The sequence below is a fragment of the Apteryx mantelli genome, chromosome 2 (genome assembly GCF_036417845.1).
Source record: "Apteryx mantelli isolate bAptMan1 chromosome 2, bAptMan1.hap1, whole genome shotgun sequence".
NCBI classification, from domain to species: domain Eukaryota; kingdom Metazoa; phylum Chordata; class Aves; order Apterygiformes; family Apterygidae; genus Apteryx; species Apteryx mantelli.
This window is the reverse complement of record NC_089979.1, coordinates 134,205,291-134,493,648: the sequence shown is the minus strand read 5'-3', so window position 1 is coordinate 134,493,648 and position 288,358 is coordinate 134,205,291. Positions and strand designations below refer to the sequence as shown.

Here is a 288,358-nt window from a genome sequence, read left to right as displayed (position 1 = left end):
TGGGCTTGCATTAGGGTTAGGGTTAGGGTTAGGGTTTGGGTTAGGAGATGCTCTTGCTGTCATATATTGCCTTGGTGTCTCTGTAAGAACACAGTTCCTTGTGCTCCTCTGGTGCCTTTACCAATTCTGCACTTTGAAATATTTAAAAACTTTTGCAGCAAACATATGCTGCTTGTATAAGTCAGTTCTCACCTATCAAAGGCAGGTTATCTCATTTGTGCATAAACTGTGCTATGGAAAAAGAGATTATTCAGAATGAAGGTGTCAGGGCTTCATAAATCAGGTTTTCTAGCTCTACACACAGTGGCCCGCACACAGCTCCTGTGCAGCACTCCAACACAGCACTCTGCAGCCACCACAGGACTGAGCCACTCCTGCCTGTGCACCCTGGCCAGCCACATGCAAACCCAGTCCAAATTCCTCAGCACTGGATGGCTGAAAGCATATTCATTGGACACGATATTGTGAGCACGCGCATAAAGCCACTGCTAACTCTTAATTAAGCTACTACCAGAGTGCAGAGACATTGAGTGGCTCTGCAGTAGTTGTGCTTAGACTAGGTAAACTTATTAGTTTCAGCTGAGCATTACTCAACCTGAGCTGCCCTGAGCAGTCTAATTCAGGGGTTGCACCATTACCCAGAGTATCCTAACTTCAAAGTATCTCTTTGTGATTGCAAATCTGGTTGTATACCAGATTTCTACACCTTTCTCATCTTGCCTACCATGTACACCACATATTAATCATTAAGATACAGAAGAACAAGTCCCTGGGGTTATGCAACTCTGAGACCCCATTATTGTCCATGAAATGAATGACCTGTAGAGATAAACAGGGCTGTCACATACACAGCTACACTTTCCCATCAGTAAAGTTTCTCCTTTAGCACACATGAACACCGTCTCTAAGGCACTTCAGCAAGATTCCCTGGAACTGACTCATGGCCAGGTCTTTCAGTGAACCTGAAAGGGATCCCAAAGTTCAGTTTTAGGCTGGGGATATACTAAATGGAAAGGATTCCAGGTGATCCAACTGACATTTTCTCATTTTAATACCTCCCACAGTTGTATTTCTAGAGCCAAACATTTCACTTGTGATCTATGCGACACACAAAATGCTTAATATATGTTCTGTTTTTTTTAAGGCAGTTCATAAATTTATTGCAGTCTTATGGCATATCATTCTGATTGATTTATGGGGCACATCTCAGATTTCTTACAGCTGAATTACCAAGCGCAAACCAGGTACACCATCCCATTAAAAATGAATTTACTATAAGAACTGCATGTTGAAAGTTAAATAATGGCTTGATTTTCAAGCTGAAACTGAAATATTTGTTCTTCTGCCAGCTAATCCAAAACAGTCTGTGAATAATTGCATTGCCTTTGCTTTCAAAATGTTATTTATTTTCACTGAAGGTCATAGTCTTTGGGGAAAAAAATACAGAATAATGAGTAATACTTTCCATACTCTGACCTGCAGTGTCACTACTGTCACACTTTTGAACTGAAGGGTATGTCTAGCTTAGTAAAAGAATTCTGTTATGCTGTTGTTTTTTAAAGATATATTTATTTTGTTTTAAAGGAGATTTTATATATGTATATACACATACACACATTAATAGCTGCAATTCTTATGAAATGCAAAGTCACAAAGAAGTTCCAGATCAACAGTCTAGAACAAAAAAGATCTTAATCCCAGAGCACATCACCACAAGTTATGCTTAGCGCACATTTCATAGGAAATAATATTTTAGTAAATGTCCTGAAGAATAAGGAAAAAAATGTGTCAGGTTCTCTTTTTCATATTCTTTCTCCCTCCAGTCTGACTTACTATTATAAATTCAACTGTACAGACCTTTAAGGAAGAGATAAATGATCATAACAAAATGTAAAACAACCCAGTATAGTGATTTCTCAATGTTACTGTTTCTCAGTCTACAAGGAGAAAAGCAAATGCCCTAGAACAGTGAAAAGACAGGATCCCAGTCTTACCTGCAGATACATACCTCATTTTTATTTCTAGAATTTTCTTAATTTTAAGTTTATTATGGGTTTAGGATTGGGGAGAACAGAATTATTTTGAAAGAAGTCCTATATAGAATTTTTCATCAGATGGTATGGAAACCTTGCCTAACATATCAGATGTGAGAAAATAAGAAACCATCAGATATGGACATTCAATGAGCCCTAAAACTTAAAAGAAGAGCATAGGTAAATAATTTTCCTTCCTCCCTATTCCCAGTTGTTAGCAATTATTTATTCCATCTGAGATTGGGAATGAGTTTGGAAGACATTTGAGAATTTGGACTGTTTTGTCCATGCTGCTAGGTGAGGAGACCAGCTGACCAAGACTATATTATTATGAAACTTGCCCAACATGCATATTCATCAAGGAATCCTTGGTGAACTGAGAAGGAGTCCCCAGGCTTCATCTAGAACCTCATTTTTTTCATGGCGAGGAAGCCTTGGAAGACCACAGAGGTTCATTATCTGCCTATACTATAACACACAGGCAGAACGTTCTGTTCCGTTTTTGCCCTGTACACTGTCTCCTCTATTCCAATTTTCAAGCACAGGAGTTCATTTATCCATATGTGGTCCCCAAACTCCACTACCACATACTCCTCCTACATCATTTTGAAGCATACAGAGCCTGTTGACAGCTTATAAAGTAGAGTTGAAGCTGACTGAATGCAAAAGAACAAAATGCCTTTTCAGTTTGGTGCAATAGGGCACAGAGCCAATAACCAGAGGAGTGACATCAATATGTACTATTGCTGTGCACGGCTGACCTTGGATTGAGTGCTTACATTTCACAGAAGTATTTGTTTGATTCCACTTTTTCCTTATCTTGCATACATTCATACAGGGTCTAAGTCAGCTATCTGGTGTAAAGATATGCTTCATGCTTGCAGGAGAATAGTCAGCATGTTATATGAGGAAAGGAAAAATTTAATTTCAGCGGTTTTTATCTCATTTGAAGGAATCACAGTACAAACAAGTGGAATCAGCATATGCCTGATCAAGCCATGACTATTATTCACCCAGATTTTCCTAATTTTTGATCTGAAGTAGTCCCATTAAGCCATGGCTTTGTCAAGCATTCTGGATTACTTCATATCTATGGTAGACATTCTGCATTCCTACTGACAGATAATGTGTTGCTGGAAATGAATTTGATCTGGTCTTCTACATATTGCAGGGCATAGAATGTAATTTGTGCTAGGCAACCTGCACATTGAGTATGTTGGAAGGAGCCCATGAAAACAAGGGCCAAAAGCTGAAAGACATTAGCAATAAAAAGACGAGGGCGGAGGGAGCTGCTAGACAATGGACTCCCTAAAAAGGCACATCCATCTTTGTCTACAAGTGGTACAGTGTATGAAAGGACATTTATAAAAAGTCTAAGCGCTATGTCTATGCAGACTACTGAGTGTTTCTACTTCTTTATTATTTATTATAGTATTTGACAATAGTTTTCCAGGAATGGATCATAGCTGCTAACAATAATTTTAAAGTGCAGTTGCAATGAAAACAGGACTTCTTCTCTTTAATCTGGTATGTGTGGCACACTATGGTAGATGTGATTTACTATTTGTTTTGTGAAATATCATGATGGGCCAGTGCTGCTGTATGTGCTGTAAAAAGATGGCATAGAAGTAAGTTATTTAATACCTTCTTTTCTAGCTTTCCAGCTGTGTTGGCAAGTCTTACTTTTATATGTACATATTATTTTTAGAAATACTAATTGATTTTTATTTCCTGAGCAACTAATGGCATTAAATAGATGTAAAAGAAATTTACACTACACAGGTGTGTTGGCACTTATAATTTATTACAATTTAGGCTTTAAAAATGTTGCCTCACATTTTCCTCTAGTTATAAAACAATGCTCATGACAGAAATTCTAAATGACACTTTTCATAATGCTTAACAATGGGCATTTGACTCTTCTACTTGGTGAACCTGATGCTGCTTTGGTGAGTCTGGGGTCTGCAAAATCAAGTGCACTGGAAGAGACTATCAATCAGTGGGCTCAAGCAAGTAATATGGGATAATCAAGGTAAGGGACCACTCCAGTGCCATGTCTTGCTGTACCTTCTCACCTTCCCTCTCCAAGGCATTTGCACAAATACTGAGGAGAAAGTCTTGAAGAATAGCAGTTGGGAGAAAAAGAGGAGAATGTCTTTGAGAAGACTGGATTCTACATTCTAATTTCATGGGAATAGTACGGTTTTGTATGTTCAAAGCTAGAAAGGGCTTTCAGGTGTTTCATCTTACCTTTCTACCACTACTCTCACAAATGCTAGCCTGGAAGAAGTTGGAGAATGGACTGGTTTTAATCTGAGGGGATGGAGGAATTTTCTGGAGTTCTTTCAAAAAGATATTTTATTAATCTTTTAACATGGTTATTATGAACTGTTTAGTGCTCTTAGGATATAAGTATACTCTCTTTGTACACTCAAAAAAAGGTAGTAAGCTCATTTTAGGAATTACGTATATAAACATTTATTCTAAATCTCAGTCTTACTTTGCATCTTCCATCATAAGCCTACACATTCTTATTTTTTAAGTTTTCTATTTCCCTAGTATGAGAAAAAAAAGTCATGTGCTAAGCAAAGTTGATGGCAGCAGAGATCACCGAAGGAGGAGATATAGAGAACATGAGACTAAGTAAGGCAAAGCATGTAGCTAACCTGGATAAAGTTCAAAAATGTAAACAGTAACAGAATTCAAATGGCAAAACTGTACCTGGAACAAAGATATACAAGACCCTCATTATTATATACCCGGTTGAGCAATGGGTACACGGGAGCTTACAGACATCTGGACACAAAATTTATATTCAGAAAAGAAAGAGAAATAAAATTCCTTTGGAGAACTGATGTGACACATAACCAAGCCGTGTAAGAGAGTATTTCATCCATTCACCTTCATTCGTGGTATCACTTGGCTAAATGGGTTCATCTACTTTGCAGGTTTCGGCTCATTTTCAGAGCAGCAGGCAACGATTTCTCCATATGGTCAGCACTGGAACAACTCAGTTTTACATCCACAGTTGCCCGTCCTGTGAGAAAGAGCTCACCTACCTATCAAATATCAGTTCTGCTAGGCATCTTATTTGTTGTTTAAAGAATACCGTGACAGTTTCCAGTCTGGGAGAGGAAGGGAGGGTGGAAGCAAATGTGACAGAGCACTGGAACAGGTTGCCCAGAGAGGTTGTGGAGTCTCCTTCTCTGGAGATATTCAAAACCTGCCTGGACACGATCCTGTACAATGTGCTCTAGGTGATCCTGCTTGAGCAGGGGAGTTGGATTAGATGATCTCCTGAGGTCCCTTCCAACCTCAGCCATTCTGTGATTCTGTGACTACATTACTGCCCAAATCTCTGCTTTCCTCCTAAACCCAAGGGAGAGGATGACCTTGCTTTCTCTGCTAAATTTTCCAGTTGTAGTTTGAACTTTCACACACTTGAAGAGCAGATCCACTTCTTCCTCTATTTTCTTCTGTTGCAGTTTCTTTGGCTAGTTCTTCTTATCTGCAATTCATATCTAATGAAGCTTTTTGGTGGAGGAGAGAAGGGCTTTAGAGCAAAACCTATATACTATTGATAGGAAATGAATCATATCATCCCTTAAATTACTAATTCTGCTTACTAACTAAAAAAAAAAAAAGAGTGAAGTGTTTTTTATTTCTTCACATGAGTGTATCTTACTCTTAATTCTGCTTTAGTTAACTTGAGGGCAGGGAAATAGTCTTTTCCCATAATCCTGACGCAGTTATTAGTGTGGCAGGTGATTTCTTTCCAGAACCATGGACAGTGCTTGTATTACTCTTAAGGGGCCTGCCTCTATTCCCTGTAGTTAGTTTAATGCAGTCAGTGGAATGTATTTCAAGTAAATAAGGAGTTGCAGGAAAAAAAATATATATATGCATACATACACACACATGCATACACACACACACATGCACACACATATCCATACCATGTTTTGGTAGCATAAAGAAGGTCTTACAGTCCTCCTTTCCTCCCACTGAGAACTGCCTAGAGACACTTTTCCTGCCATTCACCTTTGCTTGGATTGTTTCCACCCCTCAGTCGTGGTCATATAACATTCCTGTGGCAACAATAGCAATTGCACTCATGGAGCGTGCTTTAAAGACAGTATAATGTGTTTTTACCTGGTGGCTACACCGGGCAAAGTGTCGTTAGCCTCCTCTTTGCGGACCATTAGCAACAGTCTGTAGATCCCAGCATGAAAATCTTTGTTTTAAATATTAATGAGCATAGCTGTCTCTGAAGAAGGACTCTGGAATCTACTCCATTTTTTGGGATGCCTTCCCAAACAATTTTTCTGATAGTGGTTTTAGTAAATAGATGCAAAAATCTCTATATTCAAATGCCTTGATAGAGTCCTAAAGACAGCAAGATGTGTGTGTGTTAGTATAGGTGTGCAGCAATGTACAATCAGCTTGAAATTGTTAAGTATAATTCAGATCACTTTTCATCTCACATTTCCACTGTGATGACCTGCTATGAGAGCTGAAGTGTCTCCTGCTTTTCAATGGGTTATAAGAATAAACTATACAGAGCCAAGTCTGCACAATGGGATTCCTTTCAATACTTAATCAGAAGATAAATCAGCAGTATGCCTTATCAGAAATGTTAGTTCTCACCAACACGTTACACTGAATCATTTTTGGCATTCTCATAAAAACGATTGGAGTTATAAAGAGAAACACGAGGTAAGGGGAAAATGTTCAAGATCTGATATCACCTCTTCTTTAACTTCCAGGTTTCTTGAATACTCTTGACTTTTTATCACACACCTGCCAGACAACTAAATCACCAGAGACAAGACGCTTGAAGAATAAGAACTCTGTAAAGAACATAATCAATTCCCTACTAAGGTGTCAAATGGATGATTATTTATGCATAAGAAAAATATTAATCCTGAAAAATAGCACTCTAAAAAGTGAACAGAAAAATAGCAAATCTAAAAAAAAATACATTTTATTGTATGTGGATAACATACAAAAATATAGTACATATGAAAACACACACATCATATATCAGTTAGTAAGTGAATGTAGGATGGAGCAGATGGTCACTTTACCTCCCTTGCAACATTCCTGCTCTATGATTCTCTGTGTGTGTGAGGGCACACATCCATGCATAAAACATTCTCGTCAAATCAGCATAGGAAATGATAAGCATTTAGTTACATATTAGTGATATGTAAGAAAAGGTTTAAAACTGGACTCTAAGAGCAGCTGCAGAAAAGATTTTTTATTTTTTTAAGAGAAAAAAGAGAACTTTTTATAGTACTAATAAACAACAGTTTTGAAAAAGTTCCAAAAGAATACCTGAAATTCCAAATCCTTTTCTAAGGTCTTGAGCAAAAAGCCCTTTTGTAGTTGCTGGCATTAAAGAAATGTTATAGAGCTTCAGCAAATCTAATGCTTCTATTCAGGACTGTCTCAAAGGAATGAAACTAACTAAAAGATTAGAATGAATCTGAGTTTTAGACCAGAAGTTCAATCATAATAGGATTCTCTTTAATAGCAAATGCTATTTAATATTATTGATGTGGGCATTTCAGTACCCCAAAGCATGTCACCTCTTCAAAGAACTCTATAATTCCTTTAGTAAGATGACTGTAAAGAAGTCATCTCCCTCTTTAATAACTGACCCAGAAGGCATTTAATGAGTTCAAAGAGATGGCAAAGATATATTTTTTCCCCTGTATAGGTAGTCTACATAGAAGAGAGAATGCAAAGAAACTCATTTTATTCCCTTATACATAAGCTTGGCTTAATATGTATATTCATGAATAATTTTTCTTTTTCCAGGCTGTTGACTCAGCTTCTCTTAGGTGCATATTGTCATACACAATTCTGAGCAAGCAAGGGCATAACCCTGTGTGTTATATAGAGTCATCCTCCCCAAAAACATTATTTTTGAATCATATACACCAGAAAACAAAAGTAAGGTGTATTAAAAGCTACAGAAGATGTTGATACTGACTTCAGGGAGCAAACATAACTGTTCAAGTCAATTTGACAATGCATTGGACTCAGTAGCCATGTAGCTCACAGGGAAACAAAAGACAAAGACCCTCACAAAAAAGAAAATTAATCTGTGAATCTTTTTTTCTCTTTCTCTTGATTACTAAATATTGGTTAAGTCTGGAACATGTTCAGGCTGTCAGTGAAATGTCTGTTCTGGGACAGCTGAAACATAACAGGAAAATGTGCAGCTGGTTTGCTTGGTATTCTTGCTGTATTTTGTATATGGTGCACAGGTGCATACTTCTATTTATCTTTGCAGTTACTCCCCTTTTGTGACATTTTTTCAAGAACTCTCTGCTTCTGGAACTTGTGGCTTGCTAATAGGTACAAAATTTAACTCCTTTTTTTTTCTTTTTTTTTAATATGAATTTTCCTGTTAACTCCTTCTGTTTTTTCCCACAAAAAATATCTACAAAATCAGTCTGACTCTTCTTTATACTAAGACCTGTGTTTAGAATATAACCATTTTTCATCTTATCTGTTGTAAGTTTGTCCTCTCTAGGCACTTCTTTGTATTTCCATTTCATCCTGAACAAATAATATTTTCAAGTTATCAGTGTTGCCTATAGTATCTCTCACTTTTTTTTATATATACATTTTGGTATAATGGTCATACATCTTATAAAAATATACTTGTTGCCAAATTATACTACAGGATGGGTTTCAGTCTTTCAGCACATGCCTGCACACACACAAATCTGTGCAGGCATAATTCATATCTGAGCTTTGGAAATAAAAGCACAGTAAGAACCCTCAATTCTGAGCATCTGGTTATCTACAAATACTGTCTCTCTTGCCTGTAAAATGCAGACAGAGCAACAGACTTTTGAAATTCCTCTTGATTGTTTTGAAATGCCACTTTCCCCTGGAACTGTAAGAGTTAAAAAGTTTGACAGAGAAAATTACATCTGTAACTTAGAACAAGGTACAAAAGAAGCATGAAGACTAGTCTTTGCTAGGAAACTTCTGAAAATGTTTTGCTTTTCTTCTGAATTTTAGTGTCATCTTCTCCAGCACTCTTCCTGTAAATATATTTTACTCTGAAGCCATGCAGTATACTAATTTTCTTCCTATATGTTCTCTCACAGCGGTAATTGAGGTAACCCTCTTGTCGTTGATTAAAAGTTCCTCCTTGGTGGAGAAACATATTTAGCCAGGAAAAGACATTTTGTCAACAGTCCATTACATTTCCACATAGATAGCACCTTGTTGACATGGCATCTTCAGCTTCATCCTTCTGCTTTATGTGCAGTTATTATGTGCCATCTACTAGGCTGAATCAGGAGTTTCATCTTTTCATATATCAGAAAAAAACTATTGACTCCAGTGGAAATGGTTTTGTGAAAAAAGTTTTACCAAATGTCACAACAAGAAGGAAAGCTTGGTCTGTACACTGCAGTGGCTCCCAAAGATAATTAAAACCTGATTCCTGCACTTTCCTCTTTCTGTGTATAAACATTCCATTAACCAGTTGCTTCACATGCTGATTTGCAGTTGCATTAGTGGAGTTAGTTGTATTAGTGGAGAAACTATCAACCCAAATTTTTAATGCTACGGACTTCTAGTGTAGATCAGAAAATAAGCATTACCCTCATTTATCATCAGTATTTCAACAATATTGCCAATACTATCATACGTGGGAATTAGATCTCTTCTTTCCAAGCTTAAAACAATGACACTTAAATGAGTACATGATGTTATATCTGTCTCTCAGACTTGAAACTTTTGATAACAAGCTCCTTCACCTGTAGTAATGTGGAGGTTATATCAGTTTGAAAATGCAGTGTGACATACCCACAAAAAAAGGGATACTTTTGACCCTTTCTCCATTGCCAGTATGTGGCAATTCACCATTCTCATCCGTTCTCCACCCAGCTCACTCCTGCTGTTTTGATACTCATTCCACCATTCCTATCTCATGATCTCCCAGATCTCTGCTGCTTCCTGTCCCCAGGTGCCATCCCAGACTGACACACTCTGCAGTATCTTTTGTCCTCACTTTCTCTTCAGATTCACTTGCTCACCCAGGCTCAATTCTCCGAGATCCCCTATGTCCACTTACTTGACAACTGTTCTTTGAGAAGCTCCTCCTCCAAAATCAGCAACAAGAAACACTCATCACATTTATAGATAAAACACTTTCTCTGGTCAACTCCCTCTCTGACCAAGCAGTGGCCTTAAAACACCTCATGCCAACATCTGTGTGTTTGGTTTCTTAGGAGCAGGTGCTGAGACAAGTGAGATTACTTTTTGAAGTCCCTTATAATCCTATTTTATTGTGTTTCCACATTTTATAATTATTGTATATTGACCAACAATATTTGTCAAGTAGTGGTTCTTCATGAGACCATATGTTAATAGTTGTATGCACTCCTCTCCATCCTAACATTTGTCAGGAAGGTGCAGATACAAATCTGGAAAGTAAGACTGCTGGTACCTCTCACTAATTTGTGGAGAGTTTGTGGTTTTCATTCATCACTTTTCCATGTATGAAGCTTGAATTATATGAAATGCCAATAAAAATTACTCCTATATTAAACATCAGAAAATAGAACTTAGTCAGATCTTCTGAGTACTGACCTATCCACGTTGTAAAAGAACATTTTGTCTACAGCAAAAAAAAAGGAGACAGATATTCAGCCAGTCCAGTTTCAAAGTTAATACTATTAAAAATGGCTAAATATAAACTAAATAGAAAAAGACAAAGTCTATAAAAATGCACCCAGTGGAAATTCAAATCAAGGGGTCATGCACTTTTAGAGAAGAAAAAGCACTTACATCCAATTCTAAGTCAATTTTTGAGGTGAGCCTTAACTAAAAAGTTTGACTAGGTTTTGTGAATCAGAGAAGGCTGATTTAGGTTTTGTAAGGTGGATTTCTTTATGAGGATGGCTAACCAAAAGCTGCACACTGTGAACAGTCCAAATTCATCTCCTTTCTGGGACTTGATTTCATGAGGTTGTAAATTAGCAAAGATGCAGGAGCTACTCTTTTTCTCACGCATTGTTTTTCCTAAAAATGCTTTCTTCAGCCTCTTCTGCCTACCATTTCATTCTCATTTAACTCTTTGACACTTCCATTTGAGTGAGGTTATGAGTAACCTGCCATACAGTCTGAAGGTTTCACTTAACTCTTTCCAATCAGACCAATATCTGACAAGAAAATAAATTGCAGAGAAATATTGAGAGTCTAATGGAACAATTTGAGGAAACCTGAGGACCGTGTTATTTAGGAATTTAGAATAGATCATCACAGTGGTCACTTCTGACCAAAACAATAGGCAGGATGGTAGAATGTCTGTTTAGAAACAGAAGCAAACTGGAGCAAATATACTGAGCGCACAAAACCAAGGTGCTTTTAAATAGCCATTTATCACAACAACATTATAATAAAAGCTAGAAGCATCTTTTCCCTATTTACACTGTGAAAGAAGGTTGGATGAAGCAAACTGACATCTTAACTTGGATGCCAAAATATAGTTCTATAGTTCTGCTTCTGGCTCTGTATCTGTTAATCAATATTGCATTTTGTTGTCTGTGTCTGTTCCTATAAGTGTATTTTAACTGTGGTAACAGTATATAGAACAAAAATCACCTGTTCCTTCAGCACGGACAATTCAAACAATAACATTTAAAAAAAACTAATATAGGCAGTGATTTGGCTCCTGGTTACTCAGGATTTTTAGATCATAAAAGTAAGGACAACTGGCAAGTGGAACACTTCCTCTTCTTGCTTTATCACGGTAGTGCTTCCTTTATCCAGAAAGTGAATAATAATAGACAGCCAAGGATAGAATTTAATTAAAGAATCTTTGAAGTAGAGGTACCTCTTTTTTGCCAGTATTAAAGAAAAAGCAAACTCAGAAGTTATAGAGTGTGATGATTTCCTCTTAAAAAGAAATACAAACTTTAGTCCTTAGTTGGATTCCCTCTATAGCTAAGAAGGTTGAAGCAAGACTAATATTTTTTTGCCCGGATTTGCATTACTTGTTAATCTATTTATTTTGATTTAGTACTGCCTTGCAGCACATTCATCATGTATGTATGCAGAATTTGAATGAAATTAATTACATTTAAGGATACAGGATTTCTACCTGCAATACAATAGTGCTATGCAATTTCAGTTTCTTAATCTTATATTTCAGGCTTTTGTGTTGAAATTTCTGCACATCTCATTACAGATTTATGCCAGAGCTTAACTGCAAAAAGACAGCATAAATATTTTTTCAAAAAGACAGCATAAATAATTTTCATTTATGTATTATTACATCTTGTATAACCTCATCATAAATACTATATTCAACATATGTGACATAAAAATACACAGCTAGTAAATTTTCCCATGGTAAAGTGCATTAAAACTCTTTCTGTATACCTTTCTTTTATAGGCATATTAATAAGACTTTTTACTATAAGTCTGTCAAATAACACCTCTAGAACTACAGCCATTTCAGGAAAGAAAACATTAACATTTTTTTGTAAGGCCATGTTTACAGTTTTATTAGGTGTTAAAGATTATATGAACACTATCTTACAGCTTACTGTTTATCTACTTTATGGGACATAATCCTGAGCTGAGTGTTCTCAACTGCCATTACAGTTGTATTGACTTTAATGGGAACTGGTGGTGTTCATCACAATGCTAGACTGAGACTGAATGAACAAAAGAGTGCATTTAACTGTAAGCTGTTACATGACTTGTCTTTGTATCTGATCCTATATACTGTAAGGTAGAAAACCCCTCAATTGCCTTTAAAAGAACAGTTCCTAAATGAACAAGCAAAAGAGCTATTGTTATATAACCTGCCATTTCACAGTAGTAAATCTCAGTTGCGGAAAGGTGTCTGGTGCCCAGTTCCTGATCTTTGCTTAAGTACTTCCTGAAATGTATCAAGATGCTCTTATTTGTGTAGAATTTCCTGTAGAGCTGTCAAATTAGTCTGTACAAGTCTATAGTTGTACTCTTCTCCCAAGTGTATACAGAGACACCAAGTACCAGAGTGTTAAAAACCAGAGAGCTATATAGTTAACATAGATACATATCGCATATCTATCCATAGGTGGAGACACAGATCTGCCAGGGACCTGTAAGACTTTCATGCTCCAACTTGGTTTTTTGAAAAGCAGAGGTAACTGGTGCTTTCTTCAGTTATTGAAGCTCCTTTTCTCCCCTGATGCTCCTTGCCCTGCAGGAAGGACAAATCAGGTAAAAGGGGTAGCATTGACTAACCCTTCATTTCTTCACAGATTCCAGGCTGCTGTGCAGAGTGCCAGTGCCCTGACACGTCTATCCATGTCATAGTCCTGTTTCCCAACGACTCTGTGAATTTTTTGACAAAAATAAACAACAGCTTTGTATCATATCCATTTCACAGCCTCTTTTTCATCCTGCTAAAGCCTTTTTACAATTTCCCCAATTCACTCTCCTACCCCTTTTCTGCTGCCTTGCAAAGAGGAGTCAGGAATTTGCAGGTAACCTTGGCATCAGCTGACTGGACTTTTCAGTGAGTTGATGATATTTATATTGATATTGGAGGAAAATGCTTTAATAACATTAAATTAGGAGATTTCAGCAAAGTTACTGCCTAAATTGCACACTAAAGACCCAGAATAATTCAGCAGACTAAACTGAAGCTAATACATATGGGCTGTTAATCAGTAATGTGACCTCTAAGACCACAAGGGTTGGGTATTAAATGGAACGAGCTGTCATTCTCTCCTATTAAACCCTGGTTGGCCCCTTCATTTGCCTTCGGAGCCTGATAATGACTGATAGGCTGCAAAAAAAAGGAAAGAGTATGAGAATCAGTGAAGCAATGAATAATCTTTATTTGCTTCATACAATCTGGAGGACTACATTCAATACCTCTGTACTAACATTCCACTATTATCTGCCCTTCTGCATGCATAGTTGAACTGCTTCATGATCTCACAACACTAATTCTGTCCCAGAACTCGTTAATTTGTTTAATGCATTTCATAGGGCCAATCACTAAATTTTGAGAAAATAAATATGTACACATCCTCACCACAGATACATCACAATAACTATACTCTTACAGTGTACAAATTTGTAGCTTTCTCACTAGAGTACTAATTAAAAAATAGAGAACCAAAATCAGTGAACAAATGTAAATATTTCTAGTGGACAATTGGGGAATTTTGCCCAAGATGAATACGGCATACCCTTGCTGGTGTTTGTCCTGGAATGGTTGTCTGCTGTGCCTGTCCACAGTAGCTGGGACAGTTGTTGGTTGCTTGTTAGAACAAGTGTGCTCTAACCTATTTCTAGAGCCAAGATTAGGAGGAAAGTCCAGAATCCATAGGTGATGGTTACTGCTCATTCTCTCCTACTGAGTCAGTCGCAGATGTGTTAGAAAATGATTTCTAGAAACAATGGTGCTTTTCCAATACTGCCTTCCTTTCTTCCTGTCTAAACTTCCCACTCCAGACTGACTCACTCTCCGTGCTTATTGTTTGTACACAGAAGAAGAAATTTTCACCTTAACTTTAAGGAGGTCTCCATTTCTGCAGTTTATGCCAAAAGCTATTTTTGCCGGAAGTCACATGTATTTGGGATCCTGCCACAAACCCAACCTATTTAAAACCACTAGTACAAATAATAAAACTATAAAATTAAAATGGGGAGGGGACCTGGTTCTAAAAATGTGGTCTATTTTAAGTAATGGATCAATGTTTCTATTTTGAAGTAAATTATCTTTCAAATGTAATTCTGTTTGTCAGCAAGAGCATAATAATAAATTGAGAAGATTATTCTTCAGCAAGGGAAAGGATATACATGAGAGTTTTGGTGATTGCATGTCCCAGTTTTACAGTCAGTACTTACAGATGCGGAATCCTTGGTCTAAACTACTGGAAGACAGGAACTCTTTGAAGAAAACATTAGAAGTTTATAAAATATCTCATGGATTTGATCTCAAACAGTTAAAATTTATGCAGCAACTTCAAGACAAAAAAAATCATTCACTTGCTTACAAACTTCCTACAGAAATAAATCTAAATGCTACTAAAATCTAAAAAAGTATGTTTTAAAAGCTTTTGTGAGTTAAGTCAATCAAAGCCATATAGTCAACCTCTTTGTATATCAACTTGTTTATATGCTATTTAGGATTTTATTCCAACTGTTTATCACATATTAAATGATAGTAGTAAGAGGCCCAAGTATCTGGATCTACTGGCTTAATATACAGGTGTCCTATGTAAAGAGTAAGCAGAAGACCCAAAGTTGGTAGAAAACATCATCTTTACATCTTTAATTAATCAAGTTATAGCTCTATTTGGACTGAAACAGTGGTGCCAACCATTCCAGTCCTTAAAAAAAGAAAAAGCAATCTTTTTCTTACCTGAATAAATGGAATATTTATTTTGCATAGATGGGTAAAAATAGGAAAAATTGCAATAAGACCTACTGAAGCTTATGCAGAGGAAATGTATCAGTTGCCTGTAGTGGACTGTCAAATGTAAGATAGCATGCAAGCAGAGTGGCTTAATAACAATAATTCTATTATAGTTTTAGAAACAAAACCCTTGCAGTGTTTATGCTGCTGTCATACTTGAAAAATACAGAAAATGACAAGATGGGTTCTGCAGAGCTAACAAATGTTTGCAGCAATATTATCCATAATCTTTCATTTATACATCATCTGTTTATGACAGCATAGTTTTCCAGGATCCACCCATGCTAAAATGATATATTTATGTAGACCAAATGATTCATGTTTTGCCATCAGCTTATTATCTCCTTTGTCACTTGAGACAATTTGGTTACAAAATTTCGTTGGAAAGGAGGTATATTCTTCTGTAGCTACCTGATGCTTGTGACCATGGAAATTTCAAATTATTTCTGACAGCAAACAGTTAAAGGAGATTAATCCATTGCTTACCTAATTGACTCTCTTTTCCTCATCTGCCTGAAAATTCCCAAACTGCAGGAGATACATTTTTTCATACTGGAACAGATAGAAAGGCCAGGGCACATCTTCCCAAGGTGATGTCTCTCCTGGTTCTTGGTACTGCAAACTGCAGGATGAGGTTTCCCTTCCTTGAAAAGGTAATGAATACAGAGACTTGACTAACAAAAGGGTTAATAGACCACTCTGCTGAGGGAAAGCTGAGGAACACAAGGGCAGAGTGTGGTTACAGAACAGTCCTCTGATAAGTTTCCAACAATGGGAGTTTCCCAGGGCCAGGTCACCACAACCCTTCTATACCTCATTCTCTCCTGTTTGCTTCCCCTTCCCTCATTTTTTTCCTCTTCCCTCCATCTTCCCATTCAAACCTACCACAATTCCAAATGATCTATGACTTTCGTCTGCTGCTTCGCTTTTTGCCTACCCGGTATAGGCAGGCTACAAGAGGAAACCACAAGAAAGCTGTACTTTGCTACCGACTCAGAGCAGATTTTTACTTACAAGGCAAACCAGAGCCTATCCCAATATCTGGGCTGTGGCAGGGCTTGGGACTCTAATGTGTGGTCACTTACATTATTCCTACCTCACTGTTATTCTAAACCTAGGTTACTTTGGGGAGCAAGTCTGAGCTTGAGTAAAGCAAAGAAGTATTAGCAAAAATAAAATATTAAGAATTACTTTAAAATAATATAAAAGTCTTAATATTTGCCTTAGGCAAATAGTGCAATCTGAAACTGAAGAAGCAGCTCAAGGAATTGGGGCCAGCATTTCATACTGTGGTTTCATCAATCTGCCTATGAATTCGATAACAATTTTCCAGCAACTAAAGAAAAAACTGAACACATTTACAATATTCTCTGGAAGCATCTGCCTCATAAAATAAATATGTAATGTTTCCAGATAACATTAATAAGTTGTTTTTGCTATCTACAATTAGAAAATCATCTTTTGTGTTGTTTGCAATCTCATATACTTGCAACTTATCTCTTCTTTGGAATAATTGTTCTTTTTTTTCCACCTCACTAAGCTAACAAAAGCATCTGGGTTCTGAACTCTTCATTCATTTTCTCTTCCTTTTCAAGTAGGCATATAGAAAAATAACTCTTGTTTGATACTGAAGTATTGAACCATAGCTTTTCAGTTCTGAAAAGAAAAACCACTGTCTTTTTTTGATTTAAAAAGCAACGCTGTTGTTATTCTCCCTCTTCAAGCCTAATTGTACATATTTAAGCCATCTGACAGCCACAGGTGACATTGCTTATAGTCCCTTGAACCGTACACTTCCTGATACCTATTATATCCTCTTAAATATCTGTTACCTGTTATATTGCTTTTGAAGAGAAAATTGCCCATTTTTTGTACCAGTACTTCATTTTATTGCAAAATTAATCTTTTTGGATCTGTAGTTGTCTATTTATAAACCTAGTATTCTAATGCCTAAGGGAGGAGACTGGCCCCTTCTTGCACCATTTCTGAAATCTGGGGGCAGGAGGAAGCAAGGGGAGCTAGCTGGGAGGGACCAATGGGCTGACCTGAACAGGTTTGGTTTACACAGCCTGTTTTGCAAGAGTGTCCTCACTAGACCCAACATGTTTAAGATGACCAGCCAGCCTAAACTAATGCTGTCAGCTCTGCTTTAACTGGTTCTCAGGCCTTCACTGATCTGTGTCCAACCTTTATCACTGTCTACAGCCATACAGACCATGTAGGGGCTGCAGTTTATAGTGCACTTGGTGGAAGGAACAAGCCATTTCAGTCTATGTGGAGTAAATGCTAGAGAAACTAAAAAATAACTCTGCTTTATCCCTTTCCTGTAATTTCACTTTCCCAGCTGCTTTGAACACCAGCTATGCAGAAACTCAGTAAGGATCTAGAGACCAGAGAAACAGTCTGGTAGGTGCTACAATTATTCCAAGCTTACTGTGCTATGAATCATATCCTTAGCAGTTAGTGAGACTGCTAGAAGATTTCCTTAGTCCTCAAGGCTCTGCTAGCCTGATGTGAAGAATTAACAATGATACTGTGTGCACTGACAGAATCTTGGAGAACTAAAAAGCATCTGAGCCAGGAAATATTAGAGCCTCATTAAAATATATATATAATAAAAAGTACTTTGCTTGTTGTAAGTCTTCATTATAATAACTCCAGCTGAATCATTTTAGGACAAAACTTAGCAAACAATTTCTGAAACTTCTTATTGGTTAATTCACTACTATATTAAATGGCATATCAACATTATGTATTCATGATTATCTAATCATGGTTAGTATTCTGCTATGAGCCACCCAGGGTACAAGGGCTCTCCTCTGCTGCACAAGCATCTCTCTTCTATCTTCATCATAACTGATTTAGCAAAAAGGCTTTTCTTTTTTTCAGTAGACTTAGTCAGAGGGTGAAGTTACATGAAATAGAGTAAACTGATCAAACCACTCACCACCACTGAAAAGGGAAAATTTCTCCTGTCTTTCCCTTCGTCCATGTTCCCCAGCACCTGCTCCCACCACTTAGGTAGCACCACGAGACCTCTCTGTGACCTTGTTCAGCTCACTAACATAAAGACAAGTCCCCCCCAAAAGGGAATATATTCTGCTCAAATACTGAGTGAAATTGGCTCATGGAGAGGACTTAGAGTATTGGAGGAAGAAGAGGAGAAAGGGCAGTACAGCAGCAAACAGTGATTATAGAAGAGAGACTGGTAAGGAAGCCACCTGAACATGGGAGGCCTCCTTACAAGGCCTCTCTCTTTTAGGTGGCAGTGAGCTGTTAGAAAAGCCCAACTGCCCGCCCTGAAGAAATCCATCCTCTGTCTTTCTAAATGTGCCAGTGTTTATTTGTGTTAGTATTGCCAGGAATAATAAGGGAAAGGAAGAAAAAAGATATACAGTGAAAATAGATTATACTTGCAGTATTGCTGGAACAGTTTTAAACTGGATAAATATAAGAACAAGAAAACCACTGCATATGTTCAACAGATCTTTCTCTGTTTTTTAATAGATTGCAGATCTCTGACTAGATTAATGTATTTAATTTTTTTATTGTTTAAAGACTAATTAGTATTTCTCTTAAATTCTGGCATTTAAAACTTTTTCTTTTTACTTATTAAATAAAATACTCTGAAAGTGCTCGAGGGTCTGTTATTGTAGCACTAAATAAAAACAAAATATTTTGAACAGAAAATACATTATCCATTGGATTACTAAAATAAGAACACTTAAGTTCTGATTTTTGATACACTCTGCATTTAATAAAATTAGTTTTATTAATAATTTGCTCATGAAAATAAAAAGCTAGTTATTACATTATGAAAATACAAACAGTTTTGTTGAGATAAAAATATATTCTGTAAAGAAATACTAGTGTGTGTTGGGTGTTTTGTCTGACTTTAATAACCTTAACAGTTAGATAAAAACAGCAACAAATAATTACATGATTTTGAAGATCCATAAGGCAACCTATATACCACTCTGAAAGAGTGGCTTCCAACAGGCCATACGCATGGCATTCTTCACCTTCTGCAACCTTTCTGTGCATGAAGCTGGTTCGTGCAAAGCCTGAAGACTTCTGTGGGCTCCCAAAGGACAGCATTTCTGAGCAGCCTGAGAGTGGGCCTAGAGATCCACCTTAGGACCTTTCTCAAGAGGCAATACAGATGTATCCATGTACGTACCTGTTGCACACCACCATACAGGCCTAGGGGAAGAACATCTATTGCTCCAAAGCCCTATACTGTTATAAATGATGTTTAAAGCTCCTGGAACAAGGCATGTCAGAATAATGTACGTTCTATATGCTACATTTTTTGTATGATTGTGGCAGATGAATGGCATGGACTCAGGAGGGTTTGCGTCCTGAGACATTTATTGTTTGTTTCTGAGCATATTTAAAAAGTTAGCTGCTTCAGTGGTTTCACAGACACACTTTGCTAGGCCAATCACCATGCAGATTATGTCACAGGGAGCCAATCACGGCACCGATCACGCACGCAGCGGTCATGCCTTGTACCTTGCTACTTGTTTAGAAAAGCTGTCTTGCCCTTAACCTTGGTTCCCACTGGCTTCTGCTAGTTTATCTGTACTTTCTCAGTATATATCATTCCCAGCTGCACCGGTGTCCTTGGGTATGTTTGTCTGAGGCTCCTGTTGCTTGCTACTTGCAACTTTCCACCAGTTTAACCCTGTCATGACCCTCCACATATGATGTCATCTGTTAAGAATTCATCTTTTTTTTTTTTCCCTTTAGGCTGACTTCCTACAGTCAGCATAGGAATTTAGAAGTTCCATCAAGAATTCCTTTCATGTCAGGGAAAGCTTTATCCTTTGCAAGACATTTGGTTCATCTTTTATGTACTTATATTTTAAATTTCCTTCCTTAGCCATAAAAAATTTCACACAAAACACCTCTAAATATCTCTACTAAATTGATTTCATATAAAATAAAGCTACAAAATTCAAAGCCATAATTATATTCATAACTGATCTGAAAGACTGAGAAGTATTATAACAAAGCCAGGCTGTAATACAAAGAAAACAGCATCCTGTATCTCCAAAATTTAGACTTAACCTCCTGTATTTTAGCCTCAGAACTGATTTAGCTTTTATACATTCCAAATAGCTGCACAGGATGCTATCAGACCTGCTTTCTCAGTAAGATGAACATCAACAAGTTCTAAAGCAAAGCTAAGTTAATATACAGAGTAGCCTCATCTTTCATCCAGAGGAATGCCTCCACTCCCCTGACTTCAAGCCCTCAGGGCCTCAGCATAATCCAGTATTCCTCCATTTAACCTTGTTTTTCATGTCATGGGTATGATTTTTTCAAAACTTCAGGGCTTTCATTTTCCTCAGTTATAAAAGGCATCATATGCATCAGCAGCTATTATATCTTTTCTGCCCCTGTGACCTACATGCAAAACTTTCATTACATGAAAATTTTGCTGCACACTGAACAGAGTAATTTAAATCCAGCTTTAAGTGAAATATTTGTTACAATATTAACGAGACAACAAAGATAAGTCCAGTGATTAGGAAGATATTCTTGGATTTGACAGATTTAAGCTCAGTACTTGTTCCACAAAGGCCTTTCTTAATGCCTTAGGCAAGTCAGCTAGTGGGTGCCATGCACTTAAATACCTTTTGTGAATGTTGACTTATCTGTGCTTTGATATCCCAACTGTAATGAGGTAATAAAACTTCCTGATTTTACCAGAGTGTTTTGAGCATAAGAATGTTAAAAATTAAAGGTTTTCTCACATATCTTGGCATAGGGATTCAGAGATAAGATTGCTTTGATGAGTCTTGTGGTGTTCAGATACAAGTGTATAGCCTCAGGCAAATGTTCAGAATGTAGGTATGTATTTTTTTATGAACTACAGAAAGATCCTGATTAAATTCTGAAGCAAAATGGGAATTATGCTGTAAAAGCTGCTATACAAAAATTAGGTCTTGTATTATTAATTAAGAATAGAAGTAATAACTACATTAAATAGGAAAACAAACACTACAATCAGTGCTTTTTTACTATTAAATCCATTATTAAATACTCTAAATAGCTTAAGCTGTCCTCAATATTCCAATTATGTTTTGACTGTGTATTACTCTATTATCAGCAGCATATTTGCAGTGAATGAAGACTTTGGATAACATCACCTTCAAGTCTTTGCCTACATTACTAATTGTAGCAACACTTTTAGCCACAGTTTATGGGACCTTATTGGTAGGCGTTTTCACTGCTTTTGCTTGCCAGACAGACTGTTCAACCTCAGGTGACTATTTCACAAATCTGGTAAACTGAATTAACAGACCACCACTGCTGACACACACATGCACACTGCTCCCTACCCTTGCCACTCTTCCCTCAGAGCCAACCACTTGCTCCTGCTGCTTACAATGTGCCAGCTCCAGAGTTAATAAGGTATATCTGTGAGCCAATTTCACTCACTAAACTACAGAAATCAAGCCCAGCAAAAATGGATCATTTTCTGTTGGGGGTGAGTTGCATTAACCCACAGAAAAGTCTGACTACTGTCAATGCTGGAACAAGGAAGAAAGGGGGATTGACAGAATACGAACATATGGTTGAGGAAAAATGGGAGCAAAGAGTGGGAAGCAAGACTTTCTTGGCAACTGAGATCACTTTCACTCATTGCTGACTTCTTTTGTCCTTAGTGTGTTGCTTTGCTAATATAAATATAAGCTGAAAAGATCAGAGGGGAATGTACGTTTGTTCATGTTACAGTGGTACTTTCAGTGGGGTTTTTCTTGAGTGTGTTCAGTATTTGTTTGTAAGCCATATCCCACATACATTATTTGGAAGACTTTGGAGTCTTCTTTCAGTGAAGCAGATGACTAGATACTCATGCTAACAGCAACCTTGACAGATTCTTCTCAAGCTGCAGGTACAGCTAATGACACAAGTATCCTCTCCACAGAAGCCAGATACTAGGATGTAGCTATGATAGTCCTTAACCTGTGAATGAAGTTGAGATGTACTGGGCTGATCGATAATTTTTTTTTTTCATTCAAAAGAAACAAGAAAATGTCTGTAATAAAAACAGCCAACCGACTTTGGAAAAGTTCTTAATATGAAATTTCTAGCCAAGGAGCATCTCTAATTTAAAGAATTCTTTGGGACTTGTAAAAATGGCAGAATAGCAGTATCTGTTCACTCAGTTCACCTGCTGGCATAAGAGAAATGGCTAGGAACAAGGCCAAAGAGAGTCTTGGGCGAGCTATTTTTACATACCATAGTAGCTCTCAGGGGAATGTTACTGTGTTGTATTAGTTAAAGCAGCATTGACCTCTCTCTCTGTAAATATCTATATCTGTAGCATGGTAGACAGGGGATCAACTTTCAAAAATGTCTTTGTTTTCAGAAGTAATTGCTTTATCTCTATTACTGTTTTTTAGGCTCATCCACATACTGTACGAAATTCGAATGATATCTTTTAAAAAACCTATGAGGCCATCTTATGTCTTGATACTGCTGGTAGACTGTGTCTCTTGCAGAGTGTTTGTGAGTTGTACCTCAGGGTGGGCTTAATTTTCTGCTATGTATTGCATAAGCTAACTCTGCCCCATGTGGCCTACGAAGAGTAGGTCAGGCCAGTTTCCCCCATCTGCACCTTCTGCTTGAGTTTCCTCTCATAGCACATCACTCTGCTTGTGCTTATACACAAGCTAACGTGGAAACCAGTGTGGATAAATGGGAAGTTTGGGCTTGACAACTGAGCTTAAGTAAATCAGAAGGTAGTCATGAGGATGATACTGACAGCAAAGGCAGCCCAATGGTCCAAACAGAACATGCATCTCTTTTTAGCTATATTGTAAGTACAGTTTCACAGCATGGCTGAGCCTGTTATGAAGAAGGGAGAGAAGAAAAGACCTCACAATAGCAAGAAATATTGGTGCAAATGTATTTTGCTAGCCCCACAGTGAAGGAGTGATTTTACCATGCTTGTCAACTGATCTCCGCTGCTACTGAAAGGTGCCATTCCACTCTCTGCCTGGCCACATCTTCTCACCTTTCCCTTGTACTGGGGCTGTGCTGCTTTGTCAGCACAGTCAGCTGTAACAGCTTGCTGACCTAGCTGAAAAAATACCTTTTTTGTCATTGTTTTTTTCAGCTGGATTAAGCGAGCTGCTCTGTCACTGCATAGCTACACAAGAGCCAGTACTATCACAAGGGAATCAATGGTAATATACACCTGGGGCGAGAAGGAGGAAGGAATTGCTCTTTTTGGAACAGCATAGTCTTAAACTGGCTAAAGACAGTTGTGAAACCACACAGCTGAATCTGAATCCAGCATAGGTAAGCATCTGTCTGTAAGTGAATCAGCACATAAAATTGAGTGGTGAACTCAGAAGACTTTAATTAGATTATTGTTAACATAGCATCGCAGTTGCTGAAGACTAGCATTGCAATGACCAGTGAGGTTGCTATAGATCAGTTATTTGCAGGATCATGGCTCTTCCGACAAGGAACAAAGTATTGTCAAGTACTTAAAGCAAACTGAGAGAAAGCACAAACTTTCATTGTTTCTGAAGTCTTTATTTTGCTTGTAACTATGAGAGATTTTAAAACTTGGCAAAACAAGAATAATTTTTAAGTAGGAATTGAAACTAAGGAGTCCCAGATATGTCTTCTGATACAGAGGAACAGGAGGAAACAAACTGGTATAGTCTCCACTGTGCCAGTTTTCTGCCTCTAGAGATTCTTCCTGCTTTGTAGTGTTCATAGGTGGCCTTGGCTTTAGAGAGAGAATCCATAAGAACTTTGCACAAAGCTTGTTCTGATCACATGAAATAAAGGTGTCAGGTTTGATTATGGCCATCCCTGACATTCCCCTTCTCACTCTCTGTTTGAAACACCCTCTGTGGAAAAATAGATAGTGTCATCCACATAACCTTGCTTTAAAAACAAACAAACAAACTTTTTTTTAAAAGAATTTCTTACTTGCCGGCAAATCAACCAGATATGGGGACCAAGGAATTGTAACTGTAGTAATATTTGTTGTCAAACTGACAAAATAGTTTAGTCACTTAGAGCCAAATCTGCATCACTGTGTGATTACAGCAGCCGCTGCCCAGCTTTCTGCCCTCACCTCTCCCTAGTAATTAAATACACGCATTCCCACAAAGTGAAATTTTTTGGTACCCAAAGAGTTTGTCTCTCCACAAATGCTTTTTCAGTTATTGCAGCAGAACAGTGCTTACTCCAGAGTTGTGAGGTACCCTTGTGAAGGCTGGGGGCAGACTATACTCCTGTAAGAATGTCTTGCATTTTTTCATATATAAGTATATACATTAAAATGAGAGGTTTATATCTCTTTCTTTTAATCACCTTTTAATCATTATTTTATAGTAAGTAAAGAGAAAAACAATTTTCACATTATATGTTGAGCTTCTCACTTGTTTGGCAGGTTTAATGTTTCACTGTAGAAAAAAATGACAAAATATAAAAGATCTCTTTCACTATCTGGTAACTGAACTTCACACTGCTCATACATTTGTCATTGCAATTATGTATTTCAGCAGGAAACCACATGAGATGAATTAGATTTCCTGTTCAGCTTACAGAGTAGCAGAAGGCTGTTGATGTGTCTAGCTAGTGTAGAGTTATCTGCCATTACAGGAGCTGCAACTCTGACATAAAAACACTTCAGTAGTTCTTCATCTGAAGGCTAATGTGAATGGGTTACATGGTGTCAAATTAGTTCCCTTCACTTCTGTGGACTGCTTGTAGCAACGTGCAACTACTGGGACTAGTAAAGTACAATAAATTGCAGCGTAAGGATGCTGCCTTTGATGTCAGACAACTGTGCCTGTGATCTAAAGTAAAAATTTAAACATACAGTTAAAAATTAAGGTGCTCTTCTAAGTTGGATGGCCACATTCCTTCCCCAAGCAGAAAAGCCTGAACTCTCTTATTTCTTAGCGACAGCATCATATAGCATCACATAATTCCAAGGAGTATCAGAAAGCAATTCCCTTTTCTCTCTCATATAATAACTAAAACTTGATGAAAAGAGAAGACTTTTGTTATGATTTAGAATGTGATTTTTAATACATTGGAGGTGAATCATATGAATTTGCATAAAGTTCTTTATAAAGTAGAAAGCACTTTTAACATTTCTATCATAATTCAATTCAAAAATAAGATAAAAAACACCAGGTCAAAATTCCACCAGTTTGAAATAGCAGTCATTTTCTTCACTGGTTTGCTACAGTTTTTCCTTAAAACAGAACACAGAACAGATCCAAGTAATTATTGGACCTTCCACAACACATAACATCAAATGGAGATAGCTTTTCATAAAGCAAGAGCAATTGTAAATGGGTGCTTTCCAGAGATCCAGAGAAGTTTAAATTTCACTATCAAAAACCACTTACACTTAAAAGGTTCCAAGATTTTTTTTTTTTTTTTTTTTTTTTTTTTTTTTAGTGTCTGGAGTCCCATCTATGACAGAAGAGCTGTTCTGTAACTTACCTTTCTTGGCCACCTTCCAGTGGCCATCAGTCCTTACCTTCTACTTAACCTGAGGGACCTCCCTCAGGTCCACTCTGAGTCCAATAGCAAAACATCTCAAAATGGGATATATTACTGCCACTTTTAAATTTTTGAAACAGAGCATCCACCTTTTGGCTAAATTTTCTCCGTATTTTAAATCTGACTGGTCTCTACTTCTGTTTTGTATTTCCTGAGCAAGGATAACCAGATGAACACATATCTGAGGTGAGAGATTCTGATTCATTTATGTAATGACATAATATTTTCAGTATTTCTATATCTCACTATTTGTATCCTAGTATATTGTTTGTTTTTCTGACTTCTTTTGCCCACTAACCTGTTCCCAGTCAACTTTCAAGTATGCAGCTTGGCAATCAGCACTTTATTGTAACATAGTTTTGGTAAAGAATTAATAAGTATTCAAAAAAATTGTCCACACATTGAAAATTCATATATACTTCTATTCTTTACTTAACTTCTGTTCCATGACGGACCAGTTTCTAATCATACTTTCTTATAACAATTTTAGCAGCATTTAGAAGGAAAAGTTTATTAAAATTTCAAAGAATAATAATAAACCGGTCATATTATTTTCCTTCTGACAAGACATTCTACTTTATTCCTGCTCTATCTTGTTAATTTAGATGCACAAATCTGTCTTTAACAATATTTACCTGTTTTACCTCTTCTTGAACTGAAACTCAAATATTCATTTTAAGCACAACATCTTTATTTCTACATTCCCTCGTTATCTAAGTATTTACCTCAGAAATTTCCTGTGGAGTGATTCTACAACTAAAACATTCATAACACCTCATTGCCATCAGTCATTGTCTTCAAGAATTGCTAGAAGACAGGTGAGCCTGAATGGAGAAGAATATAATACTATCTTCAGGAGAAAAGGTGAATTAAGCAGTCAACATAATTTTGGTATCAAGAATGATACTCTAAGAAATTGTTATACAGTCACATCAAAAATGCCTGGACCGTAAGGTGAAAAGAAACAGACAGCAAGGATTTGTTGCAAACAAAACTTTATTAAACTGATGTAAATTCCTTCTTTAACAGAGTATCTGGCCTACAGTGAAAGAGGCAGTAGAACTGATGTATATTGACTTCAGGCAGTCTTTGAGTCTTACAGGACATTCTCAAAGGCAATGCAGAGAAATATTTTGTTCTGGGTGAATTTACTACATACTGCGTGCACAGTTGCTTGAAAAACACATATTCCAAGGCTTATCAACATTGTGTTTTCAAACAAAAAGGATATATGATATAGAATTCTGCAGTGACCTAGCCTAGATCAGATACAAAGCAACATTTTCATTCCTGACTTGGATGATGGAATGAAGAGTATACTTATAACATTTGCACATGATGCCAAAGTAGAAAGGGCTGCAAGGGAGTCAAAAGATCAGAATTCAAAACAATTTTTATAAATGGGAGAAGTAGTCTGTAATCAATAAGAGGAAATTCAATAAAGACAAGTACATAGTACTATACTGAGGCAGGAAAAAATCAAAGGCATAAATACAAAATGGAGAATTGTAACAGCACTGTAGAAAGAGACCTGGGTGTTACAGTAAACCACATATTGAATATGAGTCAATGATATTATGCTGATCCAAAAACAGAAAAACTCATTCTGGGACAATTTAATAGATGTGTCATATACAAGATATGAGCTTTTCTTATCTCACCTCTCTGAAGTCTTAGTTTGATTTAATAGGATAGTACAAAAAGATGCAAAAAAAATAGATGTTTAGAAGACAGTGAATGGTTGAAAAGGGGAAAGAACACATTTGCTCTGAAAAATAAAGGCTGGTGGCAGGTATGGAGGTGATATGATAGCAACCTTCCAATGTGCAGAAGGTTCTTATTAGTAGGGATATAACTGATTGTTCTTCATGCCACTGAGAACAGGACAAAAACTAATTGGCTTAAATTGCAGCAGGAAAGATTTAGGATAACATAGGGAAACTTTTAACTCTAAGGAGAGCTAAAGACAGAAACAGATCACCTAAAGATGCAGTATAACCTCCATCATTCAGGTTTTTAAGAACAGGGCAGAAAAATACTCATCAGAAGTTTTCCCTTCGTAGGTGCAAGACACAAACAGTATGAGCTCTTGCAGTTTTTTTTTCATTCTAGGTATTGTTACAGTATCATAGAAACAAAAACTTGTAACTTAAATGATCTTTTTCATTTTAATAATAAATGTTTTAATTTCATTTTTTGACAGTGATTTACCTTTCTTTTCTGCAAAAAAGTAATTCATACCCTGGTGGCCTGGTCCTTGTAAGTGGTAAAGTCTGCAGAGAAGTTAGATCTTCTGGTGTCTTTGATCCAGTCTCTCAAGATAGCCTAACACATCTCTTGATGCCTGCAGGTCTTTGACTTCAAATATATTTAGATTTATCTTCATTTAGATTTATCTTTGGCTCCTTGCTTTTTAGGTTTCCCCACAGAGTCCCTCTGATACACACTTCAGCTTAGAATTTAGCTTGCCACTATTTACAGCAGTTCCTGTTGGCATCACTGGAGCTGTTTTTTGCTTCTTGGTAGATTCATTTATTACTTGAATAAAATACTTAATGCAACATGTTTGTTCTTTTTTACCATTCTACTGTGGCATGATTAAATTGATCTCAAGTTCATTTTAAGGATTTTATTTTCTTAAAAACTTTGCTTTCAGTTTCATGTTTTTATGTCTTTGGACACTCTTTCTAAAGTTAGGATCACTACACTAATCTTCACTATCTTGCAGTTACTGTGGCAAAGGAAGTCAGCTTTAATTACTTCTTAAATCAGATCTCATTTGTTACTTAGGACTAAATCTCTTGTGCACCAGTAAAGCTACCTACTGCTTAAACCAGCCATTTATGGTGACAAGAATTCGCTACTCTGAGCTACATCCTTCAATGACATTTGAACCACTAATCCTGGGTAGTTGAAATGATCTATTATTACTAGGTTACTTCTACTTGTATCCTTCTTTGTCCATTTCTCCTTTTACAGGGGTCATTCTTATACCTCCAAATTTACTGTGATTTGGATCCAGATAAAAATGGAGTCTGTGACTCACGTTTTGAGTTTTCTCACCTCAGAAATTTATTTAGAGTAAAATCATATCAGAATTAGACTATAGAATTTCCTTATTTAATCTGTTTACTTTTCTGTTAGAGCTCAGGGGTGAAAATTCCACCTCACATTCTCCCATGCCCCTACTGTAAATGTAGACTTGAATTTCCAGGAATATTCATTGATTTCCTGAACCAAGAACTGGTGTACTTATTGGCAGTTCTGTCATGCAGCATTTTCTACACTTATCAATAGAAGATCTGTGCAGAACTGGGTCACTAGTAACATGTATAAAATTTGGATCACATGTGAGCATTAATTGCAAATTATGTAAAGCACAGGATACCATGATTATGCTTATATGTATCCTAGATTTGTATCCCAGATTGAACTGTAGACCATTTTCTCATCCTCTGGTTCTTTGTAAACTGCAGCCCTATTTCACCGGTAGGAATAGGAAAGGTGGAGCATTCCTCTGTCTTTGAAGTACCCAACAAACTTAAAAAGCTCACAGCAAATGCCGCAGACCTGTCACAACACCCACCTTCACATCCTCTCCATTTTTGTAAACTTTTTGCAAGACCAACTGAGCGGTAGCACATATCTGAGCATGGCAGCAGATCTTTAAGTGGCAGTGCAGATTCATGCAGACTTCCTGAACCAGGTGTTGTTTCCTGCACACGGTGAGCCACTTAAAATGAGATAGCAAAGTTGCAGTTACACCAGGTGCTATTTCTGTGTAGTCAGATATTGTCACTGATGACAAAGACAGGATCCCTTTCAGTCTTGGCTCTCTGAGAAAAGTTCTGCAAAAACAGGTGGTTCACCAGTGAAATGAGATCTTTAGGGAGTACAGTAGTCATGGTAGGTTTGTGGTAAGTTCAACCCTTATATGATGAGGTAATGACTAGTATAAGAGTGTTGTTGAGCACATAGGGGAGGATAACAGTCGTCACGTGCAGACTCAACACTACACAAGTGCTCTGGCAGCATGCTGGGATTGGAAAATCAACAGCAAGCAAGGTTATGAAAAGAAAAACTACCATTTGAATAATGTGGTGGCAGACTTTTCTTGAATACACTTTCTCAGCTGCATCAGGGTCACTGAAGGGAAAAACACTCTCTGCACATCCAAATCCATGTTCTAGATCAAAAGGAAGGAGTAATTCTCCACTGTGCTGCAAGCTGTTGTGGATAACCATGGAAGGCAAAGCCCGTGTCAGGTGATTTAGTGTATTACGTCTGAGTTTCGCACAACTCTCTTTTGGCCTCAGTGAGTGAAGCAGCCTGGCATACCCCAAGTTCCCAGCACACTGAGATCAACAGAACTGACACATCAAGAGTCACTGCTGACAGTGTCTACACTCTGACATGCTAGCTCATGAGCTCATTCACTGGCAATCTCCACTGACACCTTTTCAATTACTGCCTAAACTACCGTCAAATGGTAGTTAGATGTGTGCTTGTCCAGCTCAAAGAAAAATCATTAATCTTCTGTCAGACTTGATTCTAACCACTGCCTCCTTACCAGAATCCTGTTTACCTGCTGTGCCCTCCATACAAATATTTGCAAGAGCTAGCAGAAGTTGGCAGAAGGCTGGCAATGGAAAGCTTAGAATACCACAGCCAAAGAACAAACATGGTAACATTCATCCCTTTAAAGACAGTACATATATAGCGGGGTTTACATATTTAATAGAAAAAATCTCCCCAGCTGGACAAGTATCTGTCTCCTAATCGTGAGGATTTGCATCACAGGGTTTGCCCTTCCTTACATACTTTAGCTCTGGTAAGGGTAGTTTATGTCACGTACTCGGCCACAGGGACTCTCTGGCTTGGGAGGGAGATTCACTTTATTGCATTAAATTCTGCTCAGAATAAATAAATGATTGATTCGGTGTGTGAGTCACACTTATGTTCTCAGAATTATCGCCACATAGTTATGACATGAGAAAACCCTGAGAGACAGTTTGGTGAGTGGTAGATAGACAGAAGTAGTAGAAGGGAAGGGGAGCTTAGTGTTTCAGATCTGGATAAGTTAAGGACGTGGCAGGCAGAACTGGGGCATTCATTTTTGCCACCGGTCTTTCTGGAGACAAGATTCTTAACCCCAGTCCTGCATTGTTTGAGTTTCCCCAGACTGATGCAGAGATGGCACTACAGAATTCATTCCTTTTGTTCCCATGGTGTTTTCCATGGATGTTTTCCACAGAATGTTCTCCACAGATGTTTTCCACAGAATCCAAGCAGGTCAAATACCTCTGACTTGGTCCACTTGGGATCATGTGGAACAATGCCTAGGGAGCGTGCTTGCCAAGTACACGATTTCCACTGTGGCTCTGGTCCAGGCTCTGTCTGATCAGTAACATTATGCCATCAACAAATTCTTCGAAGCTGCTTTTGCTGGGGCCAAGATAGTTTACAACAAAATACTGGAGGCCAACAAGGGCCCAAATAAAAGGAGAAAAATATGCACCAAACCATGAAAGTGATTTCCTATAAACATTTGGGTTCCAAGACAAAGGAGCACTAAGAACAGAAAGGGAGCACGAAAGAATTAGCAAAAGAGCCTTTGGGCTGGCCAAAGAAGGTTCATTCAGAAATGTGGATTTCTGATACCTGATCTTGCATAATCCTGCCAAACTAAAACTAGTCCCTCATTTATTTATATATTCTCACCACCACCACCTTTGGTCCGAGTGACTTTATACCATTTCAGTATTCTTTGTCAAAGGGCTGAAGTAATTTTATTCTAATACTAGCTACCCTACAACCAGATTTACAGTTTCGCGAAGCCACAGTCTCTACTGTTTACAGCTGCTGCCTTTCAGCTCTCTCTGTCCAAATGCAACCGATGTAAGCACCGAGAGATAGTAGAGAGGTTAACCAATGAAACTGGAGCATGAAGCCAGCTGTCTCTCCCTCCCCCTTCACACACCCCCTTTTTTTTTTCCTTTGTAAAGATATTTAGGAATTACTCTAGTCAGCATTACAAGCTTTGCAGTGCTCAGTAGATCAATGCCTAAATACATTTAAAAATCTAAGTCAGTGTGTTATGATGAATAAGGCATATGTTAAGGCATAGCTTAGAGGGCAAGTTAAAAGTGACATAAAAGAAGATGCAAGATAATTCAGGAGCAAAAAAGAGAAATACAAAAGAGAAGTGGGGAATTTGGGTAGAAAAATATTTCTGAGGTGGAGAAAAGGGTGGGGATAAGAATCACAAAAGAGAGCATTATGTAAAAAAATAATGGGAAAAGCAGGATCCGGGGAAGTAACTCCACAGAGGAAAAAGTTGGAAATGGAGAAAATGAAATCAGGTTACTAAGGAATGGCATCAAAAGATTAGAACTCCAGAAACAAAACATAGAAGAATAGCTAAACAAGAGAGACAGAAAATTCCACATTTGCATACAGAGAAGGGATAATTAAAAAAAATATAGCAAGGAATAAACCCTTAATGATGACACTAAAAAAAATACATATACAATAAGAGAAATGAAAAGTAATCAAGACTCAGCACTATGTGGATTTTATTAGTTTGGGCCCTAGCGCAAACTAGGGATACTATGCCTGAGCTAAGTCTTGCCAGGAACCTGGCATTTCAGCGGGTCTCTGCTCAACCAGGCATTTTTGTACTGTGTTCTGTCTCACAATGTTAACATATTTTTAAAGTTCTAAGCATAAAATAAAGTTGTGATGAAAACTTTTTCATTTAATTTTTCCCTATTTCTGATACGTTTCTTTCATCTGTCCCAATAGGAGGTGGAACTCCTGTGTCAACAAATACATGTTATCAGGCCTAATCCTAGTTCTGTTTAAATCCACAGTTGACTTTCATGAGAGCTCACAAAGAGCAACGAGCATCGGGGTGCACAAGGTAAGCACTGATTCATGTGGAAACTATGCTGAAAGAAGCATGCTCAGAAAGCTTGAGTGAAAGTTGGTGGAAGGAATTTGAACAAGACTGACATTTGGAATTTGGGAAAGAGTAGGTGGTATAGGAGAGTAAATGTGGATGGTAAAAATATATAAAAATCATGATGCCCCTACTGAAACCACCTACACCACCACCATCTTTTATCTGTCTCTTCAATCACATACTGAGTTGAGAGAAAGCTTTTACTGTTTGCACCCTAGGGCCAGATTTTCAAAAGTTCTGTACCTACAGATGTAGATGGGAATCCAGTGAAAGTTTAAAAGCTTTTGTATGACTTAAATCCCTGTCATTGAAAGAGAGCAGCCCTGTTAATATATTTGCCCATTCTTTATGCAACCTCTCGTTCAGGAAGTGCTTTGTACACTGCCTGTCAGGGCCCTGAGTGCACCTGCAGGCTGGGGTTGCCCTGACCCACCTCACCTAAGACCCCCACCTGCTGTCCCTGGGCCCAGGAGCTCCCCTGGAGCTCAGCCCCGAGCCACAGCCCTGCGCCAGAGTGACCTCGCAGCTGAGCCTGTCCCTGACCCTGTGGCACAGGTAGCCTGGCCTCCTGCCCTCCTGGCTTGCTGGCTGGACTTTCCGGGTTGATGCCAGACCTGACTCATCACCTCATCCGGGCTGATGACCACTGGACAGTGGACAGATCCTGTTACTGTCACCACCCTGGCCCTGCGCGGATACAGTGGGACTGCGTCCTGTCCGTGAGGGCACTGCCCTGCCGGTGCTGGGGTTGCCTTGGCTCCTGCTCCCTCCTGGAGCAGCCCCACTCTGCCTGCTCTGACACCGCCCATGAAAAGGTGTGAAGGTTTGGATGAGCTATAAACCATGGGATATTACTATATGCTTATCTAAATGTAATTTAATCAGCATTTGTAAGGTCATTTTCTGATGCAGCTGCTTGTGACCTGTGTATCCAGAGTGCATACAATGCCTAACAACAGGCTGCACCATTCGTCTTTCTAATCATTTTCTTACTCTGTACAGGACAAGCTTGGTATTTCTACATTTCCTTTATCCCAGAGGATGTGCTGAAGGCCTGAGATGGCGATTAAGAGCTTTCTCATCCTTTTGAAGGATGAGACTATTGGACATCTCATGAAGAGATTATTTGTCCCACACTTTTGTTATTGATTTGTGGTGAATGGGTGCTTTATATTGTTTGACAAAATTTGATATGTATTATAAAAATATTAAATCTGCAGAGCAGCACATCTGTACTGCCACTATCAAATTTCTTCCAAATTCAAATAGGGTTAACAGGCTTAATCGTGTTTCCAGTTCTTGCAGATCTACCATCTTCCCACCACACCTCCATCCACGATCACTTTTAACTTATCCAGTTATCTTTCTGAATAAGTCAGGGAAAGTGGGCAAACACCACCGACTCAGACGCATGCACACTGACACACACAAGAAACAGACAATAAGGAAATTGGAGAAAACCTTAGAAAAGAAACCACAAGCACAACCATAATTTATCTGTTTTTCATGTAACGATGGTGGGACTGGCCCACCACAGGCTTCTGGGGACTGACTACAGCTTTATGAATCCACAGTAGCATTTGGGTGAAGCTTTCAGTTGAGCTTATTGACCCAGGGCCCCTTTCCGCTTCTAGCCCCGGCTACACCCCATCCCCGCTCGGGCCAACGGCCGACAGAGGCACCGTAACGGCACCTGCCTAGGAAAACGCCCCCCGCCCACGCCCGCCATCCTCTCTGCGCATGCGCAATCGCCACTCTACGCGCCCCAAGCCCGCGCCGCAGCGTGAGCCCAGAACTACATATCCCGGCGTGCCGCGCGCCTCCGCCGCCACAGCCAGGCCAATGGGCAGGGAGAACGCAAGTTCCCGCCTCCTCGCCCCCGGCTGCGGGAAATATCCCCAGCAGGTGTGAAAGAAGTCCCTGGCTGCCTTTCCCCCTCCTTCCCAGGGGTCCGTCTAAGCCGGGCTCACGGGCCAGAGCGAACTGGCTAGGAAGGCTGTTACAAATGAATAGCAGAAAGGAGGGGGGGGGGAGTGGGGCTTGGCTTCCATGGAAACCACTGGGGTCTTTCCTCCCCCTCCCTAACCGCGCGGGACGGGGAAGGAGGGGAGAGCGCGAGCCGGGTAACGGGCGCAGGAAGGAAGGGAGGGAGGGACGGGGCCGCGCCTGGGGGGGGGGGGAACTGCGGCGCGGCTTCCCGCGCGCTGTCAGTTACGAGTGCGCGAGGCGGGCAGGTGTCACCGGGTTGGCCAGAGCCGCGCGGGGCCCCGCCCGCCCCTCGCCGGATTTGCTGCTCGCGCGCGCGCCCTGTCAATCAGCGCCCGAGCTGCCGCCGCGGGGAGCCTAACGGCCAGGGCTCGGCCGGGCCCCGCCCCGCGGCGGCCGGGCCCCGCCCTCCCCCTCCTCTCCTCGCGCTGTCAAGAGCGGTACGAGCGCTCAGGCAGCCGCTCCCTCCGCCGCCGAAGCGCGCGCGCCCCTGTGGCCACGCCCCCTCTCGCCCGGCGCGAGGCACGGGCTCCGGCGACAAGGAGAAGAGGAGGAGGAAGACGACGGCGGCGACCACTCTTCTTCGGCCCTGCTGCCTGCTGGGGCCGGGCTCGCGGGGCGCTGCGTCCCGCCCCCGACCCGCCTCCTCTGCCTCCGGCGTGGGGAGCCGGGCTGAGGCGGAGAGGGGCGGCCGAGAGGCTGGCGGCTGGGCTCGGTTTCCTGCTCAGTGGGCGTCAGTTGGGCCCCGCCGGGCCCCGCCCCCTCCGCCGCGCTCCCTCCCCCCTCGCCGCCCGGCCGGCTCGGAGCTGTCACTCAAGGCGGCGGGCTGAGGCCGGCGGCGGCGGCGGGCGGAGAGAGAGGCAGCTACGCCACAGCCCAGCGGCGGCCATTCGTGGAAAAATAGGCCGTCCCGCTCCTCCCAGCTCCGGCTGCGACCGGCCTTCTCCCCGCTACCCCCACCCCACCCTCCGCCTCCTCCTCCTCCTTCTCCTCCCCCCTAGAGCGGCGCCTCAGCGGGGCATTAATGCGGGATGAGCGGTATGTAACCCCCTCCCTCTCTCCCTCCTGTGCACACCCCTCCCTCCGCTCCTCCCTCCACCCTTCATCCCCCCTCTATCCCGCCCTCCCGGGTTCCCCCTTTTCTTCCCTCGTTCTCCCCCTTCCTACCGCGCCCTTCCTTACTCTTTTTTTATTGCCCTCCTCTCATCTGTTCTTCTTCCTCTAATGCCCCCTTTCTTCTCTTCCTCCACTGCGTGCCCCTCTGACTTGCCTCCTCCGTTCCTCCCTTCTCCATTCCCCCTTTCTTCGCTATCCCTCCCCTCCTGTGCACATCCCTCCCTCCTTCATTCCTCTTTTCCTCCCTCTTTCCCTCCCCTGCTCAACCCTCCTCCTGCCCCCTAAAGCATCGACGGCCACTCAGTGGCCGTCGATGCTTTAGGGGGCAGGAGGAGGAGGAGGGTTGTGGGTGGTTTTTTCCTGCTGTCTCTGGGAGAGGAAACCAAACCTCCCCTTTCTGGGTGTTAACTCTCCAGCCCCCATGGGTTGGGTTTCAAACCACGTTTCTTAGGACTCGTTCTTTTGTAATAATGATTTGCACTGTTGTTTTCATGAAGAAGTAAAGGCAAGAAGCAGGGAACCAAAAAAGAAATGCTCATAGGTTTTGTTATTGTATAAATGAAGGTGAATAATTAACCTGTTACACTTGATATTTTTACAGATCAAAAGAAGGAGGAAACTATGCCCACAGAGGGAGAGAAATCTCCCGAGGCAGAGAATAACAACAATAATAATAAAAAAGGGAAAACTGGAGGCTCACAGGTAAAGCACACACACCAAAATAGGGAAGTACCCAAACTATTAGCATTTAAAATGAAATGTTCAGCTAACTGCATTTCCTGCTCAGGGCATCTTTCTTTAGGTTGGATGAAATATAGTTGGTTGGGTGAAATATCTTTACTGCCTGGATGTGTTTTTTGGTTGCATTTTACAGTGATCAGCTGCTTTCCATGTATTAGAGGCACTTTTTTTAAAATTTATTTATTTTGGGGGGGGGGATTAGAGTGAGGACGAAACAGTCCTGGCTGTCACATATTCATTGATAACTGCTGGTCTTATGTTTAAAGATTATTTACGGGAATATGTACTTCCTCATTCAGTGCTGTGTGATTGGTTTCTGTATGCAGAAGCACTCTTTTTTTTTTTTTTTCCCCCCCTGCTTCCTGTGTAAATCAGAACAGCATGAACACGAACCATCAGAAATAACTATTCAGAATCTGCTCTGTTTTCTCTTTATGGATAGGATTCTCAGCCTTCACCTCTGGCTTTGCTAGCAGCCACTTGCAGCAAAATAGGAACTCCTGGTGAGACTCAAGCAACTGGACAACAGCAGATTATTATAGATCCAAATCAAGGTTTGGTGCAGCTTCAAAATCAGCCACAACAGTTAGAATTAGTAACAACTCAGCTTGCTGGAAACACTTGGCAGCTTGTTGCTGCTGCTCCTTCTGCTTCAAAAGAAAATAATGTTGCTCAACAAGGATCTTCGGTTGCCTCAAGTGCAGCTAGTCCCTCCAGCAGTAACAATGGAAGTTCGTCTCCTTCAAAAACCAAACCAGGGAATTCTTCTGCAACAAACCCTGGACAATTTCAAGTCATTCAAGTACAAAATCCAAGTGGCAGTGTCCAATACCAAGTGATCCCACAGATTCAGACAACGGAAGGTCAACAAATTCAAATCAATCCTGCTAATGCTACTGCCCTACAAGATATACAGGGTCAAATTCAGCTTATTCCTGCAGGGAACAATCAAGCTATCCTCACAACTGCAAATAGGACAGCTTCGGGGAATATTATTGCTCAAAACCTAGCAAATCAGACAGTTCCAGTCCAGATTAGACCTGGTGTTTCCATACCACTGCAACTGCAAACTATTCCTGGTACTCAGGCACAAGTCGTAACAACTTTACCTATAAACATTGGTGGAGTAACCTTGGCATTGCCTGTGATAAACAATGTGGCAGCAGGAGGAGGTTCTGGACAAGTTGGCCAGTCTACTGAGAGCGGAGTTTCCAATGGAAATCAGCTAGCGTCTACACCTGTCACTACTGCCTCTGTTAGTACAATGCCAGAATCTCCTTCCTCATCTTCCACTTCTACAACTACTGCCTCAACATCTCTAACTAGCGGTGATACTTTAGTAAGCTCTGCAGAAACAGGCCAGTACACAAGCACAGCAGGTAGCGGTTCAGAGCAGACAGCTGAAGAACCTCAAACAACTGCTACAGACTCTGAAGCCCAGAGCTCCAGTCAGCTCCAGTCGAATGGACTACAGAATGTTCAGGATCAGTCAGGTTCCCTTCAGCAGGTCCAGATTGTAGGCCAGCCTATTCTACAGCAAATACAGATCCAGCAGCCTCAACAGCAGATTATTCAGGCTATTCCTCCACAGTCATTTCAGCTCCAGTCAGGGCAAACTATACAGACCATCCAGCAGCAGCCTTTGCAGAATGTTCAGCTGCAGGCAGTGAGTCCAACTCAGGTGCTCATCAGGGCTCCAACTTTAACACCATCAGGGCAAATTAGCTGGCAAACTGTACAGGTTCAGAATCTACAAAGCCTTTCCAATCTTCAAGTTCAAAATGCTGGGTTACCCCAACAACTAACTATTACCCCTGTATCTTCAAGTGGTGGCACAACTATTGCTCAGATTGCACCAGTAGCTGTTGCTGGTACCCCAATCACACTGAACGCTGCCCAACTTGCTTCAGTACCTAATCTCCAAACAGTAAGTGTTGCCAACCTGAGTGCTGCAGGTGTTCAAGTTCAAGGAGTTCCAGTTACCATTACCAGTGTTGCAGGTGAGTAGTCTGACAAAGTGTTTTACTATTGCAAGAATACCAGACAGTTTCTTAACACTTTTTTCAGGCTTTCTGTAGTAAATTTGAAACTCTTAACTTAAAAAAAATCTTATCCTTATCACTAAAATTCAGTATTTTAACATAGCTGATGCCTCTCCTAGACATTGAGCTAATATTAGCAGTTGGATCAGTATGAGTTGCTGCCTCTGTTGAAATGGAACTATTTTATTTAATAAGACAAAGAGAGAAAGCATCATTTACGAATAGTTTTGAAGACACGTAAGCTTTGGGAGGGAATATAAGGCTGTACTGTTACAGCTTTGATTTAAAAAAAAAAAAAAAAAAAAAAAAAAAAAAAACACCAAAAAAACAAAGCCACTCTTCCAACCAGGTAGTACTGCTAATCTATGCTGGGTGGTGGGGTGTGGGATGAGGAAAGAGACAGTAAGTAAACTCGTGTCATGGCATATGTCTTGTATGGAACTGTTTATTATATTCTGCATTAGCTCCTAAAGTTGTTCCCTCTGCAAAGAGATCAAATGGAATAAGGTACACTTATGCACAGTACAGTTCCTGTGATTTATGTGTTGTTGTGTGGTGTTTTTTTTTAACTCATAACTGTAGCTCAGTGTTTAATATTGAACTTCTGAATTGTATTATGAAATGTCTGTTTGATTATGCTCATCTAATAGTTGGAGCAGGAGTGATTAAAAGGTTTTAGGCTGGATAGTAGAACTTAGTTCTAAAGCAGGTTCTATGCAATGTTCTCTGCGGTGTCTCACAAGATTATCTCTATAAAACTTGTAAACTTTTAAAGATTTTATATAAAACTTGATTTAGGGGTTCTCTTTGCCAGCTTGATAACCATTTATAAGAACTTGGTTTTACTTCATACAAGTCTTCTAGTCTGGTAGTTAAACTCTTGTTATAAAAACTGTGTCTGCAGTTGGGCTGTTGTGAATATAAAACCATAAGAAAAACCTCATATCTAACTTCTGTCCAGTCAACACTAAAAGTATTAGTATCATACTGGCACACTGGCTTAATAATAAGAAATTTTACACTTGGAGAATTTTATCTGCTATGGTACTCTTTGGCACCTAATGGCATGTTGAAATCTTAAGAACTGGATTGGATGCATTAAACCCAGCTTACTGAAGGAACATTGCAGGAATGTTAATCTAGGTAATCAAAATTAAAATCTTGATCTTCTGGTGTTTGGTTTTAATGGTTCCAAACAGAAGTTTGCATGCTGGAAGTGACCAACTGCTACAATAGGCTATGGTCTAATTTGCCTTGGAAAACTTTCCTTGATGGGAGAGTGCTGATTGGCTACAGTTGTTAGACAGAAGTTGATACTTTGGTAGGGGACTATATGGGAAATCTGTTTTGGGAGCAGCCTGGTCTTGGCAATGGGGTAGAAATCTTTCTGCATGCTTTTATTTATTTTCCCTCTCTCTTCCTTCTTACTAACGGCTTACAACTGTTTACTAGACACTAGTAGGAATTCGAAATAAAAATTCTGAATATCATCTTGCTCAGCTACCTTGATTGCACCTCTGCCTGTGATGCCCTCTGGAAAACAGAGGGATTGACATTTATAACTGAGGATGAAAGAAGGGAAGTGAGTTGCAGATGTGGTCCTTAAAGAAGCCTTAGTCATACAAGTTCTGTAGTGTTTTTGTTTTTCCCTTATACTAGCAGCAGTGAATTTTGTGTGGTGTGGTTCTCCCCCCCCACCCCGTTTCTTCCATACATAAGGTACTATATCTATTTCTGAAGCTTGGGGTTAGGGGAAAAAGGAGATCTCCAAGAAAGTGAGTTAGAGGTCATCATCTCCTTTTCTTTTTCATCTGTTTCTCTCCTGCAAAGCTTCCTAATGCTGCACTCTGGGAATGGGAGACATGATAGCATGGAAAGGAGAGTGAAGGGCATGAAGTGCTGTCCTCTTGTTAATGCTATATTAAATATTCAAGAAAAGAATGGTGTATGAAACAGAAACGCAAACATGCTAAAAACTAAAGTTTGCTTACCAATTATAAGGAGTAAGCTGTCTTGATCATGGCTATTAACTTCCTCAAGTTCGGCATTTTCAATTTGAAATGGCTTTTACTATTATCATTACAAGGAATTTAAGAAAATTAACTGTCCACTTATCTCAGTATCTGCAGATTGGTATGTCCATTCTTCCTCTGCAGTACCTGAGTCTGTCAGCCTGAATTCTTTTGTGCATGAATTGAACTCTCCAAAAGTGGATCATTTGCTACAAGTGAGCAGTAAGAGTAGGTGTTAGAAATAAGCCATATGTAGGATGTCCAGAAAGTGCCAGGAAACAGACTGACTGAAAGACTCAATCCACGTGTGAGCTCAGGTACTCTGGCCTTGTTAGAAGAAAAATGCTTTTTTTCTTCTTGAAGCAAACCCAAACAATCAAGCCAGCAGACGTTTTTTGGGAGGGAGAGGGGGAATATTTGTCTGAAATAACTATTCTTTTGTTTGTGTTGTATTTCTGTTGCATTAGTTTTTCTAGTTATTATTACAAAGGAGTAATTTGGGTACTGAGAAACTAAGAAAAATGCAATAAATGAAACAGTAAAGCAATAGGACTCTAATTTAACAGTAAATAACAAAACTTCTTAGCTTAAAATTCTTATGGAAATGTTAAGCAATAGTTCTATGTTCTTTAGTCATTAATATTCTTGTCAAGAAGATTCTAAATTCTGGAAGAGACATATCTCACATTGTAAGAAAAATATTAAAACATTCAAGTAAATATTTTTGTTGGCTTTATAACCTGTGTTCTGAGTCTCTGGTCTCAAGGTATGTAGGCTCTAGTGTAAACCAAGCAAGGTGAATAAGGTATGTGGGTTGTGTGGATTTTGTTTGTTAATGGAAAGCTTGGATGTGTTGCTTTTGGTGAGTATCACATTTGTAATTGCATGTTATATGTGGGCAAAAGCAAGGCAAAAGCAGAAGTTCTCATATTGTTTCACTTTCTGGCCTGAGTGAAGATTCATTCAACATCAATGAGGTAGAGAAATTTTCTAGAAGTAAAAGACCTACAAAGCATCAGTCGAAGGAATAATTGAAGGCACAGAAGAAAGCTGGATGAGGAGGAGACAGAAATTAAGTATATGAGCCTTAAAAAAATCTTTAAATAATGATGTAATTCAGAGCTAATCAAGCTATGTACTAAATAAAAGCAACAGTGTTTACCTGAACATGAAGAAGTCTGCAAATATCTGGCTTGCTATGAGATGAGTTCTGTCATAGCCATCTTCCTTTGAGCAAGTCTTGTGCAATGTAAGTAGCATTTCTTTAGCGCTACAGGAATTGTAGTGTTTTTATACCTCATTCTCTGGGGAACAGGATAGTCTTTAATGTTAATCTGAAACAAAATACAAAACAAAATACATGTTGGCTTCCTGAGTTTACCCTATATGAGTTTGGTGCAAGCAAACGATACACAGCTACAGCTCTCTTGCCTTTTTAAGATTTCTGCTGTAATAGCTGTGTAGTCAAGGTCAAAGGATTCTCCCCCACCCCCCTTCTTAAAATAAGGTAACCTTTACTTTATTTTCAGGCCTTTTTATTTATCTGGATGTGTTTACTTGACAACATAAATGACTGTGAAGGAGCTTGTTTTAAAACTGCTGTGGTCCTGAAAAAACATGGTTCATAAAGCCATTTCTCTTTTTTGGGCTAGGTTCCTTTGTCTCTCAACACATTGAGCTTGGAATGTATTTGTTTTAGGAATAGCATGGAATATGAACACTGGATGCTGATAAATGTGGGGTGGAATAAAAGGGACTAGTTAAACTGTTAATGAAATGCTTAAGTATATCAGTTTGTCTGTAAAAGTTATTCTGCCTGTGTAATTTTTTAAGTTGGGGCCTTCAGAAGAAGTCACAAGCTTTTCTGAACTTGTTCAACATTCTTCTAACAGTTGGAATACATTCTACCTCTCTTGATGGTGTCTTTTCAGTGTTTTTTTTTTTTTTTTTTTTTCCCCTCAGAAGAAACAGGGAACTAAAGTAATGGTTCAGACTTGTCTCAACTCTGATTATACCTCTTGAAATAATCGTCACATGAGGATGAAGGTGTCTGGCTGTCCTTATATGGGACACTTTAAGTTACTTGTAACTTACCTGAACCTAGTCAGGGTTTTGTTAGTTTCTTGTCATGGGTTCCACCACCTCGCAACTCAAGTTCAAGCCACTTTAAGATGGGCGGTGACATGGCCCGAATTATAGGGAAATTTGAGTTCATCCACCAAAATAACATGGAAGAAGAACTTCTATTCAGTGGAAAACTTTCTTGCCTGACGATACTGGAACTAGTGAGTTTGCAGGGATGTGCTGTGGACTTTAAACCAGTTGTTAATGACAATGAAGTCCAATATCAAGTCTTTTCACTGGGGCACTTAAAAAAGGGGGGGAGGGGAGGGGCAATGCAATTTACCCTACTTCTGTTTCCCACTCTGTAGTAATGTGGGTAACTAAGACTTTTTTTCCCTTTTTCTTCCACCAACTGCTTCTGCTGCACTACTGCTATTAATTATGTAGTTTGCTAGTCAGGTCTCCTGCTTCCTTATGCATTTTTTTTCTCACTTGCCTGCATCTACCTTCTGCCTGTCCTCCAGGCTTTCTCTTCCCTTTCTACTGTTATTGAGTCCTCTTCTGTGAGAGTTGCTAATTCTGTGACTTGCTGTTCAAAGGCTGAAGACATTCAACCAGCATGACTGGAATATCCAAACAGACTTCTCGGGGGGGTTTTAAAGATTTTGGTAAAATGGTTTCAAACAGGAATAAAATGATAAATAAGAGATTAAATGTGTGTAATTCAGGAATGTAAGAGTCAAAGGTGTTTCTAACTAAATAGTTAGTCTTTGATGGTGTTTGATGCTGACTGGAAGCAATGCATGCAAGAATAATCTGCTTTCACAGTTACTGTTCCACCCTTCAGTGATCCTGCAGCTCAAGCCTTCATGAGCCAGAAGTGGTCATTTTTATATTTAATGGATTTTTTCTTATATGAATTTGTCTTTTTTGAGCCCATGTAAATTTTTGACATCTTCAGCACTTGTTGGTAATAAATTCAATGCCTTAATTGTTGTATAAGTTCCCCCCCCTTTTTTTTTAATTTGATGTTCTTTTAATTTCTCATAACACAAGAATTCAAGATCTCTTTCGTCTTTGTACTACCCATGAACTTCTATATCTCTATCATATATACTAGATATTGAGGGAAGGGAGGGTTGTTTAATCTGAAGTCCTAGACTATTAGACTTGCATCACTGCATGAGAAAAATAGGTTTTCATGTTAGTCTCCTACTTGCTCATGTTAATGTAGCAAGGAGTATGGGTAGACTATGGGTTTTGTAGCTAAGCAAGCAGGGAAGCCTTTTGGTGGTGATGAGGTGAAAAGGGTTTAAAGTAGCCACAGCGTGTACAAGCAAATGGGCAAATATAGATGCTAATTGTGAAAGTCAAAGGAGCTAAAGGGTGGTGGTTGCATGATATTTTGAACATCATCCAGTGTTCCCCTGGATGTTCATTGGCCAGCAAGCTGTGGCAAATATCTTGAAAGAAATAGAAGCTGCAAGCTATGGAATCTGCAGTGAAAAGATAAGTACAAAGAATTGAGCTCTTTTCTACAAAAACAGAAAAAACAAATGCAGAAGGCTGGCTTAATTTTTGCATCCTAGTGCATTACTTGGCATTCTAGACAGTCTTCTACTGTGAGTGTTTGAAAAGCAGTTGGGAAGAATATGAAAATTTAGCATACTTTTTCCCAAAGTAATGAAAGGTCATTTACAACTGTTCTCAGGTTGCCCTGAGCTGAGGACTGTTGCAGAACCACAATGTTCTAAATATTATAGCGCTTGGCATTCTTTTCAAATGCTTCAGAGTAATTATAGGAGAAACATTTAATCTTCTAATAGCAAGATTCCTTTGGTTGTAGGGTTTTCTTAAACTGAAATTCAGAATAGTCACAGAAACAGTATATCAACAAACCATGATGATATTTGACTAGGTGATGGTAGCTTAAAATAAATTATCAGTATGCTGTTTCAGAACCTGATGCATATGGAAACCACAGTCTATTTGTTCAACTAAATTGTCTGTGGAGAATAACATTGTGATATGCCTCCATAAAACAAGCCTTTGCTACCTGACCTGTGAGTAGCAAGACATGACTTCATTACTTCTGGATAAAGTGGGGAGGGGGAAGTATTTTAAATAATACCTTTGCTCATAATTACACAGTGAAAAAGGCTTCTAATGAACAATTTCTCTATTAGTAACAAGAAATAGGTGCAAGTTCTTAAAGTCTTCAAAGAAGAGCATTAGTAAAACTATTTCACAATTAGAGTATGTGGTCTTGTAAAAATATTTCATCGATACAGGTGCTCACTCTGAGAATATTAATTCCTGCCCTTCCTTTTCATTCTCTACCCTCAGAAATAGGAGCATGTAGAATGGAAAATGAATTGACTAAATTTTCTTGTTCGGAAAATGTGTCAAGGAAGAGAATGCTTATTTGAATGATACTGCACATCTTCATCAGCCTGTTACTACTACTACTTTTTTTTGGACATGAGGTTCTAAGGGGAACATTAATTTTAAGTATAAAGAGTATTATTGTTGAAGAGCAACTAAACTTTCCAGTGCTCAGTGATTTTAATTAAATATATTTAGTTAATAAAAGTTGTTTTATTCACACGTTGTATCACAGCTCTTGAAATAGTCAAGACTGCACATGCACTGTATTTTTCTAATGAATATTTTGCTCTGGCTATATGGAACTTTCACCAAAACCATAGTTCTGGACATCCTCAGCCTCTTGAGAAATTTAGCATCTCTGTGTATGCTTACATTAGTTTGGAGCATAGCTAAATGGATTTCTGTACACATTATTTCTTAAGAATAATGTTTGGAGTGATCCTTAATACTTACTGACAGTGATCCTTAATACTTACTGACACTGGTGAACAGTCATATACCTTGATAAGCTGGTGATAGGTAACCGTGTTATCCCAGTATGCATAGTTAGTCTTAATAGACTTGTAAATCAGTATCATATTGTGGTAAATAGAACAGTTAACATCTTTGTACCAAAATACCTGGAATACATGATAGGTACTTATACAACACTTGAAGTACAAGTCTGCCTTTCCTTAGATATAGGATGGTTTCAAGTAATGACGTGATCACTTTTCCCTTGAGCAAAGTACTGAAGTCTAAGCAATATGGGCCTTGGTTGTCTTCTTTCTTTGGTCACCGGGAAGTAACTGAGTAAAACATCAGGCTTTTTAGGTTATGTTCTGTACCAGAAAGGAAGAGCAGGTGAGATCAAGCATGCCATTTTAAAGGCTAACCATGTTACAGAAGAGTTGGCAGAACTTCTAAGGGGTTGGATCTTAGATGCTTACATGGCTCTTCTTCTGTCATGCTGTAATATGTAGCTTGGTTGGTCCTTGCCTGATAAAGGCTGCAACAAGGTATAACAGTTGTTACAACTTAAATAAACAAATTAGTCATTGATATTGGTTAGCCTATCTACCCATAGGCTGTGATAAATCCAAGACTTCTATCTCATATTTAGTCTTACTGTAAAATACCTTTAAGACTGTTTCATGAATCTTGTCTTTCCTGAGAACAATCTTAATTACCCTCTTGCTAAAAGTTTTTTAGATTCTGAACAAATTTATCAAATACTATACAACTTAACCTGGTTTTAAGGTTATCTCTCTTCCATTCTGTTAAGTGTTTTGTTCTCCATATCTACATACCTGTTTACTAATCCCTTATGTGCATAGAGGCATACTTATTTTTATCTTGATCAATATAAAGGTAACATTTCATATAGCTGAAATGTTTACTTAAAGAATATTTCTGAGCACTCTAGTCAAGCATCAGCTTGGAAGTATAAAATATTACATAAAGAAGATAAACTGTAGGAAAAAAAAAAAAAACAGGTTACTAAAAACTTAGTGTGTATTTCCTGTCAACTGCCTTCTGTCCTTTCAAGATTAGGCTATTACTATTTCCATGGTAACTTACACATGACTTACATACATGGACTTATGCAGACATTGAACTAAAATGCTGAAAAACAGACTTAAATCTCTGACATCAGTATTTTAGTTTACCTATGGCAGAAGCATTTAAGATGGGTGCATTTTTTGATTATTATAGGTTGTCAGGTATTGCGCTCCTCTATTTAGGCTGTAGAAACTAACAGTCAACAAGTTTACGTCTCTGAAGTACAGGGGAAGAGTAGGAAGAAAGAACTTGGCAAAGTTCTGTTGTGCCTGTAAGCTATTGAATAAGCCAAGAGTTGGGAGGGAAAGGGCTGTTTTCAGTGAAAACAAACATAAAAATGCACTCTCTTTACATTCACTACTAGTTTCTATGCAACATATGTGACATTCTACAGCATAGAAGTGCATGCTTTTGTCTGCGGAGAAGTTTTCTTGAAGACTTAACCAAAATATTCTTTACTTTTTGACTTCTTCAACAATGATAAAAATCACTTTTTTTGAAAAGTTCTCTTGCCTTAGCAGTAGTATAACAAGTTAATTTCTCTGACTCATTGGATCAGTGGATAGTGCATTCTTTAGAATACCTAATAAATAGAACGTATTTTTTTCCCCCCCAGTTGAACCCTATTAAAATAACAGCAAACCATCTGGAACAACCAGGAGTGTTGTCTGGTTTTGATTGAAACCTCTACTTGATTGTGCAAGACTAAATTTTGTGAAAATGCAGTTCCATAGTTGATTTTTCATTGTTTACTTATAGCATTTCCTGTGTTGTATTTGTGCTAGCTCTTTGCTATGTTTAATAAAGTAACACAGAAAACTGGCTTTCAGTTAAATGAAAAAATACTGCAATCTGGAAAAATTACTTTTCTATCTGAAAATACCGAAGTGACTTCATGTTGTCTTAAAGCACCTGGGTAAAGCTTCCTGTTTTTGAAAAGCTATTAAAATACCTTCATAAAATTTCATGGGCATGTTTTATATTTGTCTTGTTGGTAAGAGTCTTACACAAAAGAAAAAACATTTTTAAAGAGTTGTTAAACCCTCAAAAACCTTATTTATTACTGCTTTAGACATCCAGCTTTTAAGCGGCATTTTTCACAGAAATTAAGCTTAGTTAATCATGATCAGTAATTTTTGAATGCACTGGCCCATTTGACATAGAAAGCAAGCTCCTGGGGAAGAAGATCCAAGTTTCTACAAATTTTGTCAAAATCTGCAATGGCAGAAGACAGAAATTTGCTGCATTGTCCTTTTAGTTAGTAGGAAAGACAGAGCTTGTCTAGTTAATGCTGCAGTTGTTTATACTGGAAATTGTTTTTGCTTGCAGTAGCACCTGGACATTATGTGCTGAGACAACCCAAACTTTGTATTGTAGTTGGACTCATCCAGTTCTCTTTCTCTACTCCAAACTGTTCTTTCCTGAAGAATATGTGGTTCCTTTGAATCAACCATTGAGCAGTTTCTGTTCTGGGGAATTCCTTTTCTGTAACTTATTTCTCTATATCTTTATAAACTACTACTTTAGGGCAGAAGAGAGGGCAGAATTATCTGCGTAACATTTAAGTAACACCAAATTACATTATGGCTTCTGCATAAATTCTGCAGCTCACTTTTGTCTTCATATATTTAATTTTAAAATATGGTTTTCATTTTTCTTCAGCATGTAATCTTATTTCTAGCAGCTGATGTTGAAAGCAATTATTTCTGATTGTATGAACTATTACAACAGCCTTTTTTTTTTTTTAACTTTGAAATCTTAACTAATCTTAATCAAAGTAGACTATTTGTATTTTATTACAGAAAAAGAGTGTCCAGAAAGGATGTTTGCAAGCTGACTGCATTTGGGGTATGGAGGGGAAAGGGAGATGTGAGACCACCTTCTCCCCCTGGACCCCTGCTTTGCATCAGTAAGCTGTTGAATCTGTGAGTTGTTGCATCAGTTCCAAAGCTTGCAAAGCTTTGGAGCTCTGCAGGCTGTCATAAGCTTTACTTCAGCTGTCCTGCGGTAGTATATACATTGAATTATGGATGTCAGTCATGACCTTCTCTTTCATTTTTGGAATATACAGCTACACAAATGTTTTTGTAATATTAACTACTCTAGCTCTAGCTACATTTTTTTAAAACTGTTCCTCAGCTTTTGTAATAAGGCACACAGTAGTGGGATACCTCTCTGTTGATAATGCTGCCATCTTTTTTGCTTATTTACATTGCTTATTTACAAAATTTTCTTTGGGAACTGAGTACCAGAAACTAGAAGTGCCTTCTTACATTTCTCTTCCTTCCAAGATCCATTTTCTAAAGCTTGAACTCCTGTGATCCCTCTGAATGGATCAGATGTTATGGCCCTTTCTGCTCTGTTGGTTCAAAGAGCAGTTTTTCATGCTTACTATTTAAGGCGAACAAGAACAGTGTGATAGGAATGCTTGTCCACTGTGTAGTAAAAGGAAACTTGATTTGGCTTATGGTGGATGGCCAAGCCTAATAACCATAATCTTTAGTTTTCAGTCACTCTATAGGAAAATTTTACTTAGGTAACACACATCAGCTTTTTTAATCATCTTATGTAGTTATGGGAGCTCTTATTTTGCAAGTTTGCTTTGAAGCCTAAAATTTATTTTTAAATTTTGGCTCCATAGGAAGAGCTTGGAAAAGTTAATTTCTATTGCATGAATGAGTTACAGATTCTTATATACAGGAACACCAACTGTTAAGATGAAGTTTTGACGCAAAATTGGAAAGCAAAATAAGCAGTCCTGAAGAACAAAGGTTATACAATCCTGCATCTTGATAAATTGGGTTTCTGGTAATGAGTTATGCATTTACTTGACTGTTTCAGTGGGAAAGATTACTGGCTAAAATCATGTAGGTCTTCTATTTGAGAAGCTTTAAAAATGTCTATAATCTTACTTGTAATTATTCAGTTGTAAACATATAGTAAAAGTCTGGGGGGGGTTAATATTGCAGACAGTGAAAGTCTTACTGCACTTAATTTATAAAATAAGTACCATGTCAAGTTGCCTTGTTGTTTTACTTGACTACAGGAAAACATGCAATGATTACTCCCCAAAAGAAAGTTTTAGACAGCAGTGAAAATAAAATGGAATTAATTGCCATCAGTGTTATTTTGTGCACTAACATTTTGTTGTAACTTAAAATTGTAACCTGACAGTATGTGTAATAAACTTCAATTTTTTTTTACAAGTTCAGTGATGATTTTGTTAAGGAGAGAATGTTTCACAATTTCAGGAAACCGCTATTGAAAAGAAATCATGGGGATTTAAGAAAAACTGTCTTCTAAAAGCAGGTGTAAATGCGCAGTGACTGCTCTGACAACCGCTGTGTAATAACATAAATGAAATGTGACCTTGACTGTTTGTTCCCTCAGGTAGTGATCTGTTTAGACCTATTTCTGAAGTCTGCTGTGTTGAAACACGAGAGCTCTTGTTACTGAAAAGCTTGATTATGAATGGTGAAGTATAGTGATATCAAGTCTTGTGGTTTGGAGTTTATCAGGAAGAAGTAATGTTAAGTGATCTCATGCTTGAAGCAGAATTTCTGGAAGGCGTTAAATGGTATTTTATGACCTTAGCAACAAGTCATATGGCTTATTTTTAAAAGGTCTTTTTCCCCTGTCTAGAAACTGACAGATTATTCTGTACCTTTATGAACAGCATTATCTCACCTACCTGTTTTAAGAATTAGCAGGGTTTGTTTTGCTTGTTTTTTAAAGGAGGAGCTAATTTGCATGTGCATTATCTCTATGGAAAAATCCTCCTTTAAATAAATTTTAGAAATTACCTCAAATTTTGTAAGCTGCCTAAAAACTCATGTCAACAGTTAAGTAACACCTCAGTATCTTTTCTTTATTAAACTTGATTTAAGAAATAATGAAATGCTTCATCTACATCTGCCATTAGTTGCCAATTTATGAAGAATTTCTTTTTCATTAGGATAATAGGAAAAACAGCAGCAGCACATTCAGCAAGCTTTAGCCCATCTGATCTGGCCACCAAGGCTCATAAGTTCTGGCACTGTTCTGTAGTTTGTACTGTACTGTAATAGTTTTGGTCTAGCTTGAGGGAAAGTAGAGTCTCAACTTATCAAACAGATGTAGTGTTGAGTCGTCATATGCCTAATAAAACTCCTCCATGTCTTTAGATAGCTGCAGCCTTTGGTGCAGCTCTTACTACAAAGGTTTTAATTCAGTACTCCTCTCTTTAGCTAAATAGTGCTAGTACTTGCCCTCTCTTTTTTTTTCCGATTAAGGCTCTTGAAACTCAGTTTCTCCTATTAGCAAGATGAAGATTCATTCCTGTGCTTGGCTCAATTTAACAGTCTCAAAGTGACCTTAATTTTCAGTAATTTTTTAATTACTAGTAAATCCTAGTACATTATTTTAAAAAAAAAAGGCAAATCAAGAACATAGTGGCCTCACTTTAAGATTTAGATCAGAACCTGTTGTCAGTTGTTTCATGAAAACTTACCAATCTTTCTTCCTGAGAAAGACTTTCAACAAGCCTCAAATATTTTACTCTCAAAGGGATAAAGAATTTCATATTTAATAACTTTAAAGGAGAATAGATATATTTCTTCTTATCTTGTGTGCTCTTAGTGTGCTAGCTTGTTGGGATGCTGTTTCAGGCATCCATAACAAAAGAATTAAGTCCAGAAATTTTAACATAGAACATTTGAGTGTTTTCTTATAAATATTCTTTGCCAAAGGCTTACATAGTTATCAGATATCTGTGCTTCCTCCAGTTATTCCTTTACCTCAAAAAGTACAGATTTGCTTAGTGAATATTGTGACCTGGATCTTTAAAAAATGCTATTTGTGTGATATTTTGAGAGTTTCAGAGCCTTCTGCCCTGATTTTAGTAAGTGGAATTGAAGGGAAGGGGAGTTTAAAATAATCAACAGCTCTTCAAGCTTAATTTAAAGAAGGAAGTCAACATTCACATTAAGAAATGTAATAACTTTGTTAATGCCATCCAAAGAGCATGTATTTAGAGACTATAATTGCCTGAGCAACCTTACCCTTGGCATTTTCTGTCTTTTGTATTTTACTGTCACCTTTACATTTATTGTGAAGTGTTCCTACTCAAATATATGACTATATCATGTTTATTAAGTAGATTAAAGTTGTAGCTCAATAGTGTGTATGTTACACTCCAAGATGGTCCTCATGTGGACCTTGCAAGTATTCATTAGAGAACAATGACAAAGATTGAGGAAACCACAGGCTAGATAAAGTATGTGTCAGCAGTGGTACTGGATATTCTGAAGAAGTATCAGAAGACTTTTGTGGCTGGTTATCTCATGAATCAAGTTTTGGTCTCTAAGTCATATCTAATCAACACAATGTATGCAACTCAAATACTGAACAGGCTTCCCCATAAAGGATCCCCCCCCAGATCCATCAAGAGTTACATGACAGATGCTTGCCACTGTAACATTAGTGATGGAGCATGAAAAGGATTCTAAGTGCATCAATTTGTATCTTATTTGAAAAATTTGTCTGGGAAAAGTTACATTGAAACTTTAATTAAAGAAAATTCAAGAAAAAAGAAAATTGAAAGAAAATGATGCTACTCAGCTGTGTTCTAACCATAGAATGATTAGGTGGCAGGACTTTTTTGGCCAAACAAAACTTTTTGACATGGATGGAGTCATCTGTCTAACATCCTTTTGGATGACAAAGGATAACTCTTAATGTACCTGAAAACCTGACTATTGGTGAAACAGTGTCAGAGACTGCAGTAGATGTGGCCATAATAGCTGACAGACCTTTAGCTTTTGTAGTGAGCATTCATGGACTGTCTTCATTTATAGTGCTGGCCCTGTGATTTAAAGCAGTTTGCATTTTGAGTCTGCTTAATAAGAGGGCTGATAGCACTTTGTGAAGTACTCCAAGCTCAGCCAGTTCTTCCTGTTAATGTATTTACCTTTGGCTAACCAAAAACTAAAGCTGGTTTTAGCATAAGTAATAACAATATTATGTTAATATGAGTATAAGATATAAAGTAAAAAAAAATCAGCCTTCTTTGACTCTGGCTATTCATTATACTCAGTCATTAATTCAGCAGCTTTAACAGCCTGACAGGGAATTGCCATGGACTAGCATTTTCTTTGGAAGCTCTTGTGTCCTGTTCTGCCACTATTAACCCAAGTGCTAGATATTACTATCTGCATTTATGACCCAATGTTGACCATACTCTATCATCATTTCCCTCATAGACTATTTGCATGAGTGCCTTTTGCTAACACTGGGTTCATTGCTCTATTGAGGAGGTATGAAGAAGTCTCTTGAGAACATGGGGAAGAAGTTTATTTCCAGTATTCTTTCTGAAAAAGAAAGACTTTGTTCTATCCTAGACATATGGAGGCTCTACACTCAAGAGTAAGATTGTAATTCTTCTCTTGTTCCTCTGCTGCAAATTCTAAGCTTCTTTTAGACTTTTTTTTGTCTAGTATTACTGTCTAGCTGTCCAATAGCAAGTGGGATTCAATCATTATCACTTCTGGGTTTGCCTTGTTCTTTTCAGAGAATCAAAAGTACTCAGTAAGTATCTGTCAATAGTTTTTGTGCACTTAAGAAAACAAGGAATGCATGTTTATTAATATCTAGGAAGATCAGGTGCAAGTTCCAGGCTGAAGCAAAGAGAAAGAATTGGGAAAATTCAGTCAGTGCTTTTGGTGATGATAACATGGTACTGACCTAGGTACAACATGGATTAATTACTTCTTATCTCATAGCCAACGCTGGCCTGTTGGGAGACAGCCTAGTCCCTTTGGGAGGTTCTCTATATATCATGCTTTTTAGTCTTAACCTATTTGCTTGTATGTGGAGGTGTTTGTTAGGTTAATCTATAGCTGTTATCATGGCACTATATCCAAGTTAGTCTGTCCAAGCACCTATAGTTCCTCAGCAATCGTGTGAATAAAGTAATCATTATTCTGCACTGTGTCATATATAAACTCACTTGGTAGCTAGGCAAATTAGACTTCAGAAAGGGTGTTCTCAGTCTTATCCCCACTGATGACTTCTTTTACAGATGCCTGAGAAGTAAGTTGGTGTACCTGTTTGAATCGCTCTGAATCATGTTACCTCCAAGTAATTTTTTGCTTTTAAATTAATGCTTCAATACTGAGGACCGTCAGACAGGGCATACAGAATATTTTGATCTATTCTGAGCCACTCCCTGTTGGTAACTGCACTCTATCAATAAATAGAATAGTATTTCCCCTTCTTTCCCATTTGTGTGTAACCACTGAATTTTTGAAAATGGCAGCTTCTTCATTTATTGTGCCTGTGGCTGACAGGACTATCATTCAGTGTTATCAGATTTCAAGTGCCAGTCATGTCCCTGTGTCAGATTGTTTTCTCAAAACCTATAGTACTAACTAATTTTGGAAAGCAAATGTACTGTTACCCTGCTGCTCAAGAAACTATACTTACCTGTATTGGAATACTCTATTTTGCTTTAACATCAAGATAGTCTTTCTAATTTGCTTTGATCAAAAAAGCCAATGAGATCATGAAATTACACAATGCAATTGAATCCTTAATGCATCAAGTCAATCTTAGGATTCCATTTGATTCAGTAAAGCCTTCCAGTCTTCTTGAAACTGTACTCCTTTCTGCAAAACACAACAGAAAAGTTATTCTCACTTTTCAAAGCTCTGGTATGCTAGCTTGTTCAAATTTAGTCCTTTTCTTTGTGGATGTTACAGGAATATCAGCGACCTCAAGAAATTCATCCTAGAAGCTCTGGTTATTCATTGTGTTTACATTTGTTGTCAGCTGATTAGCTGAGGTGTTCCTTTCAGAATTTTTACCAGCATTTTACCAGAACACTGATGACCCATCATCCCGTTTCAAAAACATATTGATTTTTGCCCTTTGCTAGACACTAAGACTGTAACAAGGCAAGAAGGACAAATTCTGGGTTCAAAAAGTCAGTAGTACTATCTGTTTGAATCCTTGTTCTCACTCTCTAGAGTATTTTTATCAACAGTCGCTTACTGAGAGATCTTTACTGACGTTTAGTCAAAGAAACAAGAATTATTTGCCTTACCACAAACATAATCCTTTTTGGAGGCTGTTAGAGTGAATTGTGTATTCTCTCTGTTCAAACTTTTCAGAGTCCCAGGCTATGAGTACTGATACATTAATGTGTAGTTTTTTGCTTTGCCCCTTTCCTATTTTTATGACTTCATGTTGGAACATCAGCTACACAATTCTGAAAGACCTCATTAACTAAGAGAATCTTGTCTAATGAAAATAAAGCGCATCCATGTTAGGCTCTGTGTTGATTCAGTACTTACAGGTATCACGGATACTGCAGAAGTGACAATTCTGTATGCACCATATAACTACTTTTAAAATGAATTAATGCTAGTTTTCTGAATGTACATATGTTTTCCAAGGTTATTATAGAGATATTAACTGGCAATAGATTTAATAATATTTCTACGTAATATTTTGTTTAATGTTTTCTAATTTATCTCAGCTTTTGAGAAAAAGAAAGTGCCTGTTAAATTAGTTCACATTTCCTAATATCGCCCACTATTTTGCTGTCTTGTACTGTTTTAATAACACATGACATTAAGCAGGACTACCTAAGCTAGCAGGTAAGTCTTCTGGCAGTGCTTCAGGAAAACTGGTGAAATGGCTGGCTAGATGCAATATTTGTTTTGCAGTTTACCTTAATTTCAGTGGATTTTTGTTCTATAAAATATATAAAGTTTATTTGTGCAATTCAATTATTTAAATGACCAATAAAAGGTACAAAGATTTTCTTATTTTACAGGTCAACAGCAAGGACAAGATGGAGGAGTAAAAGTACAGCAAGCCACAATAGCCCCTGTAACTGTAGCAGTAGGTGGCATTGCTAATGCAGCAATTGGTGCTGTTAGTCCTGATCAGATAACACAAGTGCAGCTGCAACAAGCTCAACAAACTTCTGACCAGGAAGTGCAACCTGGCAAGAGATTGAGAAGAGTTGCCTGCTCATGTCCTAACTGTAGAGAGGGAGAAGGAAGGTAAATCAATAAATATTTAGGCAATTTATTACAGCTTGCCTAATTTGAGCATGAAATTTTTTTGTATCGCCTACATGTTTTTAATCCTGCCTGTTAGAAAATATGCTTGTATGTTTCTTTTTTGACAGGAGATTATAATTTTCTCAATTACCAGAAATATTTTTCCAAAGTTAGTTAATAATATTTTATAATATTATTACTTACCTGTTTAAATTTGATCTTTTTAGAGGCAGCAATGAGCCAGGAAAAAAGAAGCAACATATCTGCCATATTGAAGGATGTGGAAAAGTTTATGGCAAGACATCTCATCTTCGGGCACATCTGCGTTGGCATACTGGTGAAAGGCCATTTGTGTGTAACTGGATTTTTTGTGGCAAGCGATTTACAAGGAGTGATGAGTTGCAAAGACATAGAAGAACCCACACAGGTTGGTCAGCCCTCTCTGTATACATAATACAGCAGGTCTGAATCATAGCGGCCATGGTTTAACAGTTATATAAAAGAAAAGATCCCATTAAGATCTCTGAAAACTGCATTTATATGTAAATAAAGTAACTTAAAAAGAGTAAGTGGTAAATCTTAGTCTTTTATCAGTGTGAGGTGAGTGTGAAATAATTTAAATGATCTGTTCAAACAGTTCTTTTGAATCTGTGCTAGAAGGAGATGACCTCAAGACAGATAGCTGATGTACTGTAGTGCCCTGTAGTGTCCAATCTTAATTCGACATATTTTCTTGCACATGTAGGGTGGCTGTGAGCCAGGCAGCTGATTCCTCACTTGGACTAGTTCAGTCCACAAGAAATTTAACCTAGTCTCTTTGTCTGATTTGGTCTACTTGGGAAGTTTCATGAAGTTTCAAGAGACACTTGGTAAAGCAAGTTCTCTTAACAGTTCAGATTAGAAAGGTGGACCTTCCAGAAACTGAAAATTGTATCAGCCTTCATACTTCTAGCCCCAAAAAGGCTTTTTTTTTTTTTTTCAACTCATAGCTTCAGAAGATAGCGCTTGAAGGAAACCTACACACCAATGACATTCGAACACTGACAGTGCTTTTTTAGTATGGTGAATGTCCCCCTCTCCCCCACTGTCCCATACATCCTCATGAGACAGATTAATGGAGCTTTGAGATTCATGTTTCCAAATTGCCGCCTTATCATTGTAATCTAAATAAAGTTTTTTTTTTTTTAAAGCTATCAGATAGTTCTTTTAGGCTCTTTATGTCTTCTACACTGTCAGGTATGAAGTTTATGAAAATGGTGATCTAAAATTAGTGACCTAAAGTGACCTAATGACCTAAAATTCAAACTACACAGCAGCTAATCACATAGAAAATATTTGTTGAAAGCAATTTAAGAATGAAGAGTGTTGACAAGAGCCAAAAGCCTGTGACTGAACAGAACAGATCTGGAAATCAAACAGAGAAGAAAACATTGTCTTCAAAAGGACACTTCAAACATTGAATAGAGAAGGGTCAGATTCAAATGATCAAACAAGAATAGTGTTTAATGCTCTCTTTCAGTAACATTTTGGTTTTCTTCTTCTTTTAAAAAAGGTGAAAAGAGATTTGAGTGCCCAGAATGTTCTAAGAGGTTTATGAGAAGCGACCATCTCTCAAAACATGTCAAAACTCACCAGAACAAGAAGGGTGGTGGAACAGCTCTTGCTATTGTTACCTCGGGAGAACTGGACTCTTCGGTTACTGAGGTTCTTGGTTCTCCAAGAATTGTCACTGTTGCTGCCATTTCTCAAGATTCAAACCCAGCAACCCCTAATGTTTCAACAAACATGGAGGAATTCTGAAAGGATCATTTATACAGACGCCTAGTGCTGCACTTAAGTTTACATGCCTTTCAGGATATGGAAGTGGGCTGGTAAAGTGGATGACAGAGCAGGAAATCATGTTTTCAGTCTTGACTTCTACAAGTGTTCCAGGTTGGAAGGTCAGCATGGGAAGTGTACACTGGTGCAACAAGAAAAAAAATTCAAAAATACAAACAGCGCAGATTGATGAACTGGATAAACAGATGGGGGAATATTATTTCCATACTGTACTTTTTTAGTTATATATCTGTATATCATGTAATGATTTTAAATGAACTTTTCCTTCTATTTTAGCATTGTATGTTAATGTTTGTAAAATCAGATAATGTCAATGTAAAACAGGGTGAACCTTGATGAGGATTGGTATCATTTGATGAAGGTACTTTGTTTTTAATATAAATTTGTAATATTTTCGTGGGAACATCCCTTTCCCTTAAGGCACAACAAAACTGAATACAGATTGAGTGATAATGGAAGGATTTTAGTTTTTTGCTCAGTCCATAGAACACGTCAATTGATTTTGGCCGTCTTTTCTCAAGTTTTGGAATTATTTGAATAGCAGCTGGACTATACATGCTGCAAAATGGATCTGAGGTGTGGACCTCAGATAATTTTGACCACTACATTATAGTAGTGCGTATAAGTGACAATCAGTGAGTTCTAATCCCTCTCTTTCTTTGGAGAGTTAAGGTTATGTAGAATTAGTGTATACAGTAGGAAAGGTTAAACCCGTAGAAGGATATTAACATAAGATTTTACAGAAATAATGGTATCTTTATGTAGGATGAAAATGAATATGACAACTTGTGTGTCAATTTTTGGTATTTCATTTCATTATATTTTAAAACACCAGTGGTCCATTTCTAACTTGTAGGTAACATGAATCATAAAAATTCAATTTTAAATAGTTAATTGTTTTATTTTTGTTAGAATTCATGGACATTAATCAGAGAATTGTCTCCATGAGTGTTGTAGCTCATTCTGCAATTTCTTCTTCCTGTAAATACTAGTTATTATATTGTGGTTAATGTGCTGAGTTCTTTATGCTTTGACTTAATAGCCAAAGAAAAGAATTAATTATCACATTTTAACCAAAAAAGGCATTGTAAGTAAAATGTTTTCTCTCCTTTTCCCTAAATATTACTATCTTTAGTCTCTCTCCAAGGATAATATGTGGGCTGGTAATAAATATGTGTCACCTATGAAATCTTACACTGAGCCTCCAACCACAAAACAAACTGGGTAAAGAGGAATATAGCTATCTCTGTTACACAGCTTTTGATTTGAAAGGTTTGGTTACATTTTCAGATGTGTTGGTTTAATAGGAATATAGAGGAAATGAAAAAAAACAAAACAAAACACAAAAAAAAGTGCATTTGTATGTAAAAACCCCAGTGCATACAAGGAGGAAAGATGGCCAAATATTTCATACTCAGGATTTTGAATTATTCCCATAGGCATAAACGCAATCTTTTACAAATGTAGCTATTTGGTAATAACTCTCATGACCGTTTTTTTTAAATTATACACCAAAATATTTTTGATATAACTAAAGGAAGTACAGTGCAAGAAGGATAAGATTTTTTTCCTGCAAATTACAAAAGGAAGGATGTGTTTGGTAACTGTTGGTTTGAGACACGTAACAGATACCTTGTGCATTCCCTCACAAAACATATACTTCTCATCTGAATACTTTATCAGTCTTGTGGTGTTTTGTGTATTTTTGAAGCAAGAGAAATACCAATCATTGTTTACACTGTGTACACTTTAGGCCAGCCCTTTGTAGCAAAATACTAAGCTGAAGGTATTTTATACTTTCAGTTTACATAAAAAGCTTTGAGATTAAAGAAAAACAATTTTACACTGTGGTTATAAATTTCAAGTTTCTTAAAGCTTTTGTAGACTTGTAACAGAGTCTTTAAATTTTAGTTGGGTTTTGTACATTATTTTATATATTTTATTTAAAGTACTCTTAACTGATGTATCTGGATTTAAAACATCAGAATCAATTAGATGTTACATTTAATACAGATGAACATTAGGTAGTATTAACTGTTAATTTTATTATATAGGAAATGAAACATCAAATATATATTTTATCATTATGCTTCACAATCAGTGCTATAAATTTCTTTATGCAAAGAAAAACTTTCCTAATATTATTACCATGTTTCCTAGAAGTTAACAGTTTTTGTAAACCGAAGTTATGAGCATTCTGCACAACCATTTCATATATAATTTTTTCATGCATACTTATGTATGCAGATTGGAAACTGAAGTAATTTTTAATCTGCAATGAATCCCTATTATAGATGTATCAAAATCTAAATCTGGTTGGCTTCATAGCATCTAAAGCACATTAACTTGGGTTAGCAGGTGCACATTTTACCACTGGAATTAGAAACATTTTGACAGTCTGTTCTGCATACCCTTCTGAATCCACTTTTCTGTCTTAAAAGGATTGTAAATTTCAGTGTCCTTTATTTGACTCAGTGGGATATAGCTGTTGTAAGTAATAGGGCACGGATGTGCAGTAGTATCTTGTTTAATGGCATTTCACTGTTCATTCCCTTTGCCACCGTTAAAAATTTTGCTTTATTGTAATTATCAGTGCAAAGTGTATTTACCATGGTAGAACTCCAGTGTTAGAATAGTTTTTTTCTTAAAATATGCTTTCTTTGGTTAGGTTTGTATATGTGTTGCCGATTACATTAGAAATTGGTGTTAAGTCATTATTTATCACATTCTTTCATGAGAGCAGTAATAAAAGTGTGTAATTTAGGAGAAAAAGTTAATTTGTCAAAGTTAGGTAAGCATGATGTTTAGGTCCTATTTTTCAATTTTATAACTGTTTTATTGCAACAATATTTGTATTTAAGTCTTCATTTTAATGCCTTGTGGTGTTTTTTTTATGCATGTCACTGAATTGTCATCCTGCAAGAATTGATGTGCAGCATAGGGTATTAAATCTACATAATGATTTTGAAACAGAAAAATAGTTGATGGTAAAAATGTAAATGTTTTGCAAAAATTCCTTATAAAAAGTTTTGTAGTAATATTTCACTTGTAAATTTTTCTAAAAAAAAATGGAAAAGAAAAAAAATGAACGAGTAACATTTCCCCACGTGTAGAATTTAGAAATTAACTCTGCCAGCAAAGCCTGTAAGGCATTAATTTGACACTTTTACAATGCTGATTTGTATAATTTTTGGTGAGTTTGGAACTAAAATCATGTACAAGTTGTTGCCTGCAATAACATTTTGCAAGTAACCTATTAAAATTCCCTTGAGTTTAAAAGGTTTCTTCATTTAATTACTTATATTATAAAGCAGCAATAAATCATGTTTGAATGATAATCTGTTCATCAAGAAGAACACTAGAAGCAAATGCTTTTCAATGGGGAAAGGTTGGCAGCAGCTTCTGGATTTGTGTAATTAAGACCAGTACTTGCTGGTCAGCGTTTCCCAACTGGCAGACTCCCAACAGGGAATTAAAACAGCAGATTCTAGCTCAGCATGAATTCTGTTGGGTTTGTTCAGCTCTTGGGAATGGAAGTTACAGTTATTTGTAAACATGCACATTTTTTCAAAGAAAATTTCAGGTGAGTAACTGAAGAAAAAACTTTGCTAAGGTAAGGAATAGGGAAAAAAAGAGGAAAAAAACCCAAAAATTTAGAATTCCATTTAAGAGAAGTGTCATAATTTTGCAGACAGGAAGTGATTAGAAAAAAATGAACTGTTTTCAGAAGAAAGCTGAAAGTACTGACTTCAACACATACTGAGTTTTTCTTGGTGAAATAGGTACCAAGAAGACCAGTTGCTTCTTCCATCAAGCTCATAAGAAGAGGGAATTAAAAATTTGTGACTTCTAGTCTTGTACTGCAAGACGGAATCATCTTTCCTGTTTTCTAATTGAGACCTAAAATCAATTATCTTTATTGTATGTATGATTAAATGCCTGTTTAATTTTAAGTCTCATTAACCTCTATTTGAATGTAATGATTCTAATGTCAGACAGACTTACTAACTGAAGTTAAAATATGTAATAATTCAAAGTAAGTGCCTCTGACCAACTAGTATGTCTTTATTGCCTGCTTCTTTAGTGTTGTGGCATTGGCATTTTTGTTGTGAATCGTTTTCAAGCTACTTGAGTTTTTTAAGCAGCTTCTAAATTATTAAGAGAGTAATCCTCCACCTATGTAGCCACCATTGTGGTACAGTATCAGAAAATGTAACATAAAATGTAACATAAGGACATTAAGGATGAATATGCCTATTTCATTTTACCCTTTTAGTCCTTTAAATGTGATTAGACATTCTACTCTCTGTCAAACATAATATATAATTCCAAATGGAGTAATTTTTTTCTCCAACTTTAAAGTGCATTCAGTACCATTGCTGTAATTTTATGAAATCATATTTTATATTTATACCATTAGCTTAATTTTATGTCCTGCTAGGTAGTAAATACCAGTTCTTTTCGATATAGAAAATTCATATTTATTTTCAATTCCTATTCAGCTTCTTGCCATCACCTTCACTTTCCTTCTGCTTTCCCTGTCCCTGTTTCACCTCCTTTTCCCTTCACCAAAGCTATTTGCATCATTTCCCAATATCCTGAGATTTGTCAATGTAGATGGAACTACCATGGAGACCTACAGCTAGCATATGCTGGCTTTGCTTGCTAGAATAACTTTCTAGGGGAGACGACAGCAGGATACATTTTATAGCAGAACTGCTTCACTATAATAATTGCTGGAAGTTATTACCTACAGCTAGATTGGTGACGTAATCACTTGATATGAATGTGACTAAAGGCACTTTCTTCAGCTAAGCTAGATACTTAACCACTGTGACTGAGGGATGTGGCTCCATGTGCCCATTCCATAATGGAAATGATTTACCATTAACAGAAATGTTGAAAAGCTCTTAATTTTGAACACAGAATTATGTATGTTTGTTCTCCAGAAGTACTTGGAATGTGAGGTTTATAGCTTCCTTCTAAAGGATTTTAATAGGCTTTAATATTTGGGAATTGTTCAAGTGAAAATTTTTTTTTTTTTCAAATCATTCCACTAGCTGAGGTATTTTTCTCTCTGGTTTTGCTTTTATTTAGTTATTTATTTTTAAACCAGGATCAAAAAATATCTACTCCTAAATTGGCCTGGTCAAGGAACACAGGCATTTCTTTGACAGCAATGTTCAATATAAGGTTCATAATTTGTAGGTTCCAAGCTTTGCCTATCCGTTATACTTTCATGTCTTGAAAATGTCTAGCCTTGAACCATCATTAATAATTTCTTCCAATAATGGTTTTTAACACGAATTACATATATTAAAAAAAAAAAAAAAGAGTACAAAGATCATGTCACTCTTTAGAGTTTCCCCTAGGAAGAAATCCTTTCTGTTTTGGAGACCATCATATTCAGAGGTTTCTTTGTGTCTGCCAGCAATAGGTTGTACAGCATTTCCAGATTTTTTCACTTTCTCTCTTGGATCTTTCCCCTATGTGGAATCCCAGCCTAGGGTTCCATAATACTTTTAGGTATGTTTTATAGTTAAAAAAAAAAAAAAATCACAGACTACTTGCCATATGGGATTTTAGAAGGCTATTAAAATCTACCAAAATGTTCCGGTTGGAGGTGTTCTCTTTCAAAAACAGGGCAATTACACAAAGATCTTGCTTACCAAGCTTACCTTGCTTATTCTCAAATTTGTCATGCTTTACCTTTAAATCTTGATAATCTGCTGCTTTTTGCTAAAGCCATTGCAGGCATATGTAACACCTGGCCAAAAGAAGTAGTCCTTCTCAGATATATTTATATTAGAGAACTCTTTCTGGAAAGTAATTCTGGAAAGTAAACAGAATGAGGTTTCTGTTCCATCCCCGTGTATTATGGAAGCATAGTCAAGGGTACAGCTTAAAATGGAGTGTAAATTAGGGGGGGAGGGGGAGGTCTCCAAAATGTTTCTGTTCTACTGATGTGAAATTCTGCTCAGTGTTAATTTTTAAGCTGTTTTAAGTTCAATGCATAGCTTTGGGTCACTTTTGCACATTTTAAAGGGAAGTCTTAGGACAAATTCCACAAAGAACTAGTTTCGAAGTTGATTGACCCTTTGGTGTTGACACACTTGTGAAAATTTTGGAAGTTTTTTAAAACATCTAAAACCAAGATTTAGGAGAGAAGCAAGCTCTCAGTAGACATAGACATGTTCAGATTTTTAGTAAATATAGTTGAATTTATGATGTGGATAACTGCAGCCTTGATAACTTTCACAGCTGAATTTACTAACTTAAAGCATTGCTAACAGATACATTGTGTGTCACAAAATGCAGTGGACTGAAAAATTGTGCATTGGTGGATTCTATATAAATAGGATTGATAAGTGATGCATATGCCTCTTTCAAGAACTATTTGAGAGAATTTTCTGTTTGTCCATCAATGAGTGCAAAACATCCTATCCTCTTTCTAAGTCCTTTAGTCAGTCATCATTTCTACTCCTATCTTACAAATACACTTGCTCTATTTACAGTTTTAAAAACCTAGGAAAGTAATACATAAAATTACACAGATAATTGGAAGGGAAAAAAAAAAGCAATCCAAGTGAAATAGTTTTTTCCAGTCACATATTTTACTTTTATCGGGTTATAATTTTCACTCCGACCTCTTAGGAGTGCCAGATTTTCATCACCTTCTTTTGTTCTTTCCCAACATGAAACTTGCATAACCACGGGTAGAAGTTGATGATTAAAGAAAAGTTGATTAAAGAAAAAAAAAAGGTAGATAGAACAAAAAAACAATTCTGGTTGGTATGCTTTTTTCACCCAAAGCCTTAGCTTTTTATTGGCAGTTCCCATTAAAGTTCACTACCACTTCCAGTTAACTCTAAAGGACTTCAAATGCAAGCTGGCAAAGGGAAAAAAAGAAAAAAAAAAGGAATTGAGGAGGCAAGAACTGACAGTGGGCTGAGAGGGATGTTAAGATAGCAGAAAAAGGGTAATAAAAGAGTACATTATAAAGCAGAAGACTAAAGAAAATAACAGGGACAAACCTGAATCGGATCTAAAATGATGATAGGGGAGCAGGAAAAACAGTAGTACCCATTTTGAGCTATAAGGAGATGGAGAATAGATAGGATTGTTCCTTTGTGGATAGACTTTTTTTTTGCCTTTGAATTTTGAAACAAACCTGGTCACACCCATGTTACAGGCAGATTCTATCTTGACTAGCAGCAGAAGTCTTAGACTCAGTACTAAAAGTACTTTAAAAAGTAGAAAACCTTGATTCAATTAGCATTTCTTTTTCTAAATGCATCCCTGAATTACTTGATTGGAGTTACAGTGGAGTAAGTTAAAAGTAGTCCCCTGGGAGCATGCATGGACATAGCAAATGTCAGTCATCCTGGATCTGTTACTATCTGTTTACATTCAGACAGGCAATCAATTTTTACAAGCTGTCATCAAACAGAAGGATTCTTCTACTTACATAGAAAAAAAAATTCAATTTCCCTCAGCTTATTTCTCCTCTTTTATAGCAGCAAGAAACTACTCAGAAAGCAAGGCGGTAACTCTGCAGGAATAAAAGTACTCAGGTTTAAATGGTAACAGCTTAAGACACAAAATAACAATACATTTAAGCTCTTCCTCTTAAATATGGACAGAACTGATTTCACTGTCTTCCAGCATCAACCTACCAAAAAAGTTCAAATGATGTAATTCAGATGTATTATGGTCAATATGGCTTTCACATTAAACACAATTCACATGTCTACATTAATATTTATACATTTCCCTTGTATTGAATTAAATATGTGAAAAGACCTTTTCTGAAACTAATATCAAAACCTTTGGGTAGCCTTGTCTTTTATTCGTGGATCAGCTAGAAACCACTCTGATTACTAATATATTATTGCTATTTAGCCAGTAACAATGAGTGATTGCACCTTTGTTCTTCCTTTAGTTATGACTGTTTAATAGCCTCTATCTTCTCTTTGTTTTAGCATCAGTCTATTTCTATGCTGTTAGAATAGAAGTACTTAGTCTTTTAAGACCTCTAGTACATATTAGATTGTTATTTAATTAGTCAGTGGTAGCCGATTACCCAGGAGCATACATGAGATGACTACTCCGGTGAGCAGTAGAGTACGTAACAAACAAGTATATGAACAGGTGTTACCTACAAAAATGCTAAATGTAATCCTGTTTCTACTTAATCTTTTGCATTCTTTCAAGTTCTGCATGTGGCCTGCAGAAGAAAATTAATTATCCTTGGCTGAGACAAATATTTATTTCAATCAACCTTGCCTGTTAAACAGCAATGATATGTTGAGGAAAATCAAAAGTGAAATTTATGGGAAAAATGATAACAGATTTAGAATGTGTCACAGAACAGAGAAGGAATTACTTGGGATTATCTTTTGGAGATTCTGAAGAAATGTAAATTCAGATATTACTTTAAGATCTATAAAAAGCTTTCAAAATGATCTGTATGAATACCTTGTTTTAAATGACTTCACAGAATGTCCTGTGTAATCTTTCAGCTGAAACCTAACTATCCAAAGCTCTCTACAGAGATTCTACAAATAGGAATTTATAATAAAAGATCAGAAAAAGACTTTTTTTTTTGGAAGGTGCCAGTTTTTCATTTTAAAGAACAAAAGCTTCTATTCAAATACTTCACTGAAATCATAGAGATTGATATCTGATCATGTACATCTAGTCAACTCTCACCTTGTGTCCCTCAAGATTTAAGATTAGCATTTGAGATTACTCAGTTAATTGACTGGCCAAATGATAGATTCAAATATCCACACTACATATCTTGTTGAATGTATCTAATTCATCATGCTACAGCGGCAATAGCTAACTCAGGTTGAGGCTTTCAACCAAACTCTTGCTGAATTGTACTGCTAGAAGACTTTCTGCTTTACTGAACATTTTAGACAAGAAGATTTAAAGAAACAAAAGGATTGTCAGTAAAGCATAAGGCAAATAAAACTTGAAGACAATATCTGTCAGTCACCAAGGTTATAGAAGAAGTCAGGAAGTTACTTAGGGTCAGTCTTTAGGGTTTTTATCCCTTGGTTAACAGTAGAATTATTTCATTTTCTTTAAAAAATATTGCACTTGCTCAAAATTATTACATTTTCCCCCAAAGACATGGGGAAATTACTTGCCCTAAAAGGTAAATAGATAACACTTTTTCACCAGTGTTCATTAAAATATTGCAGACTGCATGTGACCTGAGAGACAGGTTGGTTTGTCCTCAGGGAAGCCTTGCTCCTCAGGGAGCAAAATGTTTCTGGAGAGCCTGGACACCAGGACAGCTATTTTCTCTGTTGCTCTGTGATACCAGAAAGGAAAAGTAGATCAAGCCTGGCAAGGAGGAGCTATATTGTACAGATTGAAAGAAAAGAGTTATCTTGCTGTTCCCTTAAGAAAGGTGGAAAATGCAGATTTATATGCTAGAAGCTGGCTAGGTGCTAAATGTCGACCAAATGAAGCATGAAAAGCAGATGGGTGGCACTGGAGACCAACTCCAAGCCCTAGCAACAGCGCTGAACGACGTCTGGCCCATGCAGAGGGGGAAGTAATCCCTTTTTCTAAGACTATAAGGACAAAGGTGCTCACAGAAAATGAACTGTGGGAAGAACTGTAATGTCCCCTGCGCTGCAGAAGAACGAGAGAAAAATTCATCAAGGAGCATTCTATTTTTTTCTACCAAGCGAGAAGGCTGGCCAGCTCTAGAGGTCTGTGGTGCAGCGCCCTGGCGGGCAGTGGGTTGCTGTCACTAGGCATTGCCTCACTGTCCACGCTCAACTTTCAGGAGAGCTTGAAACGTGGCTCTGTGCAATCATAGCTTTGCCCACTTATGGGTCCTGATTTCTAGGGTCAGTAGTGCTCATAGCTGACGTTTATTTTCCATAGATGAAATCTGCTTTTTTGCAAAGACCTCCATGATCATAGAGGTCTTCTAGCTGCCAATGCAATGAAGATGCACATATTTGATAAAGATTGCTGCATTAGTTGTAAGGGGAAAATCAACCTTTTCTGTGATGTGCAGCCTGTGGAGATGCTCCAGAGCTGGCTGACCACCATAAAGGGATAGTGAGGAACAAGCAGCCCCTTAGTGCCAAAGTGAAGAAACCTCCAAGAGGAATCAGTGATAGACCAAATAAAACTCACTTTATTTGCAGCTGACATAATGGGTGTCTTTCTCAAACAGGTACAGGTTTTTGCTTTCAGTAGATCAAAAGCATGTATCGTGCAAGGATCTGTACTTTGTTTGTGCTCTGTCAGAGACACTTGGGCAGGTCTAGCCGCCGAGCGGCAAAGGCAAGCACGAGCGACCCGTTTCTTCCCCTTCCTGCACAAAAGCAAGCCGAGGGGCAGTTCACACTGCGGGGGGAAAGCTTGATTTATGATGCAGTTTGCCTTCAGAGAGCGGCTGCCTTCACGCGGCGGTGCCACGGCAGTCACTTCCCGCACGACCCAAAGTTTATCGAAGAGGCGCTCCCGCCGCCGCCGCCGGCCCGGCCCGGCCCGCTGAGGCGGCGGAAGGAGCTGCCGCGCCCCGCCGCGGCGCGCAGGTGGCGCCGGGGGCCGCCGGGCGGCGGGGCGGGGCGGGGCGGGGCCCGGAGCCGGAGCCGGAGCAGGGGCGCGGCGCTCGGGAAGGGCCGGGCCGGGCCGGGGCATTGGCTGGGGCCGCGGGGGCGCCGCCGGCGCGGCGCTGGGGGCGCCTGAAGGGGGAGAAAGCGTCGCGGGCAGCGAGCGCCGAGAGCCGCCGCCGGCAGAGGAGGGACCGGACCGGACCGGACCGGACCGGCGCGCGGCTCCGGCGTCGCTGAGGGTCTCCGCGCCGCGGGTGCGTGTGCCGTCCCGTCCCCTCCCCCCCCCACCACCACAAAATTTACCGAGGTTTTTTGTTTTCTCCAGCATGAATAGAGAGGGGATTTTTTTTTCCAGTTTTTCACTTCAGTTTTTCATTTTTCAGTTCCGAGGGTTGCGTTATTTTTCAAGCCGCGGAAAGCGTAGCGGCCAGCGGGGAACGCGGTGAGTGTCGTGGGTCGATGAAACTCAGCTTGGGGCCGAAACAAACAAAAAACAACAACAAAAAGTTTTTGGTTGGGGCGGGAGGAGAGAGGGCGGGCAAAACCTCGGGCTGATTAAGAGAAACAATATTTTGGTTTGACCAGCAGGTGGAAAAAAACCTAACTTCATAAAACTATTCCTCACATCACTTTCTGGTATCATCTGTATTTCTTGTTAAATAAGCTGAATACGTTTAAAAAATCGTATAGCTTGGTGATGCCAACTCGGAGGTAGAAATACTTTATAGTGGCCAAATCCTCTTCTCTCTTCCTTCCTGTGCTTGGTGCTTTTCCTCCCTTGAATGTATGATTTTGAAGACAATGCCTGCGTTTACTTTTGACAAAAATTGATTTCATCTTCACTGTTCTGGCTCTGTGGCGTCTGTGTTGAGAACTAGCAATATGACAAGTGTATTTAACTTGGCCATTGTTAAAACACTTTGCGGCAAACGAGCTGCTTTTGTCAGCGTGGTTTCAGTCTGGAAAACCTGTGGGAGCTTTATAGCTGTGCACAGTGTAGCTCCTGCTTCCCTCGCTGCTGCTGCTGCTGCTGCAGTTACGCTGGGTGCTCTGGCCAGGGCACTTGCTGCTTTCTCCCCACCCAGTCACCCGTCTCTGCTGGCCTTCCTTGGAGGGGGGACTCCTTTGCAAAGGAGCTGTCTAGTCCCTCATAGCTCGCCACCTGTTAGCATCATGGGCTGCAATGTACTATCTGCACACATTGGTGTTACAGAGCGAACTAATCTCTTGTCAGCATAATCCCAGGCTGCGTGCGGTTTAACCTGTAGTCAGTTATGTTTTTAACTTCTTTTTTTTTCCCCTGGACAGATTAAAAATGCTTTGCTTCGGTGAAAATTCTGATTCTGCATTTCTGAGCAAGCTGTGGAATTAATAGTGATATGCACAGCTGCCAAGTCATGAAATACAGAGTCCTGGCAAACAAGATTTTGAAGAGTTTATTTTTGGATGTGAATGAGTAGCTTTAGGGTGAGATTATTTTGTCAGAAACATTCATTTAGCTCCCACTAAAGAAGGAGTTGTATGTATAGTGTTGAATAGAGCTTGGTCCTATATCACAGCTGAAAATTTACAGAGAATATGTGGCTGTTTTATTGTGTCCTAAAATATAGCCTCACTGTTATCTGGAAATGTGGCCCTAATTTTTGTACCTATTAGGTACAAAATAGGCTTTATCTGCTTCCAGAGGGAAGGACGAGATTTATGTCTTTTGGGCAGAGCAGAGAGAGTCTAAATGACTTAATACAATTATGTGCAATAAAATGACACTTGTGAAAGGTAGTATGGAGGATTCACAGATAGTTTTCAAAATATGTTTTGCATGGTCATATCCCGAAGCCCAGAGGCTTGGAAATAGTCACTGCGCATCCATAAGCAAGCTGAAAAGCAGATTTAAGAGGATGACCAAGGTTTGGGCATATATATGTGTTCATGTGGTGTATATGTATATGCATGTGGTATAAGTGTGTCTTGGGAAAATGTTCTTCAGGTTTGTGACTTGCATGTTTACATATCTGTATCTTGCTTTCTCCACTCAGTCCCAGCAAAACTTACTGGGATCTTGATTTTCATGATAATCGGTTGTTGGAAAGCTCTAGTAGTTTTCTGAGGCTCTTCTCACCTTGTTTATTGTCTGCTTTGTAGTGTAAGTGATATTGTTGAACTGAATCTGTATCTTACTTGCTTTAGATGCCACATGAACTGACACACAAAGCTGTCTGCATTATGAAGAAGACCACAGAATGCCTGGGAACAGAGAACTCCCAAAAAAAGACCTCCAGTTTGAGATGGCTCCGCAAACACAACTTGAGCATACAGTTGCTTTCATGAAGGTATTTATGGCTAAATATTTGTAATAAAACAATAAAGGCAAGGATCAGATTTTAATGGCATGATAGAGGAAAACCAATGAAAAGCAACTTTTATGAAATTAACCTGAGTGCATCTGAAATCTGTTTTTAGGCATTTTGGAAAGGTCAAGATTTTTTTTAAAGACTAGCAATGAAGAGAAAAAGAATGAGAGTGAAATTAATAGCGTAAAGAAAAGAGGAAGTTGGCAACTGAGTTCATAGTTTGTTCCTAAATCTGTTTATTTAGGAAGCTGATTTTTTTTTGAAAGCTAATGTAGGCATTCACTTGGCTTAGTACTTCTGTTAAAATGAGAATAAGATTATTTCTCCTTTTGGTTTGATGTTATGGAAACAAACATCTAGGATGTGGTTGTCACAAACAGTGTCTATAGTACCACTGTGGCTGTTTACTTAAAACATTTTTGCAGAGAGAAACCAAAATTTTCCAGCAGTAGCACCTGTTAAAATTGCTGGTGTACATGTCTCATAATTGCCAGTCTTCATGTGTTGGTTATCTATGCTATAAATAAATGTAAAGGCTTCAACAAAAATAACCTAAAAGGGGAAAAAAATGTAAAAATTTTTCAAAAGGAGAGTAAATGAGAAACTACAAGTTAGAGATTTTTTACATCAATTTAGCACCTGCTCAGTATATACCTAAGAAGTTTGATTTATAACCCCAGTATTTAAGTCTGGTCTCTGAACTCCTGTAACATTTCACAGCATAACTTCAGTGTTCAACAGGAGAAAAACAAAGCAAAAACTTGGATATTTTGCTTCTCTTTCCCTTACCACAGTAAAACAAAACCATAGCATAAGTTTATGGGGTTGTGGAAGTTTAAGGGGTTTATTAAGTTAGGGAAGCATAACTTCCTTTATAAAGCCAAGTGAACTCCTTGTTTGTATAATGTCTCCTTTAAGAGTCTCTAAGGAGTAGCCAGCTGTTCTAAAGCATGCCCTTGGGATGAACAAGACACTTGGAGAAAACTCAGCAGATGAAGTTGAGAAGGGCTGAAAGCACTGATGCTGCAGAATCTTCTGTGTCATGTTGAGCCTCTCCCTTCCAAGTTTTCATGGCAAGACAGTTTTTTCAGGAAGGCTCTTCAGTGACTTACCTGTAGGATGCTGAGCTGAAAGCACCTTCCAGAGCTGAAGCACTGGCTGAGGGAAGCTGTGGACTTCTGCCCTGTGGGGAAGGATGGAGGCTGTGTGTAGGAGCAGGCCCAAATTAAAGATCTCGGCAAGCCTTGTAAGAGAGGAACAAAGGCTGTAGTGAAAGCATGATGAAACAACTAGCAGTGCTCAGAGATGTAGGCTTGGAAGGAGGAGCTCGAGCCTGGAAGTGCCAAAGGGCCAAAGGAACTCTGTTTTGTAAGGGCCTCTTAAGAGAAGGATGCCATTTAAAATGGAAACAGAAGCGCTGTGCTGCTCTTTCTAGCTACTCTTTTAGCCCTTATTTTGCCAGCTTGCTTACACATTACAGTCAAGTGATAATTGCAAGGCAACAGGTACATTGAGGCTGCTCTGGAGCTATTTGTGGCTTCACTGTCAAAGCAAGCAAAACTGAATTCTTGCATAAGTAATTACATGCTCCAGGTTTACTTTTAGAACAGACTTGCATCACTATTTTCCTTATTGGTTTCCTCCATTTATTTTGGTTATTTTTCTGTTTCTTGTTTGTAAATTACTCCCACACAGAGAAGAATAAATAAGACTTGGCATGGATATAGCAGAATATCTTTAGCTGTCCTAGGCTCTAAAACTATGAACTCCTAGGATGGGATTAATCTCCCTGAATTTTATAATTTAAAGCTTATTTGTGGTCAGTTTCGACATTTGGCAGTAACATATTTTGAGCCTAATGAGGGCCTAGTGTGACTGGAGTTCATACACTGAAGATCTTCCTCAAAGAAGCTCACTTGGGACACTGATGTGAAGATTTAATTGATCTGTCTGTAGCTTGGACCTGCTTCAGCAAAGTATTTTTAAGCATGTGCTTAATTTGAAGTATGTTACTATTTTTCATGATGAAGTTCCTACATGCTTTTCTGAACAGAACTCTGTACTGATGTTTTAAGAAACAATGTGAAATCAAGTTACAAAATGTTTATTCAGTGAAAGGAAATGAAGGCTTTAAAATATGTTTGACTAGTACGAAATTCCTGTTCAGTGGAACACACTTGCACCACTGAAAAAGTATTTTACAAAAACTGTGTCAGAGATACCTGCTTCTAGGAAATCATTTTAAAGATGAGGTTGTAGCCCCAAAATAAACTAGCTTTAGAGACTATATATTAGTGGCTATTAAACCACCGAAAGGAGGATTTGGGGTACTAACAGGGCTTGCTTCTTCTGTTAGAAAAGTACTGGGTGTAGTGGATATAGAATTGTTGCTGCTTCCCTTCTGCCACCCGCAATCTCTTTCTGGTTTTATGAGGGGAGGGAAGCAGGAGAGAGATAAAAGTGGTGTAAACTTCTCTTCAGTTTCTGAAGCTGCTCAGTATTCATTTTCAGCTGACTAATGTAATATTGTCCTGAAATATGCTATTTCCATCTATAGTACAATTTGAGATTCAAGTACATATTGATGTTGACAGAACACACAGAACTGATCTTGATTTAAATAGTGATGAGTTTTAGAGGTGTGGCTTGGTTAGCTTGTTCCTTTCAGATTTAAAGAAGCAGTTTGTAGTATGTCACCAATAGCCAAATTACAATTAATAGTGATTTTTAATATTCCTTTGCCTGCTTTGCCTCCAGGTTTTAGTGCCTATTCTAAGCAATAAGAAAAACCTTAGATCCTGGCCAGGTTTTATTTCCCAAGATATGGAGCAGCATGTGGAAATCGTGAAAAATAAAACAAGCTATGAAAGGACTGATGTCAGGAAGAACTCTTCTTCCCATTCCTACAGTTGTAGCAAAGACTGACTTGCATCAAATATATGCTGAAAATACGACTATTGTGTGATCTATGCAACACGGCAAAGAATGGCTGCTTTGGCAGATTTAAGTCATGGATGTAAGCTGGTAGTAAATTCATGAGAAAGTAATTAAATACTTAAAAATTATGCTCGTAACACTTTGGTAATCATTTCATTCCTTTAAGCACTTACAGAAAATTCTTTAAAACATCTTTTATGATTAATAAACTTTAAATGCTGTAATTGCTGCCATATAAAAACATGATTTCTAAGAACTTACATTTTGGGTCCCTATTTCAAAAGTGAGATTCAAGCTGTTTGTAGAGTCACCAAAAATTTGAACTACATGAAATATGCTTTCAGAGTTTAAAAAAAAAAAAGGATTAAAAGATTATTTTGTTGGATTCCCTTTTGCATGTATTCTTAATAGATCACACTTCTCTAGCCTAGAGCATTTGATGTGAACTTAACTTTCATATAGTGTCTCACTGTTTTCAGTGAGACTAGTACTACCTCAAAAGGTGTCATCAAAAGAATGTGGCAGCAATCATTGCAATGAACATTTATTTACAGAAAAAATAATTATATGAGCAATGTCCCAGAGAACTAACTATTTAAGTGGTGTGGGTTTTTTTTTTGTTTTGGGTTTTTTTTTAAGACAATTAGGAGTGACTTTATACAGAGGTGATTGAAAATGAATTGCTGGAAGAGCAAAGATTAATAATCTTGCCCATAATAAATAATAGTGGCTCTGCTCAGGGTCAGCTCATTATGGTACGACATGGCAATGTAGGTGTGCCAGGCAAAATAGTGTAAGTGTGGAGCTAAAACCAAGGAAGAAGAGATGAGCTAGCTTAAATGAAAGCCTTGAGCAAAAAATGGAGTATGAAAGAGAATCTAAAATTTATGTTCCATTGATATTTGTTAAAATGTTTTGCCATTTAAGCCATATTGCCAGTGTTTACGGAAAGATGAACTAATGAAGTGTAATAAAATATATAAGCTAAAGTGTATTTAACTTTTATGCTAACTATCAGAGTTCACTCAAATAACAAATTGCCATCTTACCTATTTATTACCAAATTAAACAGTAAAACTTGAATTTTCACGTGTGGAATAATAACAGTGAACCATTCAAAGGATTTGCTGGCCAACCTCAGAGGATGTTGGGCAATGGCTTTGACTAGCAAATAAATCTGAAACTATGACCTATGTCTTGAACTTTTTTTTTTTTAGTCCTTTCTTTAATATATATTTGTCTTAATATGCCTTTCCTTTGATCAGAACTAAATTCCATGCTTAAACTTTGTTCATGATCATGTGTAAAGGAGGGAAAGAAAGAGCGAGCTCTCTATCACAGTACTGTACTTGCTTTGAAATTCAAGGGCTGCTTCCTGTTTTGCAGAAAAGATCCTAATTTTAGGTCAGTGCTACATGCCATTGAATCAATGATTAAGTGATCGCATCAGATTCATGACACTGAATAAGAATTCTACACAATCTCCTCTACATGATCTTTAGCCAGACCCCCAAACTGAACTTCTGGAAGGCAAGAAAAGATGATCTTTTATATGTAAATAAGCAAGTAAGTGATTTCAGATACTGTTGTAAACATCAAGGAAAACCATCTTTTTGTCCCCTTTTCCCTACCCACCATGGAAAAATGAGCTACCAAAATGAGTCTTCAGTATTTTATTTTTACAAATAGCTTATAATGAATTTCCAAATTAATCATCTTTGTCTATGTTACCAAAGAAAATGAAGTTAATGATGAACTATGCAACCATCTGGAATTCTGGGACATTCAGTTGTTCATGTCCATCTCTTCTAAATTTCTGCAAGTTTGTGTTGTTTGTTTCTTTCAAAGTTAAGGACAAATACCATTAGTACTAAAGGTAAAGATCAGTGCTTTCAGACTTCTTTTGACAGATGACTATGGTCTTTGAAGTTTTCTTTTTCCCTTTGTTAAATTCTAGCTTTGGAGTCCTGTTGTTCATAATATGGTTATGATCTTAAAAGCCAAAGAAAGCAGTTATCCTGCTTCTCAGGACATTTTCAAGAAGGTAGAAGATGGTAAGGGTGGATGAATGAGACTTATTATGTCCATGTCTGTGTTTGTGTGTTACAGAATAAGCTATAATTTGACTTGACATACCACTACAATAATACATGATGTTGAGGTGTATCAGGGCTGCAAGTGCATGCAAAATTTGATTAAAGCTTCTTTGTGTGCTGAGTTGGATCATTATTTGTTTTTATAAAGTTTACGTGGATGCTTTTCCTGCCATATAAAGTGGAGGAGAGATATAGCAGTAGCAAAATCTATTAGTATGTGCATTGTTTCAGCATTCCTTTTGACTTTTCAGCTGTAGTAAATCTGCTGATAGCTAAATTTCTTTTGCTAAAAGACATTAAACAAGTCAGTTAGCACTAAAGAAATATTTGGCTAATATACTATTTTGTATATAAAACTAAGTTTCAAAGGAACGTAAAAAAATGCCAGCTTCCTCCATAATGTCATTCAGTTCAGGATATGCTAGCTCTGCAAATAACTTAAACTTGCAAGTGTTGTCTTGCCCATTTTACTGATGGGTAAATATCACTGTTGGAATTTGAAATAAAACCTTAAAGTATTAATATATTTGTAGCCTCTTAAAAAAGACACACACACACCCCAAAAAAGAAAAAACAACCCACTGTTACAATTTTGATTTCTTGATGTGTGTAAGATAATTTTGTAAATATGTATTTGTGCACTGGAAAATACTTACACAGTTTTTTATTGATGTATGAATAGAAGAAAGGGTTAAAACTTCTGTAGCTCATCAGAAGCCTTTACTTAGCAAACAGTCTGCAATGGTAAAGTGCAGAAATGCTCATGTCTCTTCTGAATATTTGAGGCCAGAGTTGCAGGGAGTACCTGCCAGGCAGTGGAATGACATTGTTCATGAGGATGTAGAAGATGGCATTGTTCTAAAACTTCCTCTTATTAAACTTATTAAAATTTGGAGCAGTAAAAGAGCAGACTTTACCTATACTGGACAGAGATCAACCCTAACTGCTTGTATGAATCTGAATCCTTCACAGGTCATCAAATGACACTAGCAACACAGACCATGCCTGTTGTGCCTTCTGCTGAAATGCAAAATAGCGCTGGCTTCTTTAGTCTGGGAAAAGAAATAACTTAAGCTGAGTGTTTAACAACACAGCAACAACTTAACATCAATACAAGGCTAGTCAGGAGTGTAACTGGCTAACAGTTGACCTCTTGTGATCAGACTTGGTGTATGCAGCATATTCGATCTTTAAAAAGATTGCAGACTTCTTTTTCTTTCATTCCAAGTTAGAATTTCAGATTTATAAGACCTAGGTCTCTGCAATGATTCCTGCTTCTCTTTGGTGTGGTTGGCAGAAGTAGGATGAACAACAGAGTGATGACAGAAAATTGTTGAGCATCATGAGTTACCGGATGTAAAATGGGAAGCTATCCTATCTGCTGGCTGAGCTTTTGTGCAGCTTCATGAACAATATTCTGCTGTAACATCCCCCCCAAACCCACATTTTTTAAATGAAGAATAACCCAGAAATCCCCTCTCCCCCCCTCTCCCCCCCCTATTAAGAGTATTGAATAGGATGCAAATACTGCATGCTGAGCAGGAATTAGGGTAGTGTTAGCTGTAAAGAAAAAGAAATGTTTCCTAAATCCTACCCTTCCCAGTGTTTTAGGAACTTGTTTGAATCAAACACTACTCTTTACATGCAGTCTGTGGCTGGGATTTTCTCCTGAGCCTTGGTATTTGTGTCTGTTTCTCCCAACTAAGGAGGAGTGTAGTGGGGTTTTTTGTTTGTTTGTTTTGTTTGGAGGTTTTGTTTTGTTTTATGCTTTCCTGATTTGGGAAGCAGGTATAGTAGGAGGCTGGACATACTTCTGTTGAGTTTAGCCTGCACCTGCTTGTTAGGGTGCCCTTCAGGGAAGTGGGCCATTCATTTCTGGGATTTGAACTGGGAAATGACATACTTTAGTTCTGCAGTTATTTAGCTACTGTGGCTCTCCATCCTACTTCATTTAAAAAAACTACGAGCATCTGAAAGTGTTACCAGAATAACCACTGCAAGGAACTTGGAATAAATGTGTTGGCTTTGTTTTGTCCATCAGCAGACAGAAACATTGAGTGCTCAAACTCTGCAATTGTTGCAGGTGCTTCGGAGAAATATTCTTTGACATTAATTTTGCAAGTGTGGCTGCCATGGTTCCTTGAGGCCGTTGGAGTCATTGCATGCAGCCACTGCATGTAAACTAATTCTTATTGACAATCTGGATTCTTGACAACCAGATGGTAGCTACAGTGAGTTTACTGTGGTCACCCTTTAAAAAATATTTGAGGCACCCGAAGAATGTAAGAGTCACAGAGCCCTACCTTGTAAGAGTAGGTCCCTTCAGGGTGAGGTGGCAGCTGAGTAAGTGTTTGTGGATCACAATATTGAGTTTAGGTGTCTGGATTTCATCAGAATTCTGCTTGAAGAACCCATGACTATTTTGCTCCTGAATAGAATAGGTATTGTACATTCCTAAACACACTAGGAACCAGTTATTTGCACCCCTCTGGGGCACAAAACAATTATATCACTCAAATGAAATCAGAGACCATAGAAATTAATTTGGCACAAGTTACAGTGGGTTCAGTTTTACTCGTCTGAATAAGATTTATGTTTAATTTTCATAGCAATTTTGTGTGTAGGGCTATGATAATAAACCATGTGTTTATGCATAAAAGTCTGTGTTTAGTAGTCCTTGCTCTTTTTTTGCTAGGTCTTTTTTTAACTTAATCTGATAAAATTAAAGTGGAATCAAATTTGTATGGTCTATGGGATAGTTCATTTCCATTTGAGTTTTAATCCTGTGAGTGACTCAACAAGGTTAAACCCTTGCTGGAATTACTTGTTGCTCTTCCACTGTTTTTCATACTAAATATTTAAGATGGTATAAATTTTAATTTCTCATTCTGCCAAACCAGAAGAGAGAAAGTCAAATGAGGCAAAAGCATCTCAAACAAAGGATTGTTACTGTTTTTTTGTAAAGGTGTGCTATTAATTTTTATTCATTCGATCTAGGAAAGCTTCATTAACATTTTGGAATTTCAAAAGCTGGAAAAGCTGGAGTTTGGTGAAATCAGGGGAAACTTTTGAGTGAGCAGGCCTGCAGAATGAATGAAGAGTTTATGGAAGGCTGTGAAGTTCTTAGAAAGAGAACATATGATCATTCCAGTTACAGTAACATGGTAATATTGCACTGTCCACATGGGCATTTGTGCCTTTATTTATTTAAAAGTATCTGTGAACTTAGAGGTTGTAAAATTGGGAAATTTGTAGTGCTGAATGGAACTAAGCATGACAGGCTTCCAAAACAACTGCACAGTTGTTTCAATATCTAGCATTTCTTGTTAAATCAAATGCTTATTTGTTTTCTCAAGAAAAGGCTTCTGGATGTTTTATTCTGATCACTTGGTTGAATTATTTAGAAGTGCAACATGCGAAGAAACATTCTGTACAGAATCTCACAGTCTGTACAGAAATTTGAGGGAATAAAATAAATTTGAATAAAAGAAAACAAAAGCCCCCACCAACATTGCCCAAAATTAAAAAGACTTTTTTTTTTTTTTTTTGCTGACAGTTCTGTAAGCTTTTTTTCTGAGTGTCAAGGCATAACTTAGATGCTGTTTTGGCGTAAATAATAAATCAGTAGTTGATTTTACTTGAAAAATAGCATAGCTCTTTAAAGTATGTTTGGTACATCATTTTGTCTTGCAATAATAGTTAATAATTCCTATAACTATTTTCACTAATATCCATCATATGTGTATTTGATATAACACAGAATGTTTATTAGTTTTCTTTTCATAGAAGCTTTTGTTGTTGTTCTCAAGATGTAGGTGATAATTCATAGTTATAAATAACTGTAAATTTGGAAAATAGTCTGTTCTGAAGGATTTCATCTGCTTTTAATACAAATTTGAATAAAAGAAGTACCCTATCACGTTACTTAGTTTGGCCTTGCTGCCTACTGCCTAAAGCAGTCAGCTGACTTCAGGGTGGGCTCTGGTCCCAGCGCTCAGGACACTTTATGCATTTACATTAAACAATCACTGCACAGAAATGAGAAGTAACACTGAGAACAGAGCTGTGAAACTTGAGGTGAGCGTCCTAGCTGCTAGACTACGTTGTCTGGCTCACTTGCACTCCCAACTGGCATTTTTGGCAGAATAACAGTCAAATCTCTTCCTTTTTACCCTGTAGCTTTGTGGAGCAGGACACTGTCTTTGGCAGTGGGAGATATTGATTAAATTCCTTTCAAGTGCAGAGGCTGCAGAACCCAGGTCTGCCTTCTCGCAGGTGTGTGCTCTAGCCATGAGACTTAATAGAGTAGTAGAGGGGGGTGAGGCAACCCCAACACCAGCTGCTGTTTTAATGGGTGCCCTGTGATGATCATGTTCTTTGCCATTCTAATCCAAAAGGCCTCCATCACAAGCAGGATTTAATCACCCCAAATAATCTAAGTAAAAAAACATACTTTTTGTAATCTGCAGACTGAACTCTTAAATGAAACTCTTATTTTCTGTTGGATGACCAATAACTTTTTTACTCTCGCACTCACCCTTCAGGCCGAATGATTCCCTGAGCTACATCTTTGCCATTTCCCTGTGTTCTTGACACCTGTGTTCCCATAAGCCTTACTGGGTTTGCACAGGTGCAAACAATTAGGAGATGGGCTCTGCCTCTCTAGGTGTAAGCTCTGCTGGCTCTCAGGAGTTCAAACCTACTGTGTGGTATTTTTGGCAGTGCAGTAAGGAGAGAGAGCTCAGTGTGTGTAGAGCATGTATTTTGGGTAAGGTGCCATTTTTAAAGGCAGATTTTCTGAAATAGATGCAAATATTAAAGTTATTAAAATTTAGATAATATGTATGATAATAAATATGTATAATAATTATATTATTATAGAGGAACATAGGAACTTACTGTTTTATTAGATATGGTAGGACACAAAGTCTCCATGTGTATGTGCACTGTTTTTTCTTACAGATATATAATCTAGGTAATTAAAAATCTGAAAAAATGTTAGTAAACTAATTCTGAACTAAATGAATGTTACAAGTTTAATTTATGCAAAACTCTTGCAAAGTTGTTTATGTCTTTGGGGTAAAATTAAGGTACTGCTTTAAAATCCATAGCAAAACTTCCCACATCATCTTAAGGTCAGGATTTCCCAGTAGCAGACTTCTGTATTTCATCACTCTTGATAAAATCCCTTATAACTTGCCCTGAAGTACTGTTAATCGCTGCACAAAGCTGTAGTGCTGCCTCAGAAAGGAGAAGTGCGTGGCTGCATGGGCCTGCTGCTACTTATGTACTTCTGAGGGCAGCAGGATGCTCTGAGGAGTCATTGCTGGTGGGAGACGTGGTTTAAAGACCCCTTGCTTAGGACTGTATGTAGTTTGTCTAGTTTCTTGCTTAGCTTCTGCCCTTACCTTTATGAAAGGTTCCAGGCATACTAGGTATAAGAAATGTAGATGTTGATGAGAATGCTTTAATAACAATTTTAAGCCACTAATTAAAGTGCAGCAATTATCATTTCTGGCAAGGCATAGATTTCAAGATGGTGTAAGCTAATCTGTTTTTGAGGCAGTGATTCCTTCATTAGTGACTTGACTGATTTAGGACAAAAGCGACCTTTATAGTACATTTCTGAACATTCATTCTGCATTGAAAGCTTGTTGACTTCCCAGCTTATTGCCAAGTAAAGCATATTCAGAAAGTATTAGTTTTCAGGTTTGAGCCTCTGTTATATTTACAAGCTTAGTGTTGACAGAAGAAGTAAAAGTGGAATACCAAGCACCAATTATTATGCTGTTTTTACTTTCATCATTATTCAGGTTCTTCAGAAACTATTTGCCTTTGGGCTTTACAGTACTAATCAGGAGCTTTACCAAGCAGCTATCAATGTAAAGCAAATTTGTTTGTCAGAAGCTTCAAGGTTCATGCTATTCAGTGTATGATATATAAACTGTATCAAGTTATTTCCAAGAAAATGTTTTACATGCTTCTCCATATGCAGTGTGCACTATATGTTTGGTTGATATGTGAACAGAGTTATTTGAAATTCAGAACACAACAGTGACTGGTTTGTGGTATAACTGGGACTTCTGACCTCAAAGAGGACCAAAAGAAGGGTAGCTTTCAGAGCACAAATATGGGCTTCTCAGACTATCTTAAGTGGATTTTTTGATCTGTTAAACATACTTTTTTATCTCAGTGATAGAACCAAATCTGAATTTCTTTAATTTACTATGGAGAAGTTGATGTAATTCTTAATGTCATGTTTAGGCTTATGTGCTTTGAATTTAATATGTGTGGTTTTGTGCAGGGTGCTTTAAAAAAAAAATTCATTGAGGGGGAGAGGTGAGAAAGAAGACTCTTAAGTAAGAGACATTTAAGTAAAATCTGGCATGTCTGGAAAGGTATATAATATGAACTCTATCTTGGTCATTGGTCCTTCTATTTATTTATTTATTTATTTACCTGGTGGCTAGTAACAGCAAAGAGATGCAGCCAAGGTGTAAAGCAAAGAAAATACAACTTTTTCTAAGAGACGGTCAATGTTTAACATAGTTAACAAAGGAACAAGTGTAGCATTACTTGTATGTGTTACTGTTTGCATTTTGATGTCTGTTAACAGGATAAAACAGAAGGTGCTGGAACTCTCCCTTCAAAGCTAGCATGAGCTTGCATTAATATACTCCTGGTTTCTCTGCTTTGGTGTTGTTTTTAAGAAAGTGCTCAGCTGTGGACATGGTTAATTACCTTGAGTATTAAGGAAGTACAGCTGTCCTATAGAAAATGACTGTTGTTCTGTTGCCCAATACATGTGGTAGCTGCTGATTTTTAAGATAATCTAATTAAACATAATAATATCTTTTGACTCTTGACTTGTTTACTTAGTGAGTTGACTTAAAGTATTTGAGTATCTGAAGTTTGCTCATAATATTCTACTTAATGATAACATGCAGAGATAATTTGGGCTTGTTAAAACTTGTTAAAGTTCTGTGTCTAACGGAAGGGTTAATACTATCAAGAGAAGAGAAGTAATATTTTAGCATAGATGCATATCCCTTTTATCAAGTTTCCTAAATGAAATATTGTAATTTTTTCCCTCAAATACATATATATCACTGGTACACACATGTACTGGTCTTACCCTGTTTTTTTAAAACAATTGAGTTGATAAGGAAATATTTCAGTTATTAATTCAGTTTCTTTGAAAACAAAAGCATCACTATCTGTTCAGTAACACTGATCATTAGATCAGTTAAAATAGTACTGAATAAATGAAATACAAAAATATCAGAAAGACTTCATCACTGAACGAACATCTGGCAACCGTACTGTCCATTAGCTTTTCTTCCCATTGGAAAAAATGTATTTTATGTGTACTCCAAAGTTAATCAATTAACATTATTTCAGAAAAAGGCAAGAAAGGGAAGAGTAAAGGGAAAACAAACTAAACATCTTAACATGTACCGTGTAAAACACTCTGCTGTTAGCCCACTCTTAGGAGGAAGCCTTAGCTTCAATATTTCTACAGTTAGGACCAGCCAAAAATATCCGGTCTTTCACAAGGGTGGTCCAACACTATCAGGTGGCCTTTCTGCAGTGCTCCATTATGATTACAGAATAGCTCCTGCAGATAGAGGGAAGAGAGAAGATGAGAGACATGGTCCTGTGTTCTTCTGTACCGGACTGACTACTTTATGTCCCGCGGAAAGGGAAATGCTACAATGTTCTTCAGCCTCACCATCTTCCCTGTGTGCACTTGTATCACATCTGCTGCCTATCCTCACTCGTTGATGCCTTCCTCCCAGGCGCTTCTTGGGAAGAGGAAATGTTCTCAAAGCTGTGATCTCTGTGTTATGAATAAGATATAAAATACAGTGTCTTTTTCTTTTTTTTTTTTTTTTTCAAATAAAGCCAAGAAAAGCGGGTTTGTAAAGCCTTTCACAGATAATTTCATTGATTTAGTATGTCCTGTTTGTCAGGAGTTAGCAAGCATCTTGAGGAACACTGATGTATAATTGTCATATTTAAGGGTAGGACGCCTTTTGTGTGACCTTCCCCGCGCCCCACCCTGCCAGGATTCCTTGAAGATTTTTCAGCACTTACAGGATTCTGTGCGGTAGATGCTTCAAAAAGACCCATTGTGCATTAATAAGTTGGGTTTAAGCTGTTTTCAGTTATATTTATCTACCCTATCTGAGTAGCAGGAAATAAGTCTACAAACCATTAACAGGACTTGATTAAAAATACATAATTCAAAGATTCACAACTGAAGTTTCAGTTTTTAAAAGGAGATAAGAGTTCTGGTTTTGTACTTCAGAAGAAGAGGTTTCACATATCTTAAAAATGTATTTTGCGCTATACTGAGTCAAAAAAGGCATTTTATTCAAGTATTTGCCCCTTTTGGAGTTACCTTTGAAGTACCTAGACTGGTTTGGTACTAGATGAGCTCACCAAATAGAGTTAAGCGCTCACTTTCTCCCAGAAATTAAGCATGATGCCTTCACAGCACTCAGTTTTCCATAGTTTCAGGGTGAGCTAGAACTTAAGTGTATGTCTCAACTTGGCCTCTGCCTCTTCCTTCCTTTCAAGTCATAATATAAGATTGATGAGAAGAAGGACTTGTCCCTCATGTTATCCCAGGGAGGGGAGGGGGGAAGTAAATCTGTAGTTGCAGTTTTGGGGTTATGCTTTAGAGGGATAGTAGGTCTGTACACACATACACATGCACTTCCAATTTCTTTTTCTTTTTTTTTTTTTTTAAGTTCCAATAAGGGGATGATGTCCTTTTAGGAGGACATTATCATGGCTCTTTCCAACAACTTGGAAAAAACAAATAATTGTTATAAATCTTGTTTTAGAAACTCTCGTTAGTGTGTTTCCTGAAAAAAATATGGTAACTAGTTTTAGGTATTCTACTGTACCCCAGTAGTCATCTTAGATGAATTTAAAAAGAGATTTTTGTAACATTACAGGAGTTTGAAGATGATTATGTTGAATTTAAAGCCAAAATCCTGGATTTTGACAGACATCTTGCATCAGTTCTTTGTGTAGGATTTCATGACTGTTCAGGTTTAGAATCTGTATTTAGAGTCAGTATCCATATTCATGAAACTTTGTCATTCAATATTAAAAAATCCAGGTTTATGCATTGTCTAAATTAAATTATACTTTATATACAGGTAAACTATTTGTGGATTGCATATTTCAGAATACAGACTAACAGAAAATATTTTGGTAGTATATGAAATGTGTATAAATTTTTAAGAATTATTACAGGATATACATGCCAATATGTCATCAATTGAAGTTGGAAACTACAAGGATGTTCTGGTTCTTTTGAAATAAATATAATTTTGTGATGTACTTCATTTGTAGGATCAATTTAAGATCTTAACTTAATTAAAATAGGAATAGAATTTATGAATACTGGTCCTTTCCATATGTTGACCTATAGCTAAGGCCAGATCTAAGAAATAAGTCAAGTGAAAAGAAAGATTCCCAGTCCACTAATGTTTTGTATTGAGACTTGACACCACAGAGTACAAAGAATCTCATGTATGGCAGGTGCATCTAGGCTGCTCCATCTAGTGCTGCTTATAGCTATCCTGTGTAGTTGGAGCATGTTTCTGCAGTAGTATGTATTATTTTTAAGCAGGAATAATTAAAATGTAGGATGGGTAACAACTGATTAGAAACGTTCTTGAGAAGATTGATTTAGGAGTTGTCATATGCTGAACATGAGTCAACAATGTCCTGTTATTAAGAAAGAGGCAAATATGCAAACAGATATTTAAACAGACAAGTGGCCTGAAAGACCCGAGAAGAAATCTGTCATTTTAATCACCATTGATAGGGCCTCCAGTGGAGTGTTATGCCCACGTATGAGCATTACACTTCAAGAAAGATGATCTGTTGGTCGCTACTGAGGATAAGAAGACTGCAAGCAGACATAAATTTTCAAATATGTTAAAGATTGCTATATGGAGGAAGGAAATAGTCTGTTCTCTATGACCAGAACGTAATGAGCTTAAATTACAGTGCAGAAGGTTCAAGTTTGATAACTGGCAAAACTCTCTCATGGCAAGTGTAACGAAGCACTAGAATAGATTCCTAAGGGAGGTGACAGACTCTTCGCTATAGAAAATCTTTCAGAGAGGGCTAGAAAAACTTCCTTTGGAAATGGCATAGGTATAGCAGATCTTGTCTTGGGACAGGAACACAGACTAGTTACTCTTGAAGTCCCTTCTAGCCATACCTTTCTATGACACTGTATACAACACACTCAAATTGTGTCATAGTATTACACTTAACCTATGGTATGCATAGAATAGTAATAATTAATACTTAATTAAATAATCTTGAATAAATGAATTTTCCTTAGGTTCTCACTTTGGGCATTGTTAGCAGTTAAATAAGCATCTTGCTTATTAACTCTGGCATTTATTGTCTGTTTCTTTCCAAACTTATTTCTCACTGAATTTGGATAATACAAATAGTATTAAATCTACTCTTTGAGAAGGCATATAATTTCTCATGACATTTAAGTACCTTAAGCATAGCAGGAACAACAGAAAACTGAATTTCGTATTCTCAGAAAAGTCACTTCTGCTTGCTTGTTTGGCAATTTTTTACAGCAGCAGGTTTTGTTTTCCAAAACTATTAACTTAAAATTGACACTGACTGAATTTGTGTGGGATACTGGATGAACAGATGAGGGGCTCTTGAGGAAGAGTATAAGAGGGAGAAAACACTCAGGTGAGAACCATGGAATGTCAGATCTTAGAAAACATCTAGAAGGCAGATTGTATACCTATACTTGATCTGAAAAACACAGTTCCATACTTTCTAGGATCTAAATTAAACTGTCATTCTTCAGCATTCTAGAGTTTGTATACATAGCATAATTTAAGAGCATGTTTGGAAATATATGTGGTCTGTTTCTCAGCACATGGCATATACTGACAGTATTGCTTGGTACAGTTCCAATCCTTGTAGTTCAAAAGCATTTGGGATGAGATTTCAAATTGAAAGAAGAGCATTATGGAAAAAGAAATCGAATGCTTTTGTTTTTCTTTTTTTCCCTGTGAGCTTTTAACTGTTTTGGGATCTTAAAAAAAAACTATAATCATGGAGATATTTAGCCCAAATTATACTATATTATTGCAAATGTTTTATGAAGAACTGGATAATTGCAAATATTTATATGCTGAACATATTAACCCGGTATGTTATAGTGCAAAAATAAAAGCTTTCTTTTTTCTTTAATTCAAAGTGGCTTCATTTCTTTTCTATTAATAAACAGGTGAAATTAAAGGCAATAAAATAATTAACAAAATATGCCAATTACTTCAGGAAACCTTAAATGGTCTGAAGAGTTGAAGGGATGAATACAGACGTTTTGGTCTTCTCAGATCTGTCTCACCCGTAAGTGTTCATAGCTACTGATTTAGTGGAAAGTTAACAGACTTTAAATAAGGCATCGCTAATCATTGATGAACAAGTATGACCTGCATAATATAGTCTGTCTTTCGTCCATGTGAATTTATACATGTGTTGTGCATGTATACAGTTTTTCAAATATTCTGATACATTCTAGAAACTTCCTGTTTCTGCATTGACGTGTACTCTGTAGTACTCTTAGAATTGTTTTTTATATCTGTAAGAGATGTCCTTGATAATTGTGTGGATGAGTCCATCACTAGAAAAGCAAAACCAACAATTTTTCCATTTCAGGACAACTTTAACATAACCTGTGTAAACAGTACTGTTTGTTCTATAGTAATAACATTCTGAAAGATACTTTCATGGGACCTAAATATTCAAGCTATTTGAAAATTGTGCGCTGTATCTAGCTCCTTTCCCCATCCTTCACTAAACGTATGCTTTTAGGTGGCAGCACAAAGGATGGCATGTTCCTGTAGGAGAATTAGACCCACCTGAGTTAAAAATTATTGAGTAATAACCGTTTCAACCATTGACCAGTGATGTAACCACTAAGATATAATGGGATCATGTCCTCTTCTTTTCCCAGAATCCTAATTGTTCTGTGTTCTCACTTTTTGTTTTATGCATTTTCTTCTCTCTCTCTCGTTTGATTTGATGAGGCTTTGGGTAGCTTAAAATGGTCAGCATCTATAGAGCTTTCTCTAAAAATAATATGGGAGCTAAAACTTTTCATGTTAAATTGTGGGTTGCTGTTAATAAATGAAGAAGAGTGATTAGGTGTGTTTTTTTCCTTGCAGAGTCTTAGAAATTCCTGAATCTGCTTTTATTTATCAGAAATATGTAGAGATGTTGAAATTCCTTGACCTGTATGAAGATCAGGCCTATTGTGAATGAAAAGTTCAGGTGGATGAAATCTGTCAGTTTAATTTAAACCAACCTCTAATTAAACGTAATCCCAAAAATGGCCTGCTGAGTGTGAATTTTGATCCTAAGACATATGTATAATTATAATGAAATCTGTGTCTGATGTTTCCCCTTGACTTCATATTCTTAAAATGACAGTAAAATTCTGGGATATGAGTAAATGTCATCTGTGATTCCAGGAAAATTATGAAAATCATCTTTTTCTTGTTGTAATATTTGTGATTACTTATTTAGTTATCTTCATTTTTCAGTTGGGAAATCTAGTTGCCCTGTGCCTGCAAGGGAGAGAGTTCTTACTTTAAGCAGTAATAAAGAAATCCCTTATAATATTAATTGTTTTTACCAGAGACACATGGAGGCTAATAATAATGACAGTTAGTACTTGTCTGCAACATACAGTACTTTTTAGTTGCGAAATTTTAAAGACCCTACTTCCCTGACCTTAAATTACTGTATGTTAATTAAAAGATGTCTACTTGATATTTTCTTATACTCCACTCATCACGATGCTATTCTAATGCCTCAGTATCTGAGATTACATGCAAAATTAAAAAGCTCTTGTGTTGAGCCTTCTGAAACTGTTTCTTTTTTTCTTCTAGCTAGTGACTCTATTGAGAGAGGTGAAATATTTCCTGATGTTGAACCAAGCCAGTATTCTAGATTCTGCTTTAGCAATGTATGAGAAAAGGAACAGTTTTGCAAAGGTTTGTGCTTACAGGATGTATAAGCTGTGTGCTTTTATTGTTTTTCCCCTCCCTCTTGCAAATTGCATGCATGTGTGTGAACACATGCACAGCCCTGTCCTGCTGTTCAGCTTGTTCAAAGGAAATATCACATCCTTGTCTAACAGAATCCCAACCTGCAGCTTACACTTCAGCTTGCAATACTGGCCAAAGCTGAGTGTTAGATACTTGGAGGCACTCCCAGTCTGGATCTTTCAGACTCTGGCTTCAGTCAGTTGTCTTCCTGTTGCCTTCCTACCTTCTTCCCAACAGCCTGTTCTATTTTGACACAATTAGGGCCCACATGTTTCCCTTTCATAGGATGTGTGGAAGGAACCCCCTCAAATAGCTTTTCTGTCCATCAGAGTGCATAATATCACATGTGTGACTTCAGAGGGGTTTCATCCTGTGAATGTCTTTCCTGTGAACAGAATATTGGAAACCTTGAACTTGTTCAGATGTACCTCAAACTAATGCAGGCTCTTCTGCAGGTAGAATATCCTCTGACAGAAAAAGAGCTGAAAGCTACTGATGACCAGCTGAAAAAAGCAGAAGAAATGCATGTGGCAGATGGCAACCTGCTGGGACTGTATCAAACAAGTGAAAACGTCAGCGTGCGATTTAGAGCAAAGAGTTCAGCAATCAAACGATAATGTTAGAACAGTCCATCAGATTATGAATGGTTGGATAGAACATGCCCTCTTTTTCAGGAAAGATGAAAAAAGAAGCTTTATTAAACCTGTATGACAAAGAAGAAAGAATTGCTAAAAGATAAAAAATACTACAGAAAGATAGTTACCAGATCCAACATCTTGTAGAGGTAATAGATGTGTTATTTAAATGACCATCTGATTTTATTTTGTAAAGTGTATTTCTGGCAATGACTGTTATTCATAACCACACTTTGTCGATCGCTATCATGTGAGAAAAGTCTTTTAGTTATGGCTGAATGAGCTGTATTTTGATGTGGTGATATGGGTGTTAAATATTTGACTATTAATACTCAGATTCACTTGTGTGTTTTTGCTAATTACTTGTGTCATTATACAAACCACATAAAAGTTCTTTAAGACTGACATATGTGAAGACAAATAGGGAGAAGACAGAACAGTCTTTGCAACGTTTGAAAAGCACTTTAGTGCTTTTTTAAGTTGGTAGATTGGGAATGACTGACTAGTGCAGTCATGATAGTTCTGCTGTCTCATTTTTCTTACCCTGATCTATGTTGTTTCTGTGACCTCTATAGGTAAAATCATTTCTGCAGCTGGAGAAATCACCCATAAATTCCTTCTTGCACTGGATATGTTGTGAAATACTTTTGATTTGAAATCTGAATATTGCTTGTTTATTTGCTTAATTAAAAATACACTTCAGATACCCTTTGATTTAGTATTTGTAAGTAAACAGAAAAATTAAGTTAATATCCTTAAATATAAGCTGCTGTGTTATGTGACTACCGGTGATAGTGATACAGTGCTTCTGAATCAAAGGCCTTAATATGAACAAGACAGAAACATAGAAGCAGGGATTTTTTTGTCTCTTTGACCCATTTTTGCTAATTTTTCTTGAAGAGACCTGCTTGTCTATTTCTAGTGCAAGATGCACGTAAATTTTTCTGTCCGTTATCAACATTAAACTTAGTGTTTGTATCTGAAGAGTATCTTACAGTTCATATTCGGGTCTAACTTTATTTGTATTATTGCCTTTATTTATACTGTTGATACTTATTTAAGAACAAGATTAAAATAAGGTCCCATACTGGAATGCAGAACAAACATACAGAGGTATTCTTTCAAAATGTGGCTATTCCATCGATGTTGCTGCATTCTATTACATTTTCCACTAACCTGTAGTCTTATCAGTGCAGGAGATATCTCCACCCTTGCAAGGAGCTTTGTTAGTGTAAATATGATTCCAAGGAGGTTCAGGAGTCTCCTACGCTGATCAAAGTGCCTTCCAGCAGCACATTTGATACAAGAAGTATTAGTGTTATTTTGTGCTATATATCAACTGTATAAGGAGGCATACGGAATGAAGACATACAATAACACAACCATAAATTAACGTCCTTTTTAGTATGTTTGTTTGTTTATTCATGGAAATTTAAAGCTCTTCAAGGCAGATTCCTCATCAGCCTCTTGGAAGATTTATATAGAGTACATTGATGACATTGTAGTTGATGGTTTATATAACACCATAATGCATTCTTTAGACTTCTTTTGGGAGAACACACAGGAAAGCTTGAAGCCATCTCCACTTTTCCAAGCACAAAAAATCCTTAGTGCCATAGGAATTGAATTTAAACCTTGCTAGATAAAGAGGCTAGTGATGGCTTTTATGATCCTAGTGATGGCTTTTATGATCTAGTAGCTTAACTTCTGGGTGATATTTTCAAAATGTCTGCCCAGGTGAAAAGGGTAGCAACACACCTGGAAGCAGAACATTAACAGGTATAGTATTCACTGAACTGGTGGTTAGAGTTAGTCCATGAAATGTTCAGCTTTGAATAACTTGCAAAGGATATGTATTCAGTTTTCTTTTGTATGTTTTTGTAACAAATGTAAACCTGAAATAGGAATAGCTGAGTGAATTGTGCTTTTGTATTAATAGATTTATTAGAATAAGGGTGGAATTCCAGTCTTTCATTTGCATGTCAGTATGTTTAATCAATTGGTATTGTTGTCTTTCAATTACTGAAATAAGTATTTCTTTTAATGCCTAGAATGATATGGACAACATGTTAGATCTGTCTGAAATCAGGCAGGAGATCATGGAGAGAGTGGCAGATGTTACCATCAAAGCCCTGGAGTGCAGAAATTCTCTTTATACCTACGTTTATCTCTGGCTAGATGACCAGTCGGAGTTTATGAAGCAGTTTCTTCTTTGTGGTCATGGTTTTCACATGTGAAGAGATGTCTCATGTTGATAAAGTTTATGAACAGCCTGCCACTACTGAACTGTTTAAAGAGCAAGCAAGAAAGCAACTAGTCTTAATTACTCTTCCCATTTTTTCTCACTAAACAACCAGAGTTTATACATATATTTCTCTTTTCTGCCATAGATTGACATCTATGAAAATATCTGTGTTCAGATGAGCAAGTCTGAAGGCTTTAGAATTTTTGAGAGCTGATTTAAGGTGGATATGAAGCCTTTCAAAATGAGTTTGCTAAGCATTATTAAGAAATGGAGCTGGATGTTTAAGGAATATCTTTTGAGATTTGTCGTTGTTAAGTAAAAGGAGTGTGTGGGGTGTGGGGGGGTTGTATCTATGTGCACTGTAGACATAATTATAAGTTTAGGATCTTTTTCTATGTAATACTAGAATGAACTAAGTTTGCATATCCATTCATGTCAAGCTCATTTAACTAGAAGTAAAGCAGAGCAGAGTTTGGGCCAGCAGTGGTAGTTTTTCAGCATAGCATTTCAAATCTATCATATTGAAACATTGCTAGACATAGTTGTATTTAAGGATAGTCTTCTTATAATGTTTTTTAAAACAGTGTAAATTACTGGGTGTTTTGTTTTGTTTTTACTTTCCCAGCTGTTGCTCTTGCGTATTCTACTGGGTTAATTCTCAGTAGTAGGTACCTGTCATCTCTGAACTGCTGTCTTAGAATAATCTACTTCTACAACATAAGCACTACTGGTAGAACCAGTAGGGCTTACTACACATTTATTCACTATAATAGGAGCGTTTGCTGTGTTTCTAATCCTATCTTTCTCTCTTTGATAGTCTGACTGACTTAGAAGAATTTATAAAATTGACAGATGCTGGACTTCAAAGAGAGGTGAACTAGGGAGATTCTTGTGGGCTGATGGAAATAACAGGTCATCTCTTGGCTGTGAGAGACAGACAACTATTGCTGAATTTTTGAACCTTTAAAAGAGATACTTATGCTGTTGGAAGGCTATGGACAGAAGATTCCAGACCAAGTTTATGTCCATTTAGAGGTAATCCAACAAAAGTAATATTTCATGTCTACATGTGTGCATATGGTCCTAAAATAGCAGTACTTGACCTCAGTGATGTAAAACAATTCAATTTTCTCTCCTTCTTAACTGCCAGACATAAAGCAGGTAGCTTTTATTGTTTTTTTAAAACACTTGTTTTATGTGAATGATGGAAAGTCAGTTCAAAGAGAGATCTGCTACATTTTGTTCTGATGAGGTCCATAGTATTTTTTGCCTTTTTCTACTGATCAAATTATGCTTACATTCATAAGCCTTTTCCTAGACACTGACCCATATAGAAACTCCAGTGAATATATTTTTTATGTTACTTCCAGTTCCTTAACAGAGTTAGCAATAGTTTGGGACTCTGTTCAAATATGGATACAAAAGTTGGGATTTAATGCCTGTTAAATGATACCGTCTTTCAGACATCCTCAGCCACTTGTTTCTGTATATGTATTGCCCTATAGCTGTTCCAGTATAATTATTTTGAGTCATAGGTGAACTTGGGGGAATTATCTGTATTAAAAGTAACTTTGTTGTGTTAAGAATAGGTAGAAAGGCACTACAGCTGAAGTGGTTCCCTCTAACACTAAAATAAATGCTTATTAAACTATGGCATTACAATCAGCACCTGCATATGAGAGACCTTTATTTGGATTGTTTTGGGAGATGCACTACATTGTAAATAATACTACCCTGTTATTTAGAATGGGACAGAAATTCAGCTAATGTTTTTCATCAGATAATCTAATTAGTCAAAATGGAAACTTCTCACCAGATTCAGTGAAATCGTGACAAGATTCTCTGGTTCAGAGTGAAATTTCTGTTTCTACCTCTGTCTGATCCAAACCAGATCAAGGAGTTGGCTAGAAAAATAAATGTAACATTTTATCTTAAACTAGTATTCTAGTTTCTCTGAAGTGACTTGGATTCAGGTTTTCCTTTTCTCATGCAGCTTTTCAACCAGACAAAGAAAAAACCTTTCAAAGTATTTTTTTCATTCTGATGAAATGGGTTTTTGAATGGTTTCCTGAATGTTTTTTTCTTGAGGCCTTAAAGAGATTTGTAGAATGAGAAAGCTATTTCCAGCTCAGCTTTGTGTATTTGAAACTGTGTTAAGTGTTGAGGCAGTGGGAGGGGAGCTCTCTAGTTTACTGTGTGGAAGATTCCCAACACATTTTAAAATCAATTTTTATGTGATTAGACATCAAATAACTAAGTTCATTAAGTTATTTCAACTAGTTTGTTTACCAGCTAGCAATAAAATTACTTATTTTGCACTTGACAAAAATTCTAGCAAAAGCTACCTGGTACAGTATTGTTTGTAATTAAATAAACCCTCCAATATAATTTCTTATTGATGGACAAGTTTGGCGTTATCCCCATTGTTTGTATATAAAGTTCACCTGTATATTTCTGCCATGTGTGATATTTTTCCTCCAAGATAATTTTACTCTGTTCAATAGAAATTGTCTGAAAAATGAAATGCCATTAAAAAGATAGCTGTGTCTGTAAAGCACAAAATAACTCCTTTCAGACTTCTGAGGCTGCAGTTATCAGAAGAAAATGTGCTTCATTTGATGTACATTGAACTCTGAAATCATTCTTTTCTATTTCTCTCTTTTTTTTTTTAATGAGAACATGATCAGTGACAGATCTTATTACCTGTGTTTTATCAGGGGAAGCAAATAGAATTCAGAGAAAGATTTAATATGAAAGCTCTTTTTCAGTTTGATGTAGAAAATCCATATGCTCGTCTTGAAAAGGTAATAGGAAATCTCAGTAAAACATATTTGCTTGTAATCTTTCAGTACCAAATCTAATGATATTGTGATATACACATTGAAATATTTACTTTTTTGTCAAAAAGATAGAATTTTAGCAGTTAAATATCAAAAGTTTTGTCTTCCATATCTTAAAGTCACCACCAAATCCCAGTTTCTCTTGTTTCTCTTCCAGTGTTGCATACTATCATTGATAAAATAAAGCACTGCAGAATATTTGCATATCCTCTATATTCATGTTCTTTGAAAAAGTCGGCATAATATACTGTGAATACATCAGAGTGGAAGATTTAGTGGATCTTTCTGAAACATCATGGAGGGGTTTTGCTAGCGTTTATACGACTTTATAATAATGAGAAAAGTGATTTAAGAAGCCAAAAGAGTTATTTATTACAAGAGTAAATTAACTGTTTTCTGTGCAGTTATTTGTCTTTATGGTTCAAACATAGAGAGCATGGCAGGCCTTTTGGGTGTTTCAGAGATGTTGCAAATGCAGCATGTTAACCTGTTTGCAATAATTCCTCTAAATTTTTGGTACATTGAATCAGATGTGTAGATTTCACTGCCAGGTTTTGTTAAGTTCAGAATACTTTATATCTGTACTTTATTTAGTGCTCTTTTCCTCTTCAAAGCAAATCAAGAGACTGAGATGCTGGAAAAAGAAATGTTACCAATGCAGGAATCTGCAAAGCTATTTGAAGTAGTAATTCCAGACTACAAGCAAATGAAACCATGTCAAAAAGAAAGTTGCTCAAGGAAGTGTGGGATATTAGTGTTTACACTAATGTAAGATCTTTTTTAAGAAATTATAAATTTAGAATGTTTTGAATGTTATATGCTTAATTTGGTCCATGAAGTGTTTATAGTTTTGATAAAAACAAAAAAAAGTTTAAAATACTGAAGAATTTCATATTCCTTTTGTTTTTGAAGTTATAAATGCCATATTTTAGAACACTCAGATGAAGAGTATCTCTAATCTCAAAATAATGCCAAAGCAAAATAACCCTTGCAGTTTCATTTTAAGCTTATTTATTACCAGTAGTTTGCTGGAATAATTAAAATCAATGAGTAAAAACTCAGAAAGCCTGAAAATCCCACTTCAGGACATCAGAAAGCTGCGCATTAGCTGTGCATTGTACATTAGAAAGCTGTGGAAGGCTAGATGCAAGGCAGTTTCACCAACAGTTATATCCTCGGTTAGATCCTGAGTCTGGGAAAGTCAGTGTACAGAGCTGTATGGTAAATCAGCATTATAAAGTTCTGTTTATCCCAAGAAGTTGTTTTTCATAGGCAACTTAAAAATCTGTATATTTGATTTTTTTCCTGTAGTTTTTTGCATAGCATGGCTAGTGCCAGGGAGGGTGGGGGCAGTTTCCCCCACTTTTCCAGCTGCATCTTTATAATATCAGTAGATATAGGTGTGTATTTAATAGATATATACACACCTTTCTCACACTATCAGAGATTTAGGTATGAAATAGTTAAAAGCTTGGATTTTGGTTTAGGTTTTGAGAAGATGGATTATTCGGTACGCTTTCTAGGTAGTGGTGGTGTAGGCTTGGAAAAACTTAATGTTTCAAGGGCCAAGAGCTATTACCACATGATAGGCCCACCCACTGCATCCATTTATCTGTTATATAGCAAAAACTTGTTTTTACCAAATGTTGTTGACACTTTTATCTGTACTTTCTGTTTCAGAGCAGCATTGATGATTGCACTAAAACCCAGTGGAGACAGATTAATGTGGAACAGATGGATACAGAGCTCAGAAGGTTTGCCAAGGCAGGTTCCATAGCTGACTATTTCTACAATTTATCTGTCTTGATGCCACCCCTTTCTCACTCTTCCCACCCACTTTGATGTTTCAGTGGATTTGTTGCTCATGTTCAAACTGAATATTCAGGAACATGTTTTGGTTTGGGAACTCTCCTTTAAAATTTTATTCTTCTGGCTGAGTTTCCAGTCCCTGTGGAGGTACATGGTAAAATCATGCTGTCACCTCTCTGAATTGAGGCAGTATATAAAAGAATAAAGAGGGTGGGATTTTATGTCAAGCCCTACAAGATGAAAGTCATTAGTTTTAGAGACAAGTGGAATTTGCAGAGGTTTGTCTGCTCTGCTCTTGGACATAGCTCCATAGTGTTGGAAGGTTAAGCAAAGATGTTCATTTTTAAAGGGAGGACACTTTCTTTGCTTGAAGTATTTACAGTGGTTTTTTGGACAGTAGTCCTCCAGAAGACAGTTGCAAGAAGACGAGGGAAATTTGAAGCAAAAATAGGAACTAAGGCCCCCAGACTGTTTGCAGGACCCTAAAGGAATAGCTGTGATTCACAGACAGTGTAGTAGTTGTATATGCTGGGAAGAAAGTCTTGAACCTAATGGGTATAACTTTTCTTCTTCATTACACATTTGTTTCATGTGGAAGTAAATAGGTTTCCTTGTATGCCCAACTAATATTGCTGCAAGAATCAGGCTTAGAGCAGGTGTCTTCACTTAAATTGCTTCAAAATGATGTGACCTCACTCAGTTGCTGCGTATGATACCAGCGACATGCGGTATGATAGGGATGTGAAGAGCAAGGGGAAGGTTGGAGTAACTTCTGCGTTTGCATTGTTCACTGTGGCATGCCAGGTCATGGAAGAGAGAAGATGCTGATCACTGCCATTGCGACCTGTAGGTTGAACACCTGTGTCATGCTCATCAGACGCTGGTGTACATACAAGAGTTTCCATTGCATCTCCTTATATTACTGTGATAAAATAAAGGGCTCTGGTCCAGCTGGAATCATAAAATCGCTGTGTAAATATACAATGTTAACCCAGTTCCATTATTTAAATTGGCACATTGGAAAGAACATTTCCAGAGCCTTGAGCTAATCGGCAACATAAATCAATGACCCAAATAAAATCTTCCCTAAAAAAGCCCTAAGATTTCCAGAGTATAGTACTGTGTCTGTGGATTCCGTCAACTTCAATGACAGCTGTACAAATAAACTTGCTGTTTGGTCCTGTGTCTGTGATATACATTACAGTACAGGAACACACAGGCTACCACTCAACAAAGTGTTTCAAACAAAAAAATACACTAACAGCATCAGCACAATATTTCATCTGGGCAGATTAGCTTCAAAGGTACCACACAGTTTTGGTGAAAAGCTGAAAGCACATCGGTATCTAGAGGGCATATGACTTATTTCATTTAGATGCCATTTGGATACTTTATTATATGCTTGTGTATGGTTTCTTACTTATTTACTTAGTTTGTTCTGTGTTGTCCTTGTTTTACAGGTCAGGCTTTTAGTAGTGGATGATACTACCTTAACAGACCTTCTGGGACTCCAGCTTCATGAAGTGGAAGATGAAGTCCAAAGTACAGTTGACAAAGCTGTGAAAGAGTTTGGTACTGAAAAGGTGAGAGAGAGCCATTCTTCCTTCTGCTTCTGCAGAATAGTATGTAATAAACTGTTGTCTTGATTGTAATTAAGAGCACTGATTAAGTTTTGTTTCAGGAAATTCATGATAGAAATGAATAATTTCATGCGACTTATCTGTTGAGAAAAATTCACAGCCTAAGTGAAGCATAGTGAAGCTGCCTTCTTATCTGTGGTATAATTTAACAAGACTGCATTAAACATAATTAAGTTACAGTTCTCAACTAAAAATATGAAATGTGATAGGTATAGACAGATCTTATTACTACTGTTCTTATTCCCAGATTTTTGCAGAAATCAGCCAATGTTCTGCCATGGAATTTTCTTATAAAGAGTATCACAGGAATAGAGCTCCTTTAATAAAGTCGGATGAACAACTGCTTGAAACTTTATATAACAATTAAGTAAGGATTTAATTAATAGTAATATTAGCATATCAGTATCATTCACTATCTTGATACACTTGGTTAGTTTAAGGGTTTTTTTCCCCCTGAATCTTTACTGCAGTGAGTTATGTTTTCTCCAGATGTTAGTCCTGTAAAATTATGTGTATGCTACTTAACTATATATATTCTAAGGAAAATTCCTGTCTCTGTGTAGGAGTTAACAAAATTACACTTTTCCAAGCTTATATTTTCTTAGATTTTTTGAAATCTTTTAATAATATGCTGTCCTTTTGCCATGTTTAAAAATGTCTTCTGTTATGATTTACAGCAATAATAAGGTACAAGACAATTTGTTAAACTTTTCTTAGCCATAGTTCCTATGTTTGAGAAATTATTTTCATTAGTACAGTTTTTTTGCCCTTCTTTTTGTTTTTGTAGGTTTGTCTGCAAGCAATTCTGAAAAGTACATATGTGGAATATTTCATTGGACAAGTGAAAAGTTGGCAAAAGAAATGAAACGTGGTAGATTCTGTCATTTCCATTTGGATGGGAATTCCACGTACATGGTATCATCTAGAAAGTATTTTGATTGGATCTGAAGATATCAGAAGCCAGCTGCCCGAAGATGCAAACAGATTTGATGGAATCAATACCAACTTCAAAGTTAGTAGGGCTATTTATTTAGGAACTCCTAGAGTTAGGCTTTTACGTCAATTTATATCTTGTATTACAGTCTACAATATAGTCTTATATTTAGACTACATATCTTGTATCTAGGCTATATAGATAGTCTATATCTTGTATTTAGACTATATGGAGTGGATAATTAAATAGATTTTTTAAAATAAATATCAAATTGACAAATTAGTTTGAGGAGATCTTTGATAAGTTTGTTTCTAACCCACTGAATTAAAGTTATTACAGAGGATCTCAGGCTTACTAAGGAGAATTTCAGAAGTAGAATTTGTATTCTTTTATTATTAAAATCGGAGTAATCATTTACCTTGTTTTCCTTTAAGGTGGACTGACAGATGCAAGACACTGCTGCAAACTATTATTGTAGAAGAAATTCTGCAGATTACCTCTTCACATGACTTTAATATCTTCTTTTATTATAATCTACCATTTATTAATTTTTGTTTAGCATCCTGGAGTCACATAAAGATCTGATACTTGTGTGTTGCAGAAACCCCTTCTGTCAAATGCATGTCACTGATGATGATGGTAAACAAAATACAAGGTTAAGGTATATTATTTATTGTTAACCAAAAGTGATTGTAGCAATCACTTGTAGCAAACTTAAACATTTTAACTTCCCCAAACTATCGTGTCTTAATTGTTCACCCTGACAAAAAAAAGTCACTGAAGCCTTTCTAAGTAAAGAAGATAACTTGCATTTTATCGACACACCGATAGTTCAGTTCATTTATTCCAGGGAAAGCTCTGAGGTCTCAGTTTTCACTACATGAATTTCTGAAAAGCTAAAGCTTTTCAGTGGAATCACCACTATCTACCTCTCCTGCCTCAGTGCTCTGATTTATAGTGTGGTTCTGCATTTAGAATTTGAAGTAAATTTCTAATTGTTTAAATTGCAGATTTAAATAATGTGGGCAGCAGCATGTCTAACTTCATACAAAAAAAAATTTTATATTCATACTTTTGTGCAAGCTGAGAACCCTGTTAAGAACAATGAATTTGTTGTAGTTTAATATGTACAAGTTTCCTCATTGTGCGTGTTGAAAAAGGCATTGGGCTTGCGCACACACAAGCAGAATTAAACACAAATTAATGCTTTCTGTTACTATTGGTCGTTTTTATTTTGTTGGAATAGATCTAACAGTATAATTAAAGTGGTATTTGTTTTCCTTCAATGTGATTGTCTGAGTTCATTTTGCATTTCCTTCATGTTCAGTCTAATCATTGTCAAAATAAGTGTGGATTTTTTTCTTTGTTTTCTTGTTCTCTTTTGCTATTTAAGAAGTAGAAACCAAAACAATCCAATGACGTGTCTTCTTCAAACTCTCTTTCCCAGTGATTTTCTTGTCGCAGTTTAGTAAATGGTATGAAATGGAAAAAAAAATCTGAGGAGAATTCCACATGTTGCAACTAATTTCCTTGCACTTCTGTACAGGAGTTAATGATTCACACAGCAAATACAAAAAATATGATAGAAGCTACAACCAAACCAAAGCTGTATGAAAAATGTGAAGCTTTGCAGCACAGGTAAAATTTCCAATACAATTATGAATTGTTCTAAAGTGCAGTTCTGGAACAGTCAAGAAATGACAGCTAAGTCATGTTTGCTTCTTGCACAGGTATGAGGTGATCTGATGGTAACATTTTTGTCATTTGTTCCTGATATTAAACATACAGGACTAATATATCTTATCAAGTGACACTTTCCCCTTTTTCCCCCCTTTCCCCTTTTTCCCCCCTTTCCCCTTTTTCCCCCCTTTCCCCTTTTTCCCCCCTTTCCCCTTTTTCCCCCCTTTCCCCTTTTTCCCCCCTTTCACCTTTTTCCATCCTTTCCCTTTTTTTCCCCCCCTTTCCCTTTCCCCCTTTCCCTTTTTTCCCCCCTTTCCCTTTTTTTCCCTCCTTTCCCTTTTTTTTCCCCCCTTCCCTCTTTTTTTTTCCTCCCCCTTTCCCTCTTTGTGAAGAAGCTCTGGCTGAATATTTAGAAACCAAGTGCATAGCTTCTCCTCACTTCTGTTTTGTTTCTTCAGCTGATTTCCTAGACATTCTTTCAAAAGGAATACAGCCTAAACAGGTAAACTTCCTTGCATATTTTTTTACTTCAGTTTGTCTACAGAAGGGCAAATTTCCAGATAACCATGTGAGGTGGAAAGTGTCATAAAACTTCACCTTTGTTTTAAAGTGTTAATTCACTTTACAAATATGAATATTTTGTGTACATAAGGTAATAAACATTTCCCCCAGCTGGAAAAGGTACAAAGTCTTCAACAAGGAGAGATGAAAGCATCATTATGAAAAAAGTGTTCGAAATTCTGTGCTGCTTCTTGCTGGAAATGTAGCCACGTGAGATTTGTATTTGTTTGGATTGTAGGTTTGCAGGAGTTACAAATGGAAAAGGCCAATGAGATCACCAAATCTGTTCTGCTTCTGGTCCAGACTGATCAAATCTTGGGTCTGCTACACGTAGCAATGATAGCTAGCACTGAAAGATCTATGGTCTCTTTAGGTTCTACTGACTGAGCTGCTGGCCATTGTACTAAAAATGTTTTTGTAGCCATCCTTCTGTTTTCCTCCCTTACACAATCATCTGCCAGGTTTTGTAACAGTTTGAGACCCATTTGTATTAGAGCACAGGCACTTTGATGTATTTCAGAAGCTCTATACTATGTTATCTACACACCAGATGATACTCCTGGCCTCAGTAACTATCCAGCTATGGCCATTAATTCTCTGAGTACTAAAATTATTGGTGTGTCTCAGACAAAGCTTATTTAAGAAGGGATGTGACAGAAGAAGTGATACTTTCCCAGAGGATGAAGGACTTGTGTGAAGCTTGAACACTAAGCCTTATAAAACATAATCATAGATTCTCACAGCTTCTTCAAATCACTAAATCTTGGTGACTCGTTTTATCCATTCGTTGTTCAATGCTATATACATGAAGAGCAGCCAGGTAACTCTCCTGCTGTACTTGTCAGGAGGAGAACATGCTCCTGTGTCACAGTGATCTTCAAACTCCATGCTCTTTGGAGAGGTGTGTTGTTACAAAAGGCATTTAGACCTGAATCAACAAACCTTTGTGAAATAAGCACTCTCCATAAAATAATAACAGTCTCGGGACTTCTCTGTTTTATATTGATCTATCTTTATCCTTCAGACTCTTCTGACCACTGACAATAGTGTAATTAACTCTACTCACTACTTGCTTTGTGAGCATCTTCTGACAGCTTTTTCCATAAAAGCCTCCTGTGTAGTAACCTTGCAATGGAGAGTCAGATAGCATTGCTGTGTCATTCTGTGCCACATGGGAGATCAAAAATAGCCTTCTCATTTTGTTTGAATGGCATAAGTGTTCTAATACTATGGTAAAACTGTTTTTTAACTTTTCGTTGTCTTTAAAAGTTAAGAACGAAGTATTAGTTGGTCACTTTTCATTCAGTGCATTTTGCTCACTAAGATCAATCAAAGTACTATGTGCTGAAAGCATTAGAATCAGAAACACAGTTGTAATGTCAGTGCAAAATATTCATATTATCCAGTTAGTTCCTGAAAACTGTGCATAAAAGTACTTGGACAGAGACAAGACTAAGATAAAAGGTTTCTTTAAAGTCTGGTATTTTGGGGTGCTGGTGAGCCATCATCTAACCAAGCTTTTTGACAATGTGCTGATCTTAAATTTCAAGAGAATAAAGAAGACTCTACAAATGCTGCCCTTGGAATGTACAGCAGAGAAAAGGAGTATGTTCCATTCCATGAAGAATGTGGATGCAATGTTCAGGTATGTTGAGTTATGTGAAGTTTTCTTCATGGATTTTTCACCTCTTTGATATGTAAATTAAATAGGAAATTAATATTGGCGTGAAATGCCACTTTTTAAAATGGAAATTTAAAAATTAACTTTTAAAAAGTTAAAATTATTTTTACAAATTAAAAAATATAATATGGGCCCAAACTGCATAATAACCTAATAATTTAATAAATTGTCTAGCTGTCCCTTGTACATAAATTTTTAAAGATGTGCAGAGTGTTAAGCAAGTGTTCAGGAGTTATCAAAAAGAAAAAATTTCCCCTGAAAGTAATGGAACTGATGAATGGAACTGGTTAAATATTACATTTCTTATACTTCCTCTCTTCTTCTATCCTTTTGTTTCATCTTCCCTGTCATTTTCAGATCCCTTCCTCCCATATCCTTTAACACACCTCTCCAGACCGCCAGCTCTCTTCCATATTCCCTATCAGTTGAACAGGATTTTAGCTGTTTCTGAGCCTCATGTTTGCTAATTGGCCAGCCAGTATGCGTGCTAACTGGGTAGTGGTAGGTCAGAAAGAACAGATCAGCATCTTTTGGGACAATAACTTATTGTTCTCAGAACAGTGCTCAATGGATAGGCGTTCACATTGCATAAAATCAGTGTTGCATGTGGTTCTAATGATTGATTGTCTCAGCAGGGAGGCCTCAGACTGAATTGGCTAATATATGCAGCTTGCCTCTTAGAGATGTTTTCTCCAAGATACAGCTACATTTGAGTACATAGAGACATAAGAGGGACTGTATTGTTTGTGTTTACTTTGTGTTTGCAGAACAGAAAAAACTTAAAACTTCAATATTTGGGGATCTAAGACAATATGTCTGTTTAAATCAATTGGATATGTAAAGCAAAACAGTGTCTGGTATCTCAGTAACTGGGAAGGGTGTCTCAGAATTAAATCCTGATGAAGAGGAAGTGTAGGGAGAGAAAATAGGGGAAAAAAAATCAGTTAATGTAAAGAATGTTGATTAAAAAAATCATTTATAAAGATTAATGAGAGATGAGCTTCCTATTTTATTAGTATAAAATGCAGTGTTTATGTTTGTTTGGGGTTTTTCCTTCAAAAGGTAGAGGCTTGCTTGCAACACCTTGAGGAAACTGTGCACAAAACCGTGTGTCTCTACATTATGGAGGCAATATTGGCTTATGAAGAAAAGCAGAGAGAACAGTGGGTTGACTACTCAGTCCAAATTGCACTTACTAGTTCACAAATCTGGTGGATTTCAGATGTAGAAATAGCACTCAGTAGGCTGGAAGAGGGCTTGGAATCAGCCCTGAAGGATTACAACAAGAAACAGGTATGGGTGTCTTCTTTTTGTTTAATTCAGTGAAAACTAATATAGTGTGCAAATGGTCTCATAAAAAGATATGAGTGCCGTATTAAATAATTTTAGTCCTGTAGTAAGTTAACTGTTGTTGGCATCTTCTGAAAAAAGAAAAATGCCTTTTGCTTCCATTTCTGTCATGTCATGGGCCTTTGTATCACATCTTAGTAACTGGGTTTTCTGTGGGATTATTCTGAACAGAGATGAAAGTTAAAAGCAAGATAATATATAATAAGACAACCTTAATGTAGCAAGGCCAGAGTATGCAAGGCTGTGCATATGCAAAAATTAAAAAAATTGTGTAAGGAAGCCAAAACCGTTGGGTCAGTTTGTGTCAAATGAGACAGTTTACTTTTAATGTGATTTGTTTTAGTTCCACTTCAAAAGGGGGTGGCTTCTATTGCTTGAATTTTGCTTCATCCTTCTTATTAAATGTTGTTGTTCTGGTAGGAGTATTCTTTTCTTTCTTCTTTGTGAAAACTTTAAGTAGTTTTGGTTCTCATTTCTAACCTATAAAATCTACCAAAAGAAAATAGGAAAGAGATGATTAGGGAGGGAGGAATATGATAGAGGTATCTAGAATCATTCCTGCTATTGAGAAGGGTGATAAAGATTAATTTCTTTCTGCTGTTTCTTATAATACAAGAGATAGTGCGCACTGCTTGAAACTGTCAGGTAGCAGACTTTAAACAAAAGAAATATTCTGTCACAAAGTACAAAGTTCAAACTATGGAACTTTTTGCTACAGAATGACAGAAGTATGAAGAGGATCAAGAAAAATGTTTTGCCAAATTCCTGGAGAATAGTTCGGTCAATGGCTATTAAATATGATGGTCTAGATACATTTTTCATTGTTTGTTTTTCAGTTTAGGAAATCCTGGCTGGTGCGTCTGTGACATAGCCTTCCAGGATATCCATGTTCTTGACTTGATTTTTATCTTCCTTTTTAAAATTATGTTCTGCTGACTTCTGTGAAAGAGAGATACTGGACCATAATTAAGCTTTATCTGATCCGATAAGGTTTTATGGTCTCTTTGCAAGTACAGCTCACTACTGTTTCATGTTGCGACTGCCTGCTGAGTGGACAACCTGTACCGGGGACTTTTGGACTGGCTCTGCTGGTTCTGCTAGAGTGGACTAGGCAAGAAAATCTGGACCTCAGTGCATATGACAGCTCACTGTTATCATAAAGAAGTGGAGCTTTGGTTTGTTTAAAGGAAGATGCCAGAAATATTCTGGGATGCTAGACAACTTTATTCCAAATTTTGCTATTGAAATATCCTTTACATCCATGCTGATATGATACAGAGGTATAAGAAGCCCAGTGAAATTGCTCGCTGGTTTTGTTTTTTAGGCATTTTCAAAATCAATTAGGATTTGGACTGTGATTCTCAGATAACTTGTTTGTGTGCAATATTACCCTCTGGGCCTTTAACTCCCATCTCAGTAAAAACAGCACCAGTAAGCTTATATGTATATTACATAGTACAAATAATACAGAAAATGTAGTATTTGAGATGTCTTTAATTCACCCATGCATTTTTGAGCCAGAGTTTTAAAATGTAAAGGCATAGTTCTGTCTCACAGTAGCTACCCAACAGAATAACTTTCTATTAGGGTTATATTTACCTCCTTAGAATTACATGCAGTAGCTGTGTGCATTTTTCTTTTCTATTTGATATGAAACCTAAAAAAAAATTCCATAAGATATTTCTACTAGCTAACTCCAAGCATAATCATTCATATCACATTTTGTGATCCTTCCCTTAATTGCCTTACCTGTTTTTGAAACTTAAGTCACTGAACTCATCTAAGGTGTATTTTTAAATACTTTGGACAAAAGATGTTCTCAAGCAATTAAGACACCAATTTTTTCAGTCTAGTGCATATGCAGATGGTAACCACAAAATTTACAGTTCAGCTTCATGCAAACCTCCCTACCAAAAATCCTCATCTTTATCCCATTCTTCCTCCCCTGCCTACTTGATCATCTTCAATATTTGTCCTCCTCTGGATTGTCATTGTTTTGGTGATGGTTCAAACATAGAGTTTGACCAGGATTTATTCTGGCTTCTCAGGTTTAATATTAGTAAATTTGTACATAGGAGTTAGTTTGTGTGATAATTCATTATGTAGGCAAAACTGATTTCTGGGAGGAACTAGAAACATTTAGAAACGGTGCTAAATGGTACTGGAATTCATCTGTTCTAAGAGGATTATTTAAATCTTTTTAGGTCAGGCAACTAAATGCTCTTATTGCCCTGTTGCTCAGATAACTTTCCTTGGGTGATTGACAGAAGATCATGACCATTTGCACCATAGATGTTCATGCTAAAGATGTGTTAGCAAGTCTTGTAGCTCAGAAGGTATGCTTTGGATATACTATATTTTACATATACAATTTTAGGTGTTTTGAAAAGAATTAATAATACTTAAGCTAAACTTGGGCCTGGATCTGCATGTGGAAAAGCAGAGGTGGAATATTTACAGTCATGAGGACAGCCTGCTTCAGAGCCATGTACTCAAACTTTTTTGCCATGCCTGCATTCTTGTGGGTCACTTCTGTCTGAATCTAAAATTGGTTTGAAAGAAAGTCAGATGTCATCTTTTATCCTATTTCCTATCCTATTTCAAACTTTTAGCAGGTTCTCTGTGAGCAGCAAGATGTTTCCATTAAATTTCAGATCACAAAACTGAGTATAGATTATCCTTGGGCATTCTGAGGGTTTTTCCAAATGTCTTTAATTAGTCTGTCTTTAATTATTCCATCTTCAATTATTCATAGTGTGTTTTATTCTCCCCTTAGAGGCATATATACATATCTCTAGAGCAAGGCACTCTTCTCCTATGGTGATTCTGTATAAGTGCATTTCATTAACAATTTTAAGTGTTTGTATAAACCAAAGTGCACACTCTATATATATATAACTTTGTTGAGGTAAACTAAGGTGTCAGACACATGTTGCTGGTTTGAGTACACAGAAACTTCCACTGGACAGGGACTGAAATAGGAAAGAATTCTCATTTTCCTTCTGACCTGCTGGGCCTCTGAATTCTTTAGAATACTTTTCCTTCTAAACATGGAAGCATGACGACTCCCTCCAGTGTTTCTCTAGCAAGTTTCATTACAAGATGAGAGACATTGTTGACTTATGATTTGTTACAAATGATACCTAAAATGAGTTATGATGCATAGAAGTTCGGGTAGCGTTCTCATGGCCCAGTCGCGTAGCGCAGACCAGCATTACAGCTTATACCTTCCAACACTGCAGTGGCTACTATTTAAAAGAAACCATTAAAAAATGCATGGATTTGGGAACAGGGAAATGAAATAAAATGAGTTTCTAAGGTGGCATTCAGATAACAAGAAACAAGGCTCAAGAAGTAAAATGAAACTTACTCTGGCAAAGGTAATGTCTGCTCACATGCAAAGACTGTATTGTTTGTAAGGAGAGGTGTTGGCTCAGTAAGTGGCAATGAGTTCTGCAGTGACAGCTCTATTAGAAAGGTCTTATATAACATTTACTTCTATATAAATGCACAATGCCTCGATGTGAGTCAAATCCTTTATAATGGAATGTAGTAGTTATTATTCATAAATGTCTAGGAATGAGGTACGAGACCTTCTGATGACAGTTGAAGCATTGTGATGTGTTTCGTTTCTTTCATCTGAACAGCTCCCACACAGCATAATGACTCTACAATGTCTTTTTAGGTCACCAGTTCCCAAGCTTTTGCTTGGTTGTCACAGCTACACCATAGATGGGATGAAGCCCAGAAGCACTGTTTTGCCAGCGTTTGCGATGCTCGATTCCAGTACTTTTATGAGTACCTGGGAAATACCCCTTGGCTAGTTATTACAACTTTGCCTGGTAGTGGCTGTTACTAATAACAATGTCTGCTTGATCTGTTTTAGCAAATACAAAGTTAAATGTTTCTTAGAAGTTCAGTGTTCTTTCATACATCAAATATATTTTATAAGGTTTTCTTAGATCTGTTATTGAGACAAATACAGTATCTTGTGAGCATAAGTGTCCATGTAGGTGTGCATACCTGAGTAATGGTATGATCTTAATGGCCATTTATTTGTAAATTAAGTGAAATAAATACTTCTTGCATTTACTTAACTTGGATATTCATCGTCTAATCTGAAGAAGAATATGAGTGGATCTGTACCAAAGGTTAACCAAGAGTTTTCCAGGATTTTTTTTTTATGTCCAAACCAATACTTTTTTCATACCACTTACAATGAAGCTTTTTCTGGAAGTGTCTTGGCTCCAGGGTGGAGAGATGCATCCAGCAGTCCTTGTTGGCTCAGTGTTTATGGTTCTCAGTTGGGAGGGAGAATGCTGAGGCTGAAGCCTTTGTATTAGGCAAATCAGTAACAAGAATCTCGTGTTCCATGTCCTGTGTGACCACCGATGGGATATTTAACTCCTTTAAAAAATGAAAAGCGTTGATGTGGATGGTTTGCATATCTAAAACAGACATTTTCCAAGTACTGCCACATCATAATTTTATGTGAATATGCAAGGTGTATGTTTACAGCTTCAGTTCATTAAAATATAATGAGAAAGCAGATTCAAAATAAATCACCCATGAATCATAAAGTTTTTTAAAACAAAAACTGACATTATAGTGTTCCTTGCAATGCTAACAATAATTTTTTTTTATGTTAAGGTGTTATATTACTCTAACCCAGTCTCTCCACCTAACAATGAGTGGTACTTCTGCAGGACCAGCTGGCACGGCTAAAACGGAAACCACCAAAGATCTGGTCCATGCCCTTGGTATGATGGTATATGTCTTCAGCTGTTCTGAGCAAATGGACTACAAAGTGTGGTGTTCAGTTAAAAAGTATAGAAACTGTTTGTTTGTTTGTTTGTTTGTTTGTTTGTTTGTTTCATATAAAGCTCATTGGAAATCTTTGCTTTCAGGAAAAAAAATTAAATCTTTCAGTTTTGGTTTCAGTCTGTAGGGAATATCTGTAAAGGTTTGGTCCAGACAGGAGCTTGGGGATGCTTTGATGAATTCAGTCGCATCTGAGTAGAAGTTCTGTCAGTGGTGGCCATGCAAGTAAAGACTATCCATGATGCAATGAGAAACAAAAAGAAGTGAGTATTTTATCACTGCTTCTTTATCATCCTTCACAGACCATAAATACTAAGCCAATAAAATCTTCTTCCAAAGTTCTTTTGAAATCCTTTGTAAATGCGGTGAGAGAGTAGAGAGGTAGTATTAAATTACCTGCGTATATCTAAATTAAAGTAACTTTCTCTTCAAAACATAGCAATAAATGTGGGTACATTCATGGTCCTATAGAAGCCCAATTAAAGTTTTGCTGTTGAAGTTCTTGTACTGTTCAAGTCGTCCACTGTGAAATGATTGCATCATATGGGTCAGAACATAGGTGGGGTTCATTTTTGCAAGATCTTGGGGGCTCCAGGGTTTCCCAGTGTTTTTGAGACAGGCCTTCCGTTTTCACTGTACCATGTTCTCCTTCCTCTTCCCTTTACCTGATACAGTCTCCTGCCCTCTTCAAACCCACCTCATCCCTATCAGTCCCAGCATTATTGTATTGGTAGGCTCAGCAGAATTTACTGAGTTGTGCTCCACGCTTCATTTCACCTTCAGTGATGGCAGCTGTGTTGTCTCTGTTCTGTACCAAGTGAGGAACTGACCTATCATCATTATACTTTCCGCAGACAAGCAACCATCAGAATTTTATATTCTCTGTCTCTTTTTCTTTGCATTTATTCTACACATTTAAAAGTTAGTTCCTGTGACACATGCTTCAGCCATACACATTTTTTGCCTTAACCGTCCAATTTTTTCCTTCCAAATTCAGTGCTGGCCACAGTGGAGCCACAGTTCACTAGAAGCTGGTGCCTACCAGGGAAATGCCACTATATGTTTGCTGAGCCCTCATAAGCTTTCCTAGGAATTGACTCGTGGCCACTGTGGGAGATGGGATCCAGGGCCAGGTGGACTTTTGTCATCTGAACCAAGATGGCTGGCTTTGTATTATGCAGTTGCTTACATCTAACCTAACTGTAACATTTTAATAAGTATGTATAATCTTATCATTGTTATGACAAATATTTATTCCTTGATGAAAACATTACATTGAAATCATCAGTTGAGATATTTATTACAACCCAGGATATGCAGGTTGGACAGAACTACCTGAAAATCTCAAAGCGCTTTTCAGGTGAGTATACTGTGGGTTAGCATTTTGAGTACAGCATACCTGTCACCTAATGCCACTAGCCTTGGTTTGCAGTGAAGTGCAATTTGTGTTTGCTTCAGAACTTCTATGAAAAGATTCAGTATTCATATTGTGTCTGCCTGTACAATATAATGGCAAGAGAATTAAATGAATATCTTGCCTTTTTTTCTTTGAGTCTACGTATCATAGAGTCCACATACACCGTAAAGGTACCCGTGAGTACATGAAATGTGTCTATGCATGTGCAAGAGTATTCATTGTCTTGTGATTGGAATAGATAGGAATCTTCACAGCTAGGTTAATCTAGTAAATTAACCATCTGTTTAAGCGTGAGGCTGTCACATTATTTCATGGGTGTAGGCATGCATATGTTCATGACTATTTCATAACTACCAGTTGAAAACAAAGCCCTACTCATATCTAATAAGATATTGGATGTGTGATTGTTGAGAACCTGTGAAAAATATAATGCACTGCAAACAATTTCACATGCTTTTGGACACTGTAGGACAGCCCATTATCTTCTTCCTAAAGTACATATTTATGCTTTGTATCTTAACACTAGTCTTTCAAGGAAGAAAGTTTTGAATTTAAAAAGTGTAAAATCTAACTATTTTGCATGCTGCACTCAAAAAGTTTGTATCAAACTCGTGTTCTGAGAGTAAATTAACCTCCATAAGCAGTTGCTGCTGCCTGATGGGCAGTAAAATGGCGTCCATTTATTCCAGTTGGAGCTGCACTTAGAACTATTTGATGATGTTCTTTGACTTAAAAGGTGCAGAGACTGCTTAAAAAACTCATCTAAATTCTTTACTCTAGCAGTAACGCTTTTTGTTGATTTAATCCAGACTTGAGAAAAAATGATTCTCTGACTTCATTTCTTAACATACTGAAGTTCAATGGGGCAAGCTGCAGGGCATTGTCAGACTGTCTGGGAAAGCGCGAATACAGGCTTGCTACCTGGGATCTGCTTTTCTGAGCAGTAAATCCCTTTGGCTGATGCCTAAGATAGAAGCTTGTGGCAGAGTTCAGCCTCATGGTTTTGCTTCTGTGAGCAAGTTGAAACACAAATACTACTTTCTTCCATAAGGATTAAAAAAAAGCAAGGTTTTGATATTATTTCTGCTTTAGCCAAGAAATTTCTGGCACTATTCCTTCAGGTTTTCACTGCAGAAAGACACAAAGTCTGCTAAAATTAGAAAGCTGTTTGCTCAGGCACACCTCATCCTCTTGCCAACCAGACATCCTGCTTCGGGTGGCAGGACTGGGCAGCAGCAGCAATTAGCTTTCCTGTTTTTTGAGCCTAAATTACAATCACCTGTGGCAAGCAGTAAGTGACATCTCTTTACAAGAAGGAAGTTAGGATTTTAATTCATGTGCCTCTGCAAAGATTTTTGCTGAAGGTTTCCATTAGTTCTGCCTTTACCCTACATATGATGGGGCAAAGCAATCAGGAAAGTACTATTCCAAACAAAAGCATGCTTATTCTTGCAACATTCTCTATTCCTTTGGTGGGGAGAAGTCTTCCTAATCCAGGTGATCTTAATTAAAGACAGTGTCTCAAGTCTTGGGGGAAATTACTGGATTCTTCCACAGCTGTAATAGCATGCCAGGAGCAGCAACATGGATGTAGCCATAACTGGAATTCAAAACAACTCGGCTGGTGTGTAACTTTGCTAGAGCACTCTGACTGAGACCAATTATAATTAGCTGGGTCTTAGCAAACATTGGAGGGAGACCCTGAAAGATGCATCCTCTCTTCCTTTCACTTCTCTCTAATGTTTAACAACTTACCCTGATGCTTTAATAAAGCCTTCTCATTAATTACCACCTGAGAACTCTTCAAGGCAAAAGTAGGATTGTGTTGTACCAAGGAAATGATGTCTGGGCAGCCCCTGGATTCAGAGCCTCGCCTAAGAGAGTACAGAGTCATGAGGACCCCAGCCGCCCCCGTGCTGTTTGTCCATGTGGTGCAGCTGCCTCCTTTCCATGTTCAGACAGTCTTCCACATCTTCCTCAGATCGGCTGGATGCAGTATTTTACAAGAGACCATGAGAGGTCAGTCCCTATTGCTACTAGATGTTTTCTCTCACAGTAGACTACTGGAGGATGGAAAATGCATGAAATTATTTTTGTTTTGTTTTGTTTTCTCTGGGGAGAAAAAAAGAGTAGGGAATATGAAACAATATTAATTAACAGTCTTTTCACCCAAATATACAGGCTATTAAATAATGAAATTATTGCTTAATTTTGTGATGCTTTTTGTTAAGTTTTTCTTTGTTTTTTTTGTTTGAGTTTTTTGAAATTTCAAACTGCATTTGCTGCAGAGAGCTGGAGAGTTATCTTTACTTCTTAGTTGTCACATAAAATGAAAGCCTTTGGAATTAAGGTATGATCTGCTGCATATGGGACTCAGGAATTCAACTCTAGTTGACATCTGTAATAGCTCTTACCTGTTGTATAAGGCACAGGAAAGGTGGGGGGAAACTGGTAGGGCATTAACTCCTCATATAGTTACTAATAAAATCTCAGGAGAGAGAGGATCTATTAAATACTACTAGCGTAATATTATTTCTCATGCAAGCAATTATTCCATGTGCCAGTAGGGTATTGGTTATGGGAGGCAGAAGAGCATATCATTTTTTATGATGAACTAATGCATATAGCAGCCTCTGTTTGGGCATATGAAGAAAGCTCTCTTATGGAATAGTTTACTTCAAATTGTTTTATAGAGGGTTGCTTACTCTTTTTCTTGACTGTATGTTATTGATTCCTGTCAGAGATGAACTGATGGACTAAAACACTGGTCTAAGTTTTGTCATGCTCAAGTGCGAGTGGGAAGAAAATAAATCTTTGCATTTGCCAGTAGTAAGAAAAGTGCTCCATGAGAAACATATTTGCTAATTTATAGCTGACATGAAGACAAAATTCAAGATCTCTTCTCTGCTATTGTGTAACTTAACTAGTGATTTAATGAGGAACTTATTTAGTCCTTGCATTATCTCCTTGTATTACTTCTTGTTGAGGATTTTTCTCATTTATATCACTAAAATGGCTATGTTCTTGTTTTAAAAGTTTGAACTAAAAGCTGAGTGTAGAAATGAACAAATGAAAACTCTAAAGGAAAAAAACATAAGAATATTAAAATCATCCAAAAATTAACATCCTTTTAAAAATGGCAAATAAAAATGATGGCTATTTTAGCAATGGCAGGGTGTTGCACCTGACTTCCAGATCCTTTACAGCTGCTGGCAATGTCTTTCAGTTTTTCATGGCAAGTGACACCACTGCAGGCTGTGCCCACACTAAGGTTCTGTAGTACCTGTCTTGCTAGCCCTGCGCTTCTCAGCTGCCTCCTTTCTATACACCAATGTTACTGAATACTAACAATCAACAGAGCCTAATTAGTTGTTTTTACTTTGAAGTAAGGTCCTTGTTAGCTTTGACTGACACTCTTAATTGTAACTCTCTTGAGCTCTGTTTTAAAAATGTTTGCACACATCAGTCATTTGGTTTAAGTGACTTAGTCTTACCATGCTTAAATACTAATCTGTGTATTTGGATTATGGGGTTTGTTTTCTTCCTTAGACCCTGTGCCATGGTTGTTCCTGACATTGAACTGATCTGTGAAATGATGCTGGTTACTGAAGGGTTTATTGATGCATGCTTGTTAGCCAGGAAGTTTATTACCTTCCAGACTCTCTGCAGAGAACTGCTTTCTAGATAGGTGAGGATCTTTTGGGGCTTCTGGGTTTGATACATATTAATTAACACATATTCACTTGGAAATAGTCCAGCTGGACATTGTATAATGATCACTTTTTATGTATATAGACTTATCTTTTATTTTTGAGACACCTTGAATCACATGTTCATCCTTATTATATCACCAGGTATAAGTTCAGAAGAAAGTGCCCTTTTCTTTGATCTTGGGACACTTGTAATGCATTAATTTTGCAACAATTGTACATCACTGCTTGGTACCTGGGATGGCTAAACTAAATTGTGCTGTTGCATAGTATCTTTATTAGAAATAATCCTATTAGAGAGAAGAAAAACTTTAAAGCAAAGTAGGAATTATTACAAATCATAAATAATGTATTCCATTTGGATGAATGTTTGTATAAACATCTCCCAGTAAATATGGTACAGGTTAGTTTGAAAAATGGAAATATATCATTGCTGAATAATTCAATTTGTATACTAGGAAGAGTTCATATTCAAAATAGTTATCTTAAAAATCTATAATTTTTAGGACTGAGAAGATTTATCATTTCTTCCCTGTAGGCAGACTGCTGTAAAAATGCGTAGCTTGCTCTTAAACAACCTACTAGGCAGCAAACCAAGCAAGAATTTGCAAAACTCTTGCCTAAATCCAGACAAAGCTTATCAAACCTAGGATATTCCTAAATTTTCCGCTTTCATAACCAGCTCCATGTTCAACTTCTTTGCCTAGGTGTAGTATTTTGTAAAACGTGGAGAATCATTTTCATTGCTGATACTCAGCATCTTTGGTATTTCAGAAAGAAAAGTTGTTTTCTTGCTGATGATAAAGTGCCTTGAAGTCGTAAATTGCTTTTTATTTTGTTTTCTTATCTATGTGATATATTTTGTACACTTGATTCATAGTTATCTTACATGACAGTGACGTGCTTTGATAGTGACGTCTAGCTTCTAAGAACTGTGTATCATTAAGTTGCGATTTTGCTGGCAGTTAGGTTTTTTTTTTCTTTTACTTAATGATACTAATTGGGCTGTATTTGTGTTGAGTCAAAGACTGGAGTTTATGTTCACATACAATACCTGACTGGTAGCTAGTTTGGGTACTGACAGCAGGGTAGCTGCAACCCCAAATGGATTTTTGAAATTGAGGGAGGGGTAGTGTGCATGTTAAGGAAACTGTAGACTGCCATGACTGGTGTGATGCATGCTAACATGAAAAAATGGTGGCTGTGTAACCTTTGGCTGCAACCACACAGAGCTTGGAGAGGGTGATCATCCAAATATCTACCCAGCTGCTTTTTCAGTGGCTTTTGCAACCTACACTGAGCTCCATGTAGCCACAGTTCCACTGCTAGTTGTACCAGAATTAACCATCTGCGATCTCTACATGAGCTGCAAGAACACCTTTTGGTGAAGTGTAGGCATAGTCTTAAATTTAGAGAGCCATAAGTTCACGGTAAACACTTTGAGCCATCGTAAAATTAGCTGTTACTTCAGCAAGCATAACACTAAGCTCAGTATAGGGTATTTCCTTCAATCATGTAAGGTGCTGTTATTCAAACTGTCTGTGTGTAAGGATCCCAAATATTTCAAACCGGTTCTCTCTCTACTTCTATGTTCCCTAGGAGAGTGAAAGAGGTCAATGTCACACAGCCCTGGAAAAAGGAGGAAGAGGGTTTGAAAAGCGTATGTGTGATGCAAAAGAAATAGTTGTGCCTTCTACATCAGATATCTGCCTTCCCACTGGCAGGACTTTGGGGGAGGATGTAGGCTTTGTCTATGTCCTTCCATTCTCAAATGTTTCTAGGCTTTTCCTCTAGGCTGAGTAGCTTACCTGTCACTCTTTAACTTTGGTGATAGAGCTGGTTTCAAAAGATGCTGCTAGTCTGCATGAACTTCTAATTTGGGAACGGAAAGGTATTGCTAACATCAGGTCAAATTAGTAGATGTTTGGCAGCAATTTTTTTTGCTTGCCTTGATTCATCACGGAGGCATAGTTGTGCTGAATACAATAAGACTTGAAAGCATCGTAGAAGAGGTAGGAGGCTTGTTAAAAACAAGCTGTGGGTGTTAGTGCTGAGAATAACTAAAAAGGCCAGCTCCCCAGGAAAACTTGACATCTTTGCTGATTGAGGTCTCCTCTTGATAATTCCTTCTCCACAACATACTCCTGTGATGGAAAAGTAAAAGATTTAGAAGTGAGCAGAATCTAAGGAGTAAGGAACTTTTGAACATTTTGGAGTGCACTCTGACTTATCAAACTTAAGCCTGTTAAATTCTCAACCTGTGAGAAGAGGGAACAGACATGTTGCATCCTTCTACAGTGCTGGATGAACAAAATGTGGCTTGCTGCTGAAAACTGTTCCTTCAGAAGAGTCAGCATCTTAGGTTTGTAAATAGTATCTACTACCGTTTGAGATTGTTACCAGAGGAAAAAAGGCCAAAATGGGTCCAAACACTTCATAAAATCAATCACATTGACGCTTCTCACAGTATCCTCCTGGACTTTTTATATTCTGGTACAAATTTTGACATATAGAAATAGAGAGCAAAATGGTGGAATATTAAAAATTAACTGGATGTACACCTTGTATGCTTTTGTTTTACTTCACTTTAAACACTTGCCTAAAAACACTGCAAGACCACAACATAAATAGTGAAGAAAAAGATGTCATTTTACTTTGTGTAAGCCAAAGTTTTTCTTCTTAAACATTACCATTTAGTTTAACTAGTCATGTTAGCATAGGAAATTAAGGTATTTTCACAGGACCACTATGACTGGGGACTTCATGCTATAAAGTCAGTTTTGGTAGTTGCTGGCTCACTGAAATGAGGAAACAAGAACAGACCTGAGGATCAGGTAAAATCTTCATTTAAAAGCATACAAGAGAAGAAGCTGCTTCTGGTGTTTTGTCTTTGAATAAAAACAGAATCCTAAAAAGAGAAAGATTTAACACTCTCTCAATATGTGGTTTACCATCCTTTTCCAGGTACATATGCAAGCCTTAAGAGACTTCAGTTTGCCTAAAATAGTGACAGATGATATCCCAATTTTCATGGGCCTGATCAGTGACCTGTTTCCAGCTCTGGATGCTCAGAGGAAGAGGGACCTGCAATTTGAACAGATGGTTAAACAATCTACCCTAGTGCTTCACTTGCAGCCTGAAGAGAGCCTTATTCTCAAAGTAAAAGAATTCATTGCTTTTAATTGCTCCCTTTAAGAGTTTCAATCAAAATAATTGCAAATGAGTTGTATGGGACATGAAGGTTATCTCTCAGTACATTATAGTACTGATAAGGCGTCCTCAAAGTCTCAATGTTTCAAAGGCATTTTATCATGGCAATAATGTGGCTCAGTAGGATAAATATACCCATAAAGAAACCTATCCTGTTCAAAAAGAGCTGTCTTCATTGACAAAATGTTTCTTAGTGTACACTACCAAGCATTGGTACTCTGTAGCCTAGTAATTACCAGTGATTGTTTATAGGGAGGAAAAAGGAGTAAGGGAGCAAACACATTATAAAAATAGGAAGGTGTAGATTTGTAATGTGCCTGGTTGCCTATACTTTTTTGCTGTTTCTGTATAATATAATGCATATTGAATGTGCTAAACACATAAAAACATGCATGTACATGTATGTATGCATGCATACAAAAATGAGTTTTCTATAAACTAAAATTAAACACTAATTTTAGTTTGAATTATAGAGAGGGTGAAAAGGTGAAACACAGAGATATTGGAACACTGTTGGTATATGGACCAAATAAAAAGTGTGTTTATTTGGGCTACTATGAAAGTGTATCCCCATCCTCCTTCAAAGAACATCTACATCTGCTGTATGAGGTAGTACACTGCTTTCCTTTATTAAGCTTTATTGGAAACTGAAATAACTGGCTAAATGTAATTGTTCCCAGGATTTATAAAGGACTTTCTGCTTTGTCTTGTTCCATTATCCTGACAAAAGGGTGAAAGACAAGCTATACCTTGGAGTAACATCAACTTTCCAATCAGCCTTCTATAGAGCATTTTGATTCCTGTTAACTGGGTAAATCAGAAGACAACCACTGAGGAACATGAACTCATTCTTATTAGACTTTAGAAAATCAATGTGTATGTTCTTCATTAAGACACAAATCCATAAGGAACCAAGCTCCTTCCATTCTGCTGCTCGCAGAACTATTTTTTTGAAAGAAATTTATTTCTTTAGTATTCCTTGTATTGTATGTATTAATTTAGTAAGCTGATTTTGTATTTTACCTGTATTTTACCTGTATTTTACCAATTACTCTGCTAAAGTGATCCTGACATGGCAAAAGAATGTGATAACCGTTCTATACCCTTGAGCTGGCACAATCCAACTGGAGCAATATGGCTGTATAGCAGAATGATAAGACTTACTGTCACTTGTTGAGGTAACGGCATTTGTTAAAACAAGCCAATTCTCTTTGAGTTTTCTGGGAAACAAATGATATTGCTTGATGCAACATCAAGTCAGCTGAAGCAAGTCAGCTGAGAAGTCATCAGTTCATTTTTCCTGTTAAAGGGAATAGGAAGGCATGCAAAAAGTGATTTTTGTGAATACTTGTGTCCCTGTAGTAAGGGGACAACGGGAGATCAAGTGTGCTCATGATGTGTCCCTTCTGTGTGGTAGGTTGTTCAGTTGGAGGAGCTGCTGGCAGTGCGTCACTGTGTTTGTCATTGGAAATGCAGGGACCAAAAAGAGTAAGGTACCTATCTACATAGTGTTTTTTCTATCTTGCATTGGAAAGAAATTGCCCTGATTCTTGCTAAAAACACTGTATGTTGTATGTTACCTTTAACTTAAGCTGCAGTATAATAACGCACTGTTCAGGCCATCCAGCCAGGCACATGATGTGCACTTGCAGACCTCAAATGTTACAAGCAAATTCTAATTTTTTATGTTGTTTGCATGTTTCAAGGTGAGATTAATGCACCGAATAATCAACATTCTATTTGACAGATAGACCGAATAATACTACTTTGTTCTGGAAGGCAAAGCAGGATGGTTTAATTAGGTTTCTAGACAGAAGCAGTGTAATATACTGCCAAAACAATAGATGAATATTTCTAATAGACAATGCTTGTCCATTTTGGCTACTAAACGTTGACAGTCGTCTGGCTTTTCTTCACGTACATCCTTTTCTATCAGAGAAGATGGACTTTAGAGTGCAGCTGTGTCAGAATGGGATTCTCCCTCGCTGTTCTGATAGACTAAATGGAAATCTGTGGCTGAAGTAGCAGGGAGGCACGAGTAAATAAAGATAAACAGTTGGCTGAGGGTGAGGGTTTGCAGTCTGAGACCCAGCTCAGAAAGAAAGCCAAAAGACTGTATCAAAATCGTGTCCCTAACATGCAAGCTGTCCCTTTTCTTTAGGTTCTGAAAATTCCGCATCACACATACTTGAACATGAAACAAAAGTCTGTTTGGAATGACCTTAACCCAAAAGCTCTGACAACTAATGAACTATTTGGTTTTATACATCATTCAAGCCAGGAACAGAAAGATGGCAGGTAGTGCAGATGTTCTTCTAACTAAAAATAGACACTAACTAGAAATAGACAGTGCCAGAATTGGAGAAGGTGTTGGAGATCAACTTCTTGTGTTTTTCCGTGTTTTGATGCAATAAGATGGGGGTACAGAGCACTGATGGTTCTGGAAAGACTAGAGGCAGAACAGGGTGCTAGAAGATAGAAGATCGGGTGCTAGCCTGAATGATGCTGATTCAGCTGCCTTGGGAGGAAGAGTTTTTCTCCATAGACCCATGAAGCCTCCCATATCTCACCCATATCATTAAGACTAACAACAAACTCTCACGCAGCCAAAGCAGAAATAGATCATTATAAAATAAAATGTAATTGTTTTGCTCTGTCAGATGTTTGCTAAAAATATTTATGATTTTAATTTGAATAACCATCTAACAAGCAAGCAAAGGAAAAACTATGGTTTTAAATATGTAACAAAAGCTGTTTGTTGTTTCAGTGATGCGGTAAGACTTCTGAAGTTTTAATTTCTGTAGAGTGTATTACTTAAGCACTAAAGTGATGGGATTCTACTGAAATATAATTTGCAGGTCTCCTGTCATCTCTTCTGAGAGAGCAAGCTGAATATTACCCAAGATGGGTCAAAATGGTTAGTTTTAGATGACAATATAGATCCTGTGTGGTTTGAGTCACTCAACACTGTTATGGATGATAATAAGGTAAGCAAATAGGAAGTCTACAGGCTTCCCCTCTACCAATTTTCACATTTCCACCCTCATTTCTTTTTTCTTTTTTTTGGGGGGGTGGGAGATTTTGTGTGTGTGTGTGTGTTCCTTTTTTCTCTCATTCCTTTCATTTCTTTAGTTTTCACTATTGCAAAGTAATATTTTAACATCTGAGTAACACATTATCTCTTGCCTATTTTGTACAACAAAAAAGCTTGAAGTCATTTTGCATATACTATAAGGGTGATTGTGCCTCCTAGTGTGCAAGTTGATGTAATTCAAGATATCAATCATAAGATTATTGAAGCTGGCATTTGGAATTCCTTTCAATCAATCAGACTTAAAATTCCATGAATTAAGTCCTTATATTACTAGTTACTAGGAAGACTAGTATTAGGGAATCTAGATATAAATCAGTTTGAAAACCAGCAGTAATACCCAAACTTCTTATTCTTAACCTTTTAATTGTACAGTTACTTCGGTTATACACATAAACAAATTTTGTTGGCTGTCTGAAATGTTGTAACATAATGAAATCCAAATCTAAAATCTGGACGTAACTTCAGAAAGATTATCGTACTTTACCCCTTACTGTTAAGGTTTCCTCTTTTAAGCACTTCCACCTATCAAATGTAGTAACGTGTTCTCAGGCTACTCGGAAAGGTGCCTGTGGAGAGGCTATTCACATAGTCTAACCTGAGCTAATGAGGAGAAGGCAGCTTTTCTAAGGGACATCCAGAGCACCTGCATTTAGACTCCTGCTCTGAATCATTTTGTTTTTCATTCCATTTTCTCTGAGAAAAACTTAACTTCCCCTGACTAAAATCAGCCTTCAGGAATACTCTCACTGGTGACGCAGGCTAGTCTTTTGAACAAATTAAACTGAAAAAATCTCACAAGATCAAGTAAAACCTTATGATTTTTGTCCTTCCCTGTGTTTTTGAAGTAAAAACTATAACTGAGGTTGAATAAACTTTGTTTGGCTAAATTCAAGAAAGTGTGTGTGTGTGTGTGTGTGTGTGTGTGTGTGTGCATGCGCAGTGCTACAGATAATCTTCAGTCCTTTGTGGGGCTATTAGAAATGCAGACTTTCTCTGAATTGTATTCATATTAGAGTGTGTATCTTAACTTGCTTTTGCCCGGTGCTTTACTGATCGTTTTGAGGTTCTGACTCTCATAAGCAATGAACACGTGCCTACAACTCCGTCAATGCGGTTGCTGTTTCAGCTACTCCATTTAAGAACTGCTACTCCAACTACAGTCCAGAGCTGGTATTCTCTATCTGAACCCCCAGGACCTTGAGTGGAATCTGTGAGTATTTAACAATATTGATTAGCATTTTTAAGAAACATCTTGAAGATTAATTAGTTTAATGGGAATAGACTCCATTATTTATATTAATTCCTCCTTCTAGTTTTTACTGTGATAATAGTGGAATGATTTAGTTGATGGATGTGTATATTGTCAAACACACAATTTGGGAGATTACAGTATCAGTTAAGTGTTTTATATTTCCCTCTTATCCAGACTGCTCAGACAGGGCAGTAGTGTACTGACTGTCCACTCTTTATAATGCAAATTTGGCAGCAGCAGGACCAATGTCTTAAGCAGTGAAGTGAATAACTTGGCTAGTGTTGTCTGTCAGTGTTGTCATCTACTTATAACTAACTTATATCTGATACTGTTAAGGACTTGGGGGTTTATGAATGACTTCAAATTGTCTTTCTGTTTCTCTTATCCCTGTGGATCACAGTACTGTTCTTTTAACTTGTTTTAGACCTATGCTTCATGCAAATTCATTACAAGAACAACTTTTTTTTAAGAACCTGCGTTTCTGTTTCTTTTCTACAGTAGTATAAAAGTAGGGAATTTAGTCAAAGTACAACATGTGATTTTGAAGCAGGCCGATGTGATCTTTTCCTTTTGTATTTGTTGACCTGATCCAAAACAGCTCCTATAAATTTGTCTAAAAAGCAAATCTTTTTAACATTTGTCAATCAGTGTTTTTATTTCCATACAGCATTACTGATGTTTGATATCAAAATTCAATTTTTTCAACACTCTAATATACCATCAGCATTTCAGTCACTTCTAGCTATCTATGTTAGAGTAGTATGTTGTTGGAACAACTGAAGTTGAAAGCCTTCAGTGCAAACATTTCTCAGAGAAATCTTGTCAGTAGGAGAACTTAATTAAACAGCTTGAGGCTGTGCAAGCTGCTCACCTAGGGGGATGAGGATCAGAGGGCTGGTGTGAACAGGGAGAGGCAGTATGATCTCTCACAGCACATAAACAAAACAGTAGGCAACTGTCCAAGCAGAACAGCTGTGAATGAGTAAATAATCATTTTAGACAGCATTTGATTAATACTGTGTGAGCGTAAGCAGAGGATAAAATTGTCTAATCTTAAGAATATGAATAGGCATGTGTCTATTCTAACCTTAAGCATATATTATAGTTACTATAATGATAAGGAATTGTAGCTCTTCGTTGTGATAGGAACTAGCAGATGAAGGTTATTTCTCTTGCAGTTGTCTTCAATTAAATATAGTTAGATTTTTAAGCTGCCTGGGGTTATATATATTACTAAAAGTCTCTACAGTTCAAGTTGTGTTGAACTTGGGTGTTCCTAATCATCAATTTTGCGTACAGCTTGCACACTGGTATTTTAAATAGCCTGTTCTAAAAGAACACAAAGTACATCTAGAATCCTTGCTACAACCTGCTTTTTGGTGGTACAGCAAGCTGTAAGCAGGAGCAAACTATCAACTGTTCTCCCAGCCCTCTCTACAGTAAAAGATGCAGTCAAAGAAAGGGAGTAGCCATATGCCAGTGTACTTGGCTGTCATAATAGCTCTTAAAAATACAGCAGCATGATGACCTTTACATGAACAAATAAAAATGTTGTGAGACTAGCAGCACTTAAATGTGGTTTACAAATACTACTGCACTGGGTGTGCATTGCACTAAAGCCCATCACAAGCAGTTCTCTAAAGTCAACAAAACCAATCTGTTTTTCACAGCCAGGGGGAATGATTTTTTTCTTTTCTTAACTTCTGCCTCTCAAAAACTTGGATGCTTTCCCATTTGTTTTGCAGGTATGTTGCCAGCTGGATAGAAACAGGGATACACCAATCAGAAAAGGCTAACTTGGCTATTCTCTCTGATAAATATGTGCAACCTTAGTTAGAACAAGCTTTAAAACTGTCACATCTATTCCTGAGAATAGTATGGTGCATTAGGATTAAATCTATTTATATTTTAGGAAACAGTATTTCTGAAACATCTACTGAGCATGTGGCCCTACACAGGAGAAGAAATGCTTAAAATTACTGTGAATCTGCACAGTATGAGATTAAATTTAGTGAATATATCAAACGTGGACACTTATCTTAGTGACATGCAGGGATTTGGAGGTGTCCTATTGCAGAGGTCTGCTTGTAATGAGAAGAAAGGTGTTTATGGCTCTGGGCATAATCCCATGACTTCTGAGTTCTTGTCTTGCTTCAGTTATTAATGTTTCATGTAACTTAGGACCAGCCATTTAATCTCTGTAGAAGCATTTTGCCTCTCTGTAATGAAATGTTAGCTAAACTTATTAGTGTTAGTTACTCTCATTCTCTGATAATGATGCCATAAGTTATTAAATGTTATCAAAGAATGGAGAGCTCCATTTGTTTCATACACAAACAGTCTGATACTGCACATCCTTATGTTGGCATTTTAATTTCACTTAATATGCCTAGTCATTCTAAACAGTTCTGAGTGTTTGCCTTACTCCTAGTAAGTCAATATGAGAGGGGAAAAATAACCGAGTTGTATATTAAGAATTTGCCATAACATACATGCCTGAATTGTATCATCTTCTTCATATACCTCACTTTAAATACTGTAGGGTGGAAGCATTTTGGTAGAATCACATTTTGTCATAATGTCTCTCCGTGCCTTTGACCTACTGAAAGGAGCTCCTAGACAATACAGAACACAGCAAGGAATTGCAGTTTCACTGTGTATATTTAAATAGTTGCTTGAGGTCACTGTCACCTCCCCAGGGAGTAAGACACACAGGTCGCTCTCTTTGCTTATTTATTTTTTGCAGACACACTGTTCTCTATTGGATTGTTTGCTGACCCCTGAAAATGTGCCTCTGGATTGCCCCAGGGAGCTCTATGAGATGTATTTTGTTTTGCTTGTATTTGGGCATTTGGTGGGGCTCTCTCTCAAGATCAAGTAAGTTAGAAGAAGTGACCACACTATCTCACTGTGCTTGAAAATCATATATTTAAAAACATATATGTCTTTTTTAATATATAAATGTATATATGGCTAAATGTGGGTTCCACCCACTAATACTGATAGTGGCTGCAGAGCAGTAGCCCATGCATCTGATTTGTTGGCCTGCAGTACTGTATACTTTAGCTATCAGAATTCATCTGGAAATGAGCTAACTTGACCGGAGGGAACAGACTGCCTACAGTGCAAGGCTCTGTGCAGACTAATTTACCATGCATGGAAAAGCTATGTTTACTTAGGAAAGTGTTACAGTTGTACCTTTTTATCTGTACTAAGTCCCTGGCTAAGCAACTAAAAGTAATCTTAAGGTCACTCCTACCAGAATTAAAGCATCTGGTAAAGGGGCTAGACGTATTCATGATTAATCTTCCTGCTGGATTTGTACTGAGAAATGTAGATATCATCAAGGCATTATAATACATTCCCCTTAGTGACATGTTTTGATGTGATGTTGCAAAAGGTTTGGGTAAGAAAGTTGTAAAACTGTACAATCACTTATCAGTGATTTGATTAGACAGATCTTAATTTCTTGGCAAACATCTAGTTATACCTGCTTATTAAAGACTAACAAGAATGCAGTTGGCTCTACTTCAGTGTAAATTAGATGAAGCCCTTGTTCACAAGGCGCAAATTTATGCATACATAATCTGTAGGTAAAGAAGCAACTTACCTAAGTTTAAGCAACCAATTATTGTATCAAGAGACTGAGAAGATCTTTATAGAAGAAAAAACATTAATGTCTGTTTTTCTGTCCTTCCAAAAGACTTCTTGTTCTGTGGAGATACTGAGGAAGGTCTTGTCTGAAGCAAGTCATCCCTGCAGTCTCACAGCTGTATAAATTTAAACTGAATTTAGAAATTTTAGGAAATAAAAATATTTGGTCTGGATGTTTTCAGAAGAAGGCCTGACTTTAGACCCTTAAAGAGCATTATTACTAAAGTATTGCTTTCATGTTCTTGATTATTTCATCGGAGTCTAGAGGTGTATGTATTTCAAAATAAGATTTATTTCTGAGTCTCTTGTTCATATGCATCTGTATCTGCACTTCATATGAGTTTCTTGATATAGAAATACAGTGTAAACAATTAACGCACCATAACATTTTATAGCTTTCAAATTACCAAGCTGAATTCAGCCGCTGGTAGTTTAAGAAGATAAAGGCAGTGAAGTTTCCATCCCAGGGCACTGTGTTTGAATATTATTTTGATCCAAAGACAAGGAAATTCGTGCCCTGGACTGATAAAGTTCCAAATCTCGGTGTGGCTCCAGATGCACCTTTACAGGGATACATGCATGCCAGTGATCACACAGCTGAGTATTGTTAGATGCAGTAACATTTGGGGGTTTGTCATGATTTCTGATGCCGCCTTAGATGCCCTGAAAGTGACATTCTCCAGATGTATTTGGATAAATCTTTACTGTCTGACCTGTGTGCCTTGAGTTGTGGTTTGGGGGTCGATGGTGAAACAAGGCTTTTATAGAGTTTTTGATTATTGAAGCAGTAAACAGTATTCATATTCAATGTGTTATTGGTATAAAACCTTTTTCCATAGTTGGAGAAATTCTTGCTCCAAGTCTGTTTAATGATGCACTGGGAGTGGTGTCCACAACAGCTATATACCAAAAATTGAAGCCTTAACATTGTTCTATTGCCAGCTTTATGCACAGGTATTCTTTTACCAAGTAAATTCCCTTCAGGCTAACAGAAGTGTATGAGAGCTATTGGCAGCAAATCATCAGGTCAAGAGCATAGTGGAAAGGTGATAAACCTACAAAGTTACAATTAAATTTGTGGAATGTGAATTCTATAAATTGTGATAGAATTAAAGTATATGCCTCTCAGTGGAGGAATAGAAAGCATGAGCCTAGTAGTTAAATATTAATTGCCTTATTTGGGGGATTTTGATTGGTTGGTTGTTTTTTAATCTGATTCACATAGATGGCTCTCAAATGCTTCTCAGTGGTTGGTTGCATTAGTTTCTAGGTCTTTTTCTTTTTAAAAGCTTAGACAAGTAGGATTTTTATTGGGAGGATTAGAAGGTTACTGACATAGGTAGTTATCCATTATCAGCTATCTTATAACAAGTTGTCTTTGTTGTAGCATAAAATTTGGTAGGAAAATGGAGTTTGGAAGAGAAAGTTTTGTAAGGCAGTGAAGATCATCTGTGTTCACAGTAAGTAAAGCTAATCTGTTGTCAACTGTTTGCCCAAAGAATTTTAGATATGCTGAAAGCCAGGCCAAATATTAAATGAAATATAAATTTAAAAATTAAACAAAATACCGGTTGTGCTAACCTTTGTTTCTCCACCAGTTTTGTGAGACTGGCATTCTGTAAAAGCTGAAACGAAACCAACACATTTCAACCAAAACCTGATTTCAAAATCTTCCTACTAAAAGAAATCGGAAAAGAAGTTGAATGCAAATCTTCACATGGAAATACTATGCACATGAAAAGTAATCCAGTAGAATGTTTTGCACTAGTAATTATATTTGAGAATGAGAAAAAGGTGTATCCCAGTTTATTCCTTTTTAGTATGCAGTCATAGCCATATATCAAGAGAAACAGAAATTACTGTGTGCTTTTAAAACTAAAATATATTGTGCAAGTGTTTGATATTTTTTTTCCTTTGCAGTCCCAGGCAATCCTTGTTCACACATTTGAGACAGCACGTCTCAAATATTTTATTGATTTACTCTTAGCAAAAGGGACACCAGTCATGCTTGTTGGAAATGCTGGAGTAGGAAGAACGGTGTTCGTAGGTGATAGGCTTGCTGTTCTCTCTAATGACTACCTGCTAGCTAACATTCCTCTCAACTACTATACAACGTCAGCAGTGCTGCAGAGTAAGTTCCGTATGGATGTAAGAAACCTATCTGCCATCAAATGCAAAGAGGAAATTTTTATGCAGTAATAAGGTCTCATACAGCTATTTCTCAGGGCAATGGATTGCTCAGGGGAGCAAAAGCAGTGAGTGGCCATGACCTCACTATCTGTACACCCAGTCTAGACCTGCTTGGTTCCTGTCTCCTTCCTTGCCAACCATCCTTCCCTCACTGGGACACATCAGGATAGTAACATGCTGCCACTGCAGTGAGCATGGTGACACATGGCTCAGCTCATGCGTTACAGAGCTGGGGAGGCAGCAAGGATGTATTTGCTTTTGACCTCCACAGGTCTGTTGGCTGCTGCCTTTGTCTGGGCCTTGGGATAATCATCACCTAGAAGAGTGGAAAGTGAGGATAGGTAAGAGGTAAGCAGGAGGATGAAACTGGTTGCGACAAATTGACACTGACACTGTGCCCCAAGGAGTTACTATGTACTTCATGTGGGCAAGACAAAATTCAGTTTTACCTTTATTAATAGGAAGCCTTGAGCCATCTTTGGCTGGTCTGAGTGTCTCTGCCTTGTGCCTGTGGCTGTACCAAAAAGGGCAATCAGGAACTGGGCTTTCTTTGACTAGGCACCATACAATCCCAGAGGAGGGGGAGCCTCTGTCCTGAAAAGTTTGGAGTCTCCATGGACAAGATGGGTACAGGGCAAAGGAAATAATTATATAGCACATAAGCAGAGGGAACTATATGTTGGCAGAAAACATTATACTGGTTCTAGGTTTTGGAACAAGAGGAGTCAGATAGTCATTGTAAAATAGGCTGATAAAAGCTCTGCATCTCTTCCCCTTTTCTTGAACATCACCATCAAGAGAGTACAGCTGTCAGTAGCTGTGCCCTCAATGCCACCTTCTTTCTTCTTTGTAGTAACATGAGCTGGTATGATATAATTATACAGAAAGTATATGACGTCCTATTCACTGTACAGCTTTTTACAGCTGTAAAAAGCACTAGAGAAAGAAGTTAATACACTGTCTTATCCTTTTACATGATCTGGGAGAAGATATAAAAACATTCTCCCAATTTTAAAAGCTTCCCAATATGTAAGGAGTCTTTAAGTAAAATCTTCAGAAGCATTTAAGTTTGCCTGATGCTTAATTTAACTGCTTGGGAAATCAATTTTTTGTTTTCTAGCCAATCTACATTGCTGCTAATGGATCAAATGTCACTAGGCTATTTAAAAAATAAGTATAAATCTATACTCTCTATTATTCAATGGAGGCTTTTTTCCCTGCTTTTTCTTTCCTGGCTCCTGTTGATTTGTTCTGTTCAGGCCAGAAAAATAAATACTGCTTTCAGTTTACTTTGTACCTCAATTTGTTCTTTGAAGTGTTTCCAAATTCATGTTAATTTAGATTCCTACATTAGCAGAACCTGATAGCCTTTTTGCCCCTCAAAATGAATGGAGAGATTTGGGAAGAAAATCTGCTGTGCCTCAGGGTCAGATCCTGAGCTGATATAAACTGTCCTACCTCCTTTAACAGGGAATCAGTCCTAAAAAGTTTCAGCTATTCCTCTGTTTTGAGAGGGATTGTTTAGCTAATAATTGTCATTCCAGCAGCAACCATGACCAGGGCACTAGAGCACAAAGGCATAATGCTTTCCATTGCAAACAGAGACTGATAAAAGGAGCTCCTAGGCAAATGATACCAAAGGTTATGTATTCTTCATGCAGGAAACTTCCTAAATAAACCAAATAGGTGAAGTCAACATCACAAGGGCTTTCTCTGCAAGTTCATAACACCTGCCAACAGCACTGCAGCAGTTACTCTGTATTGATACACAGTGTCATTAAATTAAAACTATGAATCTTTAAGGATTTGCTCTGAAATGTTAGTGTTATTATCATCCCTTCAGATTTTTAAGTCAGTATTTTAAAACATCCACTGCTCCTCTTTTTCATCTCCTAACATTTCTTAAGTGGACTCCACTGATTGTCTGCAGTTCTTCTTTCTCTCCACAGTTCTTCAGCTGAGTGCCTCTTGTTAAATGCTCTCCTAGCAGCCCATAAAAAAATAAATCAAGTTATGAGTCCCTCCACTAATCACAGTGGGTGAAGAACTCTGTGATAATTCAGGAACAAATATATTACATTCACTTTTCATTGTGTTTACAACATTTTTGCAGTCAGCTGTGATGGAATGATTTTGTTCTGTCATGTATAGCTCATGACTGCCTCTTGCATTATTTCTGTGTTAGTTTATAGCATTGCTCCTTCCTATACAATTAATTCAAGTGATATGCTGTAATGCCATCCTTATATGTTTGGGCTACAACTCTAAGCAATTGTTTGGAGCAATCAGGTTGCAGTCATTTTGAAGGGAAGAGGCATCCATATCAAGTTACAAAAATGAACAATTTGCATCAAATCTTGGTTCAAAAAGAAGAGCTTAAGAGCTGAACCTGTTAAAATATAGCTATCCACTGCACTACCATGCTCTTTCCATAGTTTAGAAATTAAAAGATTTTCTTACAGATCATATCACTTACAATCTGTAGTATTTTCTGCTAGCTCCCATCTTATCTATATCCACATAACCTTTTTTGAGGTACCTGCTAGAGTTGGTGAGATTAGCATGTAGTGTTGGGTTTTATTTAGCATTCCCTAAGGCATATGACTCACCAGCTCTGCCTAGAAAATCAGAAAGCTTGAAAATCTTCCCTGATGGAGGCAGGTTCTGATGCAAACTAAATATTAGTATTTTAAGTTTGGGGTTTTTGATAGTACTAAAATCTTGAACAGTGTCACAGAGAATAAATTTGCATAAACATTTAGGTACTGTGGAAGACGTTAGTAAAATATATTTCTTTGTTGTACTGCAATAATTTGGAGAAACATAATAGGAACAGACTACATTTGTGACACTATTTAGAATTTGGATAAGCTTAAGGATCGAGAAAGGAGTATACCTAATTTGAGGTTTAAAAGTATGCCTATATATGTACCACAACTAAAAGAAGAAAATCTTTTTTTTTTTTTTTTTTTTTTACCTAAGGTATTAAGGTATTTTAAACTTTTCACATGCATACACTTTCTGCAAAAGGTTTTCTCCTATTGTAATACTACACTAGAAAAGTAGGATCACTGTAGTCACAGCCAGCTTTTTTTCACAAAATTTATAATCCTTTCAGCTGCAGGTGTGCTGCAGTTCTACGTTTCTGTCATGTCCTCCCATGCGCCTTCACTTTTTACCTGCTTGCTTTTCTTCTCCATGGTCTGTAACCATCCTTTCAGTTGACTGTGACTAGACAGAAATGTCTTTGGAAGCATTTATGATGTTTCTTGAATTGGCCAGACAAAATCACCGTTGAGGTCTACAAATGATTTTTTTCACTGTTCGAGGAATCTAAGATGACAACACAATACTCCTTTCTCCTAATGAAAACTGTTTCAAGTGTTTTTTGTTTATACTGCTTTGCTTAAGAAACAAAAATGTCTGCTGCAAGTCAGAACTCGGCATTCAGATGTTGCTATGCAAGTGCAGTTTATATTTCCTACAGGCTGTCTTGAACACATAGTGCAGTTTTTAAAAAATCAAGACAAGTTCAAAATTGTATACTTACATTTTGCTCTTTCCTATCTAACCCAAAGCTTTTTAACATACAGGCTAATATAATGGAAAAAAGAAAAAACTCTGTAGCCCATAATATTAGGATATACTGTATGCTTCTTCTTTCCTATTATTATTATACATGGAACTGATAATCTTTTTTTCTTCCTCCCCTTCCTTTCCTATTGACAAATATTAAATTCATAAAAGATGTGGGCTTAGTTGTCTCAAAACTAATAGCAAGCGTATTCCACGTTAACAGTAAGGTTGACTGGAAAAAAGAATCTGGGCTAGATGCACAAAATTTTTGAGAAATATATTTCCTCTTGTCCAGCAGTGTTTAGTGAGAAGTCTCATGCATATAAGACCTGAATGAAATTCTCTCCTTTGCTGCAAGGGCTATGAACAGACATCTTTCATAAAATTTCTGTAACCACCTTTGGTTCAAAACTCCACCGTGAATGAGGCAGAGAGGATTTGAAATTAGGCTCTCCACTGAAGGTGAGAGCCCCTGTCACTGGGATATGCTGAAAAGTTTTCCCTGACATTCACTCATTACTGTGGTTTCATTTTGTGCAAAGCATTTATGTGATTATTGAGAGAGAAAAAATGCATGAGCTAGGAGGGAAGAGAGATGAGATGGTTAGATTCCAGTCCTATTCTAATAAATTCCTAACGATTTCTGTGAAATGAAAAATCTCAACAGAAGTGACTGAAAACAGATCACCACTTAACATGTGAGAGCCTGGTGGTAAAGATTATGTGGGTGATACAGTTAAAATCTTGACAAAAATCTCCCATAACTAGAACAGAGTGTTGACCATGACCACAGACCATGAGCTGTTGTATAAAAGCAGCTTTTCCTTTGCAATTTTAATGAAGCCAGTGGTTTTCATCTGCTTTTTAAAATGTCTGACATTTTTTGTTTCATGTCAAACACCTCAAGATTTTTTCAGTTGAACATCTGTAAAATCAATTTCTTGGAAACTTAATGCCTATAAGATTTAAGTTCCAAGCTACCAAGTGTCAAGTCTGTGATCTTTAAGACAGATTTTGAAGCAAATGAGCTGCAGACAGTGTTTCTATACATGTAAATCAAGTGACTGCTCACAAAAGTGGCCAGGTCTTGTTGTTTGTGGGTCCATATTTCCACTCACAAAATAGATGCAGGGTTGCCAGTGCAATTGCAAATCAAACGTCCCTGAAGTTGAATCCTTTATTGTGAATCTGTGGAATGTGACAGTGACAAAAGTTTAGGACCACATCATGTTAAAGTTCAACATTATAATAATGCTTAATACTAGTGGTTTTCTCTTATATTTTCAAGATAAATTGGAATTTTTCTCTAGTTGTCCTTCTTGTTCTACCTATAAGGGAAAGCGATACAGTCAGCTAAAAATTGTATCAACCCAAAATTTATGTCGTAAAATATAAAGATCTAATGAATGCTTGAGGGTATTTGAATTAATTTGCTTGCTGTTGTAGTAAGACTGTTTTCTGGTGGTCAGCATTCAGCATCATGTAAGCACCTTGGTATATGGAATAGGCTGCAATTTGATATAATCAGACTAATATATTTTAGTATGAGAGATACCACACTATCTTCCTCATTAAATATGTGAGCTATTTTTAAAGGACATTTATCATTCATATTTGTACTTCTAGAAATGTTAGAGTCCTCGTTTATGTTTACTAAGAAAAAATTAACTACCATAATGGTAAAACTGCTGAATGTAAGAATACCTGGGGATTTCACATTCATTTCAGTCCCAAAGGATGCAAATGGATACCTAGTGAGATTTTCAAAAGCCATGAAGTATCCAGACAACTAAATCAACATGACTGTTCTGGAATTCAGAAACCAAGTGTGATTTTTTCAAAGGCACTTTATGAGTTTCACTGATTACTAAGCACTTTAGTAGTTTGAATCCATTGCAGGTAGTGAAATATTTTGTAAACTTTATCCAGTGTGATTTTGAATTCTTGGTTTAATCTCAGCATTGCTTAGTATGGTAACCATTTTATATATTTGTGTAACATTTCAGAGATGCTTGTAAAAAAGATGGAGAAAAAAGCTGGTTGTAACTATGGTCCAGTAGGACATAAAAAACTTATCTATTTTATTGATGACTTAAATATGCCTGAAGTGGATGGATATGGAACAGTTCAACCTCATGCATTGATATGGCAACATATAGATTATGGATACTGGTGAGCATTTACAACTTATTATGATACGCTATAATTTTTATATTATGTGCCATGGTGGGATCTCTTAAACCACACAGAAATTAAAAGCTTCAAGAACTGCTCAAAAACAAAACCATTTTCTCCTTGGAGTTTATAAGTGCTTTTAGAAGAGAAGCAGAAAGTGAAAGAACTGTAGATAGCCATGGAAGGGGAACATCCTTCAGCTGCTCCTGATGGAGCTGTCTGAATGTTGACCCCATAAATTGGTCTGATGAGAATAAGGATGTCTGAGGTACAGAAATTATTTTCCTAAATTGCAGCTTGCCAAATGTTTAACTTACACTAACACCCATCTCTCAATCACCCTTAAAGACAGCAGACAAAATCCACAGAAACTTTGTAATGTTGGTTCAAATGAATACTTATTCCTTCTATGCCATGAAAAGAAAAACATGAAAAAGGACCATGTAAGAAAAGTAAGTCAATTTATACAATTAGGGTTTTTCCACTCTTAACTTCCAAAAGATGATTTAATTTTTTGGGCACTTAAAATATTTTGTTAACATCCTTTTATGAGAGGCTGTATAAAAAGAAAGTTTTCGGTTTAAAATTAACAAAATAGTGTTTAATTTTTGTTCTGATACAGAACAATATGTGATATCTTGTGTAAATACTTAACGTTGTTATGAATGCCTATTAGACTCTTGTTGTTCCTATACATGCTGGTCACTTTTATAAAATTGTGTTATGATTCTGGCTTTAATAATGCTATATGGATTGGTGTTCTGAAGAGTAATTAAAATAATCAACTGCCAAAATTAATTATCCTGAATTTGCCAGCTCTTTGGGAGAAAAGCTGATACAAATTCTTGTGATTTTTTTTTCAGTTTTCAATTCCTGTTATCTCTCAGTATTCATTTGAAGCTGCTCTAAGGAATATGCTGCCAGAAATCTCAGTGTGTGCCTCTAAAAACGCTTTCTGTTTCTTTAAATAGTAGTAGAGCATTTTCAGTATTAGGGTCAAATCTAGATGCTCAGTAACTGAGTCAGAACTATAGCATATATGTCACTGCAGAGCAAAGTGGTGACAGGATGAAATGATCACTGCTGGCACAAAGAATTCCAGGTGTGCCTAGTTAGAGAAAACCTTCCAAAAATAAAGATCTAATAATCCTACATAAATGGAAAACAAAAGCATGTTGCAAAGTTAGAGTTTATGGCCTATTCAGAAACTGATATACAGATTCTTCCTAGGAATGGTTTAGATTTCCTGCCTCTCCTTCATGAAGGAAAGCATAAAATTTTTTGTTGCTTATTTATTTCGCAGAGGTGTGAAGAAAACATTTTTCTCTGTTGTGAATGATCTTGTGGGTAAAGGAAAGAAGTGATCAACAATGAAAAAAATATTAAAAATACATAGATACATGTGTGTGTACCTATGTGTGTATCAAAAGGAGATGTACAGATAAGCAGGCATCCCACTCAGAAAAACAACAATACTTCGGTGATAATAGAAAGCTGAGTGGCTATACTCAGTTCTCTACTTCTTCATCAGGTGTTCAGGGTTTTTTCCCATACCATTAAAATTTAGGTTTCACACAGGGCTCTGCTTTTCCCTGGCATTTATATAGTTATCTCACTGTAGTTGTGACCAAGGTGAGGCAGTAGAATCTGTGCTATTCTGTCATCTTTTGATGCCGATTCAGTTGAATCTGATAAGCTTTTCACTGGGTCATACTTCATCACAAGAAAGAATGACACCAGGTGTTAGCTGAATATCTTGTTAAGGAACAAGACATAAAGAGAAAAAAGGAAGTGACTGCTGAAATCTGAAGCACCTCTAGCTCGGTGAGATTAATCAGTTCTAATTCAGAGACATGCAAAGCAAATGTGTCAATGCTATTCTGTTTTTTTCTGAAGTTATAAACTATTCAAACCTTGATTTTTTTTTTCTCTCACAAAGTTTTCAAACTTCTGATCTTAAAAGTTCCTACTGCATAAGACTATTGCTTTTTCTTTCTTTTGAATTTGCCTTGATTGGAAAACAAAACAAAACCAAAAAATTAAAATCTCCATTTTACAAGACAAATCAAATTAGGAAAAAGCAGACCTTCCCATTTAGGAATTTTAAACATATGCATCTAAAAATCCTCAAACAGAATAAAACTTAATTGAGTTTTGTGCAAACATATGGAAAAAAAGTAGTTCTTTGAGAAAGAAAAAGAATGGATGATAGGGTGATGTCCTGGGAAAGATTTATTGATTTAAACAGGGAGTGCCTGCATTATTTATGAGTTTTTCTTTTTCTGTGCTTTTTTTTAAAGATGGTAGTTGCTTGGCACCTCCTTCAGTTGAAAATGAGTTGTTTTTGCTTCTAAAGAAATAAGATGCTGTTTTCAGATCTGGGCAATCAGAACTCAAATTGCCTAATATTGAAAGTCACTTAAAAAAAATAAAAATGTGGCATTCTTAATTCACCTGAAGCTATGCAGTGTGTGATTTGGAGAGCCAGAAATAGTGTCTATTGGATGATACTACAAAAAAAAGGAGTGATTTTTCCAAGCATGCCACCTCCTTACTGTATATTTTCTCTTAAGTATACTTGATTCCCATTTTTTTACATAGTTCTCAGAGCAATTTTTTCATTCCTGCCAAGATGATCTTTGACTCCTTTTTTCTTGCTGAAATCTGTTAATTTTATCTGCTCTTTTCTATCATAGCTGTGTGCACTCTCAAACTACCTTGAACTTCTTTTAAGCATGTTGTACACGTCCCAGTTTGTTTGGAGCCGGTTTCACTTAAAAATGTCTCTTTATCATGATCAGAATGTTTAGTGAGAGTATAACATGTTCATTTTAATAAAAATGTTGAGCAAAATATTTTGCAATAGAAATTGTGTTGTAAAAACTGTCAGTGTCCATCCTAATTTGATACTTCTGTGGCTATTTTTATTCCAGAATTTCCCATAAAGCAGAACTGTTGACTTTTTCCACTGAGGATAATCCTGAAAAATATACAGTATTTTGTCACTAATGTTAATCAAGGTAAATTTTCTCTCTTAGGGATGATAGGCAGAAGCTAACTATTAAAGAAATTCATAATTGTCAGTATGCTGCCTGTATAAATCCAAATGCTGGCATCTTCACTGTCAACCCGAGGTTCCAGGTATGATTTGAAGTGTCATATTATAGCAATCTTTTATTTCATATTTAATACATAAGATGATTATTCAGCTTCTCACTGCAATGGATATGAGACTAATTGGGATAGGAGAAAGCATTGTCTCTGAGCCTTATACAGCTTCAAAATCCTGCTGTTTCTATAGTTAAAAAGAAATAGAGAAGCCATATTTGTTACAGTGTTGAGAATCCACTGAATTTCATAGCAATTGCAGGCTTATGTGGTCCTTCACCTGGCAGATGTACCCTTGAGGCTCCTAGCCAGACATGCAACTGCTGTGGAACTGCATCAAGAATGAGGCTAGAAATGAAGTGTTTTTTGTGACATGACACACAGGAGTCTGGATTTTCTCCATGTTGTATTGTCATTTTAGCACTTGATTGACTCTTATCTGCTATCTTGTAATGAAGAATCTTTATCTCTTTTTCCCTTTTCATTTTCAGAGGCATTTTGCAGTATTTGCTTTGAACTTCCCTTCTTCAGATTCCCTGATTACCATCTATAGCAAGATAGTTTGCTTCCACTTTCAACAGCAAGCTTTTGCTCCATCAGTATTCAAGAATATTCCAGCAATAGTACAAGCAGCCATATGGCTTCACCAGACAGTCATTCAAAACTTCCCACCAACTGCTACTAAGTTTCACTATATCTTTAACCTGAGAGACCTCTCCAGCATCTTCTGGGTATATATCATAGGTTGATTTTTCTACCTAAAGACACTATATTACTGCTGCTCTTTATTGTTTCTAATGATATAAATGCCTGTGGACCAGTGAAGAAGAGATGCCCATTATACAAAGTAGAAGATAGTCCCTGAGGTGATTATGGTTGCCTAGAGAGGAGAAAAAAGGTATTTAATGTAAATAGAGCAATGGTTTGCAAATCTTGCTATGTTTACTTATTAGTTTGGCAAGAGAAGATTAACATCTGTTGAGAGGGAAGGACAACCTTCCAGAGACTAGGTAGAAGGAAACTGAGTTTGAAGAAGCTCTAAAACAGGATCTGAACCAGTAGCCAAACATCAGAGTAGAAATTAGTGTGGAAATTGTGTGAAGGATATAATACAGCACATTCTGGTCCATCTTGCAAAAACAGATGAGTCTGATCCTTGATTTGGTTTTCACCTGCTTTAATGTTCCTTGGAGTGCAGCCCTGTCATCCTCCAGAATATTTCTCTTTCCTGTCACCCCACAAATTGTCCTGACCTGTTAGCAAGGAGGCCTGGATTTGTCAGGTCTCCTATTGACGCTGCCCTGTATGACACATACTGAGTTTGCATGATGGGCCAGTGCACCCCATCACATTTGAACCCATGCTGGCATTAAATTTGTTAAGGAAGGGAATTTGGGGTGATGGCTTAGTGCTAATTTTGTCATGATAAACTGTGTTCTGTTTTCTTGAGTGGTATTATAAAAGAAGGCTAGAACATGTAGGATCCTGTCAGTATTGATTCTCCCCTACATCCTATATTGCACCAGAGCTTGAAACCATATTGAATCACCTAGGTGTGCCAGTCAGTGGAGAGCAGACATTTGTTTTAATTATACTTTTCCAGAATCAGCTGAAAAACATGGTAATTTGCAGAGAAATTCTGATTCACATTAAAGAATTTATAGTCTCCAGCACAATGTGTTATGGTTAGCTAGTCAGTTAGTACAATTAATGTCTTTAAGGAGAGAATCTAACTGATACTCTGTAGAGTGGCCTAATTTGATGCCCAATGACAGCATTTAAAAAAATAAATATTGTGTTGTCTTCAGGGCATTCTATTTGTTACACCTGAATGTTTACAGCAACCAAATGATCTTATATGACTTTGGCTTCATGAATCAGCACGTTTATGGGAATTAAATTGGTGGACTAATTTCTTTCGTAAAATGATGTTGGACACTAGGCACAAGTATTTTGAGGTATGGCAATAGCCTGAATTTTTTCTTAATGCTGATGCATTGAAAAGGCTTTATTGGTGCCATTATGAAAGAGTAGATTGTGGCTCTGTGGTTCAAGCTACCTTCCATTATGTTTGTTTAAGTAGGGATTTATCCTTTTTTCTGTCACACAGAAATTAACAACACTTATTCTCTGCAGTTGGAAAAATTATCTGTTATTCTGTAAATAGTCTGCCTTACCTGTTAATTAGTTAATGAAGTAGTAGGTCTTTATAAGAAAAGTAATATTAATCTTTTGTTTCAGAGAAAGGGAAAATGCCTTTAAAATTAGGTTAATTCGCTACGGGAGCAAACATTTAAATACGTTAAACATATTTACTGAACAATGCCACTGCATGGGAGAGTTAAAGTTGTTTGGTTGCCTAGCATTGTACATTTTTAATTCTTAATCAGCCTAGATTTTTCCTAAGTGTGATCTTAGATTTTTTTCATCTGTAGGTTTTTCATGTGTATTCTTACCTTATCTCAGGTTAAGGTAATTTGGTTCTTTACTGTGTGGGGCAATTTCTTACTATCAATCATGGCCCAAAATCTCAGTTCCAATTTCTGAAAACTGATTAAGTACATTTGCTTTGTTCTCCTGCACAGAAGAAAGAATAGGCTGTTTTCAGGAGATGAAGTGAAGATTTTGCTGAATCAGTAAGGCTCAGACTTCATCATTGCTCCTTGTCATTATTTATAATCTTTCTTTAATATATCCAGTCCTTCTATTTACGTGCAATATCAATGATTTTCAGAAAGATACAGAGACCCATGCTGGCAGAGCTTAGTTTTGTTAAGGCAGTTTCTATTATTTGCAGTGTCAAATCATTTAACATGGAACCTTTTCTTCTCGTGGAGTTGGACTAGAATTTCAGCTTCATTGTTGTTTTTCACTTTGCACATACTCAGGCAGGAGGTGTATAAGAGAAGGTCTTGACAAAGCAGCCTATTATAGAAGTTCCTCTCCAAGAGGATTAAAAAAGAGCTTAAATTACAAAGATAACCATATGGACCTTTCATAGGGACTGTAGATTCTGTTCTGCTGATTGAGAGGTTGATGTGATAATCATCAAAATGCAGACAGAAGCCTTCTCAGGTATCACTAGTTATTCTTGAAAATGTTGGTAAGCCATTATCTTCTCTGAAGTTTTGTGACTGAGAGTTGTATCCCCGTCTGACAAACAAAAGTGGCAGGGTGTCTTAGCCTTACGATTTGGCAGTCCTTGAAAAGCAAATGTGAAATTGAATCCTGTAAAGTTTTTTTCCCACCTTTTATAATTTTTTATGGATCAAATCATGAATAAAGCTGATATAGTTCTACAGTGAGGTCAGAGAGGATTGGCTTCCAGCAGTATTTTGGTTGGACACGTTTCTGCCTCTTTCCTAGATGCATCCAGATTAGACATATTATCCCTTTGTTTATTTATGAAAGTTCTCATGAATGTTTTTTCAGGAATGATTTTTTTCAGTGGCATAATATATGAAGAGAATGAGAGGGTTGCTTTTTGTTTTTTCATTGAGACATCGAAGAAAAAAGAAGGAAAAGATCCGCTGTGCTGTCATTAACCTCTGGTCTGCTGCTGCAAGGCAGTAATCCATTAGAATCTGAATCTGATTAGAAAAATGAGATTTTGAAAATAATTTGTAGATGTTTGTATGAATGATTAAAATATCAATTGCAAGAGATTTCTTTTTAAATCTCTCTCCAGTGTAAGTTTTGTGGTAGGAAATACCAAAATACTTATATCTGAAAACTCTAGCAACTAAACCTTGTCTAATATTTGGGCAAATTCTTACTTGGCCTCATTCATCCTATAGTTATTCCATGATCACCGAAAACATGCCTTAAGTAGTCTCAGATGGAAATTCCAAGAGTAAATTAAAGTTTGATACATATTTTTCATGAAGTGCTTTTGTAACAAAAAACTATCCTTCGGCCTTTGTGGTACAAACTACCAGACGTGATCTAGAGGCCTGATCAGTCTCCCTTCAAGTTAGCTAGGTCTTTGCTCTTAGTCAAGTCAGCATCCTTCTGGGGTCCTGGAATGATGCTGTGGGGAAGCTCAACATAAAGAATGAGCTGTGATAGTTGTAAAGAACTACAGGTACCTTCAATATTTGACCAAGGAAAACAAGCTTTTCAATCTGCTTGCTCAAATTTTGAAAAGAAATAAAAAGCTGACATGAAGATAATGTGCCTTTAGGTGTCACAAGCACATTAGCACAAAAATAGATATTTTAAGTTTAGTGTCATAAAGAGAAATTGAGAAAGTTGGCTAATATGGTCCTTAAAGTCTATGTTATGTTATTGTTTTTTGTCATCAGGTGCCAGATCAGTCGTATCCTGGAAGCCCCTAGGGGTTATGCACTTCTGATTGGAGTAGGTGGTAGCGGTAAACAAAGCTTGTTGAGGCTGGCAGCATGCATCTGTTCCCTGGAGGTTTGCCGAATCACACTGAAGAAAGGCTATGGGTTCCAGGACCTAAGGGTAACCTAACAGATATTATTTGCATCTGTTGAGAGTTAACTGCTTCAACAATTTGTTGTTTTGTTGTTGCACAGACTTGATAAAATCACAGGTGAGGCAGTATAATTTACAGCAACAGCCCTAGTGGTTCCTGTGGTTTTCAGCTGTATTTCTTATTTTGTTTATCTCTGAAAATTGGGTGGTCAAAAGATATTTTAGTGTCTGGTTTTGTGCTTCATGGGATTTGATTGTTTTTCCGCTCTTCCCAAGGTAGCTACTTCACACACCACAAAGATCTGGTTGAAATTCTGGTATTTAAATTTAGCCATTTGTTAAGAGTTTTTGCACGTTGTTGCAAATTTATTGATCGAGTGTAATAAAATTGTTGGGGATGAATGCAGGGCAAAATTCTGTCCCTGCTGCGTGTGAACCATTTAATCACTGAAACTGCTCATAGGCAAAGGCAAGGAATATAGTTAAGTGAGGTGCTGTGCAAGGCTTACAGGTTTTGGCACCTTGCAAGGCTGAACCCTATGTGAACAAACAGGAAAGGAGGGAACATTTTCTTCCTCTTCACTCCATGCAGATAGCAAGTGATGTTTCTGAATCCCATAGTCAAAAGGCTAAATGAAGATCTGATTATGCTCAAATTTGATGCATGGTGGCCCCTAAAACACCTGTTTGTTAGCCTGGACCATGGTCAAGCCCCCATGGCATGTGCAGTCTGAGACATCAGCTTTGAGAGGAGGTACACACTGTTGTGTTTTGGAAAAGCAGTGAGTGTTCTTCAGTGTCTTTGACTTGTTATGCCCTCCTTCCCCGGGCAAATGAGATGCTGTCTAAGGTACAGGCACAAGTGGTTGTTTCCCCTATGCTGTTTCCAACTGGGGAACTTCTAAACCTCTGTTAACAAGCCTGAGGACTTGCCTTCTGCTAGCTCATGTAGTAACTTGTTCTTATCAGACAGCATTAACCTTATTCTGTACTTCAAATGCAACCATACTCAAGTGCAAGTGATGCATTTTTTTGGAACGCGATGCCAAAAAGCATTCCAGGTTTGTACAACTGTTAGTACAGTTGTCCCATGCCCCTCTCTGGGGCTACCATGTAATATGACAGTAAAAGAACAGTATGCTGTTCAGTCTTTTTTTTTTTTTAAGTGAAATTATTTAGGAGAATTTTCCCATTAAAAAAAAAACACCGGGGGGGGTGAGGAGGTACAGAAGTAACAGAGTCTAAAATGGGTCTGACTTTTCAGTGCAATTTCCAGACATTATTGATGTGATTACAGCTGTTCTTGATGGGGACTTTCTTGGCAGTAAGGCTGCAATATCCATTTTTTAGTAAAATTGTGATGGGGAGGTTCCTTGATTAGTGGCCTGCTTTTAGCTTTACTACTTAGTCATGTCAAAACCATGGTGCTTGTTAGTATATGTAGGAAATAGGCAAACAGCCTGTTTTCCCTTTGGATGTGATGCAATAAATTAACAATATGTAAATAAATTGAAAAAAGTAAGGAGAAGTTATCAATGCATTGCCATTCAGTAACATGCATTTGGCACTTTTTCTGTATCAACATTTTAACAGAGCATGAATGATTAACTCTTTTCCTTACAGGTAGATCTTGCCAATTTGTACATCAAGACTGGCGCCAAGAACATGCCCACAGTGTTTTTGCTGACAGATGCCCAGGTTCCAGATGAACACTTTCTTGTGCTGATTAATGACTTGTTGGCATCAGGTGATTAGACCAACACAGTTCTTGAAAGATCTTCTCCAATGACAAATGATCTGTGGTTTCAGTGAACTTTAAAGAGGTTATTTGTCTTTTAAATATTTGTACGGGGAGCCTTTAGAGAAGCTACATCAACCCAGGCAATTTGAGCATTGAGTCTGACTTGCTTAAGAAGGCTTTGCCCAGTAAGGAGACAAATTGCTAAGGCCTGTCATTCGTAACTGCATGGGCTTGGGGGAAGATAGGAATGTGTCTTTCACTTAATGCCATGTTTGCTTTGATATGATTTCACTGACTTTGAGCAATTTCCTCTTGACTGCCCAAGTGTAATGGACAGTTATACAGTTTCACCCATGTTTTAAAAATTAGAGAATCTGGATTCTGAATGTGAGGATCTGGAGAGAGAGGGAGAGAGAGAGAAGAGAAATGGGATTAAAACGGAAATAAAACCATTCTGTACAGCTAGCTCTAGAGACTCTTGAAAGTTTTTTTTTAATTGTGATTTCATTTTTGCAACCAGTGTGGAAGAAAATTTTTCTAACAACTTGTGAGAAAGGGAAACACTGTTCCGTGGGGTGTGTCATTTATGAGTGAACTTCCTGTCAGGACAAATATTTCTGCTTTGGGAAAACAATGTTTTTTCCTCTCTCTTAAAATAAAATTTGTTTTCTTTAAGTAAAAAGGCGTTGGGAACAGGAGGAAACTTACTTGTTCTATCTATTATCCTAGTGTGGCTCTCCTTCTGTGCCTAGACCCCACTGTGTGTAGAAGATTAAACTTAATGTGCTGTGTAAGGCTTCTCCTAACTATCCCTTTGTCTTTTTGCAGGAGAGATTCCAGATCTGTTCAGTGATGAAGATATGGGGTGCATAGTTACAGGAATTAGGAAAGAAGTCCAAGGCATGGGCCTGACTGACACTAGAGAAAACTGCTGGAGATTCTTTTGGGATAAAGTGTGGCTACAATTAAAGTAAGGCCCTCTGGAATACCTGAGGGGAGAGAAGCAGTAGCGAGCTGGGCAAAGTTACAGTATATATATAAACATACTTCTTCATACAACTGCATATATAAACATACTTCTCTTAAAAGACCTGCTTTTCAACATGTGACACCAAGTTTATGTTTACATGGCATTTCTTCATACACAAGAATTCCACGGTAATGTTGCAAACTCTAGGCCTAGTTTCCTCTGACCCTGTGACCCTTGAAATTCATAGGACTTCTTAGCTCTACAAGGATTTCTGGACTGCCAGTGTAACACTATATTAAGATATGTAGATACCTACAGGAGAAGTCATTGACTGATATGCTGCCCTGGCTTAAAATAAATCTTTGCTGATTTGAGGGTTTTTTTACATGACGAGGCTACTGAATTAAGTGAGTGAAGGTATACATTTGCTTCTTTCACTTTACCCCACAATAGCTTTCTCTGCGTGGAGGTCTGGGATATGACAAATTTCTGTCTGATCATAGGAAAGTCAGCTGCTCTATGTCTTAGTTTCATTGTCTTATTTTTTGAATATAATGATGCATTTAAAAGAGGTGTGAGATGATAGCAAGGAGTTTATGTGGTGTGACTAGTGTGATTGTAAATACATTCACTGATTACCCATATAGAATTTTTTTTTTGTATAGTCAGCTCTTAAATATTTGCACTAATGACTGAAATGTCACAGTAAATGTTAATTCTTTCTACTTCCCATGCTTTTTGAAACATGGGAACATAAATATAGCCATGTAGCTGTTTTTAGGTCAAAAGCTGTTTAACAATACACATTAAAATGATACCGCAATTGTAACAAATGAAGATAAGTCTGTCTCCTTTTGAACTCCTTTGGAGAGGCAATGTTATTTAGGTAGACTGTAGTTCTCTCTACTGAAAAATGGAAAAGAGACACCAGGCACACTAACCTTAGAATGGAATCGTTAGCAACTTTTGATTTCTGCCGGCTTCAATTTTACACATCACCAGGAATGTATGTGTAGCTGATGCAGCAAAAGTCTGAAAACCATTAGCCCTTTAGAAGGAAAATTTTTGAAAGGAATATGTACCCCACACTTCGGATATTAAACTGATCTGTAAGAACGGGGATGAGAAAAGCCTTCCTGCACCAGACTATTCCACAGTTGTCTGCTGTGTGGGTTTTTTGCTCCTTCTTTTAAAATGCTTACTCACCACTGATCTAAAGCTCATTCCTATTTGTTTATAAGATTTTCAAGTTCTTGCACTTTATAATATATACCTTTCTCTTTCAGATTGTCTTTTTTTCCTTATTTTCTTCTCTTTTTTCCTTTCTTGCTTTAGTTTTGTTTTACTTATGTTCCCTCCCATCTCCTGTTTCATTGCCATCACTTCTGTCTCTCCACAAATTTCTTCCATAACTTAAAGGCTGGTGGAGACTTAAAAGGATCTAGTGAGACATATTCTGTACTGTTTTTATTTGTATTGACTTCAGTGACATGGTGGAATGGAGTGGTACTTACCTTCTCTGTATCTAGCTTGTCAGTGCTGTTTGTCTCTATTTCATGACCATTGCATTTGTGTACGTTTTTTTAAGAACGGACAGGAAAAAAATGTGATGTGTAATATCTCTTTTTATTTTCTTCTTCCTCATTTCTTTCCCTTTGTGCATTCCTTATCTCGCCTACAATTTTGTGTTTTTAAAAAGGCTTTTTAAAAGCCAGCTTTCAAATGCCTTTTACCTTGAGACCATTTCACCAGTCTCCCACTGTGGAAATTAGCACTTCTGGAGGCAAGAACAGGAGATACCTATTTATGTTTCAGAGAAGCAAAGTAGAGACATTATTGTACTGAAGGAGACATAAATTTCACGAGTTAACACACTGACAGATATCTGTATGGACTTCTGGTTAGTGCAGGGTGACCTACCATTTCTTCCTTTGCCTAGATTTGTAGAATAAAAGACTAATAAAATGTGAAAGAGAACAAAGGGGACAATTTAGACAATTTCGGAATGTTAAAGCTTAGTGATATAGTCCTATTTTGCCATTTCATTAAAAAGAATCAACATTTTGTGTTAAGCCACATTTCCCTTGTGCTCACCATCAATCTTACATATAGCCTACGGTCGGGTTTATGATGAGGAATCTGTAGCCCAGGAACGCAAACTACACAGTGGAATTCTTTGAACCACTATAGTTCTTTTGTGTGTGTGTGTGTTCTTCTTGTTTTGATTGTTTTCAATCTGGAAATTGCAATCAATTATGCTATTAACATACTGAGAACATGCTATTTATGTAGGTGTAAATGCATATGGGTGTAAATTGGAAGTATGCTAATTGAAGACAGTGGAGTTGCACCATTATAAAATATGGGTCCACAATTGAAGTATGTGTAGGGACACATATGCACCTGAGGATTTCAAAAACATTGGTGATGAATGATGAAATAAATTTAAAAGGAAGAATGTAGCTTAAGCAAACAAAGCTGATGGTCAAACATTGTAAATGGTAATGTGCTGACAGGGCTAGGCATGTCACTGCAGACTGCAAAGTTTCTAACGCTCACAATGATTTACTGGAGCTCCAGAAGTTTTTCAGTAATCCATACCTCTGTGCAGCAACTGCTCTTAAGTACTCTGTAATTTACCAGAATTTCTTAGAAAAGTAAAGGCCAGAGGAAGCAACTATTCCTCTAAAGCACGGATTTGAGGCATGGTCAGCCAGTGTTTGTATAGACGCTGAACTGCTTTCCCTTGATCTCCATCTGATTTTATTATTCTCTTGGTCTGAGCAAGCTGCACCTCCTTTAAACTTTTTCCCAGAAATGGGACCACAGGGCCTAAATGCCTTAGGGCCCCCATGTCCTACACAAACATACTCTTAAACGTAGTTTTCAGTAAATATACTCTTTCCAGCATTTCATCCTTGCAGATTTTTTGAGTTCTACATTTCTCACCAGCTTACCTCAATTTCCTCAGTGCTCTTAAACATTATTATATATTATAAAGCCATATATATTTACTATATGGCTTTTCTTCTGAACTGTGGAGATCTCAGTTACTCAGTTCCTGTGCAGCCAGTTTTCTTCTTCTTGAGTTGCTGATCTGTACTACAAATGCTTGCTCCTCTTTCTTGAACAAATTTCCCTATTGTCTATTTTTCTCCTGTTTCTAAGTTTACAGTCCCTCAGCATCGGTTGTTGTGAAGTCCCAGCATTAACATCTAAACCTTTTGCTGGTTTTAGGGGAATGCCATTTCTCCAGTTCCTTTCCAGTAACCAAACTAGGTTAAATTGGTCTAGCCATCACATTCTCATAAAGTTCTCCTACCTGAGTGGAGACCATCAATATATAAAGACTTACCATCGCCCCAAGTGTGAGAGATACCTTGCATAGTCTTGTCAATATTTAGCTGACTCCTCATCTTCCAAGGAACTGAGCAGTACAGCAGTTTAATGCTTCAACCCAAATTAATGCCAAACACAGGCAGGCATCCTGTATCACCACAGGCAATCTTGTCCATGGTTTGTTTGTTTGTTTGTTTGTTTAATCATTGCCTTTCATTTCCAAACCTTCTTTCATCAAGACATGTTAGCCTTTTCCTTGTTCCATTTCACAACTGACAGCACATCTCTTTTGTCTGTGAGGCAGAGCAGAGGAACTTGTTCAGCCCGGCTTTTGGCCAACTGTCATGTTTGTTCCTTCAAGAGGATAAATACACATGGCTGCAAACAGCTTGAATGCTTTAATCCCAGCAAAAGAGAACCAAGATTTTAGGGTTTCTGGTTCTATGTTAAAGACTAATATTAGCCCAGATGAGATTATTTTTGTCATGTTCGTAGGGAAATAAGGATTCAAGAGATTGTGCTGTCTACCACTTAATCAGTCCCACCTCCCAAGCAATTTTTGAACTCTTCAACCAATTTCAAACAAATTTGAAGGCAGTTTTCAAAGAGGGACACAGTTACTGCTCCCCCATTGAATGAAGACTCAGTTATGTTATTAGATAGCCAAGAAGCTATCCAGGATTTTTAAATTCTACAGCTTACAAAACAGCTTCTTCTGTAGCTGGCAGGTGCTTACGGAGTTTCTCTTTCTCCATGAAAAGCTTCAGGCCTTTCTCATTTGGATGTAAGCCATCTCTTCTTGAATACTGCAGAGACCTGATTTCTAAGGATGAATCTATATTAGTAAATTTGTGAAGTCAAGACCTATTTTGTGGTCCTGAGGACTAATGGTATAATCTAGCTGGCATATGCATGACCTAACTTTTCTCTCACTCTCCTCACACAAAAAGGTGGCATTACTGTAGAGCCTATTAGGAATATTTCCTGGTCCACGCAATCTCCCTACTCCTGCTGCAGCACTCATTAGGCCAAAACCGTGCTGGTGAGTGTGCTGACACTGGAAAAGGATGGGCAGTGTTAGGCCAGTGGTCAAGCCTGTGCCTTGGCCCGCTTTAGTTCATTAGTATTAAGATAAACTGTTTACCTCTCCTGTTCTGTTGGAATCACTCTGTGAATCTAGAGAGCATGTGTGTCGTAGATAAGCAGGAAGAGGTTGAGCTGAGCGATAATGTAAGAGATCCACATATGTAGGGAAAGTGACATGGGAGTGTCAGACTCAAAGAGGACATTTGAGAGAAGAGATTTTGTGTTTTCTTGGGAGTGGTGAATGCTATTAATACATGAAAATTAACACTGGTTTCACATGATACCAGTTCTTTAATCCACACTTACTTATCTTTATTATTCAATCATGCAAATTTAAATCTTAAAAATGTCAAATGAAAGACTTGCATATTCCATTTCAATACACATTTCTTTCAAAGAAAAGGATGGATGTATCTAAGAACTTCTTAAATTTTTCTGTTACTAAATAGACACCCTTACTGTAACATTTATATCCTGGTTGCCTGCAAGAAATGAAGCATTACATGGTACATTTCCTATTCTTTTTTTTTTTTTTCATCTGTCAAATTAGACTGTCATTTTTGCCCTGGGCAGAAGATAAATATTTAAAAAATATGACGTCCTTGCTTAAGAAAAAATGGTTGAAATGTAGTGAGTAATAATTACTCATTTTTTCCCCACAGCTCTCTTGTTATTGGATCACATGGCATTTTCATTAGTCTGCTTGCAAAGCAAGTAAATGTATAAGGTTCTTTATAATACTGGGAATTCAGTGGAGGGAATGCAAATGAACCCTGAAAACATACCACATCAAATCCTTGCCTGATGTGAATTGACCAAACTTCACTAAAACCAAAGGAGCTAGAAGAGCTTATGCCATAGTGAGGATCTGGTTACCTACCATTTCTGACTACCTTTTTAAGCGTATACTGTGCCTGTATCATGCACAAAACATAATTAATAGACATAGGTATTTAATTAGAGTGATGCAGTGTAGTCAAGGCTGTGCTGGAATTTCCTGTCTAACAATAGAATGTAGTAAAAGTCATTCAGTTGTAACTTTGTGTTTTAGAGGAAAGTAGTGGAAATCATAAATCTCAGCCTATTTGAATTTGAGCCCTAGAAATAGCTATTCCAAGAAGTAATTTAATTTAAAGGATTGAGAAATTGCTCTTCTAAACTTTGTCCTGACATGACAATGTTCCAAGTTTATGTGTAGGTAGCTAATTTTACCTATTGTTACTTCTTTATTGGAGTTAATTGTCTCTTTTGATTCCCCTCAAGGTTTCTAGGACTCAGATTTGCTGCTGTTCTCTTTTTTATTGGCTTTTGCAGATGCCCTCATGTATTCCCCATCTTTTTAGCCTTCATAGCTGTTCTTTTCAACTATCATCATCTTCTGCTTTGTAATTGACACTTGTGAAATAACATCTGGGTATCTGAATATGATTGGTGCATCTGCATTTCATGTATACTTAGTTCACCTGCCTTTAGACTAGCTATTTTGGGGGATGTTCAAAGTCTAGTTATGACAGCTAAGCCCAGGATACTTAAGTACATTACCCTTTTTCTTGGTTGGGTTTTCCAGATGAATAATCCTGCTAGGACTAATGTTTGCCCTGTACTTCTTGCAAAGACTATCAGTAGGATTCACTCACTATTCTTCACAACTTTTTCTTGATGCACTGTTGCTTCAATCATTTTTCTCATCTCTCTCTTCACTCGTTACTTTGTTCACCCTATGTTACTCACTTATTACAGAATTTTTGAGAGGCTTTTGTGTCCTGTGGTAACCCATATGAACTCTAGTAGTACTGTGCTGGATAAGCACAGAGATCAGGTCAAAGATTAGAACACACTCCTAGAATGTAATCTTTGAAATCATAAGAATTTTTGAAGGGTGTGGCCAAAGGTAAGGGGAGAACAGATGGCTTCTGGGTATGGTGTCATAAATCTAGGATTTAGATGCTAGGAGAAAGTTAAAAGTAAACAATCCCCAAAGGTCAGTATTACCTTGTCATGGATCTGCACTGCGTGTAAACTAATGCAGCTCCTTATAGATACAAGTAGTTCTTTTGAATCACTCCTACTAAATGACCTTGGATAGAGTACTTTTTTCCTTAAAGTTCAACTTGATTGATGTAAATAGCACATGAACAGTAATAATTATTCCATCCAAATAATGATGTTTCATATTTAGGAAGGATAAAATGTTACTTAGAGTAAAAGACAGGAAAATACTAAATTCCAGTTTAAGTTTGGCAACAAGTCCAAGGCTTTGATTTCGACTGTCCTTGCAGTCCAGTACTTGAAGAGTATGTGAAGAGAAATGTATGCGAGCAGTGTAGGAGGGTGAAGGAAATGTAACTTCTAACAAGACTATGTATGGTTTACAGCTTGGAGGTGTGATAGATACAGCTTGGCAGAGTATTACCATAGCAAGGGCACATGCAAGAAGCACATCAAAGCGGGGACAGATACCTGTAGGATCTCTATTACTGCTACTACCATAACAGGGAAGGCCTGCAGATCTGTGAAGGTGGCAGCTAGAGGAATAAGGGAGGAGAAAAATGAGACTCCCTAAGCATCAAAATCTCTTGCTGAGTCTCACTTTAATATTATAATTGAATATAGAGTTTTGTCAGAAAATGAGATAACATGAATGAGAGGGAGAGGGAGTATTTAATTGAAGGACACATGGTATAATGCAGAAGAATCTTCAGTAAGCTCAGAGAAGCATCCAAGACTTTGACGGTCCTGAAGCAGATCTAGCAGATTCTTAGTCTACTTTACCTCTTTGATTCAAAGTTTGCAGGGGAGGGAAAGGGTAGCAGCTTCAGTGGTGTCAAATAGGAGACTATTTATCCTTGCATATTTTGGTTGTTTCTCCCTTGTTTGCCCTCCTTTCTCACTAGCCTGGTGAGATTTTGCTGTAAATTCCAAGATCTTTTTGCGAAATTTGTACAGTTTTAGTGTAGCATTTGCTGCCTTGCTAGGACGGATTCCTACATGAACATTTCTGCCATTGGCCTTTTCACGCTGATCCTATTCGGTATAGATGACATATTTTCTTCTGTATCCTTGGGCCACTTTGCCAATCGGCCAGTCTTTGTAATGTCCCCAGATACCCTGGACTTCATTGTCCTTTTGCATGGGCATAGAGTGAAGGCTGTATTTCTGCCACAACTCTTGAAGAGAGGGCAGGACTTTATCTTCTTGCAAATGTGAGAAAATGCACTGCTGCTTGTAGTTCTTGCAGCAGTTGAAGGTCACAAATGATTTGAAACCCTTGCTTTCTCTTGTTTACACACTCTCAGGTACTTCTCTAGGCAAATATGCAAATGACCTCTAGTTATAAGAATTTTAGGTTCATGTGAGAGAGGTGTTTTTCTCTGTTTGACAATAAACTAGATCAACAGGAGGACCAGAATAACTACAGTAATTCAAAACTGTGGTTTAACATGGAATAGTCCTCCATGTACCCTTACATGAGACAGAGGAGAAACGTACTATGAGATCTCATAGCTATAGGAAGCTGGCAGGTATGTTGGTAACGGAATAGCTTACTAGTGAATACCCTTCATTTAGAAATATAAAGTAAATGGACTGAAAAATGGTGGAATGTGCAATAAACTGTCAGTGTAGTCTAAAGTATGTGTTTGGGGACTCTCATTTATTTTATGGTTCACCCACCGGTAAAGATTTCAGTGAGTTGCTTTCTATTTTTGCCCCATTCAGGATTTTAGTCTGTGTCATTTCTCTTTCTTTCTGTCAGTCCGTGAAAGGCCATCTATTGCCTCTGCTTGCCCTTCTTGCTTCTTTCCTCTTACTTTTTTCAGCTTTCTCTCTCTTCTTTTTCTTTTATGATTGTTTTTCACCACTTCTGCCTTTCACCTCCTCCATTTCCAGAGTGACTCCCAACAGAAGGGATCATTTGTTGTGCTTTACTTGCTGTTATGCTTGGCTGTATCACACCCTTCTGAAAATGGCTTCATTCATCTGAAGCTGCCTGAAATCTCAAGCTCCCACTCAGTTTGTGCAGCCATGAGAAAGAAGGTTTTCGTGAGTTACACACTGACCAGTGCTAGTGGCCAGTGGCCATTTATTAATTAATTTTGCTGAAAAGAGTGGGAATAAAAAAGGATATGCCCTGTAGTCCTGCATAAAATCCAAGCTCTACAAAGTCAAAAGTGTCCCAGGAAAAGTCTCTGTCCCACATTGTTTTCTGAGTGATAAAAATGTGCTTGCTTTGACTGTGTACTACTGAAACATATTAATCCCTGCTCATAACTAAGAGTTAATTACAGCAAATTGTTCCTTGTGTTTTGCAGCTTTTTGTGTGTGTGTTTTCTATGAGATAGTAGCAAGTCTTTTCCATTTTCCAGATGATCTTTTGAAATGCCATAGATGCTTGGCATTTCCCAGTGTTACTATCTACTCATCACTTTCTCTCCTTTCTGACTGCTCCAAAACCCAGTGAAATATTTTCTCAGGTTAAACTCCTCCTTTCTTCATTCACTTTTTTCTTCTTTACCCCTCTACTCTGGCTCAATTTTTTCAGACAATTTTCTGTTAACATATAATACTGTCCATGACAGATGACTCCAGAGACAGAGTATGTAGCTGTCACTTCCCTGGTGTACCCCACTAGGCTTTGTCCTGGTTTCTGTGATTGTTGGGGAAGTGATAATCTGTTCTGATTACATTTGGATATTTTTGACTGAAAATAACAATATTGATGCCACATATTTTGAGGTACTCCTATATAGAAAAAATAATTCATTTCAATTAAAAAAAACATAGCAGAGAGTCCATTCCTGCCTTAAAACAGTCCAAAGTTTGTCGTTTTGCTAATTAACCAAAACCAAACACAATACCCAAAAGATGTGATAATTGCAGTAAGTAGACCACAGATAACAACTGAGAGGCTAAATAAACCTTCCTTCTCAAAAGTTGCCCTAGGTAGGCCTGGTGATATTAACAGTCAAACACAGAATTATTTTTCTTTGAATATTTTAGCCTTGTTTGGACATCCCCTTCCACTTTCTGTAAAGAGTAGTACTAAAAATTCACAAACAAACTAGGAAGGATCCTGTGCTCATTTCCTTCACATTCTTTTAATAGCGTTGCAGTGAATATTTAAATGGCTAGAGATGGCTTAAAAAGATTTCGAAACTCAAGAACTGGTATTGTATCACAGTGATCAACTGCATGTATGTTTTGAAGCTGTCTCTGTGCCAGCAAGTCTTTGTGGCTGCATTCTTATTTATAGTTATCCAACTAAGTAACTGATAGCAACCTGGAGAGGGGGGAAGAAAGCTTTAAGTATGTTCTGTTTGTACAGTAGAGTGTGAGTAAAATCTATTTGCCCAAAGTAAATTCTAGTCCACTAAGTTTATTAACTGCTGATTTGGTCTGGAATTTCAGCTGTGAGCTGGCTTGCTCCAGCTCTGGGCCATGGTTCATTGCATTCCTTTCTTTGATCGCCTCAACTTGCCCTGTAATTCTTTTTTCTCTCTTTTCCTTCTTCATCTCCACAGATCATTCTGTGTTTCTCTCCAGTTGGTTCCACGCTGAGAGTCTGAGCTCAGAAGTTCCCAGCCATAGCTAACTGCGCTGCTATTGACTGGTTTCATGAGTGGCTGCAGGAGGCCCTGCGCTCCATCAGCAGGAGGTTCATTGAGGAAACAGAGGGGATTGAGGTACTGGGTTTCAAGCTCGTCAGTCATATAAGAAAGCAGCAGAGATCACTGAAAGATCAATAACTGAATAAGCTGAAAAAACAATTCCTTTTTACTCCTTCTTGCATATTGGTTGTCTTCAAGCTCACCCCTTCCAAAAGCTGCATTCTTATGGCATGTCACAGCCCACTTCCCTCGGCAGAATTTAGAGAGCTCTCTAGCACAGGCAGAGAGGGAAGCAGGAAAAGAAAAATGTGTGTAACTCATAGTGCTATCTTCTCTGCAGAATACCTTAATTCTAGACTATTTAGAATCTCTGTGATTTGGGATTTATTTAACCCCTTTCAGTACAGTTAGATACATTTACTAGTGCTGCGGGAAGTGAGGCTGAAATATTGCAATGTACAGCCCAGCCTAACTATAGACGAACTATCAGTTTTCCCTCTGTTCAGCAACTAGACAGGTGAAAATTTCCCCAGCAGCCACACAATAAATTCATTTAGCATTTTAATTTCTGAGTAATTATTCCCTCTTCTTTCCTGATCAGTCTGGAGTTTGGCTTTTGGTTTGTTTTCAAAATATTCATATACCAGTGAGTGTCTTTTCAAGCTTTTAGGGAAATGATTCCCTGGTATTCTTCTAAGAGTTTTTCCACCCTGTTTGCTCTTACTGTTGTGCTAGTGGTCAGATTGCTCAAGTATTTGCTGATGGAATAGTTCATATAGATGTACAAAAAAAAAATACTTATTTTCTTTCAGCAACTGTAGTTGCAGTAGTTTCATTCTGGAATGCTATTATGATTGGGATCATTTAGTTGTATAAGGGATTTGTAATCATGACAGGCTGAGGATTTCAGGAATGCCTAAGGAAAGAGCCTTCTATTTTGAGTCAATGATAGTGCAAGTTCCCAGGCAAATGCTGTTGGGATGACAGGAGTTGGTAATGAAGTCCTGGCATGGACAGCAGGTAAGAGACTGTCTTAAGAGTTTGCAAAACTTGACACCAGAATGTGCAGGCAACTTAGGTAGTGCTTCAAGAACAAAGCAGTACAAAGTCTGATTTCTGCAGTAAACTTTAATTTTAGCACAAAAGCCTGAGAAGAGAAAGAGCTACTTCCTGTGTAAGAGACTGATGCCTTTACCATGTTTGTCCTCCATTCAAACTTATACAAAATATACGGAGTCGTTAGGAAATAAGGGTTCGAGGAGCAGCGAACTCTGCAGGGACCCCTGCGGCTGCTTCCAGGATGCCCTGCGGGTCCTTCCCCTCCCCAGGGCTTGTGCGATGGAGAGCGACCAAGGACATCTGCCGGCTGCCGGGCGACTCGCCGGGCTGGCAGGCAGCGGAGGCTCTGTCAGTGCTTGCCCACACCGGCTCTCCAGCGGCATACTGATGCCTCCTATAGGACTGCAAGAGAAAGTGATGCTTACAGATCCTTACAATTCATATTTTGCATCTCCCCTTTGTTTTAACGGTTTGTAAGATGTTTGAAGTGCTATTAGAATGGCTGTTTGTTGTCCAGTGGGCTCTGCCAAACTTTTGCCCTTTTTGAATGTGATACCAAATTACATATTCCCATTTATTTTAGAGAAACTGTTACAGTTATGTGAAGAAAAGAGCAATTATTGCCAAAGAACAGACATTTTGTTTTGACTTAAATACATACTTAAATACATATACTTTTTTTCAGTTCCTTAACTACTTATATTTTGCTCCTCTGAATATGCAACCTGGTCATCAGAATTTAAGCTTTTAATATTGAAACTGTTTTTTTAACTTAAGGATTGGGTTCCTATATAATTCCTTTTTAGATATGTAGGGAAGAATTTGATGTTCTGTGCAACTGTGCACCTTTTGTATGAGTCTATTTTGCACCTCTGTGTTAAGTACTTCCAGTAACTATCTTTTCTGCATAGTTCCCAACAAGTTAAAAAAATGATAACTAACAAAATGACAAGACATGGTATTGTCATTTAGTGGAGGCTTCTGTGTCATCACGTATGTAGAGCAGTACTTGGTGCCTGAGTCACATCTACATGTGCAGCCAATTAGAAGACTGGAAGATAAGACAGCAAAGTTTAAAAAATACTAGCAGGAAACAGGAGAAAGATTTGAAAGTGATGGAAAAAATGAATCCAAAACAGAAGTAACATGAGGAGGAATGGAAATAACAGAAACTGTGACAGTGTTGAGGGGGAAGAGGAGAGGGGCTTAACTGAAAGAGACAGAAGAAAAGCAAAATCAAACCAGGAAGGTAGGTGTGGTGTGTCTAGCAAAGAGTGTGAGGGGGAGTAAGAGGGAAGTGAAGGAGTAGTGATCAGAAAAATAATTAGTAAAGGGAGGGGAGGACAGGAGAGTTGCAGAGATATATTAGGATATCAGAAGAATAAGAGAAGCAGGATGGAAAACGACCACCCTGAAGAACAGAGGGAATCTTAGCTGCAGTCTGGCATCCCCTGTCAGGTGAAGATTTATAGGTGGTGTTTTCCTTTCCTTTTCTCATTTATAGGGCTGGTGTGCTGATATGTAGTTTCACTTGCTCCATTTTAGAAATTTCAGGAAAGGTTTTTGTTTGTTCTTAGCAGAGAAATCTTGCTAGCTGCAGCTCATGTATGCCTGGACTTCTGAAACATATTGTAAATATACTGTCCATTATGAAGAGTCATGTGAGGTCTGCTATATCTTGGTATAATTTACAGTTAACTCCTAACTGTCTTATTTCAGTGTTTCAAAACAAAGTAGTAATTGCTAGATTTTTTGATCATTACTATATAGCGATATTACAGATTGCTTTTAATTATGGTTACTTGAAATTAAGCTAATGATCTTTCATTTCTCTTACAAGTTCAGTATAAATATGACATCATATCTACATGACTTTAATGCAATAGGAAACTTCCTGAATTTAAATGCTAAGGGAAAACCAGAAAAAATTCAAGGTGATTGTGAGAATTGGGAAGGAAGTGTTGAATTCTCCATCTTTTAATCTTCAGACCAAGTCTAGGTACTCTTCTGGAAGATGCAGTTTATCTGTGGGTGGAGGGGGGCAGACTGAGCTCAGCAGGGAGATGGTGAGCTGCAGTGTCAGTGTGTGTGTAAAGGGGATTCAAACGGCCCTTCTCCCATACACGAAAGTGTCTGGACAGAAAGAAGGGGTGATCATCCCTAATTATGGTGCCTGTTGAAGCTTCCCAGCAGCTAGGTCCCATGCACCCCTTTTCAAATGGGAGAACACTGACCAATGTGTTGGTTAAGGACAAGAGGTTGTGAGTTCGGAGGTATTTGAAGGTAAATGGAGAGCATCAGAAGTTTAATTGATTTGGATGTGTTTATTTCTTGGGAGAACAGAAAAGAAAGGAAAAGAGTGCCCTCCTCTGTTTCAGTACTCAAACTGCTAAACCTGCATTTAAACAGACACAAGAAAAGAACCTTGTTCTGAAATCCATGTTTTGAGCTTGAAGAATTTACAGAAGTTCCTTTATACCTTGTTTGGTATAAAGTGTGTTCTGAAGTATTTTAAAATAGTGTCTTTGTCTCTAAAATCTACACAATGCAAAATCAATCTCTCTTTATTGCTTTTAACTAGTTTCACATATCAGCATTGAGCACAGAATAAAAGAATCCATGATTATTTAATCCAGCCTTCTTAAAACAAACAGTCTACACCACTACCATCTCCTTTGAGTCTTTTGCTATTGCTGTCTTGTATGCTGCTCCCTTGGTGCTTAGCATTAAACATTGCACGCTATTAAGCATAACTAGGATAAATTCATTATGTTCTTAGTGCATTGTATTTGGAATTATTTTACATTGTGTGATATGGCAAAGCAGAAGCCTGAAATAACTTCTTTGCGTTCTCCCCTTGCCTCTTTCAAGAGGAGGATTGCATTCCCCCTCTACCCCTCAGTTATCTCTTCCTTCGGATAAAAAACGGGTTGATTTCATTCTCAGTTTTGATAACTGTCTGCAAGATGCATTCAAGGAGTTCAGTGGCATTGGTCATTTTTGTACTTTGCTAGGCATGTTTCAGTTAGCTAAAACTTAACTGCAAAAGGCTAAGATTGGGCACTTTTGCAATGACTAATTTAGATCCTGAAGAAAGTAATAGGGAGGACTTAGGCAAAACTTGCCTCTAGACTCTACTAGTAAGTTACATTGATGTTTTGCATGCTTAAAAGTCTGTCAGCTAAGGCCTAAATTAAGAGATTGCACAAAAATGAACAGACTTCAAACTTGAATTTTCTTTCAAATTGCATATAGGCTTATTGCATAGTCTTCTTTAGGACTATTGAATAGGTTTGAGTTGTAACAACCTAATCTCAGTTATTGGCTTCAAGCTACTTTATGCTTTCTAGTGAACTACAATTAAATCAGATTTTGTTACTGTATAAACTCTTTTTTGTTTGCTTTTTTAATAAAAAAGGCTAAATTAGCAATAATAATTTCCATTGCCTACAACCCTGAACGAGCATATATTGAAAAGTACAATGTAGTATTAAAAAAAAAAAAAGGAGATAAATGAATGGTAGAATAAATAATTTATGCTAATAAAATTACTGCAATTAGTAGTTCCACAATGACCCTTTTAAAAGCCCCAGCTGTTAATGTCAGGAAGTGCTGTCACTGCTGACCTTATCATAAGAGAAAGTGACAAATTGAAAATGCAGGGAAGACCAATCATCAAAGAGGTCTGTTCGGGAACGATTAGTGTTTTCTGAAAAACAGTGTGAATTACAACCAGCTGCTCTCTGGCGCGGAGTGTCTCCCATGCTGTGCCATTTTGTTAAGCTTGATAACAATAGTTATTTTGCCCCATTGAGACAAGTTGTCTCGGGCCACTTCCAGTTCTACCGGAACCCACTTCTTCCCTCACTGATTTACAAATGAAACTGTTGTTAGAGGGCTTTTCAGGGTTGCTGAGTAGAGACCTCTCATAAGGATCATGTGTAAGAAGGTTGTCTTTGCCTAGGAAGATCGGTACTGCAGGGTACGTGTACATCATGGACAATTAAAAAAAAAGCAGGGGGAAGGAAAGAAAGGCTGAAACATTTCTCTTTGAGGCCGCTCAAATCTGCGTAAAATGCCCATTCCTGCTGACTAGCCTTGCTTTTAGAAATTATTTTGGGGGGATATGTGATATAAGGTGAGTTTATGCGAGCTTTGCTTCAGCAAATGCTGTTCTGATTATTTTTCTTATTTGTAACACAATTTATTTCTGCCTTCCCCATATGCAAATCATTCTTTATTTAGTCCTTGTTTCAATTTCTGTTGTAATCATGGGTGAAACAAGTATTCTTTTAAACTAGCTTTTAAAAGTCACAAGAAAATAATGAGGTTTCTTACTGAGAAAAATGGCAAGTGTTTTTGCATCAACCTGATTGTAATATTAATGATGTAGGCTTAAAACATTTAACTGCATCAACAGCCACTCATGAGCAATTTTCCCAAAGATCTCTAAGCATTATTGACAATGCTTTGGTAAATTATGTGTGACTTTCCTAAGAGTTGGTGTAGCTCATTTAATTCATATTAATTGATTTTTAGGCTTCCCTTGATTAATTGAACTGGGTTCATCTTGCACAGAATGCAATAAATAATCATTAAAATGAGGGAGATGTGACTCCACAAATTATAAAGTTAAGTATGCTAGAAGTCATAGAGGACAAAATGGAAGTTACTTCAATAATGGAGTTAAATAGGTTTTCTTAGTATTTCCCTGTTAATTTTGCATGCAGTACTCTTGCTTAGACATTTATGTGAATATATTCCAGTAATACTGGTAGATTTAGAAAACAATTAATTTGGGATTTCTTATTCCAACTTTATCCCAATGAAGTATACTCTAAATCAAAGCAAGGTAGTAGTATCTTAGATTTGCTAGTTCAGTCTTGGAAAAATTCAGAAAAAGTACCTTGGAGCTTTAGCCCTGGAACTACCTCTCTCCTGTGCCTTCTCTGCCTTCTTGCTTATGTGAAGCAAATGAAAACAGCATTTTACCTCTGCATTTTGCTCAGGAATATGTGACTAAATGACCATCTTGAACTGTTTTAAATATGCCTAGCCTATTATGTTTATCATATAGTATGTAAAAAGGGTTTCCCAGTCTAACAGCTCTATTTTCCTTCCTGTGATGAGAGTGAAGCCTCATGCACTACTGTGTGGTCCCCACCACAGCCCACTCTAGCTGGCGGGAGGCTCCTGACTTGCATTTCCCTTCGCCCCCTCCCCACTTGCACAGGACTGCTGGGGGTCCCTTCTGCAACACGCTGCGATTTGCTCTGAGTTGTAGGCACACATTTTGTTTTGGTGCACAAATGGCAGGTAGGGAAGGGAACCTGTCACAGCTTGGAGCGACTCTGAAGTACATTAAGTCATAATTACCTTTCTAATCAAAACCCACTCAAAACCGATAGTTTCTCCTTGATATTCATGAGACTGAGCTCTCAAAACCTTCACCAGAAATGGATTTTCTTGTATGGTTGGGGCAGGGTGTATGTAGCTCAAGCCAGGTGGCAAGTCTCTCCAGCACAGAAATCTTGCTAATTTTCTGAAACTTCATGGTATTTTCTCTGCAGAGACTTAAAGTGATACTTTTAAAAGCACTCCACATTGGTTTAATCCTGCTCCCATACCAGTTTATGTTAGTTTATTGCTGACTTTGACAAGCACAGATAAGCAGGAACTGTACACCCTTAGAAATCTTATTTGTGGAGTCCAGTTCTGTTCCATTTGAAACTAATGACATAAATGCATTGATTCTGAACAGGAATTTGATGATATATCTGAGGTATGTGGGGATCAGTGTAATTAGAGCAGCTACTCCCTCTTATATTTTTTTTAACCTATATGGGATTTTTTAGACAAGATTTCCAAAGGCAAAATAGCAAATTCCTGGAGCATTAGCTCTGCATATAACAGTATAGTGACTGATTTCATCACTATTTTTAGCTTTTAGGAGTACTTATGCAAAAAAAAAAGAAATTATATTGAATCACTCAGTTCCTATGGTGATGAAGACCTTATGAATACCAGCGCAGAATTAATTAATTAATATGCTAAAAAGTTGGCAGAGGCGTATTCTGGTTTAATGTTTTTTACATGCTGACAAAATTACATTCTGGATAGACTGAAGAATATTGTTATGAACGAGACATCCTTAGAAGCGTAACCTTTTCTGGCATATATAGATATATTTAATTTTTGAAACATTTCTTTGCTCCTGTGTTTAAATTTGTTCTTGTTTCTTGGATATGTTCAGCCACTTATCCAGGAGTCCATTAGCAATTTCATGGCTTATGCCCACACCAGTGTGAATGCACTGAGTGCCAAATACAATCGTAATGAGAAGCGATACAATTACACTACTCCAAAGAGTTTTCTGGAGCAAATCATGCTTTATAAGATCCTGTTAGAGAAAAAAGGCAAGGAGGTGTCAGAACACATGGAACGCTTGGTGAATGGCATGCAGAAGATAAAGACAATCGCTTTTCAGGTAAATTATGAAAGTAACAATCTTTTCCTTCATTCTTTATAAATAATGCAGGGATTTTTATTACTAATAAAAAAAATTGTCACAGCACCTTTTCATTGTATTGATTAGTTCTGATATGACATTTTTGTGCTTCACTGAAATTACTTGATTTTTGAAACTTTTTTTTTTATTTCACATAGCCCTCCTTTGTGCTCTTTAGCTGCCTTTGGAAAGAGGGGTCGCTCCATTAAAGCAAGGCTAAAGCCTAGACAGAAGGGGAGTGTAGCAGGGCCACAGGTAAAGGTGGCGGGAAGGAGCGGTAAATGTCACAATAAAAGCCAGACCATAGTGAGAAGTGATGCAGTAATGTATGTGGGGTTTTGGTGCATGGGCAGTGACCCAGCTTAGGGGTAACAAGGGCAGGAGTAACCCGTGGAGAGCCTTTACGTCAACTGTCATCATCTCCTTGTGGGCGTAGTCCCAGATAGCCCCTGAGCAACACTTCTGCCTACAGTTGAGTTTTACAGTTCAGTTTTGACTAGTTCAGTCCACAAAGACAGAAGGGAAACCTCTTTTTTGCAGTTGTTGAAGACAAGCCATAATCCAGCAATTTCTTCATTAAAGATAGAAAGCCAGTGTGTTTTGTATAAAAATCTGCAAATGAAATGCTCAGTTACAGTCTTTGTGTAGCACTGCAGCTTGGTGCTCCTGCGTGAGAATCGTAACGGGACCCTGCCTGGCTTATTCTCATTTCTCAAGCTGAAGATCTGCAAAAACAAATGGTCAACAGAAAGCATGATTGTTTTAAGTTTATTTTTAATAAGATATCCTATGCTAGTAAAGGTTTAAAACTCTCTCTTTCTCTAAATTGTTATTTGACAGTGGCCAAAGGTAATTTGAGGATTTTAGGCGTTGCATGCTATCCTAGCAAACACAGCTCCTAACCTGTGCTTAGCTTTAGCTTCTGTTTAGTCAGATATTTGAACACTAAGCCATTTTTAATCTCTGCAGCCTGGAGCTCTGCACAACAATATCAAATGCAGCACTCTAGTTTTTCAGAAAGAAAAAGATAAAAAATCAGGTCGAATCAATTAAAAATGAAATGCAGGGAGAGATTTAGGGTTTTTTGTAGAGACTCTATTGCAAAGAAGTCAGTATCCCAGCTTTGTTTCCTTCTCATTTCAAAATGGACAAATTTCAAAAAGATAAATTTTGTAGGTTTTTGTAATAGATTTCAGGAGTTCACCAACAAAGAACCCTCAAGACCTTCCACTTGCAGAAAGTTGAAGCCCACTAATGTTTTTCTTTCTCATTGTCTTATCACTTCTATCCAGATCAGGTTAACAATAGTCCCTTCTGATTAAAATATAGCTTCATATCATGAATAGCTGCCAGATAAGATTCTTGGAGGGATAGGGAAGAAAATAGAGAAGAGATATTTAAAATATATCCGTTACATAAAAAATATTGTCAGTGGATATCTTCATACGGGTTTCTGGCCTGGCAGGCAATAAATTGTTCTTTCAGCAAGCTAACAAGTAGCCTTTGTTAATCAGTGTCAGTTTGGCTTAATCTTTCAGCAAACCTCTACTGGTATTATCTCTTCGGAGCAATCACCAAGCATTTTCCAACATGTCTTTTTGCTTTTATGTTTGCATCTTTGCCAGGCACCGCAGCAGCTTGTTGTGTTGTGCTGCTTAAAAGATGTCTGGTTACACAAACAACCTCAGCAACTGAACAGACATAGCATGTGGCATCTCAAAGGAGCTGTGGAGTTTCTGGTGGGTGTAGTTAGACCATTCTTGTTTAATCCTTTAGGTCAGCAAAATTCTGTGAGCTACAAACATGGAGCTGTTGTATAGAAACAAAATAAAAGGTAAAAAGGAAAAAGTGACATTTTTAGTACTGAGACCTGTGAAATGTGCACGAATTTTATTTTCAGTTTCAGCTTTTGGGGGCACATATGATGTAATCTTTCAAGAATCATAGTTAGTAACTCCCATAGTTAGTTGCTCCCAAATAACGCATTGCCTTTTGCCCTGTAGGTAGAAGATCTAAAATCCAAACTTGCTTCTCAAAAGGCAGAACTGCAACTGAGAAATCAAGATGCTGAAGCTTTGATTGCTAAGATAGGGTTTCAGACTGAGAAAGTGAGCCAAGAAAGGGCCATTGCAGATGCAGAGGAGCAAAAGGTCAGTCTAATTCCCCCATTTAGTGCTGTTGAGCTATATTTAGCACAAAATAAACCTTTTTAGGTGAACAGTTTTGAACAACTTCCTCTCTGGGGAGCATAAAGTCTAAAGAATTATTATACTTACACCTGTAACATCATTTCACACCATGATTACCACTTGACCTTTCTTTACATTATGCCTTTTCCCAACCTTTTAGCTATTTTAATGAGATGAGAGAACAATAAATACTGAACTCGTTCAAGCATTTAATGGATGTGGATCTTGAGAATCAGAACTATTTGTAATACAGTAAAGGTCAGGGAGTCATCTCTGAGCACTTCAGATTTCTAAAGGCTTTAAGATTTTAGGTAAATTGAACAACTCAATTGATATAGAAGTCCATTCCAGTGTCTTGCAATATTACAAGGTGTAAACCTCAAATTTTAAGATTATGATAGCATTCCTAATTAGATTCTTCATCAGTGTTGATCTTCCTCCTTTTTCTTAGTTCAGCATATTAACATTAATTATCAACTTTCATATTGGAGAGAGAAGTTTATATGCATTAGTCCTCACCACCTGGATAAAAATGCATAATTTCATCCAGACTCTAAACTTCTAACCTACCACAGAAAGTACATTTTGAAATAAAAACAAGTATGGAATGCTATAAACTGAAGTTCCTCTGCCTTAAAGCCCAAAGGCCATATTCAACTCTGGCATTTTGCTACAAAATCTAATGTATGTTGTATCTTTTATCAATACTACAGAAAGAAAATTTTAAATGATTCACAATAGCTGTTGACTCCTGATTTCCAAATGTGAAAGTTACTTCAAGTTAGTGTTGTAAACAGTTTTCAGATGCTGATGAATGGGGAAAACTACACTGTCCAACAGCAATCAAAACTTCATCTTCTCCTTGTCTTTCATTCTCTTTTGTTTTGTTTCTTAAAAATTTATTATTATTAGATGATATTCAGTACTTTTAATAATTACCTTGTGTCTTACCTTAATTTCACTGACGAAAAAGAGATTTTTGCCAATGGTATAAATGAAGACTGGATCAGAACCTTTATATTTCTCTAGATCATGCTAATTATGAATTCAGCCTTTAACTGATGCATATCTTACATAGGACCTAGAAAAAATTCCACAAAGTTTAAAGTCAGAAGACTGCAATTAATTAAATTTGCACAAACTGGATCAAAAAGCTCGGTGTCTTACCGAATACTTTTCAGTGGTGCTTTTCCTCTGTTAGTTCTGTATGCTTCTGGTAAATTTAGGATGATAAAGAAATGCCCTTAATACAATTCAAATTACTTTATTAAGCAGCTAGGTGAAACACACAGAGTGATTACTGTGGGATAATTGCACCTTTGGGGCACTTTGTTTCAGGGATGAGGCTCAGCTTCATGCCCCTAACAATTACCATACTCCCCTGTTCAGTGCTTTATTGTACTTCTGAAATGTTTTCGTTGGAATGAAAGTGTCATTTTGTGCTACATTAATCTAAAGCTATTTCATAAGGCTGAAGATGGTTTCTAAATATTAATCTTCTATAATTTTTGTTATAAAGAAATCAGCAAATGAGAATTCATCTTTCAGCTAAATAGTTTGTGAATACCCTTTATAGCTGATTAAAATTGACCACCCTTTAAAAAATTATTTAACTTTCCAGTTCCATAGGTTTCAACCTGAAGTTTATAAGGGTGTTGTGAGTTTTACAGTATTTAAGCCAGTAAATGCCTTGGAGGTATCGCCTTAGAGTGATGTATTACCTAAGAGATAAAGAGTGGAAGTCACTCTAGATCAGATTCATGAAGAAAAGTGGGGTCAGTTTGGATGCCCCATAAATGTGGCAGAGTTACATATCTGTACAGTAATCAACAAGGGTCTGACTACGAGCGTCACTCTGCTAAGATTTTAAAATAGTGGGCCATAACATTGCTGTCATTTTGCTGGCAGTTTGTATGCTCTGAATGATGCCATCCAGAGTGGTTTACGGATAAAGATGCATATGCCATTGCCTTCTAAAAGACTGGCCCATCCCTTCAAAGAAAGAAAACAAGCAGAGCATGGTGTAGATATGCAGTTGACACTAGCATAGGAGGATAGGAACAAAGATGGATACAGTCTGACCAGTCTGATTTATCTTCCTTAGTTGAAGTACACTCTTTATTTACATGGTGTATTTACAGACCACACTGTACTCGTGGTCTGATTGCTAAGGGCACACAAAAGGACATGCTGCTTCCAGCTTTTCTAGCAATTTAGCCATCATTTAAGAGCTCAATACCATAGGAATTACTGATGTGAAGGGGACTAAATTTCTGAAGACAAGGAGGAAAAGCTCCTTGGTCCCCTTTTGGGAGGGGAAGTGGGTTTGAGGAATACCTTTCTAAACCTTATCTCCAACCTCTTCTGTTTAATTTTTCCTCCTTTAAGAAAAATGAGCTTGTCCCATATTTTCTTTGTGCATCAACAAGCAAAGAACAACTAAACATAGGAAAAAACAGATACAGAACTATAATATTTGTGTGACTTTAAAGGAAAAATACTGTGTGATGTTAGAAGCACTATGTAATGTATGTATAATAACTGTTCACATACTTACATCCTTAATGAATTTAAAAGAGTATCTTGGTTATAGATTTAAACTTTTTTCCTTGTAAGTTGATTTCAGTAACTTGGGTCTCAACCATGTGTAGAGAAAATATAAGCCAAACAAATATGCAATATTTAATTTTAAAAATATGCTGTGGCTAAGATGCCAACCAACAACCACTGAGAATTTCATCCTAAAACTTCCATGACTTCTGTTTTGGACTTGTCCTTCACGAGAGATGGGGAAAAGATTCAACTTTGTTAGTAACTTGTCATTTATTTTGTACTGCATGTTAATTTTTAATCTGTGTTCTTTCCTTGGATAATATCTGTGTGTCACATTTAATAAGTGTATATATGGAAAGTGCCCCCAGACAATTGTATAAACAAATTTAGTAAGGATATTAAATTATTACAGGGGCTTATTACTGCCAGCACACATTGCTTGATCCAAATATTAACATCTTGATCACTGTAGTATCTTCTTTCTCTGTAATTAAACTTTATTTAAGCAAGACCTAACATGAAATGTTTGCATGAGAAGCTATTCAGTGTGAAGTACAAAGATAAAGACCAACCAAGTATAACTGACTTTAGCCCCATGCAATATATCCTTAAAAATGTGTATGATAATGTTCCAAATACGCAATTGCAGGTGATACAGAAATCCCTCCAGGGTTAATCCACCAGATAAATATGCACCAATAGAAACATAATCAGCTTTAAAAGAGATAATTAAACCATATCAGAAAGTTGTGCAGGCACTCAGATTTCACTTAAGCCTTTTGCTAACTAATGTAAAGTCATTGATCTAAGCCACTAATAAGCCCAAATAAGAGTTTTGACAAATCTGCTTAGATTGTTATCTAATTAGTTTCCATACTTGAAATTAAATAACTACAGTATTTCCACATAGGATATCTCCTTTTCCTTCTGTTCTCTCCCTTGCTGATGTATATAGTTTCAGGCTTGGAATTGAGTAATTAAAAGAAAAAGAGAAAGGTAAGTTTACCAAAAGGTGTAGGCTATTTTGACAAATCTGATGTATTACACTGGTTAGGGAAGACCACAGTATGTCACTGGAACTGGCCATTGGCTCCATGGTATCTTCTCTGATTATTTTGAAGGGGAAAAATGGGGGAGTGAGAAAAATGGTTTTGGTTCTCAAAATCTTACTGAAAAATCCCTGCTTCACCTCCCCCATACATCTCTTTGCTTAGCACCAGCTTCTGCATTTGAACATAGATTATTAAATGCTCGTAGTTTACCTGTTGAAGTGGCCTAAGCTACTGAGCTCTCCACTGTATTTGGTAGCTCCTCAAAAGTAACAGACTGTCCTACTATTTCCCAGCTTTTTCTTCCAAATACCTTACCTGGTTACCTACCCTTGATTACTAAACTTCTCATGTTTGCATCCTGTACTACAATATTATATAGAATTCCTAACAGGAGTCCTTCTGAATTTCTTGTATTTCGCATAGTGGTCACCAGGTTCCTGTCGGGAACGAGGAGCATTTACTATCTGATGTATCTTCATAAGCTTACAGGCTCCTCCTTTTTTCAAAAGCATCTGTACAAATAGATCATTTTTACATCCATACAGACATGCTTGATCTCAATCTGGTAGACAGGTGCATCTACCAGGACAGTCTTCATACTCTCAATTTTTCAGCAAGAGGAAGTTGAAGGCTTAGCTGAAGGAAAAAAAAAGTAAAGAGGATATGTCTATTGCTCTAGTAAATATACATTCCTCTTCTAACAGGCATACCTCTCTTTTATGTCCTTAGATATCAAGATTGCAAAGAAGGCATTGCTTCCAATGTTTTGCATTGTAGTGTCCTAGACAAGAAGGAAATTGGGCATCATACAGAATCTGTTAATCTTGTATCTGTTATGTAGTTTGTCATACCAGTAGTCTCACCAAAATGAACAGGAATTGCATAAATCTGTCACGTAGCCCTGTCACAGAATTGTTGTGATAGTGTGTTGTGCTTCATTAGTCTGAAGGAGAGAAGGCTATGCTAATTAATAGTCTATTAATTAACCTATAAGGTTTTACTGTCTTACAAATGCTGATCTGGTCTCTGAGAGCACCATCTTCCTTTCAGCTTTACTCTGGTGAGTACTTCCAAAATAGTGCTGAAGTGCCATACATATTTTCATTAGTAAATCAAAAGAAAAACATCATCAGGTTAACTATACATTCATCTAAAATGATAATAAAAATAAGGCAAAGTTGTAGAGGCTGAAATCAGAACAGCCTACGAAGAAGAGAATTTGAAATGTGAATATTTCAAATATAAACCATTTTCAGCAATAAAGCATAGGTAGCTGTTTCTTGTTTTTTCAGTCTGCAAAAGTGAGCAGTGGAGTATGATGGAGAATATCATGTTATTATAATAACTCAGATAAAGTTTTTTTGTCATACAGACATTTGTGCTTAAGTATAAACAAAAACAGTTTCTGGTATACCAATCCAAAACTATTCAGTTTCCTTCCTCCTCAGTTTACATATTCATCTCTTTTATTCGCAATATGTGTTTTCTCCGCAAAGGTGGGATTCAGCAGGTTTCCTCCTCCTACCTCATGCTATTGTCCTTAAAAGGGCAGAGCAGCATGCAGAGATGCTTCAGATTCAGAGCAGCAGGGAAGAAAGGAACATCATATACCAGATTTGCTCTCTGGCAAATAAGAATAAATGTGGTCTAGCTACCCACAGGTTAAACTGCTGCTTCTGTAGAAATAGCAGCTGCAATATGAGGTCATAAGTTACTCAAAAGCCTGTTAGCTTTTAATGATTGTAGATTGCTGATCTGCCAAGCACATCCCTCTGTCCCTGGCTCTTTATCACAAGGTGTAGCTCCTCACCGTGTACAAGACTTCACTCCTGAGCAACTGCATGTGTTAGCTAACTTAGAGCGTATAGGAGCTTTACTGAAGCAAGCGGTGGCTGCCTGATGGAGCTCCTGGCACTGCAAAACCCAGCTGTCATTAAGGATTCGGTCCACCAGCTCTTCTGTGGTATAGTGGTATAAACAGGAGATGTTAATTCTCACAGTGCAAAACAAATGGTGTCTAGAACCAGACACAAACCTGCCCAAGTGTCAGAGCTGCAGATGTCTTTTTTGCAGAAAATGAAATACGGTTTTAAAAATCTGTTTGCATATGCAGACATCAGAATGCAAGCATAAGTGCTTAGTCAGCTCTGTTTGAATTTACAGTCTTAGCTTTCAATGTAAATCTTAAGCTTCATTGTTTTAATAGGTAGGAGCAGTCAAAGCAGAAGTATATCTGAAACAGAAAGAGTGTGAGGATGACCTGGTGAAAGCTGAACTTGCTCTTGTCACTGCTAGAGCAGCCTTAGACCCACTTAATAAGGTAAAGTTTATATGGTTTTATGTCTGCAAAAAAACCTTCTTTGTTCAAATAGTTCAAACTTATAAAATGGTCGTTCCAATGCCAGGAGTGATCAAACTTCCAACACCTCCAAGCAGCATACTCTAAAGCCACAGGTTGGCAGCTCTTGTACCTGACCTGGTATTGCACTTCCCATCAGCCTGCTTTGCCAAGTTGCAAAGAGGATTTAGAGCAAAGGAAGGGCTGTGATTTATTTTTATACATGAGTATTTTTGACACGCAAAATACTTGGTAATAGGATCCCAAACAAGCAATGGTCTTCAAAGAGCTGAGAGCTGTACTCTGGTAATCAAAAAGTTTCTGTGGTACACATCTGCTGTTGTGCGCATATGCATGGCAAAATTCTGTACCTGTTTCTCTGATCTTTTTTAGGTTAGTCTTACAGAACTGAAAGCCTTCACCAACCCACCAATGGTGGTAACCAATGTTACTGCTGCAGTAATGGTTTTACTGGCATATAAAGGGAAAGTGCCCAAAGACCGAAGCTGGAAAGCTGCCATAGTCTTTATGGGAGAGGTAGTGATCAATGGGACATCATATAGTATCTGAGAAGAGAGAGGAAAAGGATAACAAAAAATGAGAGCTAGAGAAAGTAAATTGCAACTTCATTTTCTCTCAGTTTGAACTTATGGCAATGGGATTTGATCCTGTGGTCTTCTCTTCCATGTAGCTTTGGTGACTAACACAAGCCATCCTGAGAACCATTGGGGTTTATTAATTATTTGCAAAAATAGAAGTCAAAGGGAGAGAATTTCTTGACATTTATCTGATCTCTGACAAATTCCTGAAGTGAATCTTAAAATCACAAAATATATTTGTGAGAATGAATGCTTCAGGCCTTTGGGGGAAATGTTTTTACTTTGAATTGTGTAACACTTCCAAAACAATAAGCTGGTACAGGATTTGAGTTTTGCATTTGTGATAAAATCAGAGTTAGTTTCTGATTCTCTGAAATGGAAAAGGATTGATACACTGGAGCTTTTCTTCTTGCAGGTTGATGACTTCTGTTGCAAAAGGAGTGATGCACTTCACTCATAAAAGGGAAGCAGCACTATGTTTATTGCAGTAAGACAGCAACTTAACAAAGTTCAGTCACGAATAAGAATGATTTAACAAGGTTCGATTGGCAAGGTTCACTCAGTTATTTACTGCATGAAGGACAAGGTCAGATGCGTGCGCAACGGAGACCCTCCCGTTGAGTCACGAGGTTCAGACTGGACCCCCTTGCTTTCTAAACTCCTTTGGAGAGGAGCCTAGGTGCAGCTGGATCCAGTCCTAGTCTCAGACTTGGTCAACGGTTTATGTCTAAGGAATTATGTGTGCAATTAGTCAGAGATACAGCTCAGCAAAGTTTCACGAAGTTCGCAAAAGTTCAGCATGCTATTAAACACTTACCAAGGATCTGTCGCAGGTAAGGAATCTCTCTCAACCTCGAGGAGTAACATTGAGAGGCGTCCCTGCTCAAGGGGAGGTTCTGCAGTGCAGCCCACTGCCATGCAGGAGAGCTCAATGGGCTCTGGGCTGCCCCCTATTTATGGGGGGGGGGGGAGATGATTGACTCATAGTCATATTTGCATACTAGATGGGCTTTAGTTGGCGTATGCTCAACTAGCCCCTGCATACGTGGGAGGTCAGGTTGAGGGGGAGAGAGCACATCAGTTTGGGGGGGGGGGGGAGCACACTGTCACAACTTCTTACAAGCTTTAATCAACCATGATGAGGAGCATATTCCTGAGGCTTGTCTGAAAGTTGTCAAGGAACATTACTTGAAAGATCCAGATTTCAACCCAAATTATGTTCGTACAAAACCCTTTGCAGCAGCTGGTCTCTGTGCCTAGGTTATCAATATAGTGAAATTCTGTGAGGTGTATATATATCAATATATTCCTCTCTTGACTAGGGTAGTTGAAAGAATTTTTGTTATTGAAGTTTGTGATTATTTTGGCAAACTCAGTTCAGTGTTCTGGGAAAAATGCAACACCAACCACAGACGGTGGGAAATATTTAATGCTTAACAGTATGCATGTTTGTATTTATTTTTAGTAGAAGGTGGTAAAAGAGGTGTGGCCGTCCAGATCTTTTCAATTGTCATTATGATGCAACAGTGGGGAAATATCATTCTCCGTATGTACACATTGCACTTGAAATGTCCATCTGAGTCTGGCTCTCTAGAGTGTAAGACACAATGTTGATCATCTGTGATTCTCCTGAGTACATGGCAGCAGGATTACTCTGTTCATCCTAGTATGATGGCAAGTCATCATTTAATTACAAAATGCTCCAAAACTATTCAGTTTAGAAATCTATTCAAAATTAATGCCTGTATGGCTTCCATCTGTATTCTGAAACCATAAAAATGATACATATAAATTAATTTCAGTGGGAGAGGAGACGCACTTAAGGATATGTTCAGTTCTGCTTAAGACATTCTTATATAAGCTATAATCAAATCTCCTGTATTCTTTAGGTAAATATTGAAACAATTCTCTGCATATTTCACTACTATGTAGAAAGATGGCTTATAAAACAAATATATTTAGTGAGAGACCAACACAATTATCCAAAAGTCTTTCATCAGCAGTCATTTGCAATTTTAATAATGGATGTGAAACCAACTTTTTGTCTAATAAACCTGTGTTGTATGCCTTTTTCAAGGTGTGTTGTGAGGTACAGCCAAAATGTTGTACATTAGCCCAGGCAAATGCTGAATTTGCAACATCTACCAAAAAGCCAGAAGCAATGAGGAAAAAGCTTCTTGTAAGTACTGCCTGATTAATGAGCATTCTTCTCTAATATCTTGAGCCCATTTAATTGGTTTGCAGCTAGCTCTGTTGCAAAATACAAGATCTGTCTAGAGGGACAACTGATTTTATTACTCCCTAGCTCAAGTATTAAAGATATGGTTGCATTAAGCATTATACTATTTTTCCTATAAACCTATCGAACAACATTTGGCATTTTTGGTGGTAGCACGTGAGCCTATTTACAAGAAATGACCGATTTCCCTCACAACCATCCAGATATGTTATAACGAATAGATTAGTCAATCAAAATGACCATTGATATAAGTAACTAGCTATGGTTTGTGCTAGCTATATATGCCAGTTGATTATATGTGTATTGACTTTTTGGAGTATAGGAAAAACTTCCAGAAAAGGTTTTGGAACCTCATGCTCATCTATGTTTATGTTTGTTATTAATCATATCATAAAAATGACACCAAATCCCCTTTGATTTTTTTGAAAGATCTCCAAACATGTCTGCACATTTGACGCACACAAAAGTTGGAAGTGGAAACTACAGTTACAGGTTTTTTTACTCCCAGCTCTCTTTTGAGTTAATGATTGAACCAAAACTGTGTTTACTACCAAGTATCTTTTGAAGTTTTCAGAGGCATTATTTTTTGTTGTTTATTCATTATTCGTTTAATGGAGCAACCCGCAACACAAAGTGCTCTTGAAACAGACAAAGACAACTTGTGGTATTTTGGGAGATGGTGGATGGAAGGAGTTTGTTTCTTTACTGCAAGCTAATTACCCCGACTTAGCAAACAAGGCTTTAGACAGTTCAGAAGACAAGGTATTAATTGGTTTTAGAAGGCTTTGACTTAAGACTTTTTTTGTTCGTAGTATTCAGAGCTAAAATCTCACAACTTGAGATAACAAGCAATATATGAAGGTTGAGCAAACGGAACTTATTTGTAATAGGGGGATTATGCTCACTGTTTTCTCTTAGGGTATCAGTTAAGAGACTGGGCAAGATTTACTGAAAGTCTTTAGAAATTTGAGAGTTCAGGTATCGGTGAACTTCATTCTTTACTAACTTCCTGTTATTCCTCCTATTAACCACGTACCCAGCTTTCTTTGTTCTGAAGCAGATTTAATGGGTAAACAAAGACAAGCTTTACCATCTCTCTTCCTCTTCTGCCCCCCTCTACCTCCTGCGCACCCCCCCCCCAAAAAAAACCCACCAACTGGTTGAGTATATATTTTGTCCCATATGATACAGCCCTAGCCTTGGATTTCTCCATTCAGATCAAAGCTGCATCTGCTCTACTAAACCTTTTATATACACTAAAAGATAGCTTTACTGAAGATCATTTTCTTGTTTGGTTCATCTTGACAGATATATATTTATTAAGAATTGCAAGTACTTTTTGTACAAAAATAGCCTTTTAGTGATTTTTCAATACACAGCACTTACCCCTGAATCTCACGGTTTCTTCTGTTTGTTTTTTTAATGTATTCTTCAGAGAACAACACTAATGCTTCTCTGTTCCTTGACTGACAACAATTCTAAGAACCTTTTTGTATTTTAAGTGTTCTTTCAGTTCAGTAAGGTTCCAGCTTTGAATCTAGCCCTGTCTTTTTATATTTATTTACTTCCTCTTTCATCTCTTTGTGGATTTTTCTACAGGTCGTTAGGAGTAGGTTTTTCTTCCTCATCTACGCTGAGTTCTGAGTAGGAAGAATTCTGCACCACAGACTAAGTTACGGTTCTCTCTGCAGTTATCTGTTTCCTGTGTTAGGGCAACAGTGGTCACGTCATTTAATATGAATATTTTTCTTAACCACTTTATAAAATCCATACTGCATGTTCAGCCAGGCTTCCTTTTACAAAGCCAGAGGATTTGGTTAAAACTATTGTTTTTATAGCTGATTCTTACAATAGATGATCAACATGATGAACGTTTTTAAGGAGCCATAGGTATAACTTTTGATTCTATGGGAGATATTGTAACAATAATAAAGTCCGGAGTTCGTGAAACTGTTGAATGGAGAACACTATAGCTGGTGAAATTCACTCCTGATAAATGCAAAATAATACATATTGGAAGGAAAAATTTGAACTGTTCATGAATACTTCTTGATCATTGCTTATTGCTTATTAGCTCAGGGAAGAATATCTGGCTGACTGTGGGCAGTTTGAAGAAGACTTCTATTCAAATTCCAGCTGTCAAAAACAAAATGTTCAGCTGTATTACGAATGGGATGAAACACAATGCAGAACACATTAGAGAGCTTTAGTGCACAGCCTCAGGAGAAAGCTGCAGTGCAGGAATGGCTATTTCGGCTCAGAAAGACCATAAAGAATTAGGTGGGATTCAAAGCTAGGTAACAAGACTAATTTGGGAGGAAAGTATTTCAGAGACTGAAATTGTTTACTGACTAGAGAAACCAAAATGGACACTATGAAATGAAAGGATAATGAAAAGGCGAGAAGCAACAGTCACAAGTTGTAACAAGGGAAAATCTGATCGGACATAATGAAAAAGCTCTTCACCATAAGAGCTCAGTTAAGCACTGGAGCCTACCTAGGTAGGCTGTAGAAGTTGCATTCTTGGAGATTTTCAACCTGATCAGCCAATCAAGGTAAAATTATCTCAACCTGATCTGACTTTTCAATTAGCTCTGTTTTGAGTTGGCAGTTCGACTGAGTGACCTGCAAAGGTCCTTGTAGCCTACATTATCTTATGATTCCAAAAATAAAGCTGAAATTCAGCTCATCCATTAATATTTCACAAGAGGATGAACTTCTGTAGAAGAATAAAAAAGAAACACTTGTCTATGCAGTGTGTAAATTAACTGTGTTAACATTTGTAACATTTAAGACAAGAGTGTGCTATGATGATATATTAAATCTGCTGCACATTGTAGAGTATGTGTCTCAGGAAATCTCCCGTTTAGTTTGTTTCTTGTAACAGAGCTGTGACTGAGTCCATAAACTTGAAGAAACTGAGAAGGGATTTGATTTTTATTTATGATGTATCCAGAGGTATGAAAACAATTTTGAAGTTGAGCAAGAAGCTTGGAAAACTTCCATAATTGAGATTTTAATCCATCCTTTAACTATTGAGGATTGCCAGTAAAATTTTTTTGAGGGCATGTTATTTCTTTTGGAAAATTCTGTGTTTGCTTCTTACAGTCCACATGTTGTATCTCATGTCTGAAGAAGAATGTACAGTCTGCATTTTAAGCAATTCTGCTGTGTAGTCTCCAAAGATTCCACTTCAAAAGCTTCAGTTACAGTGCAATTCTTTGTAAAGGCAATGCAAAACCTTAGAGTTCATCCAAATGTCTTACAAATTCCAGCTAGTAATAGGATTCTCATCTAGTTTGTATTGCTGCTTTCCGTAAGTGAGGTGATTTAGGTTACTCATTTGCTCAAACTGCTTATCTACACATATGCTGTATCCAAATGGGATATATTGTACATAAGCTAATGTACTCCTGGACTCACAATAATTCATGCAGCTATTGTACTCATAGAAGGGAAAGGATGTCATTTGTTGTTCATTGCATGGATTTAAACTATTGGTTTAAAGAAAAGATTTGGAAGTGTTTGAATAAACTTAGTATTGGTTACATGTTTAACTTGTCTTATCTGATAGCAGTGTGCCAGACTGGAAATAATTAAAGTAGCTATAAGAGTGCAGTACATACCACCAAGACACATGTATGTAAAAGTCAATGGTTGTTTCCCCAGGACTGGCAACTAGAGAAAAAAAAATATTCTTTTGCAAGTTAGAATACAACAGAACTTTAAACAACCTAAGAATCATAGAAGGAAGTTTAAGCTTCTTGAATTACGAGAAGCTGGGGTTTAACATCTACTTTATAAAATGTGAACCCAAGAAGTTTGAACTACAAAAAATTGTATGGCTAAGAGATACATCTCCGCTGGGATCCAGTTTTTATGACCCAGTTTCCCTACCTGTGAAATGTTAGAGGATGATGAGAAGCCAAGTTCATTAATAAGTTTCAGTAGGTGGAACTCTGCAGATTGATAGGTACAGAATAGGATTCTTTCCTCTGCTTTTTAACGCATCTGATGCTCATTAGTTTCATGAAATCCAACACTTTGGTTTTGTTTTTACCCTCAGTTTGGTTTTGTTTTTACCCTAGTTATAGCTAGCATTTCACAGAGTGTTTCCACTAAGCTTTCTGGACTCAGCATCATTCACCATCATTAGATGATGAATTAGTTCAGACATCAGCTCTTCAGTCTTATGTTTAAAATCAGCTTGAGTTCCCTAGTTGGAAATACTGTCTTGTGTTAATTCACATGTTAAAGGATATGATGTTCAGCATGACTTCCCATTCATTGGAGGTAAAGACTGTTATGTTACAAGGGTCATAATAACTGTGATCAGCTGACTGAAAGAATCAGAACAAAACATTGTCTTTTTACTGGCATCCATTAGAGTTAGCATAAAGTACTATGTAAATATTCACCAGTTGTCTTCCACTTTTCCAGCGAGTTTTACATCTAGCACGCTTTCATCTAGTCCATTTTTCCAACCACAGTATCTTCTTGATCTGCTTCTTCATTTAATGTCTGCATTCAGTATTTTCCAACATGAACCTGCACACTGTGCAACCAGTTTCAGCTGTTTAATATGCATGATTCACTGTACAAGGGAATTTGGGTATAAAGAGAAGGCAAATTTGTGTTTCTTCTTGAAAAACTGTACAGTGTGGGTACTTCTTAGTGACGAGTGCCTTGAATTTATTTATGTTAGTTGCTGAAAACTCTCTGTACCCCATTAGCCTGTGAAAAGCTTCCATTCCTTACTTCAGTTGTATCCTTCCACAGTCCATAAAAACAAGCAATCAAGTTCTCTAATATTGGAGCAACTCTTGTTATACATACATTTTCATATCTCTTTATCAGGGCTGCACACCAGCTGGATCCAATCTGCAAGAAATTTCCATTTTCCCACCAACTCTTCCTCAGATGAGGTAGATATGTTGTGCCCTATCAGCCATCCTCTGGGAAGCCAAAACTCTTTTAAGCTTGTACAAGGCCAATATATACAGCCCACAAGAAGAAGGTACTCCACCAGTGTAATTGATTTGCATCTGCATCAAATTAAGCAGTACAGAAAAAGAGAGAGATTTTGTATGTCATTTATGAACACTAGCCTTTCAGTAATACTCTGTATTCTGGAGCAAAACAAATTGAATTAGAGCAATGAATCAGTTACTCTTCTATATAATCTCTTTTTATTCATTGCATTGAAGTGGCATTAAAGTTTTTCTTATCATTATCCAAACATCAATCCATATCTTCAGTGGTCTGCTAGCCTTCAGTTCATTTCTTGGCCTTTTCCCTTCTGGTCATTTATTTGCCTGTCTCTTTCCCATTTTCTTCTGTCCGGTTTTCTAAAGAATAGATTTGAAGATGGAGTATCAGCTGTTAGTGATCTCTCCTCCTGCATTCATGGATGTTCTGTGCTCCTTGACCCATAAGTCACATACATTTGTCCATCCAGTCCAACTACCCAGTTGCTACCTTGTTACAATAAATGGACAGAGGAACAGGTTAGGAAATAGAAAAATAGATTTCTTCTTCAAGAGCAAAATTAGTTTTCAAGCGTTTTGATTGAAATGGAATCAGAATTCCATCTTTAAAGACACTAGAGGTTATTCCTAGTAGCTGGAGTTGCACTATACAGCAAAGACTAGTTATCTGCTAAAATATTTGTGAAAATTATCACTGTACATTCCCATATATATTACAACAAATATGACTATTATATGCAAAAACAGAAGGAAGGGTAAAATGTTTATTAGTGCTAAGGCTAAAAAGTTTGGCCAAGTTCACACTTGTAGGGTAGCTGGTGCAATTTGTATTTATCATTACAATTGCTTAACTACCACTGTTACCATATGAAGGCACTTAAATACAGTGAAAATACATGCTGTTTCTGAAAAAGGTTATGCAAGGACACAATCTGGCAGGCTTGCTGTAGAGATTAATGACTTTCTGCTATGAGTTGTGGAGCAAAATTCCCTGGTACTAAATTTCTCAGTAATATGTGTTTTCAAAATGTGTGCATTATTCTATAGAATTTAGAGTACTTGGGTATAAAATGCAATAGGAATGCAATAGGTAATCCTCCTATTGCTACCATTATACTTTATTTATGTTATATCATATGAAAAAATTACAAACAGAAATGGTGTCTTTGTAGTTACACCTTTTCTATTCAAAGGTCATGAGGTAGGAAGTGCTCTGAGATAGGAGACTATTATGTATCAAAACCCCAAGATATTGGGACATTCCTTAGTATTTTTTCCACTGCAGAAGAATATTCTTGCCATCCCTACTTCCTTTGAGTCTTTGGTGGATGAGTGCCCTTTGATTTAAAGCTCAGGCTCAGAAAAATTAACCTGCTAGCTGCATCAGGTCAGGCAAACATTAACATTTTTCAATGTTTTTTCCCATTTTTGCCAGTGGTACTTTGACAGTCTTTTGTTTCCTGTTCGTTTCCCTAGCAGCATCCTATAGTTTAACTCTGTAACCTGACCTCTGTAACATACACCTCCATCAGGTGTATGTTATCACACAGACAAACTGGAGATGTGTAGAAATAATACTTTCTTCAGTTTCTGCATTCAGAAAAGGAAAGGGATAAGAACTATTTCTGTGTTCATTCATTTTATGCCTTGCACGTTAGACTCGCTCATACTTTACTTATAGCAGATCTCCATCAGACATCTTCATGGGATGAAGTCCTCTTTACCTTCTCAGTTTAAAGATCATCACCATTAAAAAGTGGATTGGCTGCCTCATTATTCCCAAGGAATCAAGCCAACCTTCTTTATTACACTCTAATTTGTAATTTCATCTTTTCCCCTTTCCTAATGCATTATACTGCTCTTATTTTTAATTATATATTATTTTGAATTTTTTTGATTGAACATCACCAATTCAAGCACTGAGCTTGGCAGATGAGGACTAAATATTTTCTTCTGGAAAACATTTGAGCTTTTGTGGATCAATTCACTCCTTGCTCTTGTTGTGATTCTTCCATTAAATCTGAGATGGGATATATTTGTTCTAAAGTGTAACTTACAGTTGTTAGTTTTGAAGTTCCTGTAGAGGAACGAAATAGTTTCAGGAAACTTGCCTGCCACAGCCTGCATTGTCTTGTTTCCGTGTTTTGGGGTTTTTTTTAATGGTCTTTCAAGTTCTGTTCTTGCATTTCTTTTCCATCTTGCCTGATTATTTGTAAAAATAATACTTTCTAAGCTGTTAACAGCATAGTTTCCACCACTCAGATACCTGACTTTAACACCTTTCTTTTCAATAGGACTTTTTGGTTTGCTAAGATGGATAGAAAGCACTCTCTTTTCTTCTGACAAGTAGGAAAGAATGTAAAAGCTTATCTTCCTGATAAGAGGGAAAACTGAGAAAAATGTTTTGAGTGTTTTTCTTTTTTTGTTCTTTTTTGATGAACAAAAGCAATATTTTGGAGTTTTTATTTGCATAAGGAAAAGAAACTTCTGATTCTTTTTTTTTTCCTCTCTGGTTTAATGATTAGCTTTGTTGACTCTTGACTGATTATTTTCATCTTTCTTAGACTTTTTCAGAAGGAGAGGAAGTTGAATCTTCAACAGTGATAATATAGCTCTTAATCCAGGTGTTTCTCAGCTTTCTAGTCAAGTAGGCATTAACAGAAACAATTTTAAATGATTTTATCTCAAAATTGCAAATCGTCTTAACCACTCAGTTAAGATAACCTGGAGAAAAAACTGCAGATCAGGAAAATACTGGTTGCAGGGCAAGAGTGACAGAAACTGAAAACTAAAGGGTGATGGGCTAATGTCCTTATCTCTCTGGAAGTCCCCAGCTGCTTCAGGTTAATAAGCATAGGTGAACAATTCTTTGCTTCGTTGACTGATAATATTTTGCTCTGAGCTCAGGAGCTAAGGTGCCTTAACAGTCCCTTGAAGTTAAGGAAGCAGGAACTTGCCTCCCCAGCCTGCCGTGCTGAGAGTGGATCAGTCTCACCAGCTGTGCTTGGGTCACCGCAGCAGGAGGAGGTACACCATGCACCTGTGTCCATCACCAAAACACGTTTCTGCTGATGGGCAGCTCTCTGCTGTGCTGCTTATACTCCTTGCAACTCATAGGGTCTTCTAAGCCAGGGAATTTGCAGGGGCAGTGGCTGCTATTGAGTTCAGGTGGTTTCAGTGTGAAATCCCCAAAAGCAGAGGTAGGGCATTTTGCTGCCCTCTGTGCAGGATACATTGAGACTGTTGCTCTTTGGTAAAAGTGTGGACTGGCTTGCAGGAGATCTGCCTTGTTTTCGGCTGCTAGTAAAACCAAAGGCAAATTGCCAGACCTTCTTATGCCATCAGGTCCCTTCTACCAAATGGAAATAATTCACTTGCTGCATTTTTTTTTCTCTCTGGTATGATTTTAAATGCTTTAGAATGCATAGACATAGCAACAATGTCCTCAAAAGTTTGTATTGAATCTAGCACAATAAACTTCCGGTTTTGTTTGGGACCTCTAGATCCTACTGTATACAGGTCATTGTCATCATGCAGAAACACTTCTCTCTCAAAATTATCTTCGACCACCTGATCTCCACTATTGAAATGGATATTTAGTAAGGGATTCTAATGATGGTTTTCTTCTAAATTGTGGCAGGAGCTGTAGACAGAATACAGAGTACAACAAAACCTTTCCTCAAAAGTTTGTATCCTTCAGTCTGAAAGATGCTGTACAAATATTGCCATTAAAATACATAAAAACAAATAGCTTAAGCTATAATATTTACCCATCCCTTTTTTGAACAGGATCTGGATAGCAATCTATGTCAGCTCACAGCTTCATTCAAGAAAGCAATTGCAGAGAAAGTCCAATGTCAAGATGATTTTAACTGAACAAACAAAACTATTGAGCTGGTCAACAGTCTGGTCAAAGGACTTGAGGTAAGAATATTTTTGTTCTTGCCAGTGTGACTTTTGAAATATTTGGAATAAGCTGGTTAAACTTTAGGTTAAGCCTAAAAAATTACTGAGAATAGAGTGGAAGAAAAAAGCGAGGGAGTGGGGAATGACAAGATGACCTTGCTGAAAAATCATTTAAATCAATGCAAGGAGGAAAAAAACCCCAACCCGTCATAAAATCCTGGGAAGTGAAATGTACTGCACTAGAAATGATGGATACTACTCTGCACTTGGCAAAAAACTTTGTGCTACTGAGTGGCCAGTATTGGTATGGTCCCTAGAGAAAAGTCTCCGTAACTAAGTTACCACATTTATACACAACTGTGAACACATTTGACGGCCTGGGCTGCCTCTTCCTAATGAGCAGAAAGACTGAGTAATCCTTTAGGTCAGGGTGGAGTCGCCTTGCATCTGCCCCCATTGCGCTTAAACTGTAAATAAGTGGAAGGCACCAACCACATATTAGCTGTTTGTTTTTGCTTTATCCTTTTGTAGAAACCATCCATTTTTAATTACAAGTAGAATGCATTTATGCTAAAATTACATACATTTCAGTGTAGTTATTACCTTTATTTGTAGAAAAGCATGATTAAAGCTAGCACATACCTATTTAATGGTCAGTTTCAAGAAAACCATTGAAGTAAGCCATAGCGTTGCTGTGCAGTCTCCCTTAAGTCTTTACAGAAATTGTGCTGCCTTGGTGCATCACGTAGAATTTTACCCATTCCTTTTTGATAAATAACAGGAATTAAAAAGTGCAAAAGATATTTACACTACTCATTTCCGTGAATTTCCAAGATAGTCTGAATAGATTTTTATTAAATATTTTAAGCTGGATTTCATAAAATCCCTGTGACCTTGTTTTCTAAGATCACAAAAGGAATACTTCTGTTTTTGCAAATCTGTCAGTAGAAGTTGGCAATCAAGAAGATAAAAACAGGTTGGAAAACAGTGTTTATAACTATCTAAAAAACCCTAATGCAATTAAAACAGATAAGTTTACAATACCTTATTCTAAAATCAATATGCCAAGATGTAAAGTATATAAATAATTGCTTTGCTATAAAAACAGCAAAATTGCTGGTGTATTATATTATCTGCATATGAAAAGTTTTGATCACCCCAAGACACACCTGAGATAGTTGCCATTTGCCTGACCCTGCAGACCCCCAAAGTCATTGGAAACTAAATGGCCTTTGCACAGAGATAGTCTCCGAGTCTTGGATTTGAAGGTTTATACACAGTTAAAGGAAGTTTTTCTCCAAGACCTGAGGGTTTTTATTAGTGATCTTATTGTGTAAGTTAAGGGGAAAGATATTTAAAAGGATTAATTGAGAATGTCAAGTCTTTTCCTCTGAGAATAAATTCTTTTTGACTACAACAGGAGACAGTTAACTTCTGAAAAGCATCAAGACTGATGATTTTGTCTATATAGCATTGACCTGGAAGCTCAACCATTCAGACTAATAAATCAGGCAATTTATATTTAATCATTAACTAACTCCCGAGCTGAACAGCTGTTCAAAATTAGAAATGGGTCACCCTGGCCAGGATGACATTACAGGCAATCTATAATGCATTAGAATAAAATTATAGTGATTTTTAACTGTCTGGAAATTTATTACACTGCATGTTCCAACTCTTAAACCCTTGTTAGCCAATGTCGCTCGTGATTTATGGTGCTTGGGTGGTATGGTAAAATAACTGAAGATTTAAATAGACGATCATTCTATGTTTAGTAAATCTTCAAATTTCAAAGCTATTTTGGAGAATGAAGTGGGTGCTCTTTATTGTTTATGACTTACCAGTCAGTGACAACAAGAAGAGAGAATGGATAAATCAAAAAGCCCTCTTGTAAATTAATGGATTTGTTGTCTTGTTGTCTTCAGTTAATGATTTAAAGAAGACTCTAATGAGTTCTGTAGAAAAACTGGATATCTAAAATACTTCAAAACAAAACTGCTACATTACAAAGGTCACTGTTAGAGCTCAAGGCTTGTTTGCACAAGGCCCTACTGCCATACTATATCTGGTTTAAATAAAAGCAAGAATTACTGGAAATTTGAGAAAAGGAGAGGAATTAGAATGCTTAATGAAGAGCCCATTCTTAATTTTTCAGCCTCAAAAGATTCAAATCACCACCAAAAAGTATGGATTATTCTCAGTCTTATAGTCTTAGTAAGTTTATCCCTCACTATAACAGAGTACATTTTCTATTGTGCTTTTGTGTGGTTTTGTTTTTTAAATTGGAGATTAACTGTTCTGTCCTTTTTAAGTTGTTCAGGAGTTGATTAATATATGCTTGTTCACAACATTTTCTAGTTTTGCTTTGCAGTCTGAAAACATGCATTGGAGCCAGTCTGTTGGTAAGCTCAAGGCACAAAAGAAAACTTTATGTGGTGATGTCCTATTAACAGCCGCATTTGTGTCTTACGTTGGACCCTTCACAAAACAGTATCGCCAGGAACTGATGGACCATCTCTGGGTTCCTTTTCTAAAGTCGCTAAAGGTAAAATTTCCTGTACAAAATAGGAGTCTCCAATGAAAAGTCTGATTTGTTAAAGTCACTGTCTTTCAAAAATTTGATTTACAGGTCTGTATTTAAAAGTGTCTATAAAATAGCCTTTGCAGTTCAGTATTTGTTTTCCAGTATATATGCTTTCCTCAGATTGCAGGTACATTTTGAGGGGAATGAGGGAGGGAGGATAATTTCCTTTTGGCAAACGAAAATTCTTTCCCATTCCAATTCGGTATGCCAAATTCTGCCCTCTGTGACACCTGTGTAACAGCAAATGCTATAAGTGGTGGTACAGTGATGTAAAGAGCTCTATTCTGCTTAATTTTCGAGCTCCAGGAAGAGTGTAGTTACAAAAATCCCCTTTTCTTTGTACATGGAGGAAATCATGATAGGATTCAAAAAATGCAGAGAGGAGTGAGTTGTCTCTACAGTATTTCCTTTCGTGGCTGTTGCAGCATGTTACTCTGGCCTCCTGGAAACATGCCTCATACCTCAGTATTTCACCAAATGCTGCCACTTCATTCATCTTTCTTGAATGCAGCTTATATAGTATGGCTGTAATATGATGTGGTCTGACTAGCATGAAATTTCTTCAAATCCCTCTGTTGCTGTACCTTCCATACTGGATTATTCTCTTGTCACCATCTTCACCACTCTGTATCGTTCAGCCCTTCCTTCCTTATTCTTCTTCATGAAGCTTTGGACTGTTCCTGTCTTCCTTACTGCTCTGAATGCTCCTGACCTCTTCCTACTTGTTTAATATTACCAATGTGTCACAAATCACAGTCTTGTCTCGCAATTAATGTAGTTTATTCTCTGATGTATGTGAAGTATGGAACTGTTATCCCTATTTTAAATTGGAAAGCTAAGGCACAGCAGGCCAGCGGAGTCGCCTGAGGACACTCTAGAAATATATGGTTAAAGCTAAACTCAAGCTTCCCAAGGTCAGCACTGAGACTGCTGGAGCATCTTTTTGTTGTCATTTGCTTTTTGCAAGAGTTTAACCATCACTAATTTGAGTGGAGCTTTGTTTTTCCTGAAACATCTACCTGGCCTTTTCTGCCAAAAATTTGTCTGCAGATAAAGTTCTTTTTCAAACATCCTTCTACATTGCAGCCTAATGCTGGATAGATAGAAAAAATTATATATGTATTTCTTATATATAATTTTTTCTTTTGTGCTCTGTTTATTTGTCGTGGATAGTAGGACCCTTGACACAAACCTCATTCTTAACTCTTTTAGCAGTTCTCTAAAATGGATTGAATGTTCTTCTAAATAAAAATAATTTATACTATAACTTTGTACTTTTTAAGTTCTTTCACTGAACAGCAGTTAATAAAATACCTCATCTCAGTTTTGATTGTTTTCCTGCAAGTGGAGAAGATTTCAAAAGAAGAGAGAAAGGCATCTGGGAAGTCATGTTAAAAATAGATGCTTATTAATAGTCATCTTTAGAGAGAACAACAGCTAGTTCTATGTCATGAAGTATCGGTTTTCTGCAGCTACAGGAGCAATAGATGTATCTGTATATTAAAATAATTCCTGCATTGTGTGAAAATTTATATTGGAAACTGTCATATCACCACAATGCGAGTTTTCCACAAGGAAATATTTCAACTCATGAAAATGAATGTATTGCTTGCCTTACAGTCCACAGATAAAAGAAATCACTTTCTCAGTCTTCTGGTATGTTTGGATGAATGTGTTCAGTAAGGACTGATTTCAGAAATTTTATTTCTTTTTGATTTTTGTCCTTCTGTAAATGCCTGGGACACATTAGTACCCAGCAAGTGTGGTTGTCCAATGGCTGCCTTAGCATTTGTGGAGACCACAGCTTCCTTCGTAGTGAACAGGCATTCATACAACCAGCGCATTGCCACTGCTGGTTCCGCGGGAGCTCCAAGGCTGCCCTCGCCCCTGGAGATTGTCCTGTTCTCTAACTTTTGAAGGTGACCCTGTTAATGCATAACTGAATTATATTAATAAGAGATCCTGGAAGCCTGTTAGATAGCTGCTTCTTTTCTAACTTTTGTGTAGATAAGTACTGATTTATGTTCCAGAAATACGTATTCAAAAGCATTGAATGCTCTTGAATGTGAGCACTGAATTTGCAATATCAGAATCCATATACACTGAAATTTATACTGTATGGTTTTTTTAGTTTAACCAAACTATAAATAGATTTCATGAAATGAATGTCGTAAATGAAAACACATCTTTTTGAAAACCCATGATAAATATGATAAATATCTCCTCTTCACATTTTCTGGTATGTTTTTTTGCATCTGATAGTCCACTACTACAGATAGGTCCTTCTTACTTTTCTGTCTAGCAAATTTTAATTTATACCAGCCCAGTTATCTTGTGCATTGCACTGGGTTGTGTCTTGCTACTTTGCAGCCTTGCTGGATTATTGTATTATGCTCTGATTCAAAGGTTCATGTTCCCGTAACTGAAGGCCTGGACCTGATTGCAGTGTTGACTGATGACACTACGATCGCAGCATGGAATAATGAGGGACTGCCCGGTGATAGAGTCTCTGTCAGCAGCAAAAGCCACTCTCCTAACTCTCTGCGAGCGCTGGCCTCCAATGATAGATCCCCAGCAGCAGGGAATTAAATGGATAAAGAATAAATATGGGGCTGACCTTAAAGTCATACGTTTAGACAGAAAGGGTATGTGCCTGCTGAAGAATTGGCTTTCACATTTACTGCCCTGAAGTTCCCCTAATTTTTGTAAGGGATTGGTGTTTTTTGAAATGCCCTTACTTGAAGTCTTGAAATATTACAATGCTGCTGCTTATTTATCCATAGTATCATTTTCCATTTAAAATGGTGCTTGAAAGAGGACCTTTTGCTACTCTCTTTGTGAGTGTTGAGGAAGAAATAAAGTGGAAGCTGAGGTGTACTTCTTATGAAGGGAAAATCACTTTTTCAATAGGTAGGGTGCAAATTCTGATGATAGGACATTACTGGTACTGTATAGTTTAGTCTACAGGATACAGCATGTGCATCTAACAGAGGGAAAGATTCAATCCAGTGTACTGCATTCAAGGCAAAAGCCATTATCAGGTCCTTTGCTGATAAATAAACAGTAAAATACTTTTTTTTTTAAATGCTGCATAAGTTTTTAAACAATTTTAAGACTTTTAAAGACTAGAAGGGGCTAGCTGAGTTTATTTTACTGAAATCCAGATACAACACACAATTATACCACAGAGTAAATGGTCACAGTAATGCCTTATTTTTTAAAAAGCATTTATCATTTATCCTGTCTACTCCTCTGAATGAACCCTTTTTCCCACCTGCCCTGATCTTTTTTTTTTAACTTTCCCAACCCTCATGAATAATTGTGATTTTCATTCATACCCTGCTGTATCCTTCTGCACAAAGCTATATTGCTCGTTTACTTATCCTTTCAGAGTTGTCTACTCTCTTCTCATTGCCTTTTGAAACAGAGTTCTTCCAAATCTTTCAGATTCTAAGCCTTTAAGGAAGCATTTATTGTGTAGATGAGGGTATATCAAAAGCTAGAACACAAAAATATAAAACTAAAGAAATAAGAAAAGCTGGAAGATATATACGCCCTTCCAAGTTTCTATATGTCAGTTCCTGTGTTTTCAGGGTGGGGCTAGATCCTCATATTTGCTTAGAAGAAAAGCCCCAGCAATATATGTTTTGTGTTATATGAGTACTAATAAGAGCGTAGATGTAAAGATGATGAACTCAAAACCATAGAACTCTTAACCACTGAAAAACTCTTTGTGAACACAGTTTTGCATGGTTTAACCAAGCTCCTTAAGAAAAAATTCACCAATTGTCTTATATAAAAGAAATGTATCTTTCTATAACCAGCACTTACCTAATATTTGAGGGTTTGTTTTTTGTTTTTTTTCCATAAGTTTTCTGAAGACTACTGAAAGAGCTTTGGCTTATGGAGACACCATATTAATGGAAAGTATGGGTGAGTCTGTTGATCCCATATGTGATCCCCTGCTTGGAATAAATACAGTTAAAATGGGAAAGTAAGTAAACTTGAGTAATTGGAATTTTTCCATGACAGCTGGATCTATATTGGGGAGTTTTTTTGCCATTTTTTGCTTACTACTTCATAACCTTTCAGTCAGTTACCTATTTCTTTTTAAAATACAATGGCTAAAAACTAGTAATGAGTGAATATTAAGATGTTAGTATCTGCATCTGATTAGATAACAAAATTCACTTCAAAATATAGATTGTCTAGTTCATCTGGAATTCTCAAATTGAACTAGAAACATAATACAGACATACATTTGAGCTTTCTCAACCCAAAGTGAAAACCGTTACTTTCTTTTTTACTTCAGAAAAGGAACAACAAAAAAGGGGAACAAATATCATTTGGCCCAAAAGAGAAGAAAACATTGCATTTCCATTTTAGACATCTATAGCAAAAGGGAAACTGACAGACTAAATCTGGATTTAAGAGTACAGGGTTTTCCAGCTGTAATATCAATTTAAGGAAACCATGCCTCAACTTTGCACGGTTTGTTGGACAATCCCATGGAACAAATCAAGGAACTGTTTAAAAAAAAAAGGCTAATGAGGAAAAAAATTGAAAAACTACAACATGGGGCAAAAATGAGCAGCCAGAGATGGAAATTCTGTAAGTCAGTATTGCTGCCAATGTCCTGTGCATCAGAGCAGCTTAGCTGACAGCATTCACAAAACCAGCCAGGCAGGGGCAGTGGTGCTGCTGCTGACTCTTCAGTTTTTCTTAGAAAACTAGTCTGCTCACACCAAAGCTCACATGCTCCATTTCTCATGCAAGTGCTCTAAGCATCCAACTGCAGAAACTATTCCAAACTCCCCCTCCCAATGACAGGACTACAGCTCTGACAGCCCTGTATTTGGGCATTCAAGTGGGAGATTCAGATCAGGTAACAGAAGACTGAGTTAATGTGTCTTAACCCTTCTAAGACTGCTATACCATGAGTGTTAAATGGTATAAAGAAAGCAGGGAAACGTGTTTTGCTCTCCTGTGTGGAGTGTGTATGAATCTCCCATTCTCACCCCCCTTTTTGCCTAGAATTTGAAAACTTGTCAAATTTGAAAAATATCAAAAATATTTCCTAAGATCTAATTAAGGTACCTCTACATAAGAATTTTCAGGGATGATAATGTGAAAAGTAAAGAAGCTAATCCTCTAGGCCCTGGTGCAAGAGAATTTCATTCTGTCGTGCTCTCCGTCACTTTTCATGAAGACTTCCTTTAGTGGTTGTTGAGTCTTCAATGCAGCTGTAACAGATGGAGTCAACTTGAAGAGTAATGTTGATTTTTCGTTACAGGGAGAAAACCTGGTAAATCTTGTTAAATGTTTCGTCTCATGAACTGAAATGCTGTGTTATTGACTCTGGTCAAAGTGAATTTATTTTGAAGCCTGAAAATATTCCTCTCTTCTTTCTATTGCTATTTTCAAACAACACATCAACAGCTAGACTTTTCATGTTAAAGAATACAAAAAGATAAAAAGTCAAAGACAGCATTTCTGGATTGGCCTCAAATTTTACTCAAAGAGTGTTCAGACTACTTGCACAGTTTCAAGCTATTAAGAGAGAAAATATGAAAATGATGTTAAATAAAATTGGTATCCAGTTTTGGTCAGATTACCCAAGTTTTCTCTTCCTCCTCTCCCACCCCTAGATTTCAGGGGTTTGGTGCCTGCACACTAAATCTGAGCAATATACTATAGCTCAAATCTTGAATACATAAAGCTCCTGGAAGATATACCCTTGCCCTGCTCTTTGTTCTCTTGAAATGGTTCCTTTTTGTTGCATTTTTCCATAATGGCATTTGAAGTACTTCAGAGTAAGACCAGAGTAAGATCAGACTAAGCCTGATTTATAGAATCTGTAGTGGAGAAACTGAGTGGAGAAACTTTACGGAAAGTTAGAATTATACTGGCCTAACAGAGAAATAGGAGCCACATCCTGTAGTCTAACAAATCTTAAAGCATGAGGCAAAGAGGAATATAAAACAGTAGAAAAAGGTTGGATTGAAAAGGACAGGGGTCACAGCAATATAATATTGCATTTACTTAGCAAAAGCTTCCTCGTAGTACAGCTGAGCTGCACACACAGACACACACACGCATATGAAAATATTCAAATATGAATAAAAGTTCCTTTGGTGAATATTTTAGCAACATTATATGACCTCTCATTTTCTGACTCACTGAAGATGTAGCAAGTCTCCCTTGTGGTGCATATCTGTAAAAATATCTCTTTACTACCAAATAAGCAAAGTTTTCATTGTTCTGGGGTCATTTCTGTTATTTGTTTATTTTAGTAGTCATGTCAGGCACATGTTTTGTTTTTTTTCTTCCTAATAAAGAAAGACTAGAAAGATATTTGTGATAGATATGGTACAGTCCAGCAGTTGAAGTTCATTAATAATTGGAATGTTGCAGAGTATGAAGTAATGAATACTAATTACTCCTTTCATGTCTGACAGCACCCTGTGGACCAATACATCAGCCCAGACTTTAATTTGGTTCTAGTAATGGTTTCATCAATAGTACATTAATTCTGTGTTTGAAAAGATATACAGTTGAACCTGACCCACACAGTAGATACCACTGTCATAAAATGGCCACATACTGACAACAACTGGATAATTACAAATAATTAAATCCACTGAGCTTCAGACAATCCTAATTTTAAGTAAAATATATCTTATCATATCAATCGACAGAAAGCATATCTAGGGAGATTTATCAGCTTGCTCTCCTTCCAAAGCAAATTTTAGTCTGCATATTAGAGAACTTGCTAATCTGTGAAGCAGCTTCATAAAATCATATCTCCCTCATTGTTTACCAAGATTGTTCTTGTGCTGGAATCTTAGATATTCTATAACACTGGCTTTTGAGACTGTTTCTGAATGAAGACTGCAAAAAAATTCTCAGCTTCAGAGAACTTCAAATATATGTGTATAATTATATTTTACTCACCATGTGGATGGTTATAGTGTGAACTATAGGTACTTGTTTTCTCTGAAAATCAGACTTCTTATTTAAGTGTCTTATACTTAGAAGCCTAACAATCTTTAGGCATTCAAGTCTAGATATTCTATTTTAACTAGCAAACATGCTCAGTGACTCTTAATATACATTAGATTGTGACCTTATTTTTACTAAAATATTTTAGGAAATTTTCTCTAAAGGAAATCAGAAAAAGAATTAACTCATTTCAAAAATTGTCAGTGCATGGTGCATGGGTTAATGTAAGCATGAAAGGCACAAGAAAAAAATTAAGTAAAATTTAGGTGCGGCTTATTCACAACGTAAACAAAAATGACTCAACGCACATACCTAGATCTATTGGAGCAGCTAAATCAAGGCATAGGTGTAAACAGATGACAATTCTACACAGTTGTTTTTTGTCAGTAGCTTGCTATAAGAGCAGTAATGCAACTGAATAGGTTTGGTTTGGATTGGCTTTAATATTTGCGTTTTATCTGTGTTTTTCCTATCTTGTCTCCCCAGCCAGCACTGTTTTGGAGATCACTGGTTGTGCACATTAACTATAATAGATCAATGTCATTTTGACTTGTATGGGAGATGATAGAGGAAAAAATTCATTGTTCATAAGATTCCTATTTGCATCCACATGAGCTGTTACACCCCTTCAAATTGTTTGCCCATTCTCAAAGTGGTAGTCATGTCCTTCCAGCAGCAAGATTCAGTTATTACAAGGTTCTTTAAGATGTCTTCAGATTTGATTTATGTGCAAATGTAGTTTGTATGAACAAATTTCCATTCTTATGAGACATGACCATTATTCATGAAACAGCAGACAATTCATTCACTTTCTCTATAGGAATAGCTTTCCTTGCCTTGAACATCTCGCCAGCTGTGCAACTTTAAGGCAGCACTTTTCCCACTGAACTAGTTTGACCAACTTACACAGTTTGCCTACTGAGATTGCCTAGTAACAGCTCCATTCTGCACTTGTTTTCACCTGATTTGTTCAACTTCATTCACTACATTACTTGCTGGAGTTCGCAAGTCTGTTCCAGAAGCTTTTAATTTTAACCAGCAGGAACTGAAAGAGGCTCCTATGGAAAATATGTGTTTATCCCTCTTTCTTCATACTGAAAAATATTGTTTCCCATTCCTTTCCTATCCAAGAATTTATCACTTCTCTCCATTCTTGCTGAGCTGATCCAAAACATTTAGCTATAGGAAGCTGTCATACTTTCTGCCATTTAGAGTTACAGTACATTTTGGAGAGCATCTACCCAGAGATGTACATTTGTTCATTTTGAGTTGCATGGAAGTATTTGTTAAGAAAAGTTTTTGCATAAACTCTTGACCTATCTCATAATATGAGGTCATCTTCCTGTTCTCAGGATTTTTTTTTGTCTTCATCAGATGCTGTCTTTGAAAATCCAAGGCATAAGCTTGTTTGTTTCCTTAGGCAGCACATCCACAAGGGAAAAGCAGTTCTTTGTGCAGACAATTCAGATTTTGGCAAATGAGACCAGATGTTGTATTAATTCCTACACTTCACGTAGGTGAGAGTTTGGCTGCCATGCTAACTTCTGAGATTTATTCATTTTTAGTATTTGCTTTTGCTAAAAAGCAGTTATTCCTCCAAGTTTATACAGGATTTTACAAGTGCTTTGGGAAACCTTTTGAATCCCTAAGCAACTTGATTTCAAGATTTGTGAGAATTGCAACAGGAAAAAACTCGTGGAGAACAATCCTCTTCTAATTTACTTTGTGTGCTCTTAAATAAAAGAAGGCTGGAGCTTACATGAAAGATACTTTGCCTGTTCCGAGGAAGAATGGCACATTAACGCAGTCCATTCTGTCTGCCTCTGCTGGTCAGCTAGGAGATTATGAAGGAAAAAATTACCAAAAGTAGATTTTGTCTTTAGTAATTTCTTTGGAACCCATTTTTTATGTCTTATATCATGGACTTTGATAAAACTGCTACATTTCTTTGGAATCCAATTTAACCTGTAAAAAGACATAATTCATTGAAAAATGAAGCAATTCTATGGGATTTTCCCTCCTCTGTGTTTATCATTGTTGCTTATATCGCTTGAACTGTGAGAGAGCAGTAACAAAACATTTATTTTTCCCAGTCTGTAATTAACAAAAACCCTAGAATAGGTTCCATTGTGTGAATGTTCAACAGACTTTTAAAATAAAAATTTGTTACTAATGTTTGGATCTCCATTCTTGGAAGAAAACATTAAAAGTAGCCATGGCTTTACAGAAAATACTGTGTTTGTGCTAGTGTGTAACAGGTGACTGCTGAAGATTGCCATATTACCCGCTATGCACATAGAGGATATAAATCTGCGGGCACATGGTCACACCAGACCACACACGGAACATACACTGTAGTCTATAAGCAGTGTTTTCTTTTCTTTTTTTTTTTTTTAAGTCCTGTGCCATAAAAATAGGAAGGTCAGCTTTACTTTGCCTCGTCTTCAGGCTCTGGTCTGGTAGCTTAACAGTAGTGACGTTGCTGTATGGGGGATGTTGACACCTCTCATTGAAGGCAAGAGGTCAGGAAATGACACCTCTTCAGTAAGGATTCCTATTCAATGAATAAAAGTAAACCTGGAATGTCTCCCCAAGTAATTGATTTTGAACAAATCATTTAGTAGTTTGCCTTTAAAAATGATTTTTAGTTTAGTCACCAGCCCTTCCCTCTGTTCTGGTCACAATCAATTTGTTATAAATCCACACATCTGCTTAGGGTCTTTTCTAGGATTTACTGCTAGGCTATTTTGAAAATTAGAAAAGATGAACTATATTTAAGGGAACAATTGTAAGAACTGACAGCTATCTGATTAAAACTTGTTTGAAAACTTTCCTAAGTCTGTGGTAAGTAATAAAGATAGGTGTTTACCCCTCAGCTACACATTCTTCAGTACAGCAGTGAATAATCTACTGGTGTCTGCTCTATATGCAAATTAAACTATGTCAATCAAAAAATTCTCTCTGTATTCTTCATATAATTTTGGTGTGTTCAGTCATCCTTTTTTTTTTTTTCTTAAGCTGCAGGTACTTAAAGTTTGGTTTGTATCCACTTCCTGTGATGCCAAGGTCATACAGTACTTGTCTTTTGTAATGTAGGATATTTGTGAATTGCCTGTATTAAGTGAGGTTCCCATTCTTCTGCTTTTTATTCCTTCTCAGGTATATCAAGACTGAAGACAAAGAATGTGAATTCAACAAGAATTTCCGACTCATCCTTCACACTAAACTGGCTAACCCTCAGTACAAGCCAGAACTGCAGGCTCAGACCACCTTCATTAATTTCACTCTCACCAGAGATGGGCTGGAAGACCAACTGTTGGCTGAGGTTGTCAGTGCTGAAAGGCCAGACTTGGGAAAAAAATAAGGTAAAACTATCTTTTGATCTGTCTGTTCTCATATTTTAAAGCTAGTGTTAATATGCCTGTTTGAATTTGCTGTACAGTACCTGTTAGTAACCCAGATATCAGAAAGTTTTTAAGGGTCAGATTCTGCAAAGTGTAGGAAGTGCTAACTCAGCATATGCAGCTTCTGTTGATTGGTTCAAACGTGCTCCCAGGGGGCTGAGGTTGGCCTAGAGCTCTACTAGAAATGAAATATACTGTGCTCTTGTTCCCACACTTCCTTCTACTGCTCTTTGCATTGCCTTTAATCTACAGTGCAGGATTAAAGCCCTCTACAGTGCTTTGTGCTTCAGCGATCTTGAGCCAGTAAGTGCAGATAAAATTTCATGCCAGTCCCTAAGAGGATGTGATGGCACTGTCAGGCCCTAGGGCGTTTGGTTAATCATGCTCAGAATTTATTCCTGCAAAGATGCAGTACTACAGCTCCTGCAGTCATAGCATCCACTGTACAGTAACTATTGAACAGAAGTACCTTTAGAAATGGTTGCAGAAAGGACTTTGAGCAGATTGTGGTCTATGAGCTGAAAAATGAAAAAAAAAAAAAAAAACTTAGGGGTGCAAAATGATTAGTAAGAATATTTCCTATTTCTCTAGTGTGCCTTTCCAGTTATCTCATGCACTTTGCAAACTTCCTCCACAGAGATGCGCAGCAAATCTTTGAGTTGCCACTGTCTCAATAGAAGAGCAAACTGGGTCACCGAGTTTAATTACTCCTTGAAGAATGAAAGCAATATATCTGGTAACATGATCTGAAAACAGCTGGCCATTTTCCTCTGCATCTGCACATTGCTCCACATGGGACTGTATGCTAACAACTCCCCTATCATCCAGGTTGTTTTGGTGCTAAGGCTGGATCCACTGGAGAACTCGCAGTAACTCCAGTCACACTCTTACGCTGTCAGAGGCTCAGTACAGCCCAGCAGGCTGTAACTGTGCTCTCCCATGCTGTTTGCTGCTGAAGCAGGGTTCTCCAGCCTTGGGCTACTGTTGGTTTTCTCAACCGCCTCATAGGTTACCATTTGCCATCTTTGGCCAGATCCCAATCCCTTTGCATAGTCCAGGGAGGAAGGAGGGGAAGTCCTGGTCTGTTATGATGGTGCTTTCCTCCTTGTCCATGCAGCCTTCTCGCTTTGGGTGTCCCAGAACCTCGGTTCTCATGTATTTCTGAACTGAAGATAAGCTGTCTCTTTCAGAAATGAAATAAAAGCAACTGATGTAATTAAATCAAAAATATAGGTACGGTAGCTTTTGCTGCTGTTGTTTAAATACCATGTTTTCATTTTCTCTGCTAGTCAGTCCTGATCAAACAGCAGAACCATTTCAAGACTGAGCTCAAGCAGCTTGGGGACAACATGCTGCTCAGTCTGTCGGCTGCCCCAGGTCGTTCCTTAAGTGACAGTGAATTTGTGAAGAAACTTGAATCAGCAAAGTCAACTGCAGCTGAAATACAGTGCAAGGTAACAATAGTTGCACTGTTTTTAACAGTATAAAGTCACCTGTTAAATGTGTATTATTATTTTTTGAAATATTTTTATGAGCTAGAAGTTGTCAAATTCCTGGCTGTGCAGCAAGTGCTGTCTACCCACATATTCACAGTTTCTTATCTGTGGTATGTAGTTGTCACCTACCATTTTTTTCTTCTTGAGCTAGGTGCTTGATTTCGTCCCCATAAAAGGAGTAAGTATCAGCATGAAGTGTGAACAAAGGTATTCATATATGATTGTCGTTTTTTCACAAGTGAACAGGCACCTTGCTACAGAAAACAATCATTCCCTAATATTTGTCTGAGCAGCAGCTTGCATACCTTAAACATTTGCTACTGTCTGAGATAAAGTTAGTTTTCTAGAGTATATCCATATTCTTTTTGATACTGATAGGAATGTGTTGGTAATTGTGTGTGATAATCATGATGGATGAAAAAATAAATTAGACAAGTGTCATCCTGTAGATAGCTGAAGCCAAAGAAAATGAAGCTCAAATTAACAAGGCAAAAAAGCATTACAGACCAACACCTGTAAAAGCATCTATTACTTTGTTCGTAACAGTCTGGTCAACATCAACCCCATGTACCAGTTCTCACTGAAGGTAAACATTTATTTTGCTTATTTGATTTCAAGGTGCAAGGAACAGAGTTTTGCCTTGAGCAGTGATGGCCAATATATTAGCTATTATTTGTGCCAGATGTTTACATTTGCAATGTTGTGTGTCTTGAGTTTGAGAAAGGAGAACACTATGTGATTTCTCACTGATTCATAATGTTCCTCTAAACCCGTCTAATCCTTCTTTGTTGTCTGCCTCCATTCTAATGGTGTTTTCTGATTATGCTAGTACTGTTTACCTTCCTTTTGTTAAGCTGTCCTACAGGGTCAAGTAAGAACAGTTTTGAACCATTCTCTATAGACAATTTACTGTAATAAATCTACCAAATTATCTGATGCTATGAGGACGGGAAGTCACGCACTTCAAAATTACCAGCTTTGCTGAGTGAGAGGATGCGTTCACTGAGTTAAATAAGCAAGTTAAATAAGGTGTTTGCAGCCCTTACCCTTGGTTTGCTGAAAGTTTCTTCAAAAGCCTCTTGGCAGAGATGATTCAACCTCTACTATCTTGGCATTTTAAACTGCTTAAGCTATCTCTTCTGAGAACTGTAGAGTCAGAAATTGATTTTCTTGCATGTAAAAAAACAAACAAGAATTCTGGAAATAAATAAATGAAAATAATTGTACCTCTTTTCAGGTCTTCAACGCAGTCTTCCACAAAACAATCCAACAGGCTGAAGAATCAGGAAATACTCAGTGGCATATCTCTAACTTGACAGAAATTGTCACCTACTCAAACTTTCTTTTCACAAGCCAAGGACTTTTTCGAAAGGATAAGCTCATTTTCCTGGCCCAAATAGCTTTTGAAGTGAGGAAAATTTTTCATGTTGGTGATGCTGGTGGTTTACTGTTTTTGCTGCTTCTTAACTAGAAGGTGATGCCTTTGCTCAAAAACTAGAAGAAGCTGCTTCTTAACTAGAAGGTGATGCCTTTGCTCAAATCTTCTTACCTTGTGGTAGTGCAGTTTGTCAAACGTTGTAATTGCTGCTTCAATATAAATAATAATTACAGATATTCCAAAGATGCCTTTATGTAACTCTTTTCATTTATAATGACTTACCGAGGCTATATTAAAGATAAATAGCATGATTTAGTTGCTTGTGGTTTTATAATTAAGGTTGAAATTAATGTGGTACATAAAGTAGAAATTCACTAAATAATACACATCTGTATCAGACTCAGGCTGTTATTTTTCCTTTTTTATTTGAGCGTCTGTAAGCCCTGGGGAAAATACGGGCTCAATTGTACTGAGTGCCCTGAAGAGCTTGCTCCAAAAGGGATTGAGTCACAGAACTGGTCAGTAGCAGAGGTGGGAATTAAACTAGAAACTGACAATTCAGGAAGAAGGTAAAAAATTATAAATTGAGGAATCAGATTTGGGGAAGGATAGGAAAAAAAGAATCACCTTACACAATGAACAAATGGGAGTGAAAGAACAGACAAAAATGTCTAGAAGAGAAAGGAAAGAGAAGAGAGGGAAGGAAACTGGTGATGATTTCTCTGAATCGTGGTACAGATGAATTTATTCATGTCACTCAGACTTTTAGCACTATGCTGCTTAACTGTTGCCTTTTTGGTAGCAGTGGTGCTGGAATGGATCAAGAAGCATGGGAGTCTGTACAGTAACTGAAAAATAAGCTCTATCATAATTACAGAGTAGACAGAAAACGGAGTAAGGGGCACTATAAATTTCAAATTTATTAAATAGTTTTTTAAAGAGAAAGAGAGGGTCTCTTAGTAAAGGTAGAAAGATTTATTTATATCAGAAAGCAGAGAGAATATATGGTAGTAGGGCAAAGGTGTGTCTTTTTCCCACTATTTTTTGGTTAAAATGATAAAAGAACTAGTAGAAACTGAGATTTTTTTTTAGTGTACATTCAGTTCGTGTGCCAGAACTGATTTACTTGATATAGTTCTGCAGTCTATGTCTACAAAGTCTAAGTTTTCAGTAAAAAATAATTGTGAATCTATCCTTCCATTAGTAAACAAACAAAAAGGAAAAAGAACAAAAAAAAACAATTAGGGTTTGCAAATTTGCACAGAGTTTTGCGACAACTTACAATCTGAAGAGGGCCTTGGATGATGCCTGAGACACGTGTGCTCTACTTGTCCTTTCCTCTATCTTTCAAGAGATAAAAAGGATACGTAATTAGATGGAATTCAAAACTCTTTACTTTTTCAGTAGTAGAGTGTAAAATAATTTCTGGCCAATTTTATGTAAGGTTAATGTCAGTGTGTAAGCGTTATGTTTTTATGCTTGTTCATCACAAGCTAAAGAAATATAACTGTTGTTGCTTAGCTCTTTTTAAAATCTGGGAGGATTTGGCTGTCAGTACATAGATGCACAACAGTCGCATTTTCTGCAAAAAGTTTTGACAGAGAGGTTACTTTCGGTTTTGAAAGTGTCTTAACAGGTTAAGGTAAATTCAGCTCTGTGAGTATGTGAGTGTGTGTGTAGGAACAGTTTTGCAGAAATGTTACACTCTAATGACAAAACCTAAGTATCACTCTCTCTGTAATAGGTTTCAAATCAGTATTTTAAAATACCATTAAAACAAGATGTAAATTGTTTTATTAGAGTTTTAGAAAATGCAAGCCAAGGAATTCTTGTTGCTTTGTGCTCCTACTCAGTAATATTTAGAGAGGTGAATACTTTAAGGCAGAAGTGGTTCTGAAGAAAGTCTGATGACCTTTTTCAATTTTGTGTGCTGTCAAGATTCTTCTAAGAGGTAAAGAGATAGAACTCCTTGAATTGGATTTCCTTCTTCAATTCACAATTGAACACACTTACAAGAATCCAGTTGATTTTTTAACTACTCAGTCATGGAGTGCCATTAGGGTAGGTTTAGAAATTGCTTTTCAGTTCTCAGTCTTTTTTAATGTTATTTCTGGAGGCAAGCTACAGCTAGATAATGTCAGATAAAATCATGTTTCACAGTAAATTTTGGTAGAAATAGTGATGCTTTCAAAGAGTTGTCTTTGCCTTTTACATGTATTTTTCCCTTAGCTTCTAAAATCCTGTATTGTGCTTTATGAGGAAATCCTGTTTTACCAAAATTTGTCCAGTCCCCTAGAAATATCATTTTGATCATCATACTGCTCCTTACCATAGCAAATGCTCAGTGCAAAGTTTGCAGTTTGTGTTATGTTGATATTTAACCGTAAGTCGACAGTATGGCAATACTGACAAAAATAATCTCTTATAAATAATGTTATCAATATCTATGTAAATTTGCATTTTAAAGCAAGTATTGAGTCCCTTGTAATAGCGTTAAACTATGCTTTTTGACTTATCCCAAAAGTAGCAATATTTGTCTTCCCATTTAAAACTTTACACAGAGGGTACCTCGCCTGTATTTGTGTCTTTGGTATGTGTCCAGGCTATTGCACTGATGGATGTGTTCAGAGGGTTACGTAAAGATACTGAGGATTCACCAAGAGGTGGAAGAAGTGGATGGACTCACAGTGTCCAGAAAAGGAAAAGCTCACTCAGGAATGGAAAAACAAAAGCTCCCTTCAGAAACTAATCATACTGAGGGGGCTCCATCCAGATAGAATGACATATGCTCTTAGGTATGAAATCTGAGGGTACCAAGTGTGAGGGTGGCTTGGATGTGTCAGTACGGAGAAAATTCCTACATACTAAGCTATGCTGTTAATATCTAAAAGTGTATTTCTCAGTGTTAGTTCTCATTGTCTTATTAGGGCTAGTAGCTAACGCCATGGGATGACAATTTTTCAGGTCACCCTTCTTAAAAATTCTGTGATACCAAAAAATAGCAGTTGTGGATACTTACCCAACCATTTTCAGTTGTCTGCCTGTTGTACTGTTTTAATCTTTTGATCCCAAGTTCTGGTCTTGTAGGCCTGATCCTCCAAACCCCACCATCACTGCTGTTACCCCATTTAATGCCATATGAAGAGAGCAGCCCAGCCACTCCCGTGTTTTTCATTCTGTCTCCAGGAGCAGACCTTCTTAAAGATTAAAGATATGGAGGCACTAGGTAAGCCTCTTGTTTTCTTCTGGTTTAAGAATCACTCAACTGTGCTCCCACTAAAGAAATAGAATTTGAGCTCCAAAGTGAAATGGAGGACACAGGGGGCCATATATGTAAATATATCAGTATATAATATCTATATATACACTTGTGTGTATGTGCAAGCGTGCGCACATGCATGTGTATGCTTGTATTTTTTCTAAACAGAACAAAGCCCTCTAGAACCATCTGTCATTACAGGGAAGTATAAATTACTGTGGTAAAGTTGGACAGGGTTTATTTTCAGCAGAAGATTTAAGTTTTAAAGTTTCTTCCACCCCCACCATATTCATGGTAAATGGGGTGGATGAAAAGTGTAAGGCCATAAGCACTATGGTATGAAGAAATTTTTAGACTGATCATTCCTCTGCTTGGCATAATGCAGGTTGCCTTTGTACTGTTTTCTAGCTTTTGACTAGATGAGGGCCAGAGGGCAATTTTCTCCATGCTCATGTAATCTTGTGCCCCCTGTGACTAAATAATGGTCATTATACAAACCATATTCAATTGTATAAGGCTCTGTCGCTTTATGCTTAGGATTACTATTCCCTACAGACAATACTGAGAATACCAGGTTAATACAGCTGTGACCTCACTGTGCTCAATTTAAACTCAGGCCTCACAAGGTGAGAGGCTTGTGCATTTACCCACTGAACCAATCAGTTAAAAAACTGATGTGATATCTACCACATGTTGCTCCCTTTTTTATAAGAGAATTGCTCTGTACCCCCTGTAAGAGTTTCTAAAGCTCAGTAACAATGCCGAACATCTATCAAAATGTCAAAAGGTTCATTATCTTAAAACCGAGGGAACAGATTTCTGCAGGCTTTTTCTAATACCAGCAATAAGGCCACTGTTGAGAGCTCGCAATTTTGCTTGTTGAAATTGTAAGGGTTTAGTGAAGTGCTTCAGAAGAAGTAATATTCATTGCACCAGTGATAGTGAAATTAATGGGACATTATCATTCTTTTTCCTTTTTTCTCTGCTAATTTTTCTATCTCCTCCCCTTCTGTCACTCACCCTCCCCCAATTATTTCTTTTACAGGCAAAAAGCTTGGGTTTACTATAGACTCTGGAAGATTTCATAACATCTCTTTAGGACAAGGGCAGGAGGTGGTTGCAGAGGAGGCACAAGAGAAGGCCGCCAAACATGGCCATTGGGTCGTTCTCCCAGTGAGTGTCAAACAGCCCCTCTGATGATGGTTGTCTACTCAGTTGGAGGGATGTTCTCAGAATGCAAACAAAATGTGTGCTGGATTTCAGCAAAAGATTTAAACAGCAAATAATCTTTTTTTTTTTTGCTTTGCTTTGCTTTTGTTTCTGATTGTAACAGGGTAAGCATCATGTTAATTGAGTGAATGTCATATTTTGCTTTGCGTTTTGTAACACTATCTTTGTACTCCCAGGAGGAAAAGGAGAGATAATACAGAAAGCCTCTGGTGACCAGGTAGGATTATGTCCTCAGGAATACACTTTACCCATGTAATTAAGAACTCCTGTTCCATTGAGTAGGCCGTAATGGAGACTTGAATAAAATTGGTCCGACTCGCCCTTGGGAAGCTGTATAATTAGCACTGAAGTGCTGTTCTTCAGAGATAGCAATAGCAGCTTTGGCCAGCATTGTATGGTTTGAGAAGCCACTCTGCAGCAAACAAAAAGATCCACACAATACTCTAGTAAACTATCATTCCTGGCATAATCACAGAGTTGACAGGAGCACCACAATTGTTAGTGTTACTGAAAGAAGGTGCTTCCCTCCCACTTTCTATGCTAAATAGCCAAGGTGCATTGTAACAATCCCTTTGTCCTGAAACTGTACCAGAAATGCAGGTTCCACACCTTGCTATTAAGGAGGTCATGGGACCAGGTTATTCCCTCCTGTTCTGTTCTTAACCTCAACAGCATATACATTTTGTTGTCAACCAGGTTACCCACAACAAACAAAGAGATAGACTAGACTCAGTGTTATCTACCAAGCGAAAAAAAGTCACCAAAGGACGGGGGCGGGGGGGGCCTTAATGTGCTAAACACTGTACAAACACATACAAACTGACTGCTTCATTGATACTTCAAATGAAAAAAATCTTAAACCAGGTTTTACACAGCTGTACTAGTAAGCTATTCACACTGCATAACCATGCTTTTCTATTAGTGAACACTGAAATATTATTGTGAAGGAAAACACATGGCTGGTTTTCAGTGGAATTTGAAGGTACTCAGCTGTTATGGGGCCAGGGCATGAAAATGGAAGATGGTAGGAGTCCTAAATCAGCAGTATTGCATGTCTGAAGCCACAGTAATAAATTGGGAATATCTGAGAGATTTCTGGTATTACAGAACTTCTCCATTTTCCAGCCAGTTATGCCTCACTTCTGAGGAAGGAGGGAGGTGAGAATTTTACTAGGAAGATTTTTGATAGTGAAAGGCTGGGGAATGTCCTAAATCAGACTAAATGAAGATTTTGGGCCAAATTCCAAATGGTGCTAAGCCAGCTATAGCTAATGTAATTTGCATGTACTCAGTGCTTCTCAAGCTTCAGTCTTCTGTTTATTGGCCCAAATAGCTATAGCCTACACTATTATGTTAAAAAAAAAATTAAAAACACAAAACAGGAGCAAAAGAGGTGACATTTTTGTTGGGGGGTGGGGATGAGGTGAATAAATTACATATTAAAGAACCCTCTGATGTTCCAACTAATCTGGCATCCTACCTGAGTAACACTAAAAAAATTGCCAAATTGCCTTGTCTCTGGGGCTTCAGACTCCTGCCCCTGAAGCAGGTAGAAAATTTACTATTGACCTTAGCGAGAGGTAGGTCAAGCTCTTAGTGCAAAACTCTTTGTGGAGCTGAAGCTGAGGAAAGTCCAAAAAGTGACAGAGCAAGAGGAAGGACAGGTATGTTGTAGGATAAACAAAATAAGATCTGAAAAAGGTTGAATTCTTCATAGCAAAAACAATTTGAATAGTGGTTGGTAAACTGGCAGAAAAAGGACTGACTTGAAAATTCTTGGTAACAGGTTTACCTCTTGTGTGACTTGCATTATTTTCTCAAACTCAGACATTTGATATATCAAAAGGTTGTTTTGTTAATTAATTCAGGCTTTAATCACTTTCACTTTGCAAGGGATGGATGTAGCCTATATGGAAGTGCAGGTGCTGCCAGGCCACTAGCATGCCCTGTAATATGAAAGTCTCCCTCTCTTTCCATCCCCCTGTCCCCTCCTCCCCATGTCAGGGGACAATTTGGGAACACCCCCATAGCAGCTCTCCTGATAAGGTGATGCAGTAGCTATAGGGCGCGACTGACTTGTCTTATTCCTTGGGTGAATATGGCGTTGTAATTTCTCTTGCACCATGTGAAGTTGGAAGCCAGTGCAATCAGCAGTTTCTGGCACAGCAGCGAAGAGCCAAAGAGAAGTCGTATGGTTGAGCTGCAAATTGAGCTGAGTTGCTAGTACTGTAGCAAAAGAAAGTGGAATGTGGGCTAATGTGGGGGTGAAAGCCACTGTAGCCCATCCAGTAAATCCATTTTGAACCTTTTTTTGAGATTCCTGTATTTCACTAGTAGATCCTTTGGAGGCAGATATTTTTCCATTAAAATTAAGTTTGATGGATAACTTCTCTGACCTATCAGTGACATTATACTCTCTTCATATATTAAGAATCTTAAAGACTCTGAAGTGAAATGACTTATGTTTTTAAGCAGTAGCATAGCTGTAAACATTTTCCTTTTTCTAGCACTTCCTCAGTCTTGATCTTGGTATGCATTGGACATGTTTTGTCTTAGGTCCCAGCTCTACAGGGAATTTAGGCAGAGTCTATGCTTAACTTTAAATATAAGAGTTACTCCCCTCACACACACACACAAACACGCACACATGCACACACCAGATCACTTAACCCTGAGTTTATAATATTTTCATTAGTTGCAGAATCAAGGCCTGAAATTTTAGAGGCTAATGGTAAAAACTCTGCTATTGCAACAGATATCAAGAAATGGCAGCAGCTAGAATCCTCAGATTTGCTCTTTGTATCACCAGTTTATTTAATAATAAAGTGATGCTTTGAATTAAGTACCTATTTATCATTATAAAGCCACAATAACAGTGTCTTAAGGATAATGAATTTATTAGCTATCTCACAATAAACATACTGGCTCTTTTTCAAAAGGATATTCATCTAGTAGCCAAGTGGCTAGGAACCTTGGAAAAACTCCTCAAGCAATGCAGTGAATTAAGTCATTCTGATTTCCGTGTCTTTACTAGTGCTGAATCAGTTCCAGCTCCAGAAGAGCTCATCATTCCTCAAGCAATACTAGAAAACTCAATTAAAGTTGCCAGTGAACCTCCTACGGGCATGCTAGCTAATTTACATGCTGCACGCTACAATTTTGACCAGGTAAAAGCAAGATGTGCTCTTCTTCATTCATTTGTTTTAATTACTTCCTCCCCTTTGGAGAGAATTGATATTGTTGGTGACTGCTTTGTAGCAGACAAGCGCTCGGAGATCTTTGTGCTTCCACACTAAATTGAGAGCCACAGGTGGCTTAACCATCTTTGCCCTGCATTGCCTCTATATTTCCTGTCAATGTGGGGCAAGAGGAAAAGAGTGACAATAATGCATACATTTGTATTATTTAATATCTAGATATAGATACACATAGCTGTATCTGGAGAGAGTGAAAGAAGTGTATTTATTGCATCAGCTTTACTGAAATATAGTCTTATGAAAAACCTGACCATGCTTTAAAGTCAGAGGTTTTTCATTATATGGTACTCGCTAACTTTGCTCAGTTCTAAATTATTGCTAGGTTCAACCATATCAATTCTCCCACAAAGTGGATTTATGTATCCAGATGTTCAGGCAATGGCTGAATACCCTGTATATGAATTCCTGCAGTTAGGCATAAAGAAAGGAATTTATGAGCAAGGGTTGCGTGCTGTTTGTTGTTTTGTTGTTCTTTCTTTTCCTGTGTAAAGTTCTGTGGAGCTGCCTAGCAGGAGGGAGAGGTAGGTGAGAGGAAAGAAGACATGAGAATGTGGAAAACTGGAGTGTCATTGAGTGTGCATTGCCTAATTCCCTCTGAATCCCTAACTGTCCCTGCACTGTTACCCTGAGTAACTTGTAGACAGTTCTTCAAATTCAGTGCAAGTCAGCTTCTCCACAGGCGTGAAAGAGCTGGAATAGCAAGGTTATTCATGTCAGCATAACATACCATGGTAAAGGCAACCATAACAGTGTATACTTTAGCCTTCTGGTAATTTATTAGCATTTATTTATAGAAGTAGAACACAAGAAAGCAGAGCTTGGATGAAAAGGGTAAGAATTCCTTTTACAGAAAACTCCTTTAACCAATACATAGAACACTAAAAAAGCCGTGTCAAAACTACTTTGGCTGCAGGTGCATTGATTATGATGGTGCGAGATGATTCTGAAAGATATTTGTGGGAAAGGGAGAATGATTGTGGTTTTGTGGCTACATAGACAACTTTTAATGCAGCAATTTTTTCATTCATTTATAGCTCATTATAATAATGTTTTTAATGGGAAGCTGAAAAGGCTAGACAAAGTCTTTAATAAAGGCATTTTGTGTGCAGTTGTTGTGCCAGTTCAGGCTGTGTTCCATTCAGGAAATATTTATATATATAGCCAGCTCATTTCTAAACTTCATGCTTTCAGCCATGGGTGTTTGAGGCTTACTAAAAATTCCTATGCAGATGCTGTCTTTAATACATTTCTGGGTAAGGTATTTTAATATTTTGGAAAAAAGAAGAATGAGAAAATCAAACTGCACCTAATTCAGGTGGAATAAGTTTCATGTTTTGTGATTCTTTTCTTTAGGATAAAATTTTATGTTTTAATTTTAATGATGAAACTCATGATTCTGACCTAAGGAAAGTTTTCTGTAAGATATAATATTCTTCACTTCTGCTCAGACTTTGCTACCAGTTGTTTGATTAAGGATGAGCTGTTTCCTTTTGGCAGCTATGAGTTTCTGTCTCTAAAGTTTCTCCAACACATGTACATTTTCATGGCTATCAAAAATAATTTTGCATCAAACTGTTATGTTAATTACTCCTTAACCTAAAAAACAGAATGTAGAAAAATGTCAAAGAATCAAGAATGAATTCCTGCAGATTTTATAGGAAAACATGATGTAGTTTGTCTCCATAATTTAAAAAACAGCTAAATAAAACACTGCACAGAATCCCATTTTGACAAGATTCTTTACTAACATTATAAAGAACGAATGCAAAAGAAAAATGACCAAAGTTTACTTTTCAAATGTGACTTTTGGGGAATGTGCGTGTAAAATCTGAAGAAATAGTATGCTTTTTAATAAATGTTAAACTAGCAAATTTTCTATTTGGAGTAAAATATATGGATGTTTTATGCTAAGAAACTATAGTAGTTACCTTAGTAATATTTATGGAGTTCTACTTAAGTTCTCTACTTTTGTTGGTTTCAATAATACAACAGATCTCTTCTCTAAAGCACATTTATAAATAAAAGGGTATCCATCAACAATTTTGTTTCTTAGTAAATACTGCAAAAAATATTACCTAATAATCAATCACTAAGAAACCTGTTTCTTACTCTCCTTCAAACTCCAAGCTTGTGAGTGCTCCCTTTTGGCAGCTGAGGCAGGCACAGCTATCAGTAACAAAGCCAGTTGTTAACTGGATAAACATATTCCTTTGCTTTGACAAGATACCCTTGAACTGTGCACCAGAGAGCAGGAAATTAAAAGCATCCTTTTTCTCTGTGCTATTTTCCCACTTGCGTTGCTGGGAGACTCCAGTTTGGCCCTCAAGGCTGGAATCGCAGATACCTGTTTCCGTAGTAGAGACCTCACCATCTGTGTCAATGTCCTCTGCAACTATGTAGAGACACATACGAAGGTAAGAAGTAGTGGTCAGATAACCACACACCAAGGTTATTTGACTCGGTCAGCTGTTTATACTGAATAAGGGGGACATAATTTTTCTCTGAAGCTGTTATTTAAGTAGCTGACATTATATGATTCTGTTGCTGAGTATGAACATAAACGAGATCAAAGGGTAGGGAGTCTTTTGGCAGTGGATGCTTGAACTTCATAATATAGGTCAAACCAGTTCCACGTCAGTAGCTGAGGGGGAAAAAAATGCCCTTCATTATGTTAACAAAAACAGTGGTTTACATGTGCATATATGCCAAATTCATTAGGCAGGTAATGAAGCATTTGCACAAATGTAATTACATACAGCAATTCTGACAGTTCATAACACTGCATTAATAATCACTACAATTAGTTCTGATGATGGAAGCAATTTACAGTACGTCACATGTATAAATAATGGTGCATTTCCTGCATGTGTCATTATTATGTATTAAGGATGCCACCTTGTTGTGACTTTCTCAGTAATGTTCCCCTTGAGTCGAAGTTAAGGGTAGATGAGTGATTTTATTTCTGAGCCACAGCATATTTTACAGTTGTATAGTTTAAATACTCAGTTGAGGTCACTTCTGTAAGTTCTGTAAATGCAATGCCTAAATAATAGCAATAGTTATTTACTACTTAATAGTGTAGATGGCACTGAATAGGTCCTCCTATTTTTGTAATTGAGAAATTTAAGATATGTATAGCTTTAAGGGAAAAAAAAAACATAGAAATGTTACACCTCAATAATATATGCCTTTCACCATATCCCCCAACTTGTAATTATTCTTAGAAATTAATTACCCTTTTTTCTTCCCCCTGACTTTTTTTTTTTTTTTTTTTTTTTTTTTTTTTAGCTAATAGGACATGAAACTGCTTTTCCTTCTTTGGTCCTTGGTGTTATGTTGAAATAATTTCTAAATGAAATAATAGTGATGATTTAGTAATGATTCCCATTTAGAAGAAAAGTCTATAAAATCAGAATATTCCAAACCTTATTTTTCATTACTAATAAATCTTATTCTTGCTGCTCTTTAAGCTCTGTTCTTTTCAAACTACCATTCATAAGCATGATAATTAATTGTGCTATTTAATAAGAGAGAAAGTTCTGATGGCAGGAAGGACTAGAAAATCTGTAAGAGAATTATTTCATCTCTCCTTTTGGAATACTGTGTGTTGGCCCTTTTCATTGTATTGGTTAGTGATTCATTACGTTGTGGCTTCATAAGAATTTTCTAACATAGGTATCATAGAGAGAAAAAGAGATAAAAGTTCTTCAAAATGCAACTTTATATGTGTGTATATGTGTGTGTGTATATATATGTATATATGCATATATAGCAATAGTTTCACATTGGGTATCCTTTAGGGACAACTTTGTTTAGACCATCAGGGACTGACCAGAAAGCACAAACTGGAAAACTTGAGCTAGTCCATTAGTTAGTGGAAATTGTCCTAACTCCACTGACACCAGTGAAGTGATGATCGTTTGTGCCAGTTTATGGTACTTCCCTGTGAATATTTAATCTTCTTGTATCTCAGTTTGGCTTAACCCACTTCCCTGTTGGTAAGACGAATTCTGCCTTACAAACCTCTGTTATTTAAGGTCTCTTCAGGTGAAGCACAGGATACCTCATTGTCCCGCTCTTTCCCTTCTACCTCCGTATCCCCATATACAGGTTCATGAAGCTACTGCTCAATATTACGAGGGGAGTGTGGACTCCAGCCCCTCCATATCCATTGCTCAGTGTACTAGGACTACTAAGCATCAGTGAAACCTTCCTGCACATATAGGAGCTGGAGGGATGCTCCTGTGCAGCTGCTGAAGACAGACCAAATCAGCCAAGGTTTGAGTGATGTGGAGGATGAATTTCTCTCCTTGAGTGCAAAAGACCAATTTTCTAAAAAGTATGATGGCAATTATGCAAACTTGACAGCCCAACAAGGTTTCTAACGCAAAATGCTCAGTTTTTTCACTTTCGTAAAAATGTCCCTCTTATATCACAAGCTGTGATTATCCCAGTGTAATCAATGTGCCCAAAGGTATGTGGCTGAATGAGGTTGTATTGAGTTACAATATTGCTATACTCTTCTAAAGGACACTAGGAAAAAAACATTTCTTGGGATAAATATATATTAAATTAGAAGAATATTAAATACACTTTTTTCCAACAAAGAGAAAAACAGGTTTATTCTAACTGCAAAAATGTTTTTTTCTAAACCAAAGTCGTTGATGTTTTTCACAGAGATTCTCTGTGCAGGCTTCTCATCACCAGCATGCAGCATTGGTTATAATATTCTGGTGGTCTTTTTTTTTTCATTCATTTCAGTTGTAAAGAAAGATGGATTAGTGTTTCACACATTCAAATTAAGATAAACTTGTAGGAAGCACACTGGAATAGCTGCAGCTATTTTACTTGTTCTGTTCTGCCACATCACGCAATATTTAAAGACTATAATTAAGTTTTTACTTGAACTGTTGGGAGGCAAATACTGCCCCCAAGGGCGTAAAGGTTCCCATCTGGAAAGGCTTCATCATAAACTGGCATATTTTGCAAACCAGAGGGTAGCAAAAAGAAGCTTCAAATTTTGTGAAGCCAAATAAAACAGAAAGACAGTAGTTCCTTGAATAAAATGTGTTACCACTATGAATCACAAGCTCTGAGAATGGTGTTATAATTCTACAATAAACATAATGCTTATATGATGTGGTAGTAATGGGATTAATATTAATTCAATTTTTACTGAAATTCTTGAATGCATCCCAAATTCAAATAATGTAGAATTTCACTTACTCAGTGTTTCCTAGTGAGGAGATATAAAAGACTGCAATCAGATATAAGATTTTTATTTCTCCTCTAAGAAAGGCACAGTAGGTTACCTCCCTGTCACTCATAAGGATTATGTTTTTAAAGGTCTGTATGGGAAAATACATGCACTTGTTAATGAGTTATGTTCCCTTATGTCATGCAGTGTTTTGAAAATGTACTTTGCTCTTAAAAGCTTTTTATAAGGGATTTTTTTTATAAGGGATAAGGTAGAAAACATAAGGCTTAGATGATGCCGCTTTTACACCATTACTAGATTTTAGCAATAAACTTGGTATTTTTAATCAGATATTTATAGATACCTTTCACTGGATTGAAAAAAGAAATGTGTTGCAATCTAGTTATTTTCTAAACCAAAAAAAAAGGATAATGAGAATGTACAACCATTAAGCTTTCTGAAAGGAAGTATTTTGATTTTCTTTTGTTTCTTGTAACAGTATTATTCTGAGCAACTTTGGTTTGTTCTTTAGAAAGCAGACCTGTTGTTCTATTTAATGATGCATCCTGTTATCTTGAGTAGATTCCATGGGAAGACTTGTGTTATCTCTTTGGCGAGATTATGTATGGTGGCCACATCACTGATGACTGGGACCGCAAGCTCTGTTATACGTATCTGCAAGAATTCATAAGCCCACCTATGGTAATAACTTTTCTATATACTTAAAGCTTTTGAATATGTATATGGTATGTTAAACCTAAGAGAAATTAATCTGTCAGAACTGGAGCCTTCTGAGGAAGACTGGAAGCTTTCTCTTCCATGGGTCCCACCGTGGGTCCCAAGTTCTTGACTGGCTGTCTTGGATTAAATGATCCAATCTGTAATGAGTAGAATGACTCATCATGAACAGATTTTGTCTGCAAGGGTTTGTGACTTGGCTTATTTAAACACTTCTGCAAGCACCCCTACATGGCAGCTTGAATACAGTGTTTTGCAGCATTGCTGGAATAGCCAGCTTAATGACGCAGGGTATGGTGCATTAAAGTTTCCCTTTCCTAATATTCTCCTTTAAGGTGTTGTTGTTTAGAAAGGTCTGGGTGGGCCTGGGAAAGTATCTTTTATTAAACTTGTAAAATTGATGGCTTCCTAAGTTACAGCAGTTGAGAACTGCACAATCCTCAGGACTTAGGTTCACTGTTTGTATGTTTTCTTCTCTGGATAAATAATAGCATGGAAACATAATATCTTTCCTTGCTTTTTCCTGTTTCCAAAATATAGAAAACAGTTTGTAAGACTGCTTCTCATTTTTCACAGCCCATCTCTCTGTATCTGTAGCTTTGTCAGATCACCACCAGCTGATATATACTGCATGGTGTGAATTTCACCACTGAGTTTTGGTCAAAATTTTCCAGTTTTTACTAGTCAGAAACAAATGACAGAACTTTTAAGCAGACACAAAAAAAACCCTGCAGCTCTGTCTAATTTTAGTTTAAAAAAACCTCGCTTGGGAACTACTTTAGTCTTTATTTACACACACACATATATGCGTGTGTGTGTGTGTGTATAAAATATATATTTTATATATATTTGTATAAAATATATATATTAAAAAAAACCTGACTGCTTCTCCTAAACCACTGAGCTAGTCACTTTAGAGAACGGACTACACAATTTGCTAAAAACAATTGAGATATTTTTCAAATGCCCTCTCCAGACTTATTATTTTCCTTTGTCCAAAGGTAAAAAGCTGATTTGGGAGAAAAACATTAACGTGTTACAGTTGAGCAGGCCATTTGTGGAGCTTGGCTAAGTTAGGGAGACTGCACTTTTCACCCCGGCAATGCAGCTGAAGTCTGCCTTAAGGTTGTGAGTGAAATGAGTTTGCTTGCATCTCCTCCATCCCTAACGAGTGGGTTTTCATATGTCAAAAAGGCACACTCAGATTAACACAATTGGAAGTAACTGCTCAGAAGAAGAGGCCCAAGAGTAAGTTGCCATGGAGACGGAAAGGATAAACACTACTGTACGCGTGACCTCTGCAGAGGCTGATTTCTCCAAATGACAGCTGAGGTCACGGGGGCATGGTGGGAAGCTCATTCTGCCGGTTCCTGCTCTGTGTCTATCCTATGGATAAGTAAAGAATTACTGCTTCCAGTTTAGGCAGTCCATTAACCTTCCCAAGCCTGAACTTTCATTCAAATAATTGTAAAATAAGTATAGGTGGTGAAACCTGAGGAGAATCACTGCTATTTGTACGGCCTCTGGAGAGTTTAGGGACCCAACCTTGAGTGTGGATCCACTGTTATTTTAAACAATAGGATGATATCTTTCCAAGCTTTTTGCTGTAATTGTAATCTGGGGAAGTAACACTTTTGCCGAGAAAACAGAAATTCATACACTGACTGGCAGCCAAATGAATGCAAAAAGGGTGGCAACACATTTCATCAGTGTTGTCATTTTATGTTCATTGGGGAGATTACCTTGTCTTTTACCTACTTGTCTTGCTGATGAATTCTTTTAGATATAAATTTATTCCACAAGGTGTTCTAAAATAAAACATTGCACAGTAATTTTGCTATACCTTATTTGGGATTTGTCATGTGGACAAAAGGGCAGCGAGTTCCTGCTATGAACTCAAATAACCTAAAGTATCTCATTGTGCGCATGACTCCCAGGAATACAGTAAAACCTGTTTTAAGTGCCACCAAAGAGAATGGTAAGTACAGATTGTCTGATAGAATTGGTCTTTCACTCAAGGTGAATAACAGTTTTTTTCAAAACCTAGGCGCTACTTGAAAGTGGTGTCTTAAGACATAGCTTATTGTAGGTGAAGTTAGTGATGCTGGTTCAGGTGCAGATAAATGGCTGGCTGCAGAACCAAAATGACTTCAAAAATAAGTGCTTAATGGTATTATTGTGAGCAGCAGTTTGTTGTTAACTAAATGCCAAAAGCCTTTAAAAATATGTTGTGATTTTGCAGAGTGAACCCTGCGTTAGGGAGAAATAGCTGTTGTGAAAAGAACTACTCGTAGCCAGAAAGATTTTTCAGCAAAAACAACTTGCAAGACTGAAGTAAACCCCAGTCAGTTCTAAGACAGTAAGTTCAAAGGAACTCTTTGAATCCAGTGAAAGCTTTACAGCCCAGGAGTTGGGAGACTGGAAAACAAACACAACTGCATACAGCTTTTTTCCTATTCTGTCCTCAGGAGGATAGGCCACAGAGAGCACATCTCACCAATGCACTCTGGCCACTATTTAATTCTTGACCTGCTCCAAAGTCCTGAGTCTTGTCTTTACCTAAGGGGATAGGAGCTGCCTGTTCTACAGGAACAGTGCAGCTCATAGTAGTTGGTTCAATATTGAGCTGGCTGAGACCTTAATTTTCACAGCAGAGAAAATGATCACCTCTGTCTATCTCATTAAGATCAAGGATGCAATATAAACCTCCCCGGCCCCAATTTTCCTACATTTGGAGAGATGGATTGGAGTAGCATGTTTTTCCTCTCTCATCTAGCTCCTGGATATTCAGAGCCAAGCAGAAGAGAAAGGAAGGGGCCACAACACATAAAGAAATGTCCTGACAACCATTTAAGTGTAAGGTGCATTGGGATCACAGCTTCAGACAAGCTGAGAATTTCTCAAATACTGGCATGTGTACTATCCCATTTCTACAAGTGCTACCATACTGCATTTATTTGTCTCATCTATCTGATGCTTCCTGTAACATCTTCAAGGTTATTATGAGCACAGTGCATTTGCTCCTAATTAACTACACACCTTAAAGTTGTGGGTCCTGTGTTGGGATGGAGGTTCAGAAGAGGCTCTGTTCCTGCCTCTGCCACAGGTGTCCTGTATGACTCAGTATCAGTGTGTCTCAGACTCCCATCTGCAAAATGAGATAACAATCCTTGCTTGTCTTCTGAGGAAATGCAGAAATTCAATACTTAAAATGCACCCATTTCAGTAGTGGCAGTTCTTGAAATAAACTCAGAATATCCTTTATGAAGGAAAAAGAAGCAGCAACAGTACTTCAGTACTGCAGAGAATAGGAATGTCAGAAAAGTATGCAAATAGTAACTGTGCTGAAAGTAGTTTGATAACCATATTCCACTGTATCAGAATGTATAGGTGTCATTTTAATAGTCTCCAGACAAATTTCTGAAAAGTTGTAGGGAAGAATGTATCAAGAAATGATAACTACATTCTTGATTTTTTTTTTTTTTTTTTAATTGAAGCTAGAAGGGGGACTGACTCTGGCACCAGGTTTCTTGGTCCCAACAAATCTAGACTATGCTGGATACCATAAATACACAGATGAAATGCTTCCACCTGGAAGCCCAGTACTATATGGACTGCACCCCAATGCTGAGATAGGATACTTGACAGCACCATCAGATAATCTCTTCAAAACTCTTCTGGAAATGTGACCCAGGAGTTCATTTGCAGAAGAGGCATCAGGCCAATCTGCAGAGGAAAAGTGCCTTCATCTTCAAGGAGGATTGGGTTAGAGATCATTTAAGCAAACTTGACACCCACAAATCCATGGGCCCCGATGGGATGCACCCACGAGTGCTGAGGGAGCTGGCGGATGTCATTGCTAAGCCACTCTCCATCATCTTTGAAAGGTCATGGAGAACAGGAAAGGTGCCTGAAGACTGGAAGAAAGCCAATGTCACCCCAGTTTTCAAAAAGGGCAAGAAGGAGGACCCAGGCAACTACAGGCCAGTCAGCCTCACCTCCATCCCTGGAAAGGTGATGGAGCAGCTCATCCTGGAGGCCATCTCCAAGCATGCGGAGGAAAAGAAGGTGATCAGGAATAGTCAGCATGGCTTCACCAAGGGGAAATCATGCTTAACCAATCTGATAGCCTTCTATGATGGAATGACTGGCTGGGTAGATGAGGGGAGAGCAGTGGATGTTGTCTACCTTGACTTCAGCAAGGCTTTTGACAGTCTCCCATAACATCCTCATAGACAAGCTCAGGAAGTGTGGGTTAGATGAGTGGACAGTGAGGTGGATTGAGAACTGGCTGAATGGCAGAGCTCAGAGAGTTGTGATCAGCGTCACAGAGTCTAGTTGGAGGCCTGTAGCTAGCGGTGTCCCCCAGGGGTCAGGACTGGGTCCAGTCTTGTTCAACTTCTTCATCAATGACCTGGATGAAGGGACAGAGTGCACCCTCAGCAAGTTTGCCGATGATACAAAACTGGGAGGAGTGGCGGATACACCAGAGGGCTGTGCTGCCATTCAGAGAGACCTGGACAGGCTGGAGAGCTGTTCAGAGAGGAACCTCATGAAGTTCAACAAAGGCAAGTGCAGGGTCCTGCACCTGGGGAGGAATAACCCCATGCACCAGTACAGGTTGGGAGTTGACCTGCTGGAAAGCAGCTCTGCTGAGAAGGACCTGGGAGTGCTGGTGGACACCAAGTTAAGCATGAGGCAGCAATGTGCCCTTGTGGCCAAGAAGGCCAATGGTATCCTGGGGTGCATCAGGAAGAGTGTTGCCAGCAGGTCGAGGGAGGTGATTCTCCCCCTCTACTCAGCCCTGGTGAGGCCACATCTGGAGTACTGCGTCCAGTTCTGGGCTCCCCAGTACAAGAGGGATGTGGCACTACTGGAGCAAGTCCAGCGAAGGGCTACAAAGATGATTAGGGGACTGGAGCATCTCTCTTATGAGGAAAGACTGAGAGAGCTGGGCCTGTTTAGCTTGGAGAAGAGAAGGCTGAGAGGAGATCTTATCAATGTGTACAAGTATCTGAAGGGAGGGTGTCGAGAGGATGGGACCAGACTCTTTTCAGTGGTGCCCAGCGACAGGACGTGAGGCAACGGGCACAAACTGAAACACAGACGCTTCCATCTGAACATGAGGAAAAACTTCTTCACTGTGAGGGTGACAGAGCACTGGCACAGATTGCCCAGAGAGGTTGTGGAGTCTCCTTTTCTGGAGACATTCAACACCCACCTGGACGCGATCCTGTGCAATGTGCTCTAGGTGACCCTACTTGAGCAGGGGGGTTGGACTAGATGATCTCCTGAGGTCCCTTCCAACCTCAGCGATTCTGTGATTCTGTGATCTTGTGCCTTATCATTACTGTTAATGACACTTGTAGCATGTATCTTACTGTATTTTCAGCAAGAGACTTCACTTCTCGAAAAAAAGATGGATCAGATTAACAAAGATCAGCTGAGTGTTAATATTAGTGATGAATAATGGGCCAAGCTGTGTAATGTACTGTACTAGGGAAGAATTTGGACCAAAACATAGGACTGGAGGAGTGTTTAACTTGTTACAGAGACCATTTCTTTTTCATTTTGAATTTAGTATGGGGTGGGAAACAAAGGATGAATCTATCTTGCTTTTTTGTTTGTTGTTAAAAACAAGTGCAGCAATACTAACTTAGAAAACAAATGTTAAGATTGGCCTCATCAGTGACTTCTGTGCTTTGCTCCAGCCTGTTGCATGAGAAATCCCTTTTGTGTAGATTCCCTGCTTCATCCTGCTTCTGCCAAGCGCAGGAAGGTGCTCCCAGCCTGCAGTCCTGGTTTCTTTCTGCCGCATTCACAGCACAGCCTGGCAGTGATGTGCACGATCTTCGTGCCAGGAAGAGCAGCCAAAGCAGAGTGTTCTCCAGCTGCTCCCCTTCCTTGGCCCTTGCTCCGAATGGGAGCCTTGCAGCTTGCTCTGAGCCTGCTGGAGACTTCCCCTTGCGAGCAGTGGCTATGGAGGAGACTTTCAGGGTTTTTTACTTTTGTGGCAGTCTGATGAGGAGAAATCTGGGCAAGGAGGCTGTCTGACAGTCCCTCAGCCTCGGCACCTTTCTTGCACCAAATCTGTAGTTTTAGTAGTACAGTAGCATTTACCTTTTGGAGGCCTTAATCCATAAAACCATGTTAAGCTATTGGACGCTGTGTTGAAGGGAACAACACTAATACAGAACTAACCTTTGTCACTTAATATGGTAAGTAAGTGGAACACTGTATTTCTGTTTGCAGTCAAGATAGCTCAGATAATGCTGATATCTTAGTAGAGCCGAACTGATTCCAGAAAAATTAAAAAGACTGGATTTTAAGCATGCAACACTAGTGCTATATACTAGTGCTTAATACTTAGATCAAAAAAGGATGAGCAGGTTACATCTGAAGTCCATAAACTCCCCAAATAGACACATTTTCTAGTTCTCTCTTGATCACAGGTAGAGTAAGATGAGTAAAACCACCTTGCAAATGAATACTGTGTAGATTTACCATGGTATGCCAATCTGTCTGCACATACTGATGCAACAACATTGTGTTGCTGTGCTTGGCTACCTGGAGACTACTATAACATATACTGTGAGAGATGTAATTGCTATGGGATCCTAATGGACAGTTATCCAGATCATAATAAGCTACCATCATAGTATGATATTAATTCAATTTTGTCCTCTAAGAGGATTCAAATTTTGAACTCTCATTGTGGAGATGGCTGTAGTCATTAGAGAGTCAAGAGAGATCCAGGCTTAGTTGCTGAAAGACAGTCTGTAGGTACAGATCTTCTGCAAAGAGTTCAGCTGTGAATACTAGGTAGATGGGAAGGGTTATCTGCGGTACTGTGTCAAGAAGGAAAATGTAAGGGTAAAAATTCCCCCCACATTGTGTCTCCTTGTTGACTAACTTCTTGGTGTGCTAGTTCTGAGAGTTGCATTCCAAGACAGCTGACTGCTGGAACCTAAAAATTAAAGTTTCTAAAATTTCAGGTGGTATTTCCAAGTTTTCACAAGAGAACAGTTACATTCTCCTGTTTTACATTCATACTGTTACTCTTGTCCAAGACCTGCAGTGTTCATGCAAAAAAGCACACAATTAACTCAGTCTCCTAAATGACATCGTTGTTCTCTATAAAAGTATATTGGATAGTGAAGTGGGGATTTATTTGGTAATTAGAGCTTTTCCTCCTTATTAATGCTTACTTTCCTGAATTCCTAACAACCATCAAAGCACTATTAGTGAAGTCAATTTGACTATGACTGTTCTAATGAGTCCAGCCCATAAATAGTCTCATAATTAAAATGAGACTGTCTGTTCTGCAAAGGCAGCTCCTATCATTTGTTTAGGTCATGATCACTATTTGAATACATTTTGTAGGGGATGTTTGTGAGAACTCTCTCATCTTGAATTTCTACTTTTCTCTAAGATTCTTTCTGTATTCTCCTCCTACATAGAAAGCTGCAGGAAAAGAAAACGTATTCAGAAATCTCTGCTAGTTCTGTTATCAGACCCTGCTATCCTCTTCACCTTCCTTTCTGAGTGTAGACTTAACTATGGCCAGATGCCCCAAAAGCTTCAGTGACGTGGGCCTGAGTCTTCAGCTTCTAGTTTTCCTCATTCCTACCAGAACTCTATGAAATTCCTCCTTGTTCTGTAACTCTCTTTCTCTTTCCTTGCTCCCTCTTTTTCCTCTGGGCACTATTTATTTTTTTCTCTTATCACCATCAGATCATGGAGGTTTTGCAGAGAGGAATATGACAGCTCTCCATGCAAGCAGAAAAATAATGCTTCATTCTTCCGTTTCCCAGGGGAGCTTGTGGTTTTCACATTACATTTATATTTCCTGTCCACATATTAGAGTGTGTGGAGAATTCTATGTGACATTCATCATTAATCCTGCCAGAGCTACGTCTGAAAGGGCGACTGAGCTGCTTTCGTGTTTTTACTTCAATTCCTGTTCATTAGTACTGTTAAGAATCGTTTTTCATTTTTGTACTGTCTTGATTCCAGAATTGGCCTACAGAGAGGGAGAGAGGTGCTTTTGGGGGATGAGATGTGTATGTTTGTGTGTGCATGTGCACACTGTATTTTGCCTCATGCCTAGGACAATAAGGACTGGAGTGGGGGGTGGCAGAAGCTATTAGGTACTATAGTAATATAAACCGTTAATTATGCTTGGCCAAAAAACAGTGCAGTCTCAAGGGTACATCCATGTACAGCAGTCGTCCCAAGCCCAGGGAGATGTTGGTGGGCTGTGGGGTCAATGTAACTTTAAATTTTTAAGTTAAATACAGGCTGCTAAGTGTTAATTGGCTTGCAATCATGTCTCTCAATACTGTTGCTGAAAAGATAGCAAAGATGGGGGAGCACTGCTGTCTTATATCCTTAGAAAATGGGATGTTTGACCACTACTGCAGAAGAAATGAGAGTTGCAAGGAGAGGAGTCAGAGTTCCTGATTACAGTAATTTCTAACAAACAGCTCTATTTGTATTGGGCTGGCAAGGTTACGAATGTCCTGGATGATATTCTGGAGAAACTCCCTGAAGAGTTTCATGGCAGAAATCGTGCAGAAGACTACTGTCCTTCTTTGCTTTCAGGAATGTGAGAGGATGAACCTTCTCATTTCAGAGATCAGTAGGTCTCTTAAACAGTTGGACCTTGGTCTGAAGGCAGGTGACTTTTTAATAAGTAGTAGTATTTCCCTTCTATGTATTTTGGGGGTTTTTAATTCCTTTTTACATGAAAGAGTTGCTATTCTTTATGATGCCAGTATGCTTTTTTTGTTCTCCAGACAAAGTGGGGGGGCTGATGTTTTCTCCTCGCATGGAAATGCTGCAATCTGCACTCTTCGGTGATGCTGTGCCAGACACACGGACTAAACTAGCATATCCATCCACATACATACAGCCTTGCTCACTGGTAAGTGTGCTACAGTATCTACCAACAGTAACTCACTCAGTTTAGCTACTATGCAGACAGTTATTCTACTGATCTAAAAGCAGCAGCATTGTTCTATTTGTTGCGAAAAACTTGTCCTATCATCATGCAAGTCAAGTTTTACTTTGAAGTGAATTTTGCAGAAATATTAAGCACTTTTTGCTGAAGCAAGGCTTTGTCAGTCACCTTCCTTTGCCATAAGTGCTAGGGCTGTTCAGCATCTTGCAGGATTCTTTTCCTCCTACCCTGCCCCAGCATTTACAAGCAATTAAATATGGGGAAAAAATAACTAGCGTTTTTAGTCTCAGTGTTCTTGGAAATCACTTAGGTAGCTCTGAACAAATGTGTGCTGCAATATGCCTTTATTCAGAGTCTCTGTCCGACTATAGTGCTCCTGATTTATACTTTGCTTAGCCTTATCTTGGAAGTTTATGTGCACTACTGAAGATGGTATCAGACAATTTGCATTTAAGAAGGTATCAGCTGTTACCAATTTTTTGAAGTTTCTGAAGGTGTGTGAATATGGTGGTACCAGTTCAGGCTTCTCCTCGAGAAGACAAGTTAACACGATTGTGCATAGTTGCATTGACTGTGGCCAGCAAACCGTCTTGTGCTGATCACCTCCTACAATTGTTTTTAGACATATCCACATTAGGGAAAGAATAAATTCCACTAAAACATGACATTATGGTTATGTAAGCATATACTTTCTGGTTACTTCAGCCATGTACCTTCTTCGTACACAAAAGAGTAATACTCTTACACTGGAAGTCTGTGCTCTATTTTGTCTAAAAAGCATGTACAAACAGTTTAAGGCAGAAGCTATTAATGCTTCTCTTTCAGGGTTACTGATTTTCTCATGCAATATGGAGAACTTGACATCTGGATACAGGACCTTGTGCTGCCAGCAGTAGTGTGACACTCTGGCTTGTTCAATCCTCAGTCCTTTCTGACAGGTAAGCAGTGGTTGTTATAAGGATCCAGGCATATAGTTTCAGTGCCAGGCTGTTTTTCTTTAATGATTTTATTTTTTTACCATTGGTCTTAGCTATTTCTGTGATGCTGTTTGGATTGTTAAGTGCAGTTAGCTGGAAAAAAAAAAAAATAGGCCAAATATTCAAGCCGAATGGAGAAAGTAAGAAGATGAAAAAAAAGGCAGGAAAACTAAGGTTAAAACATCTTGGGTGTAATGATGCATTATAGTGGGACAGCACCTTTTTTTTTTCTTTGCAAGTGTCTCTTTAGAATTTATCATCTGGCAACAACTTTGTTCTGTAACAGGGAATCCTAGTAGTTGTCCCATTTTTCAAATACTCTAGTCCTAGTTCTTCTCCTGCAGATGATTGATAGACTCATTGGTATCAGAATAATCATCTCTTGAAAACAGAGGGCCACAATCCAAACTGCTCTTCAGTCTATTCAGAAGTGTGAAGACAAGCAGCTAAGGAAATAAATGCTGAATTTCATAGTTTAAAAAAAGTTAAAGAGTAGTACTGGTTTTCAAGTTTAATGCTGTTTTCCTGTCAGTATTCTTTAACCAATTCAGTGCATATGTAGCAGTACCATTCTGCCTCATTCCTTGTTATTAACTCAGTTACCAGGCCAAGTGGAAAAAGAAATCCATCTGCCAGTCCTCTTCGTACATTTATTATTACAGTAGAGGATTCAAATCTTCAGTAGTACACTGAACGTGCTGCTCCTTGCCATGCCCACAGCACATATGCATATATTTATACACACTATTTCCTGACAGAATAAAACTAGAAAAGTCTGTAGGGCTCCTTGGATGGCTAAAGCAGAGGGGAGAATGCTGCAGCAGGAAGAGCACACTGAAGCGACGTGAGAGCCCAGTTAACGCTGAACCTCAAATTCAGAGTGGCTGCTGATGGCACTCAGACAGTTCTTTGCCATTCTGGTTGAAAGGTGGCCAGGAGGTCACAGGACACCTGTGTCCAGCTGCCATCGCTCCCTGGGGGAGGATGGGCGGTGGAGTACGTCTCTCCCGGCAGCCAGAGGCGGAGGGTGGGAGCGTGAGGGTGGACAGGCTGGCAAGCAGCTGCGCCCGCTGCTGCTTGTGTGGTGAAAGGGCTCCCCAAATGGTGCTTGTTTTGTGCCAGGGTTGCAGAGAAGCCCCACCACATTTTCACTCCTTCTACTCTCTCTCCAAACTTTCTCTCATTGCCTTTTTCCTGTCAAGGCATGGCGGGGGGGACACAAGGCTAGAATGTATTTTGCCACTGGCTTGTTCTGTTCACTTCAGAGAGAAGTGACATCTTTTGAGTGTATATGGCAATGCAGTCCTGCTGCGCTGTCAGAGGTTGGGTTTTTTGTTTTGTTTTGTTCTGTCCTGTACAGAACTGTTTCTTTCCAAATGATTATACTGCAGCTTTTTTCCTTATTTCTATTAAAGGCCAAAGGGGGGGGAAAAAAAAACCCATCTCAGAACAGTAACAGTCTCAGGCTTGTGCCCAACAGGCCTGAGAAGTACACATTAACAGTTCTGACATCAAAATTACTCTCTGGGTATTGAATTATTGAGAGTATTATTTTTAAAGCTGTTATGCAAAGCATGGCATGCAAGAACAATTGGCCTTTGGATAAGGTGTGCTTGACTGTAGATGTTACCAAAAGGACCAAAGAAGATTATGGCCACCCACCAAGGGAAGGAGCCTATATTTGTGGGCTTTTTATGGAAAGTAAGAAATAAATTTAAATTGTTTTATCTCAGTAATTTATTTCAGGGATACCCTAGCTTCCTTCATTAAGCAGATAAGCTCCATCAGGAGCTGGACTCACATGCTGTGATCCTATAAAATGCATTGAGGAAGTTTAGGAATGATAGTGGATTCTTGACTTTGGTCCATTGTGACTTTAAATTTCATATCAGCTTGGTGTCCCACTCACTGTCTATACTTCATGCATTTAAATTGCCATTAACTGAGTCTGAAGGTGGCCTGCATTGTAGTAGAGCGGCAGCTCTAATCTAGTTGAGGTTCAGAAACTTCAAGACTCTTCCAGTGACTTTAAATTTCACACTCTGATTCTGATCACCTAGAAATTTGCTGCAGCTCTTAGAGATGCAGAATAGGGTTAGTATTTCAAACTTTGGGTCAAGATATCTATGCAGTTGCCTTAAAAACAAACAGAAAAAAAGCTATCTGCAAAATCAGCTGCTTTTTCGTGTGTTTTCTGTTCCGCCTGTGTGAAGTTATCACTCAACCAAGCTGATCTAAATAACTCTGAATTTTTTTCATGTGCTAGACCATAGCGTTCATAGCTTGTTTGAGAAACATACCAAGAAACAAGGAAATACCTGGGAACCCCCACATTAGCATGAGGTATAAGGACACATCTAAAACAAGTGATGCATATGTACTGCAAAAGTGATGCATGTATACTACAAGAAGAGCTTTCATGTGAGTTTCCAAGCAGTCAATTATTGCAGTAGCAGTAACATAGTTACAGGCAGTCCCTGTATGGAAATTGTGTTCCTCTACTGAGCTCCAACCAATCTTTTCAGAACTTTCAGAAGATATGCATTGTATCTTGCTCTTTTGGAGTTGTATTTTCTGAGACTGAAGTATCTAGTTTAGGAATGACAATTAAGTCCTGTAGTCAAATGGAGATTTTAGTTTTAACTTAGAAAGGCTGTCAACTAAGTTAAAGCTAATTAGAGGAAAGGTAATTGACTCCAGCAATTACAGAAACATCATTACCTCATATTCTTCACTAGACCTGAATGTAATCAAAGGAAAGCAAATCTTTTTTAAGGGAGTTGCTAGTGTAGAAGCTAACACACGGAGGGAAAGTTAGGGTGGTGGACTGGAATGGTAAAGAACAAGACATTTGACTACTGCTTTTGAAAAGGTAACCTGAATTTTTCACAGAACTTCTTTTATAGTGTATGTATGTTACTCAAAGGGCAATATTATCCCTTTCTCCTCTGATTATGAATAAGGTGCCATGGAACCTTGTGAGCTGGGGTTTCTGTCTGTGTTGGTATTTGCAAATATAAAACATTTCTTGTTGCTACAGAAACATTCTTAAAATGAACAATGCACAACTACATTTGTTTCTGTGCTGGTTCATGTAAGAAGAACACAACACAGAATGAACTTAACAAACCCAGCATCATTCAGAAAGTGCCAAGGTGCTTCACTGCAGTTAAGAAAGATCACTTCTGTACTGCTGAAGTAGCTGTTTACTATCTCACTACAAAAACACACTCTAGTTACACTTCAGTGTAATTCTCCAGCTTTCGGACTACTTGACCAGCGAAAAAAGTAGGAAAATTTTGACCCCTCTACTTTGACAGGCACCCTCAGAGGTACTCACAGCCCCAGCTGGGAGTAGTTTCCAGTCACTGCTGTCATTAGAAAGGCATGCTGATGAAACCAGCAGGCCCCTCCAGGCAGGTGCTATTGTGAAGTGCTATCCTGACCATCACATTCATCTTTGCATTCATACAAAGTGATGAAGCACAACAGGTTAACAATCTACACTAAAACGGTATGTTCAAACATAGCTTTGTGTTAAGTATTTAGCAATAAGCAACTGTTTAAAACCAAATTATTCTGGTGTAGCACTACAGAACACCATTTAAACTATGTGCCTACATTTATTACAGGAGCCAGGTGGGATATGCAGCTGGGGATGGTAGCTGAAGCCCAGCTCAATGAACTGATTCCAGCAATGCCAGTCATTTTCTAAGGGCTATTCCAGTGAATCGAAAGGAAAATAAAAACGTCCACTATATAAAACTAAAAGCAGAGGGCATACTTACATTTGGACTTTTAATCTGAAAAGCAAAGAGAAGCCAGCTAAGTGGGTTCTGGCAGGAGTAGCTTTACTCTTAGCAGTTTAGTACTAAGCCTACAATAGTATATGCTGCTTTCTCAGAGTCTGCCTTGTAGTTAAAGCAAAAGGAGATAAATACTTTTCACAATCAGCTAGCACAGCTGATTTGCCTCACAAAAGCACACTCCTCAGTGAAACACTATAATGTGTTCTATGTTGTTATTTCCTTGTCCTTCAGTGTTGTGTGCAGGTGTTTCTCCATATAATGATTATTGATCTGCAAGCGTTTCTTCATTACACTGGTTATGGGAAAGTAAATGAGAAACATCATAGCAGCTCAGTGTAGTTTGACTCACAAATGTTTCTCTTGATTATTCTTTATTCTCTCTACATAAAATGAAATGTATCTTACATGAATTTTAACATAATCAGACTGCAATACAAACGTGTTGCATTTAAACAAAGTTGTCTGAAAACTTGGTTGCACATATTAAAAACAATATCCAAGTAAGAATTATATTTAAAAAAAAATCTGGAAACTTTGTGATTTAAACCAGGTATGATTACTGTAAGATGGCTGGCTCAGGCAGCAGGTGCATTCACATGGAAAAACTGCTGGTGAGCAATCTTTTTTCTTTATTGGGATGAATTTACCAATTTTTTTTAATATAAAACTTTTTTTTTTTTTTTTTTTTTTTTTTTTTTTTTACACAAAACACTCTTCTACCTTCATGTTTCAGTGGTTAATTGCACTTTGGAATAAAAAAAAAAATCATCCTCCCACTACTAGGTTGCATCAGCTTTGGCTGGAATATAATGGCATTCAGATGAAAGTACCCCTCCCTTCTTTGCAGGGACAAGGCCCATAATCTAAGGGGTGGAGGGCTAAGTTCAGAAAGCAATTATTTGAAAATTGAACCTTTATGCTCAAGTCTGGAACACAAGGGTTGGGGGGGGTCCTTTTTTTTAAGAGGGGGTATGCTTTATAGGTAGTTGTTAAACACCCTTTCTGCAGACTTTCACATGCATATAAATAAAAATATTGCTCAAATTTACAAAAGTCTCCATCACGTAGTTGTGTAGCCCTATTAGAAATTAACCACTCAAGATTCAAGAGTGCTGTTCCACTTGATGTATAGATCTGTGCATAAATGAACGTACTGCATGTAGATTTCTCTACTGAGACGTTTTCCTGAGAGATCTTTTGTGTAAGACCAATCAATCAAAAAATTCTAAATGCAGAAATGCATATACTATACTCTACAATTCTATCTTATATAAAACATAGTAATAACCTTTAAAAGTCAAAACTTGTCTACATATTAACCAGTTGCAGGCATAGCTTGAGTTCATTGTTCTCAATTGTCATCCGCCAGTTGTTTTTGTAAACTAGAAGACACATGAGAAAACACAGTTAGTGCTTTTAGGAAACTCAGATTCCCCATAAACAGAGTATTTCCATTTTTGAAGATGACAGCTTCCAAAACACCACTATTATAAGCCTGAAGCAATCAATATTGATTTCAAGACATGGAAGAGCAAATCAGCTGTTTACACTTTGAGGAGGCTATTTCAGCCTAGGAGAAACCTGAAGTCCAAGAGACTTCTTTTGCATAGGTCCAGGATCTGCCCCAGGCCATATGTGTCACAAGTATTATTTAAAGGGCTATATATTTTAAAAAGGAACTAGCACAAGTTTCAAATTGGTTTGAAGTCTAGAAAGCGACTATTTCTTGTTAAAGTAAAACCACCCATACTCAATGTTCAGTGAGACTCCGAAGTAGAGAAACAACCTTTACAGAGAGCTATCTGCTGTCACAGAGACCAAGCCTCATGCTAGGTTTAATGTCACACAGTAACTCAAGGGCTTTCAACTTCTGTAAAGCTATTTTAGAATGACAAGCTAAGAGAGACTTGTACCCACTAACTATATTTGAAAGAAACATTTTGAGAGAGCCCAACTCAAGCTCAGGCAGTAATTTCTGAGTGAGGCTTCGGGTCACAGGATGACCACAAGGAAAAGCTCTCACCTTTCAAGGTATTCTTTCACGTTGTCGTAGCCGTAGAACTTTGCCAAGTGAATGAGCATTCCTGTGGCACAGCGACCATCGCGCCTGCGACAGTAACTGCAGTTACATACCCCACGACATGGAGGACAGATCCAGTCCTGAAAGGGGAGGGTTAAGGGCACGTCATGAGTAAGCTGATATTCTCCTTCCCATTACTCAAACAGGCAAGCATATGGCTTCCTTACCACTTCATTGTTCAGGGCAAGATTTTAAAAGCCAGAATCAGCCAGCCAACCAAACTTGTTACACTTTCAAATTTCTGCAGGATTAAAGAAATGATTAAGTTCTAGTCCGTTTGCTTGAATATTTCTTACTCTGACAACTCAGGCTCACTGAATGACTTCCTCGATATTAATTTAAAATAGACTAAAAGCAGCTGTAATATTGCCTAATGACAGATACTTCCTATGCTAGGCTGGGGAACTTTCCAAAAAGAGACGGATACCCACAGTTACAAGTTTCATTAGATCTGTTGACAGAGGGCTGCCTGGCATAGCACAGGATTCCTGAGACCGCATTACACAGGCTATACCCATGCATTTCCTAGCTGTTCAACAACAGAACATACAGGTGGAGGTACTAAATCCCCACACTGCAGCATAGTAGCTATTGCCTCACTGTGCCAGGACATTGTTGTCATTAGTTTTCCATAGTCTTTTCAAATGGATCAGAGGACTATCTCTAAAGCAGGTGGAGAGAGGCTGTCCAAGAACAAGCTAAGTTCAGAGAGAATGATTATGCTGCGATGCATTTGTGTACCCATATACCTCACTCTCTGGCAACAGTCTATGCACTCTGCTTGCTCAGCTCACTGCAGGGCAGCAGAGGAAAGGGAACCAGCCCTAAGATTCCCAGAAATCATTCTCCCTTTTACTCATATTTAAAAATTAGAATCTGAAACAAGGAACTGCTTTGCAAGGCCATATTACTGAAAGCATAAAAACAAATCCACTTGAGTCCCAAAAACAGTGTCAATCCTAACAGTACTACAGATCATCTTATGGCAAAAAAAAGTGAACACCATTTATCAGAACATTACACTTGTCACAGCTTATTAAGAAAACCATATTCAGTATACCATCCTTCCAAGCCAAAGAAATGATACTTACTGGATCTAGCAGTGCTGATTTCACATCTTCACCATATCGATTTCGAAGACAAGGACCACAGAACTGTCCCCTTACACCTCCACAGCCCTGGTTACGACAGATTGTCTTTGTATCAATTGTCTTTTGTCGACACTGGTGGCAAGTACTACCCTAAAGTTGGAAAGGAGGAGAAATACATATTTATGAAAGACATCTTAAATGCTGTTGTTGAAGTCTCCTACTACACCCTTCTCTGCTGACAGCAAAGCACAAACTTCAAATTCAAGTCAAACTGAGCAATTAAAATATTAGTAACAAAACGTAGCTTCTGTTATTATGATCAATTATATAGTATGCGGAGATATACTAGGGATTTTATAGAGACAGTGCCTGTCCTCAATTGCTTTGGCATCTCACAAACTGTATGAACCTTATGTTGCAGTTCTGTTCCCTTCCTCTCTCTGGGGAAAAAAGCTAAAACTAGTCAGAAGATGAGCTTGTGACTCATCTCTGCAAATATAATGAGGCATGACATGTATAATAAGATGCTCATCCAGATCTTTATGACCACTAATAATAGCCAAATCAGGTGAAGAAAAGGAGGAAGAGTTTCTTCAAGAGCTTTGGAAACTAGCCAACCCTTACAGAAACATAGCTTCTGGAGGTACAAGAAGCAGCAGGACTCAGTATTATTTAATGGTACAACCATAACAACAACAGTTATTTATGTTACGTGAGAATGAAAGATAAATGGGACTTCAACTCTTATCACTGGTGAGTCATAGCTATATCAATTTCCACTTAATAGCTCTGTGGCAGAAAAGATTTGGTCTCAACAGCACTTCTTTGCAGAGACAAAAAGGTGGTGGGGCATAGCAACCAGCATGGGCAAGCCCACAAAAGCTTGGCAAAGCTTTCAAGCTGTACTTGCACAATGTGATAATGCACGGCTGCACTCTCCAAAACTTCAGGAAGGCACACCTTTTAGCAAGCACCAGATGAACTGAAAAATACTTTTAATTTAAAGTGAATGGACAGCATAAAGAAAATAACAGCCACTTACTAGAACTTTATCATAGATTTTGTCTTTAACAGTGATTGCAATGTTGTCCAAGTCCTCCTCAGTAATATCCTCTACAGGACGGTAAGATGAGTACTTCGATGACCTCCTTCTTTTGCGCACTCCACAATCCCCCTGCTAAACAAACTCATCTGAACACCTTTGTCTGGTGGCACGAAGACTCTGTCACCACCCTTGGTGACAAATTCTTTCTTTTAGAATGGATATGCAGGCCAGAGGGGGCGAACTACAGGCCCAGGGACCAAGGGGAGAATGGGGAATAGAGCTGGGTTTCCATCAAAATCATTCCACCTCTTTCTCTCCCTCTCCTCCTTAACTCTTTCTCTACTCTGTTTATTATTTATTCTGGTTGCAGGTTCTTCCTTCCCATAATTATCTCCTTGCTACTTCTGTTCCCACAAGTCCCTATGATGTGTTACAGCTACCTCCTTTTTTTTGCATTCCCTGCACACCTCCACTACACCTTTTCACACGATATTTCTTCCCCCTCAAAATAAGGAACTACAACCACCTACTTGCCCCATGCTTTGCTCTTTCAATCTCCTAGCATGCTCTCATGTTGCTTTCTCCAATATCCTGCAAAAAAACTTACAGAAATTTTGAGCTAAGCCTGCCATATCCAGCCCTTTCTTATTATCCTTTTCCTCATTTGAAAAAGAGAGTCCTCTGTGCGCTCTTAAGTGCTGTTTTTCTCTTCCAAACATCTTTCTCTTTGACCCTGAGGCACAGATCATCCACACTTCTCAGGAGATTTCAAACTTCATGTACATGTCTCATCTGATCCTTAGCTTTCCCCCTACCCTATTCTTAACACCTTATTTGTCCTTCACCTTAGATCAGCTCTCTTCTCTCCATTTACCAGACCATGTTCTCATTCAGTGCTACTCTACTGTTTTAATAGTCAAGTTCCCTCTGTAATGCTTCAACTATTCCCATTAGCAGGACTGGGATCCAGCCTCAACCTTGTACAGATATAAACTTCAGAGTCTTCCTCATAAAGGCTATACAATGAATAAAAACCACGCAAATAAGTATCATGGGCCAAAAGAGGGAAAAACAGGAGATGCAAATGAATGTATCAAAAGGAGATTTAAAAAAATGGGGAAGAATAAAATCTGCAACTCTGAATGGCTGACGAGTATATCAGCAGTTGGCTGGTGCAGATTCCCTTCATTCATTCAAAGTTCAACTACATAACTCCTCTCTATCCTCCCTCTGCTGTCTCCAGAGAGGAGTTCTGGCTAATTTTTCCTTGGCCTGAAGATAAGGAAGATCTGTCCTGCCACCACCACCAGCCCTACTGCCTTGCCGCTCTGAGGCCTTGCACAGTGTTGGCTCTAACAATTTTCAGATAATAAATAAATGCTAGAACATGAGTAAACTGCTTTGTTATATTTGGACAAGACACAGTTCACAAATAGAGCCTAGTCAATGGATGAAAGGGGAGGCAAGAAAGCCTGCAAGACAATTTCTTCTGTAGCTAATCCCAAACCAAAGGTTCTCATTAGTTTTGTGTAAAATGTGATGTCTGCTCTAAGTGTTGGACAAAAATTTAAATGAATGTTTCCTAATCCTTGATTGCTGGAGATATCAAAATTGGGCAAATACCACACTGAGTCTTTTCTTCAAGAGGTTTTGCTGTCTGTAGCTACGGAAATGTTCTGCAAATTTGGCAGCAGACACAGTAAATTTTTCCAAAGCAAATTTCTCTGGTGGACGAGCATTTCTGGTTGGGTTCATGCGACGCTCTATCTGGCCTTCAGAAAATGTCCTCCTTGGGATTTTCTTCTGTTTCTAGAGACAGAAAAAATTTCCAGTAACAAATGTTCGTGGTATTGAACACCAGCAATTATCTAAAAATGTCTGCTTGACACTTGTACAATTATGATTCAATTTGTTCTTCTTCCACTCCTCATTTGTTAAACCAAACCTCAGCAATTTCTAGCATACTTAAGAATTTTTTTCTACATACTATACCTTTTTGTTCCTTTAAGAAGACCACATTCACAGTCAAATTCTCTACCAGTTAACATCACTAAACAGTACAAAAATTTCATGGATGGCATTTTAAGACGGAAGCTAGCTCTCACTGTTCTTCAGCAGTTCAAGAACTTCAACAGCTCAGATGTGCCTACAGTTTGAACACATCTCCAAGGAGTAATTCAAGTTCTAGATTATTTTCTTTTATATTTTTAAATTGAAAGGGCCATGCAAGAGGATTAAGAAGTGTCCTCTCCTACATTCCTGGAAGGCACAAGGTATCCTCTTAATATCGTCACACCTGCCAATTACTGCATGATTGAATCCACACAGTAGGAGTCCTGCATGGCCACCTACCATAAAGGCATCTATAGAAGTGTCACTGTATTAAATCTGACAACATAAACAAGATGTAGAAAGTAACTCTGCTTGCTATCATACTCTCTAATTATTTCCTTACAAAGAGTGAAAGATATCAACTTTCACATTACAAGGAGACATGCTGGAAGTCAAAAACCAAGCAGAAGAGCTAATTAGTGTATTCCTGCTGCCCTCCCCCCTCTTCAAATAAAGATACTAAATAAAAATAATAGGCTTATGTATATATTAAAAGAATGTTTAAGATTCTATAATAAGCATTTAACTAGAGCTAGCAAGATTCCAGCCTTTTAAAGATTGTATAATTTGTTTCCACATGACAATTATCATAGAAACAGTTCTTCAGTTCATAACACTTGTGGATTAACATTACTCTGAGGAGATCCTAGAGGGGCTGGGAGTCCTCTGCTTCAAGCCAAGAAAAGCTGCTCAAAGTAACTAGATTATCATCCCAGTTTTTATGTTGGACTCATCTTCATCATCATAGCTCTAATGGGAAATCTAGATTTTATAAGAAAAGCCAAAGAGAGGGAAATTAACAGGATCTAAACACAAAGGAAAGCAACTACTCGTCTGTTAACTTCCTCATTCTCTCATACACAGACATCTGTCTGGCATCTCAAAAGTCATTCTGGGACAAAAATGATGAAGTAGCATCTGATCTTGGTCTATATATTTGTTTATAAAGTATCTTATAAAACTCCCTTATCATAAAACTTTTGGTACTTAAATATTGATGAATAGCAAGTCCATACAAATAAAGTAACCAAAACCAAAGAAAAACAGAACAAATTTGGTAAAGGTGTTTCATCAGGAAACATATTAATCATAAGTTTAGCAAAAATGTCTGTCATCTGTAGTCTGTCATGGAGACTTACCAAAGGAGTTGAGGTGGGTGTTTTCACTGGAAATAAGTCAGGTATGGAATTCAGTTCTGCTAATAGCTGGGCAAGCTGAAATGAACAGTAATATTGTATTGAAAACTCACTGCAAACTTGAGAACATTTGACACATGTCATCCACTCCCTTCACATGCACTCTGAATTATTTCTAAATACATTAACTCTCAGTGCATGAAACTTTTCTGTAGGCACTTCATTTAAATAAGGCTTATAAAGGGGACTTATTTACCCCAAATGAGCAAACTCTAGTTTTAACTCTGCAGCTCCCATTGACTCTTACTGGAGTCATGCTGTTAGAATTATATCCAGTGTTGTCAAAAACAGCAGTGAAGGGTGTGTTACATCATGCTTACGATATCTGTGACAGATAATGAGAAATTCGCAGTTCACAGTTCAGGAAGGGAAAAAGGTAGAGCAGGTGCCCATGGCAACAAGAGTGATGATCTAAGCTGTATCAAAAGACTGTAAGAGGTTTCCTGTGGGATATTTTACTAAATAACTGCTGATACACCTATGCTTCTTGCAAGTGAACAAACTGACAAAATGAGCGTCCCCTTAAGCAGTGAGGAAACAGCAGGGAAACTTTGCTTGTGATTCACAGTGGTCTCTAGTAATGATGACAAGGAGCTTCCTTTTTTCCCAGCATGAGAGCTGCTGCTGATTTCACAAACACTGCAAACCCCAATCAACAATGCTAAATACCAATTGCTTTTGAGTTCTCTCTCTGTGCATATATACACAGGGACACATGTGCACACTCATCTGCAAAGTCCTGGTGTAGGCAGCATCACAAGCAATTTGGCAGGAAGATTCTGTTGTACCACGTGGGAGACCCAAACGCATGTTTGCCTCTTAACAGCAACAGTGACTGACAGGTCCAAAACAATACGACTTGTTCTGGAAGACCAGGATGAGGATACCTTCAGAAATGCCAGCAATAGCAGAGGTGAACCTGGCTAGCAGTTGTCTCTTGAGACAGCCACAGCAATCATGAGATTAAAAGCTGGATACAGCATTTCTCGGTTAATACTTCAGTGTGGCATTTATTAAGATATATTTAATGCCATTACAGTACTGTAACTAGGATGCTAATGAATTTCATAATGGCTGAGCTAGAAGGAAGGCTGGAAGTAAGAAGGAACAGCAGCAAGAATAGCACAATAACACTGAGAAAAAAGACAGATTAGAAATAAATACAAAACTAAAACAAGTTTTTATTTGGGAGCTGCAAGCCAACACACCTAAAACTGAAGGAGCAACTCAGGACTCAAACTGAAGCTGGAGTTGCACAGCAGTGTATAACTGCAAGAGCGCTGGAGGAATTCTGGACAACAGATGGAAAAAGTGTGAGGGGATGATCAGAGTCTCTCTTTCTCCCCCAGGTACACACACACACTTTCACTAGCTATATAGTGAAGTATTACTGTAAACATCACATCTCACAACTGAAAAGTTATATGTATGATCCTTATTTTTTAGCAGTGTTTGCAATTAGTAACTACAGTAGATCTCAGCCACAAATGGAAATTAGAAACGCTATTGTGCAGATGACACCATGAACCATACGAAGGGACCAGCTGTTTCTTTTTCTGACATGTTCTGAATATAAGACTTGGTATCTGTAACTGTTCACAACCACATACAAAGTGTTTGATTCAAATTTTCTTTCAAAGTTGAGCTAGCTGGTTCTACTTGAGGCTATTTTAGAGGTAAACATCTGAGCGCTGATGGTCCTCTAGAGTGTTCCCAGGAGAAGAATTCAAACCCAAACCACCATGAGGTTTTCCTGAAAGTCCCAGCACAGCACCTGCAAGGACCCCAAAATTCAAGTATGCTGAAGCTAAGTACTCAGATGCAAATACCAGAAAACAAAATATTCCTCTTAAGTCTTACCATGGCTTTATTTTCTTTAATATTCATAGCTCTTTTAAGCAGAGCACTGGAATTTTCTTCCTGTGTTTCTTTAATGTCTTCTTCAGATTCTGAAGCAGAGCCCTCTAATTTGTGCCATCGCTTGGAACTTCTTTCTTTGGAAAGAGGTCTGAGGTCTTTATTGTCCTTAAAAGGTAACTTGGAAAAAGCTGGTTCAGGCACTTTTTTCTCAGAAGACTTTCTGGTGGGAAACTGAAATGCAACACGAAGACCAAAGCTTCTTCTCTTGGGGGAAACTTTCTTCTTCGCCTCTTCCTCCTCTTCTTCCTCGCTACCCAATAAAGATAAATTACCACGTTCTTCTTCACTCAAATCTGACTCTACTGCCTACATGCAGAAAGAATTCCACATTATATCATCAACTGCGACACAAGAAAAGGTCGGTTTTTAATCATTAATTCTAGGCAGCAGTCTTATCACCTGAAGGCATTGTTCTAAATTCATCCAAACCAACAAATTTAGAAAGGTCACAGCATGTGACTTTTCCTTTTGCAGAGACCAACACAATATCTACATATTACATATTGTTTGGAGTACAGACAGCACAGTTTTGTGTTGGCTGTGTTCAGAGGAGCAATCTTGCCTAGCACTGTCAGTCCTTAATGCTACAAGCATGGGGAAACGTCCTCATTTCTAATATGACATACTACATTAAATTAAGCTTTCCTTTTCATACAATACATATTTTTCTTCAGCATGAATAATGAACATGATAGTGTATCAGAAACATTCCTACTAGAATATGATGTCTACACAAAAGCGACAGGAAAAAAATAAAAAGAAGTCAACATATACATTCATAGGTAGGTGAGTACATGCATAGGTATACTGCAATAGTGCTGCCTTTACCAGAACTCGTTTCTTGTTCACATCCACCTCACTTGAAGCAAAGCCTTCGAATACTTCAGTTTCGGAGTCCGTGTCTTCAGTGAAAATCCTCTGCAGCTCTTCAGTAAGATATCTGGACTGAAATCGAACATCCTGTAAAAATACCAACCAGTAGCTATGAAAGACTGTCATATATAAAGTAGTCATACGCAGACAAAATAAAAAGATTCTAAGGTTTACACAAGTACCAGCTAGATGGCAGGTACTGTGAAAACATTTAACAGGCAAAATTTGACAAAAGAAAAAAAATAGAAGACATCCAGGGTTTCAGCATCAAGTTATTTTAAGTTAGTAGGATTTTTTCCACATTTTGAGCACAAGACATTAACTGAGCTTCTTCTCATGAGAAAACCTTTCTTCTTCACCTCTTCTTTCCCACTACCCAATAAGATAAATGATCAGGGCTTTTTCGTTTGTAAATTATCAGGTCTTTTGGTTTGTTTCTTCTGGATATAAAAGAAAAAAAAAAACAGGCCTGAGATGGCTTTGTATTAAAAAAATAAATAAAAAAATCAACACACAATCACAGTAAGAAAGAGCCCTCCTTTTTTAAATTAACAGTAGAAACAAAATTCTTCTCTGGGTTTGCTGCAGAAGTACTAAAAGCTCTTGGAGATGGAGTCTGTTCCCTCTCACACTATTCTAAAGTAACAGACACCAACACAAAACCAAAGAGCTTCGAACAGGCTAATTAAAAACCCTCCACCTTCTAAATGCTCAAATTTCTCTGTTTAAATGCTGTGGTTTATCTTTTTATCATTCGAAGATGTTCTAGGCTAGACAGATCCCAAATTTCTGTCATACAGACTAGTAAGAAAAAAGTCATTTCGTGGAAAATCAAAATCTCATTCAAACACTTTTCAGGGCATGCACATTACATACCAATAAGGCATAATTATAGTGTTTTCTTTAGACACCTTTAAAAACAATGCATTTACTAAATCAGAAATTCATTTCCATACTTCTAATTTGAATCAGTATTAGAGCATCTGTCAATTTGTCCCTATTAGTCTTCTGAAAGACTTGTTCATGGTAGGAACATATGCATGTTCGTACCACACCTGCCTTTTGAAAGTCAGCAACGTTTACTTAAGATAAGTTTGTTTCCCCAATTTTCCTCTGCTATTTCTTCCTCCCACGCCAGATACAGAAATGACCTTTCATACAACGCACTTGCTGAATATCTTTATTCCTCCTTTCAATTCCCTTCCTTCTCTGACTTTAATTACAGACTTCTTTACGTTAAGATAATATCTGGTGCAAAACAGATACAATAGATGAGTGGAAAAATTTACAGGGGAATGGGAGGGGGAGCTACTGCATATGCTGTTTCTTTGCACTTAAAACATCTACAAATTATTATGTGTAATTGGAATGAGTTTTCTCTAAGCAAAATTACTTTATTCTTTTGTTGATAGCTGCAGTGCAGCTGCTTGAGAAAGGAACAAACACAATAGGGAAGTTACTTTAAAGTTAAATTGCATTTCTTGGAGGGAAACTGAAGTTTGTATGCATTCTATGTTTTCATGAAATTTCACACTGATGGTTGCGGGGAGGGGGGAATCCTTAAGCTGTTTCTTAGCTAAAGTGACTGAAAGTAACAAACCTAGAGCTATGCTATGTTACACCTATAAGAAACGGTCTGCACATGGTAAAATAATCACCAGGGCCACCTACAGGAGAAACAACTGAAACTCAAACACAAGCGTGGAGATTACAGGGACAGGACTGCAGAAGGCCCTGAGGAAAAACAGACTTGCAGAAGGTGACACTTGTAAAAGCACTCGTGCATCCACATCCAGGGAACACCTGAGGCACCCGATTTGTCCCCAGGCAACATGCCATTCATCACCCAGCAAAGCAGGTGCCTGGCTTTCTAATCATTGCATTTTTTTTCTTAACGTCCCATCATTTTGCTCTTTCACACCAAAATTATTTTGTTTCCTGCAGAGCAAGCACCTATGGTCTTTCACAGCAACGGCGTTACTTGGCATCATACAGGATGGAACCCACGGAAAAAGTGGCCTTTTCCTGTACCACTTAGTGGCAAAGGAGTTAAGGTCAATACTGCTTGGAAAGTTAAAATAATGCAGAGCCTAAGAGAAACACAGAAATGATGAGGAAGGCTATCTGCGCTACCTGTAAATCCTGAACAACTCTCATTTGTGGGCAGGAAATACTGTGTGGATTCCCCGTACCACATACTAAATTAACAGTACCTAGCTCTTACACAGCATTTGCCACCAGAGGATTTTAAAACGCTCTGCAGCAGAGACCATTATCATTCCTCACTTTACAAACTGGGAAACCAAAGCACAGAGAAGTAATGTAACTTGCCTGCAGTCACCAAGCAGGCTAGCAGAAGCAGAGCCTCCAGCTCCTGCACGAAGCTTGGCCCACCACCATCTCTGCATTGATCATTCTTCACACTCTGTACAAATCCAGAAATACAGCAGGCTGCCTCCTGGTTTTCTGAAGTTATCAGTATCACTGTGGTGCACCAAGATTACAAAAATGACTTAGAGCCCAGTATATTTCACTTTTTCTTAGCAGCTATCTTTCTCCGTATCGTAGACTGCAGCTCTACTCAAAAAAGGCTTCCACGTTTTGTACAAGCCTTTCATGGTGTCATTTGCATACCGAGTCCCAATAAGAGCACATGCTCATACATGTCTCATACTGTTCATTCCCTTTACTAACACTAATCATCTTCCTCGCCTTCAGCAACTCTTTACCAGGTACTGACCTGGTGGGCTAAAAAAACAGAGTCATTTTCAATTTTGTTATTAATGGAATGGAGAAACCTTGGCTAGGACATAAGTGACACAGATACCATTTAGCACCTTAGCCCATCTCTCTCTATAGTTTATAAACTTCAAAAGGATGGAAAACTGAATTTTACAACAGCCAAGACAGAACACCATTTCTCTTTTCTTTCCATAACCAACTCAAAGAAAAAAAACAATCATAAAAATACTAAATCGTTATGATGATCAGCTATTTCACCACTAAAATACCAGAGAACTAGCAAATCTTAAAATCAGAGTAAGAATTAATGGTTTCTGTGGGTCACCACCATTAAAACAGCAATTTTAGTGCAGAAACAGCAATAGGAGGATATGAATTTCTGAAAGAAACACTGTCCATCTGCAGGGATACTCACAAAACCCACCTATTGTCATGCATTTCTGCTTAGTCTTATGTATCCAGTGCAGACTACCGCTGGATGGTCATCTTCTCTCTCTTAAATGCTATATTAAAGATTTACAGATACCTATTTCACTTAAGCTCACCTTCTAATGAAACTCTCATATTATGACTCTTAAAAAGTAACCAAACCCTAAAAAGGATAGCAAGTTAATTTATATTTAATAAAAGGATTGCAGATTCTGGGTTTTGCTGTGAGTTATGGCTTGTGCAGCCTTGACACAGGCTCAGAGAAATACTAGTGTACCAAATGAGCATAACTGAGCCATGGAAATCTGTTCCTACCTTTTTGCCTGATTCCAGGGAATCAAAACTATCACAGCTGTCCTCTGACAACAATGTCTGTATGGGAGCATCATCCTGGAACCCCAGAAAATCTTCATCATCACTGGGGGTATTAAAAATGTCAGCCACTTCTTTGGGTATCTGCTTCCGATTCAAAATGAGACAGAAGATAAAGTCAGACATGCCAATTTATTAGGAAAACTCAAATGGGCAACGGTACAACTTCATTTATTTTTACACTCTTATTCACGTGGAGATAAGTATTATGAAATATTCTGTGTAGCAAGACTGTATCTCATTTAGCTAAACTCCAGGAAATTCTGTACAGACTGTTTTAATCCCTAATTACAGACTCACAGATTTGGGACTAGAGAGGGGATGTAAGATGCAGATTACTCCACACAACAGTGCATCTCTCAGATGTAAGAATATGTGCATGCCTAATCTTCACAAGAGCGTGATCAGGGTCCTCTTCATCAGTAGTGACACCCATTACTACTCCTCATCTTATGGAGCAACAATGGCTCAGCAGTGAGGCAACACACCTCCAAATATAATGAAAGGCTGAACAAGTAAAATTAAATTTCACCATGTTATTTGTAACAGTATTTTACGTATTTTAACAGACACTTAGCTAATTCCAAAAATAAAATTCTGGGAATTAATATTTAAATTGTGATTTGGAATTATTAATTAAAAAAATAAAAACTCATTTTCTTTTGTCAGTAATTATGCAGCACTTATTTTGAGACACTTGGTAAGAAAGTGAAAACCCACTTTATGAAGAGCACTTCTTGTTTGCCAGAAGCCCAAGATTTAGCCAGTCAGGAAGCACTGCCACAGGCAGATGGTGGCACTTTGAAGCGACCAAGTTCATGACTTAAGAGTTCAAGAGGTTCAGTCTCAATACTAAAGGACACTTGTATCACCAGAGCTAACTATTTCCCATTGTCAAGTACTTTATCAGGCATTTCAGATAAGCCTCACTATGAAATAGGGTAGTCAGAAAGCCTTCAGACAGCTCTGACCCAGGCTATTTTAAGATTGTGAGTGTGAAAGGACAGGATGAACAGATCCAACCTTAGAAAAATGGGGCAGAAGGTATTTTGCACTGCCTAACTAATGTCCATTTCCTATCCTGAGCTTCAGAATACATTTTTATGCATATTAGTATCATTTGCAAAACCATTTTGCCATTCACAGAAATGCTCAGGGAGACAACTGTCTGAACTGCTCACCAGGGACCAAACGTTTATATTCTACATCCACGGGGCATATATTTCATGCATACTGCTCGTATTTAAAAAGAGCCTCCCTCGCTGCATGTTGTGCACTAAGGCTGCAAGTAGAATTTCCATTACTCTGATTAAGCCTTAGAAATATGCAAGTGAGATCAACAGCTGACTGGTGAGGAAGATATGTTTCTTGACCAAAGGAGAGGGCCCCCAGCATTGCAAGTTCAAGAGAACATCCCCAAGATGAACTCAGAAATAGAGGGCAGCCTGGACTTGCCTGCTGTCACAGACAACCAAGGTGCTCATACAGGGCCTCATGTAATAATTTTTTTTGTATTTTTTATTTGTGCCAAGACAAACATCCCATAGGCAGATCATTCTCCAAAAATAACATTCCTGCTAAAACTCCATTTCTGTCAGAACAAGAAGCAGCATCCTGACCAAAGCCTCACTCACTGAAATAAGTAACAGACATATATGGGCTTAATTTCTTGCTTAAATTCTTTCTCTGCTTTTACAAAATTGATGTAAACAGATTCAAAATTGATTTACAATGGCTTGAGCAAGAGCAGAATTCATCTGTAAACAAATGACCCTTGCAGGCATATCACAGCACCATCCAGAGCGCTGATGCAGAAGTCATGCTGTCTGTATCAGAACCCTTTTGGATATTCCCTCGCCCCACCTCTTCAAAGGAACAGCCAGAGTCCCGCTCCATCGCTGTGAAGGAATACACTCAATGCAGAGCAGTGTTAAAAATGAAGCATTATACATTTTAATGGCGTAACAGAAAAACATACAAGGAGCTGCGAGCCTTGTTGCTATGAACAAATTGCTTCCAGGAGCCACTGCATTAGTTCTTGTGCTATTGTACAGCTGAGTTAGCCACTGCTGTGATTACTGTATGCCTAACTAATTTCTTCTTCTTTGTCTATTACTTCTGCATCTGCACCAGAGGAGCCATTATGGGGGTGTAATTACTGATTTTGAACAAAGAAAAAAAATACTTTCTCAGTAGAGGACCTTTTTTGATCTTTACCAAATACTGAGGTACTGATTTAAGTAACTCACTGCAGAACTTCAAAGATTTTTAGTTTGTGACCTGCTCCCTGCAGTCTGATTATCAAGAGTCTCATTCAGTTGTTCAGGAGTCCCCGTTCCACCTACATGTCTTAATTTAATAACAGAAAACACCTGAAACACATAGAGTACACATACTCCAGGAGTTTAAAAAGGGCACCCTGATAACGCACATTAACAGTTGTGTTCTTAGCACAACAGGCTGTCCTTTTCTTCTCTGTCGCCTTTAAAATATTCCGTCCAGTTTATCAGTGATTTACTGGCTACTGTGAAGACCAGATATAATGCATTATTGTGTCTTGCAGCCTATAGTCTAGTAAAAAAAAAAAAAGTAACAGCAACACCTTTTTCTTTTTTAAAACACAGAAAAAATGATGGCTCAGAGTACAGACAGAAGGGTGATAATGAATTACAGAGCTTGACCAAAGTCTCGGTTATCTCCTTCAAATGTTGCCAGATTTAAAGCAGAAATCTTAAATGTGTCAACTGCTATTTTACAAAAGACTAATTAAGACTCGTGCTTCTAAAGCACCTGGTCCCTATGTAAAGTAAGAAACGTGATCAACACAAGCCTAGTTTCAAGCAGCTCTTAGAAGCAAACAGGATGTGAATATAAGAATAATACTGTCTCTATACATGTGTGCAGGTTTTAGGCTTCAAGTAAAATTCCTAATTTGCTGTAAAAGTGCCTCTACTCATCTAAAGAAGCCTTTGCTAACTCTGCAAAACAGTCTTGAGTGAAGCTGGCCAAGGAATGCACATCCAGCTCATCTGCACCAGACCCGAGGTGCACACGCAGCATAATCTACACACACCTCTGCATCGTCCTCACCATCTACCCTACTGCCAATGTTTCTGTATAAGAAATCGTGTGTCAAGTGTATTACCAGTGTGAGGCCCTGGCCATCAGCAGGCAGACTGATATCAAAGATGAGCTAGCTCCAAAAACCTTTACTGGGATGCATTCTCGTATTTTGTGTGTAGTCCTGGAAGTCCATGGACCTTTTTAGCTTTAAGTTTTAATTAAAATACATTCAGAAACTGATTAATAATCAGCATCACAGCCTATCAGTTTAGCTCTGACAACAAAGTAGACACACACCAGGAAAGAAAATACGTATTTGCCTAGACACACGTTAAAATAGTAATCTATTCTAAGCACTTCAAAGAAGCAGGTGCTTCAAGAGAGGGTCTTTTTGTTACTATAACCCCTCAAAAAAAAAAAAAAAAAAAAAAAAGATAGGAGGCCAGAGAGGTGCTGAACATTTCAAGTTTGATCAGAGAAAATATTTCAAAATGAAAAAACACAGGTTCAGACAAAATGGAAGTCTGCACGAACACTGCAGAGAATTGAGAAATATCGCTTTCAAAGATGTTAGTTCAAAAAAGTAAGTACTGAAAATCTAGTAAAAGCTGGGAACAATTCATAGGTGCTGAAAAAGTCCAAATATCATTTCTTGTAAGAAATTTTATATCTATTGACTTATTTTTGCACATAAACTAGTTACTTGTTTAAAACACCCGCAAGTTACTTTTCAAAGGTAGAAGAAAATATTCTTTGCTATAAACAGCATACAATCTAATGCTTCCCAGAACAGCAATGCTTAAGTATGTTTTTTCAGCAAAAGATCAAAGTTCAGTATATCTTCAATTCTGCTTCCCCTTCTCTAAATTTGAAATAATAAAAAAATGCCAGCACACCCCAAAGTACACCCAAAATAGACAGACTGAAGAGAATTATTGTTCTAGCGGAATTGAGAGAATTTAGCTCATTTGTGCCCATGCAAATTGACAGACCTGTCACCAAAAGCAAAGAATGATGAAGACAGAAAAGGAGGCTGGGAGAGACATGAGAAACTGTTCAGTGACGCTCCAGAATTCAACACAAGCGACAGACAGTAACACACCTGACGTCTCCGCAGTCAAAACGTGATTTTTTTTTTTAACTGCCATCCCCACAAATTTCACCTATCTTGTTAAGCAAGAAGAAAAAGAAAAGCCTTAGGTGAGATTTTTTTACTTTTCACGTCAACAGCAAGAATGCTAGTATCTCAATTGAGAAAGCAACCTTATTGATACAAAATAGATGTAACTTCGAAAATAGACACAACTTTCCCTTCTGCATGGTGGTGCTCTGCCAGGCTGAAAAAAGAGAATGCTTGCATGCAGACCCTCTGTTTTGGTGGAAATCATGAAAATTATTTGTACTCCACTATCAACCATATCCACAAATATCTCTTAACCATTTTAAATATTGCCTTCATTGCCAGTTATTCCACACTAGCATGTTTTTCTATAACAACACACTATCAGGAGAATGTAAAGTATGAGAAAGCAGGAGGAAAGGTAATTCTCTATTTTTGATACTAACAAAAAAAAAAAAATCAACTGAAATGTTCTCCCCTCATTCAAGTTTACACAATGTATAGATGCTCATATTTCAAGCAGAGAACGAGTAACTTAGTAGTGTTCAAACCTTCTATTTATTCATTTCAGTCAAACTGAATACTAGTTTAATCTCAAATTAATATTTATATGAACAAAATGTGTTTAAAATCACATCTTCAACCAGTGCTGTGGAGACCTGTTGACATGTTCAGGGCTTGGCACGCAGGCAAGCCCACAGGGATGCTACCCAAGGCTTACAGGCACCGTATTCAGTGCACATCCCCCAAATAACAACTGAAGAGAGAAGCAGTCCCAGGTTGACAATTATCACCGGTGTGACGAGAACAGAGGGCCCAACCAGAACGCTGGTATGTGCCAAACCAAAAAAAACAAAACTACTTGCAAGTCAAGACTCTAGTCGCTCCCCTGGAACCACAGTGGTGAAGAGCACTGTATGAGAACTCCATTTTAAACATCATATGAACATCTGCAAAAGAAATGAAAGGCAGACAGGAGCAAAGCCATGCATTATGGTGGGGAGGAATCACACAACTACACACATGGTTATATTGACTGTGAACACAAGGTACCCCACCCCCCCTTCCAAAAAAAAAAGAAAAGGAAGGACAGGAAAACAGGGAGGATACCAGGATTTTTCAGCAATTTCTCAAAAGCATCAGAACACAAAACCCTGAAACCTTCTGGATGATGAAGTTTTCCTGGCACCAGTGGTAACAAGGTGGAAAGCAAGAAAGCGTTACCAGAAAAAAGAAGATAAAAAAAAGAAGTCGTCATCACACAATTTTAGGAGTTTTGAGTAACACTTTGATTCCATCAGAGGTGAAGATGGCTTATCCCTGTGCCTTTCTATCTGTCACAGCAAGGACTCCTGGGACTTTCAGGGTGGTTCACCTCCCCATGAAAAGTTATGGTCATTTTCGCCCTAGTCAACCTACTGCTAAACATAAGTATTCCATGAAATTTTAGTAAATTTGGCTATGTTCAGAATAGTAAAGCATGGTTTCTACACTGATTTACTTAAACTAGTAATTAAATAAGCTCAAAATCGTCAAGCTATTTACCATGAGCACATGGCAAATTATTAAAAATATTACCTTTAATAGGCAGCTACTTGAAATCTAACCCATACTTTTCAAAAACATTGGTAATAATGTAAATACGATCCTTCCAGCATAGGAACACAGCCCAAAAGCTGCCTACTGCTATAGTTATTCTTTTGCAATATCTGATCTCTCACTGATCCAAACAGTAGTAACTACTATTTCTGAATTAATTTTGCATAATTCAAGAGCATCCCTTTTATCTGTGGTTTCTAATTACTTTCTGAGTCCGAGAGATCCAGGCAAAACAGCTTTGTACAATGCCACTGGCTCAAGGAGTTGGGCACTATTTTAACGGTACAAATAGAAATAGGCACCATGATTCAAGAGACTGCCACGCTGCTTCATGGAAATTCAGGCATGGGACAGGTCCTCCCTTCATGTCTGGACTGCCAGTGTCTGGGCTTTTGGGGATCCAAAGAAAGCTTCATTAATCAGCACCCCTTTAACAAACTCCAAATACTGAAACTGCTGTACAAACATCTTTTATATTAGACCCTGGGATGAGAAACAGACCCAACTGCTGGTCTTGCAATTCAGAGTAGTTTTGCATGACTGACCTGCTTGGCAGTTACTTACAATGGGGACATGCAGTGACTTACAAACTAGCTTCCTAGCCAGCAGGTGACACATCACTTCAGAGAGCCAAGGAAACCTGAGTCCTTCTGGGTCAGCCAGAACCAAGCCCGCTGCTGGCCAGTGCAGCGCAGAAAGGAGCAAGAGCCAGAGGAAGGCCACAGGCCCCATTCAGGCAGAAACAAGCTCCCACAAGAAACATGGGAACACGGAGAAAAGACTGTGTCTTTCTCCCCTTCGCTGAGCCTTAAAAGAAACATAACCTACTAGCTTTCAGCTCTTCTGCAGAAAGGTGCCTAGCAGACAGTAAGAGCCTCTCTTTATAGCATCAAATATGACAAGTAAGCACTATTCACATTTATTGTTCCCTGTCAACCAAAGGTTCTCAACATGTTTTCCAAACAGCCGGCATTTTACAGCACCGTTATCCCCGCTTTGCAGGTGGAGAACCTCAGGAACCAGCTCCACAGAGGTGGCAAGTTTACGAAGCGCTGCACAGGACACACGTACCATCAAGCGCTTCAGTCTTTCTACAGCATCCCCCAATTCTTCTTCCAAAGAAACCCACATAAAACTCAAACCTTCTGCCAGCGAAAGTGATTAACATGCTGGTTTTACCCCCCTCCCACGGCATGTATCCAGACTGCAAATACACAGGGAGCCTCGTGTGTGGGGGCATGTGACGCACTGAGACAAGACTACACTCAGGTGCACAGATCAAAGCATGCTTGTGTTGGGAGATCCTAAACCTCCAGTGCTACAAATACTCATATGTGTTCAGGGGATTCCCGCATGTGCTTGCATATTTGCAATAAGGGCATAAATTCACTTTTAAACAAAAAACAGAAAAGACGGAATTATGAAAACATGCACTATTTTAAAAAGTCACAATTCCCACACTGCCGGAGGAGACCTTTCGCCGAAGAGCTCCTCTCCAGAAGCCGAGCTGCAACACCCCAGCAGTTATCCGAAACGTTACAAACGCGGGTACCGCGGACGTTTCCCTAAAACGACGGAGCACTCCCTTGCTGCGGGGGGCGGCCAGGCGCCGGCGCCGCCCGCTCTCGCCCCGGCACCGGCACCGGCACCGCCGGGCCGGGCCGCGGGGAGGAGCCGCCGCCGCGCCGGGCGCGGTACCGTGCCAGCGCCGCCGCGCCACGTGGATAGGGAGCCCCGCCACAGCCAGCTCTGCCCAGAAACAGCGCCGCCCGCAGCATTTTGGGGGGTTTTAACGCCGCCGCCGGCGGGACAGGCAGCGCCGCCTCCCCAGCGCCGCGGCCGCCACCGGCGGGGCGAACAAAGGCCGCCGCCGCGCCCCGGCCCGGCCCGGGGACGGCGCGGAGCCCGCGGCGGCGGCCCCTCCACGTGGTGGGAGCCGGCCGGGCCGGGCCGGGCCGGGCCGGGCCCCAGCGCGGGCCGCCCTCCCCGCCCGCCGCCGCCGCCGCCGCGCCGCGGGGGGACGCGGAGGGGACGCGGCCGGGGGTGGGGACGGGCCCGCTCCCGCGGCCGCCCGCCGCCGGGCCGCCTCACCTTGCCGCGGCTCGCCGCCGCCCTCGTCGCCGGGCCCGCCGCCGCCGCCGCCGCCGCTGCCTCCCGGCCGCCTGCCCGCCGCCGCCGCCGCCGCCGCCCGCGCCTCACCATCGCGCCAGCCGCGGCCGCTCGGCTGCTGCGCGGCGCGGCGCGGGAGCGGGAGGGAGGGGAGGGGCGGGGAGGAGCGCGGGGGCGCCGCCGCCGCCGGCTGCGCGGGCAGCGGGAGGCGGGCGAGGCGGCGGGGTGGAGCCGCCCGGCGGCGGCGGGAAAGGCGCAGGGGCCGGGCCGGGCCGCGACCCGCCGCGCGGCCGGGGCCTCCCCTCGGCGCCCGGCGGGGAAGGGCCGGGGGCTCGCGGCGTCTCCGCGGCCCTGGCGGCGCCGTTGGGGCGCCGGGCCGGGCGCTGAGCGCGGCGAGGCCGCGGCCGGCCTCGGGGGGCCCCGCGGGCCCGGCGGCGCCGCCGGGGCCGGGGCCGGGGTCCGGCTGCCCGGGCAGGGAGGGAGCCGGTTCCCTTCCCCAGGGCGCCGCTCGCCCGGGAGTAGGGGGTGATCTGCGAGCAGCGCTCCCGTCTGACGGGAAAGCCGCTCATCCCCCAAAAAATTTAACGTGGGTTTTTTTATGTCTATATATTACACAGTCATAAAGCACACGCGGTTTGAAAACGCTAAAAAGACGGAAATAATTTTCAAGTGCTTTCTAGAAGCACTGCCAAGCTTTTCAAGTTGGGCACCTTTAGCTCACAATTGTTGTGCCAGTGCAGGTGAAATCTAAAGATGGAACCATATGAGAAGTTGCCATATGAGATGTTGACCTGCTTTTTTTTTTTTTTTCCCCAAAATCAGGTCTAGAGGAATTCAAATTTAAAAATGCTGCAAATGGAAAGGAGATCGAATTAGAGTATTTTAATAAAAGATGGAAAAAATTGGAATATATTAATTGTGGGAACAAAAAATTGATATATTTTCCTAAAGCTATTTCCTATTTCATTATATTCTTCCAGACTTCAGCTAGCAGGAAGAAAAATGAACACAAACACAGAGAAACTATATTTTTCTACTTTTTTCCAAAGAGCCTCCTGTATTCCTTGGTTAGGAGTTCTAATTTTTGTAAAGATTTACAACATTACAGGTGTTACTTTATTAATTGAATCAGTACTAGATTAGGCATTTTATCTGGTGATTACTGAGTAGTTCAGTAAGCAAAACAGCCCACTGGGCAGAGCCCAGCTCCCAGAGATCCTTGGTCCCAGCCACGTGCAGTGAACGTTCGGATAGAGGTTCCTGCGCAGCTTCTCCCTGTCCCACTGACACTGTGAAGCCTCAATTGCTCAGTGCAGCCTGAAACAGGTCACAGAAACCTGTTGAGGTTATATTTTCCTGTGGCGGCTTTGGTAATGAAAAAGTATAATTTACAATATACATGTAACTCACTTAACTCTTGTATTTAGGCGGCATTTTAGAAAGTTCCCCTCCTTTTTCCCAATCATTCAGTCTGAAAATTTCTTCCTGCGTGGGCCTGAAGAGTACTGCTCATCTTCACAGTAGTCCACCCGCCGCCATCCTCTCCAACCGTGGGTGTCCCCAACCACTGATCAGTGATCTGAAAGGGATGGACTCTGCAAGTGGCTAGCAGATACTCCATTGCCAGTTCTGAGAGGGCTTTATTATCTCCAGTGTTTGCAATTCCATAAAATACATATATGTCCTCTTAACTCTACTGTTCTCTAGGATCAGGGAAAATGGGAGAATGCTCACTGGCTGTGTCTAAACCAGGGGGCATGGGATAAGGTCTGGGGCATGATCTTACCCACGTTTCTGTCTAGTAGCACGTTCATGTGCTTCCACAAGCCCTCTGGTCCACATTTGGACCAGGAAAGCAAGGTGTTCATCTGCCCTGTCATCTAGCTGAAATAGGCCCATGATCACTGTCTTTGTAGTTTTTGCATTGATTAAAAAAAAAAAAAAGATGAACCAATTGTATTCCTCTGTAGCTTGCCTTCAAACCCAGTTGTGAATTACCACGAGTAGCAAATTCAGAATGCTTTGACTATTTCAGTGTTTGCTGAATGCCATCGAATTACATGTTACATATATGTTTTAATTTAGGGAGGACTCCAACATTCATTGTGCAATCTGCCTCCTACAATGGGTTCTCAATCCTGATTAGGACTTTTAAATAGTGTAATGTAAATATCAACTTACAAAAAAACTCAGAGAAATATAATTTTCCTGTAGGAAAGTGAAAAGACAGATGAGAAATTATCTTCTTCTGTTGCTCTCTGAAAAGCCACCCAAAAAAGTGGAAGAAAAGCCTCTCCATGTAGTATGGTATTTGATCCTCAGTATAACACACACTGATTCCCAAGGTGGACTACCCAGTTGAGCCACGAAGTACTTCCAGACTTTTATATTCCAGCCATATAGAGAGTGTTTGTTAGAAGTGAATCTGAGGCAAAGTAGTTACATGCAAACAAAGAACTGCTTAGCTAAAGCAGGCCATTTAAATACTGGTTTGCATTGCAATATCTGCTATAGAGACACCTGTGGTTGTCACTTGGGGTGCAGAAATAAGCTTTGTGGATGAGGTAGGAGGGGGGAAGGGGATTCAGTAGAAGACAAAGTGTGGGAATTACATATAATGTCAGCAAAATTGAAATGTAGACTTTTTAAAATATGAAAGTGTATAAAATCTCTTGTGTAATAATACATAGTCCATATACTCCTTAAAGACCCGTATTTTATATATTCTGTTGCTGACTCTGGTTTTTGTTCTTTTGCTTGTCCCCAACAGTTTACAGTATGAAGCACTTCACTTGTTAAAAGCTGTCAAGACACTAGCTTGGTTTGTGAACAACGGATTTGGAACGATTGTGTTGACTATCCTGTGCTAAATTAGACTGAATAAAATTGCATTCTGTTATAACAAAGCTGTGTGACTACTGTGGTGTTACTGGGAACTGCCCAATAGTATCTTGTGCTATTTTATGCAATTCATTGCTTTGTTTCTCTTTTTCTGTTAACTTTCCATTTCATTTTATACTTTCACAATCATTCTCCTTTCCAGCATCTTCAGGTCATTTGTGTCAGATATTGCTCTTTATGTTGCTCTTTTAGAGTTGGTTTTTTTCAATTTCCTTGGTTTAATTTGATGGCAACTGTATCCCAAATACTTTTCACTGTGGATTTTCTATTACTGAATTTGTTTACCTCCTTTCATATTACTTCAAAGATTGTTTATCTAACCCCCAATAGCTTTTGTATTATTGCCTTGTCAGTAGAATCTCATCAGCTCCTCGGATGAGATACAGCTAGATTTTAGGTACTCTTCAACTTCAGCCTTATATATTAAGCCTGAACTGTTTTGCAACGACTGGGTCCAGAATAGCCTCTCACCTTCCTCTTCATCCTGTGATACCATTGCTGATAATGTCTCCATCCAGCCTTTGGATTCTTGAACTATGTAAACAAACTCATAGCAATAAGATCTGTCTCAGGCTTAGGGTGACCATTAGAATCGGACTTTCTGAACAGAACAAATGTGTACTGAAGGAATTATCAGCTGCTCTGAATATGTATCAAGTATAGTAGCTCTATCAATTTTTGTGGTCCACCTCACTAACATGCTGATGCACAGTAAAATTGCTGGGTAGGACCAGCATCTCTCTGAAGCAGCCTTGTAAATGAAACACACATTTACCATTAATTTCAAATGAACAAATACCATCCTAGGTTATAATTCTGGACTTTAATACTGTCAGATCACTAAGCTGGATGATCTTGAAAATCAGTCCTAACTCCTGAGCTGTGTTGTCACTGCTCCCTCCAAAAGTCTCTAATTTGGGGGCCATTGTAATCCTGACTGGGGTTTTTTCTCCTATCTTCCTGCCACCACATTTCTCTGAGACCTGTCAAGCATTTTAAGTAGCACGCACTTTCCCACACTTCTCAATGAATGCTGACATACCTAACTTAAAAGGATTACTTTCTGCTGAGAGGAATTGTAATCCTCTTTTCCTGCTCTGCAAATCCTCTAGTAAGTGAAAAAGAAAGGCCAAGATCTGTTCTGCTGTGCAGGGCAAATCACCATCTCAGAAGGCATAGAAGAAAACAACAAATCTAAGATTTACTTGTGGTCACGGTTGTCCAGGAGCTGTGTCCCTGTGTATTAACTCATTGGCATCTTCCATCACTATTTTTGGTGCTTTGATATTTTGTGTTTTAGTTTATAACAGCTATATGAATACATGCTCAGTTGCTACATGAATGGTGCTCAGGACAAAACAATTCTCTCTAAAGTATTTACAAAGAGCTACTGATCGCCTTAACCTGAACACAATTTTTAATATTAACTTATGTATTCTGTTAGCAAACCCTAGAAACGTACTTTTAACATGTTACAAAAAACAGTGGTTTCCAAACTAAGGACAATCTGGACCTTTAGGAGAGATTGCAAAAGGTGGTGTTTAAGACCACAGGTGGCAGAGAAGGTTTGGTTTCTGAGAGCAGGTTGTCAGTGGTAGCTGACACAGGAACACAAGCACAAATGTCCCTACTACCCTGATTCCCACCCACCCACCTCAAAACCTTCCCCTAACTTACAGTGTTTGTTGTAACAAATAGTCTGAGGGTAGGTGAGGCTGAGGACAAAGTTTGTGTGATCTCACTGTACCAACTGCTACTGAAGCCTCAGATTATTTTGTTGCAATAGTAACCTGAATACCGGCTATAGAAAGTCTTCCCATACTCTCCCATAGTTTCCTCAGAGGAGCTACACTAAGGTTTGTAGGGTTTAGGCCAATAAAATTTATGTTGTTGAAATTTTAATTTTCTTGTTTCACACTGCAAACTGCTATTTTGTTTCCAGTCATTCAAAAAGATGAACCAGGATTAGAGTTCTCCTTTCCATTACCCGTATTAGGCAGCAAAGCTGTACTTACAAGGTCGTTGAACACCTGCTTCCATCTTCCTCACAGGAGGTTTTTTCTTTTCTGGAGCACTGCTGCTGCAGCAAAAAAGCCACACTTTGAGGAAAATTCCAACTTTCTGAGAACATCTTTGGCATTCTTTTCTTGATCTAATTCTGCAGGTCTCAGTTCAAGGTGAACAGCCATCTATTAGTCCTTTGCTAATTGATCCTAAAATTCCTTGCTGATGTTAGGGGGTGTCATCTGTTAGTTTTCATTAATTTCTAGCTATATTTTAGCCCACTCTGATTGACGGCTGCTTCCAAATTGCCCATGAGGGGTTTGTGCTAGTGCTAGCTAATTCCTCCTTGGGTAAATTCTGCAGCATCAGCAAAGCTGGACCATTTTAGTTGGATATGGGGAGTGCCCTTCTCTCCTCTACTTTCCCAAACATTCATCTGGGACAAATGAGCCTTATTGTTTGAGAGAAATGAGCTTTCCTATCAGAGGAAGTGCTGTTTTGTAGCATGTGAGCTGGGATCATCTGACCTTTCCCCTCTTGGTCTCCATGGATTAAAAAAAGGCTAGGAACACATGGCAATGTCGCATTTTATGATACCCCTATGATCTTTCATCCTTTTAATTTCTTTCTGATGTTGGTTTCTCAGTTCTATATGCTGAAGGTCATCATTTTTAGCAAACTCCAGATTAACCAAAATTTGCCTGGCATACATTTCTTCCAAAAATCTGCTGTGTCCATGCCAATTGCCAGTCCATTTTGACATTTGAAACTGGGAGAGCAACATCCTCTGACTTTCTATACGCAACAAGGTATGAGCAAAAGCACTTTTCTCTCGTATGAACCGTCACCCTTCATCAGCTCCTGGGATGCTTCCGGCCGCTACTTTCACTACTTTTAGCAAGTTCAGTTTCAGTTTCGATTTCAAACATGTTAGTCAATATCTGAGCTTTGCAAGCACTTCTACCACCTGACATAAGAGTTTCCTCAACTCAGTTACATCTTGACACAAGAGCTTTTTCGCTTGGGCTTCTGGATCTCACTTAGAAATCACCTCTATGATTTAAGCAATGAGTTGAAACCACAGGGTTTCACAGATTGCTTCATTTAGAAGGAGAGAAATGAAGATTGGAGCTAGGTATTTCTTTTGTGCATTTCAGTTTACTTACAATGTGCTTAAAGTCCCATCTCTGCAAAAAAGGATGAATTTTTTGCTGGCCAGGTAGTTAAATTTCAGATGAGGAAGACAGTTTCCCTTAAACTGGTTTTCACGCAGGAAAGTTATCTAAAACACGCAAGCAGTAATGTAATGTTACAAATGACACTGCACATTGAATTATATGTAATAAACAAGTATATCATTGATGTCTGGATCCACAATGGTAGAGGAGGCAAAGTGAAATGCACTGCGAGATAAAAGTTGCAGATTTTGCCTTCCTGTGACAGAGCATAGTACCATCTGGATTCTCAATAAATTCCAAAGTATGTAATGTCTTATTGCTTTGCACAGCCATCAAACTGAAGGTGGAGATTAACTTATTACCAGGAGTTGCTAACAGTGAGCCAGTTACTAAATCTATGCATCAAGAGGCAAAGGAGCCAACATAACTTGCCATAGTACACTAAAATGTAGCTTACGAGTGGATTCAACAAAATGCAAACTGAATCTAGAAAATCAAGCCACAGCAGTATAGATTCTGGGGGTGAAGAAAACTGGGAGATGAAAGAGCATGAGCAGCCTTTGCATCTCCTCCTCTCTGGCAGCCAAGGTGACACATTTCTTGGAATATCTAAGCCTTAGAACACAAGCCTAGTTCTGACCACACCACTGCATTTCCACCTTGATATGGCAGCCAGCTGGAAACTCAGACTAGAGGCTGCACTAATCTATCTCTGAAGGGACTGCATGAGATCGGTGGTTACATTCAGCTTCCCCTTGCCAGCAGACAAGAAGGATGACCAACATACTGACAATGTGCAATACTACCCCATGGGCCACTGCACTCTACTATTCCAGATCTCAAATTGTCTAGATAATGCATTGCTTTTGCCCATTTGTATCTGTGCTTTATTTTCTGACAGCTGGGCCATGCCTCAATAAATGCTTGTGGGGCGTTCTCTTAGAGAAATCATCATTTTATTAATGGCTTACATTTAATCCTACCAACTGGAAATAAGATGACTATACTTGGTAGTAAGAAACTCTGGCCCTCACCCAGCTTTCCAAATGCTTCTTAAATTAGTTTACATGGAGCACAAAAATGGTACTTGGGCTAAAACATCTTCTCCTCTTCGCTCAATCTTGTGGGATACCATTGTTTCCCTAGTTCTGCTGGATGTAGTCGAAATTCTAGAGGTGCATTCATGGCCTGCTGGCACTGGCCTATGAAAGCAGCATAGCTGACACTTTCCCCTTTTCTTCTCATAGGCTGAGCAGGATCATCGAGTGACATTCTGTCAGCACCACACATCTGCTCAGAGTATCATAAAACCTTCAGCTGGATGTCTACATTTCAAGCCAATCTTCATGCTCCAAAGAATTAGACAATAGAAAAATACCAGCATCCAAAGAAGCCAAATCTCAGGTATTATTTCCTGGCACTTTGAAGCTGCCCATGGGTAAGTGTCCATAAACTTCTCTCAGTCCTCCACTAACACCTGTACAACAACTGAGTGAGGTTCTTTCCTGTTAACGTACTCCAGAGGGAAGCAGATAATGGGCTCACGTGTGCCCTCTGTGGCCCCATTGCAGCTTACTGAAAGCCTGCAATTATTTTGGGAATGCTGCCCATCTTTCGCCACCTGCAAATGAACCAAAGCAATAACTCCTCTGAACAAGCATCCATCACTATAGATTCAGTAGGTGACATGCCAATTGCAAACCAATTAGCCAGGGATCTGTAATAATCTGGGCAGACACCATCCACTTCTGGCCCTTTGCATCTGAGTATGTGTAACCGTGTGGGCCAAAACAAGCTCCTCACACAGCTCCAGAAGTATCATCTACTTCATGCAAAATGTCTAGGCCCACTGCCAGGCATCTCATGTCTGTTTGAGAGTATGGTCTATGACTTTGGCCTGAGGGGCCTTCCTGACAGCAAGAAGTGTTGCCTACTTCTTCAGGAAGCAAGAAGTATTGCCTATTTCCTTACTCCCTCCGGAAGCATCAGACTGCTGACTTTAGAGGTGGCCAGGATCCTGTGGAAAGATGTGTGCATGCTTTCTCTGACCAAAAGCAGGGAGTGCAGTAGGATTCTCCACCTTGTCTTTGTGTTAGTTTTCTGTCATAAAGCATAAAACCAAACTCCTCATAATCTGTTGTATTTTAAAAATATTTTCTTGCACAAGTCAGTATAGCACTATGGGTCAAGGAAGTCATGAAAGTAAAAATACAATCTAGTGTAGCAACAGCTCCACTCCTTTCTTTTGTGTTTATGTATTGATAACTAGAATTATCCTCTCCATTGTATCAGTGCAAAGACTCTTTGGATCAAACCTTATCCTTAGTAAATGAAAACACTTAATCCATTAGTCCAAAGACTTATGGATATATCTATTACAGGGATATAGGTTTATACTACCATGCAATTAGGAAAGCACTCTATATTTAAAAGTCTTTATGTCATTTGCTAAGATCTCTCTCTTTTTTTTTTTTTTTTTTTAGTTTTTGTAGAAGTGAACTCATTAGAAATAGAGCTTACTCCACACTCCAGAGGATGGTAAAGTAGTAATTAAGTGAGCTGTACACACACCTCACCTGCCCTTACCAGAAATATAGTCCAAAGGAGGCTAAGGGAAAGGCTACGTCCCCCACAAACAGCCAGAAGCTCCTGCATGTTGCTTGGGGGTCCAGCTTTTATTTCAGGATTTCCTATGCTATTTTAGCTCGCATCACCTCTTGTACCTCTCATTGAGTAGTTGTGTCACCCATTTTTGGAGAAAATAATATATCTCCTTCTCAGTAGATGCAAAAATCAGGAACTAGGAACAAGGCAGATTCAGACATTTGAGAGGAGTCATGGCCTCATACATGCTCCCAAACCACAAAGATTTCCCCCATAGGAGCAAGGCAAGGATGCACAGGACAGGGGAAGCCTTTTGATACTGCCAGTCTTTTCCCAACATTAATAACAGTTGTCTTCAGTGATCCCTCTCCCATACACACCCACATTTCACTGAATGCATTTTTGAGCAACTCGTAAGGCAGAGGTACTGGCTGAGTCTAGTATACAGAGGACCAGACGGGAAGGAAAACAGTCTGAGGGAAACTAAAACACAATCAAAAAGCAGAAGAGAACAGTTATGTATCCTTGGTTGCTGGCTTGTACTTTGCCTGCATATTGCATGTATCTATTTAGTTAGAGAGCTCCCCATGACAGGGACAACACCTTCTACATGTTTAAACAGAGCCTAACAAGGTAATGCCTCAAGGCATTCTGGCAACACAGTTAAAAACCATACATATAAGCTGATTGACAAAATGTGGAGAGATAGATCACTGTGCTTAAATTTCTCTCAGGATGTTCTTATTACAAAAGTGTCAAAGCCGTTGCTGAATCCCCTAAGTCCCTCAGGACAGAAGGTGATCCCTTTACTAACATAATACAGCCAACAAGAGCCTGGAATTTTTCCACAGGGATGAAAGCTGTTAAAAGGGTGGTGGTGCCTTGCTTGGCTGACCTCTGCGACAGGCTCTACACCTACTCTGCTCAAGGAAAGTGAGGATCTAGGTGATGGCTCAGGAACAAGCACATCTGTGGTCCTCGTCAAACCCAAACACTTGGCTGACTTCAAATATATATCCTCAAATATTTCCTCCCTGGGAAACAGGCAGAAACTCAAGAAAATGAATGACTGACTCTTTCCTCATAGTCACATAGAGAATGCAAGAATGAGAACAGGTTTGTGTGAATGCTATCTCTCTGCCTTACCCCCCTTTTCTTAGGCAGCACTGAGCGGATTGCAGTTTGGTTTACCCTCATCTATGCAGCTGGCAGGGCAGTATCTTCTCAGGATGTGAAGAAAGTGGACTGGCTTGGCCTAGGTGTTTTTTCCTTCCTCTCTCTACTCACCAGCATCTCCCTGGGAGTAACACTTCAGCCCAGTGCCCCCTTCCCTCCTTCTGTCCTGGGTTCCTGGCAAAAATTCTCCTTTTATAATCAGGATGGTAACTGATATGGGTTGACTGGAAAAGTGGGACTTTGGCAGACCAAGAAGAAGCTGAGTTCTCACATCCCAGCAAAGAGGAGGTGGTGACAGCCACAGCAGAAGTGACACATCTCCTCAAACATGGCTCAGCACCAGCAAAAGTGTTTTGAGGAAGCTTGAGTTTTTCAGAAGTGTTCTGAGCTGCTTTTGAGGACCGCAGTAACTAATGGGGTTTTCCTAGCTCATAGGAGAGCCAAGATTCATTGCCTGACAGGAAGAAGATTCCTTCAAGATAACTGTGTGATGGGGCAACCATCACTAATGCATACATCTTGCCTCCAGTCTTTGCAGTGGTAAGATATGTTTACAGTAAAGCTTGTTGAATAGTGAGGGCACAAGATGGTCCCCAACAGCAAAGCTATGTCATGTCTACATAAGGAGTGAGGTCACTCAGCACAGTCCGAAGCAGCACAAATCCCAGGTCTGCTGGAGCTGAAGAGCCAGGCTGTGTGTGTACAACCTGCCTACTGAAGAGAAGCCACAGATACTTCTAACAGGAGGACACTGAGTAGATTAGGAGTCATTAAGATTTGTAATGGCCTAAACAGAAGTGTGGTACTAAAAATAAAGTTTCACTGTTATTTTTACAGAGGTCCTTGAAAAATCTATTTGATTCTCCATCTGTTAGACTCACATATTCTAACCGCCAGTCCCATCTACCTCCTGCCTATTTCTGCCTCAGTTTCACTAGTTACTTAAAGGGTACCACTTCTTTTCAGAAAGCATAAGGTTTTATGTGCTTTTGATAACCCAGAAGAAAGGATGACACACTGTAATCAGTTGCTGCATCTTCCAAGGGATGAACATTTTGTAGGCTGTTCCCCTGGCAGGAGGTTAGGAATGAGGAATACCTTTCAGGCTCTTATTCGCATGCTGTGTCTCCTGCATTATTGCCACACAAATCTTTCACTGGAAAAAAACAGATCAATCACCCTGAAACCAGTTCTATACCTGAACTTTACACTGAACGTGGGATATAGAGAAATGTGTTCAAAACCTGTTGGCCTGTTCAGTCTAGTAGGCCGATCTTGAGCTGAACAAATAAAACACATTTTTTAAAAAAGCCATGTGCTTCCTGCAGAATACAGCTTTGTTTGCCATCGTTGTTTGGCAAATACGAAAGGGCTTATCTCTCCTTACCAGAAACTATTGCTGCTATAGAAGAGCTCCAGAAACTTGTCAGTCTTTACTAGGAGAAAAATATTGGTTTAACAACCCTTGCCAGGAAATTATCTGAACCTTCAGAAAGAGAGAAGGTCTAAAAATTAGCTCACTGGGCCATGCCATTCTTTGCTGATTTTTAGTGTTCAGTTCAAATTCAAGGATCTTATCAGGTGTATTTTCAAAAGCAAACCATGGTAACCTTTAGCATTAGACCATTTCCATATTAGATATTTCTTAGTTAGCTACAAAATTAGCACTTACCCCTCCAGTGCAAAATATGACATATTTTGTTTGACTAATTTGTAATTAAAATTAAAGCAAGTGTGTCTTGTTTCTAGCAGATGGAGGCAAAGGCATAGCTTTGACCCTAGTTATGGTTTTGTTTAACCCCCTCCAGAGAAACATAGTTACTGTGCATTAATATACAGCCTTTCACCACCAGACCTGTTAGTGTACATTATGGACTAATAATACTAATTATATTGTCAAACAATTCAAACTGCGTAACAATACAACCTCCTCTGAAATGAGAAGCGCTATAGGTAATGAAACCTACTTTCGTTATACAGCCAGCTCAAACCTCTTTTTGAGCAATCTGATGTTAAATAAATAATGGACCTGATTGCCCCCTCCTCCAGGAAAAACCATGGGAGGGAGCAGAGTGGAAGGAAATCTCCAGGAAGTTTTCCTTGTCAAGATTGTGCCTAGGCTTTTTCTTGTGGGTGAGGTTGCTTATTCCCCACACTGCCCTCTCTTCCCATGCATGTGAATGGGGATGTAAAAAGACAACCCATGTGGAGGAGATTTTTGTGAGGGCCTGAGGCAGGGAAGGAGAGGAAAGATGTGCTGTCTCTGGCACATTGCGGCCACTCAGGCCACCCCAAGTGACCACTGCACTTGTGGTTCCCAGGATACACAGAAAGAATAAGTTACCACAACAACAGCATTTCTCTCCAGGGCCATGGGGCCTGAAGGATGAGCAGAGCTTCCTCTTGGCTCCGGGGCCATGGCCCAAGCTATGTGGTAGGACACATACCCTATTTTGACTTGAATGAGCATTAATGACCTAAACATTTCCAGAGCGCAATATTACAGGTCTCTATGCCACCAATGAACTCAATATACCTAGATGATTCATGCTTCTCACTATCACTTTTTGTGAAGTTAATCTCTCCTTGAAAACAAGACTGGAAGGAGCTTAATATGGAGAGCTGTGAAGTAGAAGAAGCTCAAAGCCTCCTCCAATTTGGGTACTGTAGAAGCTGGAGGAATCTGGTAGATGTTTTCCTAACCTGAAGTGTGTGCTTGTGCAGGATTAGCACTACGAGCAGAACACCCAGGGCACAGTGCAGCACGGGCTGCCGATGAGGGTGTTGGTTTGAGGGGCTTTGTTGATAGTTGTTCATTTCCAACCTTTCGTTCAAAAGTTGTTTCCCCACAGGTGAGACGCTGCAATAGTTATAGTCCATGTCAGCTGCCATAAATCTTCGCCATTTGTGGGGCTGACTCTGCCCTGGACTGGGGTGGGAGCACACACAAGATCATTAATGTGGCTGCTAGGATGACAACCTTCAGCAGTGATGCAATAACAAACACAACACAAAGAGAAAATAATGTCTTAAGTTGCTTCTGCTGTTTCGGACATCTCCATGTGATTGAGGACACTACTGGAAAGCAGATACTTGCAAAGAAAGATGGAGGTATCAGGAGAACATCATGGGGTGGGAGACAATCCATTAGACCTCTTCACACATTATAGACTGACCTATGCCAGATGTAAACATGCTCTTCTAGTCAAAGCCATGTGTGGGAGAGAAAAAGAAGATGAGTTATGGTATAAAAAAGGGAAGATTCAACTACTTTTTTCACAGGCATTCCTTGACCTTGACTCTTTTTCCCTATGAAATTTCTCTGAGGTACATCCAGGTAAAACTTGCCCTCACCATGCAAGATGAAGCTGAAATTTTCTGGCACCTGCCTTTGGTGTTTGCCCCACCACTTCAGTGTTCAGACTCACAACCAAAAAAAAAAAAAAAAAGTTTCCCGTTAGATTCCCGAGGAGAAAAACGGCAAGCCAGATAGCCGGATTTTCCTTGGTGAAGTGCTGCTTGCTGCTTACGCTGGGCGAGGAGCAGTGCGCAGATGTCCTTCCCCTGCAAGAGCAGTCGCAGGGCGCTCGGCGTCCCCGCAGCGCGGAGAGGCGGCAGCTCCCCTCTGCCCGCTCGCGGCGCCGGCCCCGGGACGCCGCCGCGCCTCCCTCCTGGGCTGCTCCGCGCTGCAATGCTGCCATCTCCTGGGCGAAATCCGAAGAGCAAGGTCTGGCCCAAATTTTTCTGACAGTTTGATAGAAAAGTAAGCCAGAGATTTCCCTCTCTGGCATCGCTAACACTGCACTTGGATTCAAAATGTTGAGTTGAGGGAGAGGCCAAAGGACTTGGTGCATACATATAAGCGCCGTGCACATAAGGGCTTGGTGCATACATGTGAGTGCCCTGCATATACCATCCTAGGAAACACTGTATCCTGGTGACTATAGAAATGGCAATGTACACAGCTTGGGGAGCTGCATGGAAAATGCCAAGGCAGCTCCTGGGGGCAAGCAGACTACATTTGCCAGGACTATATTGGGACTTTCATGAGGAAACTGTGATTTTGAGAAGCTCAGCTGAAAAATCTCCACAACTGAAATCCTGACTCACACTTGTGTAACTCCTTGGATTTTGCTAGAATGGGTCCTGTGTGAGTGAGAGGAGAGCTAGGTCCAGAGCAGACACCTGGAGCTGAATTTATCATGCAGAAAAACCTGGCTAAGTCACCCTGGCTAATGCTCAGAGCTTTGCATACACGGAGAATAGGTCTATTGTACCTGGCCACCAGTCCCTGGATCACTTCTCCCCCTTCTCTGAGTTATATGTTGCCATAGTAATACTGCTTCAGGAAAAAATTTATAAGACTTGACGTAACAGTGAAACTAGGTAAACTTTCATTCTGTTCTTCAGAGCTCTAAGCAGGTGGAAATGCTCACTACTAAGGCAAGAAAATAACCGGAATCTAAAGCATTTCTAAGAAAAAAATAAAAACCCTAGAAAATTTAAGAGACCTATTAGTTCATTCTATCCACCCCCTGACAGTCAGAGAAACATTGAACAACAATTCATCCTATAGCACACTGCACTGTACAGTAAGGGCCCAAATTCTCCTCCTACTTATATTGGTATAAATGAAGAAGCCAGCAGAGTTACACAGGTATAAAACTGCCATTATCAGTTCCTAGGTCTTTTTAAATATTACTGAAACCTACTGCTGATTACTTCTTTGTTTGCCTGTTAGAATTGATTGTTAAAAAGGCACATGCATTTATCCACAGCACACTGTACCTTGTGAAGGGGTTCTTTTATTTGCTTTGATTTTTCTTTTTACTTTTATTATTTCTTTGAAGAAATGCAGGATTATTATCTCAAATCTAGCCAGCTGGCCTGCTGGGGCTCCCTTTGCTACATCAGGGGTTTCTCTTTTTTCTAATCCTCTCTTTATGGATAATCCTTCTCTACCTTCTAATGACTCTTGGCAAAGGAGAGTATTTTGTTATTACTACCTGTTGTTTAGAAATTCATTTTATTTGGTGTAGGTGTTGCTAATTGTTTGCTAATGAAAACCTTATTACAATCAATGCAGGTCAGGATTATGCTGGTCTTTGTGGCAATTAACCCTTTCATACTATCTATTATTATTTAAATTTCCCTATGCACTTCTCAGATTTTAAATATCAAGCGTAATTCTACATTTTGGGGCCTAAGATAGAGGGTTCTGTGCACTTCCACAAAGCACTGGGTACATTTAATACCCATTAATTTAAAAAAGGCAAAAGTCAGCATTTTGTAATCTGCAAAATGTTTGTACATGCAAATGCAGTAATGTCTAAGGTAAGCCCAAGAGCAAAATGTTTAGGACAAATCTGCATCTTCAGAGAAGAAATGAAGATCATTCTGTTTTGCAGAAATGTGGATACTATTCAGGCAGGGAAGACTATATGCTCTTAAGCACTCTTTGGCCAATGTTTCTGCATTTAGGTATATTATTTGTATTCCACTATATTGTATATGCTATCTAGACACAAAATGTATCCTCTGTACACCCAGAATAAAGAATAAGCCCTGCCTAGAAGAACTTATCTTTTAAAATGACTAAGGAAGATCAACAACACTAAGAAGACAAAGAGAACGGCTACACAACATGATAAAAATCAAAGCTTGTCGGCTGCAGGTTGTCCCCCTTCATTTCCTTTCCTCCGAATGACCTGATATCACAGGAGCTTCCCTACATCCACACCATGGAAATGAATAAGGGGTTCAGGCAGGTGAACTCCCCCAGCACATGCACAGTCTGCACAGTGGGGTCCCAGCGTCTTAAGGAAAGTACCAAGACCTGCTGAAGGAAAGTCAGATGCAGGACACATCTCCTCAGGCAGACGTGCCCAAGAAGCAATCCAACTGCAGCCTTTGCTCCCCTGAGTTCATGCTCATGAGAGTGGAGTTTTGCCTCTACTTCCGAACTTCTGGAAGAAGGATGAAGCTCCTTCTACATGAGGAGAAGCTGCAGATGAAGCTTACATGAAGAACACTCCTGTGCCACCTTCTCTCTTCCTTTCCTTATGAATGGAGAATTGGGGTTATTTCACTTGTGGTGGATATCCCCTCTGCATGCAGAAACTTTGTATGAATCAAAGTACATAGCAGTGTGCTCTTCTGGAAGAGTCACAGCCAGAAGTCCCAGCACTTCAGCATGGAAAACCCATCAGACTCTTGCTGATGAGAGATTCATAAATCTGACCTCTCGCTCTGCCGAGGGCAGTCACAGCTTATCTGTGGCTGCAAGTCACTCCCATACTGGCAGTCTCAGGGCCTCTGTGAATTAATTTTACCTTGAAATAGGTTTGCTTTTAAAATCCTGAGCCTGAATATCTTTGTACTCCAGAGTGTCTCAGATTTGTATAACAGGGTGCAGAACAGTCTTTAACTGAATGCTTTACATGGCATATACTGTATTAGCTGTGATGAAGAATTCTACACTGTAAAAGACCAAAGTAAAACCAGAAATGCTACCATTGTTGATGGAGGTAACGACTCTAACAAGCAAGGAAGAAATTAATACTGAAAAAAGAAAAGGAGAAAAAGGATCATATCTTAAAGGCCTACATAGCTTTTGTTTGTTTGTTTCAGTATTGTCCTGGTTGCTGAATACTAATGTGCTTTCACTAACTCTTTTTCATCAGAGTCTAGACCTTGCTGAGTTCCTTTGACAGCTGACTCTATAAGGCCAAAGCATTACAGTACATCACTAGCATGTTATTCAGCTGATCCCTCCATAATAAAAATATAAATGTCTTTCTTTATTATTTTTTCCTGTCTTCATTGCCAATTCTGCAGGATGCCAGAGAACAGTGCTACTGTGTGTGACTGATGGCACCCCACCAGTCTTGTGTAACCATATTATTCATTTGCTCATTTAGGCTCAAAGCTAAAACAGGTTGGCTCTGGCTTTTCAAAGCTGGCTTCAGCAAAGGCTCCTTTTTTTGAGCAACTCAGTGAGAAAAGGGGGAAAAAAAGAAGGCTAGGAAAACTGGGGCAAACTAAGTATAAAACTGAGTAGCCAGGGCTGCTGTTAGCTTGCACGGGTTGCCTTTCTGGTAACTCTATAGGGGAATGAGGGAGTGAGAAAATGAGGAAACTTGGATACTGCAACAGACCTGAGCTTCTCCCATGGCCATTTGGGTGACATTCCCCATCCTCTCCCGTACAGCCCATACTTCTTTGGCTCAGATAGAGGCTATCTAAATGCATGGTAGCAAATCAGGTCTGGCACCAGCCAAGCTGCATGTTCTCCGTGTTGATCCCAGGCAGCAAGCCCGTCTCAGAAGCAGGAGTGCGAAGCAGAGACAGCCACATGGCCCCAGGCCTGGCTGGCACTGCAGCTGAGCCGAGCCACCCTGCCAGGCTGAAGGTAGCACTGACAAGGCTTCTTACCTTGGGCTCAATGCCAGGCACTGTAGGTGACTGCTTAAAGGGCTGCTGGCTTCAGCAACAGCACTGTGGCATTGGTGCAGCACTCTCAGACATAAGCTAATATGACAGGCTGGACCCAAGTGGGATTGCCTAGAGCAATCTTGAACGTCTCTGCACCCGTGACATAGGTTATCAACAAACCAGACAGTCTGCCACAGATGATGAAGAACCGAACTCCTACATGTTGGGCCATTCACCTTGCCCTGTAAGTCTACAGATGCTTGCTGGCATAGCGCAGTGTTAATTCAGCTGAATGCTGAAATGGTTCAGTAATGAACTAGGGCCAGGCAGGACTTTCATAGACCCAAGCAGTACAGGCATAAGATACAGAGCATGATGTGCTGATACTAGGGAGATCTTGGAGGAGACATGAAGAACAAGAGGTGTGTTGGCCCACAGGCCATGATGGTAGAAAAATCAGTCATTCTGAATATAAAATACAACAGATTCAGTTTAGATAATTTTTGCAGAAGAGGGCTCCAAATGGTATGCCACTGTCAATTAAAAGGGTTAGAAATATAGGATGAGATGCCTGTTAGCACAAATCCAACACACTTGTTTGGAGTCAGAAGGGCTTTCAAAATCTGTGCAGAAGTTTTCCTTCATCTCTTTCTCCTCTTCATTCACCATTTTCAAATCATCTCTCTCATTCTTTTGTCCATTCAGATCTTCATTACTGGGGCTAGATTCTTTTCCTGCCTTCAAGCTCATCTCAGCAGTTTCAGCTTTGGAAACCAGATAGCAACTGCTGCTGCCTGTGTGCCCTAAACAAACAAGCAGCAGAGGAGACTAGACAAACCTCCTGATTCTGTCCAACTACCCTAAAAACAGAATGCTTTTAAAGAGTGGGGGCAGTGAATCTTTACCATGGACAGACAAGTCCAAGCTCTTGTTGCACAATTCTTTCCCTACACACTTTTTATCTCTAGAGAAAAATTATAATATTCTGATTTGAGGTAAGGGCTGGGTATTTGCTCTCCTGGCCTTGGATGCTCAAAGGAAGAAAAAACACCTCCAGCACTCAGACAGACCTGGAGGGGTGAACATTCGACCAATGTAAGAATGGCGAACTGCTGACTTCCATGCTAGTGTGAAGAAAGTCAGGCAAACTGACTTTGGAGAAAGTAGGAGGGCACAGCTGGCTCTCCATACATAACAAGAAATTTGGGCACCAAGCGTGTAAGTCCAGGGAACATGTGTTGAACTGAACTGAGACACATGACCAGTGAAATCCATGAAAGCACAACCCATGTTGCTTGGCATTGCCTATAGTTTGCCCTTTATAGGTTCTTATGAAGATCCATTAAGCCCTTACCTAAGCACATTTCTGCGAAGTAGTAAGCAACGTTACAGATTCTTGTCACATGCATTTACTTGGTCTCTTTTACCTCTCTCAAGAGCTTTGTAGCACAACATTTTGGGATGGCCCTTATGAGGTTCTTCTATAGTTTTGCACCTACAGCTGCCCCAGTCTCTCTACCAAGGACTCATTAAATTGTCTGCCTTGATGATCACCTATTTTTTCAAGTCTCTACATTTTCTTAACCATTTGGTCATATTGTAACACTGTGGGATTAGGTGGAAGAGGACTGTCTATATTTTGAGGTCTGTTGCAATAACCAGTTTAATCTTGTATACTCTGGAGGAACTATCCTAATTCATGAAACACTGCATTTTTCCTTGAGTTCATCTGGCTTCAACCTTGCTTCAGTCTTGCTGACTTGTCACTTATTTATTTGTTCTCATGAAGATCAGTGCAGTTTTTTTCTTACAGTGCAAGACTTTCAATATATTTCAGTATCGGTCTCAGTGGGTTTTTCACCTTGGGTGCAAAATCAAGCACACATGAAATGAAGCTGGAGATGCATTCTTAAGCCATGGTTTCCAGCAACTTTGGCTAGACATATGGAGACAAAAAAACTGACAGTAGTGGCACAGGAAATAAAATGTAGCTAATTTAAAATATCTTTTTAATCACATAGCTGACTTTCCGACATTAACACAAAGGCTTCAGAATGGGGAGGTTTTGTTTCCCACAATAGTAATCTTTTTGCTATTAAATGCTTTTTTTCCCCTTCTCTGCTTCTGGACTAAATGAATGATATGGAGACACATGACTGACTTGGTGAAATCAGACACTTAGCAACACTAAGACCAGATGCCCATGCAATAGAATGCCAAAGAAAAATGCTGCCATCCTCCATGGCTGGGAAAAATGGCTGGATCAAATGACTCCATGGCAACCTGGTCCGTAGGAACTGCGGGGGCACAATCACAGTCCACAGAGCGCTGCAGCCAATCGAGAGAGCTACTGTCTATCACCCAGCCATTACTCTTGCAAAAGTGCTGTAGACTTTTTGTGAGCGTGCTTGCAAAGAGTACACTTTTTGTGTGCTTGCACCATTTAACTGACTGCGACAATCAGCCTATAATATGCTGCTTGCTGTCCTACTGGTGATAGCAAAGAGGTTGTATTCTGTGGCTTTTACCTGTTTTGTTAATTCTTATTTCTTCTTTGTGAGGATTTCAGTGTTTACACCCTAACAGAAATCTACTTCATGAAGTGGCTCAATAGTTTAATGTGATTGCACTGCAAACCACTTATTTAAATAAAAAATGAAATTTCCAGCCTTCATTTCTGGGGGAAGAGCTGGAAACGGTGACTAAATTAAACCTACATTTTCAAAGCAGAAAGCAAATATAAAAACTCAAAAGATATTTTGTTTCTGAATCCATAACTTTTAAGCCAATTTCATTATTTTTGGTGGCTAAGAAATGGTTTTTGAATGTTTGATGACAAAATTGTTATTCAGAGCTTCACTTAGTGAAAAGAGAAATTGTCATATTGCTAAGGAGTGATACTTAGCAGTCACTGAAGAGTGAGAGTAACCCCTCTGAATGGATGTTGTGGTTAGCCCCTTTAAGTCATGTGATTCACAGGCCCATCTATTCTATAGGGTAACTAGACTTGAAGCATTGAATAAACAGCCATTTCATAGAAATCTTTGTCACTGATGCCCTTGGTTGATCTGAATCATAATCCACTGGGAAAGAGGTAGTCTGCATTTTTGCATGAATTTTGCATCAGTGTGTTTAAATGGTTAAGTAATTCTTCCAAGAACACATGTTGGTTAAGGAGTCAAGGCAGCAGTGTGACCTTTAATCTTCCATTTTCTGCTAGGTGAGAGGAAAAAGGGCTATGTGATTCATGCACTTTGGCACTGAGGGCATCTGGATTGAATTTCCAGGATCTGCTAGAGATTGGTGAGCAAATCACTGTAGGAAAATCTATGTAGAAAATTCTTCCCGACTTCACAATTCTTCTGACTTCTTATAATCTATGCTAAGAAGTAACTAGGTGGCTCAGTTATACTTGGGAACACTGTGGGAGCTAATGAGAAAAAGGACTGGGCTATAACTGGCAGGAATCGAAACTGGAAAAGAGGTCAAAGCAGCAATTGTATTTGGAGCTGCCTACTACATGGAAATGATACTGGATTCTGACGGTCGGGCCTCAGACACCTCAGGAAAGCTGTGAAGAGGCCACATTGCTGCAAGCTCTCATTTGTACAAACACTAGAATGTCACTTATTAAACTGTGAGGAGAAAACTAAACTGCAGCTGAGCAGAGTTACAATGGCTGATTATAATACAGAGCAAAGTATTTCTAGCAATAAAAGCCCGAAGCATATTAATTCATTCAGTTAGTTGCATTGTGTGTAATTCTTGCTTACACTTGCTGTCATACAATCAAGTAAAAATTTACAATCTTATTGATGTGAGAAGATATTTTTATATATACTACTTTGTTAGCCATTTTGCTTCCTAATAATTAATCAAATCCCCAAAGAAGTATCTTGTTGGGGAGTATGGATTTATTTGTGTTATTAAGCTATTGTAGCAGAGCATTTCTGTGTGGTAACAGCTCTGCTACAATATGGCCCTCTTGTTTTATGACAAGTTACAATTTTCTTGTAATGTTAGTTGCAATTCATCTCAATAATTATGCTAAATTAAGTACTCATGTACATATAGAAATAAACATTAAAATACATTAAAATAAAGTGAGAAACATAATTTAATCTCTCTGAATCTAAATAGAGCAGGGGTTGCTTAACAGTCCTTAATCATCTAAGCCTAACTAAAGAGCTGGGGTTTTGGGTCTCTAGGGGGACTATGGGTCTGGGAAGGACTTTGTCTGCCACCTTCCAGCAGAACTTCAGCCCCTGCCTTTGATGTGCTCAAGCTCTGTCACTATCCAAGCCTGGTTTTCTGGCCCCTCATCTCCCCTTGGATGGCTGTGCCAGAGCCTCGCTACTCTGATGGCTGGAAATCTCCTTGACTTCAAGGCAGCTTTGAGATAGGCTAGCAGCAAGGCATTTCTCAGCCAAGGACATGGCTCATCCAGAAGCTGGGAGATATTATGGTCACGTCTCTGGCTTGAGAGAGGCTGGCTTATCTTCCTTTGCTTCTTTATAGAAGTCAATGTTGGGAAAAGAGCCTCAGTGCTACTGCTGGTGACCCTCTCAGTGAGGCCTCATCCCAGGGGGCTGCTATGGCTCTGGTCCAGCTCAGCCAGGCCTTGCTAGGCTGGGCAACTGGGACTTGTGACAAACTATTCGGAAAAGCAGTGGCAGTGCAAGGTACTGACCTCAGTTTCTCAATGGACTCCCAAGTCCTCAGCCACAAGCCCATCCTCAGCTACCAGACTATTTCCACTTAGAAAGAGCTCTTGGGGAACACTGCTGGTACTGCATGGGTGAGAGGGGATAAAGAGAACCACAGTGGCTGTATGTTTAGCCCCACACATATATCTTTTGTCCCTGGTACAGAAAGTTTATTGCAGAGGGAAGGCAATGTTGTGCTTACTTTTGGTCAGCAGAGATGCGAGTGGAGTTCTGTTACTGGGACTGTCTAGAAAAATACAAAATACTATGCCCAGTCGAGGGTTACGTTTTTGTTCATCATGTAGAGGCACTATAAAGCACAGATGTTTTGTGCTTACTCTCCCAACCTGCACAGTCCTGCCACACCTCTTACAGCTGACATCCCACAGGAGTGGAGGGACTTGCAAGGCAATGGACCTTGTGTCAGACTTGCAATTAGTAATTACTGCCACTGGGGTAGTACTAAGGGCTGCTAATGGCAGGTCGGTGCCACCACACTATGCTGTCTCCAAAGGCACAGCATGAAGGATGTCTCAGGGAGTCTATAACACCGGCATACGTTCAGAAGCAGAGAGCATGGGCAAGCCCAACAAGGCACCAGCTGTGTGCCCATGTCCTTGGGAGGCTTAGGCACAGAGTGTCTCTCACCCCTCTACCCCCTCCTTTGGGGACACAGCAATACACAGTGAAAGCTATGGGACTGGGAAAAGGGTGGGGAGGAACACAGGAAGGAAGCAGGAGGAAGAATATGCTATCCTATTGCTTTGAAAAGTTGCTTAGCCATCAAAATAGGCAAAATAGGAACTATTAAAAAAAACCCTAAAGGTAGTTACTGAATCTATTGTTAAGTCCTTTGTAAATAGGGTGTATGCTGCTATTCTTTTTCTTTTTTTCCCCTTTTTCATTACTGTTGAAGAGACTTGTTTAAAAAAAAAAACTTTCAGAGAGGATTGTGTTCAGGATGGCACCTCTTTAAACATCCATCATCCAGAACACCTCAGCTGAGGGTTAGGACCTCTCTAACCATGCACATTATTTGGAAGGCTCCATCTTAACCCCTAGAGAATGAAGATTATAATGGAAATGTGTCACAGACCCTCACCTGCAGTAGGTCTGCTGTGAGCCATTCTAATAAACAGCATGTTTTTTTCCTCTCTCCTTTGAAAAGAGTAGAGGTTTCCCTAGAAACCATTTTTCTGGTAAATAAAGTCACTGTTCATAGTTAGATTTGCCTAATACTGCTGAAAATGCTTTAATGGCCTTAAAACATAATGACAGGTTACATACTTCTGACTGTCACTATGGAAAGCAAATGGTGACATGAAGGAAATAAGACAAACACCACTGGAAACACATAATACTTGGAGATAAGAATTCTTCCAAGATCTCTTGCTTCATGCAGGTTTACATCTTCAGAATCACCCAGGTGGCACTACCTCTGTCCCTAGCATTAGCTACATGTAGTAACTGCTTGGTCACTAGTCACAGCAAAGCTACGTAGACCCATAGCTACAATGGCTATGGTTTACTTCCCATTTCTCTCACAGAAGAGTGTAGAGCAGAGCATGATATGATGCTCTTTTCACAAGACAATAGGCTCTTCTATCTGTAATAATAAACTGACATGTCATTGCTGTCATCCCTGATGAAGTAGGGACTTCCAGATAGAAGGTGTTTTATTGTCATTCACTTTTCCAAAAAAAATCTAGAGCCAAATGTCTCTCTGAAACAGCTCCTCCTCTTTGTCTCACTGAAGTGAAACAAGTGTTTTCTTCCCACAATTGCTTCCCTGGAAGCCAAGCCACCCCCTCAGATGCGAAATGCTCTATGCTGCACAGAGCATATAAACGTATTTTTTATGGATATGTACTCAGATTTTTTCTCTTTTGAGTTGAAAAGTCTTTGCTGTGGCTAAAACACATCGCCTCTTTATTTATTACAGCAATTATGTCATTTTGATATCTTTTTGTCATCTAGGAACATAAACAGCACCAAAGATAAAGCCTTGGATGATGTCATGGCCATGAGTGAATACACTGTTTGAAGTTACCTACTTCATGAATCTGAATTTGAGCTGCCTTATCTGCTTTATTCATCATCACTCACCAAGAAGAGACCAGCAGGTGTGCTCAGCATCTGGGAATCCTTGCTTGCTACCTGTTTTTTGCTGTAAATCCATTTTCTGTATGATCTAAAAAAAAAAAAAAAAAAAAAAATTTAAGAAATAGAGGAGGGAATTGAGGAGGGGAGAAATAGAGGAGATGACTGAGGAGGGAAAATTCTTCTCAGGAGTAAAAAACAGCAGAGTTAGAACAAGGAAAGGTTCACAGATGAACTTTCTGATTCAGTTTTCTCTCTTAAATTCTCTTTCCCTGGAGGAAAAACACTTAATCACACTCTGTGCTCTGCCCATAAAATGAATCCCAAAGTGATCAAAGCAGATATAAAAAAGTGGCTTTGATACATGTAATAAACCAGCTTGAAGAGGTTGTTTGATTTCTTTTTAGCGTGCCATGGGATAGTGCTAGGGAGTCATTCTCACCACTCAGTAGATCACCTCTCCCTGCCCCCCCCCCCCCAACATCTGTATGTACACTAAGGAGTAGTTAACAGCCCGGTAGGCAGGGCACTCTCCAAGGACATGAAGTACAATGGGTGAGGTCCCTATATGGAACAAGACAGAGCAGGGATTCTGAGCTGGGTTGGGTGTCCCTTAGTCACAGAGCTATTGCTCTTCTGAGGTGGGTGTCTCTTTATTTTCCCTTCAAGCCATACCCATATTCAGGAATACTTTTGCAGTGAAAGCAGTGCAGCAATCCTGCCATATTCTGACAGTTTGGTATTCTCTGGTGAAAATGAATACTGCTTAATTAGCTCCCAAGTACTCTAGTCAGTACCAACAAAATGCTATTCAAAACAGGAGGATCTTTTGAACTGACAAACTCGTATTTGGAGCCAGGCTTTGTCATGAAGTATGAAGAGGTCTCTGCACACACACCTTTGCCTACCTGTCTACCAACCACATTCAATTGCAATTAGCATTAGTTTAATTAGGTTGAAAGTCAGACTGATGCAAAGGCATACCCAGAGCAAAATTCAATTTTCTTTCATTGCCACTCAGGAGTTTCAGATGTATGAGGAGCTTTGACTGATACCAGTTGAGGCAATGGCTTAATGTACTGCGTTATTTATTTATTTATTTACTTCACCCACCCTTCTCACCTTTTTTGGCTGTTTACTTAGGTAAAGGCATAATCTTAATTAAGGCTGAATTAGGGGCAGAATGGATTCCTGCAGGCTATTACACAGTTTGTGATATAAAGCAGCAAATAAACAAGCATGCTGCACACTATGTCTGTAATTACTGTGCTCAGCTGTAGAGCATAGGTGAAAGACTTTGCCTTCCCCACGCCTATTCTCTGCAGCGTCCCTACTTTTCCTGATGTGCTGTAACTCAGGATCTAGGAACCCTTCCAGTGTCCAGCTTCAGGCTGAGGTGGGTGAGGAGGACAGCGGTGAGGAACAGGACATAAGGAGAAGGTTTGACACCTCCATTTTGCTTTCTCATCTGACACACTTATCCCTTGGGGCATGAGTCTTCAAGCACGGGGTCACTGGCTGGCAGAAGGGAGTGTAGGGGAGTCTCACATGTAGTGCCTGGGACATGACAAGTCTGCAGACTAGCGCCATGGCCCCTCAGCCCACCACACTGATATGCTGTCAGTGAGCATCTCAGGGCTTCTTTTACTTTATATCATGTGATGAGCCATTCCTGACTGTTCCAAGGCTTGTCTTTCATTTAAAAGACCACCATTTTGGGGGGATATTATTCATGTTGCAGATGAAGGTGGAGGAAGGAACAGCTTCTAGATCAGCTAATCACTTTCCTTTCTCTAGAGCCGTTTTTTGTCTTTGGCAGGGCGGTCTGAGCTTCCAGAGCAGACAGTATGGCTCACCTGTGGATCAGCAAGCACTGCCTTTTCTTTTTGCTGCTTCAACTGGGATAAAGACCTGCCTGAATAGACTTCTAGGCATCCACAGTGTGGTCTCATCTTCTCATTTCGCAAAGGACGGGTGATTCATCTCATGGGATTCAGTGAACATAACTCCTGCTGGAAGATCTTTCTCCCTGATGACCATGCTGAGTGGGATATGGGCTGGTGCCAACTGCAAACTGCTAGCCAGCTGGGACGACGACCCAGCCTGGCCTACAAGGAGACCATATGGCAGGAGAACATATGGCAGCTGTAGGTCCATGAACCACATGTCATTGTTCAGGGTGTCCCTTAGAAGTGTAGGCTCACGTACAAATACAAATGGCACAGCTGCTTTTCCTCCTGAAAAGATGGCAACTGTTTTGCTTTTGCAGCTTGTACACGCATTCAGAGATGCTGTAAGACCAACACTCACTCCCTGCCTGAAATTTTTTTTTTCTCACTTGTTTGCCACATAGCGTATCTGTGGGAAACATTGTAATTGCTGGTTTGATCCTGACTGTTTTGAGTGGGACATATACCACACACATTTCAGCTGTAAAACAGTGTCTTGTGTCAAAATTCATGTACTGCATAGATTAAGACAACTGTTTGCAGGGATATGTTGCTTTATAAATAGCAACATAGCTAGTTATAAAAGTATCATTGTCTTAGAGCAAGTAGGTAAGCTATTTTCAGGCTTTTTGAATTTTATTTTCGAGACTGACCCTATTTACCACTGGTGCTTCACATTCAAGAATTCCTAACCAAGTTCTTAAATAAGTAATTTTTATTTGCTGAGGTTGGTTATTTTGTTTTCCAAACTGAATTTTGACTGAAAATTGAAGCCGTCTTCATCTTATAGGTGTTCAGCAAAAAGGAACTCTGAAATATTTTGAATCAGTTGTGTTTGGATTTCTGAGAAATTAGATTATTTGCTTTCAGAACTAATTAAATATAGAAGCTGAAGCTGAATTAAAGGATCTATTGTCCTTTAAAAATTTCTGTTACTGTCAACACTGTCCTGAAATACTCTGTACTTCCTAAATGCAGCTTGTGTACTGGAAAGTGTGTCAGTATCCATAAATCTGTATGTCTCTTGAGAAGTTTAAAATGTGTTTCAAATGCAAATTAAAACAAACAAAACCATTAGGTCATGAGTTTTTGTTGACGAGACAGTTGTGGATTATTTTGATCTTTGGAGGCCAGGTGTAGTCTCTCTCCAAATAATAAACGACATATTGAGCTGCACACTAGTAGCTAAACCACCAAACACGGTTATGCTTCACCAATCCTAAATATAGTAAACTGATTATTTCCAACATATTTGGAACTGGTGATTGTTCAGTGCACATGAGATACTGAAGATTACTAATTTTTTTGCAATTTTCTCATTTCTTCAAGCTTTGTTTGATTATGTTCATTCCTAGTGCTTGTTGATGCACAATATAGTGAAATGCCAAAAATGGGTGTCCAAATGCTTTTTCAAATACTGCAATTAATCCTACATTCACACCAAATGTAGTTGGTGTGCCATCTGTTACAACACATATAGTGTTTGATTTGTCAGTATCAGTTTCAGACCATCATTTGCTGTATTGCTTCACAGACATCTTTACCCTTTGTTGTCCTCAGAAGTTTTAGCAACTTTACTAATTCTTCAGTGCCAGTTTTAGATGTTTTCACCTGAATGAATAGAAGACAACTTACTTTTAAGTTATTTTATAGATGATTTCTAATTCATCAGTAATGCCTAATTCTTCTTCCTGCTGCATAACATATATTTGACACATTATCTAATTTTTTCTTTTGCTGTCGAAGTGTCCCGGTAATGAATTCACACAAAGTACAGTGTTTCCTTTATGTAATCACTATCAGATATGGTTTTCCATAGGAAGCAATGCAGCCTGCCAGTTAATAGCTTCCTAAAACAATACTGTTGCTATTGCAAACCTCCACCATTGATATAGTGTTGTGGTATAGTATAACTAAATATTTTTAATTCATGTAACAGATTAGCTCATTTGTTTTTCTTCTTCCATTCTGCCATCTAAAGTGGAGATTTAAAAAAATAAATAAAAAAGAGGGAAGGCAGTTAAGCCCAGTATTTAAACTGGAGTTCTCACTAACAAAATTCACATTATCCACCTAACTTCACATATTCTTACCAACCCCTACATCATGCTTTTTTGCCTCTAGATCTCAAAACACTTCAGAGAAGAGAGGGGTATCATCATTATTTTCACAAGCACTATCATATGACAGTGAAACAACCAGGACTGCTAGAAGGCTGGTGGCAGCACTGATAGCAGAAGCTGGATTTCCAATGTCCTAGCCTTATTCACTGGGACACATTGCCCTCCACAATGTCTGCAGCTCATCACTTAGGACCTATAGCAATAAATAGAAGGTCCACCATTACAGTCTTCTCTGAATAGCCCTACTGTAAATCTGGAATAGCTCTGATGATGTAAAAGCTGGCTTGAATTTATATTTCTCCAACTGATGATATAATTCAAGCTGTCTCTCACATGGCCCAAACAGAAGCTGGAGACACTCTGGCATGAAAATCAATATTGATGATGCATAAGACAGCTACAGTAGAGCAGAATAAAGAGTTTTTCTATGATTTTTGTGGCTTTAAAACCATCTTGAGAAGGTAGCAGAGAGGAAGATTTTTTTTCTTTAGACAACTAGTCTTTAGGCTAAATTCTTAAAGGTGAGAATTCAGACAGCTATAGGAAAAGTTCTTGTTAAATTAACATAGTTCTTACTAATGAATGAAAGTTAAGAAGTATAATGATTACTTAGCTAACCATTTCTTGCAAGGCTGGCTCTCCTACTAGGCTGACTCACAACAGCAATCCACCAAGAAGGGTGCTACCTTGGGGACAATCACAATGAAATCATGTGATTCCTGCGAACAATTTACTCTGTGGGAAAATCCCTGTCTTGTAACTGCTATTCTTTCCTGGAGCCTTGTTTACTTTTCTTTGCCACAGCAGGGGCAACTTTTTCCTCTCAATTACTTCACTAAAACTCTGCCTCTGAAAATGAAGAGAATGTGGCTTTAGAAGAGGAAATGGATGCTATTGCTCTGTAGAACAGAAAAGTGTTTTTGTGCTGACTGAACTTTCTTTTCTTCCACTCTACCAATTTAGTTTTCACAATGATGTATGTATGGGCTGATTTCTGGAGACTTTTGAGAAAGAAGAAAGGTAGTTAATGCAGGATTGGGACTGTGTACATAGATTATTTCTGCGTAGATCAAACTTATATTTTCCTCTCACTGAACAAAAATAATCTGAAATTTTCATCTGTCTCAAAACAGTCCATTCAGCTCATAATGAAACACCTTGGGTGCTCCTGACAGAAAAGAAGGGCTAGATTCACAGAAGAGGAGGAAACAGTATCTGTTTTCTCAGGAGATCAGTCATTGGTGCACTAACCTCAGAATAAAGGAAATTCGGGTTTAAAACACTTCTCACCTCTCAAGGATTTCCCCTCACCTCTCCCATCCTCATGCCTTAACCACTATGTTTTAAGCAGTATGAAAACTATTTACAGAGGGGATGTATTTCTATGCTTGCACTTCAGCAGGTAAGAGTGAACATCCCCTCTGTAAACTGTTGAGTGTAGAGATTTGAATGTCTCCCTTAGACATGGGTTCCCTGGGCAGAGGGGAGATGACATCTGAGGCTTGGGCTTTGCATGGGAATGCTAAGGCTGCTGAATTACTGCAAAAAAACAACAACAACAGCTCCTGCTCTGCTGTCTATATTTGCTCCCCTCACAGCTTTTTTCCCGTTAAAACTGTTTGGCAGCCCCTTCTCAGAAAAAAATGAAGAAGGCTGAAGACATGGCAATATATCAGGAATCAAAGAGGGAGAGCAAAGCGCTTGTAAAGAAACTGCTGCAGAATGATGGAACAAGACAGTCTACTCAGCACCAGATGTTCTCTCTCGTAGCCCAGTCAAATTAAAAAGGAGTGCTTCTAACTCCTACCAAAACATTTTCGTGCAACCCCATTGTCACATCAGTGCATCATCATAACCTCACCTTCCCCTGAATTGCTTAACTTAACTTTGTATCATTCCCTCATCTACAGTGGGCCCTTTTTCTTTTTATTTTTATATTCTAAGTTTTCAGAATCAAGGCACTTCACTTCTCTTAATTTGGCAGAAAGTAAAGATATTTCATTTTCTTTCAGTACAGAAGCTACCAAAGGAGGGAAGAAAAACCAAGTCAGAATTATTAACCTGTAAGTGATACCAATGGGCTGCTAGATGTTAATCCAAAAAAAAAAAGGAAAAAAAAGAGCAGAAAAAGCTTGAGCACCAAGGATTTGAGTTATTCTGTTTCCTGGATTAATGTTCCTTTTCACCAACAATAACCTTAAGAAAGGGAAAGCTTTAAAATCCCAGGATAATCACTAATAACTTCTAATTCTCAGCAAAACAAAGGAGAATCATACAACTGTTGCTATAACATGCGAACAAGAGCAAATACCAGAACTAAAACATATCTATGAAGAATAAGAATCCTACTTATTTGCTAGAGATACAGAAAAATATACATATAGAAATGAGTTAAACATGAACAATTTAGCAATCATCCCATAAAATTTAGGAGAAACATTCAAATAGCTGCTGTATTATTATGCCTAATAGACACTGATATGCCACTGAGTCTGCATTGTGCAGAAAAGGAGGCTGTGGACACACAGGGGATTGTTCCAAAACATCATTTCAGCATCTTGATAGAAGCTACATCTGGTGGGCATAAATATCAGTTCTGGTGAAGGATCTCAGAGGGGATAAGTGAATCTCTCCAAAATTTCCCCTCTCTGATGCTGTGGCTTCCTAGGCTGAGCATTACCCCTAGTGAGTATGTACTTTCAGTCAGGGCAGGCTCATCTGTTCAGATTTAGATGCCTACATCCAAACTTTCTTTTATATTTTCTTCACAGGCAACAATCAGCAACAGGTGCATTTTGGTAGAGCTCATCTCCTCCTAAGGCAGACATCTGCAGTAAGTCAGAACTGTCTGCTAGAAAAAGAAACACATAGCTCTCTCACGTGGCTCTGCCGGACACAGCCATTGCACATAAAGTGTGATGAACTCTCTTCCGATATCTAACAAAGAGGACTGGGGATATTGCAGTGTCCCAGATCAAACTGGCATTTTTTTACTCTAGTTCCAGTCGTATGGATAGACAACCACATTCTGCTAGCCAGTCTTTTTTCATCTCATGACATTTTTTTGTTGTTCATTTAGATTTCTGTAATACTAAAAAGGCATATTGTTAATGAGCACTACACCTGTGTGGACTGTCTTGTACCTCCAGATGGTATTGCATTGACCTGCCAAGAGCTCTTGACCTCCAAGAGCAGGAAGGCTCAAATGCCTACAGAAGTCTTGGTCATAAACAGTTTGTGCTGTTCGGGTTCTCTACTAGACTGCTTATAGGCCAGACAGCACAATTATTAAGGACTTTCCTACATTGCAGAGTGAATAGCTTCAGTAATGTCAGAATTTTACCCAGTGTCTGGTGGACTTGGACTTTCCCGAGCTACCCAGTAAGATATATTCATGTAGCTATAGAATAAGACTGGATATAGAAATGCATGTGTGTAACAATTTCCAATTGTACAGCACTTTCAGTGCTCAAGAGGTTTATTCAAATCCCTTCCCCCCTCCCTTTTTTTTGCAAAAGATCTCAATTACAATGGTGCAGAATATGGAATAGATGCAAAATATACTAATGCTTTTAGCTGAAGACAAAAGTGGTTTATAAAAAAAACAAAATGTTGCAGGAAGCACTGACAACCATGCAATTTGAGCATTGTACAGGAGTGCCAGCAGCAGCAGTATAATTGTTTTTCCAGTGTTTTGTTTGGTTCCCACGCTGGCTCACTGTGTTAATCTCCATATGACTTTTTTCTGAATTCAAGTAAATAAAAGAAAAACAAGGCTCTGAATACACACACTGATTTCACTTGTTTCCTTGTCTAAATGCAAGAGGAAGATAGGTTATGGAGTGATATGTAATATATTGAAAGCTGATTCCAGGCTATTTTGCTACTACTTACCAGTAAGGGAAAAGAATGTCATTCACAGTTCTTTGGTTAGAAAAGTAAGAACAAGTTCACAGTAACCATATTAAAAGAAAACATTGTTTTCCATCAGATGATAGCCCAAATTTTGCTGAATATTGACATCATTTTCATTTTGATAAACAGAGCATGCCATTCCATTGCTTATGGTCACAGCAACTGAAACTTAGAGAAACTAAAATATTTAGCTATTTAGTTTGGTGCAGGGGTAAGTGTATTTATTCATTCAGGCATCTCTCATTTTCTATTTCTTCATCCCCTTCAACTTCTTTTCCAAGTCCTTTTCTCTGTCCTCTTATTTTGCATTGACTTCAAAATGAAATTAGCTAATTTTTATCAGTTTAATTTTGGTATTCGCACAATTTTTTCTTCTTCATGATTCACAAGCACCTGAAGCTTAAAACCAGTCAGTCAGTTTCAGTGCGGTTATGTCAACATGAATATGAATATCTCTTGATTCCACAGTCTAAGCCCTGAAATCAAGTTCCAGAAATGTGTGTCCAAATATTGCGTCTTACATTACTCGTAGCCTATCTAGCCAACAGGTGATATTTCTAGTACCCACAATCTACTTTCCTTGACACTTCTCTCTGGAACAGTAAATTGTTGACAAGTCTTAATGATTTTCTTTTAAAAGCAGAAGAATTGAAGGTAATTAAAATAGCAAACCCTTAGAGAAAAATAATGACTGCAACATTTTCAAGAACATCAGTTCACCATATGTAAAACTGTCCTATATGTGATCACTTTCGTTTGCTGGCTGCCCCAATACCTCATTCATGAGGATGAATATGGGGACTGGGGGAAGAGATTAATTTGCAAGCTGTCTTTGCTTACAGGAAACAAAACAGAAGTGGCTGTTTGCCTCACTGGCATATAAACAAAACTTGATAAAGAGATATTCCTCATTAGGACTTCTCTGGTTATTTTGGGGTCCATGTGGAGCTGTATGGCATGCCAGGTTTCTGATTTTGAATCCAGTATCCATAAAAAGCCAGAGCTTGAGCACTGGAGATAACCAAATAGTTCTTCACATGTTGGCCATGAACCATTTTAATGATGATATAAACATGGAATTTGAAGGCTGAACCTGAGACTAATACGGAAATATTCAGAGAAATTTCCTGATTTGAGTAGCAAACACATCCATTTGGTCTTCTGAATAAAATTATTTTGAGATCTATTAGACTTGAAACATGGGGACAGTGCACTGACTTACTTTGAATTAAATTCAGATTCATTTCTGAATGAAGTTTGAAGCAAAAACATTGAAATACTTTGCCTAAACCCTTTTAACCCTTAAATTTTTCTTGCTCTCTTTGATTGCATTTTATTGTTTTGTGAGGAGTTTTCAAATAGCTTTTGTTGCTTCATATGTGAATTTTGGTGACCATAAAACACGATGGAGGATGTAGGAAGAGTCTTTCACGAGGATTCTGAAGACAGTCTTTAGACGCTACAGGATTTCTTTTGCTTAGTCCACTGCTTGCTTAAAGAAATTTTGTTTTTAAAAGGAACTGTGCCACTGGAGATGTTCTGAATAAAAAGCATAAATAAATCAACTGTAAAAACATCTCTTATGAATCATTATAAACAGGCACCTGTCAGTGTAAGGTTGTGCTGCCATCAGTTAGGATGCGGAGGCTGCAGCTCACCATCTGAATACATGAAACTCTCAAACTCAACACAAGCCAACTTCTATTAAATGTTTTACAATTTTTACAATGATAGCATTTGAAATAAGCAACTGTTCATATAGCCAGATTTTAAATTCACCTTGCAATACCTACAAATGTCTGTTTCAAAGATAGACTTTCAACATTGTTGTATCTTTTTTCTTTAAATTTAGATAACTGAACAGTTTCAGGGGCTGTTTTTGAATGCAGAGCTGCATTTCATTTCCTGTCTCAACACCATGCTGGTGAGATGCTATTCCATTCCCAGTTAGAGACACTATTGGTCACAAGCATATTCCAAAGTATGTGAAACTTTTTACAGCAAGAAACTGAGATTTGCTAGGCAGGCAAAGAAAACAGACTTCCCTCATGCCCTCCAAATCAAAATGAACATGCAAGAATAAAACACTCATTCTTAACCTCTCCATCCTTTGGACCTATGTTCTTGAAATCATGGGATTAAATATGGTCTGGTAGTTAAGGCAATGACCTGGGAGTCAGAGTCAACATACCTTTCTGCGCCAAGCTCTACCATAAATGTCAGTTTGACATTAGGCCAGACTGCCTTGGTGGGTCGCACCCCCGCTCTTTACACAGAAGAGTTGGAAAGGATCAGTGGAGATTGTAAGAGTGCTTTGTCTATGCAGCAGTAAAGACATGTAAAACCTGGCATACTGGATCACATCCAAGGCCCATCAAGTGTTCTGTCTCTGACCAGTAGCAGGTGGTCAGGAAAAGAATATAGGAAACCAGGAAAGTAAGTACAGAGCAATCATTTCCCTCTCATAACTTTCCAGTTGGTAGAGAACCACAAACTTCCTGAGCCGCAGGCTATAACCTGACAACTTACAAACATTGATAAACTTCTCCTTTATTAATTTTCCTTTTGAATTATTCCTACTTTGATTTCCAAAACAACTATTGGACAATGGTTCCAAACACCAGGTGAAAAAGAGCTGGCTTTTATTTGTTTTAAAATTTCTATCTGATAATGTGTTTGCGTTGTGAGAAATCCAGAGTAATCCACCCCATTTCTGATGGTATGAAGCTCTCATTTTCCACTCTGTTGTATCTTTTCCCAGGTGGAAATCCTAGTGTCAGGTTTGGAAGGTAGTCCATGTCTGTGATATTTCTGATGCCCTTCTCTCATGATTGTCCTGTCTGTGGTGGACTGACCAGAACTGCAAACAGTTATCAAGATGCGAGCACATCAGTAGTTTACAGAGCAGTGAAATGATGGTTTCTGTCTTGTTCTCAGTTTCTTTCCTAGTAATTGCTAACCTTCTATCTGCCTTCTGAGTACTCAGGTATTGGAAGACATGAACTAGTCACTGCAGTTGTCTTTCACATGAGATCACTTGTCTAAAGGTTACAGTATCTTCATATTGAAGAATGGGAGAAACCAAAGAAATTTAGAGTGCATAGGCCTAGTGAATTAAAAGCTAACAGAGATACCCTGTGAGTCTTCAAACAAGGGAAGTGGGGATCTATGATACTCACTAAAAATTTTTGACTGTAAAGGTATAATGCCATTATCAGTTTTAGGTGGAATTTATCTCCTCAGATATAAAGGTTTGCATACTGGGGCAAACAAACAGAGACCTAATAGGAAAACAGTTCAGAGTGATCTCCTCCCAGGTAGATGCAACTTGGCAAATCCTGCAGATCTGGCATGTACCGTACCATGTGCGAATGGTTGATGGACCAAGATCATTTCTGTCCCAGCATCATAAAGAATTCTTCATTGCTGATAAATCAGAGAATATGCTTAATGAAGTAGATGCCGCAAGCTGACAGGAGTGTTGGTAATGAATAGAGAGAAAATGGAATGATCATAGGCAGAATTGGCAAGGAGAAGACTGGCTATTAGGCAGAGGGAAATAGAGTGTAGCTGAGCATTCACTTTGGCCAGCTGGTGAGAACAGAAAGGGAGCACAAGTAAGTAGTAAAATGAAAACCTCAGTCAGGCCAGAGTTTGTTGTAGAAACCCAACTTACTCTTGAAGGAAGAGACATTAAAAAAAAAAAAGCCCAGTCCTGCCAACACTGTACACTACTGGTAAGATGGTGAGACGAAGAAACTCCTTTGGCCCAAATACTGTAAGCAAGAGCAGAGAAGTGAGTTTCTCTAGGAAGAGAAACCAGATAGCAGAGGAAAAACAAAATGCATGAGGAAGAAAGAAGTGAATTAATTTTCCCTGCCTCCTTCTATTTTTTTACAAAAAAATTGGGCCTGTATTATCACTGTCTTACATTTTTATCATCACTTACAAAAAGTGTATTTAAAGTTCTGCTGAACAAACAGCAATCTGTACCAGCACAAGCAGCCATTTTAAGAAATGATTGTGTTTCCCTTCTCAATACAAAGTGCCAGTCCCTACCTCCAACATGCTTTTCTTCCCAGAAAGTCCAGTAGCCTGTTACCAAAATACCAAAAACTGAGGCAATTGTAAATTTCAGATTTTTCAGCATTTTTCTGTAATGAGAAGCTCTGCTGAAACTGATGGAAGCCTTGTTCAGCTAAGGATGAGAATACTTCACAACCATGAGCTCTTCCTAATTCTTGGAAGAGAAGACTAGTTCTTCTTTGGGAACGATGTTTGCCTGGCTTGTGGGATTTCATCATTTAACTTTGTAAAAATATGCCTCATGTTGATTTGTGTTATTTAACTAAAGGAATCCGTGTGCTCTAATCTTGCTTGTTACCAGTTTGAAGGGATGGGGTGGGGTATGTGTGTGTAGATGCATGAAACAAAATGGATTATGAATTTGAAAATTGCCAATTATGTTGCATCACACAGCTCAGAGCACTGGCACAATGATGAACCACAATCCAGATTTTTCAGCTTAAATGGCTTTACATTCAAGCAAGCAAATTAACCATAAATAAAGGGGGGGGGGGGAGACAAAATATCCCAAGAAAGAATAAACTGCAGATAATAAGCACCAATCTGGTGTTGAATGCAGCCCAAGATACCAATTGTTTTAAGTCACGACAAAGACAGCTGAATGCTCATCTTGTGGATATAGAGCATGGATGATTGCTTGCCATGAGTATCTTCTCTCACAAATAACAGTTTTTTCGCTCTTAATTTTCTGCTAAATTGGAAGCTAACTGCTTCTCACATTGTCGTTGGAGCACCTGCAGCTGTGCTGGATTTCTGCACACCATTTCTTTTAGGTAAAACAGCACTCCACTTCCTTGAGCTCATCATTATGTTTATGTCTTCCTTTCATTGCACTGCCGCACTAATGATTCAGGCAGGCTGGTCAGTCATTAAGTGACAAGCAAATGATACCATATGCAACGCGTGACTAATCGGTCTGAACAAATGAAATCACAGACTTGCTTTTCCCATCATTCATTTCACAAACAGTAGCAATGTGGTGCACAGCAGGTAGTTTAGTTAAAACCAGCCTTGTAAAACAAATTTCCTGCAGCCGTTTAAGTGCGCTGTGACGGATTCGATGCTTTAGCTAGCAGACGGTGCCCAGGGGAACTAAGGATGGTTTGGGCAAAGGGAAGTAGGGAGGAGGAGAAATGCACCACACATACATTACAGTAATTAAAGGCTTAGTTATCTTATTGGTTTGGGCATTTTGTTTGCATGGATCTCAGAAATGATTACTGGATTACCAAGCCCAAAACATACACAACATACACAATGCTCATCAAGAGAAATACACAGCTCTTTAAATAAAGTTCCCCAAATATGCATATTTTATGCAGATCTAAGCAAAATTATCTCTGATAGCTATAGTGGGAAGATGTACACATGCAAAAGTGGATATCTAAATCTTTTCTTTCTGTGTGCCCAAAATGCCATTTACTCATTTTAATGAAGTATTTTTCCCAGAAATGAGCAAAAACAAATACTAGTAATAAAAACTAGTATAAAAATTATTTGTTTATGTCCAGTAAAGTCAAAGCAACAAAAATAATTCCATCTACTACCATTATGATTAATTTTGTTAATATTAAATAAAGTCCCTGAGGAGCTAAAGCCATTTCCTTACTGGTTAGTCATCTGTTTTACTTTTGTCATGGTTGTATAAAAGCTCAGAGCTACACACAGCTGGTATCTCATTGATAAGGTAACAAAAAGGACCTTTGAGTTTATTATATTAACTTCTTCAGCACAGGCATAAGGGACCCTCTGTCCTAGAAGAAGGTTACCTTCCCTCAGTATTTTACTCAAAACTGTTGTTTGAAGCTGAAAGAACAAGAATAAAAATAAATCAAAACAGTCTAATTTTTTTAAGGTAAGTAAGCAGAGAAAATCTAAAGGCATGGTGAACACATTCACTTAACCCAGATCAAGATTTTGAGAAGTTACAGTCATAGTTAATGAAGAGACACAGAAAGAATTTCTTCAGTTGCTCATGTATCAATGTTAGGAGTCTAGACAAGAAAGAATTAGAATCATTCATCTACCAGCATAAATGTCATCTCATAGCTATTTCTCAAACCAAGTGGAAATATTTGCATAATTAGAATCTGAAAATCAATTGTTAACAAGGATCAAAGAGGCAAAGGCTATCCCATTTTGATCCTCTATGTCAAAATGACTTTATGAGTTTCTAAATCATTGACAATTCAGAGGCAGAGGATCATGAATACTTACAGATCAATTTTCTAACAGATAAAAACACCAAACAAGAGCAGGTTGTAGTTTTTGCGAATCCTGGTGGATGACCATCTTCCACAGCATCCTTCTGGTGCAAAGAAAGTACAATGTCATGGTCATGGAAACAGAGTAGTTGGGGTTGTTTGTGAAATGGGTACAGGCAAGTAATACACTTTTTGATACAACCAAACATGCAGTTTGCATCCAGAAACAAAATATGCAACATATCTTTACTGAATGGGATCTGTTCCTGTCAAACACTGACTTAGGGCAAAAACTTGGAGTCCTGGTGAACAGCTGAGATGTACATGACCTCTCAGCGTAACATCATTGCCAAAAGGCTGATGTGACCTTTGTATATATCAAGAAAGGACTGTCACGTAGCTGTAGAGAAGTTACATTCTGTTTTTCTTACTGAAATGCTACCTACAGTTCTGCTTCCCAGAATTCAAAATCTGCACTGACATATTTGGAGAGGTCAAAAAGTGCCCTACAGTCAAATTTGCCTTACAGTTAAACAGTTAAACAGTCAAGAGAGCACAGTTTAAATATTCAAAGAACAAATCAGATAAAAATTATTTGACAAAACTTTTAAATACCTATAGGAGAACAATAAAAACAGCCAGAATGGATGAGATCAAAGGTCCATTCAGACAAATATCCTTTTTCCAACAGCACCAAAAGTGGATACTTCAGGAAAAGAGTATATGGATAGAGCAAACAGGTACAGTATTTCTGTCTGATACTCTCCCAGCCCCAAACATTTTTACTTCAGGGACTTCCTGAGTCTTGTGTGGCTTCTATGCATTTAACAATCATTGATGGATTTCTCTTCCATAAACTTGTCCTGCCTCCTGCTGAATTGTGATAATTTAGGGCTTTCCAAACTAGCAACCAAAGATAATAATAAGATGTAAAAATTGGAAGTGGAAGCTTTACACATTTAGATTAGATTTAGTATCACTAACAAATCTTACAACAGTTTGACTGATTTTCTATAAAAATTTGTTATAATCCAAAGGGCAACCGATATGGCATATGCTGTTCCAGATGCTGGATAAAATGATCACAAAATCCAGCCAATGGCCTTTAATTCATTAATTTTACAGTGATGAGATACCTTGCTATTATTCTAAAGAAATTGAAAGTACTATGTCTTCAGCAGCATACATTACTACATACCTAAGCATAGCAAAGGAACCCTTTGTTTATATCATATGGTGTTATTATAACAACACTGGTCCCCACAGGAGCTAAAGATTTATTGATTAGGTCCTTTTTATTAATGTCATCCTGGAACTACAACTTCCACATGCGGCATATGGACTGTTTTCTCAGTAGCATGGAAGGCTGTAGTTCGCAAAGATGCCCTTTAGGAATTAAACATTTCCGCAACACATTTTTTCCCCAGGTTGCTGTTCTTTGTTTAAGTCACTGCAATAATGAGGAAAACATATATTGACTGTTTCCACAACAAGTTTGGTTTTTTTTCCCCATAGTATAAGCTTCAGAGGAAGTTGCAGAATACATTAACAATCTACCTGTTCCCTATCTTGCAGCTCTAAAGAATATTTTAAATCTCTTACAGAGGTAAAGAGAGAATGATAAAGTGGGACAGCACATGGTAAAAGTAAAAAAAAATCTTTCCTAGCTATTGCAAACTAAAAATCAATGCAAAGATATTTCCTAGTGACTTTTGTTTCTTTCTCTCTTTTCCTTTAAATACTGCCATTAAAAAAAAAGAATTACAAAGGAAGATGCCCCCCATGGTTTTCTGTCAGATACTATCTTATTTGTATATACTTTTTGTGGTTTAATTACTCCCTTTGTTGTTTTTTCCCTTTGGTTAAAGAACAAGTCTCCAGATTGCTCTGTGATCTTTGTATCTATGCAGATTAGATTTGGAAATTAAGGAAACTTGCATCAGCTACATAATTAAGTACATAAAGAGACCTGCTACACTTTTTTGTTTTATTATTACTAACGAACACATAAAACATGGTACATTTTGGGTTTCTAGGGTTTCAGTTTAGAGAAATATTTTCTGGGAAAGCCCTACTAAATTCAAGTTGTGTAAGTAATAAATTACAGTTTCAACAGAAAAGCTTTCAACCCTTCCAGTCTTGCCTCTCCTGACCATTTGGCATTATGCCTTCAGCCCTTTCAGCTGCTTTAATGAAATATGTAACTATTATTACTTATGATTGGCTTTGTACCACCACATTGGAGTTTGTGGTACAAAACTGAGGCATTCTCTAGCTTGGAAAGGTTATGAGCAAGAGGATGAAAACATATAAATAGGCTGATATACCTGGGACCAGGAAAGTCACGTTTCTTGTCTTCTAACTGTTATTAATTCTCAAACTGCAGCCCCCACAGAGGTTTTTAGGGAGCATTTGAATGCAAAGTAGCCATGGTACAGTTTGTCATAGAGTCACTAATGGACTAATCCTGCAAAGAGCTAAAAGGGGAAGTCACAGATTATTTGAGTCACCTCTCCTAATGTATGCTGTTTATTTACATGAAGAGACTTAAGTTTGAAAATTATCCTGGGCAACACAGAAAGCTCCTCCTTTTATGGTGATCGAACAGGAAACTTGGCATGTGCCTCCTCTATCCAGCCAGAAAAGTGCTTGGGTGAAATGGTGCCTTCCCCAAAATGAGTATAAACAGGACATGTCATGGGAAGGCTATTACAAACATTGTCCCAAAATTCTCAGTGGAAATGGAGATGTAAAACTCAGCTATTCCTAATGTAACTGATGTAAAACTTACTCCTAATCCTTTGTCCACTTTGGTCAGAGATAATATAGGGTACTACCTGAGTCTGTACAAAGGAAATAGAGATTTCCAGGCCGGTAGCACTAAATATGAGCCTGTAGCTATCCAGCACAGCTTGACTTCATTTACTTTTCCCACCATGAAAGGAGCGCTCATTTTGCTCTGCTCACACTCTAATTCGGTGCTATTTCACCAAATAGTTATTGAAAAGTTGACTTTTTATACTAGAGCTCAGAAGTGCCAGCTGTTTTTGTGAATACAACTCGGCCACCAGTGACAGTCCAAATTCTCCTCCAAGAAAACCCTCAGGTACCTCATACAATCTCAAAAGGGAAATGCAGAAATATTTTAGCACGGACTCAAACCTCAGCCAGTTTCTGCCTCTGTCCAATGTACAGCTCAAATTTCTTCCACTCTCTCACCATGCCAAATGTCTCATCATATTTCCAAACCACTAAAAAAAACCCCACTGCTATACCCAAGAGATAAGCTTTCATCCTGGCTGCCATATGAGAAGGAGAAAAAAGGAATGGAGCCACTAAGTAAGTGTATCTGCATTTCCACGAGTGTTATGTAGAGCTTTATCATTTCATAATTTCCACATGTAGCATCAATAACTACATGAATTTTGAAAGCCTCAGAACATGATTTTAGAAATTAATAAAAATTAATTTGTGAATACATTTGTGTTTATTTTCTGTCTTAAAAACTGCCCCTTGGTTTGCAGTTTTATTGGGAAAGTACCAAGACTTAAAGTGCATGTGCGGGCTTTTTAGTTTTAAAGACAACTTCAAATGTATGTATGAAAATGCTTCCTGCTGGCTGTTTAGCCAAAGACCAAGTTCCCTTTCCATCCCACATCCCACTACTTTGCATTCTCCTCAGTCTTTCCTTGGGACTCCTGTTTTCCTTAAACTCTCCTTGCACTACTAATGTCAGTCCTCCCATTTTACCCCAGTATTTTCTTCATTCAGTAGACCACCAGCAGTTCTTCAAATGGTTGTCACATGTTGATGTCTCCTCAGGATCCTGGTAGGCTCCTAAGTCATTTTAGC

The 288,358-nt window shown here is 38.3% G+C and overlaps 3 protein-coding genes and 1 long non-coding RNA gene across 5 annotated transcripts; 3 read left to right on the top strand and 1 right to left on the bottom strand.

Annotated features, from left to right (window-relative positions):
* The first annotated feature begins 35,929 nt into the window (after positions 1 to 35,929).
* Positions 35,930 to 61,069, top strand: SP4 (Sp4 transcription factor). Its single transcript, XM_013941342.2, has 6 exons — positions 35,930 to 36,037; positions 36,717 to 36,817; positions 37,299 to 38,856; positions 55,720 to 55,951; positions 56,179 to 56,378; positions 57,504 to 61,069. Exons 1-6 carry the CDS (start codon positions 36,031 to 36,033, stop codon positions 57,749 to 57,751), a joined length of 2,346 nt encoding a protein of 781 aa, XP_013796796.1. The 5' UTR covers positions 35,930 to 36,030; the 3' UTR covers positions 57,752 to 61,069.
* A 7,465-nt stretch (positions 61,070 to 68,534) lies between these two features.
* LOC136991293 (uncharacterized) lies at positions 68,535 to 73,659 on the top strand. 2 transcript variants are annotated; one of them, XR_010883490.1, is made up of 4 exons: positions 68,535 to 68,636; positions 68,766 to 68,824; positions 70,570 to 70,712; positions 73,491 to 73,659. It is a non-coding gene; the product is annotated as an uncharacterized lncRNA (long non-coding RNA). The 2 variants fall into 2 exon arrangements; XR_010883489.1 differs by lacking the exon at positions 68,766 to 68,824.
* Positions 73,660 to 76,507: 2,848 nt separating this feature from the next.
* On the top strand, positions 76,508 to 214,316 carry DNAH11 (dynein axonemal heavy chain 11). Its single transcript, XM_067292188.1, is given in 35 exon segments — positions 76,508 to 76,738; positions 78,764 to 78,815; positions 78,818 to 78,930; positions 84,733 to 84,849; positions 86,849 to 87,005; positions 87,089 to 87,184; positions 88,729 to 88,805; positions 89,283 to 89,459; positions 91,574 to 91,755; positions 92,585 to 92,639; positions 94,485 to 94,571; positions 96,288 to 96,371; positions 97,877 to 97,999; positions 98,844 to 98,904; positions 102,782 to 102,876; positions 103,975 to 104,205; positions 115,810 to 115,950; positions 117,175 to 117,369; positions 127,341 to 127,551; positions 133,193 to 133,358; positions 140,774 to 140,936; positions 142,533 to 142,656; positions 143,479 to 143,603; positions 160,964 to 161,197; positions 163,222 to 163,368; positions 169,219 to 169,332; positions 169,744 to 169,887; positions 172,027 to 172,128; positions 177,046 to 177,113; positions 187,538 to 187,660; positions 193,828 to 193,993; positions 195,362 to 195,526; positions 204,375 to 204,602; positions 210,472 to 210,591; positions 214,125 to 214,316. Coding segments are annotated over 35 exon segments (4,866 nt in total).
* Positions 214,317 to 224,729: 10,413 nt separating this feature from the next.
* On the bottom strand, positions 224,730 to 246,219 carry CDCA7L (cell division cycle associated 7 like). The gene is made up of 10 exons (XM_067292187.1): positions 246,109 to 246,219; positions 238,179 to 238,322; positions 234,648 to 234,779; positions 233,760 to 234,125; positions 231,843 to 231,917; positions 230,215 to 230,400; positions 228,589 to 228,720; positions 227,547 to 227,696; positions 226,399 to 226,535; positions 224,730 to 225,757 (listed from the first exon to the last, which is right to left on the bottom strand). The coding sequence occupies exons 1-10, from the start codon at positions 246,217 to 246,219 to the stop codon at positions 225,727 to 225,729; spliced, it is 1,464 nt and encodes a 487-aa protein (XP_067148288.1). The 3' UTR covers positions 224,730 to 225,726.
* Positions 246,220 to 288,358: the final 42,139 nt, after the last annotated feature.

Coding starts and splice junctions, on each gene's coding strand:
- SP4 (XM_013941342.2), top strand. Junction 36,818..37,298: donor GGAAAACTGGAGGCTCACAG/GTAAAGCACACA, acceptor CTTTATGGATAG/GATTCTCAGCCTTCACCTCT. Junction 56,379..57,503: donor ACATAGAAGAACCCACACAG/GTTGGTCAGCCC, acceptor CTTTTAAAAAAG/GTGAAAAGAGATTTGAGTGC.
- CDCA7L (XM_067292187.1), bottom strand. CDS start 246,219: ATGGTGAGGCGCGGGCGGCGGCGGCGGCGGCGGCGGGCAGGCGGCCGG. Junction 228,721..230,214: donor TGAAGAAAAGACTCAGTGTG/GTATTTGCCCAA, acceptor TTTGTTTAGCAG/GGGGATTGTGGAGTGCGCAA. Junction 227,697..228,588: donor AAATCTATGATAAAGTTCTA/GTAAGTGGCTGT, acceptor TTCCAACTTTAG/GGTAGTACTTGCCACCAGTG.